A 237149-nucleotide genomic window follows, 5' to 3' on the forward strand; every position below is an offset into this window, starting at 1 on the left:
CTCATCCAAAGGTCGGATAGTGACATTAGAACTGGTGAATGGTCTGACCATGAGTTGGGTACTATTTCAGTGGAAGTGATCGACAGCAGTAATGAGGATTGTATGAGTAAGTGATCTATACGGGAATATGTTTTGTGGACTTGGGAGTAATGTGTAAAATCTTTGGTTGTGGGATGAAAGTCTCTCCATACATCCACTAGATCATGGGAATACAGCATCCAAGCTAGTTTGACGCCTTGTTTGGGAATATGTTTCACAACGGGTTTGTGTACATTAGACCTATCCAAAATTTGATCTAGGGAGACATTACTGTCTCCCCCCAGTATTACTTTACCTTGTATGTGCGGGAGCAGAATTTTCAGCATATTTTCGAAAAATGTTACTTGACCCGTGTTAGGCGCGTAATATGATATGAGTGTGAGGGCACTTTCATTAACTGTTCCCACAACCATGATATATCTCCCTTCCTTGTCTTTAATGACCATGTTAGGGGTAAATGGAACTCTCTTAGCGATACAAATCGCCACCCCTCTCTATTTATCTGGGCCATTTGACTAATAAAAACATTTTTTAAATAAATAAATTTATTATTATAAACTGAACTAATATTTTATTTGATTTACTGCTTGTGTTTATTTTAGCTGTCTCCTAGGTTCTCCAGTGGGCTTTTCTTTTTGGCCATTTACTTCAATAGTGCAAACGTAATTTATTTGATACATGAGGTGACAATCTCTTCTTTAGCTAACTATTATGTTGTGGGTCTGCTACACACACATTGTTTTGTTGTTAATGTATGTAATGCATTAATGATAAAAATAATCATCCTTTTCAGCACCATGAATTAATTGTTTTGAGTCCCTAAAATGGCCTGATTGGGGCAAATTTTAGAGCACTGTGGGGGTTATTTACTAAAGGCAAATCCACTTTGCACTACAAGTGCACTCTCAGTGCACTTGAAAGTGCACTGAAAGTGCACTTGTAGTGCAAAGTGGATTTGCCTTTAGTAAATAACCCCCATTGTCACTGTAAACACCAACTTACGCCAAAAACTGGTATTGAGCATTGAAAGAAAGAGCCACACATTGTTGAGTAGAAAACATTTAACTTCGTGCACATTCACATGTGCGTTAGAAAAGGGTTTTTGAACAAACACATCTTTGGTGTATAACATTTTTATGGTTGACATTAGAAATATACTTTTTTTGGTTAAACAGGCATGTTTAAAACCATAATAACATACACAACTCAGGAACTTACAAAGTTCCACTTTGAAAAAGTGAAGGCAATATCAGACATTATTATGTCCAAACTGTGTTGATCTTGCCTTCATCAGATGGGGTGATGTCACCCCTGTAAAAGCCAAATTTTGAAGATGCACACAAATTAGGAGTCAAAATGTGGATTTCCCTCGTGATCCCATGCCTAATGTCAACATGTGCTAGCTCTCATCATGGGGGATCAATGGACATGTTTCGGGGGTGCAACCCCTTCCTCTCACCTACTTGAGTTGCAAGGAAGGGGTTGCACCCACAAAATGAGTACATTGATATCCCATGATGGCAGATAGCACATGTTGACACACTGTGTGCATCTTCAAAATTTGGCTTTCAAATTACTTTAAAACTTGATTTAAAAGAATAAATTTCACGACAAAATGGTACAATTTTTTGTGTTTTAGATTCTGCCTAAAACATCAATGATGATCTTCATTTTTTGTTGAACATCATTGATCTTTTGCTTTGTCTTCTCTAAATCCCAATTGCACACCATGGTCTCCCTGATGAGGACGTGTGCACTGGTGAAATAAGTTTCTTCTTCCACAACATCCACATCACCTAAAATAAAAAAAACACACCATGTATTATAAATATGCAGGCATACATCTATTACCTGAAGCTGTGGTCTCAGACACTGACCTGTTGTGGTCACTATTTCGCCCAATTCATGTACCTCGGAATCCACATCCTCAGGTTGTGATGTGGGGATTTTCCCGTCTTTAGGAGGTGTGGTGTTCTTGGTGTCCTCAGATTCCCGAGTCTTTTCTCCCCTATGTGAATAAAAAAAAAGCTATACTTAGCACACAGATATTTGAGGCAAGAAATAGGAATATGAAACATTGCTTGGAAGTGTCGTATAATTGTCTGTTTTGGCAGAGTTCCAAGTTAAAGACATGATTTTTTCCCTTTCTTAAAGCTGTAATACTTACCTTTTTTGGTAAAGTTTCACACATGGAGACACCCCTAGTATCCACTGGAGCACCTGTGTGGGACACCCTAAAAAGGGTGTTCTGGTGTCCCACACTAGTGCTCCTGTGTCCAGATGTGTAAACAGCTGCTAAGTGTCCTCTACTTACACTGAATCAAGTTTGCATTTTATTCTAGTTATAAACCCATCTAGACAACAATGCAATAAACTTATTTTAATACAAATAGGCCTGAACAAATGTAGTTAACCTGCATCTGTCAAAAACATCGTATTAGTGGGCGAACGAACGGTGTTTACTACGAACGATTACTGTGGCCTCGAACCTGAAACTTGCCATTTTAAACGCCATTTTAAACTGTACAACAGTAAAGAAAAGCACATGGAGCAGCATGCAAGTACTAATAATAATAGGAACACACGACAAAATACTTACTTTTTTGCAGCACTCTCTTGATCCTTCTGTACTGATCCTGCTCCCTCAATTTGAGGTCTGACCAGTGTTTCCTCAATTGCTCCTTGGATCGTCGTACCCCAAAATTCTTCTGCAGACTTTTCACAACTTTAGTCATGATCTTGGCTTTTCTCATTTGGGTTGCTGAACTGTCCATATTTCCCGTCATAGTCGGCCCTCTTCAAGATGTCCACCATCTCAACAAAGGCCATATTTGAGGCCTTAAATCTCCTCCTGGATTGCGACATTTCTGGTTCTGGGCTTTCGTCGTTGTTGCTCTCCTCTGCATGCACCTGTTGTCTCTACGCCATGTGCTCTCCCACTGCGCCGAAAGAGAAGGGGCAGGGAATATAATAGAAAGAAGGTCAGGGACTTAACGCATGCGCAGTGTATATAAAGCATAACACGCGTGCGTCGTACGTACGATCTTTGAGAGGAGGATGGAGTAGCGTAAGCGCCGATCGTGCAAACGAAGGTACCATTTTAACTTGGGGCTTCAGTGGCCTATACTGCTTCTAGATTGAGACCTATATTGGGACAAGATTAGGAGAGTTTAGCCTGACATTAGGGTTTGTCTTGTGTTGTGTCTTGCAGAGAATATGGATAAATTCAATGATTATGACTTCCTCCCCAACTTCATAAATACAGATAAATACAGGGAGCTGCCCTGTCTGTGGCAAGTGAAACACCCATTTTATAATAACAAACTAAAGAGGAAGGCAGTGCTTGATCAACTGTTGGAATAGGGGAAGCCGGTGATTCCCACGGCAAACATCAACTATTTGAAGTGCAAAATTGGTGGCCTGAGGAGCAGATATAATAGGGAGCGCAAGAAGGTCCAGGATTCCATGAGATCAGGAGCAGCAGCAGATGACATTTATGTCCCCAGGCTCTGGTACTACAACAGACTGCAGTTTTTGTCAGACCAAAAAATCAGGCAATCACTCTTAACCCTTCCTTCCACTCTTCCTTCTACTCTTCCTTCCACATCAGATGAGGCTTCCGAAGTCCAACCTGGGCCTTCCACCCAGGAAGTTGTGGAGGAGCCCAGCTTGAGCTAGGTATAGCATTGTTCAACATATTTTTTGACCGAAAATGAATGATGTTAACTAGATGCTATTATTGATCACTAATTCCTGATTTAACAAAGTGGTTTACATACCAATAGACAGTAGTAGCCAAAAATAATTGGGACAAGAATGAAAAATGCTGGGGTCAGAAGGATAGTCTTTTCTATTTGTTAACATTCAATTTGAAGCAGTCATGAGCTCTAAATTGTGTGTGATTGATGACCAAAAAACTTAAACTATGTCCCATTTTCATACACAGGAAAGTGGCAGCCAGAAGGTGGCCGTGCCCAGTAGCCTGACCGAATCACAGGTTCCTTCACTCCACCTTCCAACAAAAAGGCCCAGTATGTGGAGGAGTCAGCACTTGGTTTGATTCGGCAGGCTACTGCGGTCCTCACAAACACCCCTAATGACCAGGATTCCTTTGCGTGTAAGACGGCCAGTAAGATGCAGGAAATGGAGGCGGGCCAATGCCCCATCAGTAAGGAGCTCATATTTCAGGTCCTAAATAAGGGGGTGAGGGGCGAACTCACCAAGAAAAGTCACGTGAGTTGGACCATACTCCTGCTTTTGGTTCAAAAAGGACAGTTTGTTTGTGAGTAGGCAGGTACATTTCAAAAATACAATGTCAAATTAACAAGGGACACCAACACCAACCAACCTCTTTGAGGTTAAAAAATACAAGATAATAATGGTGTTGTAGTAACTTGACATACAAAACGACAAAAAATATTATGGAGATCACTAGAAACAAAAAAAAAAAACAAAATCAGGAGATCTTAATAAAAAAAAAAAAGTAGATCACTCTAAAAAAAAATTAAAAACATTATTCTGGAGATCTGGTCTTGATAAAAAAAAAAGATTATCAGGAGATCACGAGAAATAATCACAAGAAATCAGTTTGTCAGAACTCTGTGTGAATATGAGCAGCAAAACAACTTCATTATTTTAGCATTATAAAGAAGAAGAGAATGCGCTGCATTGAAATATTTCAAAATTTGCAGCGTGACGAATGTGCTATCTCTATTACAAACGCTAGTTTTACTAGACCGAGCGCTTCCGATCGATTTTGTGCCTCGGACTTGTGTACACACGCTCGGAATTTCCGACAACAAAGTTTTTTGTTGGAAAATTTGAAAACCTGCTCTCAAACAGTTGTTGTCGGAAATTCCGACAGCAAATGTCCGATGGAGCATACACACGGTCGGAATTTCTGACAACACGCTCACATCGAACATTGCTGTCGGAAAATCCGATCGTGTGTACGGCACATAATAGAAAATGTGCATATTGGCCTTCCAATGGTTACTGGGGACAAAGTTAAAGCATATGTCAATCATATATTCATCGCTATATTGTATTTCCATTATTTCCAGCCTACTAAAAGCACAAAATTCTCCAGCAGAATGTATTAGCTACATGAATGAGACAAACCACTTAACATTGGCAGGGGTGATTAAAATGACCAGCTTTTATTTATTAATGCAAAACCTTTATCCCAAAAGGAAAAACACTGTTTGCTGTAACTGATTATAAAGTGTGAGTTTGGCTTCAATTTGTTATTGGATCTAAATCTGCTAATACATTTAACACTTCTCCCCCTAGACTGGCAATGCTGCTGTCTTCTGTGCCTCCTCTTCTCATTCCTACAGAGTGGGGGCACTCTAATACAGAAGGTGTGGTACTGGCCTCATCAACTGTTGAAAACAGAGAGGGGAAAGTCTGAAAAAGGAAAACTAATGCAGCCACCACATCTGAAGATTGGCAAGCTGTAATAAAATACATTTTTGATTTTGGGTTTAATATCACTTTAAGATAACCTACTGAAAACATTGGCCATTAATAATATTACACAGGAAAACCAAAAGTCAAATGTTGAAATTTGCACATGGCTTGAGCTGCCCATATCTCTGGATCTACTGATCATTTTGACAAGCGGTAACCTCTGCTTACTGTATGTATTTTTTATTCACTTGTTCAGTTTGTGACAGGTTTGCTTAACAAATACAGTGTTTAGATGATTTTCCTATATAGTTATGGGGATAAAAGTTACATTTGTTATCCCAGCATGTAGAGCACCAGTTCACAAAAAAGAATATTGGGGAACTGGAGAAAGTGCAGAGAATGGCAACCAAACTGATAAGAGGAATGGAGGAGCTCAGCTCTAAGGAAAGATTAGAGGAATGGAATTTATTCTCTCTTGAGAAGAGGACATTAAGGGGGGATATGATCAACATATATAAATACATAAGTGGCCCATATAATGAACTTGGTGTTGTGTTATTCACTTTAAGGTCATCACAGAAGACAAGGGGGAAACTCTTTACATCTGGAGAAAAAGAGATTTAATCTCCAAATACAGAAAGGCTTCTTCACAGTAAGAGCTGTGAAAATGTGGAATGGACTCCCTCAAGAGCTGATTCTGGCCAGATCAGTAGATTGCTTTAAAAAAGGCCTGGATTCTTTCCTAAATGTAAATAATATAACTGGATACTAACATGTATACAGTAGGTAAAGTTGATCCAGGGAATATCAGATTGCCTCTCGGGGGATCAGGAAGGAATTTTTTCCCTTGCTGGAGAAAATTGGATCATGCTTTGCTTGTTTTTTTTTTTTGCTTGCCTTCCCCTGGATCATCTGTGGGTATAGGATTGCATGATTTTTTTTTTTTTAAGGATATTGTTTTTTCCCTTTTATTGGTTGAACTAGATGGACTTGTGTCTTTTTTTCAACCATACTATGTAGCAAAAATGCTCAGCTTTGATGGTCATAGTGGTTGATTATGCATGAGCAGTGTCCTAGATATACGAGAGGAAGTTCTGAAACATGACCACTGCCAGCTCTGCTATTTTCTGCATTTACACAGAAAGTTCACCATAAGTCAGAGAAACCACTTCCTACGTGTCACACATCTGCTCATTCTTCATCTGTTCTGTGATTAGTGTAAGTGCAATCAGGAAATAAAGTAAAGGATGCTTCTAGGGAGAACAGGTACACAGATATTTAAAGCTGTGGACGAAACCTTTATTGGAGCATTAGCTAGGTACAGGCAGTCCCCGGGTTACAAACATCCGACTTACATACGACTCATACTTGCAAACAGAGGGAGACAACAGGAAGTGAGAGGAAATCTACCCCTAGGAAGGGAAATTCACTCCTGTAAGAGTTATCATCGGACAAAGGTGTCTCCGCTGAAGCTTTCTCATCAATCCTTGTTTCCAACCCAACAACCCAAAATTTTCAAAATCCAATTGTCATAGGGACAATCTATGACAAGGGTGCAATCTTCTGAACAGGGGCACAGACAGCAAAACAAATGTTACAGGGGTGTTAACCCTTCCCTATGCTATCCAAAAAGCTTAAAGTGATTGTAAAGCTGATTATTTAAAAAAAACAAAAAACAAATGTAGCACCCTCTACCTAAAGGTAGGTGCCAGAATAGTATTTTCTTTAGCTCAGGCCCCAAGTGCAGGTAAATTTAGCCAGGCCTGTGATTTTGGCTGGGCCTAGTTGTTTGATTTGGGACTGGGAGTGTTCAGTGCAGTGGTAGGTGTGGCCACCTGTGCTCTGACTCAGAGGTGCCTCCCTTGCTTTCAGAAGGATTGTTCTGGAAGAGGGGTTGGAGCTGAGGTTTGAGTGGCAGGCAGCTCATGTGAGGAGCTCTGACCAATTACCCTTTGGTATTGGCAGGGGGCAGGCCTCCCATATAAGCTGGGGGTCACATGCTGCCAGGGAGGAGTCAAGAGTGTAGGAAAAGACAGCATAGAGAATTGAGGTGCTGTTCTGGGCGTCCCCACGTGGGGATGCGCCGAGCGTGGAGAAGGGATGGAGGAACTGCTAGGAGGGAGTCCTAGATAAATATCTTCATCCTTAAAGAAGTATCAAGCTGCTGTGACCGGGGAACACAGGACTTGCATGCTGGAGGAGATCTGGACAGAGGAAGTAGCAGTCAAGCGGAGGAGAGTAGAGCAGCTTTCTGTGACCGGGGACACAGAACTATTATTCCGCTTAAAGAAAGGTCAGTGCAGAATGCTGTGGCCGGGGAATGCAGCATTGACAGTCATGGACTGGCTGAAAGCAGTAGTCCGCCCCTTACCATGTGTCAGGCCGTCATTTAGAGGTACCGAGTTATCTCTGGTCTGGTTAGCACAATGGTAATACCTTCCAAAGACTGTGTGGCTGTCTGATTCTTTGGGCCATCGTGGAGAGGCTGTGTATGTGCTTCTGGCTCTTGGATTCACATAGACAATAACATTATGGTCTGCAAGGAGGAATTATTCAGAGTGATTCTTTCTTGTCCCAGTGGAAGTGAAGAAATAGAGTGTCAGTAGTTTTGCAGTAAAGGATTTATACAAGGAAAGAAGAAGCAACAGTCTGCGTCAAAGTTATTCAAATGAAGGAGACTGGGATGCAGGGAGTGTCACTGAATAACTTCATACAATGTGCTAAATGCTATGGGCATCTCATATCATCCTTTCCCCAATCCAAGTTGTGTCCTACAATAAACGTAACAAAATAGTGCAAGTGACTGTTCATTGATCGTGGGGAGTCTGGCAGCAGGGTGATTGGCGGATTGCTAAGTAACCAAATCAGCAGCCCTTACGAGGGTACCGCTACACAAACATATCATACTTACCTCCACTGTGCAGCTCGTTTTGCACAGAGTGGCCCCGATCATCCTCTTCTGGGGTCCCTCGGCGGCTCTCGCGGCTCCTCCCCACATCAGGTAACCCCCTAGGAGAAGCGCTCTCCCGGGGGGTTACCTTGCGGGCACGCTCCCGAGTCCACCATTCGGCATCCATAATGTATGACGAATGTATGACGCGGCCCCGCCCCCTGGATTTGATTGACAGCAGGGGGAGCCAATGGCTGCGCTGCTATCAATCTATCCAATCAAGCGCCGTGAACCCGGGCAGAGGGACACCGCGGAGGGACACCGCATAGGATGCATTAAGGTGAAAAAACACAAGGGTTTACAACCCCATTAAAAATGATCTTTTTTGGCTGGAGTTACACTTAAAAAATGTACCCGTTCCAACTTACATACAAGTTCAACTTAGAACAAACCTACAGAACCTATGTTGTTTGTAACCCGGGGACCGTCTGTACCTATAATGTACCTCTAATTTTGTGGTTAAATAGAGTTTGAGATGACTTACATGTGCAGAATGTGGTAATGTTAAATAGGGAATGTATAGTGTAGAAAGAGGGGGCAAAGATGCCAATCCTACCATATATATATATACACATATACAGTATCTCACAAAAGTGAGTACACCCCTCAGATTTTTGTAAATATTTTATTATATCTTTTTATGTGACAACACTAAAGAAATTACACTTTGCTACAATGTAAAGTAGTGAGTGTACAGCTTCTATAACAGTGTAAATTTGCTGTGCCCTCAAAATAACTCAACACACAGCCATTAATGTCTAAACCACTGGCAACAAGTGACGTGAAAATAAGTGAAAATGTCTAAATTGGGCCCAAAGTGTCAATATTTTGTGTGGCCACCATTATTTTCCAGCACTGCCTTAACCCTCTTGGGCATGGAGTTCACCAGAGCTTCACAGGTTGCCACCAGAGTCCTCTTCCACTCCTCCAAGATGACATCATGGAGCTGGTGGATGTTAGAGACCTTGTGCTCCTTCACGTTCAATTTGAGAATGCTCCACAGATGCTCAATAGGGTTTAGGTCTGGAGATATTCTTGGCCAGTCCATCACCTTTACCCTCAGCTTCTTTAGCAAGTCAGTGGTCATCTTGGAGGTGTGTTTGGGGTCGTTATCATGTTTGAATACTGCCCTGTGGCCCAGGCTCCGAAGGGAGGGGATCATGCTCTGCTTCAGTATGTCACAGTACATGTTGGCATTCATGGTTCCCTCAATGAACTGTAGCTGCGGTGCCAATTCCCCCTAGTGACCAGGCTTCCCCCACCTTATTGCCCCCCCACCCCACCCCACAGTGCTGCTGGCTTCCCTCCTCGCCTCCGACCCCCGGCTGCTGCAGGGTGAATTTCAGGATGGGGCTAAAGGGCTAGTAAATATGTAATTTACCGACCTCTTCTTTTCTAAATGAACACAGTGAACACACTCACTCACTGTGTCCATTCATTACCGAAGCATAATAAATTGTGTTTACTATGTTTCCGTTTGTGAATGAACTGGAAGCCGCTCAGCACAGAGTACTTCCCATTCATTCACTGTCCTGTGCAGCTGAGGCTGCAAAGAAAGGCATGTGTGTTTGAGCTTTGGGGTGCACACCCTAATGCAATAGGCTGCGCACACCTATGATGTCAATATTACATTGTATATCCCTATATGTTGTGGTCGTTTAGATGCCTATCTAATAGTTTTTTGAAATTATCTATGCTTCCTGCTGAAATCACTGCTTGTGGAAGAGATATCCGCATACTTACCACTCTTACAGTAAAGAACCCTCTACACAGTTTAAGGTTAAACCGCTTTTCTTCTAGTTTTAGTGAATGGCCGCGTGTCTTTTTAAATTCCCTTTTGCGGAAAAGTTTTATCCCAATTATGGGGTCACCAGGATGGTATTTGTACATTGAAATTATATCCCCTCTCAAGCATCTCTTTTCTAGATAGAATAAGTTCAGTGCTTGTAATCTTTCCTCATAACTAAGGTCCTCCAATCCCTTTATTAACTTTCTTGCCCTTCTCTGCACTCTCTCCAGTTCCAGCACATCCTTCCTGAGGACTGGTGCCCAGAACTGGACGGCATACTCCAGGAGCAGCCGGACCAGAGTCTGGTAGAGTGGGAGAATTATCGTTTTATCTCTGGAGTTAATCCCCTTTTTAATGCATGCCAATATTCTATTGGCTTTGCTTGCAGCAGCTTGGCATTGCATGTCATTGTTGAGCCTATCATCTACTAGGACCCCCAGGTCCTTTTCTATCCTAGATTCCCCAGAGGTTCTCCCCTTGTGAGTAGATTGCATTCATGTTTTTGCCACTTAAATGCATTATTTTACATTTTTCTACATTAAACCTCATTTACCATGTGGTTTCCCAGTGCCCACCCCATTAATTTGTTTAGATCCTCTTGCAGGGTTTCCACATCCTGCGGAGAAGCTTTTTCCCTGCTTAGCTTAGTATCGTCTGCAAATACTGAGATTGAGCTGTTTATCTCATCCTCCAGATCATTTATGAATAAATTAAATAGGATTGGTCCCAGGACAGAACCCTGAGGGATCCCACTTTCTACAACGGACCATTCCGAGTACTCCCCATTTATCACTACCCTCTGAACTCACCCCTGTAGCCAGTTTTCAATCCAAGTGCTCACCCTTTGGTCCATGCCGACAGACCTTAGTTTGTACAGGAAAAGTTTATGCTTGTCTTCAGCAAACCGTTTGCGGGCTTTCTTGTGCTTTATCTTTAGAAGAGGCTTCCTTCTGGGACGACAGCCATGCAGACCAATTTGATGCAGTGTGCAGCGTATGGTCTGAGCACTGACAGGCTGACCCCCCCAACCCTTCAACCATTGCAGAAATGCTGGCAGCACTCATACGTCTATTTCCCAAAGACAACCTCTGTATATGACGCTGAGCATGTGCACTCAACTTCTTTGGTCGACCATGGCAAGGCCTGTTCTGAGTGGACCCTGTCCTGTTAAACCTCTGTATGGTCTTGGCCAAAGTGCTGCAGCTCAGTTTCAGGGTCTTGGCAATCTTCTTATAGCCTAGGCCATCTTTATGTAGAGCAACAATTCTTTTTTTAAGATCCTCAGAGAGTTCTTTGCCATAAGGTGCCATGTTGAACTTTCAGTGACAAGTATGAGAGAGTGAGAGCGATAACACCAAATTTAACACACCTGCTCCCCATTCACACATGAGACCTTGTAACACTAACGAATCACATGACATCAGGGAGGGAAAATGGCTAATTGGGCCCAATTTGGACATTTTCACTTAGGGTTGTACTCACTTTTGTTGCCAGCGGTTTAGACATTAATGGCTGTGTGTTGAGTTATTTTGAGGAGACAGCAAATTTACACTGTTATACAAGCTGAACACCCACTACTTTACATTGTAGCAAAGTGTCATTTCTTCAGTGTTGTCACATGAAAGGAAATAATAAAATATTTAGAAAAATGTGAGCGGTCTTCTCACTTTTGTGAGATACTGTACCATCCTGTACATTCATATACCTCTCTTATATACCATTCCGTACATCCATATACCTCTCATATATACCATCCCAATCCTCCATATACCTCTCTTATATACCATCCTATTCCTCCATATACCTCTCATATATACACACCATCCTTTTCATCCATATACCTCTCTTATATATCATCCTATTCATCCATATATCTCTCTCATATACCATCCTATTCCTCCATATACCTTTCATATACACCATCCAATTCATCCATATACCTCTCTTATATACCATCCAATTCATCCATATACCTCTCTTGTATACCATCCTGTACATCAATATACCTTTCCTCTATACCATTCTGTACATCAATATACCTCTCCTATATACCATTCTGTACATCTATGACCTCCCCTATATTCATCCATGTAGCTCTGTAGTTAGTGCAGGAGAGGAAAGCGGAGACTGTGATCCTGGGTCCTACCCAGTAATGAAATAACTGATTTCCCTCAGATTAAACAGCTGTGGTAATTACCAAGGCAGTGAAACTGATCAAATCCCCTGTACAAAATAATGGAAGGCCTGAAAACATGACCTGTTGGGGAGCCTTGAGGACTGGAGTTGAGAAACACTGCTCTAGTGGATATACAGGTTTACTTCAAATTATTCAAATTATTGTTGAAGGTTAGCAAGAGAGATGTAAACAGGACACTTATCGATTTGGTTTGCAGGCAGAATCACATAGTTTCTGCCAGCGATTCCAATGCGTGCTATTTGCGCAGCAAAACTAGCAACGTGCATTTGGGTGCCACTCATTCTTAAAGGCACCCCAAACGCATTGCAATTTAGCCATGATTGTCACACAACAAATCTTGCACAAATCACAGAAAACCGCGCATGTAAAAACATGCCAGGCTCAGGGCCAAAATGTAATCTTTGAGCTTCTTTGCCACAACAAATTGCACATAGGGCAGCCTTTTCAAGTGAATGGGCTGCTCTACACGCGTCACGCAGAAACATGTCTTAATTGTTCAAAAAAATTGTGAGTGGCAATACGTGTTGCTGCTACATGAATTGTGAATAGGGCCTTAAAGTAAATGTGAAATGTTTGACAAGCATGTAGGGTAGGTGGGTGACACTTCCTCCATGATCCCCTACTCGTTGGGGGCCAAGTGTGGGTCACACAGGAGGCCTAGCTTGGGGTGGATTCTTCTGGGCTATGCTAAGGACCTTGGATAGGATCACCAACTTACACATAGGGTTCCCTTTACTTGAAGAGATGACTAAACACTGGTAAAGTCTCTCGAAGTTAATGTACATCACCGCAGTCACTGCTGTATTGAGGAGGGACATGCTGAGCCAATGCCCAATCCACCTGTTCGGCGTATCTCTGCTACCTCACTACCAGTAAAGGAACGGTGCCCTACCGGTCCGTGAATACCTGGATGTACAGTATCTGACAAAAGTGAATATACCCCTCATATTTATGTAAATATTTTATTATATCTTTTCATATGACAACACTGAAGAAATTACACTTTGCTACAATGTAAAGTAGCAAGTGTACAGCTTGTATAACAGTGTAAATTTGCCGTCCCCTCAAAATAAATCAACACACAGCCATTAATGTCTACACCCCTGGCAACAAAAATTAGTACACCCCTAAGTGAAAATGTACAAATTGGGCCCAATTAGCCATTTTCCCTCCCCACTGTCATGTGACTCGTTAGTGTTACAAGGTCTCGGATGTGAATAGTGAGCTGGTTTGTTAAATTTGGTGTTATCTCTCTCATTCTCTCATACTGGTCACTGGCACCTCATGGCAAAAAACTGTCTGATTTGTTGCGCTACATAAAGATGGCCTAGGCTATAAGAAGATTGCCAAGACCCTCCAACTGAGCTGCAGCACGGTGGCCAAGACCATACAGGGGTTTAACAGGACAGTTTCCACTTAGAACAGGCCTCGCCATGGTCCACCAAAGTTGAGTGCACAAGCTCAGCGTCATATCCAGAGGTTGTCTTTAAGAAATAGATGTATGAGTGCTGCCAGCATTGCTGCAAAGGTTGAAGGGGTGGGGGGGTCAGCCTGTCAGTGCACAGACCATATACGCCGCACACTGCATCAATTTGAAAACAGAGCAACAGGGTGGGACTTTGCATGAGACGCTAGGTGGGTAGAGCCAAGCGTCTCCATCCCCGATAATTGGAATGAAAAAAGAAAGAAACGGAAAAGCGGGACTTTAAATGAAACATGCACTCCAGGAGATAACAACTTAAAAACCATGAATGTGGTAAATATCCAAAAAACGACGGAACCAAAACATGTTGCATGGAAGTATCACATAACCTCAATTGGCGCTCCATAGTTTATTTATTGATATATGGATTATAACAAACAGTAGATATAATAATAACATGGTTCATAATATTATTAAAAAATCCTTATTCATAACGAGACAGGTTTTAAATTGTACACAGGGTATAGCATATATACTGTACAGCCAATGACATGGTTAGTTCATACTATACATACTGTAAAAAGCAAATAGATAAAAGACACGTCTCTATGATAATTCATTGTAAACTGGGTAGACAAGTAAAATCCAATTGATCTGTAGGATAAATTAATAATGCAATTGTAAACATATGGGGGCGACCATTGGCTCACGCTTCCATAATAGAACAACATGATTGGCTCATATTGGTACGTACTATAGATAGCCAGATTCAATGAAGTGTGTTTCCATAGTAAATAATTATAGCTAAAATTAGTTGGTACAGTCCAATTGGTATAGATACGGTAGTAGAGTAATATAAAAAAATTAATATATATGTTTTTTAATAGCTATAGACACCTACTGCATACCTGCTCCTGAAGAGTGGCGGTAGCCACGAAACGCGTTGAGCCAATAGATGCCCCTGTGTCCACACTACATTACTATTACTCTACTACCGTATCTATACCAATTGGACTGTACCAACTAATTTTAGCTATTATTATTTACTATGGAGACACACTTCAGTGAATCTGGCTATCTACAGTACGTACCAATATGAGCCAATCATGTTGTTCTATTATGGAAGCGTGAGCCCATGGTCGCCCCATATGTTTACAATTGCATTATTAATTTATCCTACAGATCAATTGGATTTTACTTGTCTACCCAGTTTACAATGAATTATCATAGAGACGTGTCTTTTATCTATTTGCTTTTTACAGTATGTACAGTATGAACTAACCATGTCATTGGCTGTATATATGCTATACCCTGTGTATAATTTAAAACCTGTCTCGTTATGAATAAGGATTTTTTAATAATATTATGAACCATGTTATTATTATATCTACTGTTTGTTATAATCCATATATCAATAAATAAACTATGGAGCGCCAATTGAGGTTATGTGATACTTCCATGCAACATGTTTTGGTTCCGTCGTTTTTTGGATACTTGCCACATTTATGGTTTTTAAGTTGTTATCTCCTGGAGTGCGTGTTTCATTTAAAGTCCCGCTTTTCCGTTTTCTTTCTTTTTTCGCACACTGCATCAAATTGGTCTGCATGGCTGTCGTCCCAAAAGTAAGCCTCTTCTAAAGATGATGCACAAAAAAGCCTGCAAACAGTTTGCTGAAGACACACAGACTAAGGACATGGATAACTGGAACCATGTCCTGTGGTCTGATGATACCAAGATAAAATTATTTGGTTCAGATGGTGTCAAGCGTGTGTGGCGGCAACCAGGTGAGGAGTACAAAGACAAGTGTGTCTTGCCTATAGTCAAGCATGGTGGTGGGAGTGTCATGGTCTGGGGCTGCATGGGTGCTGCTGTCACTGGGAAGTTACAGTTCATTGAGGGAGTCATGAATGCCAACATGTTCTGTGACATACTGAAGCAAAGCATGATTCCCTCCCTTCAGAGACTGTGCCGTAGGGCAGTATTCCAACATGATAATGTCCCCAAACACAGCTCCAAGACGACCACTGTCTTGCTAAAGGAGCCGAGGGTAAAGGTGATGGACTGGCCAAGCATGTCTCCAGACCAAAGCCCTATTGAGCATCTGTGGGGCATCCTCAAACGGAAGGTGGAGGAGCGCAAGGTCTCTAACCTCCACCAGCTCCGTGATATCGTCATGGAGGAGTGGAAGAGGACTCCAGTGGCAACCTGTAAAGCTCTGGTGAACTCCATGCCCAAGAGGGTTAAGGCAGTGCTGGAAAAGAATGGTGGCCACACAAAATATTGACACTTTGGGCCCAATTTGGACATTTTCACTTAGGGGTGTACTCAATTTTGTTGTTTAGACATTAATGGCTGTGTGTTGAGTTATTTTGAGGGGACAGAAAATTTACACTGTCATACAAGCTGTACACTCACTACTTTACATTGTAGCAAAGTGTCATTTCTTCAGTGTTGTCACATGAAAAGATATAATAAAATATTTACAAAAATGTGAGGGGTGTACTCACTTTTGTGAGATACTGTAAGAAGGTTTACCATTAGGGACGGGCGAACGGTTCGGCCTGAGCATAAGTGCGGGCCGAACTTTCGCTGTTCGGACGTTCGACGAACATCCGAACAAACGGGTCGTCCGACCATTTGTTCAGCCCCGGAACCGACCACAATGCACTGCAGCGCTGAACAGTGCATTGCAAGCCCTGATTGGCTGAAGTAGTGAAAGCTTCAGCCAATCAGGGCACAGAGCACTGTCAGAGTCATGATTGGACACTGTGATCATAAATATATCCAATCATGGCTCATTCCCGACCCACAGTAAAAAAGTATTCTTTCAATGGCAGCCATTTTCAGTGTGATTTCAGCGTGGAGAGAGATAGAACAGGGATCTGTTCAGTGCTATTAGTTAGTTAGTGTGCTATACTGTGCTATTTTGCTTCAGTTGTCAGTGTAGAATATTCGTTTAGTGTCAGTCTAGGGATAGTGTGAGTGTAGTGAGGAGGACCATCATTCAGCTTTGCATAGAGTGCAGCTAGAGTAGGGACAGCTCAGATAGTTTCAGTGTAGTGTAGTGAGACCGTGTCAGTAATCCTGAAATTAGTGTATAGCTAGAGTAGGGACAGTTCAGACAGCGTCAGTGTAATGACAGTTGAACACCGTCTATTTCAGTGGTTTTCAGCTCCTGTTCTCAGGGCCCACTAACAGGCCAGGTTTGCAAGATAACTGAAGTACATCACAGGTGGTATAATTTGCTGTTCAGTGATTGCAGTATTCTAGTCTGCATCTCCCCAAGGTAATACTTAAAATCTGGCCTGTTAGTGGGTCCTGAGGACAGGAGTTGAGAACCACTGATCTATTTGATTGTGTTACTGCCAGTTTAACGCCATTTCCTTCTGTGTCTGTTACTGCCAATTTAACGCCATTTACTTCTGTGTGTGTTACTGCCAGTTTAATGCCATATAGTTTTGCGTGCATTACTGCCAGTTTAACGCCATATAGTTCTGTGTGCGTTACTGCCAGTTTAACGCCATATCGTTTTGCATGCATCACTGCCACTTTAACGCCATATAGTCCTGTGTGCATTACTGCCAGTTTAACGCCATATAGTTCTGTGTGCAGTACTGCCAGTTTAACGCTATATAGTTCTGTGCGTCACTGTATGTTTGGCGCATTATATTGCAGTATATTATAGTGTATCTGTGGAGTGTGTCTGTGTAGTGTGAGTACTCAAATTAAAGTGCACCTCTTAAACACCTCTACATTGATTAAAGTGCATCTACATACAGATTTCAACTTCTTCTTTACATTTGCTTATAAGCACCGTCCCCTCCCTCCCAATAATGTCTGGGAGGACAAAAAGGAGAAACAGATGTTCCCTTGGCACTGTAAGGGGGCCAGCAACAAATGTGCCCACAGGCAAAGGTGGATGTGGTGGTCAGTCCTCAGGCAGGGCATTATTTCCTCTGTTTAGTGAGTTTGTCCGTGCTATCCAGCGTGCTTTTCAGAACCGGCATTCAGTACTGCAGGAGGTTTCGTTACCGATCATAGAATGCGCCTAGCCACAGACTCCATGGACCATTTGACTTTTATAAAAATGAATCAGTCCTGGATTACCAGCTATGAAGCCCCTGATGATGCCAATGTCATTGATTACTTTTTTTTGGGATGTGGAATCTCTGCAGGACTTCTGCCTAACTTTGAGGGTGTTCAATCATTTCATCTGGAAGAATGTTTTTGGTATAGGTTTCATGGGCACAATTAACACCCAAAGACCAATTTTTTAGCACCTGTTTGACAGGTACATATCATTGCATTTTTTTACAGCAAGGCCAATTCTTTCTTTCATCAAGAATACCTCTATAGGGTTACGGTGGGAAGGTGCCACCGACACCCAAAGACCAATTTGCCACCGACACTCAAAAAACAATTTTTACGCACCAGTTACTTGTATCCAAAGTCAAAGTGACACCAGAATGTATCCAAAAAATCTCTAATCTTGTTCCCAGTGCACTACATTGTGGCCTTATCATACACACTGGCTCCCTAGCTGTTGCTGAGCAAAATAAAGGCAGCTTGCAGGGAAAATTTCATTTTTTTGGGGCTTTATAAATACAATTATTGCTGCAGCAGATTCTAGAAATGTGTCAGGGCTGGGCTCAGCCCTTCCTTCTCTGAGCTGGCTGATCAGCTGTCAGCTAATTGCCAGCTCCCATCTCTCTCCACAATTACCCAGCTGTTGTTGATTCTGCTTGTCAGTCCTGCCTACTTAAAGTCGTCCAGCTCCCTTGATCTCTGCCTTTTTCAACATCACAGAAACTTTTTCCTGCGTTCCTGTTGAAGACTGGCTCAGCAGACGTTCCTTCTGGCTCCTGATCCTGCTTGCTGTACTACTACGTTTATCTCTGGCTCTCTGACATTTGCTTGGCTGACTACCCGATCCGGTTACTGAACTCTGGCTTGTTTTGACTACGCTTACTCTTTTTACCTTATTATTATTATTATTAGTAATAAACAAGTGTGATTTAACTTTACTTCTGTCTTGGCCTGATTCATGGTTCCTGATAAAATGGTACAGATCTGCCACTTTACAGGTAGACTAAGGGGATCCCAAAGGCACTACATTGGAAGGAATTTTTTCATTTTTATGCTTTAACTTTAAAAATAAAAAAATCACTGCTTATTTAAAAATGACATTTTTCACAAACTTTTTTTTAAATGATACATGTCCCTCAGGGCAGGACCCGGACCCCTGTAACCATAATATGCCCAATTACTTGCATATAAGCCTTCACTTTTGATTTATGACATTCGGGTCTCATTGACTTTAATGGGGTTCGAAATTCGGGTCTGAACTTTCACAGTGTTCGAAAGTTCTGGTGCGGACTGAACAGAGGTCCATTCGGCCCATCCCTAGCTACCATGACTTGTGTTGGAGCATTTGATCTCTATTCCTGTTCTGGTGGCAACCCAAAATATGGGATTTTGAGATCTTTAATTTTTACTCCCAGTGATAATTATAAACCAGACAAATAAAAAGGGTGAATCTCCCTAATTGGGGACAATAGACAGCAAGACAAACATGCAACATTAGGACTTTCATATACCTGTGGGCTACATACAATCTGTCATATAAAGGGTTAACACTGTCATGGAAAACAAGTCTGTCTATTTCATTATGATAGGGAAATCTACACTGCATTGTATCAGATGAATCCTCACAATCAGTGGTACTGTAAGAGAAATCGGATATGATGGACCTAACTGGCGATAAGTGAAGTATGCCTGTGGTCTCAAGAAGAGAGTCGTCGCCCGAGCTGAAATTAAACCCTGTGCGATTGTGACTGGTCAGACCAGAAGATGAAATATGAGTCATTTGGAGGAAACTAACAAAAACCTTTTACTAAAATCTCACAATTGTTTTCTTTTATATTCCTATACTCTGTAGCTTTCGTTTAACATTTTGAGCATGGAAAGATCTCACTTGCAGGAAACTGTTAAAGGCATGAACATTACGATTGAAGGAGGTAAACTGTTGGCTAGTTTTTTTTTTATTGCTTAATCAAAATTGATATTATTGGTGCAGTAGCTTTACTTCATATTATAGCATTATTTTCTTTATAAGGCCTCATGCACATGGGTGGTTTGGCCCTTCAGCATCAAATCCAGTGTTTGTGGGTGGCTGTACATGACATCATGTACTCACAGTCTTTCCTTGGTCTTTCAGAATGAATGATGCTAGATGTCATTCAACTCAGAAAGATGAGGACACCTTGTGGCCTAAAAGAGGTACTGCGATGAACAGCTTCAAAATGAAGGAGAGTATTGCAGCCTAAACTATTTTGTTTTTAAACACCTTGGGAATCATAAAAAGAAAAAAGTCACCTGGATTTGACTTTAAAGCTCTTTGTTTACTTATTAGAATTCAAAAGCCTACTTGCCCTTTACGTGGGGTAATCTTTCACAATCAATGCCCGGGCCCAGGTGGAGACTTCACTCATATGAAGAATCTAACATTAAGGCAGTTCCCTGACTTAGAGATAAACCTTTACTGTGTGCACTAAAAAAACATACAGAGTTCCTCTGTGAAGTATCTTGTCCCATGAAACTACACACTATAACTTGTAGGTTGCATTAGGAGGGACGTGCAGAGCCTGTGCTCACTCCACCAGTCAAGCGTACTTCTGTTACCTCACTCCCAGTAACAGAATGTGGTCCCACCATGCACCTAGCATGGACCTCATACGTGCACTTAATAACTTCTTCACTTTCTGTACCTCGTAACCAGGCCATGAATCTCTGTAACGCGAGTTCCAATCCGGTTGCTATCAGATACCAACCTCTAGGGAGTGAGCCAGGACATCAACCCCCTTACTAACAGAGGACCTGTCATCTTACCAGGTACCAAGCCTAACAACTGGTTGCTTTGTGTCTTGAGCTTGTACTTGGTTACTCTTAACAACTGCACTCCTCTTCCTTGTCTTGCCAAATTAACCCTTTTGTAGTGATGTTAATTCTAACTACATACTGCTTTACAGACCCAGATTCTTTTAGATACGCCAGAACCAACATGCACCCCTTTGAATAACTTCAGACCAGGTTCAGAACAGTTAAAGTAAGTTTACTAAACAGCTTGCAGCATAACAGTTCAATATGAACAACATCCTTGTCCCTAATCTAACTGCTATAGTGTGGCTCCCCAGGCATACCACCATGAAGTGATAGTCCATGTTGGCATTCTCCATGGTCCGGTGTCTTTAGTGGACTGCAAGCCACATCAGTCCCTCCAACCGAGAGCTGTCAGTGGGAACAGAACCAACCCAGTTGGCTACCAAAGGCTTCTTGAACCTCAGCATTCCCCCATTTTATAGCACAGGTGTGCTGGCTAGGACCAAAAAGCCCAGGAACTGAGCTTTCACCAGTTAACTCTTTCCACCAGCCTTGGCCAGGCCCTAACTCGCTAGAACCAACACATTTCAAGTGTTATACAACAAAGCTGCACATTTATTATATCCTGCAGTTCATAGATCTGCCCATTTTCATTACCAGGATAGTTTCCACTTACTGAAATGATATTTATATGATAGAAAATTAGACTTTCTCAGGTACACCAGAAGGAGAAATACTATAGAGGGTACGGAGCAGAGTTGAGAAGTAGATTAATAGAAAACAAGACTCTCAGGTACACCAGAAGGACAAATATCATAGGAAGTATGGAGCAGAGTTAAGAAGCAGATTAAGGAAATCTGACTAGTGGATCCACAGCAGTTAAAAGTTGGTTAATCTACCCCCAAAACATGTACTATTTTAGAGTAGTGTCATACTCATTTTATATTACATGTATATTTATGCTTTTATCGTATAGCATAAACCCTCTTTTACAGTGATGGTGTATTTTAATGTAAGCTCCTGGCTTTAGCATTTGACACTAGCTCTGTAAGTAAAAAAAAAAATGTGTTGGGGATGCAGGTGAATTTTAGAAAGGGTGTGGGTGATGAACTTAAAAGTACAGCAAAAGCAAAGAGAGACTATATTACAGACAGGAAGTGGTGATGATTGTCACTTCACAGAACCCTATCTCTCATATACAGAGTGTGTTCTTTCCTCTTCGTGCCTGGTGGTGAGATCTGCTGTGAAAACCTAAGCCACGCACACACAGAAAGCACTGTTCCTCCACCGTATTTCACTGGAGATCTACCGAAAAGAGCAACCATGAAAATCATCTTGTGCTGACGCATTATATTTCCTCTCTCTCTCTCTCTGGCTTAACTTGGTAAGTGACAAACATGTTGTACCTTACAAATCTAGGGGCTGTGGATGGTATCAAGTTGTAAGTAACTGAAAAGTCACTGCACAGCTGAGCTTATTTTAACAAAGATCTATAGAACATCATAATTAGGAGATAAGAGTAGTACGATATACTACGATAGTTATTCGCAACTGTAAAGATAAATCCTCTTGTATAACTTCTCTATTTTACTGTTCAATGGGATGTGATTTTTTTTCTCTCCTTTAAACAAACAATATATAATCTGTGTTTTTCCATATATATGGGCAAAGAATGTAATTTTAATTCTACACTAACATTATACAAAATATTTCAGTTAGAATGGACTTTTAGTGGCATGTATTCTCTAAGCTGCTGAAAGTTGATTTTGGATCGGTTACTACAGGTTATTGCAATAAATTTCTCTTTGCTTTTCAGCTTTTTTTGACAGTTTCTTTTCTTTTTTTTTTTTTTTTTTGCTAACTGTGACCTATTTGGTATCTTTACCTACATGTCCCGTAGATGCAACTGGGACTAATGGGAAATCTGGAAATTTCTCCAAACTCCTGCTACTGGAGCAAGTGTCCCCAATAGAAAATGTAACTTCTGTTCCTGTTCTGGTGACACCTCAAAATTTTGGATTTAGCTCCAGTGAGAGTGGGTATTAGGGCAAATAGAGAGGAAGAATATATCCAGCAGAAACACAGACAGCAGTAAAACCTTGATAGAGGTTCTCACCCCTTAACACTCTATCCAATACTAAAAAAAATGTTTTGGCTTTAGAGATACTTTAAAGGAAACTATTGCAGACCTCTCATGAAAAATTCAAGTTGTCTAGCTGATAAAAGGATCCTCTCACTGTCCCTGTCTAGCTCTTAAAAGGATACCTTAAACTATTTACCTGGAACAGGTTTACAGATAAGGAATTATGACTTTTCAATGGCTTTCCAAATTTACACTCAGCCAGAAAGTATTGAAGTCAGAGGATCAGCATAACAGTCAGAGATTGGAGATCAACAATGGCTGCCTCTGCAGTTCTCTTTATTTTATGTATTAATTAGTAGAAATGTGTACAAAATGAACAGATAACTGGTCTACTGTATATAACTACATCTTGAAGTCACATTTACAAAGTCACATATCATTATTATTATTATACAGCATTTATATAGAGCCGACAGTTTACGCAGCGCTTTACAATATGAGGGTAGACCGTACAACTACAATACACTTTAATACAGTAGGCTTCAGAGAGCCCTGCTAATTAGAGCTTACAATCTAAGGGATCAAAATGTGTTTGAAATGCTAAGGCCTAGTTCACTCAAGCTTCAGGAGGTGTTTGAAGGCATTTCTGCATGAATAGCTCCTAAATTGTGACCTGATCATTGGTCTGAGTCATAAAAATAAATAAAAGCAGTCGTATTCATGAGGCACCATCTTTTCTAAATAAATGTTTTAAACAATCTAAAAATTGATCATGAAACATCTTTAAAATAGGGTTTTTGAGGTTAGGTACTTCAGTATAAAAGGCAGGTGTACTATTCAGTTCAGATGTAGGTTTAATTTTCTGTACTGAATTTAAACAAAATCACACAATTTTGGTTACCTGCTCTTTACAAGAGAATTTTGTTGATGTGCAGTATGACCTGATCAAAATACATCAGAAACACATTTACTGGGCTGCTACACTTGGTGTCATACCAAGATCAGTGCAAAGGTACGACATACAAAACTAAACTAAATGAGGAAGGTACAGATCAGCTGGAAATGAAGATGACCAAAAAGTTAGAGGGGTTTTTAAACTAGGCGATGGGGGGGAGGGGAGGCTACCAGAGGTAGAGATAGTCAGTGCGGAACATATTCCAGAGGGTAGTATTAGGGGCATTAGTGGTAGGTTGGCCAAAGCACATAAACCCAAGGTAAGGTAAGCAAGTCCTAGTTGCAATCTCAAAACACCCAATAAGAGGATAATATGCGACTGGTCTAAACTACATGGCATGTTCACCAATGCCAGGAGCCTGGCGGACAAGATGGGTGAATTAGAGATACTGTTGTACGAGGAGGATTTGGATTTTGTGGGAATTTCAGAGACCTAGTTCAACAGCTCTCATGATTGGCTGGCAACCATTCAAGGGTATACCCTTTATCGCAAGGATAGAGAGGGTAAAAAAGGGGGAGGGGTATGCCTATATATCAAGAATAATGCACAAGTGAATTTGAGAGATGACATCACTAAGGGAGTTAGGGAGGAGGTGGAATCCTCATGGGTAGAGCTCCAAAGGGATGAAGCTAAGGGGAAAATAATACTGGGAGTATGCTATAGGCCCCCTAACCTGAAGGAGGAAGTGGAGACAGATCTCCTATCACAATTTGGATTAGCAGCAAGGATGGGAAGTGTTATCATAATGGTGGATTTTAATTATCCAGACATAGACTGGGCGGAAGGAACCACGCATTCATCTAAGGCTCGCCAGTTCCTAAATGTCTTGCAGGACAATTTTATGGGTCAGATGGTAGACGCACCAACTAGAAATAAAGCGTTACTGGATATACTGATTACCAACAATACAGACCTGATCATGGATGTAGAAATACGGGGCAATTTAGGTAACAGCGATCACAGGTCAATTGGCTTCAGTATAAATCACACAAATAGGAAACTTAAGGGGAATCCAGGCACTGAATTTCAAAAGAGACAACTTCCCTAAAATACGAACCTTGCTAGAAGGCATAAATTGGGATAAATCTTAGGAACAAAGAACAGGGAGGAGAGATGGGTTTGCTTTAAGAGCATATTAAATAAGGGCATTAGCCAATGCCCATTGGGCAATAAATTTAAAAGAGCAAACAAAAGTCTTGGATGGCTTCACTCCAATGTAAAAATGCATATAAAAGCAAATGAGAAGGCCTTTAAAAAATACAAGGTTGAGGGATCATCATCAACATTCTGACTTTATAAAGAATACAACAAGAAATGTAAGGGTGCAATAAGGATGGCTAAGATAGAACATGAAAGACACAGAGGAGGAGAGCAAAAAAAATCCCAAGAAATTCTTTAAGTATGTAAACAGTAAAAAAGGGAGGACAGACCATATTGGCCCCATAAAGAATGAGGAAGGACATCTGGTTACAAAGGATGGGGAGATGACGAAGGTATTGAATTTATTCTTCTCCTAAGTCTTCATGAGGGAATCGGGGGGCTTTAGTAAGCAAAACATGCAGTGTTTATCCTCATGACACATCACAGGAAGCACCTCCATGGTTAACAGAGGACAGAATTAAAATTTGACTTGGGAAACTTAACATTAATAAATCACTGGGACCAAGTGGCTTGCACCCGAGAGTACTTAGGGAACTCAGTCAAGTAATTGCCAGACCATTGTTCCTAATTTTTACTGACAGTCTACTGACTGGAATGGTACCAGCTGATTGGAGAAAAGCCAATGTAGCACCAATATTTAAAAAGGGCCCAAAATACATTCCTGGGAATTACAGACCAGTTAGCCTAACATCAATGGTATGTTAACTCTTGGAGGGGATGATAAGGGACTATATACAAAATTTTAGTAATGAGAACGGTATCATTAGCAGTAATCAGCATGGATTCGTGAAGAATCCTTCTTGCCAAACCAATCTATTAACCTCGTATGAGGAGGTGAGTTGCCATCTAGATAAAGGAAGGCCCGTAGATGTGGTGTAGCTGGATTTTGCAAAAGAATTTGACACAGTTCCCCATAAACGTTTACTGTACAAAATAAGGACCATTGGCATGGACCATAGGGTGAGTACATAGGTTGAAAACTGGCTACAAGGACGAGTTCAGAGGGTGGTGATAAAGGGGGAGTACTCAGAATGATCAGGGGTGGGTAGTGGGTTCCCCCAGGGTTCTGTGCTGGGACCAATCCTGTTTAATTTGTTCATAAACGACCTGGAGGATGGGGTAAACAGTTCAATCTCTGTATTTGCAGACGGCACTAAGCTAAGCAGGGCAATAACTTCTCCGCAGGATGTGGAAACCTTGCAAAAAGATCTGAACAAATTAATGGGGTGGGCAACTACATGGCAAATGAGGTTCAATGTAGAAAAATTTTAAATAATGCATTTGGGTGGCAAAAATATGAATGCAATCTATACACTAGGGGGGGAGAACCTCTGGGGGAATCTAGGATGGAAAAGGACCTGGGGGTCCTAGTAGATGATGGGCTCAGCAATGGCATGCTATGCCAAGCTGCTGCTAACAAAGCAAACAGAATATTGGCATGCGTTAAAAAGGGGATTAATTCCAGAGATAAAATGATAATTCTCCCGCTCTACAAGACTCTGGTCCGGCCGCACCTAGCGTATGCTATCCAGTTCTGGGCACCAGTCCTCAGGAAGTATGTACTCGAAATGGAGCAAGTACAAAGAAGGGCAACAAAGCTAATAAAGGGTCTGGAGGATATTAGTTATGAGGAAAGGTTGCGAGCACTGAACTTATTCTCTCTGGAGAAGAGACGTTTGAGAGGGGATATGATTTCAATTTACAAATACCGTACTGGTGACCCCACAATAGGGATAACACTTTTTTTGCGGAAGGGAGTTTAACAAGACTTGTGGCCACTCATTAAAATTAGAAGAAAAGAGGTTTAACCTTAAACTACGTAGAGGGTTCTTTACTGTAAGAGCGGCAAGGATGTGGAATTCCCTTCCACAGGCGGTGGTCTCAGCGGGGGGGGGCATCGATAGTTTCAAGAAACTATTAGATAAGCACCTGAATGACCACAACATACAGAGATATACAATGTAATACTGACATATAATCATACACATAGGTTGGACTTGATGGACTTGTGTCTTTTTTTTACCTCACCTATTATGTAACCTACTATGTAACTGTGTAAACAGGTGACCAAGAACCCTATGGTGACCTTTAGGGATCAGCAGGCATTACTTGCACCTGGGGATGATATCATGAGTTTACCACAAAGAAAACACCAAACAAAAGGAGTTTTCTTCAAAAAGGAGGTAACTATAGTGAAAACTACTGCTCTCCTTCCGATAACACTGTCACTGCATGTAGCACTTGGTCCTGTTGGAATACGTTCTGTGGAATAATCAGACAGTTCCTACCCCCATCCCTCATCTGACTTCATTGCAAGAGGGGAGACAGGTTTGTGAGTGACATTTCTGGTCTCTGGTGGCAGGAGCTGCTCTGGAGATCAGCGCTGCCATTCATGAAAAAAAAAGTGTCACACAGACTGCGGCGCTGTTGTTACACAAAAAAAAGTCACACAGATCTGCAGTTGCTTGTATACATACAAAGCTCTGGATGATGGATCGCACAGCCATGCAGCGCTGAATGATCTTTCACATTTATGAATGCTGCTAGGCTGTGTCATACACGGCACCAATCCCGTCATTGTTCATTCATAAAAGTGAAAGATCAAAGCGAACTACGGGGCTGGGTGATCTATCAGCTGGGACTGTGTATGAGTACAAGAAGACAACAGATAGACACACAAAGCCGCATAGCTGAGCAATCTTTATTATAATGCACAATCAGTGCTGCCAGGGTTGCACTGATTTTTCATTCATAATAACTAAAAAACAGTAATTTAAGATAGGGGCAGGGCTTAGCTCTGGCTGTACCTCCCTTCACAGGAACACCCATAATTTGGGTTTAAGAAAGAGGTGGAGTTACAGCCGAAAAAGAGGGGCTTTTAATCTCTGATGGGGCCACTGATCCAAACAGGACCAAGTGCTATATGCAGATTAAATACATTAAAAAAAAATGATTAAAAGTTTGTCTTTAGAACCTAGAATGTGTTTTATACAGCGTACTTCCTAGAGTCCTTTCGCATGTAGCTGCTTGTACATGCTGTCAGTTTGATAGCCAAAGTATTGATTTCTTTACTAAAGCTGCTATGGCATCATGTATTTAATACAATTGCTGATCTGCTCCTGAAGTGCTTGCTGTCTGTAAGAAGGAAGTGAGAGCTGTTTTACATACAGTACTGTATATGTGATCTATAAATGACTCAGATATTATTGAGGCCAGGGGATTAGAGTGACAGCCAAATAATAATCATTTTTAGAGAGGTCAACAGAACCTATACATTTTTGTCAGTACAGGTTACCTTAAGAAACATACAGCAGTTGATTGTTTCTTTAAAATAATTACGGTACATACAATTAGGAAAAAATTACTAATGAGTAAACATGTATCACTTTTTTGGTACTTGATATGCACCAGCTCTTATATAAGGGTACATATTCAGCAATGCTGATAAACACTAGTGCAAAGGATAACAGAAGCCTAGATTTGTATGCAAAGGAACTCCCATTTTTACTCAGGCAAGATTTTTGCACCAGTAACGATCGTGTTTCTTTTTTTAATACAACCTGTCACATTTTGCTAAAAGGCCAACTCTTCTCATTTATGAGCATATACTAATAATAACAGGATACCCTGATGATTTCTCTATACATCAAAGCACTGTACATCCTCCATCAGTATGAGCTGCAAAGCTAGACTCATTGCTAGTTCACTGTCAGTGCAATGAACCGTAAAAGGAAGGAGTGTGGGTGGAGGCAACCCTGACAAAATTCATCATCCTTACTAGAGGAAACATCTAGTGAAGGAGTTAATGTCAGCTGTACTTTTACAACCGGCTCAACAATGACTTCTTTCTGTACACAATGCCTCGAGCTTAGTATAACACTGCTGTGCATGTAATTGTATACTTAGAGGAACTATAGTGTAGTGTGCAAATTGATGAAACTGAAATAACCAAAACAGAAATAGAAGATGATGGTTTAATAAATAATCTGAGCTCTAAAAAAAATCACATTGTGTGACTGTTTATTAAGCAGGACAGGTTCCCCGGAGTGAGAAAAATCTGTGAACAATTACAGACAACAGAGACCTAGGAGAACTTCTCCAAATATCATCTATGTTCCTCCTGATGAGCTGGCCTTGAAGGCATGCCTTTCTCACCACTCTGCATAGGCTAATTATGAAATGGCACTCAAGGCAGCCATTCTTGTTTAGGGACCTAGCTGCAGAAATAGATTTCTGAACATGGTTGGATAATGCCTACGCGTCTTAAAAAACTCTTATGCCCCGTACACACAGTCGGACTTTGTTCGGACATTCCGACAACAAAATCCTAGGGTTTTTTCCAACGGATGTTGGCTCAAACTTGTCTTGCATACACACGGTCACACAAAGTTGTCGGTAAATCCGATCGTTCTGAACGCGGTGACGTAAAACACGTACGTTGGGACTATAAACGGGGCAGTGGCCAATAGCTTCCATCTCTTTATTTATTCTGAGCATGCGTGGCACTTTGTCCGTCGGATTTGTGTACACACGATCGGAATTTCCGACAACGGATTTTGTTGTCGGAAAATTTTATATCCTGCTCTCAAACTTTGTGTGTTGGAAAATCCAATGGAAAATGTGTGATGGAGCCCACACACGGTCGGAATTTCCGCCAACAAGGTCCTATCACACATTTTCCGTCGGAAAATCCGACCGTGTGTACGGGGCATTATAGGTTGGATTTCTTCATGGTCAACATAGGTCACGGCCTTGGGTAGCAGAACTGCCAGTGGCGACCTTTCCACAGTTCATGTTAATGAATATCAGTAACACAACTCTATGTATAATGAACATTTCCAGACTGCCCCCCTTCCTACCAAAACAATCCAGCCTAGTCCTCTTTGTAGTCTGGCAATTTTACCTACAGGTCACCCACTCTGAGCCATACACCTAGAACTAAACTGCTAGCAGCATGGGGCATCAGTTTGTTCTGTTCTTCTAGTGGTCCAATTCAGAGGTACTAATACAAAGTGGACCAATAGCCCATTTCAACTTATTGCCCAACCTTGGAGATTTCTGTGTAATTATGACATCTGAACTTATTGGTGTGTTACTAAAACTTGCCTAGGGAAGCAACAAGTATACAGTTATCTTTGCTCACTTATATCTGTATTGTTAATATACATCTTAGGAAGGACTGCCTGAGGGTAGCTGTGGGAATAAAACTGATTTTTACACAGCGGCCACAGGATAAGAGCTATCACTGGGCTGTGGCAGACAAGTCTGGATGTTGACTGAATAAAAATGGTGCTGGCTGTCTGGGAAGAAAGGATGATGAAGACATTTCCGGGGGGCATTCCGTGGTCTCATTGAAAGGAAAAAATATGTGAAAATGTTATACATCCACATAACGTGGCATGTGTGCCCATACATACAATATTTTTCTGAGACAATGTGCAGAAACACAGTGGTGATAAATTATTCAGTATGCACTATGCAGTGTCTTTAAGAATCAATTGCATACTTCTGTTAAATGCAAAATGGTGTGATAGATGTATTCATATTAAAATACTTTCTGTCTTAATAAGGCATTATGGTGCTTCATATACTGTATATTCCATTTCGAATATAATGTATTTATTTATTTAGTACAGGTATTTAACCCTGCATAATTTATGCAGGGTTTTACATTTTAAACATTCTTATTAGCCATTAGTCCCTGAGCTCAAGGAGCTTACAATCTAAGCTTCCTACCTTACATTCATACATAAAAATACTAGGGTCAATTTAGACAGGAGCCTATTAACCTACCAGCATGTCTTTGGAATATTATGTAACAATCATTTTTATAAACATTTAATAAATTTCATGTAATACCAAATATTTGTTTTTTTAGTTTTGGATTGAGTAAGTAATGTTTGAGATCCATTTCTGGATTTTTTTCTGTTGATGTCACATTGGGGAGATTTCCCTTTACTTCCTGTCCTGGAAACACTGCAGAAAGTAACATGAGATCTCTCTAGACCAAGGGGATACCCCCTTCCCTTTAAAAAGTTTTCTCCATAATAGGATTCCCCATTGTAAGATTTGAAAAAAAAGAAAAAAAAAATGTTGATTTTACATACGCATTAAACATTACTGGCACCTCTGCTGTTATTTACTGTAACTATTATATTCCAATATATTAAATTAAACAGAAGTACAAAAAATTCCTCCTTAGTGAGTCACCCTTTGTAATCAAGAAGCTGGAAGTGGAACAGTTTTTAAATCATGTTTTTATTAGGGAAGTGCTAGTAGATGATTTTATCATCATTACAATTACAGTATGTGGATGGTAATAGTTATGTATAGTTCTCTCATGAAATCTCACGTAGCATGCCATGATTGGATACTGGGAATTTCCAGTCTACACTTCCACCATTAGTAAAGTCATTGTGAATGCGTCTTACTTCTGCCATCTATATAACCATGGGCATCTTCAGGAAGTTTCCCGGGGGGCGGCAAAATTCTTACTAAACCATAAAATCCAGGGGACTTTTCTTGAGGGCAGTGAATGTAAATAGCACATTTGTTTAGCATAAATAATGAAATAATGGAAATTACAATGCAAAATTTTACAATAAACACACCAGTGATACTGTATATATCAATAACATGCTAAAGTACTAGTGAAAAGGGAATATATATATATATATATATATATATATATATATATATATATATATATATATATATATATATAAAATATATATAATATATATATATATATATATATATATATATATAAATATATATATATATATATATATATATATATATATATTTATGGTTGAAGCCCTATGGCCGATACGGATATTTACAACATAGACTTACCATAAGACTTACAACATGAAATGGACCTGAAGTGTGCCCTGGTCTGATGGACGATATGCCAAAATAAGGGGGCATACCCAAGATTAGAAATGAATATTTTGTGAAGAGAAATTAATTTGAGAAATGCCCTGAAAAGGGGATGGGAGGTTGGGTATCCCGCACAGGAAACCGACAAAGACCATAGGCGAGCGGGATGGTTAAATACCCCCTGGGCTCCTCTCATAAATTCAGGCCACCATACTGGCCTTCTTACTTATGGTTGAAGCACTATGGCCGATACAGATATGAACAACATAGACTTACCATAAGACTTACTGCAAGTAAACTCGCTAGGCTGCAAGAACCCGTAGTAAGCTAGGTAGATGGCCGCTTGTATGACCAGGCTGGGGAGAAGGCCAAACGGCGAACTAGCAAGGATAGTAGATATGTCTCGCAAGATGGCATTTGTTATAGGCAGACGTTTGGCATTGCTCATGGATTGTCATTTTGGATGCCGCGTAAGACAGCTCGGATCGCATGGTATGCGACTAAAGATGGTTTTGGGGGATCTGGTAAGGCCGGAACACCGGCTAAGTATATTTAGTAGTATCTCTGGAGGCCATCCATGGTCCTGTAAACCAATAGGAGCCAAAAATTGCAGCAAAGCCTGTGGAGGCTGCGGCATCTGTCACTACCTGGGGTGATAGGGGCGATATTGATGGTATAAACATTGATATACCGTTCCACGTAGTACGGAAACCTTCCTACATTGATAAGTCCGCTACTGCCGCGGTGTCTAAATAAGGATCTGATCTGGGTTATGTGTCTGGGAGAGGAAGACCAGGAGGCGTGACACAAAGCTCGACCCTGGGGAATGACCCGTATTGCAAAAGTGAGCATTCCCAAGAGACTGAAGCTGCTTCTTAGTACACCCTAGTGTATGGGTGAAGTCTTGGGGAACTGACCTGATGGGGGTCAGCTTGTCGAGGGGGAGGCTGGCCTGCATGGAGTTGTTAGTTCGAAAGAGGTTAATGTAGACCTCGGGTCCGGATTATTGATTTTTGGCGATCGCAAGCTGAAGGACATATTGGTTTTAAAAGCAAGTCAGGTGGTGTCTATATAGTACCTGGCTGCCAATGCCACTAAAGATGAATTCGCTAGGCTGTAGAAAACCGTAAAGGGCCAGGTAGATGGCCACTTGGATGACTAGACTGGGGAACGTGCGAGGATTTTTGACATGTCCCTAAAGATGGCAGTTGTGATGGGCAAGCGTTTGCCGTTGGCTATGGGCTGATGCTTCTGGATACCACGTAGAAGGGATCTTACTGTATGTACCGTAAACACAGACGGCTCTCCGGAGTCCTATAAGGACAGGAAATGCTGAATGATGGCTAGGTATAGCCTGATAGTGTTACTAGAAGAAGCCAGCTGCGTGTGGCAATACGATACCTGGTGCCGGATGGAAGCTGAACTCAACTGTCCTAAGGGAGAAATGACAGACAGAAAACGGTGAGTGGCTTGTATGAAAAAGCCACTGGAGACAATTGGCCAATTAAGTGCCACTGAAAATGTTGTGTGGCTGTTTGTGTGCCACTGGGAATGTGCTTGCAACGATTGCAAGAAGGTATGCTAAGTTGCGTGCCTTGCAACGATTGCAAGAGTTGTGCTTAAATGTGTGCTTGCAACGATTGCAAAGGAGTTTATGTCACTGGTGATGTGTTTGTAGTGACTGTGAGCAGTTCGCATTATTGCATGTGGTTGCAAAGACTGCAAGAGTCGTGCTTGAATGTGTGTTTGCAATGATTGCAAGGAGTTATGCTTGTATGCGTGCTTGCAACGATTGCAAGAAGTTGTGATTGGATGTGTGCTTGCAACGATTTCAAGAAGTTGTGATTGGACGTGTGCTTGCAACGATTGCAAGAAGTTATGTTTGGATGCGTGCTTGCAACAATTGCAAGAAGTTTATGCTTGGACGTGTGCTTGCACCGATTGCAAGAAGTTATGCTTGGATGTGTGCTTGCAACGATTGCAGGGAGTTATGCTTGGATGCGTGCTTGCAACAATTGCAAGAAGTTGTGACTGGATGTGTGCTTGCAACGGTTGCAAGAAGTTATGTTTGGATGCGTGCTTGCAAAGATAACAGGGAGTTAGGCTTGGATGCTTGCTTGCAACGATTGCAAGAAGTTGTGCTTGGATGCATGCTTGGAACAATTGCAGGGAGTTATGCTTGGATGCGTGCTTGCAACGATTGCAAGAAGTTGTGATTGGATGCGTGCTTACAATGATTGCAAGAAGTTGTGCCTGGATGCGGGCTTGCAATGTTTGCAAGAAGTTATGCTTGGATGCGTTCTCGCTATGATTGCAAGAATTTATGCTTGGATGCGTTCTCGCAATGATTGCAAGAAGTTATGCTTGGATGCGTGCTTGCAACGATTGCAAGAAGTTGTGCTTGGATGTGTGCTTGCAACGATTGCAGGGAGTTATGCTTGGATGCGTGCTTGCAACGATTGCAGAGAGTTATGCTTGGATACGTGTTTGCAACGATTGCAAAAAGTTGTGATTGGATGTGTATGAAGTTAATCCGATATGAATCGGCTGTAAAGTGTATGAAATGAATCCGATACGAATCGGTTATATGAAATGAATCTGATACAAACTGGTTGTAGAGTGTATGAAATTAATCCGATATAAAGCAGACTGTGGAGAGTATGAAATGGATCTGATGTGAATCGCTGTGCCATCGACGTGACTGGATTTGAATCGGGCTATAGCGTGTATGAAATGAAACCGATACGAATCATTTGTAAATTGTATGCAATGAATCCTGATATGAATTGGTTGTAAAGTGTATGAAATGAAACCAACATGAATTGGATTGTGCGACTATAAGGGGAAGTAGCAGTGAGGCGAAGGTTTTAACGAATGAATCGAGACTCTGACTGAACTTCGAAGGAAGACGGGGTGTGTTTGTTTTTTTTGTGTCGTAGAGGCGTCAGAGGTCGAACATCCATGGAGCCGTGTTTAAGAAAATAGAGAATGCACGAAGGATTCAATATGAAGTGACTGCCGGACCTGGGGGGAATGACAGGCAACATAGGAACAAAACCTGTAAGGCTGAAATGATGGGTGCGAATCGATGTGTTGTTGGCTTGAGTGGATTCAACTCAAGCGACAAGTGTGTGAAATGAAATGAGTGAAATGTTTTGCCATGATATAGGCACGAATCGGTATGCCGTGACTGCGACAAACAATGAGTCGGACTGTGGAGCACATAATGAAATGAGGCCAAGACAACTGGGGCGTGCCGGGACGAATCGGTGCATCTCGGATGCTACTGGATTTGAATTAGGGCGCGGTACGTGACAGTGAAATGAGAGAAATGATTTGCCATGACAGAGGCACGAATCGATGTGTCGCGACTGCGACAAGCAACAAATCAAACAGTGGAGCAGAGAATGAAATGAGGCCAAGCCTACTAGGGCACACCGGAACAAATCGATGCATCGTGGATGCCACTGGATTTGAATCGGAGAGCGGTACGTGACAGTTAAATTAATGAAATGATTGCCATGACAGAGGCATGAATCGATCATGCCACGACTGCGACTGACAACGAACCGGACTCTGGAGCATGTACTGAAATGAGGCCAAACAACTAGGGCACGCCGGAACCTATCAGCACCACCTATCAGTGCTCATTAATGCCACCTAACAGCGTCCATCCGTGCCACCTATCAGTACTCTTCAATGCTGCCCATCAGTGCCCATCAGTACTGCCTGAGTTCTGCCTATCAGTGTTCTTCAGTGTCCATCAGTGCAGCCTATGAGTGCCCATCAATGCCTCCTATCAGTGCAGCCTATTAGTGCAGCCTATCAGTGCCCCCTTTCAGTGCTCATCAGTGCCTCCTATCAGTACTCATCAGTGCCTCCTATCAGTGCCCACCAGTGCCTCCCATCAGTGCCCCCTATCAGTGCTCATCAGTCAATTCTATCAGTGCCTCCTATCAGTGCCCACCAGTGCCTCCCATCGGTGCCCCCTATCAGTGCCCTCTAGTGCCTTCTCAGTGCCCCCTTATTAGTGTCCCCTATCAATGCCCCCTATCAGTGCCCCCTAGTGCCTTCTCAGTGCTACCCATCAGTGCCCCCTAGTGCCTTCTCAGTGTCCCCTATCAGTGCCCCCTTTCAGTGTCCCCTATCAGTGCCCCCTAGTGCCTTCTCAGTGCACCCTATCAGTGCCTCCCTTCAGTGCTCATCAGTAAATCCTATCAGTGCCTCCCATCGGTGCCCCCTATCAGTGTCCCCTATCAGTGCCCCCTATCAGTATCTGTGCCTTCTATCAGTGTCTTCTGTGCCCCCTATCAGTGCCCCCTATCTGTGGCCCCTATCAGTGCCCCCCTATCAATGTCCCCTATCAGCGTCCCTTATCAGAGCCTTCTATCAGTGTCCCCTATCGGTGCCCCCTATCAGTGTCCCCTATCAGCACCTTCTATCAGTGTCCTCTATCGGTGTCCATCAGTGTCCCCTATCAGTGCCCATCAGTGTCCTCTATCGGTGTCCATCAGTGTCCCCTATCAGTGCCCATCACTGTCCTCTTTCAGTGTCCATCAGTGTCCCCTATCAGTGCCCATCAGTGTCCTCTATCAGTGTCCATCAGTGTCCTCTATCAGTGCCCATCAGTGTCCTCTTTCAGTGTCCATCAGTGTCCCCTGTCCTCTGTCTTGTCAGGACAGCACAGCTCTGAGCGGAGAGCGTTTCTCTCATGTTACAGTAGCAGAGACACCGGCATTGTCTGTTTTATTTCCCACTCCGTCCATCCTCTCTCGCACGGGATGACACAGGACACACAGCTGATCTGCTCTCTGCTCTCCCTTCTCCCCCCTTCCCTCTCCTGTTTGCTCCATGGGAAATGTGAGCTTGTTAGCTTCACACTTGACTGCCCGCGGAGCACACAGGAGAGGGAAGGGGGCAGAAGGGAGAGCTATGTGTCCTGTGTCATCCCGTGCGAGAGAGGACGGATGGAGTGGGAAATAAAACTTTCAATGCCGGTGTCTCTGTGCTGCTGTTACATGAGAGAAACGCTCTCCACTCAGGGCCCTGTGAATAGCAACCCTGTTGGGGGCCCCCCCACAGTGATGGAGTGCCAGGGCCTTGTCACAAATGCGACTGTTGCGACCCTAGTAAATTCGCCCCTGCTCCCCTCTTGTTGCCTATAACAACCAATCAGCTTGCAAGTGTCATTTTGGTAGTGCAGAGTTGAACTCATATACTGTACAAACCATTTTGTTTAGTGGACTGTCAAAATATGATTTTCTAACAGTACTGTAGCTAGGGTTGGCTTTTACTGATAGATAGACTTTCTCTTGCTGATGTCATTTATGTGACCAAAAAAAGGGTTGGTTATGTGTTCCGGGTCACTGTGAGCAGCTATCAAATGTGAATGCTCATCTTTCTTAAGCTAAAGCTTTAGGTTCCGTTCACACTTGAAAAGGTGCCTGCACTATTTTGGCATGACTTTTGATGTGACTTTGATCCATAGAATGTAAAGTCGGATCAAAAGCGCACCAAAAGTTGCCCCAAAGTCGCACTGGAATCATGCAACTTTGGAGACACTCTAATGTGAATGGGGCCTAAAAGGATCAGAAAACCTATGCAGTGGGCCCCAAATAGATCTCTATCAGAGGTATATAAACACATTCAATCCCATGCCAAAAACCACACAAATTTACTGCAGCCTTTTACCATCAGTCATGGTTACATAATCCTAGTAAACACAGGCTGAATGTTGGGCGACATCGGCCAGTTCAATAAAAAACGGCCGACATGTGGCACATGTGTATGGCAGCTGGTCTGGCTTCTGTCGGATAAGTATGCTGGAAAACCAGCAGCTGACTGGCTCCCAGCCAATGACTGACAGTGCTGACCAGAGTGTTGTGGCAGGGGGGCCGTCCCCCTGTCAGAACACAATAGCTTAGCAGGGGAGATCACTGTACTAACATAGGATTTTTAGTACAGCGGCTCCAATCTGAGCTGTCAGGTTTTTTTTTCATTAAAAAAAAATAGTAGTGTGTACTAGGCTTTAGTTTGTAGATAATTAGACAAAGTTGATTAAAAAAACATAATTATATTAGACAACTTTCATAGCTGAACTCCATTCAGAAAAATAAAAAGTATTTTCGTGTTGTAATAATGGCCATGTGGAAATTCTTTCCTTGTAGCCAGTTCTATGTTCTTTAGCTTAAACAGCATGATTATGTTTTGTGAGTCTTTGAGTGAATGCAGTCCCTGCTCTCCTGATCTATGCCTGAATACCAGGCACTCCACTCTCTGAACTTTTGTACCAGAAATTTTGTAAAGCCCAGGGTGCAAATTGAAGTCCCTAACGCCTGCTCACTCCTGCATATCCTTTTCAGAAACCACTGTAGATATATAAGATGTCCACAATTTGATGAATTTTGCATATGATGCACCCGATTGCCTGTGACAGTCAGGCTGGGTTCACACTATTGCGAAATTGGATGCGGGATCCCCGCATCCAATTCGCAATAGCAGGAGATTATGACAGGCTTTCTATGGAGCCAGTTCACATATCTCCGATGTGGCTCCGGTGCGAATTTGCAGAGAAAACCTGTGCGTCTTTTGGTCCATTTCAGGTCCAAATTCAGACCAAAATTCGGGCTGAAATCGGACCTTAAACGGTGAACTAGGACGCACAGGACCCCTGCTGGGAACCACATCGGCATTAGGTGTGAACCGAGCCTTAGGGCTTTTATTGCTTACATAATAGTTGGGTAACGATCACCTACAGCCATCAGTCACTGCACACAGGTACTAACCGTTTCTCTTTCAATAATGAAGAGGGAGAAAAAGTGTCACAATGCACATACTGCATAATACATCAGTCAAGTATGAAAGCTTGGGATGTTATGTGTTATATTTGAAAAGCCTCCTTTCTGTGCATGATTTGATCTAAACTATAAATGTGAATCATTTGTCCACTTTAACAGTAAAATCCGCTACTTCAAATTATGCATTAGTTGCTAAGCTGTTATTAACTTATTCAACTTTTTTTAGGCTTCCTGAAATGTTCTCTGGGCTTTGGACGCTGGAAGGCCGCAATTGGAGAAGGTCATCAACTGCAACAAAGCCTGCGATCCTTAAGGTTAGCAGCAGTTACACATTCAGGGTTCCTGATGGGAGTACAGTTTGTTTGACGGAAGGAGATGTTCTGGTATTGCTGAACAAGTTGAATAAAGACTGGTGGCAGGTCAAAAAAATTGGAGATAGTGAAAACACCAAGCCATTCCAAGTGCCCACCTTTTACATCAATGAGCTGATAGGTCGGAGAAGTTTGGGAACCAGAAACAAAGATAAAGGAAGCATAGGTAATATACTTTTCCCCTATTCTTTGATAGTTTTGTTATACTTATTACTGATATTTTAATTTTAAGCAGATGCTAACAATTACTTTTTAGATCTCTCTAGAACGCTAACGAGAAGACCTCTTCCTCTGATTTACTAAGTCTGCTCACTGAAACGTTTTGCATTCATTTTACAAAAAATGTCCAGTGAAAGTAATACAATTTATTGGCTAAACTAGTGGACATTTCTTGTCAGGAATGTTGCCTCACCTTTTCACTCTGAATTGGCCAAGATATTGTACTACATTGAAGTGCTTCTAATGCCCAATTTTTTATAGGGTGGGTAGAGAACAATAGAACTCCGGTCAGGTGACCATTGTCACAAAGACTGCAAGTAAGAGAACAAACAGGAACAGGGGGAAATATTTCAATTGGATTACTTGTTCTTTTTTTTAAAGATATTTTTATTGAAATTTTCACAACACACAAAGAAACAGAAAAAAACAAAAAACAGAAAAAACAACTTTGGTTATTCATTGCATCCGAATATTGCCACCTGCATTAAAACAGACATTAAACGGTGTTCAAATTAGATGTCTCTTGTCATTATTAAACATAGGAATAAGTAATACATTTCCCCCAATATGAGGTCACTTGAAGAATGTACCTGACACAGGTTCAACTTATCAATAATGCACATTATCTAGCACTTGTTCAGTTTGATGCAAGGGTGATGGGGCTGGCCAGCCACCTGCCCCATATCTTTTGAAATGTTTTGGATCTTTTCCGAAGCTCATATGTAAGTTTATACAGTGGTATTGAGTCATTAACCAATGATATCCAGAGAGACCTTAAAGGTTTCTGCAAGCCCTTTCAGGTCAATAATATAGCCTTCCTAGCATAGAAATGGAGGATGCGAAGGAGTCTCTTTGCATGGATAGAGATGTGGAGATCCCCAAATGTTCCCAAAAGGCAGTTCTTAGGGTGAAGAACATTCGGGAGGCCCAGCGCTTGTGAAATAAAGGACCCTACCTCTTCCCAGAAGGCCTGAACTAATGCACAGGTCCAAAAACAGTGTAGAAAATCTGCCTCTCGGCCACACCCTCTAAAACAGTCAGCTGCGTGGACTAGGACCATCCTGCATAGTCTAGAGGGGGTTAAGTGAGATAAGTGAAAGATCTTTATGTTGATTATACGGTCTTTGGAAGATATTACCGAAGTTTTATACGTGTCACTGAATTCTGACCAGTCCTCGTCCATAAGTGTAGGGTCCATAGATGCCCATCTTGCCTGTGACATCTGAAATCTTACAATCAGTCAGAAGAGCAGCATAATATGTAGATATAAGCTTAGTGGAGTTGGGGTCTCTCAATAATTTCTCTAGCTGTGGTACAACGGTGGGGTCAGCTAGGGAGCCAAACTGGGCACGAATAGCGTGTCGGAGTTGGTAGTAAAAGAATATGTATGAGCGTGGTAGGTCAAAATCTATTCGCATTTGGTGAAAGGACTTAAACCCCTTTGCATCATATAGATGGCACAGGTATTTGATTCCCCTGGAGTACCATCGCTGCGGATCCGGTATGGAATTCAATTCTTTAAGGTTTTGATTGAACCACAGTGGGTTATTAGGGGACACTGACCACGATTCTTTTGTAATGTTGGAGAGAATTGTTTTAAACAAGGAGAGCGAGGTGTTCAGTATAGATCTGCCCGGGCAGGTCGGGGTTCGACCCCGGTACACAATATTGTGCAGGGTCTCCATTGAAAAGGCTATGGCACCTTCTGTGGATGTGCAAGCGTTCTCTGCAGTTGGGTGTAGCCAGTCGTGGATGTGGACTAGTTGGGGGGCCAAATAGTACAGGTAAAAGTTTGGAAATGCCAAGCCTGCCAGGTGCGCCGGCAACCGCAAAGTCTCCAGAGCAACCCTGGGGGACCTGCCACTCCACAGAAACATTGTGCATATTGCATCTATCCTTTTAAAAATGGATCTAGGGACCCTACACAGTGCGTTGGATAGGACATACAGCAGTTTAAGCAGATAGATAATTTTAAGAGTATTAACCCATCCCATGAGATCCAGGGGCAGGTCCATCCACCATTTAGTCTGCCCTAGGAGCTGGGTCAGTAGGGGTTTCAGGTTATTGTCAATATAAGAGGATAAAGGGAGCTGCACTATGACCCCTAGATATCTAAAAGAGGACACTACCTGTAGTTTGGACTGATGGTAAACCTGTGAGGTTGCATTAGTATCTAGAGGAAACAAATTAGATTTTTCCCAGTTCACTCTGAACCCTGAGTAGCCACCAAAGACCTCTACCTCTGTTAACAGTGTCTTTAATGAGTCCTGAGTATCAGCTAGGTACACTAAGGTGTCGTCTGCGTACAGAGATATCCGCTCCTCAATAGTGACGATAGGGAGTCCTCTAATGTGGGGGGAGCAGCGAATACGTATAGCCAGTGGTTCCATAGCCAGGGCAAATAGGAGGGGCGACAACGGACACCCCTGCCTAGTGCCTCTGGTGATGGAAAAGGTGTCTGTAATATGAGAATTTACCCGTATACGTGCCTGTTGGGAGGTGTAGAGGAGCCTGATCCAAGCAATAAAGCGAGGGCCATTTAAGGGGATCCTTTTGCGGTTTCAGTAACAGGACTATCAGGGCTTCCCGCATACTGGGAGGGAGAATCCCAGCAGTTAGAGCGGAATTGTAAGTCTGTAAAAGGAGTGGGCAAAGGAGATGTTTAAACTGGGAGTACCATTCAGCAGGGAAACCATCCAGGCCAGGGGTCTAATGTGCCGGTAATTGCGAGATAGCCGTTGCAATCTCCTCAACAGAGAGAGGTGCCCTAGTTCTCCTCCACTCTCAGCCAAGAGAGAGGGAAGGAATATTTGAGCCAAATAATCAGTCAACTGGGAATCTGTGTAGTCTGCCCTGGACGAGTAAAAATCTTTGTAAAAGTCCAGGAATGTTTCCATAATTTCTGCTGGGGTAACACTAGTCTGTCCTTGTGTAGTCATAATGCGTGGGATAGATATGGGGGAGTATTCTGCTCTTGTCAAATAAGCTAATAAATGGCCTGCTTTGTTACCGTGTTCGAAGGACTTTTGTGTAACATGCAACATATGCTTCTGCGTGAGGTCCAATAAGCGGAGCTCATATTTTCTACATCCTTGTAACCAAGCCTCTCTGATGGTCGGACTAGGGTCAGAGGCATATGCATGCTCTGCCACCATCATAGTTGTTTCCAATTCCACCGTATGTTGCTGAGTGTTTTTACAAAATACATGCGTTATGTACACAAAAGTACCCCGTAACGTGGTCTTAAAGGCCTCCCATTCTGTAAGCGGGTCTACTGTGCCCTAGTTCTCTTTCCAATAGTTGGTTATACCCGTCCCACACTCTCCCTGCACTCATCCTCCAGCCAGTATGAGTTCAAACACCACATTCTTGGACCCGAACCTGGAAGAAGGAGGAGGTCCATGCCTAAAGGGGCTTGATCAGACACGCCTCGGGGCAGGTATGATATAGTAGAGACCACCAGGAGAACATCCCTGGTTCCAAACACTAGGTCTATACGAGACATGGTATGGAAAGAATCTGAATGACAAGAGTATTGACACTCATCCGGATTTTTCCATCTCCACAGCTCGGTGAGGCCATGAACCTGGGCCCAGTCAGTAAAGGAGGTATAGGATCTGCCCCCTCCCCCCATGCGATCCATAGCCGGATCCATGACAGCATTAAAGTCACCCACATAAAGCAACGGGCCTGGGGGCCTAGACAATAGCATGAGAGATAATTTCGTCAGCACATCAGCGGAGAACGGGGGGGGGGGGGGGGGAGTACATATACATTTACCAAGGTAAGCGTTATAGAGGCGATCTGCAGAATAAGAATGACATATGTGCCTTTGGGGTCTGTTTTGACTTGTACAACCTCCGCATGTAGAGATTTAGCAAGTAAGACAGATACCCGCCTGGAGTGGGCCGTATGAGTGGCATGGTACGGCAGTTTAAGTGATCTTTTTTTAGAGTCAACCATGTGAGTTTCTTGAAGGCAGATAATATGAGGCAGTGTTTTTTCAAAACTGAGAAGACCAGGGAGAGCTTCTGAGGAGAGTTCAGCCCCCTGGTGTTCCATAAAATTATTTTCATTGGGTTAGCCGTAACACTGGGAACAGTATTCAGTGGACTTCCTGCAAGCTAGTGGCAGCGGCATAGCACAGCCTAGCGTGCCTCCCGGGATGTGCACTAGCAAAATATATAACAGGTAGTATGCATTATTCTGAAAAAAAAAAACCTTTGTCTCAAAAACTGATGAAAAAGAATCAAAAAGGAAAGTATCCCAAAAAAGAGAAAAAAGCATAGGAGGTCCAGAAAAAACCCCATGTTTCCCACCCCAACATAGCGAGAAACAAAGACCGCCTCTTTAAACTGAGGGAGAGCTGTCCCATGGCCTCGCCACCAACTGGAACGGGGGTGTTGTGGACTCTAGAGTGACTCCCAAACAGTACTACAGGAGGGAGAAGTAACACAATTCAATGGTAGATGGAATAAATTGTAGCGTAAACAACCGGCAAAAATCATAGAGGGCGCAGGCCTGGTAATACGGAGGAAGTCCAAACTGCAAGGATTAAAGGTGGCAGGGTAGCAGTTCGCAGGCCTACTGCAGGGAAGTGTAGCGTAACTTCATGGGAAACTGGAACAGTCAGCCTGGCCAAGGTGGATGAACTCCCTGGTAGGGAAAGAAGGGTAACCCCTAAACCGACTTAAGGCAATCGTAGATGAGAATGTAGGGAGCTAAAATGTCAGACATCAGACAGCTCTGCGCCTTGGTGGAACTCCATATCGATCATTGAGCCACGCCATAGCCTCTTTGGGGTTAGTGTATAAATGAGCTTTACCATCATGAATGATGCGCAGCTTGGCGGGAAAAAGCATGGCGTAAGAGAGACCTTCTGTACGTAGTCGGGCCTTCACTGCCGCAAAGCAGGTGCGCTGTCGCTGGACATCTGCTAAGAAATCAGAGTACACTGAAATGGTATTGCCATTGTATTTCAAGGTGCCTTTCTCCCTGGCAAGACGTAGAATAGCAACTTTGTCTTGGAAGTTGAGGATCCGTGCAATAATGGAACGTGGGGGTGCTCCAGAGGGGGGAGGACGCAGAAGAGTGCGATGTGCACGCTCAATCACATGGGAAAAGGATGGTGCATCAGTCCCAAAAATGTCCCTCAGCCAATTATAGAGAATTTTTTCTGGGTGGGAGCCCTCCGCCCATTCGGGGAATCCAACGAATCGCAGGTTGTTCCTGCGCGAACGATTTTCCAAATTGTCAATTTTGGCGCGGAGGGCTGCCATTTCCCCTGTATGGTCCCTCACTGCAGCAGATAGGGGGTGGACAACATCCTCAAGGGAGCTGATACGTTACTCAGCAGCCCCTGTTCTGTCCCTTAGGTTTTGCACATGTTGCTTTAAGAGAGAAAAGTCCATGTGGACTGATGCAATCTGAGCAGTGAGGGAGGCCTTGCGATCCTGGATAGCAAGCATTATGGTGGCTAGAGTAGGTTCAATGGAAGGGGAGCCTGGGCTGGAGCTACCCTCACTGTCCTGGGGGGAGTCCTGAAACTGTAGTGGATCAGGCTGTGTATCTTGGAGAGCGGGAGCTGAGTCATTCACCATAGCTGCTTGTTGTGTGTGAGGAGCGGAGACGGATGGCTGTAGCAGCGTGTCATGCTTCTCTGCCTGTGTCCTGGCACCATCTTGCCATCAATATCAGGCTAGCTGTCCTGTCACCGACGCTGTCGCGGGTGGCCTGTATTTCACCATGGATGCCAGCCTGGATCGTTCCCACAGCTGTGGGGAGTAATTAGGAGCCGGTCTGGAACAAAACGGTCTCAGGATGCCTGGAGGATGCCGTTCAGGAGCCCGAACTGTTGCTTCACACGTCCGCTTGCTCTGACATCCGGACACGCCCCCTGGATTACTTGTTATAGTGACAACTGCTTAAAAGAGGATTTTGCCTCCTTGAAGAGATCTTATCACACTGTAACTAGATGAAAATCTTCCCAAGGGGAGGTAGACTAAAAAAAAAGTGACAATAGTTTTAACATGTGCCCATTCTATCCAAACAAAAAAGAAGTATACGTCTTTGTGTTGTGGTTAAAATATTTTTCACTTGCTGCATTTTTGCCGCAATTGCCATCAAAACACACTTTACATAGAGCTCATTGCAAACACATCTAAAACACACATAAAATGCAAAAATACAGAATTGGGAACTCAGTGGAGATGATCTTGCTAATTAATGCCTAGGATCTGGATTTTTCTTTTGGCAAACTGCTCCTTCATAATCAGAAAGTCCTGAACCCTGGATCACTTAACTTTACTGGGCGCTGTCTCCCCTATCCATGCGTCTGGCTCCCTAATCTACATGCGGGGTGCTGGACGCATGGATTTCAATGGGTTTTTTTTTTTTTGAAGCACATGATTAGAGCCTGAGGCTCTAATTGGCTTAAAAAATGGGTGGGCTCGGGGTGCAGACCACTGCACCCCAAGCCCACACATTTGTGTGACAATAGCAGATGAATATTTTCTATTGTCTTCCTGATTCTCCTCCCGGCCTCCCAGGAAGCAGTTCTTGTGACCTGATTGACCAGGGAGTCTTAGGACCTGTTCGCCCGGGAGGAGAATCAACAGCTTGGCTCTTCATTCCCCCTGACTCCAAAGTTAATACCTTGATCACCACATTCTCGTCTGTCTCCCACAGGTGGCGGGGGGGAGGTTCGATCACCGCATTCACATCCGTCTCTGAGGGGTTGTTTGGGACTTTAAATGAAGCACGGGACACATAGCTGGTAACCCAAATGCATGATAGCACATGTATTCTTTTATATACAGTGGGGACGGAAAGTATTCAGACCCCCTTAAATTTTTCATTCTTTGTTATATTGCAGCCATTTGCTAAAATCATTTAAGTTCATTTCTTTTCCTCATTAATGTAAACACAGCACCCCATTTTGACAGAAAAACACAGAATTGTTGACATTTTTGCAGATTTATTAAAAAAGAAAAACTGAAATATCACATGGTCCTAAGTATTCAGACCCTTTGCTGTGACACTCATATATTTAACTCAGGTGCTGTCCATTTCTTCTGATCATTCTTGAGATGGTTCTACACCTACATTTGAGTCCAACTGTGTTTGATTATACTGATTGGACTTGATTAGGAAAGCCACACCTGTCTATATAAGACCTTACAGCTCACAGTGCATGTCAGAGCAAATGAGAATCATGAGGTCAAAGGAACTGCCTGAACAACTTAGGGACAGAATTGTGGCACGGCAGAGATCTAGCCAAGGTTACAAAAAAAACAAAAACTGAGCTATCAGGGGAGAAGAGCCTTGGTGAGAGAGGTAAAGAAGAACACAAAGATCACTGTGGCTGAGCTCCAGAGATGCAGTCGGGAGATGGGAGAAAGTTGTAGAAAGTCAACCATGACTGCAGCCCTCCACCAATCGGGGCTTTATGGCAGAGTGGCCCGACGGAAGCCTCTCCTCAGTGCAAGACACATGAAAGCCCACATGGAGTTTGCTAAAAAACACCTGAAGGACTCCAAGATGGTGAGAAATAAGATTCTCTGGTCTGATGAGACCAAGATAGAACTTTTTGGCCTTAATTCTAAGCGGTATGTGTGGAGAAAACCAGGCACTGCTCATCACCTGTCCAATACAGTCCCAACAGTGAAGCATGGTGGTGGCAGCATCATGCTGTGGGGGTGTTTTTCAGCTGCAGGGACAGGATGACTGGTTGCAATCGAGGGAAAGATGAATGCGGCCAAGTACAGGGATATCCTGGATGAAAACCTTCTCCAGAGTGCTCAGGACCTCAGACTGGGCCGAAGGTTTACCTTCCAACAAGACAATGACCCTAAGCACACAGCTAAAATAACGAAGGATTGGCTTCACAACAACTCCGTGACTGTTCTTGAATGGCCCAGCCAGAGCCCTGACCTAAACCCAATTGAGCATCTCTGGAGAGATCTAAAAATGGCTGTCCACCAACGTTTACCATCCAACCTGACAGAACTGGAGAGGATCTGCAAGGAGGAATGGCAGAGGATCCCCAAAAATGTCAACAATTCTGTGTTTTTCTGTCAATATGGGGTGCTGTGTGTACATTAATGAGGAAAAAAAAAATAACTTTGATTTTAGCAAATGGCTGCAATATAACAAAGAGTGAAAAATTTAGGGGGGGCCACTGTGTGTGTATATATATATATATATATATATATATATATATATATATATATATACATACACACACATACACATACATATGAAATATGAAATATGACTGTTTAGCGTGAATAATTAGTAATTTATTTCAGGTACTGTCAATTTACGCAACGCTTTACACATAGTGCTTTGAAAATTTATTCATACCCCTTGAAATTGTCCACATGTTGTCACAACCAAAAATGTAAATGTATTCAATGGGATTTTATGTGATAGACCAACACAAAGTGGCCCATAATTGTGAAGTGGAAGGAAAATAATAAATGGTTTTCAATTTTTTATATAAATAAATATGTGAAAAGTGTGGCGTGCATTTGTATTCAGCCCCCCTGAGTCAATACTTTATAGAACCACCTTTCGCTGCAAGACTTTTTGGGGATGTCTCTACCAGCTTTGCACATCTAGAGAGTGACATTTTTGCTCATTCTTCTTTGCAAAATAGCTCAAGCTCTGTCAGATTGCATGGAGATCATCTGTGAACAGCAGTTTTCAAGTATTGCAACAGATTCTCGATTGGATTTAGGTCTGGACTTTGACTGGGACATTCTAACACATGAATATGCTTTGATCAAACCATTCCATTGTAGCTCTGGCTGTATGTTTGGCGTTGTTGTCCTGCTGGAAAGTGAACCTCCGCCCCAGTCTCAAGTCTTTTGCACACTTTTAACAGGTTTTCTTCTAAGATTTCCCTGTATTTGGCTCCATCCATCTTCCCATCAACTCTGACCAGCTTCCCTGTCCTTGCTGAAGAAAAGCATCCCCACAACATGATGCTGCCACCACCATGTTTCACGTTGGGGATGGTGTGTTGGTGATGTGCAGTGTTAGTTTTCCGCCACACACAGTGTTTTGCTTGTAGGCCAAAAAGTTAAATTTTTGTCTCATCTGACCAGAGCACCTTCTTCCACATGTTATCTGTGTCCCCCCACATGGCTTCTCACAAACTGCAAACCGGACTTCTTATGGCTTTCTTTCTACAATGGCTTTCTTCTTGCCACTCTTCCATAAATTCCAGATTTGGGGAGTGCACGACTAATTGTTGTCCTGTGGACAGATTTTCCCATCTGAGCTGTGGATCTCCACAGCTCCTCCAGAGTTACCATGGGCCTCTTGGCTGCTTCTCTGATTAATGCTCTCCTTGCCCAGCCTGTCAGTTTAGGTGGACGGCCATGTCTTGGTAGGTATGCGGTTGTGCCATACTCTTTCCATTTTCGAATGATGGATTCATAGGCCTGCGCACAGGGTGTGCCAGGTGTGCCTAGGCACACCCTAATCACCCCGTGTGACGCAGATTCCCCCTGTTTGGACCTATGATATTTCACCAAAGTCTCCTAATGAGGCTCCTAAACATATTGTAAAAAAAAAACGTAAAAATAATAAAAAAAACAAAATAATAAAAATGAAAAAAATACTGACATAGTCCACTGCCCTATTGACACCAACCTCTACTTTACTGACACCGATCTCTACCCTACTGACACCGTCCACTGCTCTACTTACAGCGTCAGTATATATACACATGCACACACACGCATATGTGTTTGAGCTTTGGGGTGCACACCCTAATGCAATAGGCTTTGCACACCTATGGATGAATTGAACAGTGCTCAGCGAGATGTTCAAAGCTTAGGATATATTTTTTATAACCTAACCCTGCTTTAAACTTCTCCACAACTTTTCTACCTGACCTGTCTGGTGTTTTCCTTGGTCTTCATGATGCTGTTTGTTCACTAAGGTTCTCTAACAAGCCTCTGAGAGCTTCAATGAACAGCTGTATTTATACTGAGATTAAATTATACACAGGTTGACTCTATTTACTAATTAGGCAATTGGTTCCACTAGATCTTAGTTAGGGGTATCAGAGTAAAGGGGGCTGAATACAAATGCACACCACACTTTTCAGATATTTATTTGTAAAAAATGTTTAAAACAATGTATCATTTTCCTTCCATTTCACAATGATGTGTCACTTTGTTTTGGTCTATCACATAAAATCCCAATAAAAAAACCATTTACATTTTTGGTTGTAACATGACAAAATGTGGAAAATTTCAAGGGGTATGAATACTTTTTCAAGGCACTGTATATATTGTACATTCACATCAGTCCCTGCCCTCAAGGAGCTTACAACCTAAAGTCCCTAACCCACATTCATACATAGACATACTAGGGCCAATTTAGAAAAGAGACAATTAATCTACCAGCATGTCTCTGGAGTGTGGAAGGAAACCCACGCAGACGCGGGGAGAACATGCAAACTTGAGGCAGGTACTGTTATGGATGCGATTCAAACCAATGACCCCAATTCTACTAGACGAAAGTGCTAACCACTTAGCCACTGTAATTGATCTTCCCTCTTTCCTTCTTAGGCTTCAATAAAGCTGGCCATACATCAGTAGACTTTTGTACGAACGTTGGTGTAAATATTCCTATAAAAGTTCTTTGTACATTCAGTTAATAGACGACAGTTGTTTGAAAGTACTTTTATTTTGTTTGCTTCTAACATTTTGATTTTGAAATTAATGTAATTATCTGAACAAAAACCACGCCTACACCAAACCTACGCTGTAAAAAATTTGTTAGAGAAAAGTTTTCCATCCTTCTTCAAAATTTTCTCATCACTGTGGTTGAAAATGAACTTGGATTTGACCCTACTTATGTTTAGAAAATCGCAGGAACGCTCCTAAATTAAAATATAAAAAAAAAAAATTATACTACAGTGGACACTCCAATAATTTCTCATTTGGGAAATTCTTAGGCAATTTCCATTCCCATGCTAGTATATGATTTAGAAGTATGCTTCTAGTATGATAATATTATAGAGAGAGGGGTACCATCATCCTTAAACAGGTAATAATTAGAAAGGGAAGCCTGGGGCTGCACCAAACATGCCCCTGGCACAAAATGGAAGATGGACTATCGCGGTACCCAAGGATTTTACAATGATTAGTATAAAAAATAAAAATGTATTGATACAAAAACATTTTAAAAATCACAGTACATATTTCAAGAGATGAAAATAAAATCAAATAATTACAGGCATGCATTATTACTGATTATTTCAAAGGTGGTAATAGATTGTCCCCAGTGGTTGATGGGGATTCCGGATATAGTAGAGCTTGACATACAATCCTTTACCTGTTTCACGGTTAAGAACACTTCCTCAGGAGGAGTCAATCATTATTAGGTACAAAATAATAGATGTAATATTGGTCAGCCGTAACATAAAATGTTCAAAAAGAAAAAGGGGAAGAAAAACAATAAACAATGATAAACATGTAAATTGGGGATTTTAGGTCCATGCATTGCTTACCCAGAGTAGCCAACCACTGGTTTAAGCAGCACAACAGGAGCACCCGAAGGTAGTCCCCCCCCACGGCGGACACGGGGGACACTCACAAGCGCATCATTTCTAAGGGTTATACAAAGTAAAGGAAGTAATCTTCTATGATAGATCAACAACTGGCTAGGGGGGAAGGGGGGAAGAAAAGGGGAATGAAAAAAGGAAAACCAAAGGGGGGTGGGGTGGGAAGGGAGGGAAAGCCAGAGAGGGAAGGGAAAAGGAAGGAGAGGGAAGGAGAGGGAACAAGGGAGGAAGGGAAAGAAGGGTGGGGAGGAACAGGGGGAGGGGGGAGAAAGAAGGGAAAAAGGGAGGGCATAAAAGGGAAGGAAAAAAGGTAGTGGATACTATCTGTGTATTATAATAAACCAACATAATATGCTTGAAAATCCAGTATAGCAACCCGGGGGTTAAAGGTTAGAGGCTAATTAAAGGCAATTCTAGTATACTCATGCCATTAATCTTCTGGGTATGCAAAAGTCACTCAATCTACTGCAATGCCTCAAAATAGTTAAGTTTGCACTAGAAGATTTTTTTTCCATTTGTGAGATTAACAATGACCTTTGTAGCCATATTCCAAGTAGGCTTTAGCTAGAAACTGAAGGAATAACTAAGCACGCAGTAGGCATTTACTATAGGTGTTATTGTAAACCAATCCCTAGAGGGAGCCCCAGGATGTTCTTTAGCCTTTAAACACAAGGGAATTGTTTTATTTTCATTATATTTGTTAGTCTATGCAGTATCAGCTTCAGCGAGCATTTACAAAGCATTTTAGGTTTTACTGTACAAAGAGAAATTATATTTTCCATTTAAACACACTATGCTTTGGTTAGTCTACTAGAGCAACAGTTGAGCAGTGCAGAAGCACATAAAATAAAAATTACAATTGTGATTTGGGCACAGGTCTAGCAATGACCAAATAACTGTGAGATATTATTGCTTGCATTAATACTGATGTGAAAAAAAAAAATCAACGAGCAATTATATTCTATTCATGAGGAATTTTCTTTTTCAGGTAGCAAATTTTTTCACAGATCCCAGGATAACCTGTTGGTTTCCTGTTTTGCACCTTCTCTAATGGAGGAACATTATTACGTTAAACAGTATTGTGAAGGTTCTCCACAAAAGGATGCTGAGAAGCCATTTCAATCCAACTCTTTAACAAGGACTCATAAGAAGTCTGCCAGCTTCTCTCTCAGTTCTTCGTGGCATGGACAGTTCCCCAAAAGTGAAAAGCAGCCATCATCATTCCAAAAATGTGTTTCTGAAAAGGTGAGATAATAATACATGTAATGTATACTTTACTTTTTACTGGCTTTCACCTGAAGTTTTAAGATATATGGATATATGTTCCCAAGATGTTTCTCAATGTTTTACATTTGCTAGAGAAATAGGAGGTGAAGGGATATCTTCCAATCAGGACACTAGTTCCAGTGGCAAATGTCCAAAAGGGGATTTTTCCTCACTTTGAAGAAATATTATTAGACATTTATTTTATGCTTCTTTGATAGGATATAAAAGGAAATATATGCATTTCTGATTAACCGTTCCCTCCTCAATTCAAACACAAAAAAGGGTAGTATAGTATTGCTCTTATTCTAAACTAAAGCTGACCATACATAGATTGCAATTCATCCGGTTCAGATGGGACTGGCCAAATTGAAATCCATGTGTTAGATGGGTAGCATAACTACATTGTTTATTTAAGGGTTAAACATACCCCCTTGTTTGATGATATTTTTTGCATTGAACTTTTGCTCTTTCCTTATGACCTTCCAAAAAGATCTAAAGATGGGATAGAAATTCCCTCTCCTGGTTTGGGAGAAATGTCAAAAATGAGTGTGCTCCCACACCTCCTTTACCAGTTCCAGACCCTCCCAATCAACATTCTGAGCTACTTCTTCAAGCTTATATGGTCTGAATTTCACAAATTCCTTTGGGCCAACAAACAACATTGGGTAATTCACATGGCTAGCGCTATAGACTGGAATAAACATAAAGACATTAAACTGTGGGTTCAACTGGAACAAGACCAACTGCGTTGCCCGTTACAGGATCTTCTGTGGTTGCCACACTCATCATGCTCCATAGCAAACCCTTCAGACCCTTTCCTGGAATGATTGACTTCTCTCAAGAGCCTCCAAGCTCCCTATCTACTCCCTGATCCTTGGCCATCCATCTTATTCCCCAGGCACTGAAGACAGAGGATTTCTGTCTTTGATACACGCAAGTACGTTTAGGATCCAGCATTTTCTGAATCTAACCGGATGAAAGTCAGTGCTGGAGATGTAGGCCAGTGGCGAGAGAAAGTGCCCAACTTAGGCACTTTCTCTTAACTCTTCCTAAACCTCAGGACCTGACCGCAAATGCTACCAAATTTGTATGCACTGTACATATCTTGATCCCTCCCCCATGGATCATGCCCTGTCTCTTTCCTAGCAATTCCTAATTGGTTGTCTACTGATTATGTTCCTCCATTTCTTCTTAAACAGGAAAGAGATCTTGAAAACTCTATTTGGCCTGAACAACATTATCCATTTTGTCCATAAATTGTCTATCACCAATAAGATTCAGGAACTGGGCTATGAAATCATAACCAGGTGGTACTGGGTGCCTACGATCCTTCATAGGTGCTATCTGCAGGGCTTTTCAGCCCGGTGGTTAGGAAAATGGTACATTTTTGCACATCTCTTGAGCTGTCCCTCTCTTAGAAGTTTTTGGAATGTGGCACTAGTTCATATTAAAATAACTTTTAACTGGCTTTTGACCTTGACAACAACCCCGCAACACTCCTGCTGCATCTGAATCACCTTTTTAGGAAGCGGTATAAACACTCTCAGTTGATGCCCCTAGTTATTGCAGCAAGAGCGGCGTGCATTCCGCTTAACTGGAAGCAAAATTCGCCCCCACTTTGGCTATGTCGTGCTCAGAAATTCAGCACTTACCGTATATACCATGGAAAACCTTATAATCACACGTAATTATAAAAGAAGATGAGATATTTCAAAAGACATGGGTTTATTGGGTAGATTTTACTAACTTCTAAAATTAAGGAAGCACCTTTGATGTAGCCTAATCTGCCCTTGTATCCTAGACTACAGCCTGACACCCGTACCCGGGGGTGCGGCAATGAGTAGCGTGGATGCACTCCATACCCCACCCCCCTTTCTCTAGCTTCCCCTTACCCAGCTCCCCCCCCCCCCCAGTATACTTTCTTCCCTGGCTCTTTTAATTCCTTCCTGCCTTTGTCTTACATCCTTATTATATCTTTTTTTTTTCTTTATGCCCTGTTTTTTTTTTTCCTTTATGGGCATAGCAAAGTTAGATGCAGTATCGGGTTTACATACTCAGTTTTATGATTTAGTCACTGTTCAAGTTGGTGGACCATTGCAGAGATAATACCTAGTGTTGTTTTCTACTGTACATCCTGTACACTGTGTTCTTTGGACATACTCTGTATGCATGTTTATTGATACATGTTCTCCACTGTTTCATCTCCTCTCTGAGAAACTTACTATACGACTTTATATGTTTTTGTGCTTCATCTTTGTGAAATTAACCAAAAAACTATTAAAATGAAGAATTTGAAAAAAAAATGTGTGGCCACTGTGGTTGAACAGAAGTAGATCTACTGATCTTCTGCACCAATTGTCTGCAGCACTGATCTGTGTATTCTGATGGCGAGGGAGGCTCCCCGCTGTCAGAATACAATGACACTGTGGGAGAATTTCTGTGTATGGGGAAACTGGTCAGTTTTTTCTGTTCAATCTGCTGGCCGAACGAAAAAAAAACAAAAAAACTGGACCTTGTATGACTTTGTACACGTGTCCAGGCAGTTTAAAGGGGTTGTAAACCTTCTTGTTTTTTGACCTTAATGCATCCTAGGTCTGTCCTGCCCATGGAGGTGGTGTCCTCCTCGTCCTCTCTCCTCCCGCCTCATCCTCTGCTCCCTGCCAGTCTCCGCCCCTCCACTCCGCCCCCCTGCTGCCCACCCACTATCTCTGTGCATAGCCTGATCGTTATCAGATGACCGGATGACACAGCAGGGATCTCTGGCTGTGACAGGTATTGTATGCGAGAACACCGATCACTGTAATCTGAGATTACAGTGATCGGTGTTCTCGCATACAATACCTATCACAGCCAGAGATCCCTGCTGTGTCATCCGGTGATTTGTGCTAATGATCCCGCTATGCACTGGTAGGTCACTGATGAGCTGCAGGGGGGGCACTGATGAGCTGCACTGGGTGCCACTGATAAGCTGCACTGGGGGCCACTGATGAGCTGCACTGGGGGCCACTGAGGGGCTGCACTGTGGGCCACTGATAAGCTGCACTGGGGGCCACTGATGAGCTGCACTGGGAGCCACTGATGAGCTACACTGGGGGCCATTGATGAGCTACACTGGGGGCCACTGATGAGCTACACTGGGAGCCATTGATGAGCTGCACTGGGGGCCACTGATGAGCTGCACTGGGGGCCACTGATGAGCTGCACTGAGGGCCATTGATGGCCTGCACTGGGGGCCACTGATTGCTGTTGGAACGATCTCAAACCTGCAGCATGAGCAATATTTTTAAGACTGAATTACAGCAGAGTACAGCGTGTATAATATATAGTTATGGGATCTGTCTACAGTTCAGTAATGATTACATTACAAATTAAGTAAGGGCAATATGATTATCTCCTGCTGTGGCTGTAGGGGAGAGAACAGACATGCTTTACATTTATAAGGGGCTGTAACCTATCATACCGTGTGTTATGTATTGCTTGCTGGCTGCAGAATGAGGGGTGTGATTTATGTTGAAGTGGGCTTGTTCACATTTACATGTACAGGCCTAGTGTACCCTCCCACATTCACTCCTATCCCAAGGATTCATGGGAAATGTAGTCTGGTTACAGTGTAAAGAAAGGAGAGAGGATATGATGCAATCCCTGTTCTAAGAGATCCTCCCTGCCAGAAAAGATGATGCATTTTTTGAATCGCAAAGCTGACTGCCTGAAAAATTCAATCAGACATATCTCTTAAACCGTAAGAAATTTCACAAATGTAATAACTGTTTAGTGTTTTGTGTGTGTGTGTGTGTGTGTGTGTGTGTGTGTGGGGGGGGGGGGGGGGGGGGGGGGGAGTGTACTAATGGGGGATTTTTTTTTTTGCTTTAAAAATAAATAAATCATAAACAATAAAATAAAATAGAAAGTAAAATATTTAGATCAAAGTTTGATCTAGGTTAGTGCCAGAGTTAGTGTTTGGGTCAAGTCAGGGTCAAAGGTCAGGGTCCGCATATTTTGGACAGGATTTTTTTTTTTAAATTAGCAGTGTCAGTTAGTGTCAAAGTATTTTAGGTAGGAGAACAAAATAAAAAAAGGCGCAAAATGCGCACTATTGTACTACGGATCCAAACATCAACTAACATCGTTGCGATCGTCGGGAGCTGGAAAATGTATTTTGTGTTTTTTGGTGGTAGCTTATAGTAGTAGCAAAAAATATACAGCTAAATTTAAAAAATATATATTTTTTTACTATTTTGGGACAGGTTTTCTTTGATAATAATAATAATAATAGAAAAAATACAGATATAGATAATAGAAAAACTAACACATGTCAAAATTGCTAAATTGAGCTTAGGCATTTATGTGCAAAGGAGTTAAAATATAGGCTGTAGACCAATATGGCTGACCATCAATTTGTTGGAAGAACAACATGTAATGTAAAGTTGTTAATAAACTGACAACACTGTATGCATTATACCTATCTATGCAGCAGGTGGCACTGCAGTATTATAGTGTGTTATCTATGGTAAGGTAATCAGAGGAAGTACCATCCTTATTGTGTTATATGCATTTATTTGTGTTCTCTTCCTGTCTGTCTCCATGATGATAAAAGGCATGTAATATATTTCTACATAAGAGTAAAGCCGTTTTCTGTATCCAAGAAGATTCCAAAGCATGATTTCAATACTCTAATACAATCCACTTTAGTAAACTGGTCGAGGGAGAGGGTGGGATGGATTAGGTCAGGGCAAAGGGGCAAAAAGGATAAGTTCACTTTGTCCTAAAGTGCACTTACCCATTAGGCTGAGTTCACCCTGATGCAAATATATATGTGGATTTCCGGGGCTCCGGGGCGGCCGCTGTCCACATTGGAAAAGGGGCCTGTGCGTCTTTGGCTCAGGTGCAAATTCAGGCAAATATTTGGACCTGATTCACACCTGAATCAGTGTACAGGGACGCACCAAACCCAAATGCTGGGACCTGCGGCTGCATCACAGTGTGAACCCAGCCTTAGTGCTGGTTCACACGTGTGCGCTCTGCGATTTCGCTCCAGAATCGGATTGCATAAGTGTTCACACCTGATTCATGTCTGAACTGTCAGTTCTCAGTGCGATATGAGAGTTGAAATGGGGGTGTCATTAACAATGTATTGACACTCCCAGCAGTTCGCATATGGCAGTGTGAACTGCTGTGTGAGTCGGGTGCGATGCGGGAGCTTGCAGTGAATTTGCAGGGTTCTATGGCACAAGTGTGAACCGGCACTTAAGGCTAATGGATTCAGTCAATTCCTATATTTATTCATCCACAGGCCTGTGTAATTAATTCAATTGACGTCAGCATGTAAATTTCTAAGTTCTAAATTTCCACCTCTGCTGTTGGTATCAGTGGGGTCCATAGGGTTGCCACCTCATCCCTTTAAACCCGAACACATATGAATTACACAGGTTCTGAGGCTAATTTAATTCAGATAAGTCACCAAGTGAGTTTAATTACCACCTCAATCAGCCACAGAACCTGTGTAATTAATATGTGTTTGGTTTTAAAGGGATGAGGTGGCAACCATAGGATCAGATGACAATAATTTAATTCTGGTAGAGTTTTAAATGGCCACGTGTCTGATGACTTGGTGTTTTACAGCAACGTTGCATCAGTACAGCTAAGTCAATTGACTGGTCGCTGTCACAATAACATTAGTTAGTTAGTTAACAGTATTATGGTCATTTGACAACTTCTTTTATTGAGCTAGGCCCCAAAAATGTTGTTAGTTCTCCTATTTATGACACTTTTGTTTATTCTCACAAGAAACAGGTTCACCCACATTGAATGTACTTTACACTCAACAAGGAATGTTTTTCAGTGTTTGTTTTATCTATTTATAGCACAAGGAAACATGATATATTGGCCATTTAGCATTGCAGCCTAATTTTCCTTCAAAACTGTAGTCAGTAGAAATAAATAGCTGTGTACTGTGTTAATTCTATACACTTAATAGTTTGCATATGACCTATATACGGTAATTAACTGCACTCCTAGCACACTTGGTCCCTTGTAATAAACACCCATTTCCTTTTTCCCAATGTGGTTTACATTCACTCTTCTCTCTTATTACCCATCATATCAATGCATTATACTGAATCTGATATAGATATCTTTAAGCTAGTGATAGCTGGCCAGTAGATTAACAAGTTCTTGCCTACTCCTTGGTTGACCTCATACACTGATGTTCCTAGGGCATGTTGGAGCTTGTAATTGTAGAACAACTGGGGATTGTCTATCACTGTTTTAGGCAAATATCACTGTAGTCTTAAAGGGAACGCATTGTGGTTTTGATTATATTTGTTTGTATTTTATTTATTTATTATAGTGATGAACAGGAATACGAGTAAAAATATATATATATATATATATTATACATACACCGTATTTATTAGTGTATAACATGCCACGCACAGGCGTATAACACGCATCCTAGTTTTATAAGGGAAGTTTCAGGAAAAAACTTTCCACAGCCCCCTGCACAGTACATAGCCCCCTGTACTCCCAGGAGACCCCCTGCACAGTACACAGCCCCCTACACTCCCAGGAGACCCCCTGCAGAGAACACAGCCCCCTGCACTCCCAGGAGACCCCCTGCACAGTACATAGCCACCTGTACTCCCAGGAGACCCCCTGCACAGTACACAGCCCCCTACACTCCCAGGAGACCCTTTGCAGAATACACAGCCCCCTGCACTCCCAGGAGACCCCCTGCACAGTACACAGCCCCCTATACTCCCAGGAGACCCCCTGCAGAGTACACAGCACCCTGCACGCCCAGGAGATCCCCTGCACAGTACACAGCCCCCTGCACTCCCAGGAGAACCCCAGTCTTTTGGGACAGCACTGCCAGCACTGCCAGCATACCGCTCTCCTCCTGCAATCTAAAGCTACACTGGGGGGATGAGAAGGAGCGGCCGGAAAGAACTGCTTTAACCACTTGACAACTGGGCACTTAAACCCCCTTCCTAACCAGACCAATTTTCAGCTTTTGGTGCTCTCACATTTTGAATGACAATTACTCAGTCATGCAACACTGTACCCATATGAAATTTTTGTCCTATTTTTCACACAAATAGAGCTTTCTTTTGGTGGTATTTAATCACCGTTGGTTTTTTTATTTTTTGCGCTATAAAAGAAAAAAGACTGAAAATTCGGTAAAAAAAATGACATTTTCTTGGTTTCTGTTATAAAATTTAGCAAATTAGTAATTTTTCTTCATAAGTTTTGGCCACATTTTATACTGCTACATATCTTTGGTAAAAATAAGTACAAATTGGTGTATATTATTTGGTGAAAGTTATAGAGTCCAAAAGCTATGGTGCCAATATCTGAAAATTGATCACACCTGAATTACTGACAGCCTATCTATATACTTGAGATCCCAACATGCCAGAAAAGTACAAATACCCCCCAAATGACCCCTTTTTGGAAAGAAGACATTCCAAAGTATTTAGAAAGATGCATGGTGAGTTTTTTGAAGTTGTCATTTTTTCCCACAATTCTTTGCAAAATCAAGATTTTGTTTTTCTTTTTTTTCACAAAATTGTCATATTAGCAGGTTATTTCTCACACACCGCATATGCATACCACAAATTACACCCCAAAACACATTCTGATATTACTCCTGAGTATGGTGATACCACATGAGACTTTTACACAGCGTGGCCACATTTTGAGGCCCAACATGCAGGGAGCACCTCCAGGCATTCTGGAGCACCCAGGCCAATTCTGACATTTCTCTCCTACATGTAAAAATTGTCATTTATTTGCTAGAAAACTACATAGAAACCCAAAACATTATAATTAATTTTTTTAGCAAAGACCCTAGAGAATACAATGGCGGTTGTTGCAACTTTTTATCTTGCACGGTATTTGCGCAGCAATTTTTTGAACGCTTTTTTGGGGGGAAAAAAACAGTCTTGTGCTTAAAAAAAAAACAAAACAGTAAAGTTGGCCCAATGTTTTTGCATAATGTGAAAGATGAAGTTACGCCAAGTAAATAGGTACCTAACATGTCACCCTTCAAAATTGCACACGCTCGTGGAATTGCGCCAAACTTTGCTACTTAAAAATCCCCATAGACGACGCTTTAAAATTTTTCACTGGTTACATGTTTTGAGTTACAGAGGAGGTCTAGGGCCAAAATTATTGCTCTCTCTCTACCGATCGCAGCAATACCTCACATGTGTGGTTTGAACACCGTTTTCATATGTGGGCAGGACTTACATGTGCATTCGCTTCTGCATGCGAGCACACGGACAGGGGCACTTTAAAAAAAAATTTTTTTCTTTTTATTGTTCATTTTACTTTATTTATTTTAGTTTGACACTTTTTTCCAGAAAAAAATTTTTTGATCACTTTTATTCCTATTACAAGGATGGTTAACATCCCTTGTAATAGGAATATGGCATGACAGGTCCTCTTTACAGTGAGATATGGGGTCAATAAGACCCCACATCTCACCTCTAAGCTGGGAAGCCTGAAATAGTTTTAAAAAATTATCCTGGATTCGATCGTAGCGGTGAGTCGGTAGAAGCACCGGAGGGCAGCGGGAAGGGGGGGACGCCCCCTCTCGCCTCCCATAAGAACGATCAAGCAGTGGAACAGCCGCTATGATCATTCTTTTGGTGTAGGGAATCGCCGGCTGAAAAAGCTGATATCTGAATGATGCCTGTAGCTGCACCCATCATTCAGATATCCCCGCACAAAGTCAAGGATGTCGTATGACGGCCGACGGGCAGGAAGTGGTTAAAACACATTTTTTTTTAACACAAAGTTGTCCATTTATTTTTAGCATGTTCAAACCAAAAATGGCACCCCAAAATAGATTCTCCTACTCCTCCTGAGTACGGTGATACCACATGTGTGAGACTTCCACAGCCTGGCCACATACAGAGGCCGAGTACAGCTGAGTATGGCCGAGTATGGCCGAGTATGGCCGAGTATGGCCGAGTATGGCCGAGTATGGCCGAATATAGCCGAGTATAGCCGAGTATAGCCGAGTATGGCCGAGTATGGCTGGGTATGGCCGAGTATGGCCGAGTATGGCCGAGTATGGCCGAGTATGGCTGCGCATGGCTGGGTATGGCTGCGCATGGCTGAGTATGACTGGGTATTGCAGGGTATCGCCATGTATGACTGGGTATGACTGGGTATTGCAGAGTATGGCTGGGTATTGCAGAGTATGGCTGGGTACTGCAGAGTATGACTGGGTATGGCTGGGTATTGCGGAGTAGTGCAGAGTATTGCAAGGTAGTGCAGGGTATTGCGGAGTATTGCAGGGTATTGCGGTGTATTGCGGGGTATTTCGGGGTATTGTAGAGTATTGCAGAGTATTGCGGGGTGTTGCGGAGTAGTGCAGAGTATTGCGGGTTAGTGCAGAGTATTGCAGGGTAGTGCAGAGTATTGCGGGGTAGTGCAGAGTATTGCGGGGTAGTGCAGAGTATTGCGGGGTAGTGCAGAGTATTGCGGGGTAGTGCAGAGTATTGTGGGGTATTGCAGAGTATTGTGGGGTTTTGCAGAGTATTGCGGGGTATTGCAGAGTATTGCGGGATATTGCAGAGTAGTGCAGAGTATTGCAGGTTAGTGCTGGGTATTGCAGGGCATTAGAGTATGGAGGGATGGCTGAGCATGGATGGATGGACCCATGGATGTGACTGTATTTGTCACTGAGCAGCGCTGTGGGCACTACACATCCAGCCCACAGCGCTGCTGCCATCCGATCCCTCCCCCTCTGTAACGATCGGTACAGAGAGGGGGGGGAGAACCGGCGTCATGACATGACGCCGGTTTGTTTACATGTGATTGCTCCTTCATTTAATGGAGCGATCACATGGTAAACGGCCGCGACCAGCAGCCGTTTACCGTGATCCGTGATGCGCCGGGTCCTATGGACCCGGCGGTCACGGATGTTCTCTGGTGCGTGCCCCAGGGGGCGCGCGAGAACAGGATTCTGGGAGGACGTCCATGGACGCCCACCCAGAATAAGCCGACCACGCTGTAGCCGTCTTTCGGCTATGGCCCGGTCGGTATGTGGTTAATGAGGTGTTTAGAAGCTTTGATTTGCGATGACAATGACACAGGAGGAGCAGTGTATCAAAAGGGGCTGGCAGTGATTTTTTTCTTAACTGTAACTATGCTGGCAGCTCTGTCCCAGGACCAGGAGAGGCAGGGCCACCGGCCTGACGCCCCCCCCCCCCCAATGTAGATCACCCAATCCCCGCCCCCCGTTGGTAAAAAAAAATATCGGCGTATAACATGCAGGTACTGTTTACCCTCTACTTTTAGGGCAAACAAGTGTGTGTTATACGCCGATAAATACAAGATATATACAGTATCTCACAAAAGTGAGTACACCCCTCACATTTTTGTAAATATTTTATTATATCTTTTCATGTGACAACACTGAAGAAATGACACTTTGCTACAATGTAAAGTAGTGAGTGTACAGCTTGTATAATGCCGCGTACACACGGTCGGACTTTTCGTCTACAAAAGTCCAACGGACGCTGACAGACTAAAGCTGGCTGGTAATCCGATCGTGTGTGGGCTTCTCCGGACTTTCAACGGACTTTTTTAGCCTCAAATCCGACGGACTTTAGATTTGAAGCATGCTTCAAATCTTTACGTCGTAAGTACGACGGACCCCGAAGTCCGCTCGTCTGTATGCTAGTCCGACGGACAAAAAAACGACGCATGCTCATAAGCAAAAACTAAACGGAAGCACTCGGTCTAGTAAAACTAGTGTTCGTATTGTAGGTAGCACATTCATCACGCTGCAAAATCTGTGATCGTTGAATGCAGCGCATTTTATTTCTTCTTTACGAAGGCTCTATAAAGAACGAAGGTGTTTTGCTGTTCATAATCAGAGTTCTCCCAAACTGATTTCTGGATTCTTTTTCTCTTTGATCTCATGAATGATATAGTATGCATTTTAAAAACAATGTTTCCATACTAATAATACTTTTTCCCCTTTTTTTTTTTTAGGTTTGTAAAGTTACCACAAAGAACCCATTATTCTGTTTTTTTTTTTTTATAGTGATTATTTTTTAGTTTTTAGATAAAGTTAACCCAAAGCACCGTTTTTGGTTACGTAAATTTTTGGATTTTCAAGACTTACCACTTGAACATTATTAACATTAGTAATGTATTTTTGGTGTGTTTTTTTTCTAACTCAATGAGATTGTTGTCCCTTGTTAATTTAACATTGTGTGTAAAATCAATGATTTCAAAGAAAAAACATAAAAAGTCTTTTGCTAAACTCAAAAAATGATCCATTTATTCATGGTCAAAATAAAATAAAGAGGAAGTCAACGCTGGAAAAAGTCGGTGTACCAGAAAATTGGGATCTTGCGGAGTCCATATAAGAGGGAGCACAATCTGGTCCAAGAATCCCAGAGATCAACAGCACCAGCAGATGATCTAGATGTCCCCAGACTGTGGTCCTACAACAGCCTGCGTCTTCTGTCAGACCAGACTGAACCCAGGTCATCATTTTCTTCTCTTCCCTGCAGCCTTTCCTCCACGCTGCCCTGCAGCCTTCCCTGTAGCCTTCTTTTGAGGCTGTGGCTCTGGTGTTTCAGTTGTGGCAGGAGGAGGAGGAGGAGGAGGAGGAGGAGGAGGGGGGGCTGCCTCATGTAGTTGGGTGTTTTGTGTTAGCGTGCCCTGCAGCCCCTTATGGATTGTTTCCCCAAATAGGCGCTCACAAATGAGGCGCTGCTCCCTATTCATCTGAAGAAGCCTGCTGGCTAAGTAGCAGCCATAGGATTCTTCCGCTTCGGGGGGGCTCCTTAAAAAACGGGTGGCCTCTTGCATGAGGCGCAGGGATGCGTCCTGTGTGACCATCCCCTTCCTGGCCCTTTTTTTGGGAAGGTGGAGGGGAGGCACTTGGGATTCGGTCAGGCTCCTACTGGGCCCAGCCACCTCACTTGGCCCAGCCACCTCACTTGGCCCAGCCACCTCACTGGGAGCAGCCACCTCACTGGGAGCAGCCACCTCCTGCCTGACACTGGGCCCAGCCTCCTCCAGGATGATGGTGAATCCGGCCTCCTCCAGGCTGTCCATGGGCCTGGTCTCCTCCTGCCTGCCACTTTCCCCACATTCCTCCTGGATGGACTCATCCTGTGTATAAAAAAAGGACAATAGTTTGAGTATATTTTTTTGGGTTCATCAATGACACACAGTTTGCTTCTCATGAATTGCAAATTCAATGTGAATACTTCTCTTTAATAAAAGAGTCTAATCAGACACCCTAATTATTTCAAGCAGGTGCCAAACATATTTAGCCACTACTGTCAATTGATATGTATACCCAATTTTGAGTGCCAAATTATTTTAGACAATTATAACATCCAGTTAACATCATTAATATTAGTACAGTAAATATTTGTTAAAATAATTTACCTGACTCCAGATGGTCATATCTGGTTCATCCAGGATGGAAGACCCAGCTTGCTCCTCATCAGCCTCTGCTGGGGTGGAGGGAAGGGTGGAGGGAAGGGTTGAAAGTGATGGCCTGGCTTCATTCTGGTCATCCAGAAAACGTAGTTGATTATAGTACCACAGCCTGGGTACATAAACATCATCTGCTGATGCTCCTGATCTCCTTGATTCCTGGATCTTCTTATGCTCCCTCTTATACATGTTCCTCAAGCCCCCAATTTTCTTGAGCAATGTCTCCATTGTTGCTTCCGGGATGGTCGCCTGGACAAAGGCCAGAAGTCTCTCCAGCGTTGACTTCCTCACATGCTTAGCATAATACTGAGGGTGTTTCACCTCCCACAAATTCCTCATCTCTCGATATTTGGAAATAAAAGATGTAAGGAACTCTGGATCCTTAAATAGGGGATTCATTATATCTGGAAAAGATGAAGTCACAAGACAAAAAACACTTTTATTATAGGTTTCGGCTAACCCCTCATCATCTTCTCCCTATGTAGGCCTCATCAATCTATCAAGCCATATAGGCCGCTTGCTACAAAGTCATGACCATAAAACCCAAAAAAAATATATTTAAAATTACCTTCGTTTTGTAACGTCCTGGTCCACTATCACCTACGCACAGAACGTTCGTACGACACGTGCGCAAGGGCCCTCTTCATACACTACGCATGTGTGAAACTCCGCCTGCGTCGCCCGCCCCTGACGTTCGAAATTAACTCATGTTCTCCGCCCCCTAATTCGACGCACAGAACGTACGTACGACACGTGCGCAAGGCCCCTCTTTATACACTACGCATGTGTGAAACTCCGCCTGCGTCGCCCGCCCCTGACGTTCGATTTTAACTCATGTTCTCCGCCCATTTTTTGTTACGGCACGTAGTGGAGTTAAAGAATGGCGGAGACACCTGAAATGTTGACGACCTCAGGTAGTGGAGACAGCCCGGAGGCTGGAACGTCTGCGAAATCTATGAGGCCTAGATTTAAGGCCTCTAATATGAGTTTTAAAGAGATGGTGGAGATGGTGGCCATTCTTCACAAAGACGACTATGATGGCAATTATGGGCCGTACGCACGGCCAAATTTGCGCAAGGCCAAAATAATGGCGAAGGTCGTGGAGACTTTGCAGGCATCTTTTGGGGTCCAGCGCTCCAAAGATCAACTGCGAAAAAGATGGTCTGACCTGAAACTCAGGGAGCCGGATCAATACCGACGTATCCGGAAAGTTCTTAAAAAAAGTAAGTACTTGTCGTGTTTTTCTCTTGTGTTTATTACCTTGTATACTGCTCCATGTGCTTTTCCTTCCTATCCGATTTTTTGTTCATCGTTTTAAACGATCTTTTAAGAAACCTCGTTACATATCTATAGATATATATCTATATATACATATACACATATATATATATACATATATATATACATATACATATATATATATACACATATATATATATATATATATATACACATATATATATATATAACTATATATATATATACACACATATATATATATATATACATATATATATAACTATATATATAACTATATATATATATAACTATATATATATATATAACTATATATATATATATATATATATATATATAACTATAGAGAGAGAGATATATATATATATATATATATATATATATATATATATATATATATATATATATATTGAGAGATAGATATAGATATAGATATAGATATAGAGATATAGAGAGAGAGAGAGAGAGAGAGAGAAATATATAGAGAGAGAGAGAAATATAGAGATAGGTAGATAGATAGATATAGAAATGTAAAACATTCTTTTTGAAGATTTGAAGTTATCTTAATTTTTTGGCTTTACATTTAGTTAGATATTTAGAGATTTTGTTCCAGATATAGAGAGAGATCAAAAGATTATTAACTATATTTTGAGATATTGATATCTATCTATCCGATATGTCTTTCTAATTTTAAATATTGAGGTAAAATAGGAACTCTACACAAACCACTTCATTACAAATGTTGGAAAATTACTATGTACTAAAATATCTGTGTGCTAATTAGATTATTAATTTTTTGTTTCACATAGGGGAAAAATCACTCAGCCAACAACCAGAAGACAGTCCACCCCAAGCAAAACATGATTGGGAAATAAGCCCAAGTCCCATTGAGGATGTGGAGGAAGGAGAGGTGGGCGACATGGGCACCCCACCAGGTGAGTGTCTGACACACCAGCTTACGGTAATCTATGCATGGCTGCCTTTTATTTTATGTAATTTTTCTACTCTATTTTAGGTGATCTGGTTGTGCTTGAGTCAAGCAACAGCGCCACCCCCGAGGATGTTCATGAAGTATGCGACATGGGCACCCCACCAGGTCAGTGTTTGAGACACCAGCTTTATGGTAAGGTAAACTTATGTGTGCATATTTCTAAACATATTTTTTTTTTCATTCCACTTTAGGTCCAAGTGACTATTTCACCACAGACAGTGCCCAACGGCTAATTGCTCAAATCATGGCCTGGAATGGGGAGATCGATCAAATGCGGAATCGGCTGGATCGTATGCAGCAGGAAATGAAGGACATGATTGATGTTTTGGGTCGAATCTAAATGCCCTTTTTTAAACCCCAAAACATCAATCATGTCCTTCATTTCCTGTTTTGCTGACCCCATTCTGGGCCTTCTCTTTTTTTTTTTTGGCAGAACATAAATGGCTGTTTAACCTAATGTAAAAAAGGAGGGCTGTTTCTCGTAAATACCTCAAAAATCCACAAAAAAATAAAAATTGATTTTCAAAAAAACACACAAAAAAAAAAAATAAAAAACTTGATTTTAAAAAAACAAAAAAAATAAAAAACTTGATTTTAAAAAACCAAAAAAAATAAAAAACTTGATTTTAAAAAACCAAAAAAAATAAAAAACTTGATTTTAAAAAACCAAAAAAAATAAAAAACTTGATTTTAAAAAACCAAAAAAAATAAAAAACTTGATTTTAAAAAACCAAAAAAATTAAAAAACTTGATTTTAAAAAACCAAAAAAATTAAAAAACTTGATTTTAAAAAACCAAAAAAAATTAATATACAAACTTTATTAAAAAAAAAATAATAAAAACAAAAATAACTTGATAAAAAAAAAAACATAAACAAAAAAATTGCTTTAAAAAAAAAAAAAAAAAACAAAACTTGATTTTCCAAAAACAAAAAAAAAAGCCTGTTTGTGAAAATCAAAAAGCCAAAAATATTTTTTTGTGGATTAGGTATAAATATTTAGATATAATTATTTTTTGCTACATTATTAAGATATCATTCTATTTTTGTCTATGAACATTTTATACTAAATGCAGAACGGAATGCATAACAACCATTAATAAAAACATCTCCTTATAGGAATTAAATAAATGTGTGGTTTGTTATTTCAAGGCTCAGTATCATTTTAGTTATAATTGTAAAAAAGTTGTTTACAGTGGCAATGGAGCTTATTTAGACATTTAAAATTACAATACAGTTGGCACTACAACTGCTCGACCATAACCTAGGAGACAGCCCAAAAGAAAGGCAAGCAATAAATATAATGCAAGATTTCATCAATAATTTTTTTATTGTCAAAAATTATATATCCTGGCCCATTGCAATGGCCCCCCTACCCATAAAATAATTAACATATTGCTGTCTAACTTGACGGGCACTTTGGGGGGCCAAGCCAGTACGGACAGTATCCAGGCCTGTAAGGTTGGCTTCTATTTGTCCGGCCTCAGGCCCAACTGTGCCTATATAATTTGGAGAATGCTTATTTAAAAAGTTGTGCAGAATGCAGCACGATAAAACGATAAAATTAAGTTTGTATTCCGCCAAATTAATGGCTGTTTGAAACAGGCGGAACCGGCTGGCCAGAATTCCAAACGCATTCTCAACCACTCTTCTAGCTCTGGCCAGCCGGTAATTAAAAACCCTCCTCTCCGGGGTGAGGGTTCTTTGGGGGAATGGCCTCATGAGGTGCTTGCTGAGAGCGAAGGCTTCATCGGCAATGAAGACAAAGGGGAGTCCTTCCACGTTATCCTCATCAGGTGGCAATCCCAGGCCACCACTCTGGAGACGCTGGCAGAACTCCGTCTGGGCAAATACTCCTCCATCCGACATCCGGCCATTCTTCCCCACGTCCACATATAAAAAATCATAGTGTGCCGACACCACCGCCATTAAAACAATACTGTGGAACCCCTTATAATTAAAATAATATGACCCCGAATGGGGTGGTGGCACAATGTGGACATGTTTCCCATCTATAGCCCCTCCACAATTGGGAAAGTCCCAACGGCTGGCAAAATGGGATGCCACAGTCTGCCATTCCTGTGGCGTTGAAGGAAACTGGGAAATCAAACAAGAAAACCAAAATCAATTAATTTGGAAGCTAACATTGCAAGAAAATTAGACAATTAAAAACATTATTCCCCAGCATCAGTATAACATTCAATAATTTAATTGTTCTGGAATAACTAATATGGAAAGGCACACTTATCAGATTGCTCACCCCCTCTGATGGAACATTGATTACATTTTAGGGGGTTGTGAAATCCCTAAAAAAAATTACTTTTAGGACACGCAGGAATTTAGGGACTAAAAAGGCTACAAGACTGCAGTTGTCGCACTCTGCAGGTGCAGTTGCTAACCAGCTTACAGTAAATGAGGTAATGTAAAAAGGCATTCATGTTGCAAGGAGTACACAATCACATGCAAGGGCAATTAATGAAAACACTTTGAGGCTTGCATATGATTTGATGATGGAAATCAGCAGAGCTTCTGCTCATTTACTAAAGCACTGGAACAAATGCACTTGTAGAGTGCACATGCATTTTGCAAAGTGCAACATATATTTGCTTTAGACAAATCAACACCACAGAACATTCCAGCAAATTTTAACGAGGGTGGGGGTGGGGGGGTTGTGAAATCTAGATAATTGCTCATTAGCAGCACACTATTTGGAGTGAGTTTAGGTGGGGGGGGGGTGGGGGGGTTGTGAAATCTAGATAATTGCTCATTAGCAGCACACTATTTGGAGTGAGTTTAGGTGGGGGGGGGGTGGGGGGGTTGTGAAATCTAGATAATTGCTCATTAGCAGCACACTATTTGGAGTGAGTTTAGGTGGTGGAGGGGTTGTGAAATCTAGATAATTGCTCATTAGCAGCACACTATTTGGAGTGAGTTTAGGTGGTGGTGGGGGGGGGGGGGTTGTGAAATCTAGATAATTGCTCATTAGCAGCACACTAAATACACTCAAACAAAATACATTCCAAATGAGTAGACTAGGTGGATATGTTCCCATCACTTCATGCTGGGAAGGTTATTGAAGGAAAATATACATGCATGACAAAAAATAACAGTAAAAAATTCCAGCATGTGTGAGGATAAAAAGGGGACATTCACACTATATTGCAATGATGGTAAGTAGTGTTTGAAGCAAGAAATACATCACATTATCAAAGATTACATAAAAGAACATGTGATGCTAATAAAAGAAAAATATCTTACCTTAATATAGTCCTTCTGCAGGACCTGTATGATGGCAGAACAGGTCTCTGGGATAATGATCCCCAGAGCCTGGGGGGAGATGCCTGTCGAGAACTTAAGGTCCTGCAGGCTTCTCCCTGTGGCCAAATACCGCAAGGTAGCGACCAGCCTCTGCTCCGGAGTGATGGCTTGCCTCATGCAGGTATCCTGCCTGCTGATATAGGGGGTCAGCAAAGCCAACAAACGGTCAAAAACGGGGTCCGTCATCCGGAGAAAGTTCCTGAAATCCTCAGGATTATTCTCACGGATCTCACGGAGCAAAGGCATGTGACAGAACTGGTCACGCTGAAGCAACCAATTCTTGGTCCATGAACTCCTCCTCGCCCTGTTCATGGACTGGTCTTGGGCTGAAGAATAAACTACAGCACCAAGCACATACAATGCACGAGCTCTACGACGAGTACGTACAGGTAACATGGCTTCAAAACGGTCGGCTGGTCAGAACGCACTAAACAGAACGCACTGAAGAACAGCAAGGCCTGTGAAGAACGACCTGAAAAACAAAGATTTCTCAATGCCAACTGACCAAACGCACTGAAAAGCAGATACAAACCTCACAAGCACAGACTGAACAACAGTTAAAACGAACTGAAAAATACGAGTCTCACAAGCGCGAATCGTCTCTCACCAAACTTCTACTAACACGAGATAAACACGAGATTAGCAGAAGGAGCCCAAAGGGTGTCGTACGGGCTATTGAACTTCCGTTTTATAGTCTCGTCGGACTTGGTGTACGTCACCGCGTACTAGGCTGTCGTACTTTTGTGTGGTCGTGTGTGTGCAAGTCCGTTCGTAAGAAAGTCTGCCGCAAGTCCGCCGAAGGTACGTCGGAAGTCTGTCGGACAGGCTGTCGGACTTTTGTAGACGAAAAGTCCGACCGTGTGTACGCGGCATAACAGTGTAAATTTGCTGTTCCCTCAAAATAACTCAACACACCGCCATTAATGTCTAAACCACTGGCAACAAAAGTGAGTACACCCCTAAGTGAAAATGTCCAAATTTGGCCCAAAGTGTCAATATTTTGTGTGGCCACCATGATTTTCCAGCACTGCCTTAACCCTCTTGGGCATGGAGTTCACCAGAGCTTCACAGGTTGCCATTGGGGTCCTCTTCCACTCCTTCATGATGACATCACGGAGCTGGTGGATGTTAGAAACCTTGCGTTCCTCTTCCTTCTATTTGAGAATGCCCCACATATGCTCAAAAGGGTTTAGGTCTGGAGACATGCTTGGCCAGTCCATCACCTTTACCCTCAGCTTCTTTATCAAGGCAGTGGTCATCTTGGAGGTGTGTTTGGGGTCATTATCATGTTGGAATACTGCCCTGCGGTCCAGTCTCTGAAGGGAAGGGGATCATGCTCTGCTTCAATATGTCACAATACATGTTGGCATTCATGGTTCCCTCAATGAACTGTAGCTCCCCAGTGCTGGCAGCACTCATGCAGCCCCAGACCATGACACTCCTACCACCATGCTTGACTGTAGGCAAGATACACTTGTCCTTGTACTCCTCACCTGGTTGGCACCACACACGCTTGATACCTCCTGAACCAAAAAGGTTTATCTTGGTCTCATCAGACCACAGGACATGGTTCCAGTAATCCATGTCCTAAGACTGCTTGTCTTCAGCAAACTGTTTGTGGGCTTTCTTGTGCATCATCTTTAGAAGAGGCTTCCTTCTGGGATGACAGCCATGCAGACCAATTTGATGCAGTGTGCAGCGCATGGTCTGAGCAATGACAGGCTGATCCCCCCCACCCCTTCAACCTCTGCAGCAATGCTGGCAGCACTCATACATCTATTTCCAAAAGACAACCTCTGGATGTGACTCTGAGCACGTGCACTCAACTTCTTTGGTCGACCATGGCGAGGTCTGTTCTGAGTGGAACCTGTCCTGTTAAACCACTGTATGGTCTTGGCCACCATTCTGCAGCTCAGTTTTAGAGTCTTGGCAATTTTCTTATAGCCTAGGCCATCTTGATGTAGAGCAACAATTCTTTTTTTCAGATCCTCAGAGAGTTCATTGCCATGAGGTGCCATGTTGAATTTCCGGTGACCAGTATGAGAGAGTGAAAGCGATAACACCAAATTTAACACACCTGCTCCACATTCACACCTGAGACCTTGTAACACTAACGAGTCGCATGACACTGGGGAGGGAAAATGGCTAATTGGGCCGAATTTGGACATTTTCACTTAGGGGTGTACTCACTTTTGTTGCCAGCGGTTTAGACATTAATGGCTGTGTGTTGAGTTATTTTGAGGGGACAGCAAATTTACACTGTTATACAAGCTGTACACTCACTACTTTACATTGTAGCAAAGTGTCATTTCTTCAGTGTTGTCACATGAAAAGATATAATAAAATATTTACAAAAATGTGAGGAGTGTACTCACTTTTCTGAGATACTGTCTATATATATTTTAGGTACAGTAAATATAAAATATTGCATTTAAATAATATTCACTTTTCCATCCTGCCAGCAGGTGGAGATTTAGTATTCTTTTCATATATTCAGCTATTTCAGCTTTAAGCTATGCTGAAAGAAGACCATTGTTTACAGAACTACAATGAGTAATAAGGGAACTCAGGCCGGCCATAAACAGTTCGAATCTCAACCGATTCAGCAGGAACTGGGTGAGTTTTGAACCGCGTATGGGCAGACTGAAAGTGACTGCTATAACCTCTAGAAATAATCACTGTCTTCTCCCGGTGGGGGTGGCTTCCCCTGACCCCTCCCCCCAATGGGAGAATACATTGTCTCAGCAGGAGGGATCCCCCTGTCAGCACTGTCTGCGTTGATGGGGGAATCGTATGCATTTCTTTCCTGCCGCAGTGTATTTCAGTCTACCATAGATTTTTACAGACTGCAAGTGGCAAGGCTGGATGTTGCACTTGTGCCTCCTGGATGCATTAAAATGCTGGGATTGCACACACAGGGGTTAGATGCAAGGGGCTTTAGGTATGTAATCAGTCCTTTCAAATTGGTGCCTCCCAAATACTTCTTACTTATTAGATACTTGTCTTTAATACTGTTTCTTGAGGAAGTTGTTGAAATTGAATATGTAAGATGAGGCTGTGATAACAGAGAAGTCATTTTGCTTTTATGTACAGATCAAACTTCCTCTGTGTCACTGTTTTAAATAAACACAACAGCTCAGCATTAGACTTAAAATGGTTGCCAGCATGACGAAAATGGCAACAGCTTAAATTGGAACTCAGGATCTAAGCTACAGGATATGGCCAAAAGTTTGTGGACAGTTGACCATCACAACTATTTGAGCTAGTTGGACATCTAATTCCAAAACCATGGACATTAATATAGTATAGAATTGGTATCTCCTTTCCAGCTATAATAGTCTCAACTGTTCTGGGAAATTTTGGGATGTGACTGTGAAAATTCATACCAATTCAGCCAAAAAAATATTTGTGAGGGCAGGTACCGATTTTGCCAGAGAACACCTTGCTCGAAATTGGTATTTCAATTTATCCCACAAATGATAAATATTATTGAGGTCAGGGCTCAATACAGGCCACTCAACTTTCTCCACACCAAAGATATTTAAGGGCCTGGATTAGTGCACAAGGCATATTCATGCTGAAAGTGAAAAGTATTTTCACCAAACAGTTGCTGCAAGGTTGAAAGTGTACAATTGTCTAAAACAGCCTTTCTCAACCAGGGCTCCTCTAGAGGTTACTAGGGGTTCCTTGAGCAATAAACAATTTCTGTTCCTCAAGCAAGTAACCACTGACACCAACAATCTTTTTTAGCTATCGGTAAGGGTATCATTCTTCCCACTGGCCACCAATGTGAAAAGCATTCTTCTCATTGAAACATCACACTTTACTAGACATCACTAAATGTTGGCCACTGTCCCATCCGGACCCACGGTTGGGACATTTAGGAGCCGCTCCTATCCCCCAGCCTCTGTCGCTCTCAAGACGGAGCAGAGAGCGGGAGGCAGGATAGTATTGAACTGATTACAGGCGGCAAAGCTCAGCATTGGATAGTGGGTGGGAGCAGGAGCTGTGCGTTTGCATTTGTGTTTGAGCTCGGGAAGACAGCTTTAAATTTTTTCTTTATATATTTTTTTACACTTTTTTTCACTCAATTATAACTGAAATCAATCGCTTCCTGTAACATCAATGAGTTTCTTACACCTCTCTACTGGAATTTTGGACCACTCTTCTTTCGCCAACTGCTTCGGGTGTCTCATATTGGAAGAGTTCCTTTTCCCAACTACTGTTTTGAGATCTCTCCACAGGTGCTCTATGGGATTAAGATCTGGACTCATCACAATAACATCGCCCCTTGTGATAGCTTTGGGCAGTAATTCATTTTTATAGTCTCGTCTGACCACCTTAAACGCACTTTGAAGATTCTGAAGCCACACGGAAAAATGTGTTATGGTCAGATGAGACTAAAACTGAATTATTTGGCTTCAACACCAAACGATGTGTTAGGCAGAAATCAAATACAACTCACCATCCAAATAACACCATTCCTACAGTAAAACATGGAGGTGGTAATATCCAGCTATGGGGGTGTTTCTCTGCAGCAAGGACTGGAGCATTTGTCAGGATACAAGAATAATGGATGGGGCAAAATACCATCAAATTCTTGAGAAAAATCTCTGCCCTCTGCCAGAAAGTTGTCAATGGGAAGAAGTTTTACCTTCCAACATGACAATGACCCAAAGCACACAGCAAAAATGACCACACAATGGTTGAAGGAGAAAGGTGAATGTCCTTGCATGGCTTGGTCAGAGCCCAGACAAACAAAAACTTTGTCTGTCTTCATTTCAGGCTGCAAAGCAACAAAATGTGATTATTTTGGGGGGTGATTCTTTTTTATACCCACTGTAGATCAACTATATAAACCTGAGAGATAACAGCGAGAAAGAGATGACTGTCGTTTTAAAATCATTCCCTTGCAAAATCAAGCATAGTCTAGTTCCTCTTTTCAGAACGAGAACAGAACATAGCAAGCTATCAACAGACTAGTAGTGTAAAGGGAAGAAGATGACTTAAAAGCAAGTATGGAACATTACACCGAGGGAGCACATTAGGGTAAATACTTAACTCATCACTGCACATCAATGTAATACCTGCCTACTTGTGTCATCCAAACAACAAGAAAGGAAACACGCTGTACAAGTTTCCAGTACAGCAGGAACCTGTGTGTATCCCTCCTATCTACCTACTTGCAATGCCTGACCTTGTTGCTTGAACTGGTGAGTATTCTATGCGGGAACATTTTGCATGCCTTTAGCATTTATTAATTTCATTAGAAATTGGGACTGGTTTATTGCAGGGTCAAAATGTGCTTGTGGCATAATGCTAAATACTATAGATTTGTAAGTGGTATAGGTACCAATACTGTAGCCAGAAATAATATAAATCTGTTGGACTGGAAAAATATAATCCTATGGTCTGGAATTATACATGGTCATTGAAATGTAAGTATACACAGCTAGTGGAATGGAATGCAAACAGTTGTTGTTAGGGACTACAATAGGCACTGGACGATGCAAACACTGTATTCTGAAATCATACCCAAACTATGGATTTGACAAGGGTACAATGTAATGGAAATGTGCACAAATAATAAAATGTAATTATTCGCAATCAATGGATTGGAAACACTCACAGATAATGGACTGAAAATACAGACCAGTTAACGGAGGTAAACAGGATACTAGCACTGGAAGAAACTGTATATATCTAGTGGGCTGAACAAAGACAAACTAGGATCATTGAAAATGTACCAGAACAGATGACAAGTGATGGACTGGAAGTGCTAACAGGCAATACCATGGAGCTGTGCTTGAAAAATGGACTGGAACCGCATACAGGCAGCATTTTGGTATTATACACAAGCAATGGATAGGAAATACATACAAAATAATTACCAAATTACCAGGATCATATACCAGTAAAGCATAGGTAATCTAACAATTAATGGACTTGTACATTAGTAATAAACTGGACTTGTATACAATTAGTCTAAAATTTTACACAAGCCGTGGAATAAAACTGTGTGTACAAGCTCCAATTGTATACAGGGAAGTCAATTGTTCTGTGAATTACAATTTGAGGTCGCCGGTAGATTGCAGCTGTACAAATTCAAAGTAGTATAAATGTACAAAGCTGAAGCCAACCTAGAAATGATTAATGAGATATACTGAATATAATTAAATATAGGCTGACAATAGAGCACACACACAGCTAGAGAATGTCTGGAATAGCTTCATGTTTTATACTTAATAATACATGCATAGTCATCATCAGACTGACATGTAAACAGTTGGAGTATAACAATACAACAATAGTGCAGTTCATGGTTGAAATCATAGACTGTTACTATTGCAAAAATCATTGAAGCAGGTAGTGGTGTAATTTCCGTAAAGGATGAACATCAAGTATGCCACAACGTTTTATGTAATGGCAGCATATTTTATAATTTGTTTGTGGTGTGGTGTGTTGACATTTCAGATAGTCACCATCCCAGAGGATCAAGCAGTGTCCTACTGAGATTCTCTTATCTTCTGCCACTGCTCGGTCCAGCGCCACCATGCTGTTTGTGACATCATTGATTGACCTGGCTCTTGGGGGAGGCTGGCACGCCTCCCCATGATGTGGAGCTAGGCACACCCCCTCCCCCTGAGTGAAGGGCTATGCCTCCTGGGATATGTGACGTGCATACCCCAGAAGGCGCAGTGAGCACTGTGCATGTCATTCGCCTAGGCAAGTGACGTTCATGGAGTGGGGCGGGGCAGGCCACGCATTTTTTGTTTTTTATAAAAAGATGTAAATAAACAAAAATGAATAAAAATCAGAGCTATTCATGTAGCGGACGGGACGATGGATTGGAGGGAAGTGTGCTCAGAGGGTGAAGATCTGCTTTAACTAGGTTAAAGTCACAAACTTTGCCCAATTTCCAGACAAATGTATTCATGGAAATCATTGCATTTTATAATAAAATTGCATTTGTTCCCTAAGGAGTACTCCATAGTTCCGAACCTGAGGTTTAATGAGAGTTGGTTTAGACTTGACCCATAATACAGTAAAGCTCAATCACTGCAGAATTATAAAGCTGGCTTTAGCAGGGAGCAGAGCCCACATATGCAAATACGGGAGCCCCCATCACCACATAATGTAATTACAAACTCATGTTTGCGCTGATAAAAGAATTTTAATATTCTATAAAAAAGAAAAAAACTATAACAAGAATGCAAAAGCTGCTATTACTAGTCAGTTTCTGTAAGAGCCAAATGCTTAGTCATCCCTGGCTTCAGTACTTTAACAAGATACTGACTTGGAACAAGCATATAGGTCAGGAAATTTAAACTGCTTACAAGTTCTGTACGATTGAATGGAATTAGTCTTTTCAGCCGAGCTCAATAGAGTTCTATTGCAACAGCAGGGTACAGAAGCAGAATGGGCAAGGACCAGAAGCAGTCAGCCAATGGTACCACTGCCGTGGCAGCAGGATTTTCAGGGAGCTGTATTTTGGAAAGGACAGCACAGAGGTAAATGTAGACAACACAGTACGCTTAACGCCTGCAGTCCTTTCTGATAATACTTCCTGGAGCTCTCCTTTAATTCAGGAATGTAGTAAATCTGGACAAGAACTACCAAAAGTATCTTTGTGGCTGTACATTTTGACAAAGGCGTGTAAATCAAAAGATTGCCTAAGCAAAAATTCAAAGCCCTTGGCAGGTAAAACAGTGAACGTATTTATCCATTTGTCCAGAGTTCTGATTTAGACCACGTTTAGACATCACATTGCGGGAACGATCATTCCTGCTTGTGATTCTGAAATTGTGATTTACACACATTTCTGCATGTCACGCATAGGGCAGCCCATTCACTTTAATAGGCTGCCCTATGCACATTTGTCGCCCAAAAGAATCTTCTGCTCCTTTGTGGGTGACAAAGCACGATTTCTAAACGTGTGGTTTGCCGCGATTGCTGGATGATTCTGTCAGGCGACAATTGCGGCAGAATCGCACTGCTTTTGATTTGCCATTAGGAATAATGCCACCCAAAAACGCTTCACGCATTTTGCCACGATTTTGAAATGGTTCCAACTGTATAAATTGATTCCAAATCACAAAATTAATGCAAAGAGGCCTTGAAGTATATGTGAAGCCAAAACTCTAGATGGTAAAATAGTCACATTCATTGTCAGGTTTTTTTTGTGCGGCCTGTGTCCTGTTGGGGAGATTTCCCTTTTATCATGTTCCAGAGATACAGTGAGAGAAAATCTCAACAAAAGGAAAGGAGATTCCCTCACCCTATATCAGCCACCCTGGGGTGCCTTCAAGTTTCTTCAGGGGTGCCTTGGCAAAATCTCTAAAGATTGCCCAAAAATTGTATACAAACCAGTGGGTGGATGAAGCCTGCCTTTCAGTTACAGAAAGCCACAGGTTTTCATTGAGCACCATTACAACCTTTCACCCGCCAGCATCCTAACAATGACGTAATTGGTTGATAAGAGGAACATTGGGCGCCTGCACAGCATCCTTGTATAATCCTCCATGTCAGCCCTGGGGTCACATTGGCTGAGTTAAGCCTGGTACACACTAGGGGCTGAACGAAAAAAAATGACAGCTCCGGAGGAGCCGCTGTACTAACCATGCAATGTTAGTACAGTGAAGGGGAGCTGGTGTGCTATTGTGTTTTAACAGGGGGCTGCCCCCCTGCCAGAACACTCCAGTCAGCGCTCTCAGCCACTAGCTGAGAGGACTGATCGGGAGCCAATTGGCAGACCTTTTTCAGTCATGTCCCATCAATAGAAGCCAGCCTAACGGCCAACATCTGTTGGACCAGCTGCAGTACACATGGACCGAATGTCAGCTGGTTTCTATTGAATCACCTCTAACATTGGGTGTGCTACTTGTGTGGATGTTGCTGCGTTATATATAACTATTAGTCTAGTTTTTTTACAATTTAGAATGGGGTGCCTTGAGATTGTATATAATTTTAAAAGGTGCCCTGACTGAAAAAATGTTGAGAAACACTACCCTATATAGCTGTTCTGGTGTCAACTGTAAGATTTTAAATTTCCCATCACTTTCTGTCCCAGTGACTATGATCATCATGGCAAGTAGTGTGAATTTCTGCATTTGGGACACAGAGGACAATAGGCACTTCCTTTTTCTAAAAGAGAAGAAAAAGTATTTGCTTTAGATACATTTAAGCAGTATCGGGAGAGTCACAAGGGCATTTATTTTAAAATAAACAGCATGTCGTTCAGCAAGTTAGATGAGGTTAGTTCCTTAAAATATGTTTGTAGAAACCATGTCTGCATTATGTATTTGTTGTCAGTAACTTGAAGTTTTACAGTTCAGTAAAAACATGAAACTCTTCTCTACAATACGTGATGATAACTTCAGAAAATTCCACCGCGTGTGAAAGATTGTTGGTATATGACCAATACAAGAGGAGAAAGCAGGATCCCTATAGTTGACCCCTTACCTTGGTTGCTAAGGGTCCACTTCTCCTATCCATCTACATATGCATGCAGATAGGTGGGTTGGTTCCTAAAGGCAGTGCTGCGCAATCACTAGACCCCAGTCTTGAAACTGCCTTATTACTGATGTAAGAGGAGGCAGGGAGTGCATGCATCGTGAGCTCAGTTCTGTTCATCATATGGGGAAACCTCTATTGTCACAGCTTTAGGACACACAGCCATATTGTCTGTGTCAATGTAATGTTATGAGTGGATAGAAAATATACATACGAAGAAACATGCTGTAGCTCGTTTTTTTGTACAGAAGTGCTGTGCGTTGACAGCAGATATTGCTTTGCTTTCTATTCTTTCATTCAGGTGATCCATTTTGCAAAAGTTTTTATTCTTGGAATTTGATCATTTTCTTCTGGACACCAACAATAATGCGTATAAAACATTTTTGCTGAAGTGCTGTTATTGAAAGATAGGCCCCTTTCACATGGACGTTCTGATCGGGTCAGAACCTCCATGCTTCCCTATGGAGCGGCGGATGTCAGTGGACATGTGTCCGCTGACACTCGCCGGCATCTGATCCACTCTGCTAAAACCAGACGTTTCCCATCGGTCCGGAGGATCGGATGACAGTAGGATGGAAACTAACAGGTGGTCTGTTTCCATCTGATTGCCCCATAGAGAACAGCGGGCTGTGTCCGTGCCCGCTCTGCATCAGTGGATCAGACACGGAACTGTCATCTGCCTGCTCAGCGGGGATCAGCCGGGAGATCCTCTTCTGAGTGGGCGGATCCGCTACCGGCGTGTGCCCCGTGTGATAGGGGCCATGGACACAGAATGAATAGGTTACATTTGAACTTATTAGACCGTAGCTTTCAACTGCTCACTTTATTCCTCTCTGGATAGAGTGATAGAGTCATACAAGGCATGTTCACGCTTTGTCAGCTATTTTCGAGCTGCTGAAGGATGTACAAATCATATTTTCTCGCCTGACGGGAGGAAATAGAGAGGAGGCATTGCTGGAAGTGACAGCAGAGGAGATCCCACATATCCGTTTGGGCTGCATGATACTACCAGAATGTTGGTGATCCATCTATATCTCTCCTGTGGAGACAAGTGTGATTGACTTCCTGGTTAATTTCGGGGGTCCACTCGTTTTGGTAAGCAAGCATTTCTTCTGTTGCTGGAGGGATTGTCACTCAGTGCTTTGTGGATCAGATTTACCTTCTCATGTGGCCCTCCTCTATACTCTCTGGGATCTGTGGTTCCTCAGTGGACTTTTATATTTGTTTACATATCGGACATTAATATTGCGCTGCACTTTTTCTATTATACATGTATTTAGGTGATGTGATTAACCTATGGAGTTCAGCTTGCATTTTTTAGTTTTAACCATTTATTTAGTTTGCACTGATTGTCCCATTATAACAACTTGTGCATTGTTTTCTCAAATAGCAAGACTAGCAGGATATAAAGCCGGTGATAGACAGGTGTTGGCACATTGGTTACTGTACCATTTATCCTGAATTCCTCCTGAAAAATAGCAGTGCATTTCCTGGTAATAAAGGTGCTTAACCACTTCAGCCCCGGAAGACTTTACCCCCTTCCTGACCAAAGCACTTTTTGCGATTCGGCACTGCGACGCTTTAACTGACAATTACGCGGTCGTGCAACGTGGCTGCCAAACAAAATTGGCGTCCTTTTTTTCCCACAAATAGAGCTTTCTTTTGGTGGTATTTGATCACCTCTGCGGTTTTTATTTTTTGCGCTATAAACAAAAAAAGAGCGACAATTTTGAAAAAAACGCATTATTTTTTGCTTTTTGCTATAATAAATATCCCCCAAAAATATATAAAAAACATTTTTTTTTCCTCAGTTTAGGCCGATACGTATTCTTCTACATATTTTTGGTAAAAAAAAAAATCGCAATACGTGTTTATTGTTTGGTTTGCGCAAAAGTTATAGCGTTTACAAAATAGGGGATAGTTTTATGGCATTTTTATTATTTTTTTTTTTACTAGTAATGTATTACTAGTACGGCGATCAGCAATTTTTATCGTGACTGCGACATTATGGCAGACACGGGGATAGTTTTATGGCATTTTTATTATTTTTTTTTTTTACTAGTAATGTATTACTAGTACGGCGATCAGCAATTTTTATCGTGACTGTGACATTATGGCAGACACGTCGGACAATTTTGGCGTGATTTTGGGACCATTTACATTTATACAGCGATCAGTGCGATTAAAATCGCATTGATTACTGTGTAAATGTGACTGGCAGTGAAAGGGTTAACACTAGGTGGCGCTGTAGGGGTTAAATGTGTCCTAGGAATGTGTTCTAACTGTAGGCGGGATGGGCTAGCTGTGGCACACACTGATCTCTGCTCCCAATGACAGGGAGCAGAAATCAGTGACACTGTCACTAGGCAGAAAGGGGAGATGCTTGTTTACCTTAGCATCTCCCCATTCTTCCTCTCCGTGAGACGATCGTGGGTATCCTCACGGCGATCGAGTCTGCGGGACCCGCGACCCGACTCACGGAGCTCCCGGCCGGCATGCGCGCCTCCGGCGGCGCGCACGCACTGGCACGGCGGCAATTTCAAAGGGACTTACAGGTACGCCCTTTTGCCTAGCCGTGTCATTCTGCCGACGTACATCGGCGCGCGCCAGTCGGGAACCGGTTAAAGCAGAGCTCCACCCAAAAGGGTAAGCTCTACTTGCCTACTCCCCCCTTCCGCTGCCACATTTTCCACCTTTTGTGAGGGGGGAGTGGGTACCTGATTTTGAGCCTTCTTTCCCCTGCAGCCAGCCCATTCGAGGAGCTCAGCGCGCTTTGCTCATGTGCAATGAGGAACTGGCTGTGAAGATGCAGGGCTTCACTGCTGGTTTTCCTTAGTGGAGATGGTGGCGGCAGCACCCGATGGCCAATTGGATTCCTGGACAGGTAAGTTTCCAAATATTAAAAGTCAGCAGTTACAGTAATTGTAGCTGTTGACTTTTATTTTTTTTTTTTTTGAAGGAGCCTGGAGTTTCTCCTAAAGCACTCTTGTGGTCCTACAGCCTCATAGTTGTATACAGTATATGCAGTGTGAGCTCATCTAAGGTACTGTTGCCTCTGAGACACAGTGAAGAACAAGGGATGGTAAGTCAATCATGGGGAAGATCAGTTGCAGAGAATACTCCTTTGTCCCTCTTTTTTGGGCACAGTTTCTAGAGTTTAGTTCCCTTTTAAATGCAGTACCTACAACGACCTATCAGAATCAATCCTGTAATGTGAGTAAAAATGGAAATGTAGGTGTGGCGCTGCTCTGCTGTGATGCGATTTTTTTATGTTTACCTTGTGTGATGATTTAATTAAAACTTACTGGCTACACATGTTATCCTGCAACATACAAAAATAAAAAACTTTATGAATGAAATAACTTCTTTAAAGGAAGCATAATTTAAATCTAATAACGCTGTTGAAATTCAAAAATTAAAAGTGACACGTGGAGTGGCCTTAAAGGCCAATTACTGCTTGTTTACCACTTAGTGCTTGTTACTCAATTGTGTTACACCCTCTGGTGTGTATTTTGTTAGGTTAGAAAATTAATGTAAATTACTCCTCTAAATGTTGTTTGTGATTTAAAATGGGTGAGAATGTAGATGAAAATAATTAAATATGTAGAAATATGCAAAAGTATGCAGAAAATAAAAATGCAATAAAACCACAAATGGATGTCGCATAAACCAAAATTAAAATTAAAAATAGGAATAAAAATAAAACTACTTGGTGGTTACACATATGTGAATGCTTGTGTCACATACCATTTGACTTGAGTGCAAAAAACGTGCTATTTATACTAGATCTAATGTGTAGGGAATTTCCCACTGTTGTAAACTTTGCTTTAGATACTCAGAAAGTTTTGCTTGTCTGTAAATGTTCTGAACTTTGATTAATGTACAGATGTAATCGATTGCCCATTGCTTTGTGTGCCAAATAACTAAATATACTGAGTTCAACTAACTATAGTAACTGAAGTCTGTTATAATCAGGGCTTTTTTTCAGCGGAAAGCGGGGGAACGCAGTTCCGGCACCTCTTGGACTGACTGTATGTAATGGCAAGGGGTGCTGGGGTGTGCTGCCGGGTATTAATGCTAACTGCTGGGAATCTATTTTTGCAAGGGGGGTCTATTGTTGCTGGGGAGGTCTATTGTTGCTGGTGGGGGACCTATTGTTGCTGGGGGGGGGTCAGTTGTTGCTGGGGGGGTCAGTTGTTTCTGAAAGAGATCTACTGTTGGGGGAGGGGTCTACTGTTGATGGCAGCAGATCTGTGCGGAGATCTGTTGATGCTGCCGGGAGTCTATTGTTGCTGGCGGGGAAAGTTTGTTGTGGTTGGTCCATTGTTGTTAGGGGGATCTATTGTTGCTGGCTGCAGGGGATCTATTTTACTGCTTTTCTTCTAAAAAATCATTTTTAGTTTTGGATAGAGGTGACATTGTGACAGGAAGTGGTGGGAAATATTTATATATTAATATTATTATTATCATACAGGATTACGATTAGATTTAGTAACAGCAGTTGTGCAGCGCTTTACAAAATGAAAGCAGACAGTACAGTTACAAAACAATTCAATACAAGAGGAATCAGAAGGCTTACAATCTAAGAGGGAGGGTTAAAGTGGTAGTAAACTTGGGCATGTTTAAAAAACAAAAACCTGCTAGGTAAAGGCATAATGTACTAATATGCCTCGCATACTAGCACATTATGAAATACTTACCTTCAAACGAAGCCCTCCAGCAGCACGCTGTCGCCGCCAACAGGGCTTTTATCTTTACCTGGTCTTCCTTCCGATTTTACGTGCTCCAGCCGCATGACTGGCCGAGCCACGATGGTGTCACTCCTGCGCATGTGCGTGGGAGTCACTGGCACAGCACACACCTCTGAATGAACGGCACCGGAATGCTGTTCCTTCAGAGCACATCGCCGGTGACATCGCCGGCTCCATGCTGTGTGAATATCTCCTAAACACCGCAAGTTTACAAGATATTTCCTGTACCTACAGGTAAATCTTATAATAGGCTTAGCGGTAGGTAAAAGTTCAAAAAAGAAGTTTACTACCACTTTAAGTGATACTAAAAGGTAATAACTGTGGAGTATGAATATGGAGAAAGAAAAAAACGACTTAATTACATAGTTAGTCAGGTTGAAAAAAGTCCATCTAGTTGATTAGTTACAAGCATGTAGGCTTCTGGATATGGGTTTTCAGGGAACACCTAAAGGTGGATAGAGTAGGAGATAGGGACAGATTGAGGTAAGTAGTCCCAGAGGATGGGAGAGGCTCTGGGGATGTCCTGGAGACAAGCATGGGAGAATTTGACGAGGGAGCTAGAGAGCAGAGTATTTTATAAGATGACCTCATAAAAGGGTATTTGGATCCTATGGAGAAAATGCCAACGTGAGTAATTGGCATGACCTCTTACCAAACCATCTACAGAAGGGGATGGAGAAGTTCTGCACTTCCTCCTCCTCCTCTGCTATATTTAGAACATTTATTTTTTTTGAGGTGGGGGGGGGGGAGCAGGTACCTAGGTTTGATATGTACCCAGTCCCTTTTTCGCTCGGATCGCCTAGCTGATCCGACCAAACAGAAGTTCTCCTCCCTCACCTGCAGCCTTCTAGGACACGATAAAGGTCCCAGAAGGCTACAGGACCATTCCTAAAGCAGGTTGTGCATGTGCAGTGGGCAGCCAGCTGTGGAGCCACAAAGGAGTCAGAGCTGACTACCCACAGTTAATATGCCAGGCCCAGAGACCCAAAGACAGGTGAAGAACCGGCGCTGGATCCCTGGACAGGCGAGTGTCTGTTTATTAAAAGTCAGCAGCTGCAGTTTTTGTAGCTTCTGACTTTTATTTTTGCTCCGAACTGACTGAACAGCCGCTTTAATCTGTATGTACTTACTCTGTAAATGGGATAGACAAAGTTCTATGTACTCTGCAATCATGGGAATTTTTTCAGCCCGGAATAAATATGAGCAAAGTGCATATGTACACAAACCATAAAGATAATGAATATTTGCTAAAACTGAATAACAAAGGTGAAAGTAAAAAGTTAAACTGAGACAAAAAACAATTAGGATTGTGGACACCAATTTTCAAAAGTAGGTTATTGGAGCTGCATGTATTTCCAATTCTGTACCAGACATGTACAGTAAGCAAGGCCAGAGTTTTACCACTGAAGCCTGTAGTTTCCTAGCTTCACCACCTTCAAAAAGGGTTTGCTGCTGTTTTACTAGTCATAACCTGGTTTTGAATACTGTAATATTGTGTGTATAAAATAAGATAACTTTACCGGTACCATTTATAGGCATGTGCCTACTGGTGTCCTGCATGTATAGTGAGGGAAAAAGTATTTGATCCCCTGCTGATTTTGTATGTTTGCCCATTGACAAGGAAATTATTAGTCTATACTTTTATTGATAGGTTTATTTTAACAGTGAGAGACAGAATAACAACAAAAATATCCAGAAAAAAGCATTTTAAAAAGTTATAAATTGATTTGCATTTTAATGAGTGAAATAAGTATTTGATCCCCTATCAATCAGCATGAATTCTGGCTCCCAGGTGTCTTATATACAGGTAACAAGCTGAGATTAGGAGCACTCTCTTGAAAGGAGTACTCCTAATCTCAGCTTGTTACCTGTATAAAAGACACTTGTCCACAGAAGCAATCAATCAGTTTCCAATCTCTCCACCATGGCAAAGACCAAAGAGCTGTCCAAGGATGTCAGGGACAAGATTGTAGACCTACACAAGGCTGGAATGGGTTACAAGACAATCACCAAGCAGCTTGGTGAGAGGGTGACAACAGCTGGTGTGCTTATTCGCAAATGGAAGAAACACAAAATAACTGTCAATCTCCCTCGGTCTGAGGCTCCATGCAAGATCTCACCTTGTGGAGTTTGAATGATCATGGGAACGGTGAGGAATCAGCCCAGAACTACACGGGAGAATCTTGTCAATGATCTCAAGGCAGCTGGGACCATAGTCACCAAGAAAACACTACGCCTTGAAGGACTGAAATCCTGCAGCACCCGCAAGGTTCCCCTGCTCAAGAAAGCACATGTACAGACCAGGCTGAAGTTTGCGAATGAACATCTGAATGAACTGGGTGAAAGTGTTGTGGTCAGATGAGACCAAAACCGAGCTCTTTGACATCAACTTCAACTTGCCGTGTTTGGAGGAGGAGGAATGCTGTCTATGACCCTAAGAACACCATCCCCACCGTCGAACATGGAGGTGGAAACATTATGCTTTTGGGGTGTTTTTCTGCTAATGGAACAGGACAACTTCACTGCATCAAAGGGACGATAGACAGGACCATATCCCATCAAATCTTGGGTGAGAACCTCCTTCCCTCAGCCAGAGCCTTGAAAATGGGTCATGGATGGGTCTTTCAACATGACAATGACCCAAAACACACAGCCAAGGCAACAAAGGAGTGGCTCAAGAAGAAGCACATTAAGATCCTGGAGTGGCCTAGCCGGTCTCCAGAGCTTAATCCCAAAGAAAATATGTGGAGGGAGCTGAAGGTTCTAGTTACCAAACGTCAGCCTCGAAACCTTAATGACTTGGAGAAGATCTGCAAAGAGGAGTGGGACAAAATCCCTCTTGAGATGTGTGCAAACCTGGTGGCCAACTACAATAAATGTCTGACCTCTGTGATTGCCAACAAGGGTTTTGCCACCAAGTACTAAATCATGTTTTGTGAAGGGGTCAAATACTTATTTCACTCATTAAAATATAAATCAATTTATACATTTTTTAAAATGCGTTTTTCTGGATATTTTCGTTATTCTGTCTCTGTCTCTGTTAAAATAAATTTACCATTAAAATTATAAACTGATCATTTCTTTGTCAGAGGGCAAACATACAAAATCAGCAGAGAATTAAATACTTTTTTCCCTCATTGTAAATGTAATGTACACTGGTGTCAGATTTAGAAGCAACTCAAATGTAGTATTCAAATCTTGGTTATGTGGTTCTGAAGAAACAAGCGAACATAAGATTATTTGGCTAAAGATGGAGTGAAAGAATGTAAATTAAAGCGGAACTTTACCCATATTTCATTTCATTTCACATTACATACAGTATCTCATAAAAGTGAGTACACCCCTCACATTTTTGTAAATATTTTATTATATCTTTTTATGTTATATTGCTAGTAGTGAGTGTACAGCTTGTATAACAGTGTAAATTTGCTGTCCCCTCAAAATAACTCAACACACAGCCATTAATGTCTAAACCACTGGCAACAAAAGTGAGTACACCCCTAAGTGAAAATGTCCAAGTTGGGCCCAATTATCCATTTTCCCTCACCGGTGTCATGTGACTTGTTAGTGTTACAAGGTCTCAGGTGTGAATGGGGAGCAAGTGAGTTAAATTTGATGTTATCGCTCTCACTCTCATACTGGACACTGGAAGTTCAACATGGCACCTCATGGCAAAGAACTCTCTGAGGATCTGAAAAAAAGAATTGTTGCTCTACATAAAGACGGCCTAGGCTATAAGAAGATTGCCAAGACCCTGAAACTGAGCTGCAGCACAGTGGCCAAGATCATACAGCGGTTTAACAGGACAGGTTCCACTCAGAACAGGCCTTGCATCAAATTGGTCTGCATGGTTGTCGTCCCAGAAGGAAACCTCTTCTAAAGATGATGCACAAGAAAGCACGCAAACAGTTTGCTGAAGACAAGCAGACTAAGGACATGGATTACTGTAACCATGTCCTGTGGTCTGATGAGACCAAGATAAACTTATTTGGTTTCGATGGTGTCAAGTATGTGTGGGGGCAACCAGGTGAGGAGTACAAAGACAAATGTGTCTTGCCTACAATCAAGCATGGTAGTGGGAGTGTCATGGTCTGGGTCTGCATGAGTGCTACCAGCACTGGGGAGCTACAGTTCATTGAGGGAACCATGAATGCCAACATGTACTGTGACATACTGAAGCAGAGCATGATCCCCCCCTTTCAGAGACTGGGCTGCAGGACAGTTTTCCAACATGATAACAACCCCAAACACACCTCCAAGAAGACCACTGCCTTGCTAAAGAAGCTGAAGGTAAAGGTGATGGACTGGCCAAGCATGTCTCCAGACATAAACCCTATTGAGCATCTGTGGGGCATCCTCAAACAGAAGGTGGAGGAGTGCAAGGTCTCTAATATCCACCAGCTCCGTGATGTCGTCATGGAGGAGTGGGAGAGGACTCCAGTGGCAACCTGTGAAGCTCTGGTGAACTCCAAGCCCAAGTGGGTTAAGGCAGTACTGAAAAATGGTGGCCACAAAACATATTGACACTTTAGGCCCAATTTGGACATTTACACTTACGTACTCACTTTGCTTGACATTAATGGCTGTGTGTTGAGTTATTTTGAGAAGATAGCAAATGTACACTGTTATACAAGCTGTACACTCACTACTTTACATTGTAGCAAAGTGTAATTTCTTCAGTGACATAAGATATAATAAAATATTTACAAAAATGTGAGGGGTGTACTCATTTTTGTGAAATACTGTACATCAGAACACTTCAAAGTGTAATTTCTTCAGTGTTGTCACATGAAACAATATAATAAAATGTGTACTAAAATGTTAGGGTGTACTCACTTTTGTGAGATATTGTACATTCCACATTAATAATTGTGCTACCAAAATTGTGTGTGCTGTAAATTGCCTCCAGCACTGCTCCTGTTTCTTTTTGCTGGAGGCTGCCATTTTGCTGAAGCCCAGAGCCCCTGAACAGCAGTAAATCATAAAACGGAACTGAACTCATCGACTTAGTAGTTACATTCCTGGAATGCTGGGAATGCTGTCACATTTGATTAAGTGAAAAGGATGCAGTGCTAAGGTCATAAATAATCACAACAAAGGAATAATGAAAAAGACTCTCATAAAAAAAAACTAAAGCAGATTCCAAATAAAATATATATATAAAAAAACGTATAAAAAAAATATGTAAAGAGATAATGTGTAATATATATATATATATATATATATATATATATATATATATATATATATATATATATATATATATATAATCCTACAGAAATCTAGCATGACATGAGTGAATTGAAACTGATCTGTAACCAAAAGCCAATATGAAAAAATATATAAAAAGATGCTGCATTTGTAATGAGTGTAATAGATAGGCTGGGCATATGTTGGTTCCCTATTCAAGATATATGTACAAGTTGTTAACGAAATATAGAGGCATGTGAGCAAGATGCAACGTGGTGTAAACACAGTAAACACAAAGAATCCAAGGTAGACAACAGCAGTAAATTGTAGAAAGTTCTAGCAAAATACAACTAGGCCCAGCGAGTAGGCACAGCCATCCGGATCCACTTATGAACAGTAACTGCGGTCTGTAGCCTTGAATGATTCCAACAGCATCTGCAATGAGGAACGAGAATGCTGCCTGGCCAATCCACACCCAAAGGGGAGGCTTCCTGAAGTGGAGATAGACGTAGTCTCTGCACTATCCCGACTCCTCTGAAACCTTTCCCTACCTCTAAGCACTGTCCCTGTCAGACGGGGAACCTGTCCCTACACTAGCCACTCGCATAAAGCGTGCCAAACCCAGGTGCAAGAGTCTTAAATAGACCCAAGATGGCTCCCGAAGTCTCATGGGGTTCCAGTGTCCAATTAGACAGCTGTCACCCTGTGACCACAGGAAGTCGAAGAGGAACCAAGTTCCTCACAACTTCCTTCCCCTTTTTCATTGCTGCTTCAGGTGAGCACCACCTACAGTGGGGAGTACAGACTGCACCTGCCTACAGGCCGAAGTAATAAAACTTGATGGCAGAGTATATGCAAAAGATGCCAAAAATTATGACCTGTTTCTATTAGTAGTAAGATATGGCAAAGAAGAGGGGAGGACTGGTGTTGGGACTTACAGCAGTCCAACTAAAGTCTAACTACCTAGCTGCAGACCCACTCATGACTGGACCACCACAAAAAATTATTTTGGAAAGCATGGAATTTATCCTTAGACACAATACCTCCCAGTTCAGTCAATTGTACTTCCTACAAAGGACAAACACAGCTATGCACATAGCTATGCCTGTTTAACAATGAGCTATCAAGAAAATTATTTAGTTTTTTTATTGCTGGAAGCTATAGTACTACTTCTATCAATGGAGGAGGGGGCAGAAAGGATGGGCATAGTTGGTAGAGGACCGAAGATTTCAACTAAGACAGCAGCCACCAGCACAAGGGGTACTTCTCATTGAATGTAAATTCCATCCTTTGTGCTGTTTTTCTTTAAAAAAAATTAACTAAACTTAGGCTTTAAAGTTACATCTATAAAAAAAAAACAAAAAAAAACGACTTTTAATAAATATGATCAGTTAAAAAAATAAAAATAAAAGCAAGACAGTCGTTCTAGATTTTCATCTTGAAAACACTTTATCCAGATGAGTTGAATAAGATTGTGGAGTCAGCCTACTAACTCCATATACCCCTCTCACCAAGGCACCAAATGTTAAAGCTGATTTTTTTTTCTGTACAGCTTTAGTTACATTACTTACCACAGTAGGGATGAGCCGAACACCCCCCTGTTCAGTTCACACCAGAACTTGCGAACAGGCAAAAAATTTGTTCGAAGAAAGAAGATAGAAGAAAGAAGAAGAATTTAAATAAAGGAATTGTCAAAAACTGTCTCTTGTCATTTGTAACATTTTTGACAGTTTTTTTTGTGAAATGGTAGGGGTACTTTTGTACCCCCTTACCATTTCACACAGGGGGGGAAGGCCGGGATCTGGGGGTCCCCTTGTTAAAGGGGGCTTCCAGATTCCGATAAGCCCCCCGCCCGCAGACCCCCACAACCACCGGGAAAGGGTTGTGGGGATGAGGCCCTTGTCCCCATCAACATGGGGACAAGGTGTTTTGGGGGGCTACCCCAAAGCACCCTCCCAATGTTGAGGGCATGTGGCCTGGTACAGTTCAGGAGGGGGGGCGCTCTCTCGTCCCCCCCTCTTTTCCTGCGGCCTGCCAGGTTGCGTGCTCGGATAAGGGTCTGGTATGGATTTTGAGGGGGACCCCACACCATTTTTTTTTTTAATTTTGGCCGGGGTTCCCCTTAATATCCATACCAGACCTGAAGGGCCTGGTATGGAATTTAGGGGGACCCCCCACATCATTTTTTTTTTAAATTTTGGTTCGGGGTTCCCCTGTGGGGAATTCCCATGCCGTTTTTATCAACTTTTATGTGTATTGTCGGACCGGCAATTCATTAATAGCTGCGAGTAGTTTTAAATGACTTTTTTTCCTTTGAAATGTCATTTTGCTGTCAGACTGTTCTAAACACGGAAAACATGCGCCCCTTTACAGGCATACTATAGACACCCCCAAGGTTTGAAATTTAAAGGAATATTACACTTTTATTGTTTCACTTTAAGCATTATTAAAATCACTGCTCCCGAAAAAACGTCCGTTTTGAAAACTTTTTTTTGCATTGATCCATGTCCCCTGGGGCAGGACCCGGGTCCCCAAACACTTTTTATGACAATGCCATGCATATAAGCCTTTAAAATGAGCACTTTTGATTTCATAGACTTTTAAAGGGTGTTCCGCGGCTTTCGAATTTGCCGTGAACACCCTAAATTGTGAATTGAACTGGCGAACAGCCTATGTTCGAGTCGAACATGAGTTCGACTCAAACTCGAAGCTCATCCCTACTTACCAGTAATGAAATATGTCCCACGTCATGCAGGGAGCTGGATCCTGGTGAAATCTTCACTGCAGGGATGCCCTGTCCTCTTTTTGGCTTTCAAACCATCACCATCAGCTTCACCCAAAAAGGGAAGTTCTGCTCTAAGGCTTCTCACCCCTCCTCTTTAGGAAATTGTACTTTTTTTGGGGGGAGCGGGTACCTGGTTTTGACAGGTACCCACTCCCTAGTGGAAGTTCTCCCCTCCCCTTAGTCCTCTGGGACACGTCACAGGTCCTAGAAGACTGCGGGACCATTCACAATGCACAGCTCGGCTTATGCGTGTGCAGTGGGCAACTGGCTGTGAAGCCACAAGCTGGGTGCCCACAGTTTAGATGCCGGTCCCGGTGACAGAAGACCAATAGAAAGAAAGGCTCGGGTGAGCACATTGCTGGATCCTGAGACAGGTGAGTGTCTGTTTATTAGTCGGCAGCTACAGTTTTTGCAGAATGGGGGGCATGTCAGCAAAGTCTTGGCCGTTGGAGCACAGGCAGGCTGTGACCATGCTGGGAAGGATGTGCTTCTATGTCTAGAGTGGTCAGTTTGAAATAGGAACGCAAGGGGACTGCCAGGATCACCAGGTATTTCACACAAAGGAATTACAAGAAGAAGAATTACAAAGAGAACAGGATACTTTTCAACACAAGTACTTGTGTACTTGGTACAATAGACACATATCAGGAATATAAAATGTTGGAGTAACAAACTTTAAATTGAAAGCAGCCAATTAAATGAGCTCTAAGGGCAAATAAAGTTTTAGTAAGCAAACTTTTACCTGGGATTTAAATACACATTCACATTCATATGATCCTAAAAAATAATTTAAAAAAATTAAAAACAACGTCCTAATACAAAAGAGGAAGAAGCAGAAGATGTTAACACAATGAAGAAAAGTCATGTGTGAGAAGAATCCATCTCTTTCATGACATGGAAAAGCTGAGCTATTGAAAGCGTATTTACAGACAAAATGTATCTTTAATTCTTTTGGAGAGGGTGTAAAACGGTTAGAACCTCTGTTGGGTTTTTATTGCTGTCTGCATCTCCACTAGGAAGATTCACAAAGCACAAAGCAAGGTCCATAAAGACATGGATGAGCGAGTTTGGGGTGGAGAAACTTGACTGGCCTGCACAGAGTTCTGACCTCAACTTGACAGAACACCTTTGGCATGAATTAGAGCGGAGACTGTGAGCCAGGCCTTCTCGTCCACATCAGTGCCTGACCTCACCAATGCGCTTCTGGAAGAATGGTCAAACATTCCCATAGACACACTCCTAAACCTCGCGGACAACCTTCCCAGAAGAGTTGAAGCTGTTTTAGCTGCAAAGGGTGAGCCTACTCAATATTGAACCCTACGGACTAAGACTGGGATGCCATTAAAGTTCATGTGCGTGTAAAGGCAGGCATCCCAATACTTTTGACAATATAGTGTATATCAATGTGTGGTGGATGTATCCTCTGTGCCATTATATAGAGGAGCAGGGGATGCTATAACATTTAAAGTAAAAATAAACACTTTGAGAAAATGTCCTTATATATTTTATATTAATTAACATGTAACATTGTCTGCTTTGTAAAGGTGAGTTTGGCCAACACAATGCAGGACACTCCAGTCTACTGCAATCTGGAGGAGTTGAAGAGGACACATGGAATTCCTCCTAGCCCCACGTATCCTCCTATAGACGTTCGGGATAACTGGGAATGTTATGTGGATCCATCAACAGGCAGGAACTTCTTCATCAACACAGAAACTAAAGAGAAAACATGGAAGCCTCCCAGGAGGTCCAGGGACAAGACATCAGGATGTGTGGGTACACTTATGATTATCTTTATCTACCGTTGCGTTATATACAAATTGCAGGTTTGAGGGGTGTGCTGTGTACAGAGGGCAGGCTTGAAAGGTGTGCTGTGTACAATATGCAGGGTTGAGGGTGCGCTGTGTAAAATGTGCAGGGTTGAGGGTGCGCTGTGTAAAATGTGCAGGGTTGAGGGTACGCTGTGTACAATGTGCAGGGTTGAGGGTGCGCTGTGTAAAATGTGCAGGGTTGAGGGTGCGCTGTGTAAAATGTGCAGGGTTGAGGGGTGCGCTGTGTACAGAGTGCAGGGTTGAAGATTGCACTATATACAGAGTGCAGGGTTGAGGGGTGCCCTATGTACAGAGTGCAGGGTTGTGGGGTGCCCTGTGTACAGAGTGCAGGGTGAAGATTGCACTATATTCCTAGATTGTAAGCTCTAACGAGCAGGGCCCTCTGATTCCTCCTGTATTGAATTGTATTTGTACTGTCTGCCCTAATGTTGTAAAGCGCTGAGTAAACTGTCGGCACTATATAAATCCTGTATAATAATAATAATAATAATAATAATATACAAAGTGCAGGGCTGAGGGGTGCCCTACGTGCAGAGTGCAAGGTTGAGGGGTGAGCTGTGTACAGAGTGCAGGGTTAAGGGATGAGCTGCGTAGAGAATGCGGGGTTGAGCTGTGTACAGAGTGCAGGTTTGAGGGGTGTGCTACGTACAGGGTGCAGTGTTGAGGGGTGCACTGTGTACCCCCAAGTCCCCCCCCCAATACAAAGCTCTCTCCCCATATTCCAATATAGAGCTCAGCCCCCCCCCCCCCCTGTTTTTTTTTTCACTTTACTGGGGTCTGGTTCTTTTTTTTATGCTTTCACTGCATTGCTGTATAGTTCTGTGCAGGAAAAAGCATCATCTTGTACTTTTTTTTTCTGGAACTGAAAAGCAAAGGAACACACTGTGCTGGTGTGAACTATGCCATTGGAACCCCTGTAACCTACTTTCCATGTTTTTTTGATGCAGAAAAAAAATTCGATTCACATCTATGCATGTTGCTTTTGAGCGTTTCTGCAGTGTTTTTTGCAGTGCTTGCCGCATTTTGAACATGCGTACAGCATTTTTGCCGCGTTTTTTTTTTTACAGTTTTTTTTATACTGTATTCAGTGTAAAAAAAAAGAAAGAAAAAAACGCAAAACGCGGCAAAAACGCTGTAAAAACGCTGTACTTGCGTTTTTGATGCTGGTCCATTGAATTCTATTACATGCAAAACGCTGCATTTTGCATGAAAAAAAGTCCCCGACCCTTTCCAAAAACGCAGAGGCACAAAAATGCATTGATGTGAACATGTTCCATAGGAACCCATGTTAAAAAATTCCCATGCATTTCTGCAAAATGCAAAATGCATCAAAAAACGCATTTGTGTGAATGGAGCCTTAGGCTCCATTCACACAAATGCATTTTTTCATGCTTTTTGTAGAAACACAAGGCATTTTTTTTAATTATGCGTTCCTATGGAACATGTTCACATCAATGTATTTTTGTGCCTCTGCATTTTTTGGAAAGGGTCAGTGACTTTTTTTAAATGTAAAACTGTGCTTTTTTGGTTCAATAGACTTCAATGGAGAAGCTGCAGAAAATCATGTAATGCGTGTTTACCTCGTTTTACTGTGAATTGCTGTAAAAACACGGTAAAACATGTGGACAGCACAGCAAAAAGCACTGCAGACACTCTCAAATGCAACATGTATAGTGTAGGAACTTGCAGTACTTAAAACAATCCAATCAATCTGTGATCAATCAGGCAGGCCTTTGGACTACATAGCTGTTGGTAGATCAAAAAGAGATGGCTCAGTTAGATAATAACACGTGTGGTGAGTTTTATGAGAATACCAAGATTCAAGGTTTAGTAGATTTGGGAAAGTGGGATGATTTCTTTCCATGCATCTGATTAAGGATTTTAGGTACAGTCCAGCGTAGTGTCGTTATAGAAGAAATCTGCTGGCAAGCAAATTTTGTCTAGGAATAAAACTGATAAAATACTTAATTCTGGCATCACTGTTATCTAGAAGGTAAATTAGTTGACAACAGATATTGACGCCATGATCCGCACAGAGTGTAAATATTAGAACAATACCTAAAAAAAAGGAAAACAAAGAAAGGGTTAAAGTGCCAGAAAGAGAAAATGAGAGTGAGGAAGAGGGGGGAGGAGAAGAAAGGGAAAGGAGAGTGGGGAGGAACCCAGAGGACAAAGAGTGTAACTTGTTGACCTAAATAACTACCAAGGAGCAGCTACAGCCACTAAAGATCAATATGCACACAGCTAGCCCGTGGACTCCAGATCTTCTCAAATCATGGACTTCAGACCTTCTCACGCCATTTATTGTTGTCTTTAATTGTTAGAAATTCTTTATGTAGCCCTTTAGAACAAACCGTGCACAGTCCACATGGCCTTTGCTGCTAAACTGCAGACAGGAAACAAAAAACTATTACAGAGAAAAGACATAGAGCATACCATAGATGCAGCTACAAACTTTTAAACACGTCATCTACTGGTTGAAAAATATATATCTCTATTAAATACTAATGTACAGTAGCCCAAAATACAATTCTGTATTCCAACAGCCCCACTCAACAACTAATGCTTATATTAGTCCCATTTCAGATCTCAGTTCTATAAATCTTTTTCTTGTAAGTGGTTTTCTCAAATTATCTGATCCACTTTTGGTTTTCATGAGTTGGACAATTTTGCATCTCTTCCCATGAATCTGGCTCTGGTTCTAATGCTACTCAAGCAACTTAGGACAGATGTTTGACTGGGATGCATTTATTGCTTTTGGTGGATTTCCTGATTCTAGCCTCTTGTGGCCTTGTTTCTTTTACAGGATTTGGATTGTCTGTGTTAATTTCTATTTCTGTGTCACTTTATTGAGTATCTTCATGTGACACTGATGTGGAGTTTGAAGTGTTTGTGTTAGTTCATGAAATTTTGAACACACTGAAGTTTCATCGACAATTACACTTCTACAGATGGTGTCGAATTCTGTATCGCTTTTGAGATTCACTGTACCCCACAAGTACACCTTCCTTTGCGTGAGCATCCAGTTTTGTACTTTTTCTTTTGGGATGTGCACATAGGCTTTGCTTCCAAACATATTTATACTGGGCTTTCCCATTCCACAGTACATATGGAGTTTTCTTAGTTGATTTTGGTTGATTTTGGAGATAGCATAATTGCCTCCCCCCAGTATGTAGTTAGCATATCTGCATCAAACAGCATGGTTCTTTCACTCTCACACAGAGTACGGTTCATTCTTTCTGCAACCCCGTTTTGTTCTGGGCTGTATGGTACAGTAGTTTGAAATATTATACAATGCTTTCTTAGAATTGCCTGTGTGCTATCATCTGTATATTCAGTTCAATTTTCTGTGCGCAATACACTCTGCATGTTGCCACATTTGTTGCTTACTTGAGCCAAATAATGTTCAAGTTTCTCTGGTACTTCACTTTTGTTGTGTAATAGATATAGGGGGTTATTTTCTAAAGGCAAATCCACTTTGCACTACAAGTGCAAAGTGCACTTGAAATTGCACTGAAAGTGCACTTGGAAGTGCAGTTGCTGTAGATCCGAGGGGGGACATGCAAGGAAAATAAAAAACATTTTAGCTTGCACATGATTGGATAATAAAATAAGCAGAGCTTCCCCTCATTTCAGATCTACCCCTCAGATTTACAGCAACTGCACTTCCAAGTGCACTTTCAGTGCAATTTCAAGTGCACCTGTGCACTTGTAGTTTGCACTTGTAGTGCAAAGTGGATTTGCCTTTCATTAGTAAACCCCATTGTGTAATATACCTGGAGTAATCATCTATAAAAGTGAGAAAATACCTCTTTTTTCCTGGAGTCTTTTTTTCCATTGGACCGCAAAGATCTGAATTAACTAAGTCCACGGGTTTCTTTGCTCTGTTGTTACTCTGCTTTGGAAAGGCTTTTCTTGTCATTTTTCCTTTTACACAGCTGGTGCATTTCATTGTTTGATCACATGGACTCATTTTTATTCCACTTGCATACTCATTCTCAGTTAATGTTTTTATTATGTCAGGATTTCTGTACCCAAGGCATCTGTGCCATGTGTGAATTCAGTTTGAATGTTTTTCCTCTTTGGCAGTATTAACCACCTCATTGCAGTTAAGCTGATACGGCTCATCTGTAATTTTTTGCAAGTAAGAGATCCTGTTTTGTGACGACACAACTGTCATCGTTGGTGAGCTTCTTCACTGACAATAGATTAGCGTCAAGAGCAGGGACACGGAGGACATTTTTAACAGGTATCTTTCTGGTGACACTTTGGGAATTAGGGCAGTAAAGAAAACCATTGCCTATTCCTTCTTATTCCGATATTTGCCCATTAGCTGTGGTGATTTTTTCAGTTTTACTCTGGTCAAGGTAAATATAGAAATTTCTTTAATTTGTCATGTGACTCATAGATCCTGAATCAACACACCATGGCTGCAAAGATGAGGTGCAACTTTTGGATTGAGGAACATATTCATTATCTGAAGCAAAATTAGTTTCTTCCTTCACACTTTTGGCCTTTTGTAGTTTAGTTTGGTTTTGCATTGTAACTTTCCAGATTATGCAATGACCTTTTAAATGACCTTGTTTCTTGCACTCAAAACATTCATGTGTTTCTAGTTGCATGTTACTGTTTTTGTTCCTATTTTTTGTCTTTAAAGGGGTTGTAAAGGTAAAAATTTTTACAACTTTTGACAATACCGCCGCCCCCAGCCCCCCCGTTTTACTTACCTGACGCCTCGAATCTTCGCTGCTCGTTCTCGTCATCTTCATTGCAGCTCAGCCTGGTCGCTGATTGGCTGCAGTGGATGGATTGAAAGCAGCGCAGCCATTGGCTCGCGCTGCTGTCAATCACATCCGATGACGCGGCGCGCCGGGGGGCGGGGCCGAGTGATACAGCGAGCGGCTATAGCCGCCGGCTGTATCACGGGAGCGCGCCCACAAGCACTCACCACCATGCGAGGGAGCTCGCATTAAGGTGGTTAATGCTTGCGGGGAGGAGCTGAAACAGCCGCCGAGGGACCCCAGAAGACCAGGTTCGGGGCCACTCTGTGCAGAACGAGCTGCACAGTGAAGGTAAGTATAACATGTTTGTTATTTAAAAAAAAAAAAAAATCTTACCTTTACAACCCCTTTAAAGCAGACTCTGTGACAGAAGCACCGTCACTACTAATGCTTTCTGTTTTATGCTTATATTTATCCACAAGCCTGCCCTTAACTTAGTCCAATGTCAGTTCATCATCTGGATGTGCATCAAGTGCTGTGACAAGTGTTTTATAACTTTCTGATAAGCCGCTTAGTAATAGTGCTGGAACATGAAAATCTTTTATTTCTTCTATACCTCTCAGGGGTTCAGTCATTTCCAAGATGTGCCCTATGTAATCCTGCATATCCTGGCCTTTCATCAGCTTGGTTTGGTAAAGCTTTCTAATCAAATACAGTTTATTGCTGAGATTAGCTCTTTCAAGCACCTTTTGTAATGCTTCCCGCATTTCTTTAGCAGTTTCACATATATGTATGATTTCAACATCTTCTATGCCAAGAGAGATTGTGCTCTGAACTTTTTGGTCTTTCTCTATCCACTAAAGGATGTTCTGGCCTGACTTAATTTATAAATTTCCACGCACTTTCACTTATTAACAGCATTTTCACCTTGTATTTCTAAGACTGGTAGTTCTAATTTGTCAGATTTGCAAATGAAAGCTTTGTTGCAGCTGTGATACTGGCCAATTTCTTTAATTCTTTTGCAGTCTTCTTGCTGTTGCTTTATTCACTTGTGTCACAATACCTCCCTCCTAAAAAGAGGGTATCTGCTCCCCCCCCCCAAAAAAATTACATGCCAAAATGTGGCATGTCAGGGGGTCACCTTCACTTAAAGCGGACGTTCCATTTTTGGGTGGAACTCCGCTTTAATGCATTCTATGCATTAAGGTGAAAAAGCTTCTGTGGTGGTGCAGCCCCCCAGCCCCCCCCCCCCCCATTTTACGCTGTCATCCTCCGTCTGGGAACGAGCACACCAGATCTAGCTGGTGTCTCGTGTCCTGATTGGATAGATTTATAGCAGCGCAGTTATTGGCTGCCGCTGGTGTCAATCGTATCCAATGACGCGATGCCGGTGCCGAGTCCTGCAATCTGTGTGAGTGGACACAGATGCGGGACTCGGGAGCGCACCCGCACGGGTGTCCTCCAAGGAAAGCGCTTCTCCAACGTGGCTACCCAATGCAGAGAGGAGCCACCAGTGCCGCTGAGGGACCCAGAAGAGGAGGACTGGGCCACTCTATGCAAAACTAACTGCACAGTGGAGGTAAGTATGACATGTTTGTTATTTTAATATTTTAAAAAATGAGGGTTTACAACCCCTTTGAGCAAATATTTTAATGCTATATTATATATATATATATATATATATATATATATATATATATATATATATATATATATATATATATATATACACACACACACACACACACACACACACACACACACACACACATACAGCTCCATACTCGCCCTCAGCTTATTTCCCCTCGCCTAGTGCGAGCAGTGGAAATTTGAATTCTGTTATATACCATAGTAATGTTCAGCTTGTAATTGTGTTCTCTGTTTAATCAGGCTGTCACCCCTCCTCTCGACTTGGAGTCATCAGAAGATGGTGAAGATCCAGGCTCCACATCTCAGTCAGAGGTGAGGTGTGGCTGTGCTGACTGCACTAGAATTAATGATCTTGGGAAATCCCATGCAGTGGGTGTGTGTGTGTATTTGTGCATATTTTCATATTCCACGTAAAAGGCTTGCCTATAGAAGGAATATATCAAAAGTGCGCATCAGGAATATGAGCGCTTGCTACTCATAGCAGTAGTGACTTTCGATGTTACCAAACAAAATTGTTCCTATATGGACATACTTACAATCAGGAGATAGGCAAAGCCATCAGATGATCTAGATTGGACAAAACAGTTTTATAATATGCACAGTGAATATGAATTCACACCGCTTTACCACCGTCGCCCGCCCGCCCCAGTGTGAAAGTAGTCTTTTAGTTAAAGTGGGAGTCCAGGCTCCAACTACAGTGCCTTGAAAAAGTTAAAAATAAATTATATTTACATTTCATAGAATGAAGAGCTTAGCAACCCAAATACTTAGGTGGACCTAGTGCAGGATCCTTACTCCACAGTTCACAGTGCAGAGAATACTGACTGCATTGCAAACCCAGTGTATCAGGGACTTCTTAGCACTGCTGCCTCTTTCATAAAGTGTTTCCAATCATATATCAATAATATCTTGTTTTTTCTAAATTATATTCCGTGTCATATATGCAGCATAAAAAAAAAGGAATCACTTATTCAGGTCCTGACAATGCTGACATTCTGGTATAATTTGCAATAAGCCATCAGTGTGGAAATGTGCGTTTCCAAACCCTACTTCCTGCTGTTATTATATCTTATCTTTTCATTTGAAAGAAAATGATCTGAAATAAAGCCCACATGTGCACCATTACTATAAATAAAGCAATTAGGGCTATGTTGTAATCTGAGCTAAAGCCTGCAATCACCTTACAAAACAACCTTTAAAAACGTACTTGTACTTTTTTGTGGCTATATATAAAACTGAACCAGATGTGGGGATTGTTCTTTTTTAGATGGATGTTGGCAGAAAGGTTTTGGTCACATGTTGTATTCAGACTATAAATTGTGACAATCAAACTAGTTGTACTGAAGCCTACACCTCGATTGATTTCAGTACAACCAGCCTGTCTGATATGTTGCACAATATTACTGCCGACAGCTATGGCCGCTAGCAGTAATCATTGTGTTCTGCGGGCTGGGAAGGCTCCCTGCTGGCACAACACAATAGTACTGCGGTAGGGATTCCACCATCAACACTGATTGTGCTGATGGGGGAATTGAGTGACTGAGTGATTTTCCTGCGCAGGTTGCAGGAAAGAAAATTTCATAATTTATGGCTTGCCTTACTGGCTGTTTCTCAGCGCTGCAGCTTGGGTCTTTGTTATACACACCTGAATTCATTAGTGGACTTTAACTGCTTGCCACCCGCCCACAGTCCTTTTACTGTGGATAGGCGTCACAGCCAGGCTCGGTGACATACTGATAAACCCTTGGGGTGTGCAGTGGCATGATCCCATGACCACTCTGTCTGGTGGACACAGGGATCATGGCGCTCTGTACCTGGCTGCTGTGAGTGGCTGGGGTATCATGTGAACACTATAATTGGTCATAGAAATCACATGATTACAATTTCAGCAAAATAGTTATGAATGGCTTCCATTCATGACTGTATTGTGATGCTGTAATTGGCCCACAGCTATCACATAGTACCTGGGCCAATAGCAGCACCCTGTACCATTTGATTGGCTGTAGCCAATCATAGCATGTCAACAGTAAGCAAGGCGACCTGCACACGACTGCCGGGGTGACTTGCAAAACGACTTCTGTATAGAAGTCTATGCAAGTCGCCCCAAGTCGCCCCCAAAGTCGTACAGGAACCTTTTTCTAAGTCGGAGCGACTTGCGTCGCTCCGATTAGAATGGTTCCATTGTACTGAACGGGACACTACTTGTCAGGCGACCTAGGTCGCCTGACAAGTCGTCCCTGTGTGAACCGAGCCTAAGCAAGCTGTCATGAATGGAAAGCCATTCATGACAGTATATTACTGCTTATAATAGCGACCATCACTGTTATAAGCTATAACAGTGAAAAAGAAAAAAATCCCTGATCACCCTCCCCTTCCAAAGTAGTACAGTGTCCTTATGGTGACACTGAACTACTCTGATGAGTGTATGTAAAACAAATAAAAAGAAAAAAAGAAAATGAAAATGTTAAAACATAGAAAAAAAGTATTAAAAAAAAATTATAATAATTATATATATATATATATATATATATATATATATATATATATATATATATATATATTTCATACTGTCACCAGTCAGTATCCCTGATCATCATTACACCAATCATATGATGACACTGAACTGTACCGACGGCAGTATTTTAAAACAAATGTGAAAAAAAACATTTTTTATTTAATTTCTTCATTTTCCAAAAAATTGTAACAAAAAATTACATCTTCAAAAAACTCACCATGACTCTTACTAAATACCTAGAACAGTCTAATTTCCAAAAAGGGGTCGTTCGGGGGGAATTTGTACTTTCCTGACATTATAGGACCTCAAGAAATGAGACTGTCAGTACATCAGGACCGATCAATTTTCAAATAGTTTGTAGACTCTATAACTTTCATACAGACTAAATAATATACACTGATTTGGGTGATTTTTTATCAAAGAGATGTAGCAGACTACATTTTGGCCTACATTAAGAAAGATTATTTGTTTCCAAATTTTATCACAGAAACTTTTTATAGCAAAACATAAAAAACCCAGTGGTGATCAAATACCACCAAAAGAAAGCCTTATTTGTGTGAAAAAAAACGATATAAATGTATTTTGCATACAGTGCTGCATGACCGCTCAATTGCCAATTAAAATAGCGCAGTGTTGAATAGCAAAAAATAAATGGCCTGGTCATAAAACCTTCTGGACGTCAAGTGGTTAATGCAAGGCAAACCTAAAGCTGGGTACACACCGGCCGAATGTCGGGAGACATTTTCCGGTTAAAGAAAAAAAAATGCAGACATTCGGCCCGTGTGTATGTCAGGCTTTCGGCTTCTGTCGGATGAGTATGCTGGAAAACCAGCAGCCAACCGACTCCCGATCAGTGCTCTAAGCCAATGGCGGAGAGCGCTGCTCGGAGTGTTCTGGCGGGGGGGGGGTGTTCCCCTGTCAGAACACAACAGCTCAGTGGGGGGAGATCACTCTATTTACTTTGCATAGTGATTTCATGACATAAAAAATGTCTACTATATGAGTGGAACACTTTGCTACTGATAAAGGTCATCTAAACTCTGAGCAAATAATTTGTTGATGGGGGAAATCACAGAACACCCCAATCCACAATATGAAATCCAGAAAAAATTTAAACCAAGTCAGTGTTTACCACATCTTATAGTCCAACTCCAACAAAAACCTTTTTTTTTTTTACTTCTTGAGAAAGTAAAAAGTAACAACCACTGTAAACGTTTTATTGTTATCTGTTTCCTTCTGGAGGTGATCTCTCTTTAAAGAGGAACTACAGTCTGCTCACATAATTTGTAATAAAAACATCTTTCCCATTCTGAAGCTTCCCTTCAACCACTTTGCATATTATTTTATATATACTGTGATTCTGTACTTGCCAAATATGCTGAAGAAATCTCCCTCCACTAAGTCTGGCTGCAACCATTTTAACTGTGGGCAGCTGAAGCTGCTGCATGTTCACTTCCTGGATTTACACAGACACACCTCCAGCTCTGCAGCTCTCATTGGCCCTCTTATGACTCATTCCCCCTCCATTCCTGGCAAACTCTCACAAGAGTGAGAGAGAGAGTTGTGCATATTGTCAAAAGGCTAGGCTAATGACCAGACAAGAACCAGAAAGTGGGCTGTATAAGGTATTTACTGGCAGACAAAAAAATGTTTTCCTACTGAAAGTTAAAGCGACAAGGCTAGGCTAATGACCAGACAAGAAACAGGAAGTGGGCTGTATAAGGTATTTACTGGCAAACAAAAAAATGTTTTACTATCCAAAGTTAAAACAAGGGCAGAAGATTTAATAAATGGAAAGATGAAAAGCTGACTGAAGGTCCGCTTTAATTACTACTGTGTTGGTGACTCCAAGACAAGACAGACAGCTGTCACCAGAACAGGAAGACAAAGAAAGCAACAATAAATAAAAAAATGTTCTCAGCCCTCTTCTAAGTAAATGTGCTTTTGTTGCTGTCTCTTTTCCCATAATAGAGATATCTCATCTCTTCCTGTCCTTGTGATATGATATCACTGGGACAGGAAGTGAGGTAAATTTCCCCAACTAGAGCACGAACAGCATTAAAACCGGACAGAGGTTTTAACCCTTAACCCCTCCCCCCTCTATACAAAGCTAAAAGTTTGCACCCAGGACCAATTATCCATCTCTTGCATACCCGGAAGTCGCTGTCATTCAACAGTGTAACTAATTGGAGTCCCTCTTAGAGTATATAAGGCAGTATATACAGTGGCGCAGTACCCCAGATGATGTGCTAGAGGACGAAACGCATCGGGACGGACTATTGACACCACTGGCACTGCCGTTATTTTATTCACAAAAAGCGCTTTTTTTACCTTCAGAATTGTGAGTGTTTTTACCCTCAATAAACATATTATGAGCTTTTATACAGTATCACGCTATGTGCTCTCATATTTTCTTCACATATACCCTTGATGTCTGATTGATTCTATCTTTAAAAACGCAACACTACAGACATCCAGGCCACCTGGAATTGTGTCCTTTGCGGTAACTGTCATCAAGGATCCCTACTTTTAGAAGCCTGATTGACCCAGTGGGTATATGCCCATCTGGGTCCAATCGTTCTGGTCAGCCTCTATTTAGAGCGGTGGTGGATCTTCTATCAACACTTTATCACCATTCTTGTGTCACTTTTGTGTATCACCCTTTATATGGACTAAGTTTATATAACTAAGAGTAATATTTTTTGTATATGATTTTGCTCATTTCACTATATGTATGACTAAGTTTATACAACCAAGAATATTATTATTGGTATTATTATTTCTGTTTCTCTATATGTAATTTTTATTCTTATGTGGTAGCAAGTTTCTATAATACTAGTTGAAACATACTGAGTAGCCTTACAAACTATTCAAATATCTTCCAGCGCTGCACTTTTCCACATTTTAACCCTACAACCATGGTATTTGTAAACCTGTCATTCGTTTGAATACGTTGCTGGAAGCATGCTGTCCCTTCAGAGTGCATGCGCCGGTGACGTCACTGGCTGCATCCCGTGTTAATATCTCCTAAACAGTGTAAGTTTAGGAGATACTTACTGTACCAACAGGTAAGCCTTATTATAGGCTTGCCTGTAGGTACAAGTTAAAAAGTGGACCTTACTTCTACTTAAACTAGTTGCCGCCCGCCCATCGTCAAATGACGGCGGGACAGTGCGGTTCTCGTTCTGGGACGCCGTCATATGACGCAGCGCAGTGATTGCTAGGACATGGCGCGACCCCAATCTCTGTAAAGAGCTGCATCATCTGTGTCCAATCACAGCCGCTCACATGTAAACATGGAGATGCTGGTAATCGGCGCTCCTCGCCTCAAACTGACAGAGTGTGTGGCGAGGAGAGCCGATCAGCGGCATCTCCTCACAGGGGACAGCTAGGTATGTAATCAGGGCACTGATCATCAGTGCCCTGATTACAATAGCGACACCAGTGCCACAAATCAGTGCCAGCGATGAGTGCCCACCAGTGCCAGCAATCAGTGCCCACCACTGCCAGCAATCAGTGCCCACCACTGCCCATAAGTGCCACCAATCAGTGCCCATTAGTGATGCCAGTCCGTGCTGGCTATCAGTCCCGCCTATCAGTGCTGTCCATCACTGCCGGCCATCAATGCCCATCAGTGTCACCCATCAGTGCCACCCATCAATGCCCATCAGTACCGCCTATCCGTGCCACCTATCAGTGCCCACCAGTGCTGCCTATCAGTGCCAACTAACAGTGCCACCTAACAGTGCTCATCAGTGCCACCTAGCAGTGCCCATAAGTGTGGCATATTAGTGCCTTCTCATCAATGCCCATAAGTGCTGCCTCTTCAGTGCCCATAAGTGCCACTTCATCAATGCCCACCAGTTCAGCCTACCAGTGCTCATCAGTGCCGCCTCATCAGCACACATCAGTGAAGGAGAAAAATTACTCAATTACAAAATTTACTGACAGAAACTAAGTAAAAAAAAAAAAATGTTGGTCTTTTTTTTTTTTTTTGTAAAAAATAGAAAACCCAGCAGTGATTAAATACCACCAAAAGAAAACTATTTGTGTGAGGAAAATGATAAAAATGTCATCTGGGTACAATTGTCAATGACAATTGTCATTCAAAGTGCGACAGCGCTGAAAACTGAAAAATGGCCTGGGCAGGAAGGGGGTTTAAGTGCCCTGTAGGCAAGTGGTTAAAGTGTTACTAAACCCACAACAGTAAAATCAGTCTGTATATGCAGTAAAGCATGCTGCATGCTTGTTATACTCACTGTGGAATTTTAGGGGTTAATCCTCTGCATTGTGTAAAAAGGCTGTTTGATCGTCTATGCACAGATCCTCCTCTTCTTCCACTGACTCCAAAACATGTCTGGATAAGAGTCTATGGAGTCAGACTGCACATGCTCAGTTTGCTGTGTATTGCTAGGGAGTTTTTTTTTCTTGGGAGAGTGCATGTGATCAGCACTGGGCCAGACAGCACTGTCCAGACAGAGGGTCAGGGGTCCTGCATTCTCATTGGACAGTCGTGGGAGAATGAAAACTCCTCCTACAAGCTTTTAACAGACACTCATAGAAGTCACAAGACTGCTATATACTGCTGATGAGAAAAGGTATTTAGTAGGGTAGCACCGATACCACTTTTTTAAGACCGATACGATTAGCGATACTTTTTTTTATGTCATGTGACAGTGCCACTAATATGCAGCACTGATGATGCGTGAACTGTGTCAGTAGTTTTTATTTTATTTATTTTTTACAATTTCATTTTTTACAATTAATTTTATTTTTTTTGCTTTTTTAATGTATTTATTTATTTTTACAATGCTTTCTCTTTTTTGGGGAGTGGGCGAGTGGACGGTGTCAGTGTGTTTTTTATTTTATTTTTTTACTATTTTTACAATATAAAAGCGGAGTTCCACCCAAAAATGGAACTTCCGCTTTAAGTAATGGTGACCCTCTGACATGCCACATTTATTTTTTTTTGGGGGGGGGGGGAATACCCTCTTGTTAGGAGGGAGGTATTGTGACACAAGTGAATAAAGCAACAGCAAGAAGACTGCAAAAGAATAAAAGAAAATGGCCAGTATCACAGCTGCAACAAAGCTTTCATTTGCAAATCTGACAAATCAGAACTGCCAGTCTTAGAAATTCAAGGAGAAAATGCTGTTAATAAGTGAAAGTACATGGAAATTTATAAATTAAGTCAGGCCAGAACTTCCGCTTTAAATAATGGTGACCCTCTGACATGCCACATTTGGCATGTATTTTTTTTGGGGGGGGGGGGGGGGCAGATACCCTCTTTTTAGAGGCATCCAGCTCCCACTTCCTCCCAAGGCTCCGTGGCCCCGGAAGGAAGTTCACCTCTCCCCCCTCTCTCTCAGCAATCATCTGGGACACGTCACAGGTCCCAGATGATTGCCCGGCCATTGACAGCGCGCAGCGCGGCTCGTGCATGCACAGTGCGTGCCCGGCTGTGAAGCCACAGCCGGGCGGCGACGGTAAGAATGCCGGTGCTGTGGAGAGCAGGGGGAGAGGAGCGGCAATTTGTACGCCCGCCTTGCTGGACCGTGGGACAGGCGAGTGTCCGATTATTAAAAGTCAGCAGCTACACTGTTTGTAGCTGCTGACTTTAAAAAAAAAAATTTCGGCGGAACTCCGCTTTAACTTTTTAAATATTTATTACAATTCTTTTTTTTTTTTTTTTTTTTTTTTTTTTTATTATTATTATTTTTTTTTTTTTGGCCTGTTGGGGGTTGCTTTGCTGAGATATTAGGGGTCTAAACAGACCCCTGACATCTCTCTTTTGAGACAGGGAAAGGGACTAATTCCCCAGTCCCTTTATCTGTAGCCTCGGCTGTACGGAAGTTGAATGGACAGGAGAGAGCGGCTCCTCTCCATTCATAAACTGAAGCATCGTGAACATAGTTTACGATGCTCAGTGACAGTTATGAATGAACAGAGTCAGTGATCACTGACTCTGTGCATTCGGAAAAGGAAGGAGCCGGTAAATTAAGGTACATATTTACCGTCTCCTTCCTCCGCTCTCCATCCTGAGAGATCAAGGACAGAGGAGGCTGAGGAGCACGGAAGGGGACTGGAGCATGGAGGGGGACCAGAGCATGGAGGGGGACCGAGGAGCACAGAGGGGGACTGGAGCATTGAGGGGGACTGGAGCATTGAGGAGGACTGGAGCATTGAGGGGGACTGAGGAGCATGAAGAGGGACTGAAGGAGGATATGGGGGACAGTCAGGGAGGATCAGTGCGGCGCTGGGGGGGGGGTTTACAATCACCGATCTCCCTGTATACATTTCAATATTTACCGGCTCCTTCCTCCGCTCTCCATCCTGACAGATTGAGGACAGAGACAGAAGCACGGAGGGGGACCGGAGCATGGAGGGAGAACGGAGCACGGAGGGGGACCCAAACACAGAGGGGACTGGAGCATGGAGAGGGACTGGAGCACGGAGGGGGACCGGAGCACGGAGGGGAACCCAAGCACAGAGGGGACCGGAGCATGGAGGGGAACCAAGGAGGAGGATATGGGGGACAGTCAGGGACGTGGGCGCGGGGGGGAGTTGAAATCATCGATCTCCCTGTATACATTTCAATAAAGCAGCTGAAATCCACGGGGGGAGAGGAGGAGAAGCGGCTGTCAGATGCTTTACTGAAATCTATACAGGGAGATCGGTGATTGTAACTCCCCCCATCGCCGCACCGATCGTCCCCGACTGTCCAGGTATCGGATTAGGTATTGGAGCATTTGCCCGAGTACAAGTACTGGGGCAAATACTCGGTATCGGCACCGACACCAATACTAGTATCGGTATCAGTGCAACCCTAGTATTTAGCAGTTTATATTTACTAAAATGATTGCATTTCCATGTTCTGTGTACTGTGGGAAACCAGATACAGTGAATGCAGGTTCTGGGTTTAGTAACAATTTTACTACTTGCCTACTGGGGCAATTTTGAAATTACATTTTTGCACACATGTCAGAATCAGCATTTTGTGCTAGAAATGACTTTAAAACCCCATAAAAGTAGACATTTCTTGAAAGCAGAGACCCTGAAGAATAAAAAGGTGGTGGTTTTATATTTTATGTCGCACAACATTTGCGCAGCTATTTGTTAAACACATATTATATTAATAATACACTAGGGTGAATTTTAGTTCAAACCAACATAATGTTATACTCAGCTGTTTTATAAAATCTAAAAGTCAAGTAAATGGACACCAAACATGACAAACCTTTAAATTGCATATGTCCAAGAAATCGCAAAAACAATCATGGTACCCAAAAATCTCTATAGGCAAAGCTTTAAAAGCAAGTTATCAGTTTAGTGTAGGGGTGGGGTGTGGGGACACACTTTCAGAGCCCAAAAAAATGATTGAGCATTCACCCAGATCACTTTTATCTGAAAGCCCCTTTTCTGGTTGTTAAAGTTGGTACCACACACAAAGAGGCATTTATATTTGCCGGTGAACAATACTAACAAAGCTGAAAACAAAAAAAAAAAGGACAAATTCTGAAAAATGCTCTTAAAAATCAGTTGAAAACTGATTTGTGCATTGACTCTGTGCATTCGGAAAAGGAAGGAGCCGGTAAATTAAGGTACATATTTACCGTCTCCTTCCTCCGCTCTCCATCCTGAGAGATCAAGGACAGAGGAGGCTGAGGAGCACGGAAGGGGACTGGAGCATGGAGGGGGACCAGAGCATGGAGGGGGACCGAGGAGCACAGAGGGGGACTGGAGCATTGAGGGGGACTGGAGCATTGAGGAGGACTGGAGCATTGAGGAGGACTGGAGCATTGAGGAGGACTGGAGCATTGAGGGGGACTGAGGAGCATGAAGAGGGACTGAAGGAGGATATGGGGGACAGTCAGGGAGGATCAGTGCGGCGCTGGGGGGGGGGTTTACAATCACCGATCTCCCTGTATACATTTCAATATTTACCGGCTCCTTCCTCCGCTCTCCATCCTGACAGATTGAGGACAGAGACAGAAGCACGGAGGGGGACCGGAGCATGGAGGGAGAACGGAGCACGGAGGGGGACCCAAACACAGAGGGGACTGGAGCATGGAGAGGGACTGGAGCACGGAGGGGGACCGGAGCACGGAGGGGAACCCAAGCACAGAGGGGACCGGAGCATGGAGGGGAACCAAGGAGGAGGATATGGGGGACAGTCAGGGACGTGGGCGCGGGGGGGAGTTGAAATCATCGATCTCCCTGTATACATTTCAATAAAGCAGCTGAAATCCACGGGGGGAGAGGAGGAGAAGCGGCTGTCAGATGCTTTACTGAAATCTATACAGGGAGATCGGTGATTGTAACTCCCCCCCATCGCCGCACCGATCGTCCCCGACTGTCCAGGTATCGGATTAGGTATTGGAGCATTTGCCCGAGTACAAGTACTGGGGCAAATACTCGGTATCGGCACCGACACCAATACTAGTATCGGTATCAGTGCAACCCTAGTATTTAGCAGTTTATATTTACTAAAATGATTGCATTTCCATGTTCTGTGTACTGTGGGAAACCAGATAAAGTGAATGCAGGTTCTTGGTTTAGTAACAATTTTACTACTTGCCTACTGGGGCAATTTTGAAATTACATTTTTGCACACATGTCAGAATCAGCATTTTGTGCTAGAAATGACTTTAAAACCCCATAAAAGTAGACATTTCTTGAAAGCAGAGACCCTGAAGAATAAAAAGGTGGTGGTTTTATATTTTATGTCGCACAACATTTGCGCAGCTATTTGTTAAACACATATTATATTAATAATACACTAGGGTGAATTTTAGTTCAAACCAACATAATGTTATACTCAGCTGTTTTATAAAATCTAAAAGTCAAGTAAATGGACACCAAACATGACAAACCTTTAAATTGCATATGTCCAAGAAATCGCAAAAACAATCATGGTACCCAAAAATCTCTATAGGCAAAGCTTTAAAAGCAAGTTATCAGTTTAGTGTAGGGGTGGGGTGTGGGGACACACTTTCAGAGCCCAAAAAAATGATTGAGCATTCACCCAGATCACTTTTATCTGAAAGCCCCTTTTCTGGTTGTTAAAGTTGGTACCACACACAAAGAGGCATTTATATTTGCCGGTGAACAATACTAACAAAGCTGAAAACAAAAAAAAAAGGACAAATTCTGAAAAATGCTCTTAAAAATCAGTTGAAAACTATAGTAATAGTTGATTTCAGGCATCAGATGATGTAAGTCAGTGTGTTGAATTGAGTGTTCATCTTGCAGTGGTGGTATTGCTCTTGTCTCTTCCTTCCTGTTTGCAAACCACAAGTCTCATTTCTTATGTTGTTCAACTCTGTCGTTAGCTACTGCAGGCAGTATTTTCTATAAATTGTATCACTTATTTCAAGCGTAAAGTTTCCATGGGGATGCCATATAACTCTTCCATGCCAGACAGAGCCAACTTTGCTGCTGCATCAGCGCCAAACTCCAGCCAAACATCCAGATACATTAGTAAAATACATACTGTATATGTTTACTAGTTTAGCTGCCTGGGGGGTTTATTTACTAAAAGCAAATACACTTTGCACTACAAGTGCACTGCAGGTACACTTGGAAGTGCAGTCATTGTATATCTGAGGGGGACATGCAAGGAAAAGAAAAAACAGCGTTTTTGCTTGCACATGATTGGATGATAAGCGATCTACAGCGACTGCACTTTCAAGTGCACTTATAGTGCAGAGTGGATTTTCCCTTAGTAAATAAACCCCTAAGTCTTTGATTCTTGGTGTATCTCCCTGGCTGCAGGCTTCATATAAAGTCCCAACCCTTCCCCTCATTGCTCAGAGAGAGAGAGAGAGAGAGAGAGAGACAGTGTTGCCAACCCCTGAAATGAAATTTACTGGCAGGATGCCAAAAATTTACAAATGACACAAATTTTTTACTGGCAAAAATCCCGAAATTTACTGGCAGAGCCGCATTTTTTACTGGCATTGAAAACAAGTACCTAAAATGACTGTTTTCACTGCTAAACAGTGCAAATATCAATATTTCAACTATAAACATATAGCTAGTGCTATTAGCAATGTGTCTAAGTTAAATAAAAGTCAAAAACCAACTTTCTCCATTTACATGAAGGTAAGGTTACTGTAACCCAGGCAGCACAGAGTTTCCCCTTACATCAGAGTCTGCAGGATTCCTCCTTACAGTGAAACGGAACTCTTATGTAAAGGGAAACACTGCAGATCATGATCTAAGGGGGAACTCTGATGTAAGGGCAGGGCTCCAGTGACCAGAGACCACCTTCCGCAGCGTGAATACACCAAGGTAAGGGGGTGTTACTAATATAAGGGAGAACCTTTGTATCAGTGCCCCCTTACATTATTGTATTCACTCCCCCTTACATCAGCAACCCCCCTCAGACTGGCTTGACTGCACTGTCACTGACCTCCGCTCAGGTGCACCGTGTAGGGCTCAGTCAGATGGCTCCAGCTTGGTGGCTCTAGTTTTATCCTATAGTCTCCTCTCCACAGTCCACACGTCTGATTTGACCCCCAACCCGGCAGTGTTCCCACTCTTGACTCCTCCAAGCTCCCCCTCAGAGACTGCAGACATGATACAAGAGATGGTCAGATGCTGCAGAGAAGATACAGGAGGTGGAGGACAGAGGCTGCGGACATGGTACAGGAGGTGGGGGACAAAGGCTGCGGACATGGTACAGGAGGTGAGGGACAAAGGCTGCGGACATGGTACAGGAGGTGAGGGACAAAGGCTGCGGACATGGTACAGGAGGTGAGGGACAAAGGCTGCGGACATGGTACAGGAGGTGGGGGACAAAGGCTGCGGACATGGTACAGGAGGTGGGGGACACAGGCTGTGGACATGGTACAGGAGGTGGGGGACACAGGCTGCGGACATGGTACAGGAGGTGAGGGACAAAGGCTGCGGACATGGTACAGGAGGTGGGGGACACAGGCTGCGGACATGGTACAGGAGGTGGGGGACACAGGCTGCGGACATGGTACAGGAGGTGGGGGCCAAACACTGCGGGCATGGTACAGGAGGTGGGGGACACAGGCTGCGGACATGGTACAGGAGGTGGGGGCCAAACGCTGCGGACATGTTACAGGAGGTGAGGGACACAGGCTGTGGACATGGTACAGGAGGTGGGGGACAAACGCTGCGGACATGGTACAGGAGGTAGGGGACACAGGCTGCGGACATGGTACAGGAGGTAGGGGACACAGGCTGCGGACATGGTACAGGAGGTGGGGAACAAACGCTGCGCACATGGTACAGGAGGTGGGGGACAGAGCCTGCAGACATGGTAGGTTCCTCCTCTGTCCCCCTTCAGTATCCTTCTGTGTCCCTCCAGTTCACAGACTGTGACAGTATCCACCTCCTCCTGTGACCCTTTCACCTCTCCATAGGACAAGCACATTAGTGTCCTCCTCTGCCCCCTTCACAGCTGCTTCACTCCCAGTCCTCCTCAAGTCCTCTGCCATCTTTCTAAGTTTGTCTCCTCTCCGCACCTGTGGTGGCTAGTAGCGAGCGACTCGAGCGAGGCAGTGGCACTGCTGCACCGAGAATGAATACCGCTGTGCCACACTAGTACTACAGGCTTCCATTCAAAAATGGTGCCGGGCGGCCGAACGTGTATGAGCTTTCCCGAGCTCGGATGGCTTCGGAGCGGTGCAAGCGCAGTTGCATGGTCGGCCCGCGGCCATCATTTTTATGGGCACCGCTGCCCGTAACGGGCTTTAACAAGCAGCCCGAAAATGGGTTTAAAATTACGGGCTGCCCGTAAATTAAGGGGCGGTTGGCAACACTGGAGAGAGACAGGGGGTGAGAGAAAGGTGGAGAGAGAGGGGCGAAAGAGACAGTAAGAGAGGGAGAGAGAGGGTGAGTGAGAGTGAGAGAGGTGAGAGAGAGGGGGTGAGAGAAAGAGAGAGGAGGGGAGAGAACGCGGGGGGGAGAGAGAGAGGGGGTCAGATTAAGAGAGAGGGAGGTGAGAGAGGGGTGTGAGAGGGAGAGAGGGGGGTGAACGAAAGAAGGGGGGGGGAAGAGAGGTGATGTAAGAGATAGGGAGATGAGAGAGAGATGGGGGTGTTCAATATGCCTGCTACTCACAATCATAGCCCCGGGCTAGTCTCCCCTAGGGTCAGCCAACCAGGACCTACATCTGCTTTCTCCTTTTTTAAATCACATTTGCCACTTTTATTAAAAGCCTTTTCATAGCAGAGCTAGCAACTCTGGGGGTGGAGTGGGGGGGTGGGGCAGATTCAACAGGGATAGGATTGGTAGCGGAGCAGATTCAGCCTCCTCAGTCCTATTTGTACACACTGTACTGGGCACTGCTGATCAGATTGGCACTGCACAGTGCACACCCCCCCCCCCCCAGCAAAGGAGATGATGCAGAGGATTCAGTGCTGCAGATAAATACAATAGATTGCTTAGGGTGTGTAGTGCGTGATAGGGTACAGTGGGTCCCCCTTTCCTTGTGCCTGTGTGTCCCGTACGCTTCTGTACACTGGATGATGCTAGTGCAAGGGGTGATTAGGGTATGCCCAGGCATACCTGGCATACCCCCCTGCGCATGCCTATAGGCTCAACTCAGAGAAAACTAAGATGTTATTCCTCTGCACTCCAGAGGTGGATCTTAGAAATTCTAATACAATTCTGCAAATCCCGCATCAGTCTTGATAACATCAGAGGGCTTTAGACCTCTGAAGCATAGGAGCATCGAGAAGCCTGCGGGAATAGAGGATCTAGGTAAGCAAAATTGCTGTACCTTGTGCCCCTAGTCAATAATAAGCAGTTCACCCTCTGCAGTGTGGGTACAGCACCACCTCAAGGGGGAACTTTTAGTTTTCCATAGAGCAGCTTTAAAGGAAACCTGTGCTGTGCAAAAATAGGGACTGCCATTGCTGACCTTTGCTACTTAAAGTGATATTAAACCCAAAAATGTAACATATTGCACTTTACAAATCATTCAATGTGATGGCTGCATCAGTTTTTTTTTTCTTTTGCATTTTCCCCTCTGTTTTCACCTAGTGATCTGTCCAGTAATAAACCTGTGAGGCATCACTCTGGATGAAGGAGACACAGCAGACAGCAGCATTGTGGGGGTGGTAGTAATATATGTCTTTAATACACTAACAAATTGAAGCCAAACTCCAGCTCACACTATAGTCAGTTACAGCAAAATGTTTTTTTTCTTTTTGGGATAGAGGTTTTACATCAGTAAATAAAAGCTGATCATTTTAACCACCCCTGTCAGTGGTAAATGGTTTGTCTCTTCTATGTAAACTGATAAATTCTGCTGGAGAGCCTGAGCTTTTGAAAAACAACATAGTTGCTGGCTGGATCACCAGATGAAAATTGAATAAAGAAAGCCTAAAACAAATGAATGCAGCCATCACTTCTAGGAATTGGTAAGCTGCAATGTAGTAAATGTTTGTTCTTATCTTTAATACTGCTTTAACCTCCCTGGCGGTATGATTATGTCAGATTTTTGATGCTCAAAGCGGTACATTGTTTTGCATGGATATTTGGCGTTTTATATTGTAAGCCGGTAATTCTTAGGAATAACCCAATTAAATCTGTCCAAACAAGAGTCTAGTAGACATCCCGGGTATGATAAAGTTTGAAACACGAAATCATAAATTTATAATATAATAAATAACTTAAAATAAAATAATATAATAATAATACATTTTATTCAATAATGTAATCAAATCAAATACACAAAAATTTGCTCAGTCGCAGAATTGTCGCTGTCGTCACTTTCAGTGTTTGATGATGAATTTCCCCACGATTCACTATCGCTCATTTCTGCAAGTGATTCTAATTCACTATTGCTGTTTTCTAGCTGGTCTAAAACCACTTTTGACGTAAAGGGACGGTTTTTGTCCTATGGTCAATCTCAAGTTTCCAGGCAGAAAGAACAGTATATATAATATAAAACTGCATGCAGGGTACTGGACAAAGTACTAGGGACAAAAGGGATGTGAAATGATTTGATACAGTAATGTAATCTGTAGAATTACAGTGTTTTGTGTGTGTTCTGTATTTTTTCCTTTTTTGAAATTGCCGCCGGGCTCTGTCCCCATGCGTCGCGACGCTTGCAGGGAACGGAACCTGGCACAGTGATGAATCGGGCGGAGGACACAGCCCACAGATACAGAGGGAGGACATTGCAGGATCCTGGGGACAAGGTAAGTAACTTTACCAGGATACTGCGATGCAATCCCGAGTGTGGCTCGGGGTTACCGCTTTTGGTAATGAAAATTCACCCTGAGCCACACTCTGGAATACCGTTAGGGAGGTTAAAGGAGATTTATGAACATAGCACACACTTGCATTTTATAAAATCAGCATTGTAATAGCAATACAAAAAATAGTTATATTTGACAATCCATTATAAGCTTCAAAAAAAATCTTCTTTCATGTTGTGAAATCTACCTGTCTGCTGGCCGTCTCTTTCCACAACTTTCTGGGTTCCTGCATGCATAGTTGGCAACATTGTAAAAAAATGTATAGGAACACTTTTTTGCCTGTAGGCAGAGTTTTGTTATAATTAGGGGGCAGGGCATTTGTTTGTAGGCATGGCATAGCGGGAAAGAAAAATGCTTCGCATGTGGCAGAGAATATTGGGTGTGGTTTAAGCTAAATATTGGGCGTTGCTTAAAGGGGTCATGGCTCAAAGGGGGTGTGGTTAGAGTCTGAGATGAGCGAGAGAGAGAGAGGGAGAGAGAATAGAAAGGAAAGAAGAGGGATGGAGGGACAGTAGGCCCAGATCCTACACCACAATAGAAAAATGTGTACTCCAGAAAGTTTAACAATCAGCAGATAAAGATACTCCAAACACCTGGTGTTAGTGCTTCAATCATCCCGGCACCCTGGTTGTTATGGTGTCAGGATGATTAAAGCGCATTATTTCTATTATTACATTGTAATATAAAATGAAATAGTTCAACTCGCCATAATGCAAAATCAGTGGGAGCCCTGAGAGTGTAACTTGCCACTTCGCCTGCCACCAGATGCAATCAGGTGTCCCCAGCAGAGTCCCTCCTTACATCAGGTGCCCCCAGTAGAGTCCCTCGCTACATCAGATGTCCCCAGCAGAGTCCGTCCTTACATCAGGTGCCCCCAGCAGAGTCCCTCCTTACATCAGGCATTCCCAGCAGAGTCCGTCCTTACATCAGGCATTCCCAGCAGATTCCGTCCTTACATCAGGTGCCCCCAGTAGAGTCCCTCGTTACATCAGATGTCCCCAGCGGAGTCCCTCCTTACATCAGGTGTCCCCAGTAGAGTCCCTCCTTACATCAGGCATTCCCAGCAGAGTCCCTCCTTACATCAGGTGCCCCCAGTTGAGTCCCTCGTTATATCAGATGTCCCCAGCGGAGTCCCTCCTTACATCAGGTGCCCCCAGTAGAGTCCCTTGTTACATCAGATGTCCCCAGCAGAGTCCCTCCTTACATCAGGTGTCCCTAGTAGAGTCCCTCCTTACATCAGGTGCCCCCAGCGGAGACCCTCCTTACATCAGGTGCCCCCAGCGGAGTCCCTCCTTACATCTGGTGCCCCCGGGAGAGTCCATCCTTACATCAGCTGCCCCCAGTAGAGTCCGTCCTTACATCAGGCATTCCCAGCAGATTTCGTCCTTACATCAGGTGCCCCCAGTAGAGTCCCTCTATACATCAGATGTCCCCAGCAGAGTCTGTCCTTACATGAGGTGTCTCCAGTAGAGTCCCTCCTTACATCAGGTGCCCCAAGCAGAGTCCGTCCTTACATCAGCTGCCCCAAGTACAGTCCCTCCTTACATCAGGTGTCCCCAGTAGAGTCCCTCCTTACATCAGGTGCTCCAAGCAGAGTCCGTCCTTACGTCAGCTGCCCCCAGTAGAGTCCCTCCTTACATCAGGTGCCCCCAGTGGAGTCCCTTCTTACATCAGGTGTCCCCAGTGGAGTCCCTCCTTACATCAGGTGCCCTCAGCGGAGTCCCTCCTTACATCAGGTGCCCCCAGCGGAGTCCCTCCTTACATCAGGTGCCCCCAACGGAGTCCCTCCTTACATCAGGTGTGCCCAGTGGAGTCCCTCAGCTCCTAACATCAGGTTCGCCCAGCGGAGTCCCTCCACTCCTTACATGTGCCCATCGGAGTCACATATAAGATATACATAACAAAACAGTGTTGCGCTTCCTAAATAACTCCCATTAATTCCTTAAATCAGATTATGTGATTAACTTGCAATATAGCGAGATACTGAGTGCACAATCAAATATTCATGTTTCCTGACTGGGAATAGTGAAAAATACACAATAAACAAATATATGTGTTCCCTAAATGGGAATAGTGAACAATAAACAATAAAGATAAAGTCCACACACTCAAAAAATGAATGGAATAAAAATAAGTCCGAATGCACAAATACACAAAAACGCACAACACACCACCAGTGCATAAACATTGAAAATGCAAGTGTTCTCCTCCACCTCAATATCCTATATCCAATATCCACCTCACGTTCTGACCCCTGTTTCACCAGAAGGTCAGAAAAAGCAGGTTCCCTCTCTGGGATACAAACGGATCAGCTGGTAACGGAACTCCTATTCCTTCCGTGCTGCCTCCGGTTGATTAGATGGATACCAACCAGTACAAATTCCCTCAATGGGGTCCAGCGCACATGGGAATAGAAAAGGCAAAATCTAGTGCTCTCTGTATATCAAAACAGTTTATTTCCTCATTACAACATTAACACATTACTCACAAACGCAGCACTTAAGCAGTGCGGGCTCAGGATGCAAGGAAACGACAAGATGCTCGTGGGATGACGCTGCCACTGCGACTCCTTACCCCTATACGCGTTACGTCGAATGGGCTGCTACACCAACGTGACTTCTTCAGTAAGGGCTGGAGACTAAATGTCTCAACACTGTTTGAAAAGACTAATACTCTCTAATCAGGTGTGCTGCATCATCACTCTCCGGTCCTGCCCACCTTGCTGAACCAGGCCTCATGGCACACCCTTCTGGGCTAACACAGGAAACAGGAAGTGGTGAAAACAGCACCAATACACATGGGGACATCTGACAAGCGAAAATCAATTCTTCCCAAATCAGGTTTTTTATAGAAAAAACTTGTCTAAGTTATCATTACTAAACCTACCGCTAGCAACACCATCCTGTAAGCATCTTGACCACATTTAATACGATAAAATTACATTAATACATCAAAAACCAATAATATAATAATACAATAAATAAAAAAAATATATAAAATTATATATATATATATATATATATATATATATATATATATATATATATATATATATATATATATAAAAAATCATGAATAACTAAACACATAAATTACTAATAAAACAGTTCAAATCGAAGTCCACGTTCAAACCCCGCGGCCAAAGTACCTTACTTTCATAAATCCAGAAGGATTCCCTTTTGCTGACTTGTCTGATATAATGACCCCCCCAAGTGTTTGTCCACCTGTTCTATACCCCAAAATTGCTGCGAACTGGGGTCCTTATTGTGTACTAGTTTAACCGCTTGCCGCCCACCGGCTGTCATATAATGGCCAGGCGGCGCAGCTCTCGAACTGGGAGGGCGACATATGACGCCCTCGCCTTCCCTACCCACCAGGGGGCGCGCGCCGCCGACGGCAATCGCGCGCGCCCGCCGTGTCACTGGGCACCCGATGCACGTGCCCGGCGGCCGCAATGTCCGCCGGGCACACGCGATTGCCCGGTAACACAGCAGGACGTGGATCTGTGTGTATGTAAACACACAGATCCACGTCCTGTCAGAGAGGAGAGGAGACCGATCTGTGTTCTTAGTACAGAGCAACACCGATCGGTCTCCTCCCCTTGTGAGTCCCCTCTCCTTCAGTTAGAAACATTCCCTAGGAACACAGTTAACCCTTTGATCACCCCCTAGTGTTAACACCTTCCCTGCCAGTCACATTTACACAGTAATCAATGCATGTTTATAGCACGGATCGCTGTAAATGTGAATGGTCCCAAAAATGTGTCAAAAGTGTCCGATGTGTCCGCCACAATATCGCAGTCACAATAAAAATCGCAGATCGCCGCCATTACTAGTAAAAAAAAAAAAATAAATAATAAAAATGCTATAAATCTATCCCCTATTTTGTAGACGCTATAACTTTTGCGCAAACCAATCAATATATGCTTATTGCGATTTTTTTTACCAAAAATATGTAGAAGAATAAGTATCGGCCTAAACTGAGGAAAAAATTTGTTTAAAAAAAAAAATGGATATTTATTATAACAAAAAGTAAAAAATATTGTGTTTTTTTCAAACTTGTCCCTTTTCTTTTGTTTATAGCCCAAAAAATAAAAACCGCAGATGTGATCAAATACCACCAAAATAATGCTCTATTTGTGGGGAAAAAAAAATAAAAATTTCATTTGGGTACAGTGTTGCATGACTGCGCAATTGTCATTCAAAGTATGACAGCGCTGAAAGCTGAAAAATGGCTTGGGCAGGAAAGGGGTTAAAATGCCAAAATAAAAAAATATTGAGATGGTTAAAATGTTTTGGGACACTATAAGTGGTTATACCTTTTTTGATATTGGTAATATGCTCTCCCATTCTAATCTGCAAAGTTCTTGATGTGCGGCCAATGTACTGCAAGCCGCATCCACATTGCAGCATGTAAATGACACCTCCTTACATTTCCCAGCGGAGCCCCTCCTTACATGTGCCCAGCGGAGTCCCTCCTTACATCAGGTGTCCCCAGTAGATTCCCTCCTTAAATCAGGTGCTCACAGCGGAGTCCCTCCTTACATCAGGTGTGCCCAGTGGAGTCCTTCCTTAGATCAGGTGTCCCCCAGCATAGCCCCTCCGCTCCTTACATCAGGTGTGCCCAGCGGAGTCCCTCCGTTCCTTACTTCAGGTGTGCCTAGCGGAGTCCCTCCACTTCTTACATCAGGTGTTCCCAGAGGAGTCCCTGCACTCCTTACATGTTCCCAACGGAGTCCCTCCTTACATGTGCCCAGCGGAGCCCCTCCTTACAGGCACCCAGCAGAGCCCCTCCTTACATGTGCCCAGCAGAGCCCCTCCTTACATGTGCCCAGCAGAGCCCCTCCTTACATGTGCCCAGGGGAGCACCTCCTTACATGTCCCAAGCAGAGTCCCTCCTTACATGTGCCCAGTGGAGCCCCTCCTTACATGTGCCCAGCAGAGCCCCTCTGCTCCTTACATCAGGTGTCCCCACTCGTCGGACACACGGGGTGGAAGGTTGGCGGCAGCTCCATTTCTCGTCTTTCCATGTGTGTTCAGTGGAGAGGGAAGGGGCCTCTCTCTGCCAGCTAATCGGCATCAGTGTACAAGTAAATTGAAGAGAGAAGCTGATTGGCTGCACGGATCGGAGGCCCCCCCCCTCCACTGAACACACGTGGAAAGAGACCTGCTAGGATTTGAGTCACGGCCATGTTTTCGGAGCCCGCTGCGGTGCCAAAAACAGTCCCGATTCCTGGGACAAAAGCCAAATCCCGGGATTTTCATCAGGATGCGCTCTGATCGGGACAAGGGTCCAATTTCCCAGGAAAATCAGGACTGTTGGGAAGTATGTGCATGCTTTGGAGCTTCTCCTCTGCTGTTTACTTTCATTTCTAAGGACTACATATACCATGATACCTTCCTGCCTGCAAGCAGTGCTTCCTGTACTGACTACACCTCTGAAACTCCTCCTCTCAGCACCTCTGTAGTACAGAAGGCAGGCTTTGTGAAATGTGTGACACAGCAGTGCTACTCACAGGGTATAATGAATATGTGTCACAGAATTCAAGGAAGTGTGGGAATCTTCACAAAATTAGTTTGCAAACGTCAAGATCAGTCAAATTAACTACTTGCCGACTGCAATTCATATTTATAAGTTGCGATTTACAAGCACTTTACATGTCACTTAACATCACTTCTGGTCCTGGCTGGAAGTTCTTTTTTTTTTTTAAAGCAAAAGATCAAAAAACACTTTTTAAAACTATTTTGCTTTTAAAGGTAAAGAAGAGATTTGGAGTCTTTTTGACTCCAGATCTCTCCATAAAGAGGAACTGTTGTTCTTATTTCTATTACAAGGCATGTTTACATGCCTTGTAAAAGGAATAAAAGAGATAAAAAAAAAAAAAAAAAAAAAAGTAAAGGGACAGTGTAAAAAAAAAAAAAATAAATAAAAAGGAAAAAAAAAAATTAAAGCGCCCCCATTCCTCTATGCTCCCGCGCAGAAGCAAGCACAAATGTAAGTCACACACGCATATGTAAACCGTATTTGCACCACACATATGAGGTATCGCCGCGAACATTAAGGCTGGGTTCACCCCTAATACCGATGCGGCTCCCAGCAGGGGCCCGGTGCGTCCCCGTTCACCTTTTTCAGGTCCGATTTTAGCACAAATTTGTGGCTGAATTCAGACCTGAAACAGACCAAAAGATGCACAGGGCTCCTGTGCAAATTCGCACCGGAGCTGCGGCGGAGATATTCACATTATACAAAAAAATTGAGGTAAATGTTTTTCTTTTTTTATACAATTCATTAAAGTGTATTTAAAAAAAAAAACAAAAAAACTGCATTTTGCAAAACCGCTGCGCAAATACCAAGTGACATAAAAAGGTGCAACGATCGTCATTTTATTCCCTAGGGTATCTGCTAAAAAAAAAAATGTATAATGTTTGGGGATTATAAGTAATTTTCTAGCAAAAAAATACTGATTTAAACTTGTAAACAAGTCCCGGTCGGCAAGTGGTTAATAGGAGCTGGCTAGAAATAATTTATATACAATGTGGAAATCAATATATGATTTTACTGTTGCCTGGGTGTCATGTGAATTGAATGGTTTCAGTAATTTCTAAGGCTGGCCATACATTATACAATTTTCTTGTACAACTTTCCTTTAGATTTACCAAAACCATATAATATGTCAAACCTAAACCCTTTCAATTGGTATGCAATCAGGAAAGCCCTTGCACTACATAGTTGAAGGTAAATCTAAAGAAATTTGAATAAGAAAATTGTATGGTGTATGGCCAGCTTAAGTCGCTGTCTTGAAAAAAGTACGCATTTTAGTAATTCTGTATTCACACCAGAATGCAGTGCAGGAAACCCGCCTTCCATGCGTGTTCCCCAAACACACAGTTGCAGCCTGCGTCAATATTAACTTAATGACACCCCAAACGCAGGTTGCAAACGCACTGCATTTGCCTGCACCAGATGGCCTAGTACAGAAGTACCATGGAGTGAGTTTACAAAATGAGCTCATGCACTACTTTTGGTGTGGTGCGGTTTCAGCCCATTCTTTTTTGACCACACCAAACTGCCTGTGAATCGCATAGGAAAGCACAGTGTGTTCCTGTGCGATTATCAGTGTGATTCGGTCCTCAGTCAGATTTCACTTGCTGTATAATATGAAATATTAAAGTGAGATAAATAGCAATAGAGACAGGCAACTAGCATTCTAGGGTGCCAGTAATGGAAACCTCAGTATTTCTGTCAACACAGGTTCCCTTTAACCTTTCCTGTCATTCCCATGCTGTCACCTGTCATGGGCTAACCACAAGCCCATTAGGTGATGCCAGGACAAAGGTGATGTGGTCATACTGAGCGGTCATATCTCCTTTGCTACACTGACAGGGCATATTGTTAAACAACTCCATAGCATCAGATTTTTATTTTTATCATCTTCCTTCCTTGTTCTAACACTGAGCAGTAGTCAATGCCCTCCCCTTTCATTTTTCAATGATCGTCTACTAGGAGCAGCTCCTATTTCTGTACTTCCTCATAACTCTGTGGACATGGAGCATGCTGTGTATAAACAAAGATCACAAGGGGGTCCTGAGGAGGAATACCCAGATGTTTTTTGGGATGCAAGTCCTGGATATGTAAGTCACCCCTGTGAAAGTCTTGGATCTTAGTTTTCTAATGTTATGCAGACTCTATGCTGATATGTTGATTTACTAAAACTGGAGAGTGCAAAATCTGGTGCAGCTGTGCATAGAAACCAATCAGCTTACACGATTTTTTGTCAAAGCTTAATCGAACAAGCTGCAGTTAGAAGCTGATTGGTTACCATGCACAGCTGCACCAGAGTTTGTACTCTGCAGTTTTAGTAAACTAACCCCAATTACCCTCTGCTTCTAAGAAATCAGCTTCTGACTGCTCTTACCTGAAGCATCAGGTGGAATCTGATTGGTTGCTCTGGGTTACATTGCTTTATTAAATGTGCTATACAGCACCGTAAATAATGCATCTGCTCTGTGTGAGGATTGCCAATTTATTATGTAAATGTTCTAAAAATCAGTTTATGCTCTTAAAGACTAAATGGTGTAGATATACTGTATACTCTGATTTGCAGTGCTTTTCTACAGCAGGGGGCAGATCTGCGTTCCCCACTTTTAGCCATGAATGTGCATGTGCATCCTTAGAAGCTCATATATGTGCGCAGAAGTGCAAATTTTGTGCATTACGTGAAAGTGGGAGAAAGTGGGAGTAAAATATCTAAAGTGAAAAATATTGCTGCACTGTAATAGGTATATTAAAAGTATACACAATGGAGTAATGCATATAATACGGTCAAAAACTAGGCAAATCACAAATAAAGTGACAAAGTGCAAAAATGCCAGAGATTAAAAACTAAAAGGACATCCGCAACAAAAGATCAACAGCAAACGTCCCTAATTACTGATGAACGTTCAATAGCATAAGGTAAGATGTAGTATCATATAATGTCCTTTTCTTCTTAAATAAAAACAGTGAAGATCCCAAAAAATAAATAACCGGGTATGTTCGTACAATGTCTACTCTATATGCAGTGCAAACAAGCAAAAATAAGGTGCTGAAAAATTGGTGATGATTTTACTTATATAAGGTGCAGATGAATAGTGACTTCTTATCTTCAGTGCGATACGTGGTATATACAGAATAAAGTGCTAGAAAAGACTGGTAATGACTTTCTTATATGAAGTGCAGATGAATGGTGACTTCCTGTCTTCAGTGCGAGACATAGTATATGGATGTCCTCTTACCTTACTGCTGTAAGGTAACAGCATATGGATGTGTCTTTGTGGGTAACAAAGGGTATGTTCCCTATAGATCTGTGTATCCAGCGACCTCTCGATCTGGCGGTTCCGGATCTGCTGGTATGTGTCCGCCTATGTAACCAATCTCCTTCTGCCACACGTGGCTGGTTCAGTAAGCCTCATAAATGGGCCCGAGGGAGTGTAAAAGGAAGAACAGGGGGGATGCTCGATAGTGTAGTAGTTTTTAAAATTATAGATTTAGAAACAGTAAACACAGTCAGAGTACTCACATTTAAAATGCATGTAAATGCAAAACAAAACGAGTAGCGAGCTCGCCGACATCACTTCCGGTGCCTGTACGTCCCTATAAAATATAGGGAGTAAAATATTCACTTAAAGAATCAGCCTTTTCTGACCTTTATTTTTTACATTTAAAAAATCTGTATTTTTGCTAGAAATTACTCAGAACCCCCAAACATTTTATATATATCAGTAAATAGATACCAAACATGTCACGCTTGTGGAATGGCGCCAAACTACAGTATTTAAAAATATCCATAGGCAACGTTTTATATACAGTTTAGAGTTACAGATGAGGTCTGGTGATAGAATTATTGCTCTCGCTCTGACAGTGGGACTAGCATGTACATTTGCCTTTGCACACAAGCACGAAGGTGGGGGGGGGGGATTGGACAAGGGAGCTTTAAAAAATAGTTTTGTAATTAATATTATTTATTTTAGTTTTTTTATTTTTACATTGTTTCTTTAAAAAAAAAAATGTTGATCGTTTTAATTGCTGTAAACTTGTGACAGCAGTAGACAGTGACAGGTACTCTTTATTGAGCGATCTGGGGTCTATTAGACCCCAGATGTCTCCTCTGCCATAAAAGCATCTGATCACACCAAGATCAGTGTGATCAAATGCTTTTAAGATTTAATAATGGCACTATTTAATTCTGGGGGAACCAGAAGTGACAGCAGTACTTGTCGCTTTCAGTTTCCTATACCATAGAGTTTATCAGAGACCTTCCGGTCCTCCATGGGCTCTCTGGTAAGCCAGCGGAACTGCCAGCTTCAATTCTGGGTTCTCCATATCATGGCTCCCGCATTTGACAGCTGCATCCTTATTAATTTTGTCTATACTCTCTTCTTTGCTTTTCTTTGCACATTTAACCTCACTGTATTAGTGTTTAGTGGTTACCTACCTGAGCACCAGCTCTGTGCTGCTCTCTTGCCCCATCAGGCTGGCACTATACTTTTACTGTGAATTTTACTGTGAAAAAACAAGCATGCACCCCTTTGCCATGCTGATTCCAGGCCACATACTCTTCATCAGTGGTGTGGTGCTTTGGCAGGGCTGTTTAAAAACAAAAACATAAGTAAACAGAATACAGACCACTCTTTACAGCAACCAACCACAACGTGGGTGCTATAGTGACCAGACGGATGGCGCCGTCATAGCAGAAATCCAAAGAATGCAATACTACCAACATACCATAACCAAAAATGCAGACAGAGCACTACTGGCTGGGAGGGAGGTCCTTAATGGTCTTGAGGCGTCACTTTCTGTAGGTGACGAGTAAGTATCCTGTCTTTATTTTTGGATTTGGTGTGCTGGTGATGTTACATTCCTAAAAGAGGCACCCCTCCCAAAGCCTTGGACTTATGTTGACCTACTGTGATCATGCATGTAAATAGTTACAAAGCACACAAAGCTTTAACAGTGTAAGCGGAGTACTTATATCCTGAGGGTCCTACATAGGGTACCTTCATCCTATAGTTCCTAAAGCAGGAACACGGGTTACCTTTCCACAATTGTCCATCTCAGACTAAGAAAGAAAGGGACTCTTGGCCAAAAAGTGGGCCCAAGCAGTGCCGGCTGGTGAGGTTTTAGGATGGGGGGCGCCAGACCCTGCTCTTCCTTTTTTACCCCCTTCCACTTCTCAAAAGCCACACCCCTTATATAATCCCCCCACTCCATCCCCTGTGTTCCACTTGCTTCCACCCATAGTGTCAGGAGTATACAGCCTCAGCATCACAGGACAGAGTATACAGCCCCAGAATCACAGGACAGAGTATACAGCTCAGCATCACAGGACAGAGTATATAGCTCAGCCTCACAGATCAGGGTATACAGCTCAGCGTTACAGATCAGGGTATATAGCTCAGCCTCACAGATCAGGGTATACAGCTCAGCCTCACAGATCAGGGTATACAGCTCAGCATGACACAGATCAGGGTATATAGCTTAGCATGACACAGATCAGGGCAGCGCTTTTTTTCAGCAGGAACGCAGGGGAATGCAGTTCCGGCACCTCCAGCTCTAAATGTATGTAATGGCAAGGGGTGCTGGGGTTTACTGGAGTGTCTATTGATGCTGGCTGCTGGGGGATCTATTGTTGCTGGAGGGGATCTATTTTTACAGGGGGAGGGTCTATTGTTGCTGGTGAGGTCAGTTTGTCGCTGGTGGGGGATCTATTGTTGCTTGGGGGCTCTTATGCTACTGGGAGACTATTGTTTCTGAAAGACATTTACTGTTGAGGGAGAGGTCTCTTGTTGCTAGCTGTTCAGAGTCTATTGTTGCTGGGGTGCTCCATTGTTGCTGGCTAAAGGGGATCTATTTTAATTCCCATCATTAACAAATTACATACAAATTACTTAGCACCACAAATTGATACTTGCTTCTGTATCCATTACTGAGAGGTGGGTAGGGGGTGGAACCAAGGAACGGTGCTCAGAGGTGGGTAGGAGGTGGAACCAAGGAATGATGCTTGGAGGTGGGTAGGAGGTGGAACCAAAGAATGGTGCTTGGAGGAGGGTAGGCAGTGGAACCAAGGAATGGTCCTCAGAGGTGGGTAGGAGGTGGAACCAAAGAATGGTGCTCGGAGGTGGGTAGGAGGTGGAACCAAAGAATGGTGCTCGGAGGTGGGTAGGAGGTGGAACCAAAGAATGGTGCTCGGAGGTGGGTAGGGAGTGGAACCAAGGAATGGTACTCAGAGGTGGGTAGGAGGTGGAACCAAGGAATGGTGCTTGGAGGTGGGTAGGAGGTGGAACCAAAGAATGGTGCTTGGAGGAGGGTAGGAGGTGGAACCAAAGAATGGTGCTCGGAGGTGGGTAGGAGGTGGAACCAAAGAATGATGCTGGGAGGTGGGTAGGGAGTGGAACCAAGGAATGGTATTCAGAGGTGGGTAGGAGGTGGAACCAAAGAATGGTGCTCAGAGGTGGGTAGGAGGTGGAACCAAGGAATGGTGCTCGGAGGCGGACACAAGAGGTGACTCGGAAGGAGGGAGTTCCTGCACCTATTCTCTGAGAAAATAAGCCCTGGATCAGGGTATATAGCTCAGCATGACAGAGATCAGGGTATAAAGCTCAGCATGACACAGATCAGGGTATATAGCTCAGCATGACACAGATCAAGGTATATATTTCAGAATGACACAGATCAGGGTATATAGTTCAGCATGACACAGATTAGGGTATATAGTTCAGCATGACACAGATCAGGGTATATAGTTCAGCATGACACAGATCAGGGTATATAGTTCAGCATGACACAGATCAGGGTATATAGTTCAGCATGACACAGATCAGGGTATATAGTTCAGCATGACACAGATTAGGGTATATAGTTCAGCATGACACAGATCAGGGTATATAGTTCAGCATGACACAGATCAGGGACACAGATCAGGGTATATAGTTCAGCATGACACAGATTAGGGTATATAGTTCAGCATGACACAGATCAGGGTATATAGTTCAGCATGACACAGATTAGGGCATATATTTCAGAATGACACAGATCAGGGTATATAGTTCAGCATGACACAGATTAGGGTATATAGTTCAGCGTGACACAGATCAGGGTATATAGTTCAGCATGACACAGATCAGGGTATATACTTCAGAGTGACACAGATCAGGGTATATAGTTCAGCATGACACAGAGCAGGGTATATAGTTCAGCATGACACAGATCAGGGTATATTGCTCAGCATGACACAGATCAGGGTATACAGCTCAGCAGGTCAGCAGGGGCAGCTGGAGGCTCGCGGCACTGACAGCTACCCCCCGCCACCCCCAAGCGGGGCTCGTGGCACTCTGAGGGCACCCCCCGCGGGAGGTCCGGCACTTACCGGGCTGTGGTGTCCTCTCCTGTGAGTCCCGCGTCTCTTCCAGAGCTCAGGCATCAGCGGCGGGGGAGGTGTCCGTTTTCTCCAGTGCGTGTCTCCTCTGCTCCTCTGGCTGTTTCCTCTTCCTAAGCGCTAGCCATCCAATAGGATCGCCTGGTGCTTTGACCAGTCAGGAAACAGGTTTTATGACCTGCCTCCTGATTGGCGGGGAGAAACTTTAGTGTGAAAATAGTGAAAATTAATTTGCTATCGTCACACAATTGGGTGGAATAGGGGCAAACCTCTGTGCCCAGAGCCCACCCTTTTTTTGAAGCCTATTAGAGCCCCTGGCTCTAATTAGGTGCTTAAACAAAAACCCACCCCTGCCCACCCCTGCCATAGGAATTCATGTGCCTGGCGTCCTTAAAGGGGCCAGGCGCATGGATAGGGGGGCAGCGGAAAGGATAAGGGGGGGTGGCGCCTGCACGCCCTCAATACACAGGCCGCCACTGTGTCCATGTAACCCTAAGGAGATTACTCTCCGGGTTTAATTCTTAAACACAGGTTCTAATTTCATATCATGTATTAGATCTCATTCAGAGCCCATTCACACAGGGGCAACACGATTTCCAGCGCGACTTTGGGAGGCAACTTGAACACGACTTGAGTATGAATCACAGCGCGGGCTGTTGGGGCAACTTACAACAGAACTTGAAGTCGCCTCCAGGACAGGGAACTTTACAAGTGGCCAATCAGAGCTTATCAGCTTTGTGTGAGAAGAAGGGGGCTGGCTGTTTAGTGGAGTAAATTACTTTCTGTTTCCTTTCTGCTTCCTGTAAAGTTGCCTCAGTATGAACGGTGATCAGACTTGGAGGCAACTTCCATTGAAATCAATGGATACAAGTTGCCTTCTAGTCGGATTGAAGTTGTACAGGAAGCTTTTCTGAAGTCGGAGCGACTGCAGTAGTGTGCATTAAGACGGATCCATTCACTTACATTGATTTTTTCATATAGCGCGACTTGAGGCGACTAGGAGCGACTTGGGGCGACTTGAAGTCGGATCCAAAGTAGCCCCTGTGTGAATGGAGCCTCACAGTATTGAGTCTAATATATGTATCTTTTTTTTATTCACACATATTTGCAAACATTGTTGCATAGGCAAGAGGTCCAAGGGACCCCATTGCTGGTTCCCTAAGAAGGAGGTCTGCATGTTTGTTTTATAAGATAATAACAATTGCACTGGGAAGTCATATATTACTATGAAATTAATTATTCTGAAAGAAATATTAACAGTATTGTTTTTCCTGTCACTCTGGAGCTCCAGTCAATTTTTTTTTTAAAGGACAAATGCACTTTTAGTGAAGTTGTTCTTTATGAGCCCCTCAGTGTACCCGGCAATGATACATAAATACATACAGTATATGGCTCTTTGGTTGTGACATGCAGGTAATTTTATTGTTGGGACTTTAGTGTTCTAGAAAATCCAAAAGCTTTCTCAAATATGTATTTTATGGCAATATAATTTCATGGAAATTACCATTATTATTTGCATGTGGTATTTAAAATACATATTTTGTTCCTGGTTGAGTTGAAGATCATTTGCCTAGTAGCTTTTTGTGACATACACATACAAATAAGTAGCATAGGTTTCTTTATCAGGAAAGGCAGTGCAAAGAGCAGCGATGATGGTAAAAGTGTAGCAATAAGCAGGTTTATCTTTCAGACATTAAAGTGTTACTAAACCCACAACAGTGAAATCAGCCTGTATATGCAGTAAAGCATGCTTGTTATACTCACTGTGGAACCTAAGGTGCCAAACCTCTGCATTGTTTAAAAAGGTTGTTTGATCCTGTCTTCTATGATCCTCCCCTTCTTTCACTGTCCCCAATCCATCTGCTGATAGTACAGAGCCTTGGGGGCACTCTGCACATGCTCAGTTTGGTGTGTATTGCTAGGGAGGTTTTTTTTTTTTTTTTGAGGGGGGGGGGGGGGGGGGTGCATGGGTTTAGACAGAGGGTCAGGAGTCGTGCAGCCTCATAAGACAGTCAGAGAAGAATGAAAACTCCTCCTACAAGCTTTAACCAGACACTGATAGAAGTCACCGTGGGAGACCAGATATAGTGAATTTAGGGTCCTGGGTTTAGTAACACTTTAAGCCCTGGTTGCGATGCAATGCCCACCTGTTCACATCAGATTTTCCCCTTACTTCAAGAATCCCCATCAGAATTTCCCCTTAGAGTCCCCAGAGTCCTTCCTCTACATCAGAGTCCTCCCCTTTACATCAGGGTCCCCAAAGTTCTCTTTTTTATATCTCTTTGTAGTTGTGCATACATTTGCATGTGTGTTTTTTTGTTGGCACACTGAGCATGCTCAATCACTTTCAGCGAGCCCTTAACATACCTTTATTTCCAGCTTACTGCTAGGGCCAGTTTTGCCTGCGTTATGTGTAAACACAACACAAATGTACAGGCTTGAATGCAACCTTGATGACTTGGAGACATTGACCTAAAGCTTGGAAGCCCAATTTTTGTGGAAAAGGTGGAGATTTGCAAATAAATTCAGCTGCCTTCATTTCTGGATCTATTGATCATTTTGTTATAATGCTTTTCACTGAACTAAACTTTCACTAAAATATTTCCTAAGAAAAAACATGTTGCATTAAACTGCACATATTTTACAATGCCAATGAGTAAATTCACCCTAGGGGTCCATTCACACATTTTTTTGTGTTGATATGTTTTGCTTTAAAGCATTCTATTAAATTTGAATGGTAACCCCACTAAGGACAGAGCTGAAAAAGTTCTACTTATTGTATAATGTACCACATCATCTCATAAATAATACGTACAGTTATGACGTGCTTCTAATACTACAAATCCTTCCAAAGTTCTTCAAATAGTCCAAAAACCTTACACATGATAATAAAATGCTCTGTACTTATTGTGACAAAAATGAATGGACTGCAAATACACTTTTCTATATATAAAGTGCAATAGTGCTTCCTGTGCAAAAACAAATAGCCCATGGTGTCATTTCCAATTCTTTGAGACAAAGTTTTGCTTCATGTTCAGTGTTTCAGACCTTCGGTTAATCCACTTCCTCCACACTCTTTGGGGTTGATTTACTAAAGGCAAATTGACTGTGCACTTTGCAAAGTGCAGTTGCACTCTACAAGAGCAGTTGCTCCAGAGCTTAGTAAATGAGCAGAAGGTCTGCTGACTTCCATCATCCAATCACGTGCAAGCAAACATGCTGTTTTTTTATTTTCCTTTGCATGTGATTGGGTGTTCTTTGCAAAGTGAAGCTTTGCCTCATTTACAAAGCTCTGGAGCAATTGCACCTGCAAAGTGCAACTGCATTTTGCAAAGTGCACAGTCTAGTTGCCTTTAGTAAATCAATCCCTTTATTTCCTTAAAAATTTCTTTCACAACCTATGTGCTTACAAAGCACATTGTGATGTGGCAAGTGACAACCCACATCTAGTGGCAGGTGATGGTGGCAAGTTAAAAAGCTGCATCTGGTGACAGGCAACGGTGGCAGGTGACACGCCCAGGGCTCCCACTGATTCTGCATTGTGGTGAGTTGAACCACTTCATTATATATTACAATGTAACAATAGAAACAATGCGCTTTAATCATCCTGACACCATATCAACCATGGTGCCGTGACATCACTTTGACGCTCTTTGGATGGCCAATCAGAAAGCCTCAATGTACCTCCACTAAAACAAGTTGAATTTTTAAAAAATCCAAGTAATTTGCAGAAAAATTATTCATTGCTGTGGGATACCACATATCTTTGAACAGTATAAATGATTCATGGTATTAGCAGCATGGACGATAAAATGATATCCTTCTGCATGGAATCTTCCCAAATTGGGTAAACTATTATTATTTACTGTATATAATACTGGATTTACAAAATAAATGGGATACAGTACCATTACAAGACAAGTTACAGGTACAGTTTAAGACAAGAGAGTAGGGAGGGCTCTGATTGTGGGAGCTTACAATTTATAAGGGAGAGAAGGGCAAGTGATACAGAAGGCTTCCCTGAAGAGATGAGTTTCAGGAATCACCTAAAGGCAGACAGAGTAGGACATACCTGTACAGATTTAGGTAGAGAATTCCAGAGAATGGGAGAGGTTCTGGAGAAGTCCAAGGCATGAGCATGGGGGGGAGGTGATGAGGGAGCTAGAGAGCAGGAGGTCCTGGGAGGAGCGAAGAGGATGGTTTGGGTGATATTTTAAGATGGAGTTGGTGATTCTTCATATACTGTATATACTGTACTATGCATCTCAGTGTATCCTGATAAGTCCACATCAGACTCCAGCAAAAACCAAACTACCACTAAGTAGGCCAGTTATAAATGTTACATTTTTGGTGTAAGCCAACAAAAGTTTTAGCAACCAGATCGCTGTATATGGTAGTGTAGAGGTAAAATATAGTTTGTCTCAGGGCTAAGCCTGAGCCATGAAATCTGGGTCAGGGTTTATTAAAGTTCAGGGCTACATGACTTATCCAGGCAGCTCCCTGGTGCCTCCCTCTGGTTTTAGAATGTTGGAGAATGTTCTAGAAATTTGTGGGCGGAAGCTAGGATAGTTGTCCTGCATATTTAGGGGCATTTAGCCAATCCCCAGGAGGTGGGCCTGGCAGGGGACTAAGTGAGCCCCTAAATATAGATAAGGTAGTGCTGGCATGCAGCAGGGGAGTCGGGTGGGAGATGCAGTGCTAAGGGAGTCTGTTGATGGCCCTGGAGGGACCCCTGCCGGGGAGGGTAACCTGCTCTGCACGAAGTTCCCAGCAGATCGCGGCAGCGGCGTGTGTTCCACCCACAACAGACAGACAACCACGGGAAGCCGGATGTGATGTAATTGCGTGACCAAGTACCGCCTCGGAACCCTGTACCCTGTTTTGAGGCGGTACTTGGTCACGCAATTACATCACATCCAGCTTCCCGTGGTTGTCTGTCTGTTGTGGGTGGAACGCACGCCGCTGCCGCGATCTGCTGGGAACTTCGTGCAGAGCAGGTTACCCATTGTCATAGACACGCTTTCCAGCCTCAGTGCCGGGCGATGGCACTTACTATGTGAGTAGCCTTTCGGCTATGTTTGTTTTTATCTATTTTTACAATAAACGGTGTTACACTATGTTCGGTTCTTCTCCATCTGTTTTATATCCCTTACGTGAGACCCTGTGATGTGAGGACAGGAGTCCGGTCCACCTTTCTCCATTGCAGCAAGCATTATCTTGCTAAAGCCGATTTGACCTTTTTTTCATTAAATTGGTCAACTTCATCTGGTAAGCTGACACCCGTTCTATGAGCACTTTTTGGGTGATTTACAGTGATGGTGAAGGGATTTTGCTGTCCATGCTTTGATGCCAAGATTCAGACAAGGATTTCACTTCAACCATTTGGTTATTTATTGATGGACTTTTATGTTTTCATTTATAAATCACTTGTTACATTTCATTTGTTCACTTGATTTATTCATATTGTAATCACTCATTGTGCTATGGCTGTTTAGCAATTACTTTGTACTATTACCTTTAATGGTTATAGTCATATTACTTGAATTCATTTATTTTTTGGTCCACTTAGGTAGGCTGGTGTATTGTGAATTATATACAAGAATTTCATTATCTGTGTTCAACACTTGGTTTATATTTATATATATTTTTTTATATATTTTCAGCGCTCCCCACCATTTCCTTTTCTCACTTATGCACTGATGATTTCTTCATCCAGTTAGGGTGTAGCTGCTATTATTACACTTTATTTAATGTATCAACACTTTTTGGCGCGGAATTTTGTTTTTATATTTTTTTCTCACTAGTAAATGCTGCTGAAAGCAATAGCATGTATAGTGAGAATCAAAGTCGTTTCCCATGCTTGTGCTAATAAACATCCAAATCCAGGTTTTGTGGATCCCATGTATTATTACGTAAATATGTAAAGTTTATCAGCAGAGCAAGAAGGATTGGGCCGACTTCTCAGTCGGTAACCGGTACTATAGAAGGGACGGACTGCACCTAAATGAGGAGGGTGCAGTAGCAAGTCCTAGTTGCAATCTTGAAACACCCAATACGAGGACAATATGCAACCGGTCTAAACTATGTGGCATGTTCACTAATGCCAGGAGCATGGCGGACAAGATGGGTGAACTAGAGATACTGTTGTACAAGGAGGATTTGGATTTTGTGGGAATTTCAGAGACCTGGTTCAACAGCTCTCATGATTGGCTGGCAAACATTCAAGGGTATACCCTTTATCGCAAGGATAGAGAGGGTAAAAAAGGGGGAGGGGTATGCCTATATATCAAGAATAATGTACAAGTGAATGTGAGAGATGACATCACTGAGGGAGCTAGGGAGGAGGTGGAATCTTTATGGGTAGAGCTCCAAAGGGATGAAGCTAAGGGGAAAATAATACTGGGAGTATGCTATAGGCCCCCTAACCTGAGGGAGGAAGTGGAGACGGATCTCCTATCACAAATTGGATTAGCAGCAAGGATGGGAAGTGTTATCATAATGGGGGATTTTAATTATCCAGGCATAGACTGGGCAGAGGGAACCGCGCATTCATTTAAGGCTCGCCAGTTCCTTAATGTCTTGCAGGACAATTTTATGGGTCAGATGGTAGACGCACCAACTAGAAATAAAACATTACTGGATCTACTGATTACCAACAATACAGACCTGATCACAGATGTGGAAATACGGGGCAATTTAGGTAACAGCGATCACAGGTCAATTAGTTTCAGTATAAATCACACAAATAGGAAACATGAAGGGAACACAAAGACACTGAATTTCAAAAGAGCCAACTTCCCTAAACTACAAACCTTGCTAAAAGGCATAAATTGGGATAAAATATTAGGAACAAAGAATACGGAGGAGAGATGGGTTTGCTTTAAGAGCATATTAAATAAGGGCATTAGCCAACGTATCCCATTGAGTAATAAATTTAAAAGAGCGAACAAAAATCCTGGATGGCTTAACTCCAATGTAAAAATGCATATAAAAGCAAAGGAGAAGGCCTTCAAAAAATACAAGGTTGAGGGATCATCCTCAGCATTCAGACTTTATAAAGAATGCAATAAGAAATGTAAGGGTGCAATTAGGACGGCTAAGATAGAACATGAAAGACACATAGCGGAGGAGAGCAAAAAAAATCCCAAGAAATTCTTTAAGTATGTAAACAGTAAAAAAGGGAGGACAGACCATATTGGCCTCATAAAGAATGAGGAAGGACATCTGGTTACAAAGGATGGGGAGATGGCAAAGGTATTGAATTTATTCTTCTCCTCAGTCTTCACGAATGAATCGGGGGGCTTCAGTAACCAAAACTGCAGTGTTTATCCTCATGACACAACACAGGAAGCACCTACATGGTTAACAGAGGACGGAATTAAAATTAGACTTGAGAAACTTAACATTAATAAATCACCGGGACCAGATGGCTTGCATCCGAGGGTACTTAGGGAACTCAGTCAGGTGATTGCCAGACCGTTGTTCCTAATTTTTGCAGACAGTCTATTGACTGGAATGGTACCAGCTGATTGGAGAAAAGCCAATGTAGCACCAATATTTAAAAAGGGCCCAAAAAACATCCCTGGGAATTACAGACCAGTTAGCCTAACATCAATAGTATGTAAACTCTTGGAGGGGATGATAAGGGACTATATACAAGATTTTAGTAATAAGAATGATATCATTAGCAGTAATCAGCATGGATTCATGAAGAATCGTTCTTGCCAAACCAATCTATTAACCTTCTATGAGGAGGTGAGTTGCCATCTAGATAAAGGAAGGCCCGTAGACGTGGTGTATCTGGATTTTGCAAAAGCATTTGACACAGTTCCCCATAAACGTTTACTGTACAAAATAAGGTGCGTTGGCATGGACCATAGGGTGAGTACATGGATTGAAAACTGGCTACAAGGGCGTGTTCAGAGGGTGGTGATAAATGGGGAGTACTCAGAATGGTCAGGGGTGGGTAGTGGGGTTCCCCAGGGTTCTGTGCTGGGACCAATCCTATTTAATTTGTTCATTAACGACCTGGAGGATGGGATAAACAGTTCAATCTCTGTATTTGCAGACGATACTAAGCTAAGCAGGGCAATAACTTCTCCGCAGGATGTGGAAATCTTGCAAAAAGACCTGAACAAATTAATGGGGTGGGCGACTACATGGCAAATGAGGTTCAATGTAGAAAAATGTAAAATAATGCATTTGGGTGGCAAAAATATGAATGCAATCTATACACTGGGGGGAGAACCTCTGGGGGAATCTAGGATGGAAAAGGACCTGGGGGTCCTAGTAGATGATAGGCTCAGCAATGGCATGCAATGCCAAGCTGCTGCTAATAAAGCAAACAGAATATTGGCATGCATTAAAAGGGGGATCAACTCCAGAGATAAAACGATAATTCTCCCGCTCTACAAGACTCTGGTCCGGCCGCACCTGGAGTATGCTGTCCAGTTCTGGGCACCAGTCCTCAGGAGGGACGTACTGGAAATGGAGCGAGTACAAAGAAGGGCAACAAAGCTAATAAAGGGTCTGGAGGATCTTAGTTATGAGGAAAGGTTGCGAGCACTGAACTTATTCTCTCTGGAGAAGAGACGCTTGAGATGGGATATGATTTCAATTTACAAATACTGTACTGGTGACCCCACAATAGGGATAAAACTTTTTCGCAGAAGAGAGTTTAATAAGACTCGTGGCCACTCATTACAATTAGAAGAAAAGAGGTTTAACCTTAAACTATGTAGAGGGTTCTTTACTGTAAGAGCGGCAAGGATGTGGAATTCCCTTCCACAGGCGGTGGTCTCAGCGGGGAGCATTGATAGCTTCAAGAAACTATTAGATAATCACCTGAATGACCGCAACATACAGGGATGTGTAATGTAATACTGACACATAATCACACACATAGGTTGGACTTGATGGACTTGTGTCTTTTTTCAACCTCACCTACTATGTAACTATGTAACTATGTAAGAAACAATTAGATTTTTGTCAGCCCTGTGGATCATCTATGGTAATAGGTCTATCTACAGTAGTACTGCATAGGGTTGTGGACGAAGGACCTCAGTCCTAGTGGTACAGCAATGTTTAAAGCGGTAAGCTTGGTGGTAGTTTCAGGAGAGCCTTGCTGTCTAGCACATTTCCAACACAGTGGCTTTCTCTGTATTACATTACAGGCAATCACTAGAATACAATAGGGGACAATTATCACTTCTGTCAAACAGCACAGCATTGCTAAACAGGAGCAGTGAGACAGAATGTGTGACATATTTAGTAGAAGGTTATAGCTGGAGTTATAAATTCCTCCTCCTTATGCTCTAAGTTATCACTATGACAGAACAAATCCGGACCCTGACCACTTGATTGTATGTTTATGTAGAGTAAAAATCTGTCTTATCTCCAGTGATAAATCTGTATCAAACCTTTAGAAATTTGTGGCATTTGGCTGGCAAGGATTACAAAAGCAGGGGACGCAAATACATAGGAAAATGGCATCATACATATTGCTAAATGAGAGGAAGTGTGATCTGCATCTAATTTTACTGGCAATGCAGAGCTATAATGATTATGTAAACCTCACATTAAAATGTAACTCCAACTAAAACTTGTTTTTAGTTTTGGAGTGGAAAGAATTAGAACCTCAAATTAACAATTTATTGCTGTGTAAGATCAGGTTGAGCAGATTTTCTTGATTTCCTGTTCCATTGACAGCATTGTCATCAGAAAAAAAGTAAAAACCTCCAACAAGGTCACAGACAGAAATACAAGCTGATGGGGTTCTAGCCATATGTTTTTAGTGCTGTTCCTATTGCGGACTTATTTTCACTTCCTGTCCCGAAGGAAGGATTTCTGGCAAACAAATTAGCAGGAATCTCCCCAACACGGCCACAGGGAGTAGTATAAACTTTCCCAAATCTATTCAAGTCTAAAAGAAAAGCTTTTTACTGCAGATACGTGTTAAATGTGTAATGTGGGTGTTAGGTAGGGATGCACTGATACTTTTTTTTTAGTACTCGCCGATACCAATTACCGATACCTACCGCAACTGTTTTGTTTTCACTTCAGCTGTCAGCAATGGTACAAAGTATTGAAAAGTTATTTACAAATGAAATTAATAGTTTTTTTTTTTATTTTGCGCTTTTTCAATGTGAAATGTGTAAATATGTTAATATATATGTGTAAAAATATTCACTAACAAAGCAAACAAAAAAAAGTTTCAATTGTTTATCATTTATAAAATAGATGTGAACAAAAAAAAAGCAGGAAAATACATAAATGGAGGAGAATAGGGAGTTAATTAAGGCTGATTAGAGTAAATTAAGGGTTTATAAGGGGTTAAACAGAGGAACATTTGTTCTTCCCTTTGATCTGCAGATGAAGAAACAGAAAGATTAAAAAAGAAACAATGTTTCTTTTTATTTTAGTGTATCAGCATTTGAGCAATGTTGTTAATAAACATTGCTGGCTGCTTTTTTTTTACAGCTCCAATTACCGGACTTCTTTAAGGCCTCATGCACACGAGACGCTGTTAAACTCGTGTTCAGAGGCAGTTGGACACTTTTTTCAACTGCCCCTGAACCCATTCAATGTTATCCTATGTGCCCATGTACACAGTCTAGTTTTTTGGCGTTTTTAGGCATTTGCGTTTAACCTCGTTTTTCCAGAAGCAAACAAATGGGTTCAGATGCAAAAGTTTTCAACGTTTCAGATGCCAAACACGGCTAAACGCCGGTACCACGTTTGCATTTATAAGTGTTTTTTACAACCCAACTTTGGGGCCTCATATCTCAGGGCCACTTGGTGCTAGGAGCCCCACATTTGTTAGTCCAACTGTGTTAGCACACCAAATTTGGGGTTCCTAGCACCAAGTGGCCTCAAGATATGGGGCCCCAAAGTCGGGTCACAAAATGTCAAGCACTTTTCTGCAGCAGAGAATGACATTTTGTGACCCGACTTTGGGGCCCCATATCTTGGGGCCACTTGCTGCTAGGAACCCCAAATTTGGTGTGCTAACCAGGGGCGGATCCATAGTCTAGTCTCGGGAGGGGCACTGCCAGAAAATATATTTTTTTGGGGTACATCTATCGGGGAAATGGCTGGTGTTGGCGCTTCAATCATCACGGCACCATGCTTGTTATGGTGTCAGGATGATTGAAGCGCATTATTACTATTATTACATTGTTATAAAAAATTAAATAGTTTAACTCACCATAATGCAGAATCAGTGGGAGCCCCGAGTGTATCACTTGCCACATCGCCTGCCACATGTTGCGGATTGTCACTTGCCACGTCACCTTCACCAGATGCAGATTGTCACTTGCCACGTCGCCTGCCACATGTTGCGGATTGTCACTTGCCACATCGCCTGTCATCAGATGCAGATTGTCACTTGCCACGTCGCCTGTCACCAGATGAAGATTGTCACTTGCTACCTGCTAAGGTGGTCTCTTGTGTCCCAGAGACAGGCAGCAGAGAGATAACGTAATCTCTCTGCTGCCGCAGCTGCCTGCATGGTGAGGGAGGAACTGCAGGGATGCAGGGCGGGCGCCGGGCGGTGAGAGATGTCATCTCTCTGCTCCCCCGCCCGCCGGCTCCCTGATTGGCCAGCAGCCCACCCACAAACACATCGAGTGGCACGTCACCAACTGAGCCGCCAGGCCAGCCCGCTGTCTCTCTCCTGCGGAGCCGCCCGGCGGCTCTCTCTCTCTCCCACCTATGGAGCCGCCCGGCGGCTCTCTCACTCACGGAGCCGCCCGGCGGCTCTCTCGCTCACGGAGCCACCCGGCGGCTCTCTCGCTCACGGAGCCACCCGGCGGCTCTCTCGCTCACGGAGCCACCCGGCGGCTCTCTCGCTCACTGAGCCATCCGGCGGCTCTCTCACCTATGAAGCCGCCCGGCGTCTCTCTCTCACTTACGGAGCCGCCCGCCGGTGGGCTCTCTCACAGTCACTCACCTGCATTTCTCGGAGGGGGCAATTGCCCCGTTGCCCCCCCTGGATCCGCCCCTGGTGCTAACACAGTTGGACTAACAATATAACATATCCAAATTTGGGGCTCCTAGATATGGGGCCTCAAAGTCGGGTCACAAAATGTCATTCTCTGCTGCAGAAGTGCTTGACATTTTGCGACCCGACTTTGGGGCCCCATATCTCGGGGCCACTTAGTGCTAGGAACCCCAAATTTGGATATGTTGTAGTGCTAGCACACTAAATTTGGGGTTCCTAGCACCAAGTGGCCCCAAGATATGGGGCCCCAAAGTTGGGTCGCAAAATGTCATTCTCTGCTCTGCAGACGCTTCTAGACGCGGCTAAACGCGGCATGCAAATGCGGCAAAACGGGCGCTTCTAAACGCCGGTTTAAGCTTTTAAAAACATGTGTTCATCAGAGTTTGCACCGGCGTCTCGTGTGCATGAGGCCTAACACTTCCCCTGTCAACAGGGGAGACCCACTGACAGCTCAAAGAACCAAGCCTGAAAGTATTGGTTTCAGGTATTGGTGCATTTGCACGAGTACCGATACTTGTGCAAATACTCTGTATCGGCACCGATACTAGTATCGTTGCAACCCTAGTGTTAGGGTCTCCTAAAAGAAGGTCCAGCCATTTTGTTACCCATTAACAGCCTTGTCGATTTTGGGCCCCTGAGTTTAGCTGATAATTAAACAAATGAGTGGAGCCAAGGAGGACAGATTGGCCCATAGAATGAGCAGAGATCCCCATAAAAAGGGTTAGAAACCATGACTGTGTCACCACTTGTGAGTACCCTAATTGGGAATATGTTCCAGCAGGTAGCTAAAGCTGGGGAAGACAGATTAGGAGTAATCTTTTATGATAGACTGTGCTGGAATACCCTAGATTTGAAGTAAAGTTTATGTTTTTTCGAGCAAGCCCAACTGGGCAATCTATTTCGTGAACTGGGGGCTAAAGAAAAAAATGTGCCTAAAAGTAGTAGTAGTCTTTTAGGCTTTCAGTGAGGGGTGATGTGCTCGGTGCCTAGCTTGTCCTAGGAAAAGGTATAAGTGAGTGCCGTGTTTTTCATTCCTAGGCTCTGCCTGGGTAAATTAGAACTTAGGATCCCTGGGATGTGAGTAGAGAACCAGAGGAAGCCAGCCTATGGACTATGTTTTAAACGAGAAAAAAAGTGAGTGCTGTTCATTTGTTTAGCAGCTGACACAAAAAAGGTGAACATACAACCTTCAAATAATCATAAAACAACAAAACATGAAAAAACGGAAGCACTGCACATTTTTTGTTGTTTTATGGGCTATGTATCCACTTCAGCTCCAGAAGATTTTACCCCCATGACCAGGCCATTTTTGCTATTTGGCACTGCGCTACTTTAACTGGCAATTGCGCAGTCATGCAACACTGTATACAAATGAAATTTATATCTTTTTTTTTTTTTTTTTTTACACAAATACTGTAGAGCTTTATTTTGGTGGTATTTGATCACCACGTTTTTTAATTTTTTTATTATATAAATGAAAAAAGACCAAAACTTTTGAAGAAAAAACATTTTTTGTTACTTTCTACTATAAAATAGATCCAATAAAAAAAAAATTTAAAAATCGAATTTAGTTATAAATTTAGGCCTAAATGTATTGTGCTACATGTACAGGCACTGATGTTGGATGAGAAGGCCTGGCTCGCAGTCTCTGCTCTAATTCATCCCAAAGGTGTTCTATCGGGTTGAGGTCAAGACTGTGCAGGCCGGTCATGCGCCTCCACCCAAAACTTGCTCATCCATGTCTTTATGGACCTTACTTTGTGCACTGGTGTGCAGTCATGTTGGAACAGGAAAGGGCCATCCCCAAACTGTTCCCACAAAGTTGGGAGCATGATATTGTGTAAAATGTCTTGGTATGCTTACACCTTAAGAGTTCCCTTCGCTGGAACTAAGGGGCCAGGCCCAACCCCTGATAAAACAACCCTACAGCATAATCCCCTCTCCACCAAATGATTTGGACCAGTGCACAAAGCAAGGTCCATAAGGACATGGATGAGCGAGTTTGGGGTGGAGGAACTTGACTGGCCTGCACAGAGTCCAAACCTCAACCCGATAGAACACCTTTGTCAGGGGATGTTATACACAACATCCAATGCAGGTGATCCGATCGCTGGGCTGCACCAAGGAATCAGGGACAAACGAGTAAATGAATAAAAAAGTATGTATATTGTTAATGATAAAGACACACGTGAAATCAAGATAGCAAACCAAAAACAAGTAAATAGTGAAAACACAGCAAACCCCCAAACCCACCTAACCATCTATCTAACTAATATAATACACGAGCAAGGAAACAAACATGAAATAAAAAATAAAAAATAAGGCATGGGCAAAAGCGACAAGGGAACAGAAACCAGGAATATTGAAGAAGACCAAGGAGCAGGGAACAGGAAACAGGACTCAAGGACAGGATACACAAACGGGGTCCAGGAACAAATGGGAACAGGCTGGAACAAGAGCAGGTACAGGCAGGGACAAAGGCTTAGCAGAGGAATTCTGAAGCACTGAGGCTTAGTTCAGGGCGGGTTTATATAGTCCAGCAGACCCATGAAAGGTGTGCTGATGGCAAGTCTGAAGTCCAGGCAGGGAGACACCCCCTGGTGGTCACTGGAATGACACCCTTTTGGTGCTGAATGTAATAGTGCCACCAGCAGGTGAAACCGGAGATTACACCGCTCCTGACAACCTTTGGGATAAATTAGAGCGGAGACTGCAAGCCAGGCCTCCTCATCCACATCAGTGCCTGATCTCACAAATGTGCTTCTGGAAGAATGGTCAAACATTCCCATAGACACACTCCTAAACCTTGTGGACAGCCTTCCCAGAAGAGTTGAAGCTGTTATAGAAATAGAAGAAATGGCCGCACACCACTATAATGTAATATATATATATAATGTAAAGTAATCCAAGATACTTTATTAGGACATCCCAAAAGACACTACAGGAACAGAATGCCTGGTAGATGGGTTTCACACACTTCAGGTGCATTTATTTAAGCGCACCTGAAGTGTGTGAAACGCGTCTACCAGGCATTCTGTTCCTGTAGAGTCTTATGGGATGTCCTAATAAAGGATCTTGGATCATAATAGTGTTGTTTGGCCATTTCTTCTATTACTGTTGTACACGGAGGCGAGTTGGGGCGGGCACCCACTGTATTCATCAGACCTCCTTCTCAGTGAGTTCTCCTTGTTCAGACTGCAGCTGTTATAGCTGCAAAGGGTGGGCCAACTCAATATTGAACCCTACGGACTAAGACTGGAATGCCATTAAAGTTCATGTGCGTATAAAGGCAGGCATCCCAAAACTTCTGGCTATATAGTGTATATGTGATCTGGCACAGCAGGGTTGCCCTGTAGCAGTAAAAAGGCGGTGGGCAGTCCGCAAGTGGTTATAGCATGTCTTGGAGAAAGGAGCTGCCTTACAGATACTGTGCCTGTGTGTTTAGTGAATTTCAGTGCCACAAGTTTGAGGTCTTTAACCACATGTAGTTGAAGTGAGTGTAGTAGAGTCCTGAAGTCACTTGGGATCTTACTGCCAGCCCTGGCTCTATGGTAAAAGCATGAACAAGGCCTGCCACTTGGTTTTAAGTGTATCTTAAAAAAACAGAATCAGTATAACTGCAGTTGCAACGCTTCATCACCAGCTTTAAAGCCGTGGTCAGGTCTTCCTATCTTAGGGTGTCTTCACTCTGGATGGAGGAGCAACAGAGACACCTTTGGACAGCAGCATTGTCGGTTTGAAGAAAGGGCAGTGTTAGATACAATAGCAGATTCAGATGGACTTAAATAACACAGTAAAGCCGAACTCCATCTAACACTACTTAAAGAGGTTGTAAACCTCCCTTTGTAAGTTGTACCTATAGGTAAGCCTAGAATAAGGCTTACCTATAGGTGCTGTAAATTTCTTCTAAACGTGCACCGTTTAGGAGATATTTACTGTATACTGCACAGATGATGTCATTGACGCATGCGCTGTAAAGAAACGCCCCCCCCCCCCGAGTCACTCCTTCACGAGTGAGTGCCGTGATCGGCGGGTCCCGTGCACAAGCACAGGAGTGACATCACACGTCTCTGGCCAGTCACAGAGCCGGAGTCCGCGACCTCGGAAGGAAGAGGGGCGAAGATGGATGCGGCCGGGAGCTGGGCCAGCGCGGGCTTCGTTTGCAGGTAAGTGTCACATAATGTGCTAGTATGCAATGCATATTTGCACATTATGCTTTTAATTTGCAGGGTAAAGGAAAGGAAGTAAAAGCCATCAGGGTTTACTTCCTCTTTAACCGTTTTTTTCCTTTTGAGATAAGGGTTTTACATAAGGGAATAAAAGTTGGCCATTGTAGACACCCCTGTCAGTGTTTTGATGGACAGCTTGTTCTGTTGAAGGGCATCTAAATGTATAAATACTTACCATAGTTCTAATGATCTGACGCCCACAAAGTCAATTGCCGGCATCTTCTCCCTGGCTTCTTCTGAGTGCCGGTCTTCATCCAACCTGATTGGCCAGTATGAAATGCTGTCACTCAAGTGCAACTGCAGGAGTGCAGTCATCCCGGAACCCAGACAGTGTACTAAAAAAAAAACCCAAAAAATAAACTTATGTAGCCACCACATCTAAGAACTGGTAAGCTGAAATTTAATACATGTAGTGAAGTAGGAGGAAATGTATGGTGCATAGGAAAGGTGATTGATACAGCAGGGGGGTGATTGCTGGAACCGATCCCCTGTGTGGCTCTCTCTGCAGCAGCTGAAAGCCAATGAGAGAGAAAGGAGAAGAAGCTAGCTTTCAACTGCTGCACAGAGAGCCATACAGGGGATCGGTTCCAGTAATTGCCCCCCCCCCCCCCGGTGCAATCACCCTCCCTGCTAACATCTAATTCACCCAGCTGCCTGGGCCCTCCTGATGGCCTGGGTTCGTACAGGAGGACTAGTGGTACCCCCTTATCCACAGCCCTGCTTGATCGGCATGGTTGAACTAGTAGTTCTGTGCTAGCTAGCGATCAATTGGTTGGCCTGCTAGGCACCCTGACATCAGAGCTTAATGAAGCTCCATGCAAGCATTGGTACACCAGTGCATGTACTGTCAGTGCCAGGAACGTTGTTTGGAAACACTGCTCTAGTGTTTCTTGGATTTGCCTTGAGTTAGACACTTCCTTGGATATTTACTATATATAAAATTACTGTAGCTGTTTAGTGTCCTCACCCTAGTTCAAAGAATGTGCACCAGGAAAGTTTAACAGGAAATCATACTGCAGTCACATAATCATAGATAAAGAAGTGCAGCAACATTTTATTTTTTACTAAACTTGTGATGTGTTTTTAAACCCGTAGGTTAGAGAAGAACAACTTTTTATATAACAGATTGCTAAAAAATACCATTAGCTGCAGAATAGACAAACCAGAGCATAGTCAGAACTTCTAGTGTGCTATGTTTATTGAAAATAAATGTATTAAACCAAATATGCACAATATTATACACATACATATACATGCATTTATTGATATGTAAGTTTCAGCAGTGGAAGCCTGGAACAGTTGTTTTAATTGAGGGGCTTTGGCACTGAAAACAAGTGTCAAACTTACCTCCTGCATTATACGAGGATTCTGAGAACCCGTCCGCATCCTAAGAAAATCATAGGCTGGAGAAGAGAACTGGCCTCTATGGGAATGAGGAATAGGATAAATATTGTGCTTATTCCAATCCCCCCTAGACGAATCAAACATTTAGGCTCCAGTGCAGGGCAATATTTTAGAGATACAGGAAACTCAGTTTGACCTTAGGGCATGTCAGATGGACGATTAATTAGCAGTCAGTTATCACCTTTTTTTCTGGCTATGGAAATGATAGTTATGTACTGTGGAATTACATAGTTGGTAAAAAAATTGAATAAAAAAAAAATGGATAAACTTGGCGCCACACCAATAATTCAGTTAAAATATATTACAAAATGTGATTTAAGTGATTGGAAGGGCTTTGAAGGACTTTATTACTTTTACACATTTGGTTAATTTGTGGACTATTTCACTTATTGTTGTTCAAAAGTAGCGTTGTACCTTTTACATGGTTATTTACTTAGTTGGTAAGGCTGAATGAAGACACTGGTCCATCCAGTTCAATGTGTGTTTGTGTGCATGTGTACTTGTGTTCTGCCAGTGACAAACACTGTGTCTTCACTGTGACTACAAATATTTGAACAAGTAGCATGCTAAAATAATGGTGTAGTATGATTCTGGTAGCTGTGAAAATTCGCTTCTTAGCAGCAAATCATCAGCAACTGTAGAGATTACATTGCTAGCTACAAATTACTGTTAATCGTTGGTATTACAAAATTTTACCATTGGGGAATCCTTGTTACAAAACTGTGTCTCTGACATTACCCTAATGCTGCGTACACACGAGCGGACTTCTCGTCGGACTGAACTCCGAAGGACTTTTTGATGGAGTTCCGACGAAACGGACTTGCCTACACAAGATCCCACCAAAGTCCAATCATTTTGAACGTGATGACGTACGACCGGACTAGAAAAGGAAGTTCAATAGCCAGTAGCCAATAGCTGCCCTTGCGTCGTTTTCGGTCCGTCGGACTAGCATACAGATGAATATTTTTTTCAATAGGAATGGAGTCCGTTGGAAAGATTTGAAACATGTTCTATTTCTAAGGTCCGTCGGATTTTTCGACAGAAAGGTCCGATGAAGCCCACACACGATCGAAATGTCCGACAGATTCATTCCATCTGACCTTTTCTGCTGGAAAATCCAGTCGTGTGTACGCGGCATTAGAGTAAGAACTCATAACAGTTCCCCAAAACATATGTACTGTATAGATGAATTTTTTTTTTGAGTTTTGGATAGAGTAGGGAAGAGGTAAAACCCCTATTTTCTGTATTTTTCGCTATCCTTGTCCCACTGAGGGAAAGTTTATTTCATTTCCTGCCCTGGAGATGCAACAGGAACTGAAATTAACCTCATCTCTTGCTCTGGCGACAATGGACAAACAAAGGGGGTTAGTCTCTCCTTTATCCAAAACTAGAAAAACTGATTTGACTTTAAACAACAGGTTCACTGTGATGTAGACCTCTGTGAGCACATGGACTTACCTTTCTTTCATTCCCCTGCCACTTCATTCACCAGCCAGATATGAAAGCAAAGCCCTTTATAAGCTATAAGTTGCCTAAATCATAACTCACCCAAGGCATTGGAGTTTCATGTGATATTGCTAAATGGTTGCAACTGGAGCTATGTATGGTAAATCACACATAGCTCTCAAGGATCACTCAATTGGAGGGACTTTCCTTCTTTTGGGACCAAATCTTTCCTTCCTTTGCCCTTCTTGCCTCCTCTGCTATCCCTGTTTTTGTTTTGATTTAACAGACCACTATAAAAAAAGTACTATTTAAATAACATTATACTAATTCTCATACTATACTAAAGCCTAATACACATGGGCTGAATGTCAGGCGACATTGGTCAGTTCAATAGAAACTGGCTGACATTTGGCCCATGTGTATGGCAGCCGATCTGACATGGCCAGCTTCTGTCAAAAGATTTTGACCGAAAACGGCCTACCGACCGGCTCCCGATCAGCACTCTCTGCCAATAGTGTTCTGGTGGGGGTGGAATGGGGGGCCCTCAACCTGTCAGAACACAATAGCACAGCAGGGGAGATCGCTGTACTAACATTACTAACATTGAATTGTTAGTACAGCAGCTTTGAGGTTTTTTTTTTTTTGTTCAACCCACTGTAGTGTGTTCTAGGCTTAAAGCTTTCATCCAATCTCTAAAAGTAGAACTAAACCCTCCTATCTTTTACAGAGGAAATTGGGACCATTTAGATCTTCAGTTGTCATGGTGCTGCACATGTTACCAGCTATAACGTTTGAGGTTATGAAAGTTTAGTTGAGAGCTTACATAAGCACATTGACATCACCAGAGACATGCTTTGAATGTAATTGTTTTGCAAAACAGTTAAAGTGGATCTAAACCATTTGAGTTAAAGTCCAACCGAAGGCATTTAACAAAAACTTGCGAGCGGGTAGGCTGATTATCTCAGAAGAGACATGCAATAAAATACACCTACAGCATGTAAACTGAGTTGCCCATGTGCAGCACAACTTACATCGCCGGCACGGTCCCTGTGTGCCAGGATAACTGACTCCTGTGCATACACAGAAGTTATGTCATCCTGTGCTGGCAAATGAAGATGCCCAAAGATTGGCACTTGGGAAAAGATGCCAGAGAGGAATACCTTGTGAACTTTGGACGGATATAAAGGAGGTATGTATAGTGAGTTTAGTTCTGCTTTAAAGTAGAACTGAACCCATAGATCTGTTTGCCAAAACAGTCGCATTCAAGGTATTCCGCGGTTGATAACTGTCCAGGTTGCATGCAATCCCAACCAAATGGACAAGCCATCAAATGGCAGGTGTCATTACTGATTACATGAATAGCACCATGGCAACTGTAGATCAGACCGACACTAAGGCAGGCCATTAGCAGTGCAATTTTCTGTGGTTGCAGGAAATAAATTTGCACAATTCCCCCTATCAACACATACAATGCTGATAGGGAAATCCTTCCTGCCGAGCAATTGTTTGCTCTCGGCAGGAGGTGGGGAAGCCATCTTGCTGGAAGAAGACAGTGATTCTTGCTGCTATAGCAGCTGCTAGCGATAATCGCAAGTGAATCTGGCTGGCTAGTTGTACCCAAGTTGATCGATCAACTTGGTACATTCAGCCTGCCCACACACGGTTCGTGTTTGGCCGACCTCAGATGGCAGCTTCCTTGGCTGTACAGGATAGGAGGGTTTAGTTCCACTTTAAATTAGTGGGTTTGATTTCCCTTCAATGATTGTATTTGTTACATTGAAAAGCCAATATAAAGGAAACATAGTGAAGAAAATCACCAAGTATTTTTTCTGTAAAATGCTCCCTTACACACATAAATAGCAAAGAGCCTAAACTGTACAGCACACTGGATACAATGTTAGAGCATTATCTTTGTATTATTGTCTCTTTGTACGGCAGTATTTTGTTTATGTATATACAGTATTTTATTTACCTGACAACATACTTTTAAACGTAATAGAAATTTCACGTAACTATTTAAGGCCAGAACGCAAGCAAAACACGTGGTGGGAAGCATATCTTAACTACTACTCCCTGTCTGTAAATTGAACAGTGATTACTTAATGCTTAAGTACAGGCTTGGAATTTTAACCTGGGGATTTCCAATGCACAAACATATATGCAGCTTGTATTGCTTGCGCAATACACGAGTTATCAGTTACAACTGATTTTTGTTAGACTGTTGTTGAAGGAGTATTCCGTCACTGAATTGGAAAAAGTTCACTGCTTGTCACATTTATCATGGCAATGCCCCAAAGTGTCCTTACTGTGATTCAAGCTCATTAATGTCACTGGAGTTGCCACACATTCTGTAGATGAGCTGTAGCATGATAACCTTGTTAGCATAATCTAATTGGGGTGTTTAACTACAGTCAGAGCTGTTCTGTACTAAAATGCCTATATAATAGTTAAATAAATCTAGATCCACAGGAAGGCAAAGCGTAAATAGGTCATATAGGTCATAGCCTATAGCAAAGAATAATCACTGATAATAATAATTAGTGATCTCACTTCAGTAATCTGAGATCTGACAGTCCATCAGTGTTTACTTGAAATAGTGATCTGTTCCTAGACAAAAGTTCCCAGGGTGCTTTGTTTCATACAGCATGCCATTGCTGAGAAAAAATATAAGTTCCCTTGATCCTGTAAAAAGGCTGACTTTTTTGTGTAACACTCTCAGCAAGAACCTGCTGTCAAGTTTCCCAAAATGATGTGAACACTGGCACACATGACGTGTTTTATATGGCTTAATAGCTAGCTATGGACCTAGGGTATATGATATGCTGTTTGTCATAAAAACGTCATCAATGTATCTTCGGTGGTGTATGCCATACGTGTGCACCCTGGTCCTTTTCCACAGTACTTTAAACGCTATGGTTGGAAACCCCAAATAGAGCTCACTATATGCTTCAGGAGCAGCTACAGTCACTCCTGCGTAAAATAAAGCTTCACTATTAAGTACTATGTAGCAGCAGTATTGTAACATTGTATTAATCAAATTCATTAGTATGCAGATCAAAGAGATGTTCTTGGATTTGCAAAGGATGTCAGTTAAATAAATCTTACAAATAAAAAAAGTTTATAACACGTGTTCAAATTTAACTTCTTATTAAAGCTCAACTCCCGGAATATAAAAAAAAAATCATCTTTGCAGTGGGGCTCCTCTGCACTGCAAGGGATAAATGCTCATTATGTCTAGGGGAGCACAGAAAGGGTGTAAATGCTTACCAGACTATTGACTCCAGCAGGGTCCCTCCTGCACTATGACCAGCCCCCTGCAGTCTGTATGGACTTTGGCCTCTTCAACATTCAATACAGGGTTGATGTCCCTGTATTTTATGTGATGATGCTGAGGCTTTGCCCACAGGCTGGAAGTTGGAGCAGGGAAGAAGGTTGCGGGAGCAGGGTATAAGGTATTTGAATGATGCTGTAGCTGGGTGATAATGTTACATCATGCACCTCATCCCTTTTAGAGATGTAAATAGCACAGAGAGTAACCAGTGGGATTATAGCTGTGCCAAAAAACAAAAATGAGCTAAAACTTAACAAGGTTTATTTAATACATTATTAAAGGTATAAACATTTGATATATTTGTTTTACACATATCCAAAGGAGGTTCACAGTATGTGTTCACTTTAAGCGTTTGGTAAAGGTGTAGTGACTAATCCCAACATGTTTTGCCGAAATTGGCTTCCTCAGGGGATTTATAGATTTAACAGTCACCCAACTATAACAAAAATACATACACAAAAAGATATCAGTAAACAACAAAGTAACAAAATAACATAATTAATATGTACCAAATCATTTATATACATGTTTGATTCAGACAAAAAAGATATTTATTACAAAGTATCTGCTCTGTTTAACCCATTCAAGCTTACTTGCTTAATCACCAAAAATGACACAACCACAACGCCTTGGGGAAGGACACCCAGTGACCACAGGAGGCACAAAAAAGATCAGGCTAAAAAAAGTAATATAGAGAAAGACAGCTAAGTATCTGATGGACATACTGTTATGTCCAAGCTGGTGGCTAAAATAAGCCTAGTCTCATTTAACTTACATGATGTGTGGTTTAAAGAGTGAAGATGGGGCATCTATACATATATGGCCAATGCCAAGAAAAGCACATGAAGACAAAAATGCGGTAAATAAGATTTTTTGAAATACCATAAAATACATCAATGTTGATAGACTTAAAAATAATCTGGATCATAAAGCATGTGTGTATGAAAAGGAATGCCAATACAGGCGCTAAAACAGCAACACACATGTAAAAAGTTATATTCAAAATAGATCTCAATGGCATAATTGAAAGCACAATGTTACCCAAAAAAGCAGGTAATTTGAACACAGCTAGGCTATACAGCTCACATTTAAAAGGAGCCTGCACTGTACACCCCTAGACATAACAAGCATTTACCTTTTCCAATGTGGGGGAGGGGGGCACACACTGGAAGGGTGCATTTTGTAAAAATTTACTAGTATAGCTGTAACCCTTAGGTGACCATAATCAGTTGTAATTAATTCCTGCTTTCCCTTCTCCTCTAAGCTATTACTTTTTAATTTATATTTTTCAAAACATTTGAAAAACCTTCTCTAAATTAAATGTAAACATTTCTAAATAGACCCCTATGTATTATAATAAAGGGGACAAACAACTGAAAAAAATCCTTTTTTAGTTACAGTTGTATTAGGTATATAATACAATAGATTGCATAGAATATAAAATGATTTTTGCAAGACAGTAAGCGAAAATATTTTAATTAATGTGTTATTTAGTTATTTTAAGTAATAACAAATGTATTGTTGGATCAATAGGCCTGGAGCAAAAAAAAATTCTGGTCCATTTTACAAGTGGTTAAATGCCAACCCTTTCCCTGTATATTTGTGTCCTCCCACTGTTCAGTTCGGCTACGTGGATGGAAAAGAAACACCCAGTGTTACTGGGAATGAAGATTTATATGTCTTAATTCTACCGTATGTGGACACAGTGATTCACTGTGTTAGTAATATCCCTACACCTCTATTGGTAAATATTAGTCCAAAGTGTATAGAAACAAATAAAAAAGTCCCAAATACAAGAATGTAATCCAAAAAAGAAAAGTGAGCAGAAGAATTCAACCAGGTGTGATCCTTAAGATGGGAATAATAACCAGAAACAGCACCATCATAAACGGGAGGAGGCTTACCAGATAATGTTGACTTGAAGAGGCTTATACCTCACAAGACATAAAAAGTTTGTTATTCAATATGCCTGATGGATACAGCTGGTCCTAGATCGAAAGCGGTTGGTCAACATCAACGATGAAAACATCAATAAAAGGCATAGGGGGTAAACAGTGACTTCATGTGGAAGGCAGAGGCTCGGTACCACGTAACATGCATAATGTAATAGAAAGAAGCTTGCATAGCATGACACCGTTTAAAAGTAGTATTTAATAAATATTAAAAATAAACACTCACATTTAGATAATCAAAGACAGGCTTGTCATAAGTAAGTACAGGTGCATGAGCTATGCTTGTAGGTAGGTCCACCTAGGGGTTTATGGTGGTGGTGTTTCTGGTTATTCTTCCCATCTTAAGGATCACACCTGGTTGGATTCTTCTGCTCACTTTTCTTTTTTGGATTACATTTTTGTATTTGGGACTTTTTTATTTGTTTCTATACACTTTGGACTAATATTCACCAATAGAGATGTAGGGATATTACTAACAGAGTGAATCACTGTGTCCACACACGTTGGAATTTAGCCTGGGTTCACACATGTACGGTGCGAATTAAAGCTCAAGTTTCACTGGGAAGATAAAAATCAGTTGTTCAGAGATTCCTCTGCGTTGTGGCTGCGGATCAGTGAGGGTGGGGGGGGGTGTAGTGAGGAGAAGGAGAAAATCCATGTTCAGAACGCAATGCATCTGCGAATCAGATGCATTCCCATAGAAGATAATGAGCTTGTAATTCACACCGCAATGCACAGAAATCACACACGTTTTTTGTGCAATGCGCAGTGCGAATGCAACGCACATATGTGAACCAGATGCATTCATATGAATGTATTTTAAAATGTCCTGCGAATTGGATGCGGTGTAATCCGCATCTAATTCGCGTAGGTGTGAACGGGGGCTAAGACATATACATTTTTGTTTCAATATTTAGATGTGTTTATGTAGTGTGTAATATACTAATACATCATTTGTTAATACCATTAGCGCTGCACTTTTCTACATCCACACTCTTGCTTTTTTTGTCTACAGCTGTGCTGGCTGCTGATGTGTATTTCAATTTTTTTCACAGCGCAGTATATATTCAATTTTATTTTACTGGGTATGAAGAGCGGGTGACTTTCCCTTCTAGTTCTGGGTGTCTAAGTGACAATTACTAGACCCTAGTGCTTTCACATGGGGTGGGGTGAGAGGCCTTAGACCTATGTAAGCTCAAGCTTTATATGGATCGCTCTGTTCTTGCACTAGCAGGTTAATGGTGGGGTCAGGGAACAAAGAGAAGGCATGACAAGTTCAAGTAGAACTATAGGCAAGACTTTTTTTCCCATTTGGATAGAGCAAGGTAGGGTAATAACCACTGATTGTTTTTCACCATCTGTGTCCCATTGGGGAGATTTCCCTTCACTTCCCATCCCATAGAAAAAACAGGAAGTGGGAGGAAATTTCTTGGGGACCCTCAGGTCATCAGAACTAGTGTCCCCACTGGAATATTTCCCCTCTGTTACTTTTCTGGGGGCAACCCAAAATTTAGGATTTTCTTTTACTTTCATTTTCAAGGATAATGGTAAACAGTACAAATAGGGTGATTCTACTTAATGGGGGGGCACAGACAGCAATAAAAACTGACAATCCCTTTGAACTCTATTCAAAAATGCAATAAAAAGTTTTGCATTTAGTTATACTTTCACTTTGAGAAATTCATCCACAGAGTTGAATTGTTTCAAGATGCAAAATGTTAGATGCAATTGTGTGTTGAATACTTCATAAAGTGGGTTGAAAATTTTTGGACACTGCAGTTGCTCAGTACTGTTAATGTAGCACTAGGACAACAGCATGTCAGAGCCCTCTGACATACTCGACAGCGGTGGAACGTGTGCACGTTGGGTGAAAAAGTTATTTTCAGAGTGTTCTAATTTCTGCAGAAACGATGACGCCCTCATTTATTTCTTACAGTAAACAAAGTATTGTGTATCAATGTGTTGAGTAGTTTCCTTTGTTTGCATTGCCTAAGTCTCTGTATTTTATCCACTTTATTGTGTTCTTTACTGTAATCACCAGAACAAAGTGGTTTAGCTTGTTTTCCATCATTAAGTCAAATTCAAGGAAATCATGAGGTTGGCATAAAATTACATATGTGTCTATGGTCACATTTTCTTTATCTTACTGGTTTCAGATCACAGAGTCATATGAAGAGCAGAACACGTCATCTATCAGCAGTTTGTCTTCTTCCTGCAGCAGCTTGAACAGCCCAAGCTGTGATGGTCACTTCCCAAAACTTAACTACACCAGGTCTATGATCCTCTCCAATTCACAGAGACCCAAGGTAAACTTGGAAATTATTACTATAAAATAAGGCACATTAAATGTGCTTATTGTCAATTTATAAGTAATTACAAATATTCTTATATATAGAAATATATTGTCACCTGTTCTTTAAAAATCACATGGACTTATTAAAAGCTGTGTTTTTTACTCCTATATCAGATCATATAGAATGTTCAAAGTCTCTGACCATCACTTGCAGCATGACTGTAGTCTCCAACCATCTCTTGTTGTATGTGTGCAGTCTGTGACAGCTTTCTGTAGCATTGCATTTACTGAACATTATGTGTGGCCCTTTAGTGATGTTAGTCTCCACCCTCGAGGCCCCTATATCAAGTGAGGCCGGTGATACACGGCACAAATATCAGCCGGTTCAGCAGGAACCAGCTGAGATTCGAACCGTTAATGGGCAGGCTGAAGGTAACAAGTTGATCAATCAAGCAACTTGGGTACAACCAGCCTGCCAGATTTGCTTCCCATTATCGCAAGCGGGCTGCTATAGCTGCTAGCAATAACCAGAGTCTTCACCCGATGGGGACAGCTTCCCCCACCTGCTCCTGCCCTGCTGGGAGAATACAATGACTGATTCCCCTGACTGTGTTGATGGGGGAATTGTGCAAATTTCTTTCCTGCACCCCGTGGTTGTAAGAAAGAAATTCACACTGTGTATGGCCTGCCTAAGTTAACCTCTGTGTTGCACTCATGGTGGACAGGGAAGGGTTGATTTTCTAAAACTGGAGCATTCAAAATCTGGTTCAGCTCCAGGTTTTCTTTTGTCAAAGCTTAATTGAACAAGCAGAAGTTAGAAGCTGATTGGCTACCATGTGCAGCTACACCAGATTTTGCACTCTACAGTTGTAGTAAATCATCCCTGTTGTGTTGAGGTATGAACGGCTTAACCCAGAAGTCAGGAAAATACATAGTAGCAATGCAAAACTAAATCAAAGATGCACAAAGGAATGGTATTCAGTGAAAATCTGTGGCATCTGATCTTAGATTGATAATTTTGTTTTACTTAAAATGGCTTCATTTTAAAATAAGTGGTCCCTAGACTTCCTTGGTCTCAAAGGACTAAAATATTACAATATCAGTTACCTTGATCTATTGATAGGAATCTATTGTTTGGCTCTCTTACCTGTCCAATCCAAGGAAAGGGCTATTTTTGCCTCATTATTAAAGCAGATCTTCATTGCATCTGAGCACCAAAAACACAATTTAATTCATTTTTAATATTCAATGCAAACTCCCCCATCTATCTGTGTCTCTATGCTTTATTTTGTTGAGAAATCACTTTGAAAAACAGCCCCCTATCATTTTTGGCACTGGCCATCTTGAGATAGGGCAACCGATTCATGTAGTATTTACATCCTTGAATTCATCTGCCCTTAGCTCAGGCATACAGGCAGGAGAGTGTGCTTAGCTGAGAAAAACTTTCCTCCTCTCTCCCCCTCCTGAAGACTCTATCATTTGCCTAGGCAAGAAACCAAGGAGTAACTGAAGAAATGTAAAAAAAGTTTAAAAGAAGGAAATATGATATACGTTCTTATCTACAGTATTTACTAATGCTAGCAGCATTAAGATTAAAAATAAAAAAATGTTAATTAGGAGAGTCAAGTTCCTATTTAAACTGGCACTAAGCTCTTGTTAAAAAAATGAATATTCTATTTAAGTATGTATGTATGTCATAACGCAAAAATATCCCTTCTGTTGCACTCAGCCTCCTCCAAATCTTCAATTTCCTTTTTTTTTTGGGCTGTGATCCGACTTCCTGTTAGATGATGTCTACGCTTGCTCTCCATGGTCCCACTGTATGTAGAAATATAGCCACCCTCTCTTGTTCACTCTTGAGATGGACTAAGAACTATGTGAGTTGTAGTGTGCATAGAGCAGTACACATGTCACAACTAACGTGCACTGCTTGTTCCAAACAAGCAGAAATGAGAGGAAAGAGAAGAGGTTCAGAAGCTCACAGAGAACATTAAAATGAAGGAAAAACCACTGTGAGAAACTACTTCATGAAAAATGAACTACAGGGCAATTAAAGTGGTTTTAAACCATTAACTGGCCTCAGGTGATACAGAGAGATTAAAGGGGTTGTAAAGTCAGAAGGTTTTTTATTTTAATGCATTCTATGCTTTAAGATAAAAAACTATTTGTGTGCAGCAGCCCCCCTAATACTTACCTGAACCCCATCCCGGTCCAGCGATGTCCACGAATGTCTCGGCCGTCCGAGACTCTCCCTCCTGATTGGCTGAGACACAGCAGCGGCGCCAATCTGTCAATCAAAGTCAGTCAACCAATCAGGAGGCAGAGGGGGTGAGCGGGGCGGGGCTGCAGCTCCGTGTCTGAATGAAAACAGGAAACTGTGACTCAGCACGGGTGCAAGCTGCTTGCTGTGGGGGCACTCAACAGGAGGCAGGGGCCAGGAGCACAGAAGAGGGACCCGAGAAGAAGAGGATCTGGGCTGCTCTGTGCAAATCCACTGCAACAGAGCAAGGTAAGTTTAACAAGTTTAATATTTTTATTGAAAAAAATGAGACTTTACACTCACTTTAAATAAATCCTCCTACTTCTCTACAGCTGTTAAAAAACCCAAATGTATACAGCTTGTTTGAGCTTTCAGAAAGAAGGGAAAGGAGACCTGAAGTTACACTCTGCAGAGCTTGGTAGGGAGCTGAGAACTGATTGGAGGGAAGGGACACGCTCCCTTCACACAGCACACAGGAATGGAGTTGAGGCTGTCTATAACAGGATGTCTGCGGGAGCTCCCTCCCCGTCACCTTTTTTTTTCTTGTTGTCAAGAAAAGTTGTCAGAAGTGACTCCTGCAGGAGGAATGGGGCAGACAGAAATGACACTTAGTGCTTTGGATTGAGACAAGTACACACTATAGAGGGATTCACTTTGTTCTTATTTCTTGTCTGAGGTTTACAACCACTTTAAGTAGTGGATGCGTATGGATTATTTTTTGAGAATAAGAATATTGTTTGTTTTCACTTTAATGTGGCCTTATTATACTGTATTATGAAAGCAGTAATCATGATATTGTTGGTAAATAGTGCAGGGGTCTTCAAACATTCTGAAAAAAGGGCCGGTTTATTGTCCTTCAGACTCTAGGAGGGCCAGACTGTGGCCAGTGGGAGTGGAAATTTTCCTGGCATCAGTGGAAGTAAACATCTGGTATTAGGGGGAGAAATAGTGCCCCATCGTTGGTATCATAGGGAGAAATAGTGCCACATTAGTGGTGTCAGTGGGAGAAATGGTGCTCCATTGTCAGTGTCAGATGGCAGAATAGTGTCTCGTATTAGTGAAAAGAATAGTGATACAAGGGCCGGATAAAGGCAAGCAAAGGGCCACATCCGGCCCTCGCAGTTTGGAGACCACTGGTGTAACATTTTAATTGGCTCTAAAATATCTTTTGTCCTTTATAACTAGTCTCACCGGAGTCACCATCCATCCGGTTGTATACAAATAGCAAGGATATGGCTGCATTGCTTAACCCCTCTTTAAAAGCAAACAGATAGCGGAAGGATTGATGAAATACTAACCAATGACAAGTTTAAGAGATGGCTTATTTGTTTTACAGCCACACCACAGGAGGAATCTCTCACATCATTTACCTGTAGTTGAAAGTTATGAAAACGATACGAATGCAAATCCTGACCTGAATAAGCTGCCTCTGCTCACAGTCTTGGATATGCCTCATGTAAGTTATTTTTCTATGTTACATTTAAAACAATATATAGTGTTGTATAAATTCACATGGGGTTGTCAATGTATTCGCACCTCAAAACATATAGTACAAGAAAAATAGACATGCTGGCACTAAAGGGCCGTACATGGGCCGAATATCAGGCAGCATTGGTCGTTTCAATAGAAACTGTCCGACATTTGGCCCATGTGTACGGCAGCCAGTCCGACAGAAGCCGGCCAAACAGAAGGGGCATGACTGAAAGAAGTGGTATGACCGAAAAAGGTCTGCCGATCGGCATCTGATCAGCGCTCTCAGCCAGTGGCTAGTGGGGGGGGGGCCACATCCCCTGTCAGAACACAATAGCTCAGCGGTGGAGATCTCTGTAGTAACATTGCATAGTTAGTAGAGCAGCTGCTACATCAGGGGAGAGTTTTTCTGACTAAAATAGGCAGTAAATGTTTGTAATGATTGAAGTGAAACATTGTAGCTTTGAGCTCAGAGTATGAGAGCTTGCTTCTGTGAAGGTAAAGGTGAATAGTAATAGCTAGGTCTCACTTAGCAACGTCTTAGCAACATCCTGAGAGTTTTCAGGTGAGGTACGTAAATGGCATCCACCCATGCAATGCAAGGGCATTGTTCAGCTTTAGTCAAAGCTGCATAGTTTATTTTGTATCTAGAGACACCGGTTATCTGCGTAGGCAGTGTTTTGGTAAAGGTGAACTAACTCTTTAAAATATAAGCTTATTGGTTGGTAGACACAGCTGCCATATATTCTGCATGGTGTAGGTTTAGTAAATTCCCCTCAGTATTGTGAATGTGACTGTTGATAATTTCACAAAATCTGGCCCTGTGCTCAGTTTTCTACAGTAAGGCCTATTTCACATGGGCGGCTGGGGGCAGTAAAAGCAGGCAGTTGAGCTGCCGCCCCCCCCCCCCCAACCACCCACCTAAAGGTTACAATACACTTGGAGGGGGCTGTTTAAGTCAGTGGGGTCCTGCCGCAACTGCGAGCCAAATGCTTGGCTCAAGGTTGAGGCAAATTAGTCCAATTAAAAATTGTCGTTCAGCAAAAAACAGCCGTGAAAAATGCTGTTTTTAATCCTGAAACTATGGGTCCTAGGTAACATTTCCTTTACACATTGAGAAACACAGGACTTCTTTAATTGAACCAGCCATATTATCCCATCTCTCCTAACAGCTCCTTCTTCTTGAAAAGTTCCTTAGAAACAACGGTTGGAAATGGACAGCGCTGGGGAACCAAAGCAATTTCCCAGGCCGAGCGAAGCTTAGTCTCAGTGCAACGGGGGAGGGGGGTTTACCAAACAGCATTCACCCAGATCCTGCTGTCAGGTCTGTACTCACAAGTCCTTTGGTGCCTGCGTACCTCTCTCAGAGTCAGACAGCTGCTTAGTGGATTTGCCAGGCTGGATCTTGGGTGAAATCTCGTTATTTGGCTTGAACTCTCTTTCTCTGCAGGTAGGGCACCTGCCACAGGTAGTTGGGGCCTTGCTGGCTCCTGGTGAAGATGTAGGGTAGCCTGGGAGGGTGACAGCTTTTCAGGCTGGGTGCTTCTCTTACAGGATAAGGACCTTGACTGAAGCAGCCCCGGACTATTTATGTTCTTTCCAGTCACCTTCTGAGTACACCCCTTCCGGGTTTGGCTGGGACCTCATAAATATTCAAACTGCCCCTGAGCCTACTCCACTCCTATGTTCTGGATCTTTCCAGAAAGCAGGGAGCAGCAATCAAGTGTGCAGCCTGTGGGACCCTGATCAGCCCAGAGCAATCAGCAACAGGGCCACTGATTACAGAGGAGTGCAAAAAGAAGGAGTGTGGCTGCTCATTAATTCCACTAACTGAATTTTGTATCCTGCTCGAAGTTTAGTTTTTTCTTTATTTTTTTTTGATGTTGCAAAGATGAATGGCACCAGACATAGTAAGAGGTAGCTATTTTTTTTTTAGTTGACGTTAAGTTGTTTTTTAACTTGCTTGTTTTTTTTTAAGGAGGTGGAAAAGGCAGGACAGTTAAACAAGACGAAAATAGCAGAAGGTGGAAGAAAACTAAAGTAAGCATGTCTTTTCATCTACACATAGAACACCTATCTCACCTCTCTTCTTACATACGTTCAAAATGCAGGTACTTCCTGTTATGGGATCTATCAGGTAATCCACCCTGATGATAACCCGCAGGAGCTACTGAAATGTGTTGTTTACTGCATGAATTGTCATTTGAAAAATGACAGTTGTTAATGATACACAGTGCTGTAAAGCTAAATGTCTGCTCTGCTCATTCTCTGTGACCAGCCCACTCCTTTTTGTATTTAAGCTACTTTAAGAGTCTGTTCCAATGCAGTATACCAGTGGGATACTGCAGCTGTTGAAATAAATCAAGGGTTTGATTCTCAAAACAAAGACACCGCTATTCCACTGTTTAAATTTCTTAATGACAAAAACCATATTGTGATATGCTGTTTCCCATGTTTGCACACTAATGCCGCGTACACACGATCGGAAATGCCACCAGCAAAATTTTCATGAGAGCTTTTTTGTCGGAAAATGCGACCGTGTGTATGCTCCATCGGTCTTTTGCTGGCAAATTTCCAGCCAGCAAAAGATTGAGAGCATGTTCTCTATTTTTCGGTCGGGAAAAGTTCCTATCCGAAAATGCAATCATCTGTATGCAATTCAGACACGCAAAAAACGACGCATGCTCGGAAATAATTTGACGCATGCTCGGAAGCATTGGACTTCATTTTCTTGGCTCGTCGTAGTGTTGTACGTCACCGCGTTCTTGACAGTCGAAAGTTCAGAGAACTTTTTTGTGACCGTGTGTATGCAAGGCAAGCTTGAGCGGAATTCTGTCGGAAGAAACATCCAAGTTTTTTCTGACGGAATTTCTGATCATGTGCATGGGGCATAAGTAAAAAGTGTCATTCAACATCACTCTTCAATCCTTTCTAATACGATAGTTGTTGTTCAATCATTTTGAAATAATTTTTTGCTTCAATTGTATGATTTACAGTGCTCTGTGTCCTTGCAGATGTCACATGCCCTGTGTGCTGTGCTTGTTCTCAGACTGTGTATGCTTGGTGTAGTCCGTCTGTATGCATTGTGTGTACTCTGCCTATGTGTTCTCTGTTGCTTGTGTTGTGACAATTCTGTCTGTATGCTACTGCTAGCACTAAACCCTGTCATTCAACTACCAGTTAAGGACCAGAAGGATTTACCCCCTTAATGACCAGGCCATTTTTTGCGATACAGAACTGCATCACTTTACCTGACAATTGCGCGGTTGTACGACGTTGTACCCAAACAAAATTTATGTCCTTTTTTTCCCCACAAATAGAGCTTTCTTTTGGTTGTATTTGATTACCTCTGCAGTTTTTATTTTTTGCGCTATAAACAAAACAAGAGCAACAATTTTGAAAAAAAAAAAACCAAACAATATTCTTTACTATTTGCTATAATAAAAAAAAGTAAAAAAAAAACAAATTTCTTCCTCAGTTTAGGCCAATATGTATTCTTCTATATATTTTTGGTAAAAAAATCACAATAAGCGTATATTGATTGGTTTGCACAAAAGTTATAGCGTCTACAAAATAGGGGATAGATTTTGGACATTTTTATTATTTATTAATTTTTTACTAGTAATGGCAGTGATCAGTGATTTTTAGTGGGACTGCGACATTGCGGTGGACAAATCGGACACTTTTGACACTTTTTTGGGACCATTGACATTTATACAGCGATCAAAGCTAAAAATAGGCACTGATTACTGTATGCATGTCACTGGCAGGGAAGGGGTTAACACTAGGGGGCGCTCAAGGGGCTAAGTGTTCCCTAGGGAGGTGTTTCTAACTGTGGGGGAAGTGTACTGACTGGAGGAGGATAAAGATTGCTGTTCTTGATCACTAGGAACAGCAGATCTCTCGCTACCCCCCTGTCAGAATGGGGATCTGTCTGTTTACATTGACAGATCCCCGTCCTGGCTCTCTGTGGAGCGATCGCAGGTGGCCACGCACACCGGCTCCGGCGGTGCGCATGCGCCCCCTATCGCTCTTAGAGCAGCGGACATACACCTACGGTGATTCGCTCAGGGGAGCCAACTTGCCACAGTATAATGACGGCGGCTGGTCAACAAGTGGTTAAGATGTCAGGTAAATGTTGGGGGTCAGACCAAATATTGAATGTGGTAAAAGGTGGGATTTAATTTCAACTTGGGCAAAAGCCAAGGCCCTATGTACAGTTTAGGCTTAGGATGCAATAGAATGATACATGGATCAATTTAAAGATTAACACAGGTAGTTGCAGGAACTACAAAGTGACTGCACGTTACCATTGTTATCTTCAATATGTTTTCTGCCAATGCAAGTTAAGGAAATTTTTGCTTGCCACATCCACTATTGACATGACAGGAAAACAGACATCAGTTTGTAGACTAACACTGGTACTTTAGGCATTACAATGTGGCTGCACTTCAGTGTTGTTACCTTAGATATGTTTTCTGCCAATGCAATTTCATACTATCACATTGCAATAACCTTACATGCATTGCTGTGCATCAAAATGAATGGCACCCCAATGCACCTTGTCAACTGACATGCATTGCAGTGTGCTTCCACAAATGCTGAATGCATAATTGTAGATTCCCTAGCACAACAAATTGTACCATCCCGTAAAATACGCATACGTTTAATGCACTGCAGCAGACCAGGCTGGTGTGAATGGGCTCTAAGGAATTTTTTGCTACATTCAGTTTTGACATTGCCTAGGGTTGGTACATTGCTGCTTGGTGTATTTGACTGTAGTACTTAAATTCACAGTAGTGACAATCTGACTTCTGATATTTCAATTGCTGCAACCTTAGAACTGCTACATATTCCAGTGGTACCAAAAGTATACTAAATTAAATATATAATTAAAATGTATCACTTATGCATTTTTTTTTTTTTTTTTTAGGAAAAATTGGACTGCATCTTTAGTAGTTTTGACTGGAAATAGTCTAGTGTTCTACAAGGACCCTAAGGTTCAGGCTCCTTCTGGCTGGGTAATGCATTTTGGATTATATACTGGGTACCAATGAGGGAATAGAATATACATATATATTATTTCCATGAATAGGGTAAAACAGTCCTCTACAAGTCTGCTGGCACAAAATGGCATGGTGTGTACAATTTATTAATCATCTAATTAAATGAAGGAAGATGGTAAACCAGGTATTTATGACATACAGTATGTTAGCATGTGTGGAGTGTAATATAATGACTACTTTGATCTTTCTGCTGTGCACTGATTTACAGAACCTGCTGAAAAGAATAAATATTATTTTAAAATACCAGATCTCTTCCATTGGGGACAGCTTAGGAGGGGGCACTTACTTAACAAGGTCACAAATAGCAATACAGATATGACAGAGGTTCCAAACCAGAGGTTTCCAAAATTATTTGGTCTACTGCTCCCTTTTCAGAAAAAAAAATGACTCCACGCCCCCTGGAAATCTACCTTCTTTAAGCAGACAAACAGAAAGATGCAGTGAGGGGAGGACCATTTGCCGGGGGAGTGGAGGTTGGGGGTAAGTATAAGGGTTTCTCCTCTTCCCTGGACAAAACTGGCACAGCCCCACTACAAGGGTTTTTTTTTATTTCTGCCTGGAGTTGGGCTTTAAGACTTGACAACTAATCAGTTGAAAAAAATACCCCCAAATAAGGTTGTGGGACTTTAACGGCAACAGCGTAATGTAAAAACAATTTTATTCCATAGAAAAATTTATATATGTATACAAAACATTAGCATAGTTAATAAACATAACACAGTGAACACAATAAAAAGCTGAAACACAGCTGTACTGATGTGCATTGGATAAAGATGCTTGTAATGTCTTCCACGAAGGCCTACGCGTTTCGGGACTGAAACTGACCGTCCCTTCGTCAAGGACGACTCGTGGGACAAGCTCTTACTGTATGGTGAAATACAAGATTGGAAAAAATATAAATAAATACAACATTTTCTATCGCATAATATTGTCATAGCATTGCTGGTCCCCAGCTCCTGTACGCCTGCGCTCTAGCTATCTTCAATCCTGATGTCCTGAAGCTCAGAGCAGCATCCATAGCCCTGCTCTGGACATGAGGACACCAGCCGCTGTCCATCGCTGGATCGTGGGGGAGCACCATTTGCCGGGGGAGTGGAGGTTGGGGGTAAGTATAAGGGTTTCTCCTCTTCCCTGGACAAAACTGGCACAGCCCCACTACAAGAGTTTTTTTTATTTCTGCCTGGAGTTGGGCTATAAGACCTGTTGGTGGACTTGACAACTAATCAGTTATACCTTGCATTTTTAGTGTTTATTTTGGAAAATAAGGTAATTATTACAACTTCGAACCTGTATTACACAACAGATTAAACATGTACGAATGGTTTTTCAAAATTTTCTTACCTTTTCTTCTTTCCTTGTTTGCTTCCACTGCCCCCTTATTTTTATTTAATGCCCCCCCAATTACACAGAAGCTTCTACCACCCCCCTGGATCATTCCAGTGCCCCTCAGGGAGTAGTATTGCGCACTTTGGGAAGCACTGTTCTAAGCCTTCCTTATTCAGCTGTCACCTCAATTACTGTCTGTGTAACATTACAAAAGTAGAAATCTCCCTAAAAGGGACAAAGACAGCAATGAAACTTGTCAGCTATTTTAATACTTTCCCACTCCATCCAAAACAAAACACAAGCTTTGACTGGAGTTCTGCTTTAACTGTTTACTGAAACACATTTTGTCTTTTAGAAACCATCCAACAGTAAGCCCGAGAGCAGCATGGACCTCAGGGGTGCCTCCATTGACTGGGCCCAGGATATGTCCAGCAAAAAGAATGTCATTCATGTAAGTCACCCTAAGTGACCCATCTATAGTGTAAAGGGGTAGATATTGCATGGCCTATATTTTTCATATAGCCCTATGGAGTTTGTAATTCATTTACCCTAGTCCAGCAATAGATGACTAGTTTAGCCATGTGGCCCTTATGTGAAGTGATTAAGTTAAAATTCCAGTCTCTTTTGGTTACAGATTTTACAGGTTATAGCTGCATCTAAATGATCCGGCTGTTTAGCATAGACGTTAAAAGCTTACATTATTTAGAAAGAATAAAAATGACTGTTTATGTAGGTAGACAGCCATATCTTAAGTTATTTGGTCAGCTGCCAGACAACTCCTGAGGAAGCTTTAAACTACTATTTACAAAGAATTAAAACCCAAGATTAACCAACTGTCCAGATTTCCCTTGCACAATAAAATTAAGATCTGACTGAGAGGGATTTGTGCATGACCCCTCAAAAGGCATTGGCTGTTAACTCTTGGTAGACCCTTTTATTGTGAAAAATAAAAGAATAATATTTGGCCCAATCCTTACAGCTTGGTGATCTCTTTCTTTCTCTCCATAAAAGTTGACTCTCCCAGGAACCCCACTGTAGCTCCAACGGGCACTGATTGGCTGCCACACTGCCACACAATCATTAGATACAGTCAAAGCTGCCACCAAGCTTAGATTCCAGGGCTCTGTCACCCTAATTCAAGAAAATCTTTAGTCCTGGCCTTTTGATATCTAGTTGTTACTAATATGATACTTATTACCATGGAAAGTTTTTACCAACACTGCTACAAGATGGGAGAATGGAGAGAAATGTATAGACTTTACCTTCCCAGTTATAAACATTTAGGATTAGGATATTTATATAAAATTTGTAGAGGTTATTTTTTTCTCACCTTTAATCAGTTGTATATCCAACACTAAAAGGAAAGATGGCAGTAGAATAATTAGGTAGAACTACCTGACAGTTCTTAGGATGCATATAGTAATGCAGTCTTTGAAGCCTACATCCTGATTGCCCAGCTTAATAGAGTACTTTATTGTCTCTTGAGTGTTCCGGTGGTCACATACTACAGGAATTGCTTTATCATCCTCTGCACAAACTGGCTGTGACCCAACTTTATGCATACGTGATATGTGCCCTCTGCAGCTCCGCATGGTAACAGGCAACGAGTTCCTACTGCAGTCTGACAAGGAGTCTGTTGTACAGGAATGGTACGATGCCCTGCAGAGAATCACTGACAGACTGGTAAGTTACACTATCAGCACTGATATCACATGATTTATTTTGGCTTCTTTACATACTTTTAGTTAATTGCATTATCTAATTTTTCTATTTAGAACAGATAATCAGATCTGTGTGTCATAATATTAACTCAGTATAGGCACAAGCATACTGAGAGGCTCATATGTAAAAACTGGGTAAAAGTTGCTATAAGGCTGTTGCCCATAGTGACCAATCAGACAATAGCTTAGTTTAACTTTTGACAGAATAAAGAGGAGAACTTAGTTGTTTCCAGTGCTTTACCAGTAAAAAAAACTGCAAGATCTGTTTACCATTCTACATGCAATGTGAACCATAACTTGCTTTGAGTAATAGAACTGTCAGGAATTGAAAAGCTTTACCTTCATTAAAACTTTAACTTAAATTACATTTTTTTTACTTACCCACAATCTTGTGAACTATTCTAGAATATATTTTGTTATCCTTGTAGAGATGCATGATTGTTATAATGTATTCAGGAAAGGAGATTCTTTGTGAAAAAGAATACATAAAGTAATGCTTGGCATAAATGGGCTTATTATTAGCATGAATAGCACATGTACAGTGCCTTGCAAAAGTATTCATACCCCTTGAAAATTTCTACATTTTGTCATGTTACAACCAAAAACGTAAATGTATTTTTGTGGAGTTTATGTGATAGACCAACACAAAGCAGCACATAATTGAGAAGTGGAAGGAAAATGATAAATGGTTTTCAAAATTTTTTACATTTGTAAAAATTATTTTCTTGCATTTGTATTCAGTCCACTTGAGTCAATACTTTGTAGAACCACCTTTCTCTGCAATTACAGATGCAAGTCTTTTTGGGTGTGTATTGGTATTTTACCCATTCTTCTTTGCAAAATAGCTTAAGCTCTGTCATATTGGATGGCGAGCTTCCGTGAAAAGCAAGTCTTGCCTCAGATTCTCAATTGGATTTGGGTCTGGACTTTGACTGGGCCATTCTAACACATGCATATGCTTTGATCTAAGCAATTCCATTGTAGCTTTGGCTGTATGTTTAGGGTCGTTGTACTGCTGGAAGGTGAACCTCTACCCCAGTCTCAAGTCTTTTGCAGACTCTAATGCCCCGTACACACGGTCGGACATTGATCAGACATTCCGACAACAAAATCCTAGGATTTTTTCCAACGGATGTTGGCTCAAACTTGTCTTGCATACACACGGTCACACAAAGTTGTCGGAAAATCCGATCGTTCTGAACGCGGTGATGTAAAACACGTACGTCGGGACTATAAACGGGGCAGTAGCCAATAGCTTTCATCTCTTTATTTATTCTGAGCATGCGTGGCACTTTGTGCGTCGGATTTGTGTACACACGATCGGAAATTCCGACAACGAATTTTGTTGTCGGAAAATTTTATATCCTGCTCTCAAACTTTGTGTGTCAGAAATTCCGATGGAAATTGTGTGATGGAGCCCACACACAGTCGGAATTTCCTACAACAAGGTCCTATCACACATTTTCCGTTGGAAAATCCGACCATGTGTACGTGGCATAACAGGTTTTCTTCTAAGATTTCCCTGTATTTGGTTCCATCCATCTTCCTATCAACTCTGACCAGCTTCCCTGTCCCTGCTGAAGAAAAACATCCCCACAACATGATGCTGCCACCACCATGTTTCACGGCGGGGATAGTTTGTTTAGGGTGATGTTCAGTGTTAGTTTTCCGCCACACATAGCATTTTGTTTTTAGGCCAAAGAGTTCAATTTTGGTCTCATCTGACCAGAGCACCTTCTTCCACATGTTTGCTTTGTCCCCGCATGGCTTCTCGTAAACTGCAAACAGGACTTCTTATGGCTTTTTTTCAACAATGGCTTTCTTCTTGCCCCTCTTCCATAAATCCCAGATTTGTGGAGCGCACGACTAATAGTTGTTCTGTGGACAGATTCTCCCACCTGAGCTGTTGATCTCTGCAGCTCCTCCAAAGTTACCATGGGCCTCTTGGCTGCTTCTCTGATTAATGCTCTCCTTGCCTGGCTTGTCAGTTTAGGTGGACGGCCATGTCTTGGTAGGTTTGCAGTTGTGCCATATTCTTTCTATTTTAGCATGATGGATTGAACAGTGCTTCGTGAGATGTTCAAAGCTTGGGATATTTTTTTATAACCTAACCCTGCTTTAAACTTCTCCACTACCTTATCCCTGACCTGTCTGGTGTGATCTTTAGCGTTCATGATGCTGTTTGTTCACTAAGGTTCTCTAACAAACCTCTGAGGGCTTTACAGAACAGGGGTATTTATACTGAGATTAAATTACACACATGTGGACTCTATTTACTAATTAGGTGACTTCTAAATGCAATTGTTTCCACTAGATTTTAGTTAGGGGTATCAGAGTAAAGGGGCTGAATACAAATGCACACCACACTTTTCACATATTTATTTGTAAAAAATGTTGAAAATCACTTTTCATTTTTCTTCCACTTCACAATCATGTGCCACTTTGTGTTGGTCTATCACATAAAATCCCAATAAAATACATTTATGTTTTTGGTTGTAACATGACAAAATGTGGCAAATTTCAAGGTTTATGAATACTTTTTTCAAGGCACTATAATCAGTCACTAGAATTCCTTGTATACAAAATAATTATTGAATTCCAAAGTATTGTTTTATTATAATGAATAACCACTGACACTCTATGTAATGCTTCCTTCACCCTATTTTTGGATTAATCAGAGCAAGTTTTTGTAAACTGTGCACAAGTGAAGTCATGCACCATACTAAAGTAATGATTTTAGGCTATTTCCTAAATCTGAAATCCTGCTGAAAATAAGGCTAGAAATGATGATCTAACAATCAATCCAACTGTTCTTCATGTAGGAACGAGAAAATCCATTGGAAGACATAATTTTGAGAAGAGCAGGCAGTATGGAGGTCCTGGATGGAAGTGGCGGAGAGGAGGAGAGCCCATCAAAGAATAAAGATAGTCGGAAATTCACATGTACGATGTAGATGGGGGTGATTTTTGTATATCTGTATGCAATTACCAATGTAGCATTGCAATTACTGCAATAGGTCACAGGTTGATATATTTATATACCACCCATGTACAGTTTAATTAGACTGTATGTAGTATACACTACAGTCTACATTCTACTGTAAGGTAAAGTTATTTCAAAACAAGTAAAACAGTCAAGGTAAAAAAAAATGTAAACCCACATTAGTTGTTAGATATTAGATTGGGTGCTCATTTACTGACTTGCTTTAAAAAGCTGCTATCTAATTGGTTGTTGTGGATGATTATTTTTGTTTTAGTCCTTGTAAATCGGCAACAGTATTAATGGTAATAGTGTTTGGTGTACAGCTATTAAAATGTATCACCTATCTATTGGGTTATACATAAGGAGGGGCTGTGGTATGTTTAGAAACCTTGCACGTCTTGAAATCCCCATATATCCCCATATATTTCAAATCCTATTTCAAGTAAGTAGGAGTCAGGATAAACCATTCTCATTATCAGACCAAACCTTTATTGTACTTTCTAAAGCAGATCCATTTTTATCTATTTTCAATCATGCTTCTTTACTTGCTACCTAGCGTAGCCTCAGAAACCTTAGGGGCATATTTATAGAGCAGCGAATCTTTGTATTCACCAAACATTGACAGGTGGTTAATTATTCACTGTCAGTTAAACACATGCACCACTTTAAAAATTAGATATAAGGATTTTTATAAAGCAAATCTTTCAATAGTCATTTAAATCCAGGGATCTTCGTGGAAAAAATTCATGGAAGTGTATTTTTTTCCAAAAAAATTGCAATTGAAAGACCGCTACGCAAATACAATGTGACATAAAATATTGCAACAACCGCCATTTTATTCTCTAGGGTCTCTGCTAAAAAAAAAATATATATATATATAATGTTTGGGGGTTCCAAGTAATTTTCTAGCAAAAAATACTGATTTTAACTTGTAAGCAACAAGTGTCAGAAAAAGGTTTAGGGCTCTTTCACACGGGGCAGATCAGTGATGATCCGCCCCGTGAACACCCGCTTGCTCAGCGGGGATCGCTCCGCCGATCCCCGCTGAGCAGGAAGATGACAGGTCCGTCGCTGCACACTGTGCAGCGACGGACCTGTCAGAGCGCCGCTCTCCCCTATGGGGAATCGGATGATGACGGACCGTAGAGTCCGTCGTCACCTGATACGATCCGAAAACGGATGGAAAAGTAGGGTTTTCCTCCGTTACACTTTTTCGGATCGGAGCGGGTCGGATGTCAGCGGACGTTCATCCGCTGACATCCGCTATTCCATAGGGATACATGTATGTCTGTTTTTCATCCGAAAATGGAAGGATGAAAAACGGACATACAGATCGTCCGTGTGAAAGAGACCTTAGTCTTTAAGTGGTTAAACTGACCTTTACAGACCGAAATTCATCCCTTACAATGTTTCTCTTTATCTCCGATGTTATGATAAACTTGGCAGGCTGCCTGGATTTCTTTATTTTTTGTCAGCTGTCAGAAGTGAGCAGAGAACTCTTTGCACTTGTTGCATAGAATTTGAAAATGCTGTTTTAAAGGGGTTGTAAAGGTAAAAGTTTTTTCACCTTAATGCATTCTATGCATTAAGGTGAAAAAAATCCGACAATACCGCCCCCCCCCCAGCCCCCCGTTTTCCTTACCTGACCCCTCGAAAGTCCCACGCTCGCCCCCGACATCCTCTTCGCCGCTCAGCCTGGCTGTTGATTGGTTACAGTGGATGGACTGAAAGCAGTGCAGCCATTGGCTCGTGCTGCTGTCAATCACATCCAATGACGTGGCGGGGGCGGGGCCGAGTGATACAGTGAGCGGCTATGGCCGCCGGCTGTATCACGGGAGCGCACCCACACTCAACACCATGCCAGGGAGCTCGCATGAAGGTGTTGAGTCCTTGCAGGGGGGAGCCGAGACAGCCGCCGAGGGACCCCAGAAGACCAGGTTCAGGGCCACTCTGTGCAAAACGAACTGCACAGTGGAGGTAAGTATAACATGTTTGTTATTTAAAAAAAATATATCTTTAGTGATCCTTTAAGTTTGTGAGGAGAGTTGTATCGCGGATCTCGATTCTTTAACGTTTAATTGTGCAGCTCTAACATACACTAGTAATGAGAATTTTCTCCAAACAATCTTACGTACTTAGATTGGAAACGCATATGAATATTAACTTCTATGCATCACATTTTACTCCTTGTTAAAAAATGTAAGATTTATTATAATGAGAATGAATAATACGTATATAACGCACACACTACTTTGTGTTACATATTTACATAATGTACAATACTTTTGTTTAGTGTTTTTACATTACAATTTTCTACACAAACCTAAAAATTTCAAATAATGCTTAAGTTATGTGCAGGCAACCTCAGAGCTCAGGTAGACTTCAGGAAGCAGGCTTATAACTTCATAATTGTTCAAAGGTTTTGCAAATGAATTTCATTTTACTGGCCAGAACAGCAGTATTAATGGGGATGTACTGTAATAATACTGTAATAATTGCTTTAACAGAGGTTTTATTGTGTTATTTGTTTATTTAAATGTTTTTTTTTCTGTTTTTATGCTTTTTTTTTTTTTTTTTTTTTGGTACATAGTATCCTGGGTGAGCAACAATGTTGGTAGTGTTGATAAAAAGAAAGTGAAGCATAGGCTGAAGAAGATGTTGATGAAGAGGCCCCCACTTCAGACCTTACATGAGAAAGGACTAATTAAAGGTCAGTTATTATGATATATGCAACATGTATATAATTACTAAGCAGATCTTTGACAGATTGAAGGACTTCAACAAATGTTAGTGCTGCCACAAACATCCTAATAATGGTAAGGGATGTGCCAATTTTAAGCATGCAGTGAATTGGCCATGAAGGTGTTTACATCACTCCCGTGTCAGCCAGTAACGGCTGCATGGGAGAGGAGAGAGTACTCCAACAACAGGCAGTGGGGCAGTGACATCACTCCTAGGCTTCAATGGCCCATCTGTTGTTGGCACACTTTCTTCTTCCCTGCAGTGGCTAACATAGGAGAGCCAAATCACATGACCGGACCAGAGCAGCCTAAAATTAGGTAAGTATATACATCTTTCTTACACAGGTTAGTTAGCATAGATGTTAGGAGGGGGAAGTGACAGTATTAAGGTTATTTAAGTGTAAGCTGGAATTCCACTCTAAATGTTTAGCCTAAATTGTACATATCACGCAATATCATTGTATATGAATGTGCAAGCTCATTTACTTTAATGTTGTTAACAAGACATAATAAAAATCATGTATGTCACAAGATAGGATTACCAAGAACTATTAACCAATTACACCATTAGAAGACACTAGAGTCAAGTTGAAACTATCATACTCCTTTTATAACACAGAAAGCATTATAATTTATGATGTACAGTTACCCTGCTACAAAGTGAAGTATAAACTCTTTTTTTTAAATACATTTGTTGAAATGTAACCCTCTAGCGCGGGGGTGTTCAGCCTTCTGACCTTCCCGGGCCACATTGGGCCACACATAAAATACACTAACAATAATTCCCTGTACACACAGTCGGAATTTCCGACAGAAAAAGTCAGATGGGAGCTTTTCATCGTATATTCCGAATGTGTGTATGCCCCATCAGACTTTTTTTTTTTTTTTTTTAAATTCAGACGGATTTAGATAGAGAACATGTTCTATATATTTCCGACAGAACAAATTCCTATCGGGAAAACCGCTCGTCTGTATTCTGTTCCGACGTACCAAAAATGACGCATGCTCTGAAGCAAGTACGAGACGTCGTACGTGTTGTCCCATCGCACGTGTTGTATGTCACGGCGTTCTTGATGGTCGGAATTTGGTGTGACCGTGTGTGTGCAAGACAGCTTGAGCGGAATTCCATCGGAAAAACCTTCAGAGTTTATTCCGACGGCAAAACCGGTCGTGTGTACAGGGCATAAGAACTAACAATAAGGGTAGCTGGTGAGGAGAAAGAGTCAGGAAGATCACAATTTAAGCGATCACTGACATAGATAATGGGGTTGATTTACTAAAGGCAAATCCACTGTGCACTACACTATGAAATACTTCCCTTAGAACAACACCCTCCAGCGGCACGTTGTCACCACCGACAGGGCTTCCATCTTCCACCGGTCTTCCTTCGCAAGCTCTGGCTGTGTGAGTGGCTGGAACTGCAATGACGTCACTCCAGCTCATGCGTGCAGGAGCCCTCGGTTCTGGCAGGGTATGCCAGACCTTTAGAGCACATGCGCCGGAGACATCACTGGCTGCATCCAGTGTGAATATCTCCTAAACACAGCAAGTTAGAAGATATTTATTGTACCTACAGGTAAGCCTTATTATAGTCTTACCTGTAGGTACAATTTAGAAAAATGAATTTTACTACCACTAACTAAGGTGTAGTAAAACCTCCGAGTCTTGATCTGTATAATTTGCTCTACTATGTTGAGCCAATAATGTGTTGAGAAGTCGTTTTGTCTCCGCAATGTACGGCTTTGCACTCTTCATTACTCAATACGCTGAATTGCACATACCAAGTTACTTCATTTGTGTTTTGGTGTTGGGCCTTTAGGATGTATAAGCTTCTGTATTTGTGCATTATTGGCTTTATAGGACACAGGGATGCATTGTTGGCTTCTGAGTTTTTCCCACACTAAAACTTCACACAGGATTAATATATTACTCCATGTATCCCCACCCCCCTCATTCTGTTTCATGGTCATGGTTTTTTGCTTGGCCTTTTGGATATTTTAATGAAAGCCTTGTCTGGGTAGCCAAAAACTCCTGAGATGTTTGTGTTCTTTGTTTTCAAATCCTGTGTTTGTTGTTGCCATCTGAGTTTGATTTTGCAGAGTCCTAATAACCCCTGGTTTGTGTTCCAGTAGGTGGTGGGGTAAAAATGTGCAAACTCTCTAAGCTCTACCCCACATTCATTGACCTGGAGAACTGCAGTACTGTAACCATTGCACTGTGGTCCTTAGAGGCAATAATATGATTTTATTTTTATCAGTCACTGTAAGGCAATGATCTGTAAAACCTCTTGGGATTGGGCTAATGCAGAGAAGAAAAGCTTATCTAGTGAGTGTGCTTAGTAAGACCAGAAATTGAAATAGAAATGAATCAGAGAATAAGACAGAATGATAATAAGAGAGGATCAGAGAGGATTTTCACCTGTTCTTTTTAAATAATTCAACCTGTGTCCATCTATCTTTGATTTATTTCATTATGTTTTCTTTATTATTTCTTAATTTAGTAATCTAATATAAGTTTTAATGTTTTTTTTTTTTGTTCTGTAGATCAAGTTTTTGGCTGTCGCCTAGATGCTCTTTGCCATCGAGAACATGGCACTGTCCCAAAGTTTGTACGGCTGTGTATAGAAGCTGTAAATGAAAGAGGTACAAGATAGTTACATATTTGATTTAAGTACACAGTCTGAATTTTCCCATCAATTCCCATCACCACTAGGTTCTACATGATTCCATTACTTTAAAGGACAATTTCACATTTTGTGAAAAAATAATAAATGCACATATTTTTGCAGAAAAAAAATGTACATTTATTATTTTTTTCCTAAGGAGCCTGGAAAGCATTGTACCCGTGATCAGGGGTGCAATGCCAGACTCCTGCAAACAAGTCCTCCAGCTTTCAGCCCGTACCTGCATATGGGCTGACTGTTTATAATCTGCAGGACTTGTGAATGAACTATGAGGTCGGTCATCAGCGACCTACAGTCCATTCAGAACTATAAGCCATGAACCGCAAAAGAAGCTGTGAATGAATAACACAGCTGTAGGGGTGGAACCCCACATGGCTACATTATTTTTAAATAGTGCCAGCGGGCACTGGGAGAAGTTCCCCTCTCACTGTCACTGAAGGGGGGGAGGGGGTTGGAGGTCAGAGGCTGCAGTTACTGGAACATGTAACATGTAAATACTAAAAACGTATCCTTTAAGCTTTACAGCCATTAATGATTGTGAAAGTATACAATACACTTTGCTTAAAGGGGTTGGAAAAACTTCTTGTCATAGAAAAAAATTACATCTCACTATAAGACCCCTTTCATATGGGACGGATCCGCTGGACGGACTCGGATAGCTCAGCGGGGGGGGAATCGCTCCATTTATCCCCGCTGAGCTGGCTGATGACAGGTCCGTCTCTGCTCACTGAGCAGGGAGGGACCTGTCAGAGCCCCACTGTCCTCTATGGGAGATCAGATAAAAAATAGGATCCGCCTGTCCATTTTCATCCGATTCGAACCAATCCTCCGGACGGATGACGAACGTGTCACCATCCGTGTGTTTTGAGCAGATGGCAGGCGGATGTCAACGGACACATCTCCGCTGACATCTGCCTGCCCATACAAGTCAGTGGGAGGCCTGCTTGGATCCGCCTGAAAAACAGACAGGCGGATCTGAGCGGGCCTATCATCTGCATCAGCTCAACCCTATAAAAAGAACATACCTAATGGGTATAATACATTTTGCCATCAAATGGGAAATATGTAAACATAGGCAGGCAACCATTTGCTGCTACTGCATAGCCATAAGCAAATTTATAGTGGAAATGAGATAGGAAGGAAGGAACATTATTAAAGAAAACACAGGCTTTGTTTAATGCATTTGAAGGTAAACTAAATATGTTTAGCCATAAAGAGTCAGCATTCATCAAGTTCAAAGTCGTCTATCTATATTGCATCTACCAATATTAAATATTTTTTTACTTGCCAATCAAATGTATTACTTCCAGGACATGTGACCATAGCAATATATGTATGCTAAATAAAAAGGGACAGGAGTCTGCTGTATTGAGGGACCTAAATATAACACCCTAATGATGGAATTAGATTTTTATATTAAAGTGGATGTAAACCCTCACATATATAGCCAGTGAAGTGAGCAGCCTCAGATGATACACATAAGTTTTATCTGTATATCTGCTGTCTTCAGTTTTATATACTGTTTAGAAAGTGAACATTGTGTTTGCAGATTTTCTCAACACTGCAGTGAAGCCTGGGCATACAGCCAAGACAGCTGATTGGCGGAAAGGCACACACCCCCTCTTTTCATAGGTAGAGACTTTCAGAGCTGATCATTGAATATTTTAGGGCTCTGCTAATCTTTTTATAGCATTATCCCCAACACAAAACTCAGGCTGCTTTTATCATATGTGATGGAGAACTTGATGGGAGTTATCAGGCTGATAACAGAAGAACGGTGCAGGAGAAAGCCACGGGACTTAGTGCTTTGAAGAGAGATAACAAAACACTGCAGATGTGTGCCCAGCTCAAATTTCATGCATCGGGTTTACATCCACTTACTTAATAACAAATACTTAGCTCATAATGTGTCAACACTCATTTGTAAGACCCGGTTAAAGCGGAATGTTCATCCCCCACTTTTTTCTTTAATCGCTGCTTACCTGGTTTCGGGTCCTGCACATTTAAGGTACTCACCCACCCAGCAGACCCAGCACTGTCCAGCTGAGATTTCTGCCCCCCCCCCCCCCCCCCCTCACACACACACACACTCTCAGTTTCTCAAAAAAAAAGTACACATTAAAGCAAAAGGAAGAAAAGAAAAAAGGCCAATTTACAAAGCGAAGGGGATTAGGGGTGGAGGGGAGGCTACATCCGACTGGGGGTGAAGATCCGCTTTAGTTGTAGAGCTGTGTGATGATTGCATTTTACTGAACTCTTTCTGGTCATAAAAGAGCAGATAATTGTTATACATTGGCTCCTTTAAGAGCCTTAGCAGCGCACCCACTGCACGGTGGGGGACCCAATGCGCATGGCCGGCGGTCGCGATGACGAGAGACAGAACGGGGATCTGTGTGTGTAAACATGCAAATCCTGGTTCTGTCAGGAGAGGAGAGACAGATCGTGTGTTCCTATTAGTTAGGAACAGCGATATGTCTCCTCCTCTAGTCACTCCCACCCCCCCCAGTTAGAATAAACACTGAGGGAACACATTTAACCCCTTGATCGCCCCCTAGTGTTAACCTCTTCCCTGCCAGTGACATTAATACAGTAATCAGCGGCTATTTTTAGGTCTGATCGCTGTATAGATGTCAATGGTCCCAAAAAAGTGTCCGATCTGTCCACCGCAATGTCGTAGTCCAAATAAAAATCACTAATCGCCGCCATTACTAGTAAAAAAAATAAATAAATAAATAAAAATCCCATAAATCTATCCCCTATTTTGTAGACGCTATAACTTTTGCACAAACCAATGAATATACGCTTATTGCGATTTTTTTTTACCAAAAATATGTAGACTAATATATATCGGCCTAAACTGATGAAGAAATTTGTTTTTTAAAAAAAAATTTGGGGGATATTTATTATAGCAAAAGCTAAAAAATATACAGTATATATATATATATATATATATATATATATATATATATATATATATATATATATATATATATATATATATATATAAAATTTTTTTCTTAAATTGTCGCTCCTTTTTTGTTTATAGCGCAAAAAATAAAAACTGCAGAGGTGATCAAATACCACCAAAAGAAAGCTCTCTATTTGTGGGGGAAAAAAGAACGGCAATTTTGTTTGGTTACCATGTTGCATGACCGCGCAATTGTCAATTAAAGCGACGCCGTGCCGTATCGCAAAAAATGGCCTGGTCAAGAAGGGGGCAAATCCTTCCGGGGATAAAGTGGTTAATCAAACAACTTTAACCAGTAAAGGCCTATACCTATGTATGTAATGTTTTACAAAATTACATATTAAAAGAAATAAAAGAAAGTACAACACATATATATGCAATATATATGCAATATATATATATATATATATATATATATATATATATATATATATATATATATATATATATATATATATATATATATATATATATATATATATATATATATATATGACATGGTACCAAGAGGGTTTCAAAAAACATCAGGTGATACTCAACATTGCTCAAACAAAATATGAATTGAGGTTTGTGTTGTTAATGTTTGTGTTAACAGCTAAAATGCTTCCAAGGCCAAAGTGTGGCACATCTTACCAGGGTACATATTCATTGTGATAATATTGATTACCCACATGATGTGATCAGCCAGTATTGACTAACTGTTTTCAATCGTTTCCTGTTCTGCATGTATCCTAGGACTGGATGTGGATGGGATTTACAGAGTGAGTGGGAACTTGTCCATCATACAGAAACTGAGGTTTATAGTAGACAGAGGTAAGAAGCTCCATTGGTAATACCGTTGTGGTGAAAATGACTGATAAAATGATACTGCCAGAGTGAATAAAAATACAATATTAAAATGTATTACTTTTAATTTTGTATCCTGCCTACAATGCAGCTCAAATACACTTATTTGGAACTTGTAAATGATCAGTAGGATGACCTGTTTTTTTTTCAGAGAGGGCAGTAACCACAGATGGACGATACCTTTTTCCGGAGCAGCTCTCCCAAGGTAGCCCTTTGTGTTCTGGCTACAATGCTGTGTATGTCATAGCAGATGTGCCCTTTAACAACTGTGCTTCCAGAGCTGCTATTATCGTCCATGTCTGCCAGCAATATGTCTGAAACTGAAACGTCTGAATTGTTTGAACTCTGCAGCCATGTCTACATGTTGATGTGTATGCTTACAGTGATGTTCTATGCACTTGTCATTGGCTCTGACTAACCAGTTTTGTTCAGTTTGTATTGGTTTCTGTGTCAGGTAATTAAGAAAGGAAATATGAATCCACATATTCCATACTGTACGAATATCTAGGGTGATTTATATAGTTTAGAGAAGTGGTGGCCAACTTATTTGACACAGGGGGTCTCAGGGAACCATATATAATAATGAATTAATGTAATGGTACAGAAAGTTGGTAGATACTGCACACAGGGCCAGCCCAAGACATTGTGCTGCTTGGGCCCACCAAAAGACCCCTACATTCATTATTTTATATCATGATAACTAAAATTAAATTTCTCAGAAAATCAGATTAAAAATGGCATAAATTTATTCCCTCTTTTGTAGACGCTATCATTTTTACACAAACCAATCAATATACGCTTATTGCGAATTTTTTTTAACCAAAAATATGTAGCAGAATACATATTGGCCTAAACTGATGAAGACATTTTTTTAAAGCCAATATCTATAAGAGGGGTTTCCACCAACCCTGCTAAGTTTAATTTTATACAGTATGTCTTCTTTTCAGCCTGTTGAGATTTCCATACATTAGAGGATTCCACCATTATTGTTAAGTTAATGATCAGTAAGTTAGCGCTGCACTTTTTTTTTGTGGTGTGGGAACACATAACAGTGCTTAGCGGCCGGCCTTTTACTGACACTTTTTTTTATTTTTACCTCCAGTAGTTTATTGTAAATAGTAGTGTGGTGATTACCTATTATAATAAAGATCGGCATGTGGAATTAATAAACATCAACAGATTTCAGTTGTGGCACTGACAGGTGGCACTGATTGGAAAAACTGATTAGCACTGACTGGCACTGACAGGTGGCACTGATTGGCACTGATTGGAATCACTGATTGGCACTGATTGGCACTGACAGGTGGCACTGATTGGCACTGCCAGCTGGCACTGATTGGCACTGACAGGTGGCACTGATTGACAGGTGGCACTGATTGGCACTGGCAGGTGGCACTGATTGGCACTGATTGGCACTGACAGGGGGCACTGATTGGCACTGACAGGTGACACTGATTGGCACTGACAGAGGAGAGGGAGTTTCACACTGAGCTGATACTGACGCTTAGTGAAACTGTGCGTTAAACTGACATGTAATGTAACTGCAAGCAGAGAGAGACCAGCTGTCAAAATTCAGCAGTGATGTCGGTGGTGGACCACTGACATTCTACTTTTTCTACTCCCACTGGCCACAGTCCGGCCCCACTAAAGTCTTCAGGACAGGAAACTGGCCCTTTGTTTTAAAAGTTTGGAAACCCCTGGTTTAGAGAGAGGTAGTCAGTGATTTAAAATTATACTGTCACTAATTAGAAAAGTAAAAAAAAAGGTGCCTGCAAAATATGAGGTATAAGCTTACATTCGCTCAGTTTTGCCAGGGTGTGAATGTCAGCGGCAGGAATCTACTGATTATCGTTGCTGTCTATGACACTTGAGAGTGGTTACTTGCGACCGCTAACCCTGTACACTTCAATGACAGGTTGTCGGCGACCGGAGCTAGTAGTGACTGTTCGCACAGCCAGTAAATACCAGCAGTTATCACTACTGGATGGCACTTTGTGTGCTCACCGTTGTCAAGCACAGCAGTAGGAATTGATAGATTCCTGCTGCTGGCATTTGCATCGTGGCAAAACGCTTGTGCGAATGTGGCCTAATAGTTACATATCTGGTGGGTGGTGCCTCAAATCTTAGATCTTCACTGTCTTCAAAAGCTCTGGTAGAATCTTTTATGGACTTTTTTTGTAGCAATAGTGTTGCTTTAAAGAAGAACTCCAGGATCCTGCTATCTTTGCATTTCCAGATCCTAAATCGCTGAGAAATTGGTAATGAAAGTGACTCACTTTTTCTGCCCCAGTGAATAATGTGCTACTTCCGGGCCCCAGGAGGAGGACTTTCTATTTGTCCACATGTCACATCCATGCAGGGAAACTGCACTATATTTCCCGCAATGCTTAGAGAAATAGAAGTAGTAGCAGTCGTCTGTGCGGGTGGCGCTCGGGCTGAGCGGACCTTTCATTTAAACATAGTTACATCCTTGCTCGCTGAAACAGAACTACAGTGGGGAAGTTACCAGAGCAGCCAGGGGAATGGAGATTAGAGTGGCCACTGGTATAAAAAAACAGATGTCCTGGGGAATGGGGACTGCAAATGGGCAAAGATCCTATGTATTTCTCAGTGCCAGTTTACAGATGAAAGAAAACAATAACTCATGTATTTAAGGTATAAAATGACCTTTATACACAGGCAAAAAAGCAAAACTTTCCCCAGAATTCAGTGTTAAGGGTACACTCCAGCTAAACTGGAAAAACTTTTAAACTTTGAGATGCCTACAGAGAATATAGCCTTCTGAGCAGTCCCATTTAACAATTATGAATTACTGTACTGTACAACTTCATCCTGGTGATCCTGGAACACACCTGTTTATGATGCTGGAACACACCTGTTTGTGATCCTGGAACACACCTGTTTGTAATGCTGGAACACAATGTTTTTGTTCTACCACACACAGATATCCTGATGCAAAAAAAATCCCTTAATGAAAATATTTCTCAAATTAAAAAAGGCACTCCAGATACCATAGAATTTTAAATGTGACTTTTTTATATGAAGCTGAGATAGAGAAGGTTATTTAAAGGATAAGTTCACCTTTTATAAACCCACAAAAATAATAAGTAAAAAAAATGTGCATTCTTTTTTTTTTACGCTGCATCCTGTAAGGCAAGGGTCTCAAAACTCAAAAAGGGCCAGTGTACTTTAGATGAGCCAGACTGTGGCCATTGGGAGTAGAAGAAGTGAAAAGAATAATGCCACATCATTAGTGTCAGTGGGAGGAATAGAGCCCATTGTTGGTGTCAGTGGGAGGATTAGTGCCCCATCATCGGTGTTAATGGGTGGAAAGGTTCCCAACTCTGGTATCAGTAAGAGGAATAGTGTTCCATTGTTGGTGTAAGTAAGAGGAATAGTACCTTCATCATTGGCATCAGTGGGAGGATTAGTGCTCCCATCATTGATGTCAATGGGAAGAATAGTGCTCCATTGTTGGTGTCATTGGCATGAATTATGACCCCATTGGTGGTGTCAGTGGGAAGAATAGTGCCTCATCGATGGTGTCAGTGGGAGGAATAGTGCTCCATTGTTGTCAGTGGGAGGAATAGTGCCCCAAGGGCTGGATAAAGTCAAGCAAATGGCCGCATCTGGTTCCCGGCCTCAGTTTGGAGACCACTGCTGTATGGCATTACACCTGTGATCAGTAGGTCACGGGTACATTGCCAGGTTTCTGTAGAGTCTCAGTCAGCTGTCTGCACCTACCTCCCATATGAGTGGGAGGTAGGGGCAGAAAGAATCTGCAAGAAGAATCAATGAACTATGAGAGCACTCCTCCATTCCAGAGCATCATTCATTGGGAACTACAAGCCGTCTGCCGCAGTGGCTGATGTTTTTTGTAGTTAATTTATTCACAGAACTCTGTGAATGAATGACATGGCCATGTGGGTAGAGCCATGCCCGGCCACTCTTTTTTTAAATACTGACAGTGGGTGCGGGGAGTGTCAGGAGTTGCTGTATTGTACTATGTTACATGTTACACCCTAAATATGGGTGTAACGTGTAACGTATTACAAAGGTGAACTTATCCTTTAACATAGACTTCAGGAAGTAGATGTATACTGCCCTTCTACCAGCCCCTTATGGGACTGGGTGTATTTATTCTAAAGGGTCTCACACAACACGCAAACTTCAGATTGAGGTAAATTGAGTTAATCCTTTGACGTTAGCAGAGCTATTTTGGTCATTGATAGCGTTAGTAGCTCACTAAATGTTTCCACATGTTGCCTGGAATTGTTCTTTAAAAAAATTATTATTAGCTTTGATAGAGAAATGTAATGTACAGTAATTGGCATGGGTTGGGATGAGGATTTTGCATCAGCTGGCACTCTGTTGATGTTTCCACCTCCAGACTGAATTTTTGTTCACAGTAGCAATTTACTGGAGACTAGTATTGGGTAGAGTGCAGAAGGGTTAGAACCTTAGACTTGTAAAACAGTGTGCCCTATTCTAACATTAGACAGGCCTGTGAACTTTCTCTACAAGAGCCAGAAATAGCAATAAAAACTTTACACAAAGTAAAATTCCAGGCTAAACCTAGCGAGTCTTAAAAACATGTCCTTCCCTTCCTAACACTTATTCTGACTAAACAAAACAAAAAAAAAAAAAATAATATCCACGCTCAGACTTAACCACTTGAGCCCCGGACCATTATGCTGCCTAAGGACCAGAGGTCTTTTTCCAATTTGGCACTGCGTCGCTTTAACTGCTAATTGCGCGGTCATGCAATGCTGTACCCAAACGAAATTTGCGTCCTTTTCTTCCCACAAATAGAGCTTTCTTTTGATGGTATTTGATCACCTCTGCAGTTTTTATTTTTTGCGCTATAAACGGAAAAAGACCGAAAATTTTGAAAAAAAATGATATTTTCTACTTTTTGTTATAAAAAAAATCCAATAAACTCAATTTTAGTCATACATTTAGGCCAAAATGTATTCGGCCACATGTCTTTGGTAAAAAAAATGTCAATAAGCGTATATTTATTGGTTTGCGCAAAAGTTATAGCGTCTACAAACTAGGGTACATTTTCTGGAATTTACACAGCTTTTAGTTTATGACTGCCTATGTCATTTCTTGAGGTGCTAAAATGGCAGGGCAGTACAAAACCCCCCCAAATGACCCCATTTTGGAAAGTAGACACCCCAAGGAAATTGCTGATAGGCATGTTGAACCCATTGAATATTTATTTTTTTTGTCCCAAGTGATTGAATAATGACAAAAAAAAAAAAAAAAAAAAATATTTACAAAAAGTTGTCACTAAATGATATATTGCTCACACAGGCCATGGGCCTATGTGGAATTGCACCCCAAAATATATTCAGCTACTTCTCCTGAGTACGGGGATACCACATGTGTGGGACTTTTTGGGAGCCTAGCCGCGTATGGGACCCCGAAAACCAATCACCGCCTTCAGGATTTCTAAGGGTGTAACTTTTTGATTTCACTCTTCACTGCCTATCACAGTTTCGGAGGCCATGGAATGCCCAGGTGGCACAACCCCCCCCCAAATGACCCCATTTTGGAAAGTAGACACCCCAAGCTATTTGCTGAGAGGCATATTGAGTCCATGGAATATTTTATATTTTGACACAAGTTGCGGGAAAGTGACACTTTTTTTTTTTTTTTTTGCACAAAGTTGTCACTAAATGATATATTGCTCACACAGGCCATGGGCCTATGTGGAATTGCACCCCAAAATACATTTAGCTGCTTCTCCTGAGTACGGGGATACCACATGTGTGAGACTTTTTGGGAGCCTAGCCGCGTACGGGACCCCGAAAACCAATCACCGCCTTCAGCGTTTTTAAGGGCGTGAATTTTTGATTTTACTCTTCACTGCCTAACACCGTTTCGGAGGCCATGGAATGCCCAGGTGGCACAAAACCCCCCCAAATGACCCCATTTTGGAAAGTAGACACCCCAAGCTATTTGCTGAGAGGCATGGTGAGTATTTTGCAGCTCTCATTTGTTTTTGAAAATGAAGAAAGACAAGAAAAAACTTTTTTTTTTTTTCTTTTTTCAAATTTCAAAACTTTGTGACAAAAAGTGAGGTCTGCAAAATACTCACTATACCTCTCAGCAAATAGCTTGGGGTGTCTACTTTCCAAAATGGGGTCATTTGGGGGGGTTTTGTGCCACCTGGGCATTCCATGGCCTCCGAAACTGTGATAGGCAGTGAAGAGTGAAATCAAAAATTCACGCCCTTAGAAAGCCTGAAGGCGGTGCTTGGTTTTCGGGATCCCGTACGCGGCTAGGCTCCCAAAAAGTCTCACACATGTGGTATCCCCGTACTCAGGAGAAGCAGCAGAATGTATTTTGGGGTGTAATTTCACATATTCCCATGGCATGTTTGAGCAATATATCATTTAGTGACAACTTTGTGCAAAAAAAAAAAAAAAAAAAAAAAAATTTGTCTCTTTCCCGCAACTTGTGTCGCAATATAAAATATTCCATGGACTCGACATGCCTCTCAGCAAATAGCTTGGGGTGTCTACTTTCCAAAATGGGGTCATTTGGGGGGGGTTTTGAACTGTCCTGGCATTTTATGCACAACATTTAGAAGCTTATGTCACACATCACCCACTCTTCTAACCACTTGAAGACAAAGCCCTTTCTGACACTTATTTTTTACATGAAAAAGTTTTTTTTTTTTGCAAGAAAATTACTTTGAACCCCCAAACATTATATATTTTTTTAAAGCAAATGCCCTACAGATTAAAATGGTGGGTGTTTCATTTTTTTTTTTCACACAGTATTTGCGCAGCGATTTTTCAAACGCATTTTTTGGGGAAAAAACACACTTTTTTAAATTTTAATGCACTAAAACACACTATATTGCCCAAATGTTTGATGAAATAAAAAAGATGATCTTAGACCGAGTACATGGATACCAAACATGACATGCTTTACAATTGCGCACAAACGTGCAGTGGCAACAAAATAAATACATTTTTAAAAGCCTTTAAAAGCCTTTACAGGTTACCACTTTAGATTTGCAGAGGAGGTCTACTGCAAAAATTACTGCCCTCGATCTGACCTTCGCGGCGATACCTCACATGCATGGTGCAATTGCTGTTTACGTTTGACGACAGACCGCCGCTTGCGTTCGCCTTAGCGCAAGAGCAGGGGGCGACAGGGGTGCTTTTTTTTTTTTTTTTTTTTTTTTCTTTATTATTTTTTTGCTTTTTTATCTTATTTTTAAACTGTTCCTTTCATTTTTTTTTTTTTTAAATCATTTTTATTGTTATCTCGGGGAATGTAAATATCCCCTATGATAGCAATAGGTAGTGACAGGTACTCTTTTTTGAAAAAATTGGGGTCTATTAGACCCTAGATCTCTCCTCTGCCTTCAAAGCATCTGACCACACCAAGATCGGTGTGATAAAATGCTTCCCCAATTTCCCAATGGCGCTATTTACATCCGGCGAAATCTAAGTCATAAAATGCTCGTAGCTTCCGGTTTCTTAGGCCATAGAGATGTTTGGAGCCACTCTTGTCTCTGATCAGCTCTATGGTCAGCTGGCTGAATCACCGGCTGCATTCTCAGGTTCCCTGTTGAGACAGGAGAGCCAGAGAAAAACACGGAAGACGGTGGGGGGGGGGGGGGGCATTCCCTCCCACGGCTTGTAAAGGCAGTCTAGAGGCTAATTAGCCGCTAGGATTGCTTTTACATGAAAGCCGACCGCTGGCTGAAAAGAATGATACCAAGATGATACCTAAACCTGCAGGCATCATTCTGGTATAACCACTCAAAGTTGTGAATGGCGTACCTGAAGACAAAAAAATGGTTAACAATAAAGCACAGTAAACAGTAAAGTATAAATAATTACATACCTGAAAAACAAACATGATAAAACATAATAACAATAACAATAAAACACTGCAGAATAGAATACAGTAAAAAAAGAGCAGAACAATAGAGAGAGAGAATAGAGAGAAAGAACAATAAAACGACAACTATTTTTTTTTATTTTATATATATATATTTTTTTTTTACACTTTTTTTGTAACTAACTTTTATAACGGTAACCGGTTCCAGGTTCGGGTCTCTCAAAATGCGATGGCATCTTGGGAGACCCTGTGAAAGTGTGCCTAGTCTGTGCAATGCTGTACCCTACACTAATACTCAACTAGTGAATGGTAGCGTTCAAAACATTCACCAATGCAAAGACCAGGATTGTCAGGACAGGAGGGACAATAATAGCGGGTGTCACGCCTATATTCGCGCTTGCTGCAGACACAACATCTTTTTGGGGGGGTTCGTTGGGTAGGGGTACTCGGGAGGACATAAAGAAAATGCCTCTCATGCAGCCGACTGCATTTGGTTGGGGATGTGAATGAGGGAAGTACGGGCGCTGCAGAAGCGGTGGGTTCCCAATTAGGATTGGCGAATGCAGCAGGAAGGGCACTATGGGCACGACGGGCCTGTGTTTGTCTTCTTGGTGGCAGCGGGACACTACTTGTGCTTGCCACCTCACCAGCTTGAACTGCACTTATGGGACTCGCCACGTCACCAAGTGTTACTGCAGCGCTGGTTTGACTACGACCGGGGTGTACTAGGCCGCTGGTGCTTGCCAGTTCAATAAAAAGCTTCCAAAAAAACTGTTAGCGATCGCAGGGATCAGGTCTGACTCTGCGAACGCTGCAGTTATGCGTTTAGTGTTTTGTAAGTGACAGTGATCGATCGATACTGCACTTGGGTGGGCTGGACTGGGCCGGGCGGAGGGGCAAAACGCAGGTGCTAGCAGGTATCTGGGCTGATCCCGCTAACACTGCGTTTTTGGGAACCCTAAACTGCTGGGGACGCTAGTATAGATCTGATCGGATCAGATATTGATCCGTTCAGATACTATACCACTAAAGGAGGCGTATGCTGCGTGCGTGGGTGTTAGTGGTACTGGCGCTAACCTGACGCTGCCTGGGGCCGGTGCTTGCTAGTTCACCAAAATGCTACCAAAAAAACTGTTAGCGATCGCAGGGATCAGGCCTGACTCTGCGAACGCTGCAGTTATGCGTTTAGTGCCTTGTAAGTGACAGTGATCGATCGATACTGCACTTAGGTGGGCTGGGCTGGGCCGGGCGGAGGGGCACAACGCAGGTGCTAGCAGGTATCTGGGCTGATCCCGCTAACACTGCGTTTTTGGGAACCCTAAACTGCTGGGGACGCTAGTATAGATCTGATCGGATCAGATATTGATCTGATCAGATACTATACCACTAAGGGAGGTGTACGGTGCGTGCGTGGGTGTTAGCGGTACTGGCGCTAACCTGACGCTGCCTGGTGCTTGCTTGCCAGTTCACCAAAATGCTACCAAAAAAACTGTTAGCGATCGTAGGGATCAGGCCTGACTCTGCGAACGCTGCAGTTATGCGTTTAGTGTTTTGTAAGTGACAGTGATCGATCGATACTGCACTTGGGTGGGCTGGGCGGAGGGGCAAAACGCAGGTGCTAGCGGGTATCTGGGCTGATCCCGCTAACACTGTGTTTTTGGGAACCCTAAACTGCTGGGGACGCCAGTATAGATCTGATCGGATCAGATATTGATCCGATCAGATACTATACCACTAAGGGAGGCGTATGCTGCGTGCGTGGGTGTTAGCGGTACTGGCGCTAATCTGACGCTGCCTGGGGCGACGCATATCACCGCCGGGCGATCAGGGGGCTAAACCTTTATTCGGTAATAAACGGCGGGTGCCCTGACACTATAAAAAATAAACAAACTAACCAGCGTCACCCGTAACGGTTATATGGTGATCAGTGGTGAAAGGGTTAACTAGGGGGCAATCAAGGGGTTAAAACATTTATTAGGTAGTATATGGGGGTCCCTGTCACTATAAAACGCTGACGGCGAACCTAAATATTTACCTCACTAACTAGCGTCACCAGTGACACTAATACAGCGATCAGAAAAATGATCGCTTAGCGACACTGGCGATGGGGGGTGATCAAGGGGTTAAAACTTTATTAGGGGGGGTTAGGGGGGTATCCTAGACCTAAAGGGGGGTAATACTCACTGTCCCAACACTGTAACTGTCACAAACTGACACCAATGCAGTAATCAGAAAAAAAAAAAAAAAAACCTGCTGGTGTCAGTTTGTGACAGGGGGGGGGGGGTGATTGGGGGGGGATCGGGGGGCGATCGGGGGGGGGATCGGGGTGTTTTGTATGCCTGGCATGTTCTACTGTGTGTGTAGTGTGTTGTGCACTTACATTGATGTCTTCTCCCCTCGGCGCTGGAACGGAATACCGAGCCGAGGGGAGATGACATCATTTCCTTTGCTGCTGTTTAGCATACAGCAGCAAAGGAGTGTTCCCATTGGCCGGCGGCGATCGCGAGGGGGGGGCCACGAACGGATGGCCTCCCCCTCATCTCGGATCGCCGGGGAACAGAACGGGACCGCTTCGGGCACCGGGGGGGGGTCCGATCGGACCCCCCACCCGCGAGAGGCAAATCACGTACATGTACGTGATTTTGCCTGCCCGTGCCGCCTTGCCGACGTAAATCGGCGTTAGGCGGTCCTTAAGTGGTTAAAAATCACAAAGCAGCTAGCATAATTTGTTGACTACAAATAGAAACAATATATACATTCATGCAGCACCAATAACATAACATCAATCCATTCAAGTATTGAAAATTTGTGTCCATTTATATAATCCCAATGAAGAGTGCAAGAAAAATAGATATCCAAATTTAACGAAAATCCATGAGCTACAAATCCTTCCACTTTGCATAGGCCAAGCCACACAGCACCTGCAGTAACGGGCCAAATCGCTTACCAGACAGTGTTGACCCTCAAATTATTGAACGGTCAACTTTGCCTTTAAGATGATTCTCTAGGGCTCCTACACTCTCCGGTCACGGTACATATAAAGGTCTCTTCACCAGACTTTAATGTATATACTCCTCATAAAAGTATGAAAACAGCTCCACAGTGTAGTAAATTTTATAAAGTATATATTAGAATTAAGGGTACCTTTACACTGGGACGGGTGGGCTATTTTTAGCGGCACTTTACCGTCTCTTTTGCGGTGCTTTTTGGCCACTAGCAGGGCGCTTTTAACCCCCCGGTAGCGGCCGAAAAAGGGTTAAAAGCGCCCGCAAAGCGCTGCTTTAGCGGTGCTGCCCATTGATTTCAGTGGGCAGGGGCAATTTAGGAGCGGTGTATACACCGCTCCTACAGCACCTCAAAGATGCTGCTTGCAGAACGTTTTTGAGTGTCCTTGCCAGCGCACCGCTCCAGTGTGAAAGCCCTCGGGCTTTCGAGTGACAGGAGAGTCACTTTACAGGAGCTTTGCAGGCGCTATTTTTAGTGCTATAGTGCCTGTAAAGCGCCTCAGTGTGAAAGTAGCCTTAAAGTATTGCACTTACATAAACATAGTAAAAATGCGCATTTTAAAATCTCAAATCCACATGTACAAGCCACAGCATCTAGCATGGTGACGTCACACGTCACGTAAGACCCCCATCACGTCATCACGCTGGACACAGCGGCTTGTACATGTGGATTCTACTTTAAGTATACATTAACATTTCAATTTAAAATGGATGTAAACCCTCACATATACCGAGGGAAGTGAACAGCCTCAGATGATACACAGAGATGAAGAAAATCTCCCTACATAAGTTTTACATGTATATCTGCTGTCTTCATCTTTATATACTGTTTAGAAAGTGCACATTGTATTAGAATATCTCTTCCTGATTCACCTGTGGGTGTGGATTCTTGCCATACACTGTGAGAGAGCTGATTGGAGGAAAGGCACACATCCCCTCTCCACATAGGGGGAGACTTGCAGAGCTGTCCTGTGAATAAACCAGCTCTCTTCTAATCTATTTATAGCACCCACCCTGAAACAAAATTCAGGCTGGTTTTATCACAGTTGACAGAGAACTTGTCAGAAGTTATCATGCTGATAACAGAAGAACAGAGCAGGAGAAAGCCATGTGACTTATGGCTTTAAAAAGAGATAAGAATACACTGCAGATATATGTGCCCAGCTCAAATTTCCTGAATCGTGTTTACATCCACTTTAAGCAAGCTTGTGTTCTTCTTTGTGTAAAGTTGTAGATTGCTGTATTTTGCATTTGTATTTGTTATTTGTGTGTGAGTGGCATTTCTATTCTGTTTTCATTCATGTTAATATAAATTGCTTTGTTGATCTTAGAATAAACTCAGCTCTGCTTATGCCATAATATTTCTCACTGGCTAGTCTTTCTCGGTAGAATCATTGTTATTTTTATTATGTATTAAAGCGGTAGTAAACTTGTTTCCTAAAAAGAGAAAAGCTGGTTCCCCTGCAGGCTTAAAGTAGAACCATGGGCAAAACTTTTTTTTTTTCATTTTGGATAGAGTAAGGAAGCATTATTACCCTTGTCAGATTTGTTTGCGCAATCTGTGTCTCATTGCAGAGATTTCTATTCACTTCCTGTCCCATAGCCAAAACAGGAATTAAGAGGAAATCTCTGCAAATTCAGGAAACCTCTTGGGGACCCCCAGGTCACCAGAACTATTGTCCCCATTGGAAGATTTCCCCTCTATTATTTTTCTGGGGACAGCCCAAAATTTTAGATTTTCTTTTACTTTCACTTTCAATGATAATTGTACACAGGACAAATAGAGAGGGTGAATCTCCTTAAAGCGGTTGTATTGTCTGTTTGGTCATTTTTACCTACAGGTAAGCCTATAATAAGGCTTACCTGTAAGTAAAATGAATATCACCTAAACCTGTACAATTTAGGAGATATTCACCTTGCATGCAGCTGCTGACGTCAGCGGCACATGTGCAGTGAAGGTCCGGCGTATCACGCCAGAACTTGCCAGAACAGAGGGCTCCCGTGCGCGTTGGGCAGGAGTGATGTCATTGCGGCTCCGGCCACTCACAGCATTGGAGCCAGGAATCTGGAAGAAACGCAGAGGGAACATGTCGGCCCGCTCAGCATTGTCCAGGCTACACTTTGCCCTACAGGTTATTTTTGTTTTTTTGTTTTTTGGGCATACAAGCGCTTTCAAGGGGAACAGACAGCAATAAAAAGTGACAGGTGTTCTAATTCCTCTCCACTCCATCCAAATTGAAAAAAAAAAGTTTTGCCTTTAGTTACACCTTAAGTCATAATGTACTAGTTTATACCGCATACTAGCACATTATGACAGACATACCTGCTAATGGAGCCCTCCAGAGCTGTGACAGCTCCCCGGTGCTTCCATCTTCACCAATCACATTTGATCACATTACCCGCTGACAGAGAGGTGGGACCCCACTAGGGTCTCTTCTGGTGTAAAAACTCTGCCTGTGAGCAGTTTTAAATGAAAAGAGTTTACTACCACTTTAAGGATTTTAAACCCTCTGGGGTTGAAGTACTAAAACTGCAGAGTGCAAAATCTGGTGCAGCTGTGCTCGGTAGCCAATCAGCTTCTAACTTCAGGTTGTTCAATTAAGCTTTGGCAAAAAAATCTGGAAGCTGATTGGTTTTTATGCAGAGCTGCACCAGATTTTCTACTCTCCTCCCCAGTGTGTAATAGATAAGCAGAAAGTTGCACAATAATGACGTTAGCTCACATGTGTGTAACGTCATTATTTCTGTTCCTGCATAGAGACCAAATATCCAGGTCCTTTGCTTTGTCTGTCCTCTGATTCTGTCCCAATTACTTTAGAAATGGGAATGGTGAAGAAATGAAGGAAGAGACATATGTGTGCACAAGACTTTAGAAAGATAAAACATCCGGTAAAAACTGCCATGTTGACAGGAGGTGCTTTTCAAAAAAGAAGGGCCCTTTCACGAAAGAACACGTTGAGGCTTATTTAGGCCCCTTTCACACTGGAGCGGTTTTCAGGCGGTATTGCACTAAAAATACCGCCTGAAAACCGCCCCTAAACAGCCTCCGCTGTTTGTTCAGTGTGAAAGCCCGAGGGCTTTCACACTGAAGCGGTGCGCTCGCAGGACGGTAAAAAAAGTCCTGCGAGCTGCTTCTTTGGAGCGGGGAAGGAGCGGTGTATTCACCGCTCCTAAACCGCTCCTGCCCATTGAAATCAATAGCCGCGCTGTACGAGCGGATTTAACCCTTTTTCGGCCGCCAGCGGGGGTTAAAACCGAACTGCTAGCGGCCGAATACCGCTGCAAGAACGACGATACAGCAGCGCTAAAAATAGCGCTGTTGTACCGCTGACGCCCCCACCGCCCCAGTTTGAAAGGGGCCTTACTGAAGAGGTTGAGAATCTTAATTCATTTTATCCAATTGTGTAAACGTTTCCTGGTAATTTTATTTATCTTCTACAGGGGGTTATTTACGAAAGGCAAATCCACTTTGCACTACAAGTGCAAACTATAAGTGTAAAGTGCACTTGAAATTGCACTGAAAGTGTACTTGGAAGTGCAGTCACTTTAAATCTGAGGGGTAGATCTGAAATGAGGGGAAGCTCTGCTGATTTTATTATCCAATCATGTGCAAGCTAAAATGTTGTTTTTTATTTTCCTTGCATGTCCCCCTGGGATCTACAGCGACTGCATTTCCAAGTGCACTTTTAGTGCAATTTCAAGTGCACATTACACTTGTAGTTTACACTTGTAGTGCAAAGTGGATTTTCATTTCGTAAATAACCCCCATAGTGTATTAGGTAAAGATTCTCAACTCCTTTAGTAAATCAGCCTCTCCATATTGATGGACATTGACATTTGTTTCTTGTGTTTTTAAAAGACCTAATTTTAATTAAAACAACATCAAATGATCCAGTATACAGCAAACGTACACAAACGTACACATTTTGGCTCACAAAGACTAACTCGATTTTGTTTTAGACCCCTTTCACACTGGGGCATTTTTCAGGAGCTCTAGCGTTAAAAAAAGCGCCTGTAAAGTGCCTGAAAGAAGCCTCATCTGCAATCCCAATGTGAAAGCCCGAGTGCTTTCACACTGGGGCGCTGCGCTGGCAGGGCGTCAAAAAAAAGTCCTGCAAGCAGCTTCTTTGCAGCGCTTTCGTGTTTTTGCCACTGGGCTGGGTGCGCCGATGGCCTGAGATGTTTCACACTGCCAGCGCCCGAAAAACGCCTGAAAAACGCCCCAGTGTGAATGGGGTCTCAAGCGGCGCTTTACCAGCGTTTTTCGGGCGCTGGCAGTGTGAAAGGGCTCGGGCTTTCACATTGGGATTGCAGATGAGGCTTCTTTCAGGCGCTTTACAGGCGCTTTTTTTAACGCTAAAGCACCTGAAAAACGCCTGAAAAACGCCCCAGTGTGAAAGGGGTCTTATTTTGACTTTGATTTTCAATTGACCTAAATGGCATACTGTAGGTTCATGCACACAAATCTCTGCAACACTGTAGGGTTGATTGTAGATTTCAGTAGATTGTTTTAAAAAAGCTGGATGCATTCCTAAAAGCACAAAATATAACTGGATATTAACATTTATAGGTAATAACACCAGGGATTGGATCAACTGTGGGTATAGGATTCTGTATATGGAGGATTTCTATTTATTTATTGTTTATTTACATTTTTTCTGTTAATTGGAATCAGATGGACTTGTCTCTTTTTTTCAATCTGACCAACTATGTGATTTACTAAACGCAAATAGGCTGTTCACTTTGCAAGGGAATTTTCCCCAGAAGTTAGTGAACGAGGTGCAGCTGTGCTGATTTCTATCATCCAATCATGTGCAAGCAAAAATGCTGTTCTTTTCCTTTCCTTGCAAAGTGAAAGGTCACCACATTCACTAAGCTCTGGGGCAAACTCCCTTGCAAAGTGAAATTACCCTTGAAATCTGGACAGCCCGTTTGCTTTTAGTAAGTCAAAATAAAAAAATACTCCCTGCTCCCGGGATAAAAATGTGAAGAAACTAAATCTAATATTTGTAAAATAAATGTGTGTCCAATAACAAGACATATATCTTCCACAGCTGCTGCACTCTCTAAAGTGGATTAAATATCAACCATCCAGTGTACAAACAAAATACAATGAATAATAAGCAGTGCTATGTTAAAAAAAACAAGATTTCCAAAAAAAAAATATCCAAAAAAAGCACCATGTAAAATACAATGGTACGTGCACTATGAATAATACAGAGGGGTTCAGCAAAATTTTCATTGTGCGCTTACCATTGTCATTTTTTGGGGATTTTTGTTGTTTTGTTTTTTTTTTTACCATAGTGCTGCTTATGATTCATTTTATTTTCTTTTCATTTTATTTTCTTTAGTAATTCCACCCCAGCGAGTAGGGGTTATTTTTTTTTTTGTGCTGAAAAATACAACAATGTGCAGAACAATGCAGCTGGTACAAAAAAGCTCTACTTTTACTACTAAGTTTTTACCAGGTCACTTTTATTTTGCTTTAGGTGAGCGAATAAGTTCTGCACTTTATTTATACAACATTCAGAACAGCATCATTACTTTGAAACAATTGCTATTATCTAGCTGCAAAAACAGGAACAAAGTTTAGGGAAACACTCATACACACATCTATAATGAGGTGAATAGGGAATGTTCCTAATGGGTTTTTGTTCTTGGTGAATGCAGAGGAGAAGTTGGATCTCAATGACAGTGAGTGGGACGATATTCATGTCATCACAGGTGCTCTAAAAATGTTCTTCCGTGAACTTCCAGAGCCACTTATCCCTTTCAGCATGTTCGATGAATTTGTTTCAGCTGTTCGTAAGTATTAACTCTGTATAATGTACCTGTAAGATACAGTATAATACATTAGGACGAGTATTCTTGATATTTTCGGAAAAGTTTACAGTAAAACCTTGGTTTGAGAGCATTTTGCAAGACAAGCAGTATTTTTTTTATATAAATTGTGACTTGATATACAAGCGATGTCTTGATATATAAGTAGCATCATGTCACAAAAGAGACGAGAGGCACCTTTAAGTGAAACAATATGGTTACATTTAATGAAGATACAACATTTAGCAACTCACATGGTTGATGATTAAAACAGGCACATCTAAGTATGCAGGCATCCGGGATAAAGCTGTCCACATAGATCATCCTCCACACCACCATCGATGTCAACCCTTCCACGCTGTGGGCCATGAGCGCTTCAAGCCTCACTTTCAGATCGCTGTACTGCAGGGTAGTCTTCCCGGTCACAATTGCAGACTGACAGCGGTGAGAGCCGGCGGTGCGGAGGATGGTCTATGTGGACAGCTTTACCCCGGATGTCTGCATACTTAGATGTGTCTCCTTTAATCATCAACCATGTAAGTTGCTAAATGTTGTACCTTCATTAAATGTAACCATATTGCTACACATAGAGGCGCCTCTCTTCTCTTTTATACTCTGTAGCTCCTGCTGGAATTTGCTTCTAATCCCCTTGTGGAGGCTTTTATTTGTGGATGGACATTTTATGGTTACACAACATTGCTATAATCTTTTTATATGGACTATAAACTGAAGGATTTATGAATTAATGGTTGTGCAACGAATCATCTGAATTTCCATTATTTCTTATGGGGAAATTTGCTTTGTTATACAAGTGTTTAGGATTACAAGCATGTTTCAGGAACAAATTATGCTCACAATCCAAGGTTTTACTGTGTATTCAAATATAACCTTCTGCTGTGTGCTGCAACCACTTCATTGCAACATTATTGCAAAAGTATCTCTGCAAATACTCTCAGAAGTAACTTCATTGCAAAAATGTTTGATAAGCCATTATTTACATGAATGTGATCCTTGGGTTTTGTGCTTATGGCAAGGTCAAACTGGCACTTTCTGCAGGTCAACTTTAACCCCTTCACACCTAAGGGTAAAACAAATATTAATGCCTAAGCACAATTTTGCAACTTTGGCATGTTTTAGTAAAACCATACACATCATCACAACTACGTTGTGTATCCAGGTGGATTATACTTTGTTTTTTTAAGGACAAATTGGGCTTTAATGTTTTAGTAAATGGCATGGATATCTTCAAAAGAAAACTGTCCCAAAATAGTAAAAAAAAAAAAAAACAAACATTTTTTTACATGTAGCTGTATATTTCTTGTTACTACCACCATCACCTACCACCAAAGAACAACCCAAAACAAATTCTCCTGCTCCTGACGATCGCAGCCATATATGTGTATGTTATTTGTTGCTTGCACCCTTAGTACAGCCCATAAACAATAGTTTGCATTTTGTTTTGTTTTTTTGTTCCACCTAAAACACACTGACACTGACATTAACTGATACTAATTTGAAAAAAAAAAATCCTGCCCAAAATATACTGACCTTGATCTTTGACCCTTACTTGACCCAAACACTAACCCTGAAACAGACCTAGGTCAAAACTTGATCTAGGTATTTTTTTCTTTATTTTATTATTATTATTATTATTATTTTCTTTTTTTTACACTCATTTTTTTTTCCTCTCTGCAAGGAGAAAGAAAGATACACTATCTGTGGTAGTTCATTGAAAACTACAGGCCGACAGCCGCAAAGAGCACTGTAAATGAGTAACGCGGCCAGGTGGGCCGTGTCTTTTTTGAATTGTGTCAGCAGACACGGCGAGAAAATTGGTGCATTCATAACATGTTACATGTTACACACTGAATATGGGTGTAACATGATATGAAAGGTGAACTTATCCTTTAAGATGCAGTACAATCAACAGAAGACAATGTTGATAGTATGATTTAAAGTGGGCATTGAGATGCCAATATATGTTTTCACACAAAAAAAATGTCTGCTAAATTCTGCAAACCACCTATGAAATTTTCCTTTGTTCTGAACAGAAATTCCTGATTTGTCCGAGAGGATACAGACTATGAAAAATCTTGTTGGAAACCTTCCTGAATCAAACTATCACACCCTTAAATACATCGTATGCCATCTGAACAGGTGAAATTTCTATGGGGAATGCAGGGCAATATGAATAATATGAAACGGGGGCAGCTAAGAAAAGTAGGCTTGCTGCTTGTAATGTGGGCTTACATGGTGTCCTTATGTTTATAAATCTTCCATTGGTAGTCAGTGGAATTGGCATGTTTAATCTTATGTAGCTGCTATTTCTACTAAGTGGAAGGTGACTAAACAATCACTGGTGCAGTTGGCAGTGACTCCTTTGTAAACCAGCACTATGAGTGTGATGCAATAGAAAAAAAAACTGGGGGTATCCAAGGGAGCAAGGTGTGTTTTTTGGTGCTATATGCCAACCAGGTACAGAGCAGGAAGGAGCTAGTTCCTAGAACTCTGGTGCTAGCTGGAAGACAACAGGAGATGCATACTCATAGCATAGCATTGGCAGGAATACCCATCAGTATTTGTAAGGAAGACTTCTTGTACTATGAGACCATGGTGGTTTTCAGGTCTTTCCTTGAAGGTCAGTGTGGGCCAAAGCCAACGGCGGCCCATCCATTAGGGGCGCCCGGGCGCCGCCCCCTCTCTCTCCCTTTCAGGACACCGGGCACATGAATTACAGCGGCCAGGGTTTTTTTTTAAGCACCTGATTAGAGCCGGAAGCTCTAATAGACTTCAAAATAGGGTGGGCTCAGGTCGCAGAGAACGCGACCAGAGCCCACCCAGGTGTGTTACAACAGCGAATGAATATTCACTGTTGTAACACTGATCCTCAATCTGGCCAATCAGAAGTGGGTGTGAGACCCGTTTTCCGATTGGCCAAAAAGAAAAGACTCCCAATTGGCCGCCGAGGAGGAGGAGGGAGGAAACGGAAGGCGCCGCCGCCATGATGACCCGTGAAGAGCAGGAACCCGCCGCCACCGAGCAGGGGAAGCCGCCGGTGCTGGAGTAAGTGCCACCGATCGGGGGGTGCCTTATTCAGAGTATCTGTTACCCTCTGTTCCCTCAGTCTCTGTGAAAAAAAACATTAAGTTATGAGTGTTGTTGCATATGACCATGTATTATACATAAATGCATATTGTTTTATTTTGTGCATCTGTCTCAAGAAGTGTCTACTACTTTGTTACAAATGGCTGATTTTAAAATGTTACTAAACCCACAACAGTAAAATCAGCCTGTATTTGCAGTATCACACGCTTGTTATACTCACTGTGGAATCTAAGGGGTTAATCCTGCGCATTGTGTTAAAAGCCTGTTTGATCCTGTCTTCTCTGATCCCCCCCCCCCTTCATCCCCAGTCCCCTATCTATCTCCTGATACTACAGGGCCCTGGAGGCACTCTGCACATGCTCAGTTTGGTGTATATTGCTATAGAGGTTTTTTTTTGCATCTGATCAGCACAGGGCCAATCAGCACCCTCCAGACAGAGGGTCAGTGGTCACGCAGCCTCATAGGACAGTCAAAGGAGAATGATATATACTGATAATGAAAAAAGTTATTTAGCAGTTTAAATGTACTAAAATAATTGCATTTCCATGTTCTGTGTACAGTGGGAGACCAGATATAGTGAATGCAGGGTCCTGGGTTTAGTAACACTTTAATCAAGTTCTTGCTGGAACATTGCTCTAAGCTGGGACCATAAATCTGTTGTTGATCAGCTAGCAAGTGACTTTGGCATTGAACGCTTGTAGTAACCAATCGGTTTCTGAAGCCTAAACTGTGATGCAATTAGGGATAAATTGAGGGTTTGCATCCTCAGTTCTGTTATTTACGGCATCCTAATATCCATGTAAACATGACTTTTGTATTTATGTACGTCTGGAACCTTCATTCATTATGAGCTTAACCACATGTCGACCAGCCACCGCAGTTGTGCTGCAGCAGAATGGTACGGTTGGACGAAACGACTTTATGTAACGTCGCTTCGCCCTGTGGCCACTAGGGGGCGTGCACGCGCCTCGATCACTGCCGGGCTCCCACGATCGCTTGGGGCACACGGAGAACCTGGAACTGTGTGTGTAAACACACAGTTTCCGTTTTTTTGAGGGGAGAAGTGACAAATTGTCTGTTCATACAGAGTATGAACAGCGATCTGTTATCTTCCCTGCACAGTCCCCTCCCCCCTTCAGTTAGAACACAAAATAGGACACACTTAACCTCTTCACTGTCCCCTAGTGTTAACCCCTTCACTGCCAGTGACATTTTTACAGTAATCAGTGCATTTTTAATCGCACTGATCGCTGTATTAATGCCAATGGTCCCAAAAATGTGTCAAAATTGTCCGATGTGTCCGCCATAATGTTGCAGTCATGATAAAAATCACTGATCGTCGCCATTACTAGTAAAAAAAAAAATTATTAATAAAAATGCCATAAAACTATCACCTATTTTGTAGACGCTATAACGTTTGCGCAAACCAATCAATATACGCTTATTGCGATTTATTTTACCAAACAATATGTAGAAGAATACATATCGGCCTAAACTTAGGAAAAAAAATGTTTTTTTATATATTTTTTGGGGATATTTATTATAGCAAAAATAATGCGTTTTTTTCAAAATTGTCGCTCTTTTTTTGTTTATAGTGCAAAAAATAAAAACCGCAGAGGTGATCAAATACCACCAAAAGAAAGCTCTATTTGTGGGGAAAAAAGGACTTCGATTTGGTTTGGGAGCCACTCCGCACGACCGCGCAATTGTCAGTTAAAGCGAAGCAGTGCCGAATCGCAAAAATTGCTCTGGTCTTTTGCCAGCCAAATGGTCCGGGGCTTAAGTGGTTAAACGACACATTTAAATATAACAGCTGTTTGTAAGCTGCAGGGAAGGTTGAAAAACGTTTGATAAATAGTATAATAATATAATCATAAATAAGTCATGCTGATGACATGATACGCAATAGAAAACCTCTCTTTTGCTCCGTAGTCTTGTGGCTGCGGCAAATGTTTAAACAGATAATGAACTCATGTTGTCCAGGGAGCAGTGGCGGCTGGTGCTCAAAATTTTTTGGGGGGCGCAAACAAACTTAAAAAAAAAAACCCATCAATTGCAGCCTCACTGTACCATCAAACGCAGCCACTGTGCCCATGAAGTGCCGCCACTGTGCCCATTAAACGCAGCCACTGTGCCCATCAAACGCCGCCACTGTGCCCATCAAACGCAGCCACTGTGCCCATCAAACGCCGCCACTGTGCCCATCAAATACCGCCACTGTGCCCATCAAACGCAGCCACTGTGCCTATAAAACACTGCCAATGTGCCATCAAATGCTCCCACTGTGCCATCAAATGCTCCCACTGTGCCCATCGAATGCTGCTACTGTGCCCCCCCACCCGCCGTCTGCCCGGCACTTACCCTGTCTTGGTTGGGCAGCGGGTGACGGCAGCGAGCGGTTTCCTCCATGTCCTCGATGTCTTCTCCCGTCTGCTCCTCTCCTATGATTGGACGCCTGATAGGCGTCCAATCACAGCGTCTGTCGTTTCAGCCAATCAGGTGACGGGTAACAAACCTGAGCACATGATTGGCGGAGAGGTGGTTCAGTGTTAGGAAAGCGAATATTCATTCGCTTTTCTAACACAGCTGAGTGAACTGCAAGCGCCAAGCGTGGCGCTCGCTGTTTACCTATTTTGACGTCTGTTAGAGCCTATGGCTCTAATCATGTGCTTCAAAAAAAGGATACCCCGTGCTGTAATTCAGGCGCCCGGTGCCCGAAAAGGGGCCAGGCACCTGAATAGGGGGTTGCAGCGGCGGCCATAGATAGTATCATGCAGTGCATAAATGTATCTATTGGTGATAGAGGGGTGGCTGGAGAGAGGGGGCGGGGCACGTACGTCCTTATGGATGCACCGCCACTGCTAGGGAGTATGTATAGCATGCAGAGCTGAGAGCCATAAGCAGCTTTATCGGCTCCAACAATGCTCTTACAACATTTTACCTGTAGGTGGCATCAGAGAACAACAATACTGTCATGCTGAGAAACTTCATTAAGGGCTAATTCACAAGATAGAAACGCATTCCAGATGCTTTTCTGCATGCGTGTTTTTGTTGAATTTTTGATGCGGTCCAGTGCGTTTTTTCCCCCCTTTTTTAACCTAAAATAAGGACATGTGCATTCCAGTTTTTGGTGCGTTTAGATGCGTTCCAGTGTGTTTTTAATGCTTTTACAGTGTTCCAGTACAGTCCAGTGCAGGAAAAATGCAGCATGTTCTACTTTTTTTTTTCTGGAACACACTGGAACTGCAAGCTTTGGTATGAACTATGCCATTAAAAATCATATAACCGACTTTCCATGCGTTTTTGATGCAGAAAAAAAAAGCACTGGACTGCATGTGGTGTGAACTGGCCCTTACTCTTCTAATCTTCCCTTTCTAGGGACAGTGCAGTGTTTTAAATATTTTAATCAATGTCTTGCATGTATGTTAGTCACAAATGCCAGCATAGTCTAATTTTCTTTCATTCTTTGTTTTCCAAAATTAAACTTGTAATCACCGAAAAATGTGCTCAAAGTCTAGTAGTTGTAATTTATGTATGTGTTTTCCATCTTTCTACTAGTCTCAGATGCATGTTGTTTTGTGCCTTTTTTTACATAAATGGACATATTTATAAAGTGGTAAAAGACTGATTTATTATTCATTATACTATGACTGATGTTATATTAACTAACTATCACCAATAACTTTCTACTGAAGCAGGCATCATTTTTGCCGCACATGTGCACACCCCTTCACTACCTTTGCAGATAAAGGGGTAGCAGTTTTCCCCCCCCCCCCACCAACCACTAGTGCAATAGAGAAATAAGTCTGTTATTTTTAAATGTGCTTTAACAGACCAAGCTGTCCAACAAAAGTGGAAGTTAGAGTGTTGAAACAAACACTGTCACACATTGACAGCTGTGCTTGCGATTGTGATTTTTTTATTTTTGTAAAACCCTTATCACTCAGCCCTGTTTCACACTTATGCGTTGTGGGAAACGCAGTGTATCCTGTGCGTTTCCCACATCGTATTGCAATCACACGGTGTCTATGTGATCTGATGCAAGTGTCCATGTTATCTTAACGACACCCCAAAACATATTGCAAAATGCAGTGCGATTGCCAGAATCGTATTGCATGGGTGTGAACACCCATGTAATGCGATTCAGGTGCGGGGGAAAAAAAAGTTCTGCCCCATTGTAGTGCAGATGCGATTTCAGCCACACAAATGGTAGGGCTAAAAATTGGACCGCACAGACATCGCATGTGATGTGCACAGGAATGCAGTGCGATTCCTGTGCGAATCACATGCGTGCGGTGTCTACATCGCACAGGTGTGAACCCAGGTTTAAGGGAAAAATATTTTTTTTTATAACTGCTTAAAAAGTGTTAGCTAAAGTTAGGATATTAATTGTTAGTCACTTATGTAAAGTCCATGGAAATCTACTAGCCATCTAACACTACCCTCTCTAGACAGTGCTGCTGTCCAAGTGGGGATACTCCTTCATAGATGGAGAGGAGCCAGGAAGTGTGTTACTGGCCGGATCACTAGGTGAAAATAAAGGGAAAAAAAATAAAAACATAAAACGAAAGCTGCCACCATATCTAAGGATTGTTAAGCTGCAATATATGAACTTTTTGTTTTTGGGTTCAATACTGCTTTAATAACTAAAATTTTTCTAAAAATGGCACGGGGTCCCCCCCAAAATCCATACCAGACCCTTATCTGAGCACGCAGCCTGGCAGGTCAGGAAGGGGGGGGTGAGTGAGTGCCCCTCCCAAACCATGCCAGGCCAAATACCCTCAACATTAAGGGGGTGCTTTGGGGCAGGTCTCTGCCCCCCCAAAGCATCTTGTCCCCATGGGCCCCCCCCCCTGTTGTTGTCAACATGGGGACAAGGTTCTTTGAGGGAGGCCACGCATTGTTAAGGGCATGTGGCCTGCTATGGTCCGGGGGTAGTACTCGCTCATCCTCCCCTTTCCTGACCTGCTGGGCTGCATGCTCGGATAAGGGTCTGGTATCTGGTATGGATTCTGGGGGCGACCACAATTTTGACATGAGGGTTCCCCTCAAGATCCATACCAGACCTAAGGGGTCTGGTATGGATTGGGGGGGCGACCCCATGCCATTTTTTCATTCATTTTTCATTGTCGGTAATTCTTTATTTTTACATTCAGCTGTCAGCGGGGAAGCCCACTGACAGTTGATGACTCATCAGTTCTTAAGGACACGGCTGCCACCTGCTCCTTAACAACCATGACAGTTACTGATTGTTAAGAACACCAGCGTCCTCCTGCTCCTTAACAACGTGGTATTTCCTACTGGCAATAAGGCATTTTAGTAGTGTTTTTTAAGCGAATGCCGAAAAACTTTTTGAAAAACGCTGTGCGGTATTTTACCGCATACTTGGATGCGGTAAGATACCGCTTTTTAAATGGAGCCCTACAGTATATTAGTTGCATAATTGAGACACTGGATTTTAGCCTTAAGCCTTGTACACACGGTTCGATTGTCGTACGACCGAGCATTTGATTTTTGTCAAAAGCGTGTGTGCACAATTTTGTCTAGCATACTAACTATCCGCAAATTGTCGTTTGACAAACACGAACATAGTGACGTACTATGAGAGTATAAAGAGGGAAGTTCATTTCTCGAGCGCTACCCTTTGGGCCCCTTCTGCTAATTTTGTTTCAGTAGTTTGGTGAGCGTTGATTCGTGATTTTCAGATTGTTCCTGATCTTCAAATTACAGTTTGAGAGTATGCAGTTACATTAAAAACAACACAATGGAAAATTTAGGCTACTTTCACACTGAGGCGCTTTACAGGCGCTACATCGCTAAAAATAGCGCCTGCATAGCACCTGTAAAGAGCCTCTCCTGTGTCTCCAGTGTGAAAGCCCGAGTGCGCTGGCAGGACAGTAAAAAAAGTCCTGCAAGCAGCATCTTTGCAGCACTGTAAGAGCAGTGTGTACACCGCTCCTAAAGCATCCCTGCCCATTGAAATCAATGGGGCAGCACCGCAAACCGCCGGCAAAGCACTGACAAAGCGCAGCAGAGCTTTTAACCCTTTTTCGGCCGTTTTAACGGGGGTTAAAAGCGCCCTGCTAGCGGCCGAATAGCGCAGGTAAAGCGACGGTAAAGCGCCGCTAAAAATAGTGCCGCTTTACCGCCGACGCCCGCCCCAGTGTGAAAGTAGCCTAACAAGGGACACCAAGATAATTGTATCTTTGATCTTAAAAACTCGAGCATAATGGTGTTGTGGTAACTTCCCCAAAAAATCAAACAACCATAATATTGATATTATTTATATCACTACAAAACAAAAGCCTTTTAATAAACATTTAGCATAACTACATCAGTATCACCAGCAAAGCAGCTTCATTGTTATCCCTTTAACCACTTCCATACAGGGCATTTTCACCCCCTTCCTGCCCAAGCCAATTTTCAGCTTTCAGCACTGTCGCACTTTGAATAACAATTGCGCGGTCATACAACACTGTACCCAAATGAAATTTTTATAATTTTTTTCCCTACTGATAGAGCTTTCTTTTGGTTGTATTTGATCACCCCTGCGGTTTTTATTTCTTGCGCTATAAACAAAACAAGAGTGACAAGTTTTAAAAAAACACAGTATTTTTTAGTTTTTGCTATAATAAATATCCAATTTTTTTTTTTAAACAAATTTTTTCCTCAGTTTAGGCCAATATGTATTCTTCTACATATTTTTGGTAAAAAATATCGCAATAAGCGTATATTTATTGGTTTGCGCAAAAGTTATAGCGTCTACAAAATAAGGGGATAGATTTATAGCATTTTTATTATTATTTTTTTTTTACTAGTAATGGAGGTGATCTGCGATTTTTATCATGACTGCGATATTGCGGCAGACAGATCGGACAATTTTGACACATTTTTGGGACCATTCACATTTGTACAGCGATCCGCGCTATAAAAATGCACTGATTACTGTATAAATGTGATGAAGGGGTTAATCAGGAGGGGGCGCTGTAGGGTTAAATATGTTGCTAGGGAGTGATTCTAACTGTGGGGGGAGGGGACTCACAAGGGGAGGAGACCGATCGGTGTTCCTCTGTACAAGGAACACACCATCGGTCTCCTCCCATCTGACAGGACGTGGATCTGTGTGTTTACACACACAGATCCATGGTCCTGCTCGGTTACCGGGCAATCGCGGGTGCCCGGCGGACATCGCGGCTGACGGGCACGTGCACCGGGACCCGAGTTATGCGGCGGGCGCGTGCGCCCCCTGGGCTGCCTGGAAGGCTGCGCCGTCATATGACGGCGGCCCAGAACAACAGCTGCACCGTCCCGCCGTCATATGACGGCGGGCGGGCAGCAAGTGGTTAAAGAAGATGAGAATGTGCGCTGCATTTCGACATTTCATCAATTGCCGCGTCACACAATGTTAATTCTAGATTATGAACAGTAGTTTAAAAGACCGAAGTCTTCTGGGTCATTCCTTGATTCCGATCATGCGTTTTTGTACTTTCGACTTTTGTGCGATGATTTTTGTACTGACCATCCGAAAATCAGACGTTGAGCTGTCGTTCGTCAAAAATTTACAAGTCTGCTCATCCAGCTTTTGTCTGACGAAAAAGTGAAATCGGCTGTCAAAAGCACCGTACTAACGATCCGAAAATCCGCAGACAGCTTGTCGTACGAATTTTCCCTTCTGATTTTCGTTTCGTGTGTATGAGGACTTAAGGCCTGTATTGGTAAATGCCAGCATTCAGCCACCACAGATTCACATTATACGTAACCAGATTCCAAAACGCACTAGTCAGAGATAGATTAGGGCAAAATGAGGACTTGGCAAATGTAACAGCTTAGGTACAGAGAAGTTGCCCTATTATAAGCTGACATGGCCCCATCAGACAACAACTGCCTACAAATGCATTCTCTTCTGTGAAGTGACAGGCAGGTGCTTAGTTTTGACCCGTTACATTGATTTATTGATGTGATGGTTGTAGCTACTACCTAGGCCCCCGGGACATCTACCATGTCCTAGGGTCCTGCCTCAGTTGTCTTGTAAAATGATTTGGCTCTGGCACATGTCAATGAACTGACAGCAAATACAGGCACACAATCATGAGTCCCTCATTTACAAAAATGCCCCCTTTTTTTTTTTCAAGGGAAACTATCTCTGAATCAAGTCAATAAATGAAAAGTTTTTCAGAAACATGACTCAGCCGGATGGTGGTATTTCTAAATAAACATGTATAAAGCAAGCCGCCCACAAATGTCCCACAGGGAGTCTAGAAATGAGAAGTCATTATAACCATATGCACAGGTGATATTAATTTAGATCCGAGGGCTAGTTCCTCCCCAGCTGCTGAATAACTCAGATGTATTCTCATGCTACCAGAATGTATCTTGTATCACAAACCGGAAATGACATTCTCTCTTTTATACTTATGATAAGTTATGTTTTTAGAATGAAAATCCCCTTGGCAGCCTGTTAGGTTCTACACAAGCGCTTCTGAGTTCTTCTTGGGCTTCTCAGTCCTTTCCAGTAAAATCAGAAACAGACTTTTCCCACCCAGCCACCTGGCTCTCCAAGAATATTAAGGATGTTGTGTAACAGCCAGAGCCTCCCAGGATGGCGTATGTGAACAGGATGGACACTGAATGAACACATGGGGGTTATACTTCACACTCAAGTCAGCTGTTGTATTTCTGAATGAGGTACAGGCTTTTGCCACAAGGACCGGTGAGTCTGATAGTGCAGACTTGTGTTAGCTTACATAGACTGCTCATCCTCAGTCAAAACTGCTCTGACAATTTATTTATTACAGGTGCTTATACAGCACCATCACTTTACACAGCGCTTTACATACTGCATATATTGTACATTCACATCAGTCCCTTGAGGAGCATACAATCTAACGTCTCTAACTCATATTCATACATACACATACTAGGAGCCAATCAACCCCTTTGCGACTGCGCTATAGCTGAATGACGGCTACAGGGCGGCCGCACTTTGCCGGAAGGCCATCTTTTGACATCCTCCCGTGCTCAAGCTGCCTGCGTGCCCCTTGCGGCACACATCGGCAGTGATCTGTGATTGCTGTGTCCTTCGGACGCAGCTGATCACAGATCGGGGTAAAGAGCCAATCACAGAGGCTCTTTACCACGTGATCAGCTATGTCCAATCACAGCTGATCACGGATGTAAACAGGATTTGCCGATTATCGGCAATCCTCCCTTCTTGCCACTAGATATGAAAACTGGCAAATCCACACAGGGGACATCTGCACTGACAATCAGTGCACTGATCATCAGTGTCCTGATTATCACTGCAGCCCCAACAGTGCCCAGCAGTGCTGCCAATCTGTGCCCATCAGTGATGCCTGTCAGTGCCAATCAGTGCCACTTATTAGTGATGCCTATCATTGCCGCCTATCAGTGCCCATCAGTGCCACCTATCATTGCCGCATATCAGTGCAGCCTCATCAGTGCCACCTTATCAGTGCCCATCAGTGCAGCCACATCAGCACACATCAATGACGGAGAAAATTACTTATTTACAAAATTTTATTACAGAAGCTAAGAAAAACCTTTTTTACAAAAAAATGTTTCTGTCTTTTTTCATTTGTTAAAATAAAAAACCCAGTGGTGATTAAATACCACCAAAATAAAGCTCTATCTGTCTCATAAAATGATAAACAGTTTGTTTGGATACAGCGTTGCACAACCCCGCAATTGTCGTTCAAAGTGTGACAGCGTTGAAAGCTGAAAATTGGCCTGGGCAGGAAAGGGGTGAAGGTGCCCAGTAGGCAAGTGATTAACCTACCAGCATGTCTTTGGAGTGAGGGAGAAAACCCACGCAGGCACAGGGAGAACATGCAAACTCCAGGCAGGTAGTGTTATGGTTGGGATTCGAGCAGACGACCATACTGCTGCGAGGCGGAGGTGCTAACCACTTAGCCACTGTGCTGCCCTATATCTATACATTGTACAATTAGCCTGCAGTATTAAAGTAGTGGAGCCAATACATTAATATTATTTCTCCTTTGGGCTACCAACTTTACTTATGTGCACAAATATGAGAAAGTATACTATGCATGCCAGATTTTTTTTCCATTCCATCCCTGGGTCTACAATCAGTATTCCTACAGCTATATAATCCTATGCCAGACAGAGATTATATTTACTCCTCCAACAACCTTGGGGGTTCATATTTCATTTTTCAAGTAGCTAATAATGCCTTTCCTACAGTAGGTTCATGGAGGCGTTACACAGTATGAGACAGTATACCATATATGCCAGGCGTTATTTTTTTCCCCAAAAGCCCTGACTGTACATATTCCAACAACTATATAATTCTATGTCAGGCATAGATTGTACTTATTCCTTCCTTATTCATTCTTCAAGTAGCAAATATCCAATGCCTTTCAGTCTCACTTGTATTACAATACTTAATTGATTTGATCTTAGTATTCATTTAGCAATAATGTTGACTGCAATGTTGGGCAAAAAACTACCCACCAGAGACATAATATACAAATGTGCATGTGAATTACGAAAAAAAAAAGAAATAACAAGCAAATTAAATTTAAAAAAACCACATCAAAAACTATTTTCAGGTAAGTGTTACAGTAATAACTCACAAGGTGTAACCACTGAAAATACACTGTAGTTTCACTTTAACTGAATAGTGCATTCACACAGTTCCCCTTTGCAGCTGTATTCTGTACTGTTGCATTGAAATAAGATTTTTTGATGGAAATAAGATAAATGTGTTATTTTCAGGCTTAAGATTGTGTAAGATAAAATAACAAGTTCACTTACATTCTACTCTAAGGAGCTTATACTCTCCTTTCTTTTACCAGCAATCTGCTTCATTTACCCACAGGATCAAAGAGAAAAAACCTGTGTAAGCTCTAATTTAGGGGGTGCAGGAGCAGCAGGCTCAGGCTATCAGTGGCACGCTGAGAGGCTGAGCCAGCTGCCAGCCAAGCTTCTGGGTGGATCCTGACATTACTGTTGGGATCCTTCCAGAGCTCTGAGTGGCTCTGTGATGTCAGCCTTCTCCCAGTCGTCTGCACATGCCCTGCTCAGCTTACATCACTGACAGATGTCCTTGTGTACAAGGATGACTGACTCTAGCGCATGCACAGGATTTACATCATTCTGCTCTGGCCAATGGAGATAACCAAAGACCGGCATCCAGGAAGAAGATGCCAGTGCCAGGGAGGGACCCAAACTGTTATAGAAGAGATAAGTTTAGTTCCACTTAACAAAGCTGTTCAAGCTTGCCAAAAGTGTTACAACACATGCTTGCAAAAGCTTGCTGTACATACCACTCTACCAGCTACCACACAAAGGCTGAATATCAAACCAGCTTCTGTTGAATGAGCATGCTGGAAAGCCAGTGGCTGTAAGTGCTGATCAGTGTGTTCTGGCGGGGAGGGGGGCTATCCCCCTGTCAGAATATGATAGCACAATGGGGGGGAGACCGCCAAACTAATATGGGATGTGTTAGTACGGCAACCTGTCAGTTGTTTGTTCAGCCAGCTGGGTTGAAAAAAAATAACTCCCATGTGTACCTATCTTTAGCCATCTGAAGCCCACGTAAACCAGGTCTGAGCGTTACCAGGCTTAAGTTTCATTTTTGAATGACATGGATATTTAACTATAACCAATCATGGCTGTGGCCCATACTCAGTGGTGCTTCAAGAGCTTTGTTGATTTACTGCATGGTGTTCTAAATTTGCTACTGGGTCAGCCCATTCTTCACAAGAATGTGTTTTTGTTTTGACTCATACTAACCCAAAAAGTCATTAAAATCATAAATGTCATATACCTGGCAACCAATCTGTGCAGTGCTTAGGTGTCGATTGTAACCACTTCACCATAACTCAAAATCAAAGTCCTGCTTCAAGCTAATTATTGTTTGTTGTATGGGAAACTCCAGTTGTGATGACAGTTGCATGTTATTAATGGCAGTATAACAATCCTTTAGCATACAGTCATAATTTGGCAGGACTTGTGCCCAGTCTTCTGGCATGTGTGCCCTTATTTGTCTATTTGATGACTGACTAATGAACATTTGATGCATTTCTCTCAGTTGTCTGGGTGCTTTCATGATATGCCATTCTGGACATGGCAACAAGGGGACCCTTCTGCAAATCAAAACGCAATGTTCCCCATGCACACATTCAAGAAAACTGGCTGTTCAGTGATGCTGGGTGCTGTAATGACTAAAGGGTGGAAATTGTGCATAATCAAAGTGAAGAAATGTCATCAGCACACCAACAATTCCTCGAAAGGGTCCAAAGCTTTATTCCATGGTTACATGATAAATATAAATATTTCATCATGTGACCACTGAATAAAGCTTTGGACCCTTTCGAGAAATCCTTGGTGTGTTGATAACATTTCTTCCCTTCTGCAAATCAGACATCTGTTAATTTAGGACTCATCTCTGCATTTGTATTATTAAAGTTTAATACACAATTCCTTAATGATACAATTATTACATTTTAAAATATCAATTTGTTATAATACCTTTAATTAAAGCAAAAAAATTTAAATTTGAACATAAATTTTGTTACAACACATAAAACGCTATTGCGTCAAGGTCATATGATCCCAAGTCACCTAATAAGTATACACTATGAATGCCCCAGTTCACTTACAAAAGTAAAACATCCCAGGCACATTCCATTCTCAAGGCTGGATCTGTGGTATGTAGCGGTTACAAGAAGATGGGTGCCAGTCATTTTAATTGTTTCTTTTTGTAGTTTTATGGCTGATGCACTAATGGGACAGAAGATGAGGGAACAAGATATCCAAAACAGCACTAACATATGAACATTAGCTTTTGTAGCTTCAAACATGTAGCAACTTCTTTGAGGCCACAAGCACACTTAGGATGAAAGGGCAGGACAAGACCTTTAAAAGTCAAGGTTCTGTTGTCTATAACAGTGTTTCCCAACTCCAGTCCTCAAGGTGCCCCAACAGGTCATGTTTTCAGGCTCTCTATTATTTTGCACAAGTGATTTGATCAGTTTCATTGCTTTAGTAACTACCACAGCTGTTTCATCTGAGGGAAATCCTGAAAACATGACCTGTTGGGGTGCCTTGAGGACTGGAGTTGAGAAACACTGGTCTATATGACTATTCTACAATTGCAGGTTAGCTATGATCTTTCTTGTGTGTGCTTCTCCTTGTCAGTCAGTTTGTTGGCAGCTGTGGACTCTTCCCTCTAAATTGCAAAGGATTGCTTTATTCTCCAGAGCCATTCTTTCAGCAGGGAAGAGTCCCCAATACATCTGAGCAAAAGGCCTAGGACAGGTCAGGCATACACCACCAGTACAGCTCCAAAGAATAATCCAACATATTTAATAGCTCAACCAATGCTCACCAATCAAGAAATGCCTCATTAACCACTTCAGCCCTGGAGGATTTGGCTGCTCAATGACCAGAGCACTTTTTACAATTTGGCACTGCGCTGCTTTAACTGGTAATTTTGTGGTCATGCAATGCTGTACCCAAACAAAATTTGCGTCCTTTTTTTCCAACAAATAGAGCTTTCTTTTGATGGTATTTGATTGCCTCTGCGATTTTTATTTTTTGCGCTATAAATGGAAAAAGACCAAAAATTTTTGAAAAAAAAAATGATATTTTCTACTTTTTGTTATAAAAAAATTTAATAAACTCAATTTTAGTCATACATTTAGGCTAAAATGTATTCAGCCACATGTCTTTGGTAAAAAAAATGTCAATAAGCATATATTTATTGCTTTGCGCAAAAGTTATAGCGTCTAAAAACTAGGGTACATTTTCTGGAATTTACGCAGCTTTTAGTTTATGACTACCTATCTCATTTCTTGAGGTGATAAAAGGGCAGGGAAGTACAACCCCCCCCCCCCCCCCAATGACCCCATTTTGGAAAGTAGACACCCCAAGGAAATTGCTGAGAGGCATGTTGAGCCCATTGAATATTTTATTTTTTTGTCACAAGTGATTGAAAAATGACAAAAAAAACTAATTACACAAAGTTGTCACTAAATATATTGCTCACACATGGCGTGATTATATGTGGAATTACACCCCAAAATACTTTCTGCTGCTTCTCCTGAGTACGAGGATACCACATGTGTGAGACTTTTTGGGAGCCTAGCCGCGTACTGGACCCCGAAAACCAATCATCGCCTTCAGAATTTCTAAGGGCATAAATTATTGATTTCACTCCTTACTACCTATCACAGTTTCGAAGGCCATAAAATGGCAAGATAGCACAAAACCCCCCAAATGACCCAATTTTGGAAAGTAGACACCCCAAGCCATTTGATGAGAGGCATGTTGAGTCCATGGAATATTTTTTATTTTGCCACAAGTTGCGGGAAAATTACAGTTTTTTTTTTTTTACACAAAGTTGTCACTAAATGATATATTGTTCAAACATGGCATGGTTATATGTGGAATTACACCCCAAAATACATTCTGCTGCTTCTCCTGAGTCCGGGGATACCACATGTGTGGGACTTTTTGGTAGTCTAACTGTGAACAGGACTCCGAAAACCAAGCACTGCCTTCAGGATTTCTAAGGGCGTACATTTTTGATTTCACTCCTCACTACCTATCACAGTTTCGGAGGCCATGAAATGCCCAGATAGCACACCCCCCCCCCCCCCAATGACCCCATTTTGGAAAGTAGCCACCCTAAGCTATTTGCTGAGAGGCATGTTGAGTATTTTGAAGATCTCGCTTTTTGTCACAAAGTTTTGAAAATTGAAAAAAGAAAAAAAAAAATGTTCTTTTCTTTCTTCATTTTCAAAAATAAATGAGATCTGCAAAATACTCACTATGCCTCTTAGCAAATACCTTGGGGTGTCTACTTTCCAAAATGGGTTCATTTGGGGGGTTTGTGCTATCTGGACATTTCAGGGCCTCCGTAACTGTGATAGGTAGTGAGGAGTTAAATCACAATCTTACGCCTTTAGAAAGCCTGAAGGCGGTGCTTGGTTTTCAGGTTCCTGTACGCGGCTAGGCTCCCAAAAAGTCTTACACATGTGGTATCCCCGTACACAGGAGAAGCAGCAGAATGTATTTTGGGGTGTAATTCCACATATAACAATGCCATGGTTGAACAATATATCATTTAGTGACAACTTTGTGCAAAGAAAAAAGAATGGGATTTTCCTGAAACTTGTGACAAAATATAAAATATTCCATGGACTCAACATGCCTATCAGCAAATAGCTTGGGCTGTCTACTTTCCAAAAAGGGGTCATTTGGGGGAGGGGGTTTTGAACTGTCCTGGCATTTTATGCACAACATTTAGAAGCTTATGTCACACATCACCCACTCTTCTAATCACTTGACAAGGGGGATGCCAAAGCCCTTTCTGACACTTTTTGTTTACATGAAAAAATATTTTTTTTTTGCAAGAAAATTACTTTGAACCCCCAAACATTATATATTTTTTAAAGCAAAGGCCCTACAGATTAAAATGGTGGGTGTTTTTTTTCACACAGTATTTGCTCAGCGATTTTTCAAACGCAATTTTTTTGGAAAAAACACACTTTTTTAATGCACTAATACACACTATATTGCCCAAAGGTTTGATGAAATAAAAAAGATAATCTTATGCCGAGTGCATGGATACCAAACACGACATGCTTTAAAATTGCACACAAACGTGCAGCGGCGACTGCACACATTTTTACAGGTTACCATTTTAGATCTGCAGACCTCACATGCATGGTGCAATTGCTGTTTAGATATGACACCAGACCGACGCTTGCGTTCGCCTTTGCCTTTTTTTTAAAAATGTAATTATTTATTTTGATTTTTTTATTATATTTTTAAACTGTTCCTTTCATTTTTTTTAAAACATTTTTATTGTTATCTCAGGGAACGTAAATATCCCCTATGATAGCAATAGGTAGTGACAGGTACTCTTTTTTGAAAAAATTGGGGTCTATTAGACCCTAGATCTCTCCTCTGCCCTCAAAGCATCTGACCACACCAAGATCGGTGTGATAAAATGCTTTCCCAATTTCCCAATGTCGCTGTTTATATCCAGTGAAAGTCATGAAATGCTCGTAGCTTCCGGTTTCTTAGGCCATAGTGATGATTGGAGCCATTCTGGTCTATGATCAGCTCTGAGGTCAGCTGGCAAAACCACCAGCTACATTCTCAGGTTCCCTTTTGGGACAGGAGAGCCAGAGAAAACCATGGAAGATGGTGGGGGGCGTTACCTCCCACTGCTTGTAAAAGCAATCTAGAGGCTAATTAGCCACTAGGATTGCTTTTACATGAAAACAAACCGCTGGCTGAAAAGAATGATATCAAGATGATACCTAAACTTGCAGACATCATTCTGGTATAACCACTCAAAGTCCAGCAACATACCAGTACCTTGTTGGTCCTTGTTGGGCATATATTGTAATGTTCTTTTTTTCATGCAGCCCGTGGGCTGAACGAAAAGAAGAGATTGATCAGTGGGTATGCCCACCATTAGAATACCTCCCTTCATCCACCCACTTCTAATGATGGGCATACATGCACCATTTCTTTTTTAACTGTGGTGGTGAAATCACCTCCTACAGCGCTGGAGTCACTGATTTATGTATCGTGGGAGCAAACGCTGTTGCTGTCAAGATGAATAAATCAGTGCTGCAGCTGAATGGCGTACCTGCTAAGCAAATGATGGTTAACAATAAAACAAAGTAACATTACAGTATAGCAGTAAGACTTACCATACCTGCAAAGCAAATACAATAAAACATAGTAAAAATAAAACATTTTTTAACGCAATCTGTGCCTAAAAAATATATGCCGAAGCATGGGGGCAATCCACCCCTAATGTTAGGGGCAAATCGCCCCTCCACCCCTGCCCCCATGCTTCGGCATATATGCTCTTTTTTTTTTAACTGTGATGGTGAAATCACCTTCTACAGCGCTGGAGTCACTGATTTACGTATCATGGGAGCAAACATTGTTGCTGTCAAGATAAATAAATCAGTGCTGCAGCTGAATGGCGTACCTGAAAACAAAAAAATGGTTAACAATAAAACACAGTAAACAGTAAAGTATAAAAGAATTACATACCTGAAAAGCAAACATGATAAAACATAGTAACAATAAAACATTGCATCGTAGAATACAGTAAAAAAGAGCAGAACAATAGAGCGAGAGAGAGAGAGAGAGAACAATAAAACGACAACTATTTTTTTTTTTTTTATATATATTTTTTAACTTTTTTTTTTCTTTTTACACTTTTATTTGTAACTGTAACGGTTGTAACAGTTCAGTTCCAGGTTCAGGTCTCCCAAAATGCGATGGCATCTTTGGAGACCCTGTGAAAGTGTATCCTAGTCTGTGCAGTGCTGTACCCTACACTAATACTCCACTAGTGTGTGGTAGCGTTCAAAACATTCACCAATGCAAAGACCAGGATGGTCAGGACAGGAGGGACAATAATAGCAGGTGTCACGCCTATATCCGCGCACAAGGGAGGACATACGGAAAATGCCTCCCATGCAGCCGGCTTACTGCATTTGGATTGGGAAGTTGGGCCACAGCACCGTCTGGAAACAGAAGGGCTTTGATGATCTCTTCCTGGAATTTAATGAAGGATCCAGTTCGTCCTGAAGCTTTGAAATAGCACAAAAGCATTCAGCAGAGCCAATTGAAATAAATAAACAGACACTTTTTTGTTCCAGCGCCTGGCCTTACGGGCAATTAGGTATGGCGCCAACAACTGATTGTTGAGGTCCACCCCTCCCAAATTAAGGTTATGTTCGTGGACACAGAAGGGTTTCTCGCCATAGGAATTTGGACCGAATTTGGAGGACAGAACAAAAACATTCCGATTATCCCTCCACTTCACAGCGAGCAAATTATTACACTTCAAGCAGGCTCTCTCCCCCAGCCTAAGATGGGAATCTACAAGCCACTGGGGTAAGCCCCGGTGATTAGTTCGCACAGTGCCACATGCGCCAATTCCGTGATCAAACAAGTGACTAAAAAGTGGCACGCTCGTATAATAATTGTCCACATACAAGAGGTATCCATTTCCGAATAAGGGTGACACCAAGTCCCACACAATCTTACCAGCGCTCCCTATGTAATCTGAACAGTTTCCGGCTCTACGTGATTATCTCTTCCCTTGTAAACCATAAAACTATATGTATAGCCTGTTGCCCTGTCACAGAGCTTATACATCTTGACCCCATATCTGGCACGCTTGCTGGGAAGATACTGTTTGAAAGACAAGCATCCAGAAAACTTAATCAGGGACTCATTAATGCAGACAGCTTGATGGGGAGTAAACAAGGCTGCAAACTGTCGGTTGAAGTGGTTTATGAGGGGCCGAATCTTGTAGGGCCAACCGTATCCAGGGTCACCCCGGGGACGACAGATTTCATTGTCATTGAAGTGCATGAACCGCAAGATCTGCTCGTATCGTGCCCTGGTCATGGAGGCAGAGAACACATATATTGGGTCAGTGGACCAATATGACTGCAACTCACTCTTTTTAGTTATGCCCATGAGGAGGGATAGGCCCAGAAAGGTCTTAAATTCGGAAACCGTAATAGGTTTCCAATCTCTGGCAAGGGTCAAATGGGGATTAGCGGCAATGAATTGACCAGCATACAAATTGCTTTGGTCCACAATAGATCTACAGAGATCTTCCATGGAAAACAGCGAATAAAAATCAAGTGACGTAAAATCAATTGTTTCTACCTGAATTCCGGGTTGGCCAGTGAATGGGGGAAGTACGGGTGCTGCAGAAGTGGTGAGTCCCCAATTAGGATTGGCAAATGCACCAGGAAGGGCACTATGGGCTCGACGGGCCTATTTTGTCTTCTTGGTGGCTGCGGGACACTACTTGTGCTTGCCACCTCACCAGCTTGAACTGCACTTATGGGACTCGCCACGTCACCACGTGTTACTGCAGTGCTGGTTTGACTTTGATCAGGGTGTACTAGGCCGCTGTTGCTTGCCAGTTCACCAGAAGGATGAGCGGCACTAGTGCTGGCTCTCTGCTCCATACGAGAGCCCTGCGGTTCTTGCACCTCAGTGACAGCAGAAGAACGGGGTCGGGTACGCCTGACCTTGGCAGGGACCACAACTCTGTCATCAGAGCTATCTGTCAGGGTGCCACTGCTGTCTACAGGATCGTATTCTGAGCCTGAATCTGACAGATGAGTGACTTTCTCTTCAGTATCTGTCATGCTCAGAAACGTGTAGGCCTCTTCACTAGTGTACCTTCGATTTGACATTTTGGTCTCTAAATTTACTGGTACACTAGTGAGACTCACAGGGAAAAGAGCTCCTGACTGTCAGCGACTGATTCAAATGCTAAAAAAAAAACCTGTTAGATTTGAAGGGATCAGGCCGGACTCTGCAAATGCTGCAGTTTTGTGTGTTGTGTTTTTGTAAGGGACAGTGATTGATTGATTGATACTGCACTTGGGTGGGCTGGGCGGAGGGGCTAAACGCAGGTGCTAGCAGGTATCTGGGCTGATCCCGCTAACACTGCATTTTTGGGAACCCTAAACTACTGGGGACGCTAGTATAGATCTGATCAGATCAGATATCGATTAGTTCAGACACTATACTACTAAGGAAGGTGTTTGGTGTGTGCGTGCGTGGGTGTTAGCGCTACTGGCACTAATCTAACACTGCCTGGGGCGACGCAGACCCTGACTGATGCTAAAACCTAACTGATATCACCTGCCGAGTGATCAGGGGGTTAAACATTTATTGGATAATATATGGCGGGTGCCCTGATGCTATAAAAAACAAAATAAGTAACCAGCATCACCCGTAACACTAATACGGTGATCACTGGTGACAGAGGGTGAAAGGGTTAACTAGGTAGTATATGGAGGTACCTGACGCTATAAAAACCTGATGGTGAAACTAATCACCTAACTGGCTAACTAGCGTCACCCAAATACGGCGAACGATTAGTGACATTGGTGACATGGTGTCAAAGGGTTAACTAGGTGGCAATCAGGGGGTTAAAAGGTTAAAACCTTGATTAGGTAGTATATATGGGGGTACCTGACGCTATAAAAACCTGATGGTGAAACTAATACAGCGATCGATTAGTGACACTGGCGACAGGGGGTGAAAGGGTTAACTGGGGGGCGATCAAGGGGTTAAACCTTTATTAGGGGGGTTTAGGAGGGTAACCTAGACCTAACGAGGGCTACTACTAACTGCCCTAACACTTATTTCAGTCAAAAATGACACCAATGCAGTGATCAGTGAAAAATCGTGACGTTTTAGGAGGCGTGGACAACATCACCCGGTGACCACGCCCCCTGAAACGTCACAGTCCCAGCATGCCCAGGGACTGTGATGGCATAAGGGGGCGGGGTCCCCGCCTATATAAAAGCAGCGAGATTTACTTCCTTTTCTAGTCCCGTCGTACCCGAGTCACGTTCAAAATGAACGGACTTGTCCATGTGTGGGCAAGTCCGTTCATTCTGAAAGTCCGCCATAACTCCGGCGAAAGTCCGTCGGAAAGACGGGCGGACTTAGCCTGCCAAAAAGTCCGGTCGTGTGTAGGCAAGTCCGTCCATTCAGAAAGTCCGGCGGTAGTCCGCCGGAAAGTCCGGCAGAAAGAATGACCAAGTATGCCATAAAGTCCGATCGTGTGTACGCGGCAGAAGTCACTAACTGTATTGTGGAGGTCCTAGTTGTACGTGTTCCTGTAACTGCGTTAGTGTGTCCACTTGATCTAGTGGAGGCGGTAGTGCCTTCAAGGGCCCACAGAACGCTACTCAATATCCTGCTTTTCTATGCCCGTAAGGCCATTCTTTTGAATTAGAAAAAACTGTTGCCCCTACGTTGTCTAGTTAGAAGGGTTTGGTGAACTCCATGATCCCATTTTTTTTTTTTTTTTTTTTAAATTGTTTATTTAACATTTTTGCATGACAATTATAATATCGTTAAAGTCACATTCAGAATATAGAAAATAAAAGAAAAAGAGAACAGAAGGCTTCAATACTGTCTATCAAAAGTACATAACCTTATCAGGGATTTTAGGGGAACTTTACATTATATTTTTAGGATTGAAAATAACACATGGCAAAGACCTTTGGATAATAATTAAGCGGTGTTACTATGAGTACATCACTTGTCCCAAGGGACTGGAAGTCATGCTAAGGAAGAATTCCATAATCAAAAAATTAAAACACTTATAGCTCGAGAGAATAGAAAATGTACATTACTATATATGTCTGCCTTTTCATCTCATTTCTGTTGTCATGTTGTTATTATCATAGACATCCCATGTTTGCCAGATGAGAGAAAATTTCTGTAGGGAATCTTCAACTATGGCAGTTAGATGTTCCATTCTACGTATATCTCTTAAGATGGTTAAAGTATGCTGTAAGGTAGGGGGGGAAGTGGATAACCATAGCTTAGGGATAGTTTTCTTAGCTGCTAATAATACGTATGACATCAGTCTCTGCTTTGCTCTGTGGAGGCCTTGGTAAGGAAGACCTAGTATATAATATATGGGATCCAGGGGAACGAGGATCTCCACCAGCTTCTCTAGTATTTTTTGGATCTGCTCCCAGAATTGTGTAACCAGAGAGCATTCCCAAAAGATATGAAGATGGGTACCTATTGTCTTGTTACATCTCCAACATAGTCGGGAATTAGACGGATCTCCTGCGTGTAGTTTTTCTGGAGTTTTATACCAAAACATAAGTACTTTGTAGCCTATTTCTTTGTGAGAGATGCATCTGGAGCTTTTGGAAATGGAGGTCCAAATCCTATCCCAGTCCAAGATAGATATGTCGTGTTGGAGAATCTGTGACCATTTCTTCATGTAGTGGTGTGTGTCTATTTTTAGGGGGGTGGCCTCATGGAGTATTTTGTAGATTGTGGATATCAATTGGGGTTCGTGAGGGCCTGTAGCGCAAAGCAATTCAAATTGGCTTGGTTTATCTAGAGATAGTGTGGGATTTTTGATAGAGAAGAAGTGTCTGATTTGGAGATATGAGTAAAATATTGTTTTGGGTAATTGATGTTGTTTGTGGAGGTCCTCAAAGGACAACAGATGTCTCGTGGCTGGGTTGACTAGATGTCGTAGCTGGAAAATCCCGGCCTTAGTCCAGGGCAACATGCGTTCATAGGACAAGCTATCTGGTATGTCTGGGTTAAAAAGGATATTGGTGAGGGGTGAGCATGTGGATGATAGGGAGTATTTAGTGGAGCATTTCTTCCATATTGCCAGTGTGAAGAGCATTGGAGCTAAGCATAGGGATCTCAGTTGGGGCATATATTTGTCCGTGGACGGCCAGAGCATGTAGCACGGGTGTACTGGGGATGTTATGCTCATCTCAATGTCCGCCCATCTATTTGGGGCAGTTCTATTGGTCCACGAAGTGAGGACCCTTAAGTGAGAAGCGTAATAGTATTTAACGAAGTCAGGAGCACCTAGGCCCCCTTTAAGTTTGCGTGCCAGGACCACCGAGCCCGCCACCCTATGTGAGGCGTTGTTCCAGATAAAACGGATACTTCTCCTTTGAAGATTTTTCAGTTGGGGCATTGGTATTGCCACTGGGAGTGTCTCAAACAAATACAGTAGTTTGGGAAGGATAGACATTTTAAGTATATTTATACGACCCAGGAGGGAGATGGGCAAAGCGGTCCAATGATTTAGCAAACTGTTAATTTCTTGGAATAGGGGAGGAAAATTCGCCTTATATAATGAGGAATATGATGTTGTAATTCGGACACCTAAATATTTTAAGGATGTAGAGCTCCAATGATAATTGTATTTTTGTTTGAGGATGGTCAGATTAGATGATGTAATATTTATGGGAAGGGCTTCTGTTTTGGTGGTGTTGATTTTAAACCCTGATATTTCACTGAACGTGTGTAGGATTTTATGTAGCGAGGGTAGGGACGTGTGTGGTTGGGTCAGTGTTAAAAGAATATCGTCAGCAAAGAGAGATAGTTTATATTCTGACTGACGTAGACGTACTCCTGTAACGGAGGGGCTTACGCGTATTGTTGTAGCTAGGGGTTCTAAACTGAGTATGAAAAGTAGGGGTGATAGGGGGCAACCTTGTCTAGTACCGTTGCTGAGGGGGAATGTGGAAGACAGGAAGGACGCAAGTTGTACTTGGGAAGTGGGGTGTGAATATAAAGATCTAAGGGCCTGTATGAAGGGACCTGAGAAACCATATTTGGTCAGAATCGCAAACATGAAAGGCCAGCTAAGGCGATCAAATGCTTTCTGTGCATCTAAGCTGAGTATTACTGCCGGAGTTTTAGTTTTGGTTAGTAAATCGATAAGATCTATGGTGCGTCTAGTGTTGTCCCCTGCGTGTCTCAGAGGGACAAATCCAACCTGATCTCTATTTATCAGAGATGGTAAGATTTTTGAGAGTCTGATCGCTAGAGTTTTGGTGAAGATTTTGTAATCGGAATTGAGCAGGGCTATGGGACGATAGTTGTCAGGGATAGAAGGGTCTTTGTCAGGTTTTGGTATAACTATGATGTGAGCATGAAGAAATTGGGGATGGGGTGTTATACCTTTTAGTAAGGAGGCATATAGATTTAACATGTGTGGAGCTAGTATAGGAAGGAAGGTTTTGTAATATGAGTAGGGAAGTCCATCTGGGCCTGGGGATTTGTGTAGGGGGAGTAGTTTAGTCACTTGGCTTAATTCTTCAGTGGTTATGGGGGCGTTTAATGAGGCGCGCTGATCAGGTGATATTTGTGGGAATTTCAAAGATGAGATAAATGAGTCGAATTTCTTTTGTGAGAATTGGGTATGTGGGTCCGAGCTTAAACAGTTGTATAATTTGTTGTAGAAATCTCCAAAGACTTTAGACATGTTTTTGGGGCAATAAGTGGGGGTTCCGTCCGGTTGTGTTAAGTGGTCAGGAATAGAAAGGCTTGGACGCGGTTTCAGCTTGTTCACTAACATTCTGTGGGGCTTGTCAGCATATTCGTAAAACTTCTGTCTTGACCATAGAATGGCCTTGGAGATTTTATGCATATCTAAGGATTTAATTTTGTTACGGATGTTTATCACCTCCCTTAAACGGGAGGTTGTGGGGGCTTGAAGTAAATGTGCCTCGGCCGACCGCAGTTGAGTCAATAAGTCAGATTTTTGTTGGAGTGAGTCACGCTTCCTATGCGATCCGGCAGAGATGCACTCACCTCTGAAGAAGGCCTTGTGGGCTTCCCATAATATGGAGGTGTCTGAGACAGAGCCCTCGTTTAACTCAAAATATTCAATCAATTTCGATTGGAGGCTTTGTTTAATGCTTTCGTTTTTCAGAAGAGATTCGTTAAGTCTCCAATGACAAGATCTAGGGGATGATGCGTGTAGGGATATATCTAAAGTTATGGGTGCGTGGTCAGACCATGTAATTGGGCCAATTTCAGATGCGACTAAGTGGGATAGCAGGGGTGCAGAGAGTAGGAAATAATCTAGACGAGAGTACCCTTTGTGCGGAGGGGAGTAGAAAGTGAATTGTTTACCAACTGGATGTTTTATTCTCCAAGAGTCAAAGAGGTTATGGGTACGGATTAATTTGCGGAAAGAGGTAGATAGTCTGTAAGCTTGAGTTGGGGGGGTATTTTGGAGGAGGTTTAGTCTATCTTTGTTAGCGGACATACACATGTTGAAATCTCCACCTATAATCGTGAACGGATGGGGAGAAGTTTGTACCTCTTCTAGAACCTTAGTGAGGAAACCTATCTGTCCAGAGTTAGGTGCATATATATTAACAATCTTAAGTTTTGTTTTCAGGTGGACACAGTTCAGGATCACATATCGTCCCTGGGAGTCTAGTTTGGCATCAGTTGCTTTTATAGGGCATGATTTTTTAAACAAAATTGCTACTCCTGCCTTCCCAGATGGGTCGGAGGCTACAAATGAGGTGGGGAATAATTTAGAGGCGAACTTAAAGGAGCCTCCCGGTCGGAAATGCGTCTCCTGAATCATGACCACATCGGCTCCAGAGGCTCTGAATTCCTTCAAGGCTAGCCAGCGTTTGTGAATGGAGTTTAAGCCCTTCACGTTACATGAGAAGACCTTCAGAGCCATAAGGAGGACAAGTAATCTATTGCCAGTGAAATCTTAGTATTAAGCAGCAGTATGTTTAACTTATGTAGATTAATCTGTAAGATCTTTGCATATCTTAGCATATAGACAGTAAGCAAATATATATTAACACAATAACCAGCAAAAGTCAAGTGTGTGTTCAGGCCAAAAAAAGGCCTATGTTTAAAAAAAAAAGAAAAAGACAAATAAAAAGAAAGGGTATGGACTGCAAAAAAAAGTCCATAAAAAAATAATAGTAACAACAACATCAAAAAGAAAACTTTTTGTAAGCCTGAAGATGAAAAAAACTTCAGGAGGACTTGGCTAGCAGCCAAAGACCTGTAGAGGGGCATGTCGGTCAGCGATGGTTCCCGCTCCCTCCAAAAGGAAAAAGTAGTATGTATGTCACCTTTAAACTTTAGATTTTTTGGGGGAGAAAAAAATAGGAAAAGTGAGAAAAAAAGAAAAAAAAAAAAAAAAAAAAGCGAAGTGAGAGAGAAGGGGCCTCCACGGCTAGGGATTTAAAGTCCAAAACTGTAACAATTGCCGTTAACCTAGGCCATCAAGGACTGGAGTGTGGAGGTCTCTCTCTGCGGATATCTGGGTAATGCCGCCACTCAATCCCCATATTATCGAGGAAGACGGCGTAAGAAGAAACAGGGGTGAAACGTTGAAGAGCTGTCTCTCCTTATGTGGGGTGAGTTCAGGTAGGCAGTTTAGTTGAGGCTAGGCGTTGAGGGGTTGAAAAATTTCTTTGACGTCTCCGACGAACCGGGGTCCAGATGGCTGTGATTGGTTGAAGGGGGCCAGGTACCATGTTCAATGGTGGTGGGGGCAGATCTTCCTCAGGGATAGGCGGTAAACCCAAGTTACGGATAAAGGCCTCACACTCGTGTAGGGCTCGCATTGAGTATTGAGTGCCATCCTTTGAGGCTGAGAGGCGGAAGGGGAAACCCCATCTGTAGGCAACTTGGTGTTGTTGTAGGTGCGTGGTCACTGGCCTTAGGTCACGTCTTTTGGCGAGAGTGATGGGAGATAGGTCACTGTATATTTGGAGTTTAGCTCCTTTGTATTCGATGCGATGTTTATTTCGCGTGGCCGTCATGAGAGCTTCTTTGCTTTCATAATAATGGAAGCGAGCGATTACATCTCTTGGGTTAGTGCCTGGGGGTGGTTTCGGGGCCAGGGACCTATGAGCCCTGTCCAGTCTCCAGTCTATATCTGGAATATGTGGAGCCATAGTGACAAACAGTCCCAGAAGGTAGGGACGTATTTCTTTATCAGGGACTGTTTCTGGAATACCGCGGATTCTCACGTTTTGGCGTGTCTCCCTGTTCTCAAGGTCCTCCTGCTGTGATTGGACCTGGAACATGTTTTGTTTGAGTGACACGTTGTCTTCTTCAAGTACGTGTACGTATTTCACCAGTTCATCAAATTTAGATTCTAAAGTATCTGTTCGGTCGCCAAGTTGATCAATTTCCCCTCGTAGCTCCTGAGCCAATTTCCCCACTGCTACTGTAAAGTTGCGGGTCAGATCTTGCAGCAAGGACTGTAATTTAAAGTCAAGCACCGCGACTGTAACTGTGGCTGAACTGTCTGGGGGTTGAGGGGTAGAGATGGAGGTACCTGTGAGTAATGCAGGATGGTCAGCAAGGAGGTCTGCAGCTTGCTCTCCTGTTTCCTTGTAGTTCTCATGTGGAGTCTCCCTTCTTTGTTGCTGTGCAGAGGAAGGTGCCTCTTGGGATAGGGGACTGTATGGGTAGCGATCCGATGATGTGGTCCCCGTGTCTGCCGTTCGTTCCGCGGCGAGCGCTGTGGCCGTCTGGCTAATTGAGGCCGGGGATTGCGGCCTATACAGGAACCGCTCCATGCTTTGAGCCGGCCGGGAGGTTGGAGGCGGGACGAACCCCTGATATCCTTGTCGCTGGGAACCTATTTTCCCCATGAGGTGTCTGGGGAGTTCCGGGGTCTTTTTTCAGTGGATCCTGGATCTTGTGAGGCTAGCGTTGTGTAGCAGGGTCCAGAAATGGAAGGAGCGGGTCCGGAGCTACTTTAGTGAGCGTCCATCTTCATCGCCGGCCGCGCATGCGCCCCCCATGATCCCATTTTATCGTGCCACATATCTCTCAAGGGGATGTACTAAGAAATTTTGATAAGGTGTGGCAGGCTTGGTTAGCGTCCTCTTCTACCGTAGGGTAGCATCTATATACTACGTTTATTTATATACCTAGCCTGGTATTTCTAACTGCAGCTCTACACACATTAAAACTAACTTCATAGCAAAGCGGATGAAGGGTTGTGAACCAGACGAAGAAATGTCTACATGGTAAATACTGCAGTGAAAGTTGAAACTTTTATTATTTCCTTTATCTAACTAATCCAGATTTTCTCAGTATGCCCAGAGGGGATTTGTTTTTCTGTATGTAATCCTTCTGCCTCTCTGTTCTAATGTACTATGCGATTGCTTCATGTCCTACTTTTGATATCTGAATATGAGAAAACTCAGTACTTACATACCTGTAGATTGTCTGGGTACAAGGGGGATTTTGCATTGGAGGGGGTTGGTTTAGCTAGTAGTATCTAGTAGTCGGTAGTAGTAGTGTTAGTTACTTCAGGACACAGGTTCATGGTTTGTACTAACTGTTGGCCCTGTGTGTGTGACCACCTATGTCTCTTGCTTTTCTTACTTTCCAAGAAAATTCTAAATAAAAATAATTAAAAAAATAAAAGGAAGGGTTCCTACATCTCTGCCCCTGAATATGTGCTGAATATTACTTTCCATCATTTGGATAAATGCTGCTAAAGTTATTGATTAGGCAGATATTTCCCCTAACATTAGTGGACATACCACCTTTGAAAGGTGTTATTGGAACAGCTGTTCCAATAACACCACTCACTTGGATGCTTTCCCCTTAACACCTGTTCTAATGACAGTTGTTAAACTTTGTATTTATAGGAAATAAAGGAAGTATCTCCAGTGGGGACACAAGTAGCCATAAAATACTGCCAAAGGTTTCAAAACATATGTCAGGGCAAAAAAAAAAAAAAAAATAATATATATATATATATATATATATATATATATATATATATATATATATATATATATATATATATATATATATATATATATAAATAAATAGTACATACATATTTTCTCATGTTTTATCCCTGTAAAGACCTTACAAGTGTAGAAGAATTGATCTGCCAGAAATGTACTCCACTCTTCAGTCCTGTGGACTGACAACACATTTTGTTGTAGACTGAGTGGTGTCAGCTCTCTCAGTCTTCGTTTGCTAAACTACTTAACTGCCCCAAGGCATTCCTTTAATTTGCAGGGATTTCTCCTCACTTACTGGCTTGTTATGGGAATGGAAATCTCCCCAATGGGACGCAGATGGCGGAAAAAAATCTGACAGGGGTTATAACCCTCCTTTGCTCTATCCAAAATGAAAAAAAAGTTTTGCCTATAGTTCTACTTTAAGGTTTACCTAATACTTACACTTCCCTAATTTTTCCAAAGTAACAAAAAAAATTAGAGTTCTACATTGTTCTATGTTGATGAGGCAGTTAAAATGTTTGCTGACCCCTTTTTTTCACATTTTTACCTACATGTAAGCCTATAATAAGGCTTACCTGTTGGTAAAATGAATATCTCTTAAACCTCCACGGTTTAGGAGATATTCACCCTGCATGCAGCCGCTGACGTCAGCGGCGCATGCGCAGTGAAGGTCCGATGAAGGTCCGGGGTATCTTGCTGGAACTGAGGACTCCCGCGTGCATGTGCGGGAGTGACGTCATCGCGGCCCCAGCCACTCACAGCACCAGAGCCGCGAACCCGGAGGAAACGCCGAGGGGAAAATGTCAGCTCCCTTGGCGTTGACCGGGATGCGATGCAGGGAGCGCGTTCTAAGGTAATAGCTCATTATGCCTTTGCCTTACAGGTTATTTTTTTTTGTTGTTTTTTTTTTTTTTTTTTGGTTTGTGGGTATACAACCGCTTTAATTTTCTAACAACTATCTATGATTGTGACCTTGGGTTTTGCTTAGGGGCCCGCTCGCTCAGGCTACCAAAGTCCTGTGAGGTGGATGCCACGGTTTATTAAGGATGCAGTCTGGAGATGAGTCTGTCCTGATTCAAAGCACGCAGAGGAGATGAAGAGAAGTGTCCCGGCTGCTGCACACCTCACCCGACCCCATGGTTATCAGATATCAGCTCACTCCATCAAGGCCATGCTTGAGCTGAGGCTGCTTTTATCTGCTAACCATATGGCTGGGTGAGGTGTGCAGTGGCCGGATACTCCTCTCCAAATACCTGTGATTTTTCAGAGAACAAAATGAAAGTTACTGGTACTGTCACATGGGTCCTGGGTGCTCTCTAGTCTGGTGCAACAAAATTGGTGTAGGCGGGTTAAATATAAGTCATTAAACAAAATTTGTCATGAGAGGAACATGGCTGCTGCTTGTGTTGACCTCTCCTTCTGAAAGTGCTTTTGGTTTGGCTATCATGCTGGACTATTTGACCCAAGTTACAGACAAGTACATGAGAACTTTGACTTTTCTCTTTGCTTTGAATCTGAGGTATTTCAACCTGTCCTGTGTCATGCCAAACAGGTCGTGTTTTTTGAATTTCCTCACAAAAGCAGAGGGAAATAAGTCATTCTTTTAATGTGACTCTATTGCACAATATTCACCAGTGGTTCATGTGTACTGGCATTAGTTCTCTGGACTCTGACAACCAGCAATTGGCAGTCCATGTTTTTTTTTTTCATAATGAATAATTCATATTGGTAAGAAACGTAAAAACTATCTTATCTGTATTAGTAGTAATCTTTACATTAGAGTGTGTCTGTAATGTACAGTACAACTCATTTTCTGCCTGTAAGAGGTAATTGCATGCAAAATATTGTCAGATTACACGACAAGCTAAGTTAGTGAATGTTACATTCCTGGTACTCTGATTAATTTTTTGCATTGAGTCATCTGTTGTCCACTTCCTCCCTGAACCAGTATTATTTTCATTTCTCTTGGGTTCAGAACAGCTGCTGCACACAAACCCCTACGCTGTCCAGGTTAGCCGGTATGATTCAGGATCAGAGTGTCTCTTGAGTTCACAGGGGAAGTGACTAAACGTAATTCCTTTTGCAAGATTATCAATCTCCTAAATGCAAACCAGTTAGTACAGTACATTGATATTCTTCCATGAGTTCTTCTCTATTGATTATTATGAAACATTTTAGTATCTAATCCACAATTCACACCCAGTCCTCTACTATCTATCTATCTATCTATCTATCTATCTATCTATCTATCTATCTATCTATCTATCTATCTATCTCTGCCTTATGCCTCTTTTTTTTCCATATCTTTCTGCAGTGCAGGGAAACTTCACAGAACAGGTGTTTCCATTGGAAGATTTTCACTCACGTCCTGTTGCTGTATTAACATTTTGTATTTCTGATTTTTTTCTGTTTTGGTGGCAATGGGCAAAAGGACAAAAAGGGTAACTATCCTCAGTGTGGACACAGATGGCAATAATTGCTTCCTACTTTATCAAAAACCTAAAAAAAGGGTTTGGTCAAAGGAACACTTCACCAATGGTCAGATGTAGAAGTAATTTAAAATAACATTTTAAAATGTTATGAGCAGGGGTAATACAGTACTTGAGATACCCTATGTGTTCTCTGGAATTCCCTCCCACATGACATTGCACGCCCTCTAATGCTTGAAAATTAAAGTGCACCTCTGTCTTCGGAATGCATACAGTCTCAGCTAAGCTATTCTCTTCAGTCACTCGTACGCAGTTTTTTCTTTTTTGACAAGCACACACTGGGGTTGGTTTACTAAAACTGGAGAGTGCAAAATCTGTTGCAGCTGTGCATGGTAGCCAATTAGCTTCTAACTTCAGCTTGTTCAATTAAGCTTTGACAAAAAAAACCCTGAAGCTGATTGGTTTCTATGCAGAGCTGCACCACATTTTGCACCCCCTGGTTTTAGTAAATCAACCCCATGGGCGCCTATATAATACTTATATGTTCCTTGTTTTTCTCTAGATTAGGGGTTCCTAATCATGTTAATTCAACTTGCATAAATAAATTGTTACCGTCCTGAGACTCAAGAAGTGCATTATTATCAAATGTCAGCAAAGCCAAGCAAGACAAATAACAATGGCTGTACAGTATAACATCTTGTAAGTCCTCTTGATCATTTCTGTAGGCCAAGCAAAATAAATTGTTTTCTTTTTTAAATTTTCAACTAAAGTCAAGATTTCCTCCCCTCACAGCCTTGTCTGTGAAATTCCTTACACGTGCATGTGCTGTAGTCCTTTATACATGTCTCTGCTGCCAGTCACATTAGTTTAATTGCTTCACAAGTCATATTAGCTTGCTGTCACATTGTTTATAGGCTATATCTCAGATTGTGGTAGTATGCCATGTGAAAACATAGATCTCCAGGATGGCAGAAAGCCGTTAGGGACTAATTTGTCTCCTATTATGGGCTCCAGGCGGCAATCTTGGGGAGGCTGGCATCTCCTATTGTATGCTGAACCCTTGAGATTTGGACAGCCCTTTTGACACAGAATTGGCATGCCCACAGTGTGGGAGTAAGTCAGAGATAGAGCTCTACTTGTTAGGGAGAGAGTAAGAGCAGTGTTATGGAGTGGTACCTGATGAGGAGGGAAAGAGTAGGTTTTCCCTTAGAAGGTATCTCTTCTGTCAGCTGCTTGGAAATGTCTTCCACCATCAGCTTAATAAACTGCAAGGACTTTGGGGAACTCTGTAGACCCAGTAATTCTATAGCTCCCAAAGGGAAGTGCTCCTCAGGTATTCTGTAATATGTAAGTTTATATTATATTTCTATTGGAAAAGTGCCTTGTTGTTACCTTTCTGTTTGAAGAAGCATGTAACCCACAACATATGTGGTACCATTTCTTTAAAATGCCTTATTCCTGTAATTATTCAATTTCTACATTATACAGTAAAGTTTAGTTACCAACGTGAATTGATTCCCCCTTCTTTCTGGTAAAGCCCTGCCCACACACTGATTTTGCATTGGGACAAACTAGGTTATGAGGTTGATTTAATAAAACTAGAGAGTGCAAAAACTGGTGCAGCTCTGCATAGAAACTAATCAGCTTCCAGTTTTATTTGAACAAATTGAAGTTAGAAGCTGATTGGCTACCTTGTTTGCTGCACCAGATTTTGCAATCTCTAGTTTTAGTAAATCAACCCTTATATTCTCTACACAGTCAAGTGGCGACCATCACAAACACATCCTGACCTATGCTTAAAGCGGAGTTCCTCTTAAAAAAAAAATTAGAAGTCAGCAGCTACAAATACTGCAGCTGCTGACTTTTAATAATTGGACACTTACCTGTCCCAGGATCCAGCGATGCAGGGGAACAAAGCCCCGCTCGTCTTCCCCTCCTCTCTGTGGTGCCGGCATTTTCACTGTGGGCGCCCGGCTGTGGCTTCACAGCCGGGCACGCACTGCGCATATGCGAGCCGCGCGCCGTGACTGGCCGGGCAATCATCTGGGACCTGTGACGTGTCCCAGATGATTGCCGAGAGGGAGGGAGGAGAGATGATGTGGCATGTCAGGGGGTCACCTTCCCTTAAAGTGGAAGTTACATTTTTGGGTGGAACTCCGCTTTAATGTGGTTGTAAACCCCCACATATACTCAGTGAAATGACTAGCCTCAGGTGATACACAGAGAAAAAATCCTCCTACATACAGTAAGTTGTACTTGTTTAGTCCAGCATTTACACAGGATCTCTCAGCTCTGAAAAGCAGGGGGCCGGGAGCTGAAGTTACAACCTGTTCAGTGAGAACTGATTGGAGGAAAGAGACCCCCTCCCCCACCTTCAGACAGCGCACTGTAACAGAGCTGAGGCTGACGATCACAGGCAGCTCCCTCCCTGTCACCTTTTTTCTCTTGGTGTCAAGAAAACGTGTCAGAAGTGACTTGGTGCTCTAGGTTGAGACAAATACACACCATTGAGGGAAGTGCTTAGTTCATATTTCATGTCAGAGATTTACAACCACTTTAAGAAGCACTGTTCTAGATTGTAAGCTTTTACAGGTAGGGTCCTCTATCCTTTTTTTTTCTGATTGCGGTGTTTTGCTGAACAACTTTATGTACTAGTGAATTTTCTGTATTCTGTTGCTTGTTCTACTGTCCCTTGCATTAGCTCCTACTTTTTACAGGGACACAAACTGATGGCACTGTAAAAACAACTAATAATAAAGAAGACATTATAGTTTAATAATAATGATAGTATCAAGATGTAAACATCTGCTAAGCCAGCATGAATATATTACAGAAATTGATAGTTTTGAATATTTCTGACCATAATCTGTTACTGTTTTCTTCCCAGTGTAAGGGATCAGAGTGAGAAGAACCGTATGACCACTCAGAATATTGGCATCGTCTTTGGACCAACGTTGATGAGGCCAGAGAAAGAACAGTTTGCAAATATTGCTGCTAACATGGTTTACCAGAATCAAGCAGTGGAACATTTTCTTACTTACCATGAAGAGCTCTTTCAAACTGATCCAGAAGAATAGTAAAATATTTTGTACTAAGGAACTGAGTTTTCTAAGACTTGCACTGTCCAACTTCAGATTATAATACAACAATCTTTATGACGATCTGAAGAGAACTTGCCTCTGGCCTCCCTGGTCCTACTTTGCCCAGCTATCCTGAAGATTGAAGCAGATGTCCAAGGTAGAAGCGGTTCATGTGCCTATTATAAAAGTTGAATGCACTCTGTTTTTCATGATATTCATTGATATTTAATAAGAAGATTAATATTGCTGCTGAAATCTTGAGTAGTCCTGAGGACCAGACATGACTACGCTGCAAGAGACTGCTCCACCTTGAACTCTTGTTCCTGTTTGTTCACATAGGTGATTCATGAGTGTTTGTATACTGTTTTAAAGATGTTTTGAGAGTTTATTCTTTATAGTTTATTTGTTCCATTTTTACATTATTCTTTAAAGATTGAATTTTATTATTGTTGGTGTCTGAAAACTGGCATTTTTGTTTTGATGCAGTGGTGTCGATAATAACTATTCGATCACACAATTTTTTAATGATAATACTGTAATATGTGCTATATGCATGTCAATCCTGAAAAATGAATTGCTCACTGAGAAAGTATAGGTCACTTAATAACTTAACCAAATAACCTCATCATAATGCTGAAATCAAAACCTACCAGTGGCAGCCCGTCCATACAGAGCGCAGGGGTGCCACCCCCTAATCCATGAGCCCGGACCCTGTTTTCATTAAGCACATGATTAGAGCCTGAGGCTCTAATTGGCTTTAAAAAAGGGTGGGCTTGGTGCGCAGAGCATTGCCCCCCGAGCCCACCCACTTGTGTGACAATAGCAATTTAATATTTTGCTATTGTCTTCCTGATTCTCCTCCCGGGCCAATCAGGAAGCAGCCGCGGGTCCTGGGACCCGATTGGCCAGGGAGTCTCGGGACCCACTTCCTGTTCGGCCAGGAGGAGAAGGAATGACCCCGGAGCGAGGTCTCCATGGACGGCTCACCCGCAGCCACATCCAGCGCTCTGGCTCTGACAGTGCAGGGAGGAGGGGAGATCACAGTGTCATCCCGGGTGGGCTTGTCATCTGCCTCTTAAGGTAAGGTGGCCCTACACTTTCCCGTCTGTCAAACATCCACCAGGGGTGGTGGTGCTGGTGATCATAGCCTTCATGTCCATCTCCCCTGGGGAGGGAACAGTCTAATTCCTTGATACAACCCATAACCCCAACCTATCCAATACATATAACCTTAATATTCTGCCCCTTTGCCCACTTAGGACAATGCTACAAGTTTTCTTGACAGAACAAACCCCTACCTACTGATACTTAACTTTCTCGCTCTCTCCTGCTGCTATGTTTTCTTTCAAAGGGCCAGGGTAAGGTAAAGGAAGTGAAGAGACAGGAGGGACAGATGCCCCAGGCACACTGTTTTCATAAAGGGAGGACACTATAGGGACAGCTGCAGTGTCCCCTCCCTGTTGCCAGAGCTGCACCCTGTGTTGGAACACTAGAGAAAAAGCTGGTGTTTAAGGCACGGTGTGACCCCTCTGGATTTTAGAAGGTAGACCAGGTGATGAGTAAAAAATATATTTATTGGTAACATACAATAAAATCCACAGTAACAAAAAATAGCATATAAAATTGCAGTATTAATAATAAATACGCTCAGTACAAGAAAACATAGGCATGAAACTTAGCTGCCTCAAGACCGTAGGTAGGCTAGCGAAAATACATGCTGGAAAATGATGCCTGACATGTTTCGAACTGTGTCATCCTTCTTCAGAGGCTTAATGTCATTGAGAACGATCGTGTAGTGTTCTATAGATATAAATGTAGTAAACATTGGTAGGAATAGAAATAACAAAGTAACTCTCTATAGATTTATAGTTAGTAACATACTTTCAAATCGAGACTGCATAGCTGAATAGATAATAATTGAGTAAAAATGAGATCTGTACTTACACGGGCGAGTAAGTACAGATTTCCTTTTTACTCAATTATTATCTATTCAGATATGCAGTCTCGATTTGAAAGTATGATACTAACTACAAATCTAAAGAGAGTTACTTTGTTATTTCTGTTCCTACTAATGTTTGCTACATTTATATCTATAGGATACTACACGATTGTTCTCAATGACATTAAGCCTCTGAAGAAGGACGACGCAGTCCAAACATGTCAGGTGTCATTTTCCAGTATGTATTCTCGCTAGCCTACCTACGGTCTTGAGGCAGCTAAGTTTCATGCCTATGTTTTCTTGTACTGAGTGTATTTGTTATTAATACTGCAATTTGATATGCTATTTTTTGTTACTATGGATTTTATTGTATGTTACCAATAAATATATTTTTTACTCATTACCTGGTCTGCCTTCTAAAATCCAGAGGGGTCACACCGTGCCTTGAGCACCAGGTTTTTCTCTTTTGCTATATTGGATTTGACAGACCAGGCTATCGCACATACTGCCAATCCCTGCCTCATTAAATTGTGTTGGAACACTGAACGTTCCAGCTTCTGGGTCCCTTCTTCATTAGCTATCACAAGGAATAAACAGAGCAGACATAAGCTGGGTCAAGCAAGAGTGCACAACGTAGTTTCTGCTATCCCGAGCACTGGTGGCGTGTACAATAGCTTTAAAAGGTTTGTTCACCTTTCGTAACATGTTACATGTAACATCCATATTCAGGATATGTCCCCTCATCTTCTACCCCCCCGCTAACTGTCACAATTTAAAAAAAAAAAGTTTTATTATTATTTTTTTTAAAAGTGATCTTATCCTTTAAATATGGTCAGCAAGGAGCTGACTAATCACCATCCTTTCCAGGTAAAGGTCTCAGGTGAGTTTTTCTCAGTCTTGAAAGGACAGCCAGAA

General features: G+C 42.2%; 1 protein-coding gene across 6 annotated transcripts; it reads left to right on the top strand.

Moving 5' to 3' along the window:
• The first annotated feature begins 21836 nt into the window (after positions 1-21836).
• ARHGAP9 (Rho GTPase activating protein 9) lies at positions 21837-234744 on the top strand. Of its 6 annotated transcripts, none has more exons than XM_073613794.1 (19): positions 21837-22073; positions 38794-39104; positions 51730-51986; positions 93829-94056; positions 100728-100799; positions 156678-156827; positions 160411-160530; positions 162523-162584; positions 165478-165565; positions 167292-167387; positions 168521-168619; positions 171480-171600; positions 174231-174350; positions 176925-177023; positions 180768-180845; positions 181030-181083; positions 197423-197557; positions 199624-199729; positions 234103-234744. In XM_073613794.1, exons 2-19 carry the CDS (start codon positions 38804-38806, stop codon positions 234290-234292), a joined length of 2376 nt encoding a protein of 791 aa, XP_073469895.1. In that variant the 5' UTR covers positions 21837-22073; positions 38794-38803; the 3' UTR covers positions 234293-234744. The 6 variants fall into 6 exon arrangements, with proteins under 6 accessions (XP_073469895.1, XP_073469897.1, XP_073469898.1 ...); XM_073613795.1 differs by lacking the exon at positions 21837-22073 and adding an exon at positions 27055-27071; XM_073613796.1 differs by lacking the exon at positions 181030-181083.
• Positions 234745-237149: the final 2405 nt, after the last annotated feature.

This window comes from Aquarana catesbeiana, linkage group LG02 (genome assembly GCF_042186555.1).
Source record: "Aquarana catesbeiana isolate 2022-GZ linkage group LG02, ASM4218655v1, whole genome shotgun sequence".
In the NCBI taxonomy this organism is placed as follows: Eukaryota; Metazoa; Chordata; class Amphibia; order Anura; family Ranidae; genus Aquarana; species Aquarana catesbeiana.

What these genes read in the sequence shown, in the direction of transcription:
- ARHGAP9 (XM_073613794.1), top strand. Translation starts at nt 38,804, where the DNA reads ATGTTCTCTGGGCTTTGGACGCTGGAAGGCCGCAATTGGAGAAGGTCA. An exon ending in GCAAAAAGAATGTCATTCAT is followed by an intron (nt 167,388 to 168,520) that starts GTAAGTCACCCT and finishes TGCCCTCTGCAG; the next exon opens with CTCCGCATGGTAACAGGCAA. An exon ending in GAGGTTTATAGTAGACAGAG is followed by an intron (nt 180,846 to 181,029) that starts GTAAGAAGCTCC and finishes TTTTTTTTTCAG; the next exon opens with AGAGGGCAGTAACCACAGAT.